This window comes from Gobius niger, assembly GCF_951799975.1.
Source record: "Gobius niger genome assembly, chromosome: 8".
In the NCBI taxonomy this organism is placed as follows: domain Eukaryota; kingdom Metazoa; phylum Chordata; class Actinopteri; order Gobiiformes; family Gobiidae; genus Gobius; species Gobius niger.
This window is the reverse complement of record NC_136859.1, coordinates 16563179-16851536: the sequence shown is the minus strand read 5'-3', so window position 1 is coordinate 16851536 and position 288358 is coordinate 16563179. Positions and strand designations below refer to the sequence as shown.

The window sequence follows — 288358 nt, the reverse complement described above, 5'->3', positions numbered from 1 at the left end:
AACTGAGACAAAAAATGTTTAGAAGGACTTTACGCATTAAAGAACTAAGTAACTTGTCTACCTTAATAAATCCTTTCCGTAGTCCCTCTGGGGTCTGGGGGTAATACAAGTGTTAATGGGATGATTGGGGGGTCTTTTATCTCTCCTTGGTGTCTCTGGCCAGAAAACCACACTTGCAACTTCCCTGCCTCCGGGTCGGAGGAGGTGTGTCCAAGTGTTTTAATGTGAACAACAACTTTTAAAATCTCCATTAGTTTATAATTGCTGCTAATACCATGATGCTTAGCGATATGGCGTCACATTCCCGAACTCAATACACACTAATGGAATCACGAAGAAGAAGCTAACAGGCAAAGCTAACTGTGGGCTAGCGCCACTTAAGCAGTGTTTACAGCCGAGTTTGAGTGAAAGAAATTAAATCCATTGTGTAATTCGATGTACAATAACCCTCTCTCCCTTTGTATTTTCTGTCAGCGTAGCATTTACTCTCACAGAAATTTAATGAGTAAAAAAAAACACGCAACATGCTACGACACCTCGAGTGGCTAGAGTTGACTGTTGTCAAATAAAAGCAGCAACAGGTTTATGCGGATGTTCTACTCCCAGCTAAGTAAAAAGAGTGACATCTAGACAGACGAATATCAAATGTACATAATATATAGTCCTTATATGTACTGTATTTCCCCCTGTAGGAGACAGCAGTGAGAGGAAAGGGGAGAGTTCAGCCTCCTAAAAGCCTGGTGTATGAAGCATGGAGATCCCTTAGAACTAGCGACTTTTTTACTCAGAACACCCTGCTATGATCTGCAGACGAGTGTAGCGTGGTTTCCTTTGGCTCTGTCTTCTTTGTAAACATGAGCGTGCCCTTTGAGACATACAGCCACTAGTGATTATGGACATAGATCTTGTGTCCATGGCAGTGCATCGGTCTTGCGGAGCGAAGCATGTAGGCCCATTTCCCGGGTCTGACAGCAGCTGCAGGCTCTGTCCCCATTGACGCAGGACGTGAAGCGAGACCTGTGGTGTGTTCAGGGACGGCTCGTATTTGTCTCCGAAAGGGCATCAGAAACGGCCAGAGTCGGTGATATATCCTAACTCGTATCCCTGCGGGCGTCTGCACTTGTTGTCAGACAGAGCCAGCATCAGATTACCATTAGTCCTCGAAATCTGTGGGTCCTCGCCGGCAGAAGAACTGGAGCTCCTTCAAATTATAACAGATTTTGATACAGATATTACACGGCATAATTCTACTTTCGTTCTTTCAGGGACAGCATAGGGTTTGTGAAAGATATAAGTAAGTCTTTATTCTCTTTGCATGATCTCGATCTTCCAGTGACAGAGCAACATTGGCACATTCTGGTTTCACAGACACTTGTTTCCGTCACCAAAATCAAAGACTTTTCAAAACTTGATGAGTTGTTTCCTTGATGTCAGTGCAGCCGTCGCTCTGACCTTGGATTGGACAGAAACTTTCTGTTGTGTGAATAGATTATAAATTGTCATGACAACAAAACATCAAATTATCTTTCTGCGGGACCTTAACAAATTTGAATATGAAGAGCAGGCCTGTCAAAGAAATTGCTTTTGTCCAAGCAGCGAGGGTCCGGTAATTTGAGTGCTCCATCAGTCGCTCTTTGACTCGCTGTGATGTGGTGCTCTATGGGGAACAGACAAAGTCATTTTGCCCACGCCGCGTCCCCCCAGGACCCTGCACTGCAAAAAAATGTTCAAAATGAGTTATGACAATATTATTCTTTATTTTAGCTGAAAGATCTATAAATTATTAACTGAAAACCTTTTACTTGCCGTGTTATTTATCAGCTTGTGTATTGTGGCGATGCAAGTGGTTAACACGAGCAGTTTAACATCAACACCAATCAACGCCAGCGGGACATGGCCGGCACCAGCAATTAAAACAATACTATGCAAACAATACACAGCAAATGCTATTTATCAGGTGACGGCCGGCGTGCATCAAAACTGCAAGTGCCTGCAGGCATACTGCCAGACTGCCACAATTTCCACCACCCACATGGCTCCCTATAGCGACAAGCCAGCCACAAACAAAATCCACTGGCTGTTTCAACTTAAAAAAAAAAGAAGAAATACATTAGAACATCATGCAGATAAATGCGATTGTTTTCTCGCAACCCACGGGCCCAGCAGCGATGTAGACCTCACACCTCATCAGGCCTCTTTATAAAGGACGCACATCCTTATTGGAATGGTGTAGGTATTGTATTGTAACTTTTTGCAGTGTGCCACAGTGATCCGCAGATGAAGGAGGGTTGGACAGCAGCGTGATACTAAACGCCCTGACACTCTGGCTCTGCAGCTGAGGCGCTGGACAGGTGCATGCTGGGTGATTTATGTGCGCGTCCTCTCACCGCTTCCCCTAGAGCAAATATTGACTAGTTATTTCTCCAGGCTCAGGGCAACAGGGAGGCAGCAATTTCTTTATTTTTGGACTTTAGATAAATTGAAACCCTGCAAGATGCAAACACGTCAGGCAGGGGGCTTTTCCTCCCCCCCTTTGTTCCTCCCCTCTAACTCTGTAAAGCCGTAATAGCAAACATTATTGATTTGTCATTGGTCTAGCAGCCATCAGGGACATTTCAATTACATAGAGCCAATCTGATCACCACTCAACTACTCAGCGGCAGATCAATTGTGGACATCCAAGAATTTGCTCTAGCGTTAAAAGGTGAAACGAGATTAGCCAAAAGTGTTGCAACGGGACTGGGGTGGCCACAGTGCGGACGTCGCACAGTGGTCCAAAGGACAGGGAGTTTGCGTGTTTGACACATGAGAAAGGGAACATTGATGGTAATGTGTGAACCTTGTCTCAACCCGTTGGACTTTGGGATTCAAGTTTGCACTGGGCAGCTTAAGGGTGTAATCAATGAAAAGTGCACCACACCTACTGTGAAATATGGAGGTGGTTCGCTGATGCCAGTGAAGGTCCTGGAGTGGACATCATCTGACCTCAATATCATTGAACCACTGTGGGCAGGGCTCAAGCAAGACAGCCCAGGAATGTACAGGAACTGGAGGCTTTGTGCCAAGAAGAATGGGCCGCTTTACTCTTAGATTGTAGACAGAACCTTCTCCACGACCACCACAAAAGACTCCAGGCTATAGATACAGTCGGCATCGCGTCATAGAAGGGGGCGTGGCTTCACTAAGGGGGAAAATAAAATCTTTTGGGAAACACAATTTTCCACTCGTTTTAGCCATTTTCTGGTGGAATATGAAGTTATTTATCACATATAAATAAAGTGACGTCTAAATCGGGCCCTATGGATGTTTTCTCAAATAACATGAAGCATCATGTTAGCATTAGCCCGATATTTATGTATTCATGGGCTGTTGAACCTCTTTGCTCCTCTACATGTCTTAACTATGTTCATAATTCAGCGTTTGTTAAAGTATTTTTTGAATAATTAGAAAAAGTTTAGATTTTTCTCCAAATTGTTTTCCCCCGTAACTGTTTTCAAACATGACCATATATGGGCGATTCCAGGGATGCCGTCTGTATCTATCACTGATGCTAAAGGGGGGAATACACGGGATTAGGAACTGGAGTGTGTAAACTTTTCAACAGGGTAACTTTTGGTATTTTATTTTGTTACGGTGATTTGAAATGAGTTCACAATGAATGGCTTCACAACATCACTGACCATACGTGTAAAAAAAAAACACACTCTTCCCCAAAGCGCTTTACATCAAGGAACCACTCACCCATTCAGACTCTCATTCACACACCAATGGGGTCAAGGACACAACGACAGGGTGCACCGGCAAGATCCGGGATTCAAACCCCCGACCAGACCATTTCCTGTGTGTATGGAAGCTACAGGAACATCCTTATATTGGAAATGTCCGGATATCAGTGTAATTTCACCAGCACTCACGCACAGCACTTTTTTTTTTACATTTAATTTAATGTCTGGTTTGGTTTCATGATTATTTTCACAGTCTTTTAAGCGTTACTCCATATCTGGTCAACAAAATAATTATAAACAGGCAATTATCTTCTTAGCAGGCCCGCGTGTGAAATAATAATCCATTCTCTTACGTTGGAGGTAAATATTATTCCGCATCCTTAGTTTTAATTTTCTCCTCAAAGCAACACATTTCAAACACAGACAAAAAGGTTTGAAAGGATAGATGTGGGCCACCTTTCCGACAAAGTGAACACAGTGTTAGCTTCGGACAGCAAAGGTGAACTTCTTTATCCGTCTGCGCCCCATCTGTCAGTGCCATGAGAGATCAGACATAGTAGGTCTTTAAACCCTTCAGCTGCCCTCCCGGGTCACATATACCGTAGTACACCCACGTGAGGGACACCGCCAACATGCTACATACGCCGTCCTCCTTAATTTGCCCTTTACTGGTAATAGACTGCATGTTTTCTTCCTCCTAGAAACTGGGCTCCTGGGGGAAATGTGTTTAGAGTTATCAGTGGGAGATATGCAGGCTCAGTCAGGCAGAACAAACAATTATTGCACAAAGGGCAGAGCAGAGTTGTCCGAATGGTACCAGCCCACGCCGCTGTTACCGACACAGCTTTGGAATTATCCACAAATTAGCCGAGAAGATCGTGGTTTTCTGTTCACGCATTTAAGATGGATTGTGGATTTTGAGTGACCTTCCAGAGCGGGGCGCTAGGTCGCAAAGTTTAGAAAGTAGCGAGTAATACGTTTATTTTTACATCGTTATAATGTGTGGATTTAAATGTTAAAGCCATGAAAACAGATATGCTTGTGAATGAATATTAAGATGGTGGTTTTGTGGCTTGCGAGCAAAAAAAATCGATGTAAAAATGTCCAGTTTAAATAGTTTTTCCAATGCTCCATAAACCTTTATTATTCACTTTTTAAAAAATATTCTACAAAACACTTCCAAATTCATCGATCAAAACTGTGGATTGGATGATTCTGTTCTCGACCCATCACTGACCGTAACCTCTCAAGCCCCGCAAAAAGCTTCTTGAAAAAAAGTGTCAAAATAGTGACAAAAAATAGGGATGAAAATGCAACAAAAAAGTGACAAAATGCAACAAAAAGTGTGTTTATTTGGTAGAGACAGTGCATGTTAATGCACTGTGCCCTGGGGTAATTTCCATCTGTCGTCCCCCATGCGCACTCTCACACACTCATTCATCCTATTGTTCACGTTTCTAGTGTTAGGGGAAACTGGAGAACCCAGAGGAAACCAACAAATACACGTCCTTGGTGGGAATCGAACCCAGGACCTTCTAGCTGTGAAGCACGAGTGCTAACCGCTGTACTGCCACAGACTATGTGTTCAGAGGTCGGCGTGGCCTGAACAGTGATGTCTGTAGTGTACACAAAAAAGCAGTGGGAAAAAAATGTCAAGTAAGTGACAACAATGCAAATAAAAGATCTGTGTAGATCCGTTTTGTAGGTCTTAGCTTTCAAATGAGGCGTGAACGGCTGTAACCTTATGGATTTGGGAAAAGCTGAACTGGATAAAATGCACGCCAGACCTCCAGGCTCCCTCCTTCTTGTAGAATTTTTGTGTGTGGCTTAGACTTGTGTTTTTCCACTATGTAAATGAGCTGCTGTTGTCCTTGGCTGCAGTTGGTGGATTGTGTTCAGTCCTGGCTGGTGATTGGTTCATTTCATCTGATGCTGGCTGATTGGTGGGGCAGCTCTACACCTGTGCCAGCCTCTCCTATAAAAAGACCGCACTTTGGATCATTCAGGGCTGCTGCTGGCCTTTGTGACCACTATGGCGTTGTGGTAAAAGTATGGTTGTAAGTTTGGGCAACTTTTTGTGTTCAGACACACTAGCTTTAGTTAAGTTGTGTCTCTTGTTTGTGTGCTTTTCCTGTGTCGCTTGTTTTTTTGTAGACCTATTTGTGACACTCGTGATTTGAGACACTTGTTAGTTTGGTTTGTGTTTAGTTAAGTTTTAGTAACTTTGTTCTGTACACTTTGTAAATGTGTATATAGCCTTTGTTTGGTTGTTCTTGTTACTCTGTTATATTTACCTTTTACACACCTTTTATTAAAATACAACTTTATTTAACCTTTTTGCATCTTGTTTTTGTTTCTTCCCTCTACCCTGGCAGAGCTGGGTTTTAACAAACACCAAAGTTCTTATTTCATCATATTAAAATTCGCAGTTGTATCATTTTTTCAGTAAATTCAGTTTTCAGTTTTCAAAACCACTCCAAACTCCAAATGGTATCAAGTATATAATCAACAGAAATCCAAATAGGTTGCACAGAGATGTATGTGTCTCAAGGACAGATGCATTATGGGAACAGAAGAACTGAGCGGCCTGTAATGAAACGATACGATTTGTTTGTACATCCTTTAAACTGTCTCATTAAGCCATTTACAACCTGTGTGCACTTCAGATGACAAACCAACCCCGAGACTGAGATCCAACTGATGCAAGTGCACAATACACACACCACAAATACTTCTACTGCAGTTCAATCCCATGATGACACATATCAGTGTTAATGGATTCGCTCCCAGCTCAGTTCAGTTCAGGAAATCTCACACATCCAGGTCAATGCATGAATAAGTCACATTGAAAACATTGGACTGTTGTTTCCGTCTGCAGCTTCATTAAAAAACCTCTCGCTGTGACTTCAGAAACGCAGTCAAAAGGCTTTATATGCATATGAGTATTTTAATTTGGGTCGTGTCCCACCATCATGGGTTGGGGTGTGGTCCCAAAGCTACAGCAGTTGAGAGCAAGGTTACGCTGACACACTTCTTGTCCAATAAAATTCTCGGGACAAAATGTTAATGATCCCAGTGTCCAATTATTGTCCCAGCCTTGTATTCAAGTTGTACATGTCACGTATAATAGGCCGTTCTCCCCCATGGAGGCCTGAGCTTAATGACTTCAACTTCAAAGGCCATTCATTTCAAGATTCAATCACGCCTCAGCATTCATTAAAGTCTGAAATATTTTATGGCATGTAAAAAGAGTCCACACACACACACGCACACACATGTACACACACACGATAAACACTAATTAGTGACTTTAATTGAGGGTCGCTCTTAAAGTAATTACAGGGCAAAGAAAGCTGTGGTACGTTCACATATTCTCCTGACGGTGAAGCAGTTCAACAGACTATCATCAACATATTAGCTGATTTAGATTCTAATGGGTTTGTATGAAAAGATTATTTGCAGAAGCTTTTTGATGTGGATTAAGTGTACTGTGGATTTCCACAGTACAGTACGTATAGAATATATGTTTTGGGTTTTTAGGGCAGATCTGCCTTGTAACAGCGGACCAACGAATCTGTAATATATCAGCAACAAAAACAGGAGGAGGTTTTTTCTTTTTTTGGGTGACAATATTTAAATGAAAATGAATGACATGTCAAGGGTTTGGAGGAGTTTGAAAATAAAGGTATGTGTAAGTGTAGAGTCCTGAAAGCGTTGATATTGAATATAACTCTGGGTTTGTTTACAGGATGAACACGAATGATAATCAGAGCCATGTGTTTATGAAAAGTGAATGTACTTTTACATCCCATTAGTCTAACAGTTAACATCCGGATTTAGCCTCGTCGCTTTTCTTTTCATTCATTAGCTGCTCTGTTTGCCTTGTTATAATGCCTGAAGCTGGAGGTGGTGCATTCAAATGTAGAGGTGTGAGAGTTCTGCACAAACATACACATAACAGTACTTTACAGGCCACGTCAGAGAAAGTTTAGTTGATTTGATCAATATTCAATCAATATTCATTCAGTCATTCAGGCCACTGCTTTATTTCAGTTTGCACATTTTTGTGTTTTATTTTGTTCAAACTTCCCTCTTGTTTATGTGAATCCTTGATTGAGGTTAAGTTTTCTTTCTCAAGTCATCTACACCTCAAGGAACTAAAACATAAATGAGTAAAATTAATTTATATTAAGCCTTCAGCTCACACTTCACTTGTACTCGCAGATGACCAAATTACACAGTCCGCTGTGATTGTTCTGACAAACAGCACAGTATGTTCCCTCTTACATGAAAAGGCCTCTATTAAACTGTCACTTCAGAGAATCTGACACCAGCTGGAGCTCGCGCTGCCTTTGGACCAACACAATCCTGATGCAACAACATCGTCCAGAACTGAAAAGAAGCATCACATGTATTTATATTTGTATTCATTGGTTTGTTTATGTGGTCTGTGGTCGGGGGAGAGCATTTTAATGAACACATGGGACTGATGTGTCAACACTGGAGCAGCACATGCAAACTCCACACGCTGTCAAACCCAGGAGCTTCTGACTGTCAGCTTGTGCTACTTTAATTATTGTTTTATTATAAATAACAATAAATCATCTGGTGCGATATGATGAATCATCTGGTCAAATCTACTGTTGGTTCCATGTCAAATTTTTCTCTTCATTGCAATAATTTTCTTACAAATAAATGTGGGTTTTAAATGTGGGTGTGTGGAATAGCTGAAGCCTGTTTTATCTTTGATTTCTGTAAAAAAAAATAGACAATAGTAAAAAAGCTTCTCTTTGACAGTCTTATTTATGGAAATTTGCAGGAGAAAAGTAAAATAACGGCAACAATGATACTAGGATCATTTCAAGGTTTCAGCCAGTGTTCACAGAGGAGCCTTGTGCCCTGTTTTGTCTAAAATCAGGTTTATAAATAAGGATGTAGTATTACATTACACACATTTGCCTCTTGTGAAGAATAGAAGCTTTAGACCATGTTCTAAATAGTTTAGCTTGAAAGTTTACAGCGGGTGCGTCATACGTCATCTGATACAATTGATACGTTGGCTATGGCTACGTGCAGACGCATGATAAATAATCGTAGCACCCAATAAACGGCTATGGACAATCGTAAACACCTCTCCTACGATAAAATGAATTGGTGATCCCCAGACTAAATATAACTTGAGATATTTAGCCAGGCTAGTCATAGAGAAGGATTCTTAACCAATACAACATGGTAAACTTGCCTTGCCAGTGGTGTTTGTGAGTTTACAAATGCACGATGATTCATCTTGAACCACTCCTGCCTTCACCATTCAGAGCAGAACCAAAAATTGATTTGGCAACGCAGCGATCACAAAAACCACGAGGTGCTGCTGCACTTGACACAAACACACTTAACTTTTTATAAAACGAAACAAATGGATTTGCGGTGTTCTTGATCCAATCAAAAATGCTGCTCCTAACGTGTGACCTCTCCCCGAACGACACCATAATAGTTGTTTTCAAGCTATGGAAACATGACAACATCAAGTGCACCACCAATGACATGAAAACCTTTTTAGTTTATTGTTTAGTTAATTCTCTTTTCGAGTATCGTTATCAAAAAAGCCACAAAAAAGTCTTCATTTTCATCAAGAGATCTTCATCTTTGTCAATATCACTTACATGTATTTGAACTAAATAGACTCTAAAATACAATAACAATCTTAACTCCTAAAATGTAACAATCATCTGTGCTTATTGATCTAATGCAAACCGAAGAGCCGCAACATGTTTCACAAAGATGTAAACAACATTTTCACATAATGGCACAAAATTGTAGAAAACTGTTGAGACATCGCCAAAGCACAACAGTATGAAATAGCGGATTGACAATCGCTGCCATGTTTTCCTCGTCTGAAATCATTTCCTTTCTAATCAAATACAGAATTCAGCATAATGTAATATGGTCGTCTCAAATGGAAAGGAAATTATGTGACTAAATAAAGCTTTGAATTTACACCAATCAGGCCTTTCATGTGTTGGGCGACAGAAAACAAGCTTTAACTGTGTATTTTGTGACCTTCCTCTTGGACCAGTTGAAGTTGAATTATGAGCCGTACCTTTAAGTCTGTTCTTTCATGATCACTGTGCTGGAGCTGCAGGTTTTTGATACTGATACCTGAACGATTTTTGATGCCTGCTAAATTTGTCATATAGAGCCATGAAACAGAACAATAATGTTAATTTATTCCAGATAGACATTTGTATCATTTATTTGTGCTGAAACAACCAAGTTTCTTTTGTTCTGTCCCTGGACACAAAAGGCATCGAAAAATGATTTGCTTGAATACGTTTTATCAATACATTTTATCTTCCAGTAGATACCAGTAATACCTATACTTTACTTTGCTTATGCACGATACTGGTATCGTTAAACAGTACCCAGCCCTTTCTTGAGCATGTGCTGACCAGAAAAGGTTAAGAAATGCAACAAAGATAAAGATATTAAAGAAATAAAACATGTAATACAATAAATTTAATTAAATAATACAAAATTACAAAAGTTGTCCATGAAATAAATTCCATTTGTTAAAAAGACGTGGCAGTGTGCCGCAGATATAAGGCTGCACATGCGGTAAATCATTGTTCCGTCTTCAGGGTTTTGGGATTGAGCCCCGGCTCTGATTATTTGTTACATTTCTGCACCTGCTCCTCACTCTTAAAAAAGATAAAGCACAGTTTGTGCTATTTGTACTGTGTAAAGAAAATAACAGTTTACTGGACTTGAAACGTAGACCTTTGTGTTACTAAACCTGTGCCACGGTTCCACATAACACGCTTGTATCCGCACGCCTCGGTCTGTCTCTGTATCGACCATCACGTATCACGTACCTGGTACACGCGATCATTTCCAATACACAAGGCAGTTGTTGTGGGCGGCGCTCCCACAGATGCCCACACATTACTGAAGCAACAACAGGATGGCCTGAAAAGTTTTGTAGGCCTCAATGAGAACAAAATGTGACAAATGCTGTCATTCTATGGAATTGTTCAGAGGTGCCAAGGCCAAGCTGCTAAAAGACAACTACAGGGCTGCCAACTCTCACGCTTTCACCGTGAGACACACGCATTTGAGGGCCTTCACACGCTCTCACGCCACACTCCTCATATCACATGCTCAACCCAAAAATATCCCTGACTTTTTGCAGTGAGCGGCTGCAGACGCTTTATTTTGTCTGTGTGCCTGTCAGCGGCGAGTGATGTGTCGGTCGTGAACGATCTGGCTCTGAACGAGTCTTTACAGTGAACGATATGAACGGGTTCATGAGGTGAATAGCTCATTTCTGGTAGATTCCTTTTCGGAGGAGGGGTGTCTCTTAAGTTGTGCATGCTTATTTTGCAAAACAAAAGTCACTGCTGGGGTGGGGCGGACGGAGAGAGGAGTGGCAGAGGGACTGCGAATGCACGACCCGCGGGACGTGAGCGCGGCCTGCGGAGAAAGGGTTTTAGAGCGCGGCTCAGGGAAAACAGCGAGAGCGCGCCCGAACGCTCCCATGCAGCGCCAGCTCTCCCCGGCCATGGGAGAGAAAAAGGCACGTGGGTTCCGTGAGTGACAAGGCGGCTACAGGAGCCCCGACAATCACATCTTCCACCTGTTCACTCAGCTCACTCTTCTCTTGGCCTTTTTTCCCTTTTGTGTGAGGGAGAGAGGCAGAGAAAAAGCAGTTATTACATTGAATAATCATATTCAAAGTTTAATCGTCAAACATGCTCTAACATACGGCAAAATACAGGGATCAAATTTTCATATTTTCTAAAGCTTGTGCTACTTGATTTTTGTTGGAAATAATTGGAATGACTGACGCAGATTGTGTCATTGTACCTTTTGGCAGGGCTGTAACATGAAGGGGGCCTATGGGCATTTGCTGAGAGGCCCCAATTTGAAAGGGGCCCAGAAATATAATTCTTTAACACCACTAAATAGACCAGCTAAAATTATTATTTATGATCTATAATGCAGGAAATCACATCTGAATTATAAAAAAAATTCTTGGGGGAGGACCCCCAAACCCCCCCTTCTGAGTGCCCTCCCACACTTTCAATAGGTTCTGATGGTCATGTGGGGTGGTGCCAAACCCCCTCTGATCCATATGCAGCTCCTGATGTGCTCAGTCATGTAAAACGTATACTTGCTTTTGGCTTAGAATTTAATGCCATTACGAGACAGTATCGCCATGAAAAAGGCCACCCAGCTCGGGACCGACCAATGTCTCACTCCAAAGTTTGATGAAAAGTTGGCAGCCCTACAACTATGAAGGTAAGTGTAGTGACCGTACCTTACAAAAGGTGCTCCCTCTCTCTTGCTCAGCCCTCCTGACCTCTCCCCTCTGACGTCACACGCCAACAAGAGCAGAGTGATGGCCGCCGTGAGCCCAGCCGTAGCATGTTGTGGTTATTGAAGAAGTAAACGGGTTGTCATCGTCCTTCAGCGTAAAGTCCTGGTGACTCACTACAGTTACTTGCGTGTGCTCAGCGAGCTGCGGTTTTAGACGTTATAGACGTTTTAAACATTAAGTATACTCGTACAGAGCTAACACAACTGTTTTTAACTTCCTGGCTCCGTCTCCAGTGCAGTCGAGGCATGTTTGTGTGCACATTATAGTGGCGTGCCACACACAAACGACTCACTATGTGTCTGAAAGTCTTTTCCTCTTATTATTTATGTTCATTGTGTATTAATGCACTGATTATGACCGACAGGTAGGGCTGAAACAACTAATCGATTAATCGACAACTAATCGATTATTGAAATGGTTGTCAACTAGTAATCGATTAATCGTTTTCTAGTAAACACAGACTTAAAAAGAGCAAAAATTACATGAACATTTTTTATTTTTGATGGAAACCTACTTTGTTTTTCAAGTTAGGGTCTGTAGAGTTTTGTACATTGAAAATTTCATAGATATCTGTCTGTGTCTCATCCAATTAATAAAGCAGAACTGGCACTACAAAAACACTTTACAACACAGTTTAGGTTTACTCCATCAACATGTCCTCAAGAGATGCCACTTTAGCTTAAATGAAAAAATACAATTTTCATACACCATTCACAGCCAAGCGATTAATCGTAAAAATAATCGGTAGATTAATCTATTACCAAAATAATCGTTTGTTGCAGCCCTACCGACAGGCTCTTGTCGGATGGGCCTCCTCTTTCAGTGATTCGCTTGTTACGCCACATAAGCAACATGCTAATGTTACGCTAACACCAGCTAAAGTTGTGCTAACAGCGCCTAAATGCGCTCATTGGCAAAATATTTTTTTTCAACTGAATGATGTGAAATTTAAAATCCGTATGACCTGCATGTTAATAGTGAGGGCTGTCCTCTATTTGACAATCAGACGGCAACAGTCTGTTCACGTCATGTGCCGTGTGTGGTCAAGTCGCGCTATATGGAATAGTGCTGCAGTTCTCTGAAACATGAACTGGGAGTTTTGGATTATCTGATTTCTGACGTGAATATAAACACATCAGATCGTACTATTGGGTAATCGGATGACTCCAGTTATCTGACTTTTCTGACCATGTAACCCAAGCCAGTGTAGCACATTTAGAAACGACTTCAGTTGCTTAATCATTTATCCCCGCACATTTTCACCTCTAACAGCGTCTTAAACAAGGTCCAGTATGCATTGTCGTGTGCTTAGCAGGAGCCCACAGTCTAATCTCGCCTGCAGTGTGTATCTCAGCAGTGATCTGGCCTCCTGCTGACCATGTGATTGAACTCTCCTGGGCAGGCGGGAGACCAGGAAGACCCCCCCCCCATCCCATCCAAGACGAGTGGGCTGCAGGTTAATGAAAACATCAAACAGCCCCCCACTGCGCCCGAGGGAACAGACCACCAGGGCCAAGCAGCACTTCAGAGGACATACGCTCCTCTCCTCCACGATGCGTTTATGGAAATATCTTCTATCTTTCGGAGATAATGGAGTTATTTGTTTAAACTTTCTTGTGCGGCTGTGAGAAATAGACTGCCAAAAAGTCATACATTCAAGATTTCTCTCAATGCATTCTCATAAATGAACCACCCACTGTAACATCTGAATTTGAGGTGACGGATCTTTACAGAAAATGGCTTCTGCAGAAAAATGGAGTGGGCAGTAGCAGAGATGCAGGCATTTACAGTTCTGGGAAAAAAAAGTGTATTATTGGTGTTCACAAAGTTGGAATAAATGAACCCAATTTTTTCATTTATCTTCGGACCTACAGTGTTGGCAAATGTCTCTCATCACTCAGCACTGTTATCCTACACTGCTTCCATTTTGTCTAAATATTTGCTTAAATTACACCACATTTTTGGAAAAGCACATAGCCTTCCTGCCTGAGTTTAGTCCCTTGTGTTAAAGACAAATGTTGAAAATAGAGCGTGGAACGAGGACAAAGGAATAATCAGTTCCCTTTATGTTTTAAAGTTTGCCAAACAAGTCTTTATCAGAGCCCGTCTTTTCACAGCGATTATGTGTCATCGGCTGGTACCGGGGGACAGCTCCGAAACAGCAGCTGTGGCACTTTCAACTAAGTACTGTACATAAAACTCTACTATTTTATCTCTGACTAAAATGTTTTGCGTCGTGGAAGGCGAGGGTTGGCGGTTTGATCGCTGCAACAGGCAGTGCTTACGCATTTGGTTCATCATGTGTCAATGTGGGTGTGATTACTTGGTGATTACAAACTGCCCCATCGCCTTAGATGTATTATTACATTTGCGGCATCTGAGAGGTCAATGAAAAATGTCCCAAATTCGAATGTGCCTTTGGAAATCACTTGTTCAAGAGCTGTGTTGAAGCAAGCCAAATGTATTAGTACAATTCAGACACAGATTCAGTCCTACGTACTTTTCAGATCAAGAATGATGTGTGACAAGTACAAACAGTTACACTTAAAAGGTAAATAATAAAAAAGTCCAAATAAAATACCGTATTTTCCAGACTATAAGTCGCTCCTGAGTATAAGTCACACCAGCCTTGGCAACTACCTGGGCATGGAGCCTCTCCCGGCATCACGTTGTTCAATCTCTCATTTGTGAACTCGTTCCTCTCGCTGTGGCATCTAGCTTTTAGCCAGCGCGATAAGCTTTTTTTGGTTTCTTCATTGCACTAAGAGTAACCTCCGCTTTTCGCCAGTCCCTCACAAGTTTCTCGCTCACTCCAAACTTTCTTTCTGCTGCTCGATTACCGTTTTTTTTAAATCTTCCGGTGCACAAGCCCAGAGCGCCCTCTAGTGGCTGTCAATGTGAAAATAACAAACATGTGAAATTATATATTTTGATAAATAAGTCGCACCTGAGTATAAGTCGCACCTCAAGCCAAACTATGAACAAAAGTGCGACTTAAAGTCTGGAAAATACGGTAAATGTAAAATGCAACTTAAACAGAAGAGTGACGCAAAAACTACATCCAGTTGCTACATCCAGCTAAATATAAACGTTTTCAGCCTGGATTTGAACATAATTGTCGATTCAAATCTTAATCTGAGGACGCAATAAATGACTTTCGGAGTGAAGAGGTTTTGTCAAGATTTTGCCCATTTAATCGTGAGTCCGTCCTCCCATGGACCCACCACCTGCAGGAAGAGCTGTAAGGGGCCGGAGCAATGTGATATGGGCAGCTCCAACAGCTGCACCCACGACCCGGAAACGGACAAGTGGAAGAAGATGGATGGATGGATGGATGGATGGATGGATGGATGGATGGATGGATGGATGGATGGATACAGTCTTAGTTGGAAACAGCCGATATGAATAACTGAGCTTTTTGTGGTAGATCTTTTTGGTGCAAATGGAAATTAATGAAGAGGTTTAAAATACCTTTACATCAATTAAATGTTGCCCAAAGCCAAAGGTCTGTCTTTTTTCTTTTCTTTTTTTGGTGCTTAGTTGCATGAACTTTTGCAACTCTCATTTGAATAACACTAATCGTTTTAAGTCTGTTTCAAAGTTCAGATGTGGACCTCTCATTAGCCCGGTATGTAGAGCAGGTTCTCCCTGAGCTTTGGTCACTTCACAGAAACAGCCACAGGCCCAATTACGTGCCGACTTTATTAAGGCATGGATTATTACTTTAACCTTGTGGCTGCACCTTTGGGACAGTTTCCGCCAGCCTATTTTCCACTATTGGTCATTTCAGATCGGTGTCGTTATACTCAACTAAGTGGGCGTCAATGCACTTCCACTTCGGGGACGGAGCGATGGGGACTCAGCAGAGCACAGAATCTCTGTTAAACATGAATCACCTTTGTAATGGGTTTCAAAGACAGTTTTGCTTTTGCTTAATTATTCCCATCAGCAACAGAAGCTTGAGGCCTATGTATCACTGTCTTTAATTGACAGGGCAGATTTCAATAGAGACTAAGCGGCTACAAACCAATTAAGTTGTACATGGACCTTGTGGATTACCCAATGCATTTGTAAAGCATTGGCAGATACTTAAAAGCTGATGTTTTTGTTTACAAATGATGAAAGAGGGCATGCATGAATTAAATTGTAAGCTGTTTAGTTCACCGAAACATTTGTTGATTATCAATAAGCACCTGTGCCGTAAGTGTTGCCGGTGTAATACCGCGCACTATCCCTGATTAGGCAAGTCAGGGTTAGAGATGGGTTGTGTTACAGTAAAGATGCACATTCTGCATCAGTGTCTGTATCAAACTATTATCAATTAACAGTTTTGTCATTGTACAAGACTTTGCATATCAACAAGATTTAAATCAAGATTCTTGTCCACAGTAATAGTCATGAAAAATCTTTAAAAAGTTGAATTGTTAACCAAAATGGCCACTTTTCTAACATCCTGATTTGTGTTTATAGGCACATTAAACACTTTTCAGGGTCACTTTCATAGAAATGTATAAAAACTCGCCTGCTAGTTCATGAAATTGATACAAATTCTTTATAATTAAATGTGCAGTGTTTTTCCGAGAAACGTCTGAGTTTACAATATACAAAAGGAGAAGAGCAAAACAAATTTTGTTCCACAGCTACAGGATAAATTCAGGTATAATTGTGAATATTCTTAGTGATTAAGCCCATGATCAATGAACCGATTAATCACGAACATAGAGCAGGGGTTCCAAACTTACCTCCAAAATTACCATGCGAAGAATCTCAATGTAAAATATAGTATAATAGATGATGTAAAGCAAAAAATAAAACATTTCAAATCTGGTTCACAAACATGTATTTACATTGTTTACTATATTTGACCTCAACTCACAAATCTGGTGTTTTCAAGAATTACATATATTACACAATCAATATTTTTCATTTTCATTTCTTCATCTTCATCCCAATCATCTTGGGACCCGCAGTTCAGTGTTCGCAAACCCCACTTTGGAAACCACTGGTCTAGAGGATCTAAAGTTACATAAAGCCTGAGTAATATCTGTGCTCATAACTGATTAGGAAAACTTTGTTAAAAAGGATGAAATATGTACTCATGCTTTATTCATGCTTTATTAAACAGTGGATCATAAAAGCGTTTCAAACATAAAAGGGAAAAACACGAAATCGATAGAACTTTGCCATCTTCCAGTTTTTCATTTTTGTCAATAAAATGTGTTGTTTTGGACGGACAACAGTATGATTTGGCCACAGCGGTGGAGCGCGGCCTCTTTCTCTGCCGGTCAATGCTCTTTTCTCATGTGGAGCTCAGCGATCGATGGCAACACGCAAGCATCAACTACAAAGTGACTCTGAGATTTATTTTCTTAATTTGCTCGAAGGACAAGGTGAAAAAAGATTACAAAACAAGAAAGACTGTCCATCTGACTTCAACACATGTCTTTGTCTCTCCATTAAGCACTTAAGACTCCCTGTTTCCCCGTCGAGTCGCTGGAGATAGCGGATAAACCATTACTAATGAGCCGGCTGTTTAAAGCATGATTTCTCAATTGTTTAGTGGGACTATTAGGCTTAAATTGCAGTGGCGCTGATGAGCATGTATGAGCATGTGTGTAAACAGCTGTGGAAAAACTTCTTTAAGCACTGGAGACGGCAGTCATCTAAAATCAAAAGATTTACGTTTCACATCGTGTAGACTGAGTCCTCAATACACAAAAGATAGAAAGAACGATTTGCACCATTTCATTCTAAACAGGACCCTCTATGTCCCGGACTGAGTGAACCTTATTCTAAGTTTACTAAGATCTTTTGAAAACACAAGGTTTTGCTTGCACGATGAGAGAAAAAAAAGTGCACATGATGGTTGTGATGTTTAAAGCAAAGATCTTTTGTGTTTATATTACAGTTGTTGATTTGAGAATGAGTTTGCGAAAAAGAAGTTTCAGTTGCAGAATTTGTTAATTGAACTATGGAAACACATGATTTTTTAAGTTGGCCCTGTAATCTCTACAATCCTTGGTCTTTGGACAGTGTCTTTAGGTGAATGATTTTATTGTTCTCGCTCTTCAGTGCATCACGGTGCAAGTACAATATAAGAAAAAGTTGGTTTGGAAATAAAAAGTAACCAAATGTTCATCCTTTGGCAGTATTTACAGTTTCAGAATAAAATAGGCAATGATCTCAAATTTTTCAAAGCTGCTTTTTAATAAAAGCTCACAAACAAATAGAAAACAAAACTGTAGTGCACTACAGTAAAATAATAAATAAATAAATAAAATAAAATAAAATAGCAGCGCAGAGCAGGCCATGCGCTCATTAAGTGATACGTTTCAGTTTCGCTTTCCATACACGGCAGCTAAAACACTCACAGCAGCGCATTTGATGTGAGGCTCATGTTTGGGCTGTACCTGGACAACATTGGACTTTATTGGAAACAAAGCCTTTGAGGCGGATCATGACCGAGATTGGATCTTACGCATTTGTCTGGTGCACTGGATCTTCGCTCGTGCCTCAGAAGAACTCGGAGACACCTTTGCAAAGCCACGCAGATTTATTTTTGGAGGATGTAACACAGTGTGTCTAGTGAGTGTCAAGCCTTCAGTTTAGCGGTAAGTGATGATGACACACATGCACTCTGTGTTTAGGTGCGCGAGTACACACATGACTGGCACAACCTAGATTAAATATTAAAAAATATAGACTCAAACCTGCACCGTCACTTTCGTACGGTTCATATCGTCAGATTTTTGCACCGCGGTGCACCGTGGCACAGTGCATTGTTACACCCCTAGTGCTTTGTATTCTGGAGAAGTTCCAACGGTCAGGATAGGTCCGATAGTATTTTAAGTACGTGTATTCATCATGGTATCCTTCGCATTTAAAGGAATAGGCCACCGTTTTTACATACTGTGATATGTTCTTACCTCACTTTAGACGTGTTAATATATCCCCGTCTGGTCTTTGTCCGTGCGCTCTGCCAGGCAAACGGAGCACATACGCAGCCTCTCCCATATGTCACATAGCTCCGAAAAAGCTCACGATAGAAGCTACCAAGCTCTTCCACTTGTTCCCTATTTAAATAAAGTTACGTGAAGTGTTTTCATGCGAAGTATATTTACACAGAAATGTAACATGTCGATTTTATAAGCAAATAAAAAGGGGGACTATATTGTGAGGCGTAATGATACGAGGAGCACAGCGTCCGCGTAGTAACTCCTAAAGACTTCCCCCGCTCACTTCCGTCAATAACCTTTAGGAGTTACTGCGCGGACGTTTTACTCCTCGTATCATTACGCCTCACAATATAGTCCCCCTTTTTATCTGCTTATAAAATCGACATGCTACATTTCTGTGTAAATATACATCGCATGAAAACACTTCACGTAACTTTATTTAAATAGGGAACACGTGGAAGAGCTTGGTAGCTTCTATCGTGAGCTTTTTCGGAGCTATGTGACATATTGGAGAGGCTGCGTATGTGCTCCGTTTGCCTGGCAGAGCGCACGGACAAAGACCAGACGGGGATATATTAACACGTCTAAAGTGAGGTAAGAACATATCACAGTATGTAAAAACGGTGGCCTATTCCTTTAAATCATATCAGCCCAAGTCCTGATCCCGGCTGCAGCAGACACATACAGTGCACATACAGACATAGTGCATATCAGAGGAAGATGCACTCTCGATCTGCCTCAAGGTGACTTCTGTGGGCCACTGCTGTTCCTCTCCGATAAGATCAGGTTCACAGTTACTGCCCACGAGACTTTCTTTCCCTAAACAGTAAAAGCTGAGTAAGCACAACGCTTTGGCTCATGCAATTTGTATGTGCAGGGACTTACAGTGTCCCAGCTCTGTTAATGGGTTTCTGCATGAATGAAAAGTAACTAAAGTTTTTTACAAGTTGCATTTGCTAATGAGCTTTTTTTCAGTATTTATTTGTATATATATTGCATTGTCCCTGTTGGAAAATGTGTCCTAACATTTTGGCTTGTTCAGGTCATAGCCTCCCAAAAGGTGCAGTAAAAGGTGTTAAAGTGACAAACAGCTAGAACAAAGTCTGAAACGGTTTTAATCTATGCTTCACCACAGTATTCCTGCCTAATGACTAACTTGTAACTTTCGTTTTTATGAATAGATGAGTAGTTAAAGTTTACTGATTCTCACTCAGAGGTCATGGCCGCTGTTGTGACTAAAGTCACTTCTCGCTCCGTCTGTCACAGCCTCCTCTCGGTCTCTCGGGGCACTGGACTCTGATATCTCTGTGGTGGATGTAATTTTCAGCCTCCCAGCAGGAGGTGATTGGGCCAGTGGCAGCTCTCGGACAGAACATGTTTCATCAGGAACATAGCTCTAAATTGCCAGAAGGAGTGTGTTAGAGGCTTATAGGTGCCGTGCAGGGAGTCAACAACACATCTGTCTCCTGGACATCTCTGTGAGGGGACAGTCTGTGGGTTGTGTCCACGAAAGGAGGGGAACAAACCAAGCCCGGATCAACAGGGGTGCCAAAGGGTGCATTGCAACCTCATTATAAAATATTTGCACACAGATTTAAGTGCATCCCAACGTATTTTAACAGCGGCTGTCTCTGTTTGCATCCTTTTGACGCTCTGATGCAGCCTCAGTCAGTTGTGGAGCCGACACTGGAACAAACACACATGTAATATGTATTTAATCATAATTTTAGTTTGTATTGTTTATTTTTATTTCTTTGTATTTATTGTTAAACATTTGCCAACTATATTCCCTTGATAAAGTTAAAAGACCATGTACATTTCATATAATGTGGTGTATGTGTGTGTGTGTTTTTGTTTGTTTTGTTTTTATGCTTTGTCGATGTCAATTGTCCTGTCCTGTCATGTATGGTTTTAAGTTGAAATAAAAAAATAAAATAAAAAACACACATGTAAATAACTCACATATGTTTGAGGTTGCGTAATTATTTGGTACATTAGGTGCCGTCACAAAAACGTTTCCAAATCATGGCTATGGGACAGAGCTCATCTGTCCTGAATAAAATATTCCAGGCCTTATCTCATAACAACTCGATACTTGAATAATAACAGCAAAATCATTTCATTGTCATATATCAACAGTTAAATAAATGTTATGCTTTAAGGTATTTTATGCAGAAAAAAACGTGATATTTGAGCATAATTGACCTTTTCTTGACCCAGTGGCTTCATGGATGGTCAGCACAGTGCCTTTACTTTCCATCACAGACGCCTCTACAACGCTCCAGGATCAATTGTTTAGTAGGTTTTCTGGTGAGAGGGTCCTTCTTCAATCTTTAAAAACTACAGATCCTGGGAGCCACTGTGATGGAAAGTACAGGTGCCATAACCGCTCATAGGGTCACTGAAAGGTCAAATTTGCACAAATATATTATCTTTTTTTTTTAAGTAAAAAGTTCCATAACGCACCTTTAAGGAGACAGTTCTTCTGTTTCCCAAACCATTTTTTCCCCCTTTAATCGGCATCCGTCGTGCTCTGAGTGACACATGACAAGTGGAGTATGCAAACTCTCAAAAGAAGAAGATAGCTGTACTGTAGTTACTTCTTAGCTGAAATATATAGTTAAAATCTTGAATCATGTTCTCTTGAATCCACAAGAAAAAGAAGGGGATTTGAATCACCTACCTGTACACTATGCTTTACGAGTTTACAAGTAACATACTGACACTCATGCTGAAAGTGTACATTGTAGAAACAGAAACATGCACTTTTATGATCTCTCTGTAGACACAAGTGCTGTACCGTCTGGAGCAGCGCCCTCTCTGCTGTATCAGCTCCCTGTAGCACGTCGGTCCAAACAAGTCTGTTTTTGCGATACTACTACTGCAATAACATGATGCGTCTTCACACCATTTTAGGCTTTTAACATTTTTATTACAAGCAGGTGGGAGATGTTTTGACACATGCAGGGAGAGTGACATATTTGTCGCCAAACTGCAGCAGGCCCTGCGTCTGTCACTGAGGATGACATGTTTATTTATTAGTATTTGTCATTTACGCTGATAGTGAGAGTATCTTGTGAAAACAGAGCTGAACTGGTGTAGCACTGGCTCGTAATCCTCGGCTACATTTCAAATATATGCTTGTTTATTTGAATGGGATGCTACTTGTAAATTCAAGTTTTGGAGCATTCTTGGGGGGGGGTATGTAGCGGAGACCGGCAAAATCTGGCCCTATGATTTTCAACCTTCTTTCAGATTTGGTGTTTTTGGGGAAAAGAAAACGATCCCTCCACAACACAAACTCGCCTACCCCTGCCCTATGGCGTTGGTTGTGCAATATTTTGTCAATGGAATTTCTATTCTTCTTTTTTTTACCTCTTACCCCCTACCTGAACTTAAACTTAACTCTAAACTTAAAGCATCAAAATCGTGACAAAAACGGGGATGAAAATGCAACAAAAAAGGGACAAAAAAAGCAACAAAAGAGTAACCAAAACACAATAAACAAGCAACAAAACACGACTAAAACACGCCAAAAAAGCTAGCCTGGCCTAGCCTAGCCTGACTTTATTCATGTGTTTATAAATGCATATAAAGATAGTCTGTAATTGTGGCAATAGGACGCGATTTCCAAATCAAGACTCGAGGCGGGGCTAACGATCGCAACTTGAACGAGAGAGAACCAATCAAACACAAGCGATCTATTGTTTCTAGTCCACAAACAATCATGGCACGTAGTTGAGTAAATGTTGCGGTGAAAGCCCTCAGAGCAGCGGCTTTAAGGACAAGTCCAGCTCATTTAAAACAGAAGAAAGGGCACTGGTAAAAGATCTCTGTGTCGCGGCCGCCATCTTCACTGTTTTGGGAAATCCCCTGGCGCACCGTTAACTCCCGCCTCCTGCGCTTTGACTGGCTCTGCTTTCAGTGAAATTCAAATTGCACAATACCAGACTGTGTCCCCTTGTATCTCTGGCCTAAAGTCTGTCAGCTCCAGTTGAGAAGATTTTAGATTTGGGTAAAGCGGAACTGGAGAAAATGCGCTCGGTTTAGGCGGGGGGTAAGAGGTTAATAAGCTCAAATCAGAAATGCAGCACAATTTCTGACTCAGTGGGGTCTGAATTGCAAGAAGGCAAGAAGTAATTAGAAAAAAGATGTATTTGTATCCATGTATCCAGACCTCATGACTAAAAAGCTATGGGTGGGCAGAGGATCCTGTGTGACAGAGATGTGCCTCCATCTTGGGCAAACAAATGTGCACGAGCCACAGTCCCGTTGTGTGTACAATGTGTAGTTGTCGTGAGGGTTCTTAACTGAGGACTGAAACCAAGTAATTGCTTAGTGTTTGTCGTGTATAGGGGGCCTTTGAAAATATCAAATGTAATTGTTTATTATTCGCAAACAAAAGGCGGCGTGTTGCGTCACAGTGAACCGACTCGCCGCTCTGCACACTTTGTGTTTATTGAATCAAATGGAAGACTAATTATTACAATCACCAGCCTCTGGTTCTTTTGACAGTGCCAGTGCAGTTGCAGATCAACAACCGTTTATTGTTCAACTCTGGTTTTGAATTACACAGATCTGCGCTCAATATTATTTCATTGTCACACTGTACAGACACGTTAAATGCAAATAAACCCAATAATGCATATCTAAAATGTTTTGCTTTTTGGGGTGAGGGTGTTACTGTGTTTACATTTTGTGTGAAATGTATTTGACTATAGGGAGCAGTGTTGTCTAAGCTCTCAGTTCATCCCATAGCGAAGGTTTTTTAAAAGTGATGGCTTTAGAATCAGACATTCAAAACCCATTCAAACAAAAAACCTTGAGAAGAGTCTTAAATTGAAGTAAACGTGTAGCTGCCTGTCATATTTGAATGAACAAAGCCAAAAAAAACCTGACAATCCCACATTAGTCGCGATGGCGCTTTCATTCGAGCTGAATTTGCAAAGAGTTTCTTCCATCACTGTGACAGAGAGAAGTTGTCCGGTCTTTTTCCCCGAGATTTGTGCAGCTTCTCCACTACATTATTGATTTGCGCAGTGTTTAGAGCGGTGAATAATTAACACGCCTCTGTTGTTGCCGTCAGAATGGCAGCAATCACGGCACATGTCAAAACAATATTGAGAGAAGACATAAATTATGCAGCGTTGTAATTACACTCCACCATTTTGATCCAATCGCTCTCTGCAGCGGAGCAGGTCCTCAGCGCGGGCACAAACAAATTATAGTACAAACACTGCTGCGGACCATGACAACATAGCATTAGCCCGTGTGAAAAGTAGCTCCATTATCGGCGACTGGCACGTTTTTACAAAGTGGAATGAAATGCGGGATTATAAATTTGTTGAGATGAGAGTTTGATGAGCGTTTAAAAGTAGTAATAAATACCTTCTTTCACACTATTACTGTCCTTTGAATGATCTTGATAACTACTTAACCAAACTTCTGCATGAGTTTGAAGACAATCTTTACACTTTTGTATACTTTAGGTAGTTGGATGAGTTGTGAGTTTGATCCTGCATTTCCATATCACTCTGTTTTTGCCAGCGCATGCATTAATGATCATAGGGCTTTGGGGCGTTTGATGTCCCTGCTCTTGTGGCCTTGATCAAATGCATTTAATGTATTTGTTGCTAAACATAGATACAAAGAGATTAAATTATGCTGCACTTTGAAATTATGATATCGCTAATGTAAAAAAAAAAAAGAAGTCACGCGATACGCCCTAAACAAGAAACACTGTGGCCTAAAGTTTGTGAATAAATTGTCTGTTCCATTAAAAGGCCCGTGAGCGGTCTCATAATTGAAACCATACACTGGCTCTTCCTGCAGAGGTTTGTGCTTCCTCACTAATCAATGTCATGGCGGCCCAGACCACATCAGAAACTGGAGCCACATTTACGCAGCATACGGCTCTGTTTTAGGCCTTCAGTGATGCTTAAATCCTCCGTGGACTCGGCCTGCTTTATGTAGAGCACTAAATGGTCATATCTAATGTCACATCAGATTCGTTGGTTCATAGTTTATAACAGCAGATTGATGTTGTTTTGCTGCAGCCAGGACATTGTGAAGTCTGAGTGGACACTGAAGGCCCCATGCAAATCTGAGACGTCAACTTTCTTGAGCTTGTAGCTTTGCGATTATGTTCTTGTATTAACAGCATACCTAGGGGGTCATTTATGGGAGCATGGGAAAAATAGCATATGGCTATTTGAGGGAATGTTGCACCAAATGTACCATTTGAAATATCCTGTATTACAGTTTTAGGGCCCCTATTTGTAAATGAGAGGATGTTGCATGACTGAGAAATAAGCAAATGACTCTGCTGCTGATCAACTTTTGCACATGTTACTTGTTTTATCTCTCCATCAACACTTCCCTTCAAGGCCAAGCCACGGAGCTAAACCAGATACGGACTGAGCTCCTTCGCTCATATTTTACATAACACTGACCTTCAGATTGTAAACAACTGCACACACATACCCCCCCCTTACCACGCCCCCATCGTTCTGCCTCAACACGTTTCCTCACCCCCACCCCCCGGTCAATGGTCAGTCATCCTTCCAGTCCCCAAGAAAAAGTTCCAACGCCTGCCCTGGTGTGCCGTGTACTTCCCATGCCTTGATGTTCCTATGGTAAATGGTCTCAACTTATATGGTAGAGCGCTTTTCCACCCAAGGATCCATTCGCCCAGTCACACTCTCATTCATACACCAATGTCTACAGACACTGGAGGCAAGGATGAAGTGTCTTGTCCAAGGACACAACAACAGTGAGCATCTTCTACCATCTGTGCCGCTGCTGCCCCTTATGTATGCGCTTTGCCTTTTTTGCATATCTTCTTTTGTAAGGCGCATTGAGATGCCTTGTGTACGCAATGCGCGGTATAAATAAACATGCCTTGTCTTGCCTTTGCACATGAGCAAAAGCTTTGTGAATGACCCTAGAGTTGAGTTCAGCTGCTTTCCCGTTCATGTTACCCTGGGATTCACTGCTTTGCATCTCACCAAACACGAAGACATCAGTGTGTCTAAAAGCCCACCCTTTACACCAGGCTCTGTATCATTTCAGAAATTCTGGGCCCTATGGTAAATAAACAAAAACTATTGGGCCCCCTACATTTAGATTCAACCCAATAAACATAACCCATTAGTTAGTTAAAATGGACAAAACACCTACATAGAGTGCATGAGGGGCACATTCTGGGCCCTTAGAATCACCCTAACCTTCTACCCCATTACGATATTTTGATAGAGAAGTTACGGGTAGCCAAACATGAGGTTCCCCCACTGTAGAAAAACAAACTCCACACACCCACATACATGTAGAGTGCGGTCAATGATGTTTGTTTACGCTCTTACACCAGTGTAAAGGCACACATTATTGGGACCGTATACTTGTTCAGTTGGCTCCTGTTTGATCCTCCCTGTTTCCCTCAAAAGGAAGTTTAATGTGTGGCTAAATATGGATCGATGGATTGGTCAACAAAATAATAGCGCTCTAAAGTTCATCATCTATTGTTGTTGATCGAAAGTGACCAGTTTGCTCCGCTCTGTTCGAACAGGGGCGCAGATCATTAAAAGAGCAGGCCTTGTTTCACGGGACATCACCCAAGCTCTCCCATGTTCCACAAGATTAATCCAATCAATATTCATTAATGCAAATCAATGTTGTGCAATTTTTTCGCCCTCGGTGGACTTGACCAATCTAATTAAATGAATGAAGTGCCGTGTTTGGATATAGGGGGGATAATTCAGGTCAGAAGAATAGTTTTGGGACGCAGAGCTGTTTAGAGCAGCGTGTGCTTTGGGATGGCCTTTTTTGTCGTGATTTATGGTTCCATTTCTTCTCTGAGGGTACACCATTCTGACTGGAGGAGGACTGTTTATTGTCTCGGGTTCTATGTGTTTTTGATGGGATTTAAATAGCAGCACAAGGGCGAAAAGCAGCACAATCTAAGACAATAGATTAGCAGAGGGCCAGTGCAGACAGCCACTTCTTTGTACAGTTTGTGCGCCATGCGTGTTATAAATCCAATCCACAACAAGAGGCTATTTTCTATGAGTGTGGCGCAGTAGGAAATTCATTTTCACACAATATAGTTTATCAATATTGCGTTCAAGCGTGGCGTGTTCTGTAAATGGTGATTATAGCAAAGCTGTAAGTGCTCAGGAAAACATCAATAAATTAGAACATTGTGGAAAAGTGACTTCAGTACAACAGAGCAAAATATTGTGTTTTGTGATTGAAATAAAGTAGTAAGTTCTATACAATAAATGTCTCTCTTTTGCATCTTTTTCTCCTTCCTGTCTACCATGAACATTTCTGCCAATACAAATTCATTTTTTTTGCTTTGCAGCCCCCACTGCCCGTCCTGGAGTCAGGCCAGATTTCAGCTCAAAATAAATGCATCAAAACATATAAATAATTGCGAGTTGAGTATTTATTTCAGACAAATCAAAAGTTGAATGTTTTCTAAAAATGTAAAATCTTAAAAAATATAGCATGTTGGTTGAATGAATAATCTACAATGCCTTCTTCAGAAAAGCTTTGTGAAAGAGTGTAAATTTGAGTTCTTTGGTCATTTTCGTTTATTCATTTCCTAAATTCCGACTCATTTCAACATCACCTACTGATCACGTCTGCGAGGGTCACACCTCCACCTCAGCCTTTTGTCACACTTTTGTCACACTTTCATCACACTTTTGTCACACTTTCATCACACTTGCATCACACTTGCGTCACAGCTAATGATCACTCTCAGTTCTGATTTTTTATCATTTTTACTGAGACATGTTCTTACCTGAGCTTAGACGAGTTGATGTGTACCTGTCTGGTCTTTGTGCGTGCCCTCAGTCACGTAAAACGACCAAAGATGTTGTTAGCATTTGGCCTCTCCCAATGTACTCCTATAGCTCCGGGGGTGAAGTTGGAAGCTAACACGCTCTTCCACGGGCACAAAGACCAGACAGGTACGCATCAACTCGTCTAAGCTCAGGTAAGAACATATCTCAGTATGTAAAAACAGTGGCCTGTTCCCTTAAGCCTCCATCATCCATGGCTCGTTCCCTTCCCAGTTGTGCTGCACTGCGACCCCTTCTCCGCCTCTTCTATCCACAGCTTCTCCCTGCTGCATCCTTCACCAGTCACCACCACCAGTGTCCAGGCTCAGGGGAAGACATCCCTAACGCTAACCTGCCCATCCATACTAACTTTAATTCATATATCAATGTCTACTGCCGGGGTCTGATGGCCAATAATATATACATATGTCAATAAATCTTTCTATTCAGGTTGATTGCTTTAATAACTGAAAACATTAATTTCCTTTGAACTCGGTGAAGTCTGTGACATTTGCGTAACATTCAGCAGTTAGTGTGAACAGCTCCGAACAATGTGTGAGCCGCTCCTCACAACTTCTACAGAAATGAGCCACTTCACAGCCATATCTTTTATCATGTGCAGTTGACAAAACTCATGACAAAAATCATCTAGATCGATGTGGGTAAAACAGTGTGCACCCACGTGAGCTGAAGAAGCCCCTTGGATGAGATGAAACAACCCACCAACTTAAACCATAGTGTAATAACATAATGCACATACTGTCTGCCTAACATGTTGACGAAAAAGAAAATGATAAATACACTCTCCTGTGACGGCAGCTCCAGGTCTAACAAAATTGATGAGTATTCCTCTTTGATCCAGAGCCGTACAGTGCTGCAGCTGAGCCATCTGCTGCCCTCCTCTGAGTCACGAGCTAAATTATTGAGGCGCTATTGTACCTTATACAGCAGTGCCTAACAACTAACAACAAAACCCAACAAGCTCCAAGTCCCTGCCATTTCAGAAGTGTTTTCTTCGGAGGAACTTGTATAATTAATTCAGATTGTGCGTCCCCCGCTGGTTCCATTTGACCACGTCTGCTGTTTGAAACGACAAAAGCGCTGTTTCCAGTTTTCCCGGGGCTCGGCGGGACTGACAAGAACAGCGGAGCAGAGGAGGACTCCATACTGAGAAGGCAAAACACCTCTGGGAAATTTTATCAGACAAGCAACAACAAAAGGGTCATGTAATTGGGCGTAGCAGACACCTCAAACAGGAAATTTAGTTAAGCCTTGAGAGCTGTAGAGACTGCGGTCCGGGCCGGCCTCTGTGGAGAACACTATCTTATTAAGTCTGCTGTAATTTCTTTCATTCTCGTAATAATGGAATAAATGTCAGAAATTATATCCAATTGCTTTTGATAGTTTCCATAGAAGACAATAATCTGTTTTGGTGGCGCATTATTCTCTGGTCTGTTGTCCAAGAGTGCATGAAAAATAATAATAAAAATTGCATTTTTGTGGGTTTGTGTCAAAATTCATTTCATTTCTACATTAGATTTTGCTTAAACTTCAGATTCACTTCCACCACCACATCATCTTACATTTTTACTCACATCAGGCTTCATTGCACAATATTCATTCTTCTGCTTGCACAGATAACACAGTAAATCAAATATCTTTGCATGGAAGACAAGTCATAGTTTGTATACGATTCACATGTAGTGTTGTACCGTACTGTAGCAGTCTTGTTGGTTTCCTGATTTGATATCGGAGTCTGATTTAGAAACACAGCTTGCCACGGTGCGCATGGATTGTATATATGGTGGATAATAGATAACTGTGGCCCAGATCAGAGCAGCCAAGAGGGGGCTCAGTGGGTGACGGAGCACACATCGAATTCTGATTTCACGATGTGTGTAGTGTACAGTATATACCTGCAGGGGGCACTTGATTGATTCATCAAACTCAGCAGATCAATGGGAACCTGCCGGGAGTGTCATTCAACAGCTCAAACTTCCACCTATCTGCGCTACAGGCAAAGCAAATGCTCAAGGAAGAAATATAAAGACAGAACAGGCTTTAATAAGCGGTCCAGGGGGCGTCGCTTAAAAAAAAAAAGGGTTCGCCTGAGGCATGGTGTGCAACCCAGGCCTGGACTAATAAGTAAGTAAGTGCTTTATTTGTCATCGTACAATTGTACAACCCCTCCTGGAACCGCCACCTTTACGTGACGGAGGGGTTTGAGCACCCGAATGATCCTGGAGCTCTATTGTCGGGGGCTTCGTGTCTCCCATGGCAAACTGGTCCAAGGTGACGGGTCAGACAAAGCGCGGTTCAGAAGCCCCTTATGAGAGACCAACAGGCGGTTTGAATTGTTAGGCCGTCCTTCCGTGGACTCACCACCTGCAGGAGGAGCCATAGGGGCTGGTGCAATGTGATTTGGGCACACACAATACAGCTGCTCCCACGACCCGGCAATGGATAAGTGGAAGAAAATGGATAGATGGACAATTGTACAACAAAATTGCATTCGGATGTTGGGTTAGTCCTGAGCCGTCGCGACTGAGTGCGGCCACCACTTTTGGCCAGGTTTGAAGGTACGGGAAACCATATCACATGGAGGAAACCCGGCTGGCTGCCCTTCAGTGCTTCTCTGTACCTCCTGGCTTTGTCCCTGTCTCAGAGCGTGGTGTCCTGCACTGGTCAGCTCCTCCTCCTCCTTCCTCTTCCTCCTACACAAATCCCTCCGCTCCACAACAGTCTTTCACCATCCTTTCCTTGTTTGTCCCTTTTTTGTTTCCTGTAACTCCTATTGTGACGCCTCCACTGTCCTGCAGGTGTGCCTCTCGGATGTTTCAGAAGAAGAAATCTGTAGGTCTCAAATGTCTTTAGCTCATAAGCTAGCTAGCTTTAAAATGTGTCATAGTACGGACTCTGCAGTAAAAACAAATTAAATGAACCTCCACAAAGATGCACAAAAGTATCCAGTAAAACAATGTGGAACACAGAGAGTACAAATGCAGTTTGCAGACAAAGGCAAAAACACTGCTTTACCAAAAGTGAAAGAAGTTGCCACTTGTTTACACGTCGCCATGACCAGGTAAACTGATTGGCAAACAGGAGAGAGGACAGCCCTCACTAAAACCAGCTACGAGATTTGTCATTTCACAATATCACATCACTGTTGAAAAAGGTGATTTAGCCAATGATAGCATTTAGCCACCGTTAGCACAACTTTAGCTGGTGTTAGCGTCTTTTAGCTGCTTCTTCCCTCTGGTACTTGCCTTGGCACCTCTGAAAGATTCCATAAGCATCAAACAGTGTTATTTGTCCACATTGTTTTCATCATGGCTCACAAAGTTTTCATCACTGCTTTGTTTTTCCTTCAGTAATGTGTATTCCATTGTCAGGGGAGCGGCGCCCACAACAACTGCGGTCCTTTAGTCCAAACCCTTGCGTGTACCGGGTAGAGAAGCGTCCTATATGGAACCGCAACATTACTGCATCCGGTCTGGAGCTGAAGATTTCACAGCCTAATGTACAGCCTCTGTTGAGAAACACAAGTTCGGGCCCATGGGGTTTAATCTACAACAGAATTGTTTAGTTGATTTTACAGCGCGTGATACATAACTACAAACTGATTGACGCTGAAGCTGTGTTTTCCATTATTGTTTGGACTTAAGAAAACTGATTACGGCAGTACACTCGTTTGGTTCATTTACTCATTACTATTGAATTGCCAATTGTTCACATTGTTCACATTCTACAGCACTAACCAGGCAGAGCTGGAGACTAATGGAACAGCACACAGTATTTTGTGCTTTGTAAACAGAACGTATGGAAGCTTCAGTCGTGTTGTCTCCATGTGAAAATCATCTTATTATGCACAGGAAATGTAGAGGAGAGGTTTTCAGACTGTTTATATCAGTAAACTGTTACAGAAGAGAAAAGACTTTCCTGCATTAATTGAGTCAATATTAAGAATGCACTTCTGGGTTCCACTGGTAAGCTTTAGCAGTCAAACAAAACAGGACATAAAGGATCACATTATAACAAGGACGGTTTTACCATTGCAGGGAATACAGGTAAGTCAAATGTAAAGCTTTAAATTGTTACTTTTAAGGCCTTAATTGTGACATTATTTATTTAATGACTTTCAATGCTTTGTAATGCCCCGCTGAAACCCTGCATTAGGCAAATGTAGGAAACTCTCTGAGCCCTCAACTGAGTCGGCCCCCGTCTGCGCCTGCGGTCCACTGGTCCATAAGTGAATGAGGTGTGACCAGGCTGTAAACAAACATGAGTATTGATTATGTTTTTCTTTTTTTTTTAGTTTACTGGGAGTTATTTGTATTTTGAGAATGCATTGTTTTCCAAATACTATTAGAACAAGGATGTGCAAATTCAGGTCCATGAACAAGAATGAAGATAAAAGTATTAACGTCAGACTGTGTTAGAACCAACAAAAACAGACCTCAAATTAATGAATATTATGTATATATTCCAGAGTCTGAACACCTGTTAAATTACATCAACAGGAAATATTGTCAATCTTTTTAAAAGCTTCCGGGGAAGGACTGCCAAATATGTAGAAAATAAATAAATAAATGTTACAACCGAGCTGACTTTGAACCTGCATATTTTGTCGGTTTAAGAGTATGGGGGATTCAAACTAGGATTTTTGGTGTAGTAAAAAATAAGGGTTCTCTTTTGTGAAGGACCTGCATGTTTGCTGAGAGTCCCCGAATTGCTAAAACTGCCACTGCATTAAAGCACACTTCAGTAAAGAGGCAAGTCTCAGTGTGAAGTGACTGTAAAACAGCAGGCAGCTCAGGGTTTTAGTGCTGCTCCAAAGTTCGATTTGATACACTATTTGTAATATTTTGTTGACCACTTTGGCCAGAAATCTAGTAAAATAAAAGCAGGAAGGAAAGCTTTGTTGTTTCGGCGAGTGTTGGAAATGGTATTAGAATATGGCATTTCAAGGTGCCTAGTTAATATTATGGTGTAACTTTCTGAATGTAGGCAGCTAACAAAGAGCAACAGAACAGAACAAAATCAGTGGAAGACTCGTTTGGTATCAAGTGGCAAAGGTGACAAAAACAACTTCTTTTGCGTGTTGAATCTCAGGGCAGAAATGAACACTTATTATACAAAGCCTCAAAGCACTGCACTGTATTAGTCACTGTTATTGTTGTGCTGTAACCGGCTTCCCTTTCAACAAAAGCATACGTTTTTATCTGCTTGCCTCGCCTGAACCCCATGCAGAGTTCAGCAGCAAAGGCCACCATCTGGAGATGAATCGTCCCTGTTCAGACACAGCAGAGACGAGGTCAAAATCACACTGAGAAATCTGTCTCCAGTTGCCGAGCTGTGGGGTGCGATGTGTTGTTTGTGACTCTCTCAATGCAACTGTTTCAGAGATCACCAGCATCCGCTTTGTTCTCACAGAAGCCACAAAGAGGGGGACAGTCTTCAATTATTAGTGTGTGAAAAATGATCAGGGAGGGAAGGTTTCAGTGAGGTGTGAAAAATGTTAAACTACAGCTCTGTGCCAGGAGCGTAACAAGGATCTGTTTAAATTTTTAACCTCATATAACATGTGCAAACATATAATAAACGAACAAGACAATGAGTGTGTTTTTCAGATATAAGTTTGCTCATGTTTGGCTCTGCTCTTCAGCCAAAGTATTGGACAGTCCAGCACAGTCTTGTGATTTTCTTTGGCACTGACTCGGCAAGCGGGAGTGGTGGTGATGATTATCGCCACTGTGCTAACCGAGTGATAACCGCTGCGGCACGGTGGCACAGCAGTTATCATTCGTGCTTCACAGCTAGAAGGCCCAAGTCGAGGAAAGTCGAAAATCTATTAGTCTAACATCTTTGTTTGATCTTACAGTCTAATAGAAGCTGAAGATGATCTAATTAATTGCAATCAAATTGAAACAGTAACATTAGTAAATCAGCCAAGACTGCAATCATTTTATGTATCGATCTATGGTTATGGTGCTTTATTTGTCATTATACAACAACTGTACAACTAAATTTGTCCTCTGCATTTGACCCATTCTTTGATGCCGCTGGGGAAGCCCGTAAGGAGCAAGGGGCAGCTGCGTGTGGCGCCCGGGGACCCATCTCCAGATGTGGAGCCAGGCTCAAGGTCAGAATCACCTACTGGATGGTTTTGGTTGATGGGGGAAACCGGAGCTCCCGGAGGAAACCCATCCAGACACAACAGGAGAGAGAAACATACACACACACAGAAAGGCCCACACGGCCCAGGAATTGAACCCAGAACCTTCTTCGCTAACCACTCAGCCACTGTGCCACCATCTACCAGTAAACTGCTGAGTTAGAGACTGTGAGACTGTGCTTTCCCAAATGAAGTGATCAAGTGTAGTTTCTCTTTCACTTTTGAGTGACACAAAGAGCGATCCGCTACAAGAGACGGCTCGATGTTTACACCATTCGTCACCGTGAGCTACAAGTCAGAACACAAGCAGTGTGTTAACTGTATCAGCCAGTGGTGCAGCCATAAACGTCTTAAAGATAGACCCAAACAGACCACAGGCGACACCGACAGCTGAGCCCCCTCAGTGACCGAGCTCTGACTGAGAGTGGTGCTTATGCACAGCGTCAGGGAGCAGGAAGGAGCGGCTGTAGCTCTGCAGCTGTTTATCAGTCTTCTGTCAGATGTAATGCATCTGAACAAATTATATACATTTTTTTATGAATCTCAAAACCAGTTACGTCAACAAGAAGAAGAATCAAAACAATGTGCTTAAACCTATGGGGAATGACATTGAAATATGTACCCTGTTTCTTTTACAATGATTTGAGTGTAATTATTCTCTCCTTCTATCCACCCTTTACCTTTCTCTCTCTCTCTCAGCACACAGCAGGTGTTTAAACAAAAATACATCTTTAAGCTCACAAAGTATTACGCTGACATTTCGAAGGGTTCCGCCAAATTACCGCAAGATGACACTTAATGGTTTCTGATCCTTTGAAGTGAAACAAAAGATAGCGCAGTGATCCATGTCAGAGCCCCCTCTCTCTGCTCAAACAAGTGTGGAGAACAAGGATTTTCTTAGATATTACCACCAGCTCCAGCTTCCTCTTCTTCCTTTTTATTCAACGAGACAAAGCAAACAGAGCTACTCCGTCATGTGGCATTTAAGGCAAGTAATCTTTGCTTAAACAAGCTCTCAAGTCGGAACAATAAGAACTACTCCCACAGGCTCATTCTGACAGTCGTGTTGTACAGGCTCCGAATGTTCACTTTGTTCTTTTACTTTGTCAGAGATTAACCGTGAGGAGCGATTAAACCAGATGAACAAAAAGAGTAGTTTATCTATCCATTCTTTCACACATTCACTACACACATCTTGACTTATTATCTTTATGTCAACATAATTAACTGAAACAAAGGCCAAACAAACTGTGAATCATCATTTTGAGTTTATCAAGTGGTTTATCAATGCTAAATATAAATAAAACCTCTTTAGTCAGGTACTGTATGCCTCCTATTGTCTGCAGTGTGTTTAATCCTCATTACACAGGGCTCATTATCCATTCACATGTGCTTAGCTTGCACTCTGTGTAAAACCTATTCTCAGGAATATATTGCACATTAATATTTAGTAATTGGATGTCAGGAAAACAATACAGCCACAATGAAGCTTATTGCGCAGGGATAATTACACTGCACAGATATAGGAGTTGCACTTTTCAATGAACGCAGACAGTAGCTGAGATTTACTGTATTTTCACACCATTTTCCGTGTTCATTATGTCCAGACACTTACAGGAGAAAACGCACACTTTCTTCACACCAGCATCTCCTTTTCTCAGTGGAGACGCAGTGACCGCCTGCTGCAGATCTAACTGTAGCACTGACCAGACTGATGAGGTAGATATAAATACCTGTGGCACAACAGGTATTTGTCAGTGTTTTTTATTTATTTATTTATTAGTTTATATGACAGGGACAGTCACATTAATGAACATGTATGTAAGTGTGTCTTCAGCTGTTTTCTCAAGGCAAGGTGTATAGTGCTGTGGGTCGTGAGCACCAAAATAGAACAGTATGAGGCAGAGGCACTTTCTTGAGTGATCCACTTCTTTTTCCTCCTTTTTTCCCCATGTGCAAAAACACAAAAAGTGCAAAGTGCCAAATGTGTACCAGGGGTTTAAAACAGGAGCTGTGGCTTCTCCAGCAGCAGAACAGTGAGTGTGAGCTTTGGCACCCTAAATACAGTGGATTAAAAAAAAGAGTCAGTGGGTTTAAGGTAAGGTTAAGGTTTACTTTATTAATCCCCATAAGGAAATTAATTCTCTGCATTTGACCAATCCTTCAACGCCACTGGGGCAACCTGTAGGAGCAGTGAGCAGCCAGTGCAGGCCGGAGCTATGGGACACATCTTTTTAATTTCTTACTATTTGCAAACATTTCATCAAACAGCCCAAACTGCCACTGAACATGTTTTAGTCCATAATTTTGGTATTTTTGATGAACTGAATAAAGTATAAAAATGTTGAACAATGTCATAATCTTCCAATAAATGTCCTGAGATGGGAAGACAGGCTAATGGTCAGTAGGATTAACCTATGGTACATGTAGAGAAAACACAGGAGAACAGGAAAAGTCCGCAAAGCAGAAACGGAGTGCAACATTGATTTGATTGAAGTGCTAAAGATAAGATAAGATAAGATGGTACTTTATTGATCTCACAGATGGAGAAATTGCATTCGATGAGAGAGCATCCGGCAGCAGCACCCATTCAGTGCGCACCACTCTTTTTTTTCTTTGGTGAAAGATCGTTGAGTCGCGGCCGCCATCTTCACTGTTTTGGTCACAGGAGGAGCACTGGTTGATGGGAAATCGGTAGACGATGACCACGGCGGTGGAGCTCTTGCGCTTGGCCACGATGTTCTTGGCCACACAGGTGTAGTTGGCCGTGTCGGACAGACGCGCCTGCTTGATGATCAGGTTGTGTCCACGGTGATGTAGAAGTTCCTGTCCTCGGCCGGGTCGATGATCTCGTTGTCCTTCAGCCACTCCAACCGCATGACCTTGGAGGATGGAGAAACTGTAGCTGCCTTCTGTCTCCTCTGATCATCTGAAACGGTGCACCGCCTCCTGGGCTTGTCCCCGTCTCAGAGCGTGGTGTCCTGCACTGGTCAGCTCCACCTCGTCCTTCCTCTTCCTCCTGCACAGCTCCCTCCACAGTCTATCACCATCTCCTCGTTGGTCCCTTTTGTTGTTTCCTGTAGCTCCTCTTGTGACGCCTCCTCCGTGCTGCAGGTGTGGAGGCTCTTGGTGCCTCTTCACACGCCTCGCACGCACAATAGCCATGGACTCCGATCACCCTCTCCACACTCACTTCGTCCTGCTGCCATCAGGCCGTAGGTACAGGACTCCGCGGTGGGAGCGGGTACGCTTCAGGAAAAGTTTTATCCCCTCCGCCATAGCCGCATTGAACGACCTGTAATTCCCGCCCCCCCGCATATTCTCTTTTGCGTAGTGTGCTGTTACTGTCTTTGGCTTGTCTTCTGTGTCTTTTGTGTGTGTCTCTGTGACGGCTGTGAAAACAAATTTCCCCCTGTGGGACAATAAAGGTCTATCTATCTATCTATCACTGTTCAGTGTCTCAGAAGAAGATGTTTGTAGATCTCAAATGGGTTTAGCTGATAAGCTAGCAGTTTGTTTACCTTCAAAAAGCTGCTTTCTTCAGGACCATTTTGGATTCTCAAAGTAAACAAATCCACCAAACCTCCACAAAAACACGGTAAAGACGTACAAAAGTATCCAGAAAAACAACGTGGTTCGCTGAAAAAGGCAAACAATTCACTGAAAAAGGCAAACAATTCAGCTGCACCAGGAGAGAGGGAGGTCACTTCCTGTTTTCACGTCGCCATGGCAGTAATCAGTAATCTGCAGTAATGGCAGTAACATGGGGCGTTCTCTTATGTCCATGATTATAAAAAAGGGTATAAGGTCTGACCCTGTACTGTCGGTGTCTCTCTTCAGTTACATTGTCTTCTTATGTCAGTCTGGGATGTGACAGAGATAGAAATCAATATTTACTTAATAAACATAGTAAAGGGATAAAAATAGAAGCTATACCTTCTCAGTAATAAGCGGACAGAGCACTACTGGACAACGCGACATTTGAATATTCAGCCACTTGTTTCTCACTTCTTACTGCGGCTTCATTTGTCGCAGCCTATTCTTCTCTCATTCCTTCAGACTGCAGTAATGAGCCTTGGTCCGAGCTCCCAGTATTTCCTCCATTTGCTCTGGGATCACAGAACTAATGCATCACACAGGGGGCTCCCAGCTGACCATGGCCTAAATGGTGTTTTTGCTCCACTGAACACTAATCCTTGTGTCAGATAAGGCCTATTATAACGGCAGACCGGTCCTCTGTGAAGAGACGGTGAAACTATCAGAGGCAGACAGCTCCGTCCTTCAGGCCTTCAGTGACTAAGTTTGTTTAGAGAGAAACGTCTCATCGAGAAACTGTGGGCCTCCCCTCACTTCTCCAATAAAAGGAAACAAGGGTTTGACCGTCGTGGGAGCCCAAGTGATAACACAATAAGTTTCTCTGGAGGGAAAGGTGGAAATTGTGCTCAACTATTACTGCAACTATTACACATGCAAAATACTACAGGTACTTACACATACTACGTACTCTTACCACTTCACCAGCTCAAACTACTACTACTGCCATTCGCTATTACCAGTGCATCCGGAAAGTTTTCACACGCTACACTTTTCTCACATTTCTTGCTTTGCATTGAATTCATTGTTGTTTTTCTCATCAATCTACACACAATACACCATAATGACAAAGTGTTTTTTTTGCTAGTTTATCAAAAATAGAACTATTACAGGTTATAAATATGCACACCCTTTGCTACGACACTAAAAAAATAACTCAGGAGCACCTCCCACCCACTGCACGGGACTGTAGAGGAGCTGAGCAGCTCTTTCAGTGGAAGACTGAGACATCCTCAGAGCAAGAAGGAGCAATACCACAAGGCCTTCGTCCCCACTGCTGTCAGACTGTACAACAAGACTGTAAAGTAACATGTGCAATAACCCCTTTGTAAAACTATGTGCAATAATCCCTGTACCAGCGTCACTTACTGACAACCTGCACTAGGACTGTAAACTTTGCACCTCGATATTTTACTTTTTATAATCTGTTCTAATGTTTATTCTATTTTTATTTATTCTTACTTCCTTATTCCTTATTATAATTCCACCCCTTAGGATTTTTGCTTCTTGAACATAAAACACCTCTTTTTTATACTATTTAACTGTTTGCACACTATTTTGCACACCCTGACTGATCTTATTGAATGCCGAATCTAACAAGTGAATTTCTCTGTTGTATGATCAATAAAGTATCATCTTATCTTATCTTATCTTATCCTTTTTCCTCTGATCGTCCTGTTTCTACAACTTGACCAGAGTCCACCTGTGGTAAATGAAATGGATTGACTAGATTTGGAAAGGCACACACCTCTCTATAAGGTCCCACAGCTGACAGCTCTGAAGTCAAAGGAATTGTCTGTAGACTCAGAAACAGGATTGCATCGAGGCACAGATCTGGGCAAGGTTACAGAAAAATTGTTGGCGCATTGAAGGTCCCGAAGAGCGCAGTGAAATCCATCATTCGTAAATGGAAGAAGTTCAGAACCACTAGGGCTCTTCCTCGAGCTGGCCGTCCGTCCAAACTTAGCCATCGAGGTAGAAGGGCCTCGGTCAGGGAGGTGACTCTGACAGAGCTCCAGTGTTATTCTGAGGAAATGGGAGAACCTGACAGACGGACAACCATCTCTGCAGCTCTGCACCAATCAGACCTTTATGGTGTATTGTGTGTGGATTGGTGATGGGAAAAACAAATTCAATCAATTTTGGGATGAGGCACATAAGGCTGGATCTAAACAGCAGGCCTATTAAAGCACTATTTCCTCAAACTGGCAGGCATTGCTTGTAGTATTCTCTCTATCTGTACATTACACTTTATTACAAAATGAAGCTGGCCCTGCCGAAACTCATTTGGAAGTCTGCAGACCTATCGTCAGCTTGTGCAGACCGGCTGTGTGTGGAAACAAGACTCCAAAACAGAAGCACTTCATTTGCCAGCAAGCGCACAGGCTTTATTATATTCTTCTCTTGCCGAAAAAGGAGGAGGCGTGCTGGACGTTCACAGCCCGAGGGGAGAGGAATTTAACTTAGCCATGGCCTATATTGAAGCCAGCAATCATTGGTATTTTTTTCTTTTTCCACATTCGTCAAGCGACTTTGTCGTTATGGGCCGGAATAGAGCACGTGTGACGCCATTAAGACATTCAGCCTCGAAACAGAAGCGAGAGATTTGTCTTTTTTTTATTGCATTTCGTTTATAGACTAATAACTACTTGTGCTGTGTTGTTTGGCTGATTTGTTCCGACAGTTTCTCCTATGCCAGCCTGTGTATGCATTCACATTGACCACCTGGGGTGCCAAACAACTCACAAACACATTCAAATAACTTTCAATTTCCTTTTTTTGTTTGTTTGTGCGTACGATTTTTGCAGCTGCACAAGTCGTGTTAATGTCATCAAGGGTCTATTCAGTTGCGCTTCAAAGAGAAAGAATCTCTCGCTCGAACCCACAGAGAATCAGTGTCAAGGGAACAGGGCAGGAAAATGCAGCAGGAAAACAATAGGAATAAAAATGACTTCCCCACAACATCAAATGCAGTCTATATGTGCCGTGATCCTGTATGAGAATGTGTTTATGCTGTATACAATGCGTGCCATTACGGCTGGTAAACAGTTGGACTAATGAGCTTTGGGAAACGTACAATAGAGGCGCTAATGAAGCACTATGGGGATTTATGATGAAGGAGACCGAGGCTCTGGAGGATAACTGCGGTGACATATGAAAGAAAATTATGTTTTATTTTATTAGCAGTCAAAGAGGCACAAATTAATGTTCAGTCTATGAATAATGGGTGTTTTGTGAATGGTTGTTTGTGGAGTGGCATTTGAAGGATAATGAGCTGTGGCAGACAAAAAAGAAGTTCAGCAAAATCTGCTTTGTCAAACTATTATTTTATATGTTTTGCTTTTTTAACCTGTGTTAGTAAAGACCAAATAACGGTGACACTTTAGATCACAGCCCGCAAGTTCCGAGTGAAGGTGCAGGTAACAAGAATGTTAGTGCAAGGTTTAGCCTCTTAACCCAGCACATTTTCTCCAGTTCTGCTCAGTTACCCAAATCTAAAAGCTTCTTGACTAGAGCGAACAGACTATAGGCCAGAGAAACGCCTCATTTGACGCTAACGCCTTGAAAACTGATTGTGATTTTTCTTTTGTTGCGATGTCGCTGTGTTTTTGTCACAGTTTTTTCGTCTCTTTTTTGGTCTGGTTTTTGTAGGGTTTATCGGGTCATGTTTTTGGTCATGTTTTTGTATAATCACATTTTTTGTCACTTGTTTTTTATGTTTTCACCAAGTTTTTGTCACTGTTTAATCACTTTTCCCCCCTATTTTGTTGTATTTTCATCCTAGTTTTCAATGCTGTTTCGATACTTTCTTCATGAAGCTTCTATATTTGGGAAACGGGAGAAAATGTTCTGGGTTCAGTTGGGGGTTAAGAGGTTCATACCTGTGTTCAAAGAGTAATAAAGTTGTACAGCATATAGGTGTAGGTGTAACAAAGGGCTACAAGGTGTAATAAAGGTGTGCATAACATCTGAGATTACAGCCCACGCTCACGTGCAGTGAGTAGTTGCACATTAGAAGGTTTCCTCGGGGCATTAAAAAGCATTATTATACGGCTCTTCACAACGTAAGTAGAACGCTCCGTTGATTTGAATGGGATTTCCCAACGTCCTACCGGTCATTATTTTCTGATAAAGGACCTCCGAGAAAAATAATGACCGCTGCCAATGGCAACGGATTTCTTGCTTTCATATCACTCCGCGCTCACGTAGTAGCGGACACTATCTCTGTCCCCGTCACTGCGAGAGAAGTTGGGGGAATTGCTCGTGAAGTTAGCGTGAGTCTGATTTTCAACTTACCCAGAGATTCACCACCATTCCTCCTCCCTGCGCCTTCAACTAAGCAGCTAGGCTAGCTACTAGCCTTGCTGCTTCTAGCCTAGCAAAATGTTGCCTAGCAACGTGCAAACTTTTGGGAACTATTTGCCGCGGAAGTCATTAAATAAACCTTTCGACCTTCATAAAAGTGTACAAAGTTTATGTTGTGTGTGTTCAGTTGGCAAATGGCCGTATAATAAGTGGGATAATGTATAGAACGCTGGTCATTATCGGGAAAATAAACACCTTCAGGGCGAAACAAGACCGGTTCGCCCTGTCGGTGCTTATTTTCCCGATAATGACCAGCGTTCTATACATTATCCCTTACTTAAATGGCAAGGCCTTAAATGTCATCAAGCATTAAATTGGATTCAAACTGGCATTAAATCTACATTTCTCTGAAAATTACGATATTACTTTATACAAGTTCATCGAAATATGAAAATTATGGACTCAATTTTATTCAGTTTTGGCTGAAATTAAAGCAGAACTAAGTATTGCCCCTAGAGGCCATAAGCGTCACTGCAGGTGTCGTAGCATGCTGTTGTTTTTACTCATTAATTGTCCGTGAGAGTAAATACTACGCTGACAGAAAAGACAAAGGGAGAGAGGGATATTGTACATCCAATTACACAATGGAGATCATTTTTTTCACCCAAACTTGGCTGTAAATACTGTTTAAAATGGCGCTAGCCTGTTAGCTTCCTCTTCGTGATTCCATTAGTGTGTATTGGTGGCTCCGACCCAGAGGCAGGAAAGTTGCAATTGTGGTTTTCTGGCCAGAGACACAAGAGGGAGATGAAAGACCCCCCCCAATCCTCCCATTAACACTTGTATTACCCCCAGAGGAACTACGAAAAGGATTTATTAAGGTAAACAAGTAACTTAGTTCTTCTTTAACATTCTCTTTTGGCTCAAACATTTCTTGTTTTGTCCAATTCTCTTTCCTCTGTTTGATTAAATGTTTGGAAATCTTATTATAAATAATAATATGCACAGATTTTTCTCTGCATTTGGGCTTTAAAAATGACATTCAAAAGCCGCGTACACCTTCATTACAGGTTGTACACCTTTGTTAAACCTTGTATACAGTTGTTTTGGACACCTTTATTAAACCTTTCACTTGAATGTGTAATTACTTTCTTGTTCTCTACACATGGAACTCGCGGGCCGTAATCTAAAGTGTCATCCAAATAACAATCATCAAATACCAAAGTGGTTATTGTTTGCTTCAATCGTTGGCTCGTCACGATTCTTTTGTTGCTGCAGTTTTAATAGCCTGGCAAACATTAAGAATACTTTTTGCTAAAACAGTTTTGAAAAGCCATTTCCCACAAACCTCCTCCGCCCCCTCTCCTACTCGGCAAGATATTTCTCTAATTATAAATTCAGCATCCTCTCCCTTCTTTACACGTCCTTGCATTTTGGAGAAATTCTTCCTTGACAAATTGAGATTCTGATCCGGGAGATGAACAGCCTTCAGCCCCGCACGTGCCTGGTCTAATATATGGTAAGAATGCTTTTCCATCATTATACAGTAGGGGCAAATTATCAACAACAACAAAAAAACAGCAAATCATCATTAAACTTAATTTGAGCGTGTTGCAATTATCCAAATGATGAGCAAAAATCCATTTACAGCCGCATGCCTCCATCTTCAAGTCATTTCAGAATTAAAGCAATGAAGGTTAACCGCCAGTCAGTTTTATCAAAGCGAAAAATATTCAATAATGCAGCGTTTTAGTTGATTAGCTGGTATGAGTGAAATGCAGTTTATTAGGAGAGTAATCAGTCTTCTGCAAGCCGATGGTAGTTTAAAGTGTCAATCACAGTGTCACATAATGCTGAGTGGCACGTGCCGCGAGGCGGACGGCAGATGTTAATGTAGATTTAGCCTCAGACTCTGATCCTGGGTAAAGTTGCTCATTACCAGGACGTCAGACATGCTTCTGCCGCATCATACTGAAACGATCTCATTACACAGATGACACAGCAGCACAGGCTTTTCCACAAATCATCAATTAAATATAGCAAAGGCAGAGGCAGTGTTTACAAATTATGAATGTGTGAGTGGAATTCAAACTGGAGGATTGAATTATATCAAAACATAAAGGGACTACAGTGCCTCTGTGTGTAAAGAGCTTTTGCCCAAGTCCTCACATTAGTCAGTCTACCCCTGTTGTTGCTGTATTTGATCATATTTTTATTTCAATCTATTTTATGCATGCCCTTATAGTTTTGAAGTTTTTATAGTTTATAGTTTTATGTTTCTGATTCCACAATAAAGGGAGTGAAAGAATAACAGTTCAAAGTAGTAGTTTAAAGCAACACCGCATAGAATTTTACTCAATAAATTAAATTGAAATACAAGCCTTTATTTTATAACAGATGCTTTCATCATTGGAAAATACCTCAAACATTTACAAACAAGACATGAGTGTAACTTCACTAGGGCTGGTTTGTTTAGAGTAGCTTTAACGATACTTGGTTTTTGATACCGATACCGGAGCGATACTTTTTCTGATACCTAGTATATTTGTCATCTAGAACCGCAAAAATAAGGAAAAATTGTGGAGAAAAAAAAGGAATAAATTGGGTTAAAATGGGGGGGAAATGGGTAGATTTTGGAAAAATAGTAGACAAAAAAAGTACAAATTGGGGCAAAAATAAGACAGAAAATTGAAGGGGAAAAAATTGGGAAAAAATGGGTAAACATTAGTCTAAAAATAAAATAAAAAAGGGAAAAAAAGAAATTAAAATGTGGCAGAAAAAAATGGACCCAACATATTCAAAACTTGGATTTTTGATTTTTTTTCAGTCCTATAGTCCTTTTTTTTTATACTTGATTTTTTTTTTATACCAGTGAAACCTAAACCTTTTTTTCAATACCACACTGGTATTGTTTAATGGTACCCACACCTAAACTTTACCGGGAGGGGGTACGTCTCCATCTCGTTTCCATGAAGATGTGACTAAAGGCAGGTAATGGTATTTTCTGTGTCGAGCTGGACATTAGGAGCATGTTTTGTACTGATGGCAACAGTATAGGCCAAAATGTTACGCAGAATGCCTTGTCTGATTGCCTTGGTTTCATTCTGCAATGTCAAAAGATCCAGAGTTGCATTCATTTTTCACCAAGATCTTGTATTGATGATAGGAGAGTGTGACCACAGCGCAAAGCCTTCTCCAGCACATTGGAAAGATTCTCAATGGGGTTAATCTGGACTCTGTGGCGTCACATCAATGCGTTAATATGTCTCCCTGAACCACTCTTTCATAATGTGAGCCTGAAAAAAATAAAATAAAATAATTATTAACAAAGCACCTGTAGGTCACCAGGCAGGCAGTTGATTCAGTATTTTCGTGTAAATCATTATTTCATAGGAACAGTTCAAGTCCAGCAATCCAAAGATAAAACATTGAGTGAAAGGACAAGCAGAAAGAACAATGTAGTGAGCTTCGAACAGATAATGGTCACTGGTCGTCTCCCAACCATTATTTTAGATGAGATTCTGTACAAAAGTGTGAATGACGACTGAATAACACAGATCTTTGAAACAGCTAGCAGTTTTACACAATTCTATCGACTGTGGCAAGGCTTTGTAGTGTTGTGAATTGATTGAAAAAGAAAACACACAGACTACAATACAAAGAATTAACTTAGGCTAAATGGCTAAATAATGAAAAGCTAATAAAGTGTATTGTTGTGGCATATTAACCTCTTCCATAGCACCGCGGATGAGCAGGAAACCCCTCATTTCAGTCCGGCGACGGCACAAATCTCCCTCACAAGATGTCGCTCTGTATAATCTTGCGTAATGGAATTTCAGTCCCCAAATCAAACGGCTGGAAAATGAAACAACACCTTTGGAAATTGAGTTGGACGCACAAAGGATTACCGACTGAATATACAACTACCTGCAACAGTAAAAAAATTATTTGGAGGCAGGGGATTAGAAGTTTGATCTTAACGGAGGGATTTTCACGGTGGAATTAATCTTATTTTCTCTTCGGATTCAGTACAAAGTGATGGGATTTTGTCACCTCTGAATGAAAGTGCCCCTGAATGTATTGTTGAAACGCAAACCCACGTCTCGCTTTCATCTTCCTCTGTCTCCCTCTCTCACTCTATATATAAAAAGAGTCTGATTCAACTCGCCTGTTCATTCAGTCTTTTCGCACATTCCTCTGGACCATAATGCATTAATAAGACTATCATGTTTAATGACTAAAATGTACAGGTTTTAAATTATATGTCAGTCATGTTGAGGTGCAATGGATTTCCTTTAATAGAATGCTTTTCACGTTTGCAAGACACTGAATTAACTTATTTATTGTTATTGCACTGTATTTATTTCTACATTCAGAATAATCAAAGGCTGTAACAAAGACTACATTGTCTTGTTCAAGGTTATGAGCTGCAATATGGATTTGCAGATCAGCAGCCGCACTGGAGGTTACAGTCGATGTCAGTTCTTATTATAGTATCACATTTGTATTTCAGCCACAGTGTTGCTTTCCTAATGGGATATTCGTCACATGACATAACAAGACGCTTGACTGTAAATGTAGATCTAGTTTAAAAGCCTTTTGATGAATTGTTCTTTCAATTACAGGCTTCAAGAGGCATCTCGAGCCTCTCAGCAATGCATTTACTTTATCACGAAAGCAAAAGCACGGGGGCTCGGATCAAGAATGAATGCAGTTGTCTTGTAGTTCAGGGACGCCGCTTGAACTAGCAGAAACAACATTTCTACGAGATGATTTTTTTTGTTTCATTTAATCATTGTCTTGTACATAAAGCTACACAGACTTTCCAAACAAAATCTATCTTTCAAAAATAAATACTTCACACTGTACAGCATAAGCCGACGGACCAACAGTGTTGCTTGTACGATAACAAAAAAACACTCCACTTCGGAGCTCAGCGGCCCTATCTCGTGATCACAGCCCCAACCATCTGATAACTTCATACCTTTCCCTGTACACTCACCAGATCTGTTCTTATCTCAGCCGGACCTGCGAAATTCCGCTCCAACATTTTAAGCCACAGCCAACGGATGAAATATCAACGGCTTTCAACGCTGACTCAAAGGCAGGTTTGGGAGAGCACAAGGTGAAAGTCTGAAAAAGATGCACATTGAAAGAGGAATGTGTTTACCATAATCAGAGAAGTCAGGTGTGTTGACCAAGCGCTTACAAATCCTTCCATCTCTGTCCAGATCGGCGCAATAATCCTGTCCTCGCTGGAGTAAACACCTGATCAGACACAATTTCTACATTTTAGTCTCTTGCAGGCAACAAGGCATATTGACTCTGAAATGTCCCACATCCAAATGTCCTCAAATCAACCGCATGTCGATGATCATCATGAACAACAACAGGCAACTCAGCGAGCACAGGAAAGATGGCATTTGTGAGTAAAGAGGGTGTTTTTTGGAGAAAAGATTCAAGGGCATGAATGAACTAATGGATGCAGTATCTAAAAATGCCTTGTTACTTTGAACAAAAAACATTTCTCCAATCCCTTTGTACAGAGGCTTTGGTGAAGTTAGAACATGAGTCCCCTTGCTTTGATTGCAAGGGGACCATTTTCAGATTTTAGCTTGTTGCAGAAAACATATTGACTCTGAGATGTCTGCAATTTATGTCCCGCATCAAAATGTCCTCATGCCAACCTTCTGTCGATGATCATAATCAACAACAGACGACTCTCAGAGCGCAGGGAAAGGTATTACAAAGATGACCGATTTCCATTTGTGCGCCGGAAGAGTGGAAGAGCTTTTAGGGTTAACCTCGGGATTGTGACAAACAACAGGAAGTGTTCAAAATATCTGTGCTACTTCGAGGGCAACGGTGACTCAGATGGATGAGTGGGTTGTCTTATAACAGAAGGGTTGGAGGTTCATACCCCAGGTCCCATGTGCGCGCTACCGTTGTGTCCTTGGGCAAGACACTTCCCCCGCCTTGCCTCCAGTGTCTGCGTGAGCTAGCCGAGGGGGAAGAAAACCACATCACAATCACAATTTTTCGCTCTTTTTAGCTGTTTTCTGGCGGAATATAGAGTTTGGGCAAATTCACTGTTACCATGGAGATCTGCCATGTTTATGGGTGTTAGCAAACATTTTTCATAGACCAACATTCGCTAAAACAGTATAAAAAGTGGAGACAAAAGGTGAGGAACAACTCCATTTGCTGCTGGTAAATACATCTAACTCACTGTAGTGTCCAAGTGTTTTAATGTGAACAAATCTCCAGTATTTTACCTTTTAAAATCTCCATTGATTTATTGTTGCTACAAATCTCAAGATGCTTTGCGATATGGCGTCACAATCCTGAACTCTATGAACTGTCTATTGCACACCAAAAAAGCAGCAAATTGTTCAGTAGAAGCAAAAACGATACCCGTTGTGAACGTTATCATAGCATGAAGCTAGTGTTGTCTTTTTTCTTTATTTTTAGCTTCCTGGTTAACATTGTCTGTTTTTTAAGTACTTAAGGGCTGTTGAACCCTTTGCTCCTCTCCATAGCTCTGTTTCTTTATTAAGTAGAAACATAAATTCATAATTCAGCATTTGTTAAAATAATGGTGGGGAAATGGGATAACGTGGGCAATTGTAGTGATGCCGTCTGTATCCATGAATGAGAGTGAATGAGTGGTTCCTTGATGCACTATAGTACAAGTGCTATATGCTGTAAATTGAGACCATTTACCATGGTCTGTCATAGGAAATGAGATGAGAGGTTTTTTATAATCAGTCAAGCTCATGTGATGTGATATATCTAGAGTTAAAAACAGTTATGTTTAATCAGGGACAAATGTTTGAAATTCATGTTCTTGGCATTTGCAGACACACAAAGTTGTTAGCAGAGCATTGTACCTGTGAACACTCAACACTGATTGAACGGTAATTGCATGAATTACACCATTCTCTCCATAAGTGAGTCTCAGTAAGGAGCCGTGGACAGAACGGAAATGTCAGGCCTGCCCTCACTGTGAAGAAGAAAGGCTGCCTCGTACACATTTATGGTCATAATGGCCACTAAATTGGACTTTTTCGTTTCTGATTTCTGAATGTCCTACTGGTAACAAGAAACCAGCAGAAAAACGTTCACTTGCGTCCAGACACATAATGATCCATTGAAATTGAAATATTTTAATATTACAGACAAACTTGGTTCATGTACTATTAATCCATTCACCCAATCTGTGCCTTAAACTTTTAACCCCTACCTAAACCGAGCGCATTTTCTCCAGTTCTGGCGACCTTACCCAAATCTAAAAGATTCTTGACTGGAGAGCTATAGGCCATTGTATTGTAACATCTGATTTGAAAGCTAAGACTAATAAAACTTCCCTTGCATTTTTGCTGCTACTTTTTTTTCCACGGCTTTTTCAGAACTTTTGTGCTGCTATTTTTTTGGGCTTTCTTGTCAAGTTTTTATTTGTTTGTTTTTTTGTGTACTTTATCCTCGTTTTGGCCTTGTTTTGCTATTTTGATGCTGTTTTTCAAGAAGCTTTTGGATTTGGATAATGATAAAATGGAGAAAATGTGCTTGGTTCAGGTGGGGGTTAAGAGGTTAAACTTCACTTGTGAGAATCAAAACATAAACTAAAACAGCCCAGTCCAGCTGTTTACTTTGAAAACTTTTCCTACAGTGAAAGCTCCTGAGAGCGTACATGAGAAACATGTAGATCACAAAGTAAAACAAAAATGTGTTTGATTTCAGCACCTCTCAAGACAAAATGGGAAAAAAACACCTCCGGCTGTGACAAAGGAGCTAAAGGTTAAAATGTTTGCCGTCAATGCGCGGCACAGAACTGAGATTTCTTGTTTATTCCCCGCTCGTATTCACAGAGAATTCACAGGCGCTGCTCCATCAGATAATGTGGCCTTTTCAGGAGTCTGCCATTTGGCCCATCATTCTTATCTCTAATGGAAGGACCATCTCACACCTCCATCTTCAGCGTGACCTCCAGACAACTCAAAGACGCAGTGTGTCTACAAGTTCAGACAGTTCACGCAGAAAGTCTTTTATTCCTGCAGCCGTGCTTTTACAATGAGCTCGTCTGAAACCAACGCTGTTGACTGATATACTGTACCTTTAGTTTTGCTGTGATCTGTTGATACGAGATTAAACCGTTCGTAATGTTGTTTCCTGTTTGTTGTATTGTGTGAGCCTGTGGCAATGTAGATCATTTCCTTGGTAATTGGTAAACAATATTTAAAAAAAGCAGAAACACTTTTGATAATCAGTTGTTTATGTGTTATCTTTGCCTGGCCTGCCAAACTACATGCTTTTTCATAGATATTTCAAAGACATAGTCTGGGAGCGAGCATGATCTCAACGATTTCCCAGTGGGCGTGATTGACAGACGGCATCAACCAATCAGAGCAACGCTGGATACATCGCAGTAACAAGCGGCAGGAAAGATTTCCTTTTTTACGAGGAAAGGAGGAGTGTCTGGCAGGCCAGGCAAGCGTTATCTATCTGTCAGCATTTTAAGCCTTGACACCTTCAAACCTGTACACTGACGTTTACAATTGGAAGTGATAAATTGAATCTCATTCTATGTTTCAAGGTCAAAAGGTGCAGCATTTTCACTTGGTCTGGTTATCTGTTCTTTCAACTCCATAAAGACGTTTTACTGGCTTGTAATTAAATGTGTGATTTTTATAAACCAAATGCTGCAGGGTCTAAAGATGCGTATTTTGCCATATTGTTTTTTTTAATAATTTCTATCCCATGTTGAGTTTTGCTCTCATAAAACATCCACATTGATGTATCACACTCCAAAATGAAGGAGGGGCACACTGTCAGTTTGAAGTATGTCCTGGTTCACTGAGTCTAATGCACCAAGGCGCACTGTCCACTCAAGAAAAGGAGATCCACTCTTCAAAATGACTCTAAACAAAGTCTTACGGGGTCTGGACTGAAACAGGGCTTAAGAGACCCATGTCCTGCTGTGCACCCAAAACAGAAACAACAACATTTAAATCACTACATAGGAGTGCACTCAAGGGCTACAACCCAAACACCTGCTTTAGACACAGATACTTATTGATCAAAATGTCAGATTTAAAGACAAACAGACTGAGAGATTTACTTACTTTTCGTCCACTTAAAGCTGTGGGAATCAAATGTATGTTCTTGTAGTAGAATACAGCGCCATAGATCTACATTTTCATTGTCAATGCGACATTTGTGAAAGAAAAGTGTCATTAATAAATGTACAAATGTATTTTCCTCCGGCGCAAACCAGAAAGTCAAAGGCTAAATTAGCGCAGCGTTAGCATTGGTAACACTTCCTGTTCACGTCTCCACTCTGTCTCTCTGTGAGACGAGCTTCTAATGAACTCAAGTGAACAATCTGGATGTGCCGGAGGGTCTGCGAGAGCTAGAACTACCCACGACTTTCACGGTTTGACTCAGGTAAGGGACATTACATGGGTGAGAAAAGGATAGATACAGAGATAGATACAGAGGTGGGACGTGACTCAGAGTGAGGCGTCCTGCCGTCACACTGGAGAGCACCTGAGGATTCCTGCAGTGTTCAGCTCTTTGTCTGTAAAAGCAGCCGTGTGTCATTATCTTTGACACAAAACAACTGCACGGAAACTACTCGCTCAATGACAATCCAAACAGAGGATCCTGGCGTGTAAAAAAAGTCAATGTGAAATGTCCTCAACTCAATGATGGAAGACTCCCGGACTGAAAGGACAAACACAAGTAAATAGTCTGTCTATGTGTATATTGAGTGACCTATATTGACCTTTACTGCATTTGCCATCAAACACCTATTCCTTTTGGGCTTTGTAAGATGATGAACTTCACCCAGCAGAATGGTATAATATTATTAATCTTGTCCTTAGCCTCTCTCGTGAAATGTCTAGTAAACTATAATCCCTATGAAAAACTTCCCATGTACAACTAGACAGAACAATTGTACCTCTGGGATCAGCATGGGCGTCTGGTAATACGTAACATCTTATTCTACATAATGGCTCTATTAAAATGCAATAGCTGTAGTAAAGCCGGGGGCACATTTAAAGAGCACTGAGTGGCGGATCACGTGACTGTGCTTTAGATGGAGCCACACAGCAGCTTCTATATAATTAAGGGATAATGGTACAACACTAATGTCCTACAAGCCAATAATGGAGGTGTGTAGTCGATACTTATTGATCCGCGAGCCGTCCCGTTAATGAGTGAGGCTAAAACAATGGGGTCCTTCCCTTCAAGCGTTACAAAAATCATGAGGATATACAGCGCCGGCTTCAGGGTTTAATCTTCTACAGTAAATCTGAACGGGTCAATGTTTTACAATGGTAATGGGCCGGTGCTATAACGGAGTTTTTCAGGTGGCTGATCCGGCTTATCAAAACAACACAAGACTTAAATTGACCTTGGTTTGATATTTGAACTGTGTGTTACATCACCAACAAATCAACAAATAAAACCAGGTATTGAAACCTGGCTCGATTCATTTTTTGGATTTCCTTGCTGAAAATATGAGCACATTTTCTACATAAAATGCCTTATTTTTTTTAATATGAAAACATAAAATGACAGAAAACTTGCTGTACATTTCACATATTTATTTCGGTGATCTACAGCAAACATTTATCATTGAAATCTCTAATTTCCCTTTTATGCCCCCATTCACCTGCAGTGTCTATTCTGACTGGGGTGAATATTATTATTAAACTATTATTGAATTATACAATTGCAAGATTAAGATTGTAAAAATGTTTCTTGGTTGCTCATAAAGCAAAAGTTAAAGGTAAAGCAGTCATATAATACCAAGCTAGGAATGTTTAATATGTACCGATCATGTCAGAGCTGATCTGACACATACCCACATTTGCATTGAAATAAGCAGTTATTACCGGGGGGGAAACCACCAGGAACCGGCCTATGCTGATTACCCTGACTGACTGTTTCAGTCACTAATCCAGAGCTGAGTAAGTGGGAGGCACAGGGTCCGCAGAGCATGGAGCAGACTGATTAACTACAACCTACAGCCGTCAGCAGAGAACAAGGCCCACTGCACTGGCTCTCTCATTAGTTACAGAGACATACTGTATGCTCTATCAAGGAACTCCATTTATATTCTTTCACCACCACACTGTCTTTTGTCACTCATCCTTTCAATGATTCACCACAAACTGAGAAACTTGTAGACTGGTCATACTGGTTTTACGTAATGGGGGATAAAACAAATAAGCTTCCCTTAATGAAACACGTCATTCCGTGTAAAATATTTTCCTCAAAACCCAGAATAATCATTTAGATCAGATGTTTTGCCAAAATAATGCTCATTTATCAGGACTTGCACAAAAGCACAAAAGTCGGATTATAAGTAATATGCACCCAATTGAACTAGATATTAGGGCATGTTACTGGCTTTTACACACAAATAAGAGAGACATACACTAATCCACTAATCCAATATAAATGTAAATGAAGTTAAACAGGTCCAATGACCATGGGAAATTCACTCTAACCCAGTGAGTATAGTGAGGCTATAGGGCCTTGAGAATTGTTGAAGGCTCCACATAACGCTGAATTTAATGTTGTTGTCGCCTCATATAAAACCCCCAGGGAAGTGTTTTGTTCGCCTTAACTATTTGGGGACTTGAATTAAAAGGTCGCAGCTGCAGCGCCGCCATGAGGCAGAGCGCACACGGGCTTCGCCTGCACCTGGTCTCCACAGTGACTCACACAGCAAAGCCAGAGGTAGAGCCGTGAAAAGAGGAGGTAATAAAGCAGATGACTGCAGCCCAACTTATTTCTCACTCACAATCCCTCTTGCACTTCTTTATTCTCCACATTATTTCTTTTAGATATACGCTCACTTAAGGCTTGTGTACAGCTTTGGTGGACGGCGAAGCACAGTGGATCGACTTGGAAATAAATTGCGCTGATTTAGACTTTTATGTTAGCAAGGGATAAAAAAAAATCTGATTTTAGATGCAGACAAAGTAGGGAATCTTTTTTTTTTCTTTCCACAAATCAATGTGTTTAAGCAAACTCTAAGGCAGCGTTTCCCAAACAGGCGGGAGATGTGCGCTTCACAGGGGTACGATTATAGGGAAAGATTTTCAAAGGAAAGTTATTGATGCTAGCTTTATTTTGAACACACACATAACTAAAATCTAATATAGAGTTTACTCAGTGGTGTGCCGGCAGGGCCTTCTCTGCTGGCCCTGTGCAAATGAAGAAAAAAAATTGTAAATGTTTTAATAGTATGTCTTGATGTCTTGCTCTGTCAACAAAACCTCTCTTATAAACAACCGCCAGTTTCCACGATAGCGCGCTCGTCTCCGCCTGTCATGTGTCGCGTGTTTCCATGTACTAGTACGAGTGTTCCCGGAGGTTTTTGTTTGGGGGCGGAGGCACCGCTGCTTTGGTTTGCGTTGTTGATACATCCTTTAGCGAACAAGTGCCACGTGAAAAGGCAGTTTAATCCACACGCCTATTGTCGATCAGTTTATATGCGTTTGAGTGAGTGAACCCAGGTTGCTATTGAAGGCCTGACTGAAACCCCACGGCCCGCCACTGAGTTCAGTTAATCTCATTCTACATAATCTGCCGCAAACTAGGGTGTATCGAGTAAAAATGAAAGACCCAAGGGGTAAGCGAGACAAAAAAGTTGAGAATCACTGCTTTAATGTAGCTCTAATGTTTGCTATGCTATCCAAAAGACTGAAAAAACCTCAACATAGGGTCTTCTGAGGTTGTACAATTACCTTGCCTTGGAAGCAAGATTGTGTATGCTTTACACTTACCACAATGAATCATCCAAACTTCCTCATACACAAAACTCTTAATATTCCAAATACATTGCCGACCTTTGCCACATATGGGTTTCCGCGTGGAGGGCTTTGGAGGTGGCACGTAATTGCTCGATGTAATGCTGGTCCACGATGAGAGTGCGACTCTGCTGATTGTCTGAGAGGGACGGCCCTGTCAGACTAAATAGGCAGAAATAGATGAGCAATGATGGGGTCGGGGAGAGGCTAACATTAGCACGCTGAAGCCAGTCCGGTATTAGAGGGTGTCGTTTCCGCTGGACTTATGAGACAAAGGCCACGCTTCTCGGGCTTCTCAATGTCTTTATCCGCATTAAATAATCATGTCTCGACGCGCTGCTCGGAATAGCAAAACACACAGAGGTATACTCAAACAACAGGAGGCAATGTTTGGTTATGGGCAAAGTAAGAACAACAGAAACCTCATAAAAAACTATTCTGCTGCGTCGGCAATACGTTTCGTTTTTCTTGAGGCGTTAAATCATGTAGGAGTTTTGGTGTCAGCAATATCCCGCCATTAGAAGGTCCTTTGCTCTTCAATAATAGATAAGGCTTAACGGCTTCTGCTCTGGCTCTCGGCTGCGTTTGACGTGTGTGAGATACAGAATGTAAAAGAGACGCACTGACCTCATGCTTTGATATTAATTCTGTGTTGGTTCGCCACGATTTATCGAGCTTCCGTGTCTTTACACACAGATCAGACGAAGATATGAATGACATGATGAGCGGAATTGAGAGATGGCTCAGTTCATCCTAGCATATTACTTCGTAGGTTGTCCAAATGGTGCTAGATGACAAACAAACGCACCATTTTGAACCTCCCGACCATTTGATGAATGTCTCTCCTTGATCTTGAGGACTGTACAACTTTGGTCTGACAATCTCCCAAACTGCAGCAATTGTGGGGCGTTCCCAGTCTGCAATAGTCCCTCTAAAATGAAAGTTGTCCAAGCGAAAGTACAGTGGTGCCCTGCAAAGTGTAATGGGTTGGCAAAGGTTGACCCCTGTCGTCCAATAGAAACACTTTGAAAAGTTGCATTTCAGGGTAAGGAAGAAGAGTTCACACGCTACTATATGCATTTGATGTTGTTGACATTCAGAGCGTCACATGGAGTTGGCAGATGATTAAACACACGGAGCAGGTAAAAATGCAGTCAGGGCTGTTTCCTCAGAGTAAATGCAGCTCTGACACACAACAGTGGAGAGAGTGGGCTCCTCTTAAAATGTGCCCTGTGCCCCAGTAGCACAGGTCTGAGAGGTTTCAGTGCACAAAAGTCTGATTGACCTGCCCCACAAGTCCCCCATCAGTCAGAGCTGTCAGTGCTGTAGTTTTAATCAACATCACACAGGAAACGCTGGCCCGACTTTGTGGACTGTGGAAATTTGACGAGAAACTTTAGTGAGACACTGTTTCCTGTCACATTTTTGCTCGGGCAAAGTATGAAAATTATTACTTTATGATTTTCATGTGGATTTGATTTTGCAGAGTAAGGTATTTCTATGTTGATACAGGATCACAATGCTATAGTTCTGTGATTCTAAACGGGGATGCTGGCAGGACCCACTATAGGCCGAGGATGGCATGCCATGACCCAAATAAGCATTGAATTTATCTTATGTCATGTAAAATATTGTATTCTCCCACAAATACTTCACAGCAAGAAGGTCACGGGTTCAATTCCTACTTGGATGGAGTTTGCATGTTCTTCCTGTATGTGCGTAGGTTCCCTCCGGGTACTCTGGTTTTCCCTACTACTAAAAACATGTTCAATAGACCACATGAATGTGTATGGTCGTGGTCAGAGGGACCGTTGGCACAGTTGTCCCATGTAAAGCGCTTTGTGACTATATTTATGTCCATACTTCCCTCGGTGGCATGGAAAGATGGGTCAAAATGTAGTGGACAAATTTCCCTACGGGGACAATAAAGTATACATTAACCTTAAGCTGAAATTAAGTAAGTAATTAAGTGCTTATTGTACAATGAAATTGCGTTCAGGTTCTGAGCCGCGCCGCCATTGTGGGCCAACCTGAGCAGCATGTTTTTGGAGGTATGGGAAACCGTAACACTTGGAGGAAACCTGGCTGGCTGCCTTCAGTGCTCCTCTGAAACAGTGCACCACTTCCATTATGACCAAAAGAAGATTCAGTTTCTACACTTTTATTGAAGATAAATAGAAATGTACCCTGGAAGAGGGTCGCGACCCACTTTTGGAGAACCCCTGCTATAGCCTATATGTATACTGTATACTTACAAAGTATATACATTTGTTACACTGTATTATGACAACGCAATAAAACATTTGTAACAAATTCATAAAGCATTTATAAAAACATCTTACTTCATCATTTATAAAATAAAACTAAATAAATTAAAGCTTCAGTATCTGTATGTTACAGTAACACTGCACACCAGCGCTGTGTCTGGTTAAGGTTAGGCAGGAGTGGTTAGGGCTATGGCTGTGTTCTGCGGCCTAAACATATTGTATTTATGGTCTGAGTGACAATACTCTCTTTTTGTGTCATAAATATATTTACAAGTGTTCAGTGTGTAGTTATGAAGTGTTACAATCAAATAATAGCAGATATCATTGAGTCATTGACACAAATTGCACCTGTGTTTATCAAGTGTCATGCAACAGTTATTTACCCACCAATTAAATTCACGCCTTGAGCACATGACAAGCCCAATACCCTGAAACAAAGGCTTGGCTGTGTTTGCTCTGTATTTGTTTGTCAAATCCAATAATACAGCAGCCAGCGTCGGTCAAATACGAATGTTCACCGATTGCTCTTGGCATAGTCACCTCTTTATTCATTTTAATCACAGCTCACAGTTGTAATTTAGTCAGTTAAGATCCATAACAATAAGCCAAAGGGGTTTTAAAATGTCAAATCTTGAGTCATCATTCACATAAAAGCATAGATACAGACATGCCATCAGTATCTATGCTCTGGATTCGCCCATATATATGATCATGTTGGAAAACAGTTAAGGGGGAAAACAATTACACATTCATTGAATATTTCTCTCATTATTAAAAAACTACTTTAACAAATGCTGAATTATGAATATAGTTTCTACTAAATAAAGATACAAAGATATTTGCCGAGGGGGAAAAAAATAATCTTTTGGCAAACACAGTTTTTAGCCATTTTCTGGTGGAATATGAACTTATTTATCACACAAAAATCGGGCCCATGTGGATATTTTCTCACAGCAGCTTGTTCAGAAGAAGTGAATAAAAGGCAGTTGTAGCAAACGCTAGCTAACAGTTAGCATTAGCATGATGCTATCATGAAGCATCATATTAGCATTCACCATTATTGATGTATTTATGGGTTGTTGAATGGCTTTTGCTCCTCTCCATGTCTTTGCAGAGTTCAATCGGTCGTGTGTTGGCCGCTCTTTTACTTTCTCATGTTTTACAACAGTTTAGTTGATTTTGTGATGTCGCAACATATCGTATCCTGGAATGTGTTGCAGTGGGAGCTTTAGGTGACGCCAGCCTTTGCTCAAAATGTATTAAGAGTGAGATATCGCTTGTTCTATTCCCAGGTCCTTAAACAACTGCCCCTGTATCCCCCCTGAGTGTCTGGGATTGACAGCTGTAGCTCCTGACGGATGGCCGTGCCGCTGCCTGTGTCCGTGCGCTCGTGTGATAAGGCACTGGTTGTTAAACATGGCCGACATTAGTGCGGCGGCTCAGATTGAGTGGGGGCCTGGATAAACAGATCTGTCCTAATGGCTCCCTCCCTCTGGGTCCGTGTGCACTGGAGCTCGGAGATATCCACGGACCACTCCCACCGCGCGCTCCCACAAAATTACCGACACATTATTTATGAGCGCAATCTCATTCAGTGTGAAGACCGGCACATTCTTCATCTCCTCACAGGGCGCATTAAAGTTTCATCAAATCCTGCCTCTTTAGTTTATTAATGACAACTTGGGATAACGGCCCCAAAACAACATTATAACGGCAAACTGTCGCACAATGCTTTGGGTTCAAATAAACTGGCTACAAAGCTGGTATTAAAGTCACGGGGCCAATTTTCTCAAACAGCAAACACCAGTGCAATTCCAATTTCAAGATAAATCCGGCAGACTTAACCCAAGCTTCATTTTACAAAAACTCATTTCATTATAGGCAATCGATTGTGGTGACAGACTGTCAAGGAGCTAAACAAGTTTCAAATAAACACATTGCCAAGGTGAGAAAAATGAACATGAACTGAATTAGAAATCAAAAATAAGAAGTCTATGTCAGAAGTTATTAATGTAACGTCTATGGATGTGCTCCCACTTGTCAGAACATCTCAAAGGGAAAGTGTGAAATATAAAATGGCCTCTTAATAAAATGATTGGTAATATTTTTGAACAGATCAGCAGAGACCAAGAAAATAGTCACATTTTTGGGGAGTCGGGTGCTGCAGGAGTGCCAATGACAGTCCCAGTAGGGCTTCTGAATGGATTTGATAAGACGCGAGCCAGAGAGAGAAAGAAATGTACACAAGAAATGAAAGGAAGACATCACAAATGAGCAGCAACGCTCACTTGACTGTGTAGGAGTGTCACAAGACATGGAGCATACGACACGGCTATGAGTTGGCTCAAATGAATAAGATAATGAAGACAAAATGGTGAGTTCAGACACAATTGAATAGGGAGCACGTGCATTTGAAATTGTTGGTTGTGGTCCAAACTCACGCAATTCTCACAGTGATGTAAACAACAACTGCTAGATCACTATTACTGTAATGAAAAATTAGATTAAGCGCCCGAGTGTAGTGCAGGGAAGTCTGTTAACTGTGCTGCTCATTAGATGGACACAGGCAGCAGCGCTGGGTCTTTCTTGGTCGTCACGGAGATCGCATTATTCCACCGCCCGTTTCCCTGGTGTGCTGTTAGCCCCTGCATCCACTCTATTTTAGCATTCACACACATCTATTTCTGATCCCCGACCAAACAGTAGCTGGACGAAACCATTGCTGTTCATTAAGATCTTGCTTCTTCTACTGGTTTCAAATCAGCTCTCTTTTAAATCTAACATTTTTTAATAGTCTTTTGTTTATCTACTGCAGGGGTCCCCAACTAAATCAGCTCGAGGTCCGCAAACTTCGACATATGTCCAGGGTCTGCTTTGGGGTCCGGACTAAAGCCTCTGGAAGTCCGGATCTGGTCGCAGGTCTGCCAGTTGGGGACCCCGGATCTACAGTAAAAGCCACACGGCATAACATCACCCAATAAGGCAATTAAATATTCAACATAGATACAGACGGCATCTCGTCATAGAAGGGGGCGTGGCTTCGCCGAGGGGGAAAATAGAATCTTCAGAGAAACACAATTTTTCACTCTTTTTAGCCGTTTTCTTATTTATCACATAAACAAAGTCTTAAGTATAAATCGGGTCCATATGGATATTTTCTCACAGCAGATTGTTCAGTAGAAGTGAAAAAACGGCAGTTGTAGCGAGCTAGCCGTTAGCATTAGCCTGATGCTAACATGTAGCATCAGGTAAGCATTCTCTGTTATTTATGTATTTATGGGCTGTTGAACCTTTGCCCCTCTCCATGCCTTTGTATCTTTATTTAGTAGAAAACTATATTCATAATTCAGCATTTGTTAGTAATAGTTTTTGAATAATTAGAGAAAGTTTAGATTTTCTCCAAATTGCTTTCCTTTTTAAACATGATCATATATGGGCGATTCCAGAGATGCCGTCTGTATCTATGGCTGTTTTAATTAGTGAAAAATAGCTAAAGCAACATGAATCTTGAGTGGGCTCGCCTCTACTCAAACTTTAACTTTGCTGAGCGGGACATCACCAGCTCGTCTCCATGGAGATTGGAGTTGCTGCTTTGCTTTGATTACAGGTGTACAAACACCTTACGGTCATTGTTTGAGATGCCGTCATTTTTAAAAACAGTTAAGGGGGAAAACAATTTTGAAAAAATGAAAATTTTCTCTAATTATTCAAAAACTACTGTAACAGATGCTGAAATATGAACATAGTTTGTACTAAATAATGATACAAAGACATGGGGAGGAGCAAAGTGGTTCAACAGCCCAAAAATACATGAATAACGGAGAATGCTAACTCGATGCTACATGTTAGCATCGGGCTAATGCTAATGGTTAGCTCGCGCTAGCAACTGCCGTTTTTTCACTTCTACTGAACAATCTGCTGTGAGAAAACATCCATATGGGCCCGATTTACATTTGACTTTATTTGTCTGTGATAAATAAGTTGATATTCCACCAGAAAATGGCAAAAAAGAGTGGAAAATGGTGTTTCTCTAAAGATTCTATTTTCCCCCTCGGCGAAGCCACGCCCCCTTCTATGACGAGATGCCGTCTGTATCTATGTGGGCAGCTCTCAGTGCCGATGACGACTTCTGATTGGCTGGCAATTGACGGGAAACATCCCGGCTGATTTGCTGTCGAGTTGCTCCTACCTTTGGAGTGTTGTTTTAAGATGCTATTCGCTTACTGCACTCCTTGGTCTAAACTTGAATCATCCCATATTATACAGCCATCTTGTCCTTAATTTACGGCATTAACCTAATCATCAGACCGTCATCATTTTGGGTGTTTCAGACCGTCATCATTTTGGGTGTTTAGCAGATCATTAGGAGCATGTTTTATTGAAAAATGTTTCTCTTATTCATTAAATCCAATTCCCCAAAGGTTTAGTTGCTCTTGTGACATAGCAACATATAACCTGGAAGGCTCCCCAGTGAGGCTTTTACGAAAAGCGATAAGAAAGCGCAACAGGATTCTGGCCCGCTTACACAATCACCTGACATTTTTCCTTCCAGGTTTCATCAAAGTCATGGAATACACCACATGGACACGGCGGCCCAGAGGCGTGTGTTGGAACCACGAAGATTAAAATGCAAATTAATTTGAAAAACCTTTTCCGTTGTGCTCCATCTCCACCTGAAAACTAACGACAGACTGGAAAGGTCTCCACATCTTTTCCCCCAAAGCTTGCATTTGAGATTTACAATTTAATCAAGCGAGAAACTAGCCGTCTAAAAGGGTAAGAACATGGAGCAGGTGAGTTTTTGCTTTGCTGTGCGTGAATATCGACTGATTTTCACTCTGTTTTCAATCGTCCCAAAACTTAGTGCAGCGCAAATTCTCTAACTAATAATGAACTTTTAATATTCATGATGTTATAAATGTATAGGAGTTTAAACTGAGCGCAGAAGTGAATGATTTGGAATAGATGGTATGAGTGTAATTCACTTTAGTTGTAGTTTACAGGGCTCAGAAACACAACAGTATTTAGAACAATGGGAGTGACTGATGAGGGCAAGAAACTATAGTTTGGAGCTTTATTTTTCTGTAACTACTTTTCTATAAACCATTTGTCATTGCAATTTGTTTTCTGCTTTTTTCATGCTCCGCTGAGGCTGTCGGCAGAATAAGCCACCCTAAAGAAATTACCTTGGATGAGCTCCATGTTAAAAACAAATTTAGTTGGTTTTGTCTATTATACAAACTGTTTTCCAAAGTTGTTCCTTTTTCTTGCGTTATTTGCATTGATGGACAGATGCATTTCTTCCTTATTTTGCACCAATTGAACGAGAATGTCTGTTATTTTCTTTATTTCCTGATGATTTGTAGTTGGAGCATGCTTCTGCCTTTGTGTACAGCGCCCAATATATTGGCTGCTGCCAACAGTCCGGTTTGCTCAGAGGCTTGTAAACATTCAGGAATCCATGCTCATCAACCCCAAGCAGCACCTTATTCCCCTGATCTATTTTGTACCAAAATAAACACGTGTTGTCTGTCAATAGACCAACAGGGAGGCTGCGTGAACTATTGGTGAAGACAAGGTCTCCGAGGGCTATACATCGACTGAAAGTTAGATCGATTTGTGAAAAGGGCAGCGATATTACAGTGTTTCAGAGTCTGTGAACTCATCGTAACAGATTTACCAGATTAAAAACATCACAAAAACTTCCTTCGGAGAGTTTAGTTTCAACTGTGATGTTGTTGGTGGTTGTGTCTTTTACCTGTAGATTCATATCATTCCCTATTTCACACTTTTTTTGTCTAAATAGGTTTCAGTGTATCTGTTTAAACTGGGTACTTCATTTGTACCAGATGAAAAAATAACCCTTGTTGGATTTATTAAACTCAAGACAGTGTTACATCTTATATCTTATGTGATAAATTGTTTTGTCGTCATCATAATAACAATTTTCTCTGCCTGGCCATTATATTCTCATCGATGTAAATTCCCCTTAGAGTGAAACAGTGTGGCCCCGCGTTGCTCCACATAAACAGACTCAGCTGTTGGGGGCACTGGGGGCCCACCCTGCTCATCTCTGAGAATCAGAGCCAGATGATGCACATCAGCACTTCTCCCAAGCCTATAATGGAATGACTAAACTCAATCAACAAATTATCCATCCTTCAAATCAGATTGCCACGTCAACTTAAACGTATTCTCCAATTATTTTAGGACACTTAGATTCAATTTCATGTAAGAGAGAATCGTATGTGCCGTCTATAATGAGTCTTGGCTCCATTGAAGTAACGCAGTGAGCGCCTGCCAACACGCGAACAGCAAACGGTGAATAATAACAGGATTAATTATTTCTCACCCACACCACCCAGTGCGTATTCCCATATGGACTTTCAGTGAATGAATTAAACCCACAGATGTTGCAGCATCTGCCTGATCCGTTTGGCATTTGCCGAGGCAGGGTACATCACCAAGGGCTCGCCGACACGCTCCTTCTGCCTGTTTTTACCCACACAATTAGGCACTTGAAAATTCAAGCATTTCTCTGCACTCCCCCAGTGCAAAAAAACAAAAACATCTTACTCCACTTGTTGATATGTTTCATAATTGTTTGTGTTAGAGCTGGGCAAAATTTCACCAAATTATTGTATTGCTACGTGACGAAATATAAATGTCGCAAGAAGCCACACGAAGGTCTTCCAGACTTACATATTTTTGCTAAACAAAAAGGCTTGTAACTAAAAAATGTACACATCATCTCTCAAATATAGTTCCCTTGTCTTATTCCTGATTCATATTTACAGTAGGGCTGAACGATATGGACAAAATTTCATATCATATTTATGCCAGATATATCGATACGATACAATAACTATGGGTTAGGTGAAAACCAACTATTTTTCAGAAACATAAAAACATAATAATAAAGAGTGCAGTTTTATTGATGAAAATCTATATCATTTGTACCTTGCTTTTTTTCTATTTTAATATTTTAAATGTTCAAAACATATCAATACGATAACGATATATCGTTGCTTGTTCGATATTAATATCTTGAATGTTCATATCTCAACATCGATACGATAACAATATATCTTTCAGCCCTAATTTACAGTATGAAAAAAAAAATCTATGCAATGTACAGTGTGCATGGCCTAATTCTTTTATATGAAATATATAATGTGCATTTTAGCTTTTAAAGCTTCATCTTTCTCTTATCTCTATCGGGCAGTGCAGCTTTGTCTTGTCCATTCGCCGGGTTGTTTTGCTTGTTTCTAAGTTTGTGCTTTTCTGTTTGTGTGGGCCATTCATTTTGCAGGTTTCATTCCAGCTCAGAGGAAGACAGGTCTCCTCCCGCGTCTAAATAAATAAAAGTGCCCCATTCCCTGCACATGTAATGAGTGCCGCAAGTAAACATTCTCTGCGCTCTGTCTGCGAGCGACCTGTGAGCCATTGATTTTCTTTGCGTGTGTAATTAAGGTGTATCTAAACAAAAAACAACAGTCATTTAAAGCTTCAGTTCGTTTACTTTGCCGCGTTGTAGGACATAACAAGAGTATAACAGCGTGTCTAAGTCCCTCCCGGCGGCTGCAGACATGGGAGCCGCAGGTTGTGCAGCGTAATGTAACGGACAGAATTACTTTGTGTTTCCGCTCTGTTCTGTGAAATAGGTTCTTTGAGCTATCAGTCTGTCTGCCTGTCTGCCGCCCTGTCCACCATTACAAAAATATGAGCCCAGACATACAATTTAACAAAATAAAAACAGCAGGAGGATTCTTCTTAAAGGGGGAAGGTGGAGAGACAGAGCACCATCACTCCACTCCTTCCCATGTACCAAAGACTTCCATAAGATGAACAGCGCAGAACACTTCAGACCCTACTGTAAAATGCATGAGACTTTACCAGGAGCCTTATCGGCCCTTGTAACTTTTTGACATTATGGCGCTTCTTTACAAATTCAGAAAACTTCACACATGCTCCAGTCCAGTCAATTACAAAATGGGTTGCACTTTACACTACAGTAATAGCTTGGGAATATGATGGGAATGCCATGGAACCTAAAAGTTCAATGACATGACAACAATGGTCACAGGTGGCCGATAACAGAGTAGAGTTATGCAGTTTTTGCGGGTCTGTTCTTTAGTTGAGTTCTATTTTTGTCAAGAACGTATTACTTTTACTCCACCATATAATACTTTTTACTCCACAACATTTCTATAAAGTTAAAACAACAGTGTGCACCTGCTGGACAAGACGACCTGCTCTGCCACTGTCACAGAGAGTATGGCCATCTTCACTTAGTCCATTCTTCATTTACAGTCCATACAACATGGCAGCTCGGAGCCATGTGCCGACTTATTGTGGCTTACTTCTTGCTGTAACTGTAAGAAAAGAAAGTTCCTGGCTCATATGGACTTTCCATTGAAACTTTTTCGCCCCTCTTTAACTCATCGCTGAACACAGGTTTGTCATTCTGACCTCCACGTATTTGTCTAACATGCGCAACATTGTCCTCATTTTATCCCTTTGTGGCAGCTGAGGGGTTAACAGGCTATAAATTATAGTTATAACCCTAAACAGTTTGAAGATTATCAAAGCAACAAACGACTTCCTGGGGAAATAATGTATTACAACCTGAACACTTAAACTGAGTACCAAAAACAGGGGAAACATATTGCTTAATGTGCTTCACTTCAACAGGCTACCTGCTAACATGAGCCGGGAGTGCGCAGGGCAATCTGCCAAGCCTGCAACGTGGCTGCAACCAAAACGCTGGTTAGTCAGTGTCACTTTTGAGAGAATTTGGTTGGTATAGAAGACTGATGGGTTAAGGCGACGCAGATGAGGTGCAGGTGAGGAGCAGAAACGATGGGACGTGGCAAAGTGAGGCTCACGGCCAATTTAAAGGGACTATACAGAGTTTAAAAATGTTAAAATGATGTATTTTCCTCCCCCTACATCAGGGGTGGCCAACTAGTCAGAGACCAAGAGCCGAAATTGTCAACCTTGACCCTGTGAAGAGCCACAAAGGCACCGACCATTAGCGAGATTCCGGGGCGGTAGTTTATTGTGATTAAATAGAATGTGACCGTTTTATATAATCACAATAAACTATAATTTTATGCCTGGCCTTTTTCTTTTTTTTAAATAATTGTGTTAGATTGAATGGTTTTTTACTCCTCAACAAGATTGAAATACATGTATATTAACTGACATTTTGTGCTTTCTGCTCTGACTGAGACAGAATTAGATTATTATTATTATTTTATTTATTTTTTTAATGCTGGGGTGTCTTTGTATGTGGGGCCCTGCCCACTGAGCCCCCTTCTCTGATTCGCCCCTGGCCTGTGCGCTCAGTGCCTGCAGCTTCGTCCTGACTGGACTGTGCAAAGAACGCACTCTAGGCTGCACAAAGTTTATGAACTTTAACCAGGAGCCTCTGGAGGATCTGAGAGTCTGTTTTAAGTTGCATCTGTTACAGTTACTGTCACATGTGAAAGAAAAGTCATGACTTTGCGTATTTCCGCGTTGCGATGTCGCGCTTCGCATCATACGCTTCAAAAGAGCTCCGCTTTTTTCCATTTCCTAATTTAGATCTTTTTCTGTGAATATGAGGCCAAATTACATCAAATAAAGAGTAGGCTGATCAGAAACCTGAAAAGCACAGAAGCTAATCCTAGTGCCACGATCTGCCTGACTGTTGTTCAACCTACATCCCGCTTTGACTGAGGCTGCCGCACGGGCACCTTTTACACACCGCCTCGAAAAGGAGGGAGATACAGACTCTCATTCATGTGTAGAGATGGAAACAGGGTCTGTAGGACGATGGTAGGATTTTTGGTCAAAGACTATTACAGTTTATGGGAAATATTTACCAATTATTTTGCAAAGAGCCGCCTTGTATTAAACATATCCAATCATGCAAAGAGCCGCACTCTGATTGGCCAAGAGCCGCATGCGGCTCGAGAGCCGCGGGTTGGCCACCCCTGCCCTACATGTTCCAGCCATGTCCTAATGTGTAGAATGAGCCCAGACCTGTTCACCACAACTGCCTCTAAAATCCTGCAATGTCACTCAAAACCATGTTAATTTGGTTCCCGCAGTTAGCTTTTCCCGTTGGCCTGTTAGCTTCTTCTTCGTGAGTTGCAAGGGCAGTTTTCTGGCCAGAGACAAGGGGAGATGAAAGACCCCCCAATCATCAATCAAGTGCCATCATGCATGAGCTTAATAAAGAAGGTGCAGTAACATGCATGACCTGAGGTGGCAGTAGTGAGTATAAAATGGCTAACTTGCATCTAGCCCCTTTACGTTATTTGTATGAATTTGTAGCCTGATAAACCACACCTACTTCTTTCTGCCCGGAAGACGGTGGGTCTGGCCATACATGGTAAAAAGTTTATGGTTGGCGGCCAAGGCCAAGCCGAACCAATTACGACCGTCACAGAGAAATGACATGGTTACGTCTCTCGCTGCAGCACCACTATGTTGTTAGCATGAACTAACATGTTACTACTATTGACTATTTCATCCAACTAATCATGGATGAAGTAGTCGACGATTTTGCCTCCGCGTTCTCCGTGTGAGTTTATTCAGTTCATATTTGTGAATTGGACTACAGCCGTCGTCACGTAATTGCTAATTGGTTTATTTCACTGACAATCTGTGCACGTTTGGCCCGCCCGTTCAAACTGCTCCAATTGCTCCGTGACCAGACTAATTCCCTGCGTGGAATGGACAGGGAATAGTATGGCAGATCCAGGCAAATTAATAGGCTATGTTATTTGGCGATCTACCTGGAGGACAAGGCGGCCAACACAGAGGACCCAGAAGAGTGTGTGGGCAGAGGAGCAAACGAGAATTCAGTGCCTACATGAACCACCAAGCCAGCGCAACAGAGCGACAGGTCAGAGCGCACCCAACACAAACCTCCAAAGCCCGTTTTACCACACTTTTACAATCTTTATTTTCAGCCTCTTCTAGATAAGGGAGTTGGCTCCAAAAACATAGTCAAATTGCTAGCATGAACGAGCTAGCTAGCTTGCACTGAACGATTTGTCCGGTCCATTCTTAATTTTACAGGACTCACCGCACCGTAGTGTTTAGTACAGAAAGATAAACAACCTCAGGTGCAAACAGGTCACATGTTCATGCCAAGGTCGTGTTGACTCTCGTCTGTAGGGGAACAAGCCGCTGTGGGCGCTGTTCATGTTTGAATAACGTGGCCTCACGGCGACCAGGTCACAGTCCTTTAATAACTGACCCCTGCATGTGTTCACTTTGATGTAGTGAATATTTAAAACACTCCAACAGGGACCTATAGTGTTATGTTTATGTGTGTGTTGGTTTCTTTGATTTTACTTTTGACAACAGTTAAAATAAACCAAAAACCAAAAAGCCTGCCAACAACAATTTCTCTCTTGAAAAATAGCCTATTTCTCTAAGTAGACCACACAAGTTGTTTCTAATGTGGCTTCCTCAAGGAGATGAAGGCTTTTTTGTTGGCCGATGCACAGATAAACACAGATTTTTGAAACTGAATAAATTAGGCCCCTAAAAATATGTAATTCGAGATTATTGATGCAGGAAGTGCCTTTGTCGTGTCTTATTTCTTCCAAGTTCAGCTGTAGTTGTAGGGCCTTTTTAAAACACCAAGAATCCTGAAATATTACCTTTTAATTGACAGTACCGCACTTAATAACAATGAATACTTTAACTTCATAATCTTAACAATTTTTCGCTGTATGTGGTCACGCCCAGTATAACTTTTTCATCCCTTGTTCATTGCGTTGTCAGTCTGTTCTTGTGAAGCATTATCCCCCAGTCATAAGCGTTCAGGGCCTCTCCACGCATGACTGCTCAAATAAGTTATAAAATACTGTATATATTTTTAACCTCCCCGGAGACTCTGCGCTCATGCATATTCCCGCATGCTTCTGGAGGGTATTAGCTGCTGGAACACTGACATGCATGAATAAATGGAGCCATGGCTGAGCGGGTCCAAGGCCACGTACAGACGCGTGGCTAAATACAAGTGACAGTGTGACATCTCCCTCACTGGGCCAGCCTGCTGTACACGAGCAGACACCTTCCACTGTGAGCGCCACTACAGCTGCACGCCTTTGTGTTCGGCTCCATCTTAATCTCCGCTGTTTTGACAGGCACTTTTTCTCCGACGCGTCCTGCTGTGGAGAGGCCCCGATTAAAAGGGATCTGTTACACACATTTTCAACTCTATTTTTCATTCCCGGAAACTGCGGGAAAGCTGCGCATGATTTATATACAGACATGCAGGAATGGGTATGAAATTGAATTGAATAAAAAACAGTGACATTTTGTTTTTAAATTTCTTGCTCAAAATATTTGTCAGATTTTCCCAGGTTAGGAAAACGTATATGGTGTTAAAATACATTAAAATATACATCCGTTAAAACTGTATAACGCACTGTTAGCCCGGCAACAGTTAAAGGAATAGGCCACGTTTTTTCCATACTGAGATATGTCCTTACCTGAGCTTAGACGAGTTGATGTGTACCTGTCTGGTCTTTACGCGTGCCCTCAGTCACACAAAAAGACCAAAGATGTTGTTAGCATTTAGCCTCTCCTCCTCTCCTCCATGGACCCACACAGGAGTGAAGTTAGAAGCAACCAAGCTCTTCCACGTGTTCCCTATTTAAATACGGTTACGTGAGTAATTACACAAAATGTTGATTTTCCAAGTGGATAAAAAGGAGTACTATATTGCAATGTGTAATAATACCTTAGGAGCACTCCAACATTACTGCGCGGACGTCAAACAGGTCTCAGTATACAAAAACGGGGGCCTATTCCTTTAAATCATGTACTATATCACTCTACAGCAGCTGTTTCCATAGTAATGACAAACAAGTGAGTTGGAACTAGTTTCAGGTAAACAGCTTCAAAAAAAAAAAAAAAAAAAAAAAACTTCCCTGACCATAAAAAAAAAGCAAACAGGCCACAATGAACAGTTTCAGTTTGTGTGACCCTGGTATAAGCAGATTAAACAACTCGGAGCCGTGCACAGTTTTAATGCACTTTAACGCCTCCATGTCATGCATTAAAAGTGTATAATGCACGGTTGTTTAATCCTCACGTAGATAATGTGTTGGCAAACTAAAAGTAATCTGTATAGACCTTTTTGCTTGGCCAGAGCTTACTTATCTTTAATCAAATCCAGATGTGGTGATGGTCTCTCTGATACTCCTCCTCCCCCCATATTGGTTACATACATACTTCTTTTGAGATAATATAATTAGCTTCATTACTGACCCACGGTGTGAACAGGATCCCCAGGTCCAAGGATTTTTTGTTTGTTTCTCTTTCCAGGTGCCTTGAGGCTAATTCTCCCGTTAGGTACACTTCTATATTATTGAGAAACATGCAGATACAGATGAATTAAGACAGAATGGGTTGCCTTTAGTTCATTTAGACCAGTAGCAGTCCATTCTATTCATGCGCAAACAAATCATTATTATTACGAGGTTTTATTATTGCAATATTTGACCTGTGCTGAGGCCGAGGGTCAGCGCGTGTAATGTGTGATGACACCGTCGTCCTGTGCCCCAGGGCGGAGTCACACTCATGTTTGTATTACCACTATAAATAACAAGAAAGGATTGGTGATACGCATGAGGGCTGCAGGCTGCCCACTCACCGTGATGCTGTGAACTACCTTTTTACTGCGCTGACAAGTGTTATAGAGCTGTCCCACGGCATTCTGGGAAAAGTAATCTACCATGGGACCCACAGAATTTACACGTCAAGATTATTCTATACTTTTTGCTGTGGCAGAAAGTAAAGTTTAAAAAATGTAGGTAAAAGTTGAACTTATAAATACATTATTTATTGCTTTTATTCAGTACATATCTAGTATCTATACGCTCCACTCCACTACATTATTTAACTAGTTTAAAAGTCAAAAGTAAATGCTCTTATCGTTGTAAACATGCAGTACATAAGAGCACAAGTCAGAAACATTAGGAAAGTCAGAAAATAGATTCTATCTCTTTTATTGTCCTGGTTTGATAGCATCAACAATCAAAATCAGATTAGTTTTCCTTTGTACTTGAGGCACATTGGAAATGGTCTCTTGATGTTTGTGGACTTCTTTGGTCCCATATGTGCACTTTTACTTCAGTACAGGAAAAAGAACCACTGCAATTATTAGTTTTCCCAATGATATGTTTAACTTTGCACCATTTTAGATTTTTTTTTAATATATATATATATAGAGAGAGAGTATACAAGTGGGAAATATAGAAAGAGTCTGCTTCAGGTATGCTGTGCAGCTTCGGGGGCACCAAAGTTATTACTAGAGACTCACATCTTTGAATTGTGCACAGAAATAACATGATCAAAACTCCGGTCCAAACGTCTGACCCTTGTCGACCCTATGACAATCTGAAAATGGGCTGTAGCCAATGTGTTCAAATACCTTGCGCCGAAATAGCCCTCTGCAAATTTAAGATATATACTTTATTTTAGACGCTTGGGATAGTGTTCTGCCAGTGGTCATCCTGAATAATAATATTACTGTCACACTGTGTGGTATTTTAACAGCAGAACTGAAAATAGTCCCATCTCTGGAAACTGTCTGCGAGCGTGTTCTGTGGTCGTCTTTATTAGCACTTTCGCAATCAAAAGAAAGAAATGAAATGTACGTATAGCTTTAATCGCCAGTGGCTTTGTACTTATATGCATGGAGCTACTTGACTTTCAAAGGGCTCAACACCTGGGCTCAGGGATCAGAATGGAGCAGACGAGAGGAGAGCGGAGGAGCGCTGAGATTAACAGATGGAAAGCCTCCTCTCCCACTGCACTGGAAACAGATGGTGCGCCAACTCTGTCTCAAGGACTTCATCTTCGGCGCCCCGGCAAAACTCAAGTGTGGAGTTTCAATGAGATTACCATTTTGGACTTGTGCGGAAAATAGGCTCCAACTCCAGCTCAGTTTCTCTCCAAAGTAAAAGTGATTCGTACAAGAGAATTCCACGCTGAACGGGCATGACTTTACAAGCACTTGCCCTGTTATTGTGGGTTTAAAGTAAGCAATGGTGGTTCATGAGGAAACTGGGGGTCAGCGGTTTGATTCCAGCAGCGACCAATGCCACTGTTAACCTGCCTTAACCAAGTGCATTTTGTCCAGTTCGGCTTTACCCAAATCTAAAAGCTTCTCGACTGGAGCTAAGAGCCTATATAGGCCAGTGTAATGCAATGGCCGCTGGTTGCCGACATTGCTGCAGTACCTCCATACAGGGGCGGCAGTACAAGCTAGTCTTCCATAAGCTACCATAGCACTTTAGACGAGTAAAAAACAACTTTAAAGCTAGATGTTCCAGGCTGGTTTTCGTGAGGAACATTTTTAAAATCTCGTACACTTATGAGGGGCGGACTTTGATTGACACGCCGTTAGCATTAGCGCTAATGACGCGGGCTTGGCTACGATCGAACTACACGTCATGCGTGGGCCGGGTCTACAGTGAAGATCCCGCCCTTTATGCCCTTTTTAGGAACATGCTACATCACAGCTGGGTAGGAGAAGTCTGTAAATCCACCATGATTTCCCCCTCGAACGTGGTTATTATGGCAAATGAGGAGAAGTGAGGAGACCTACGGCCAGATCCTGTGGTGGCGCACAGAGGGGCGCAAGCTCTTGGCGAATTATTTTCCGAGTGGCGGAGCTGTATGCGCCATTCGCCGCCGCCACTTGTGAGGGGGCGTCGCAATAGGAGGTGACTGCACTGAAGGGAACGCCATTCATTTCCTTCTTTACATTGCGCTGCCTTGCGTTCTTTCTTAAGCCTTCGGGTCTCACGGGTCAAACTAAAAACTTTATTTACCCCATTGTGAGCTAAACAATGTTCATGTCTGGAGAGAAAAAGAGCTACAGCAAAATGTCACGCTATCGTCTGCGTTTTGAGACACAAGATCGGGCCCATAGTCTATTAATATTATGTCTATGGTGTAATGCCTAATTTGGAAGCCTACAAAACTGATCTAAACAGATCTTTTTTGTCACATTTTTGTCCATTTTTCATTGCATTTTTGTCCCTTTTTTTGTCTTTTGTGACACATTATTTGTCACTTTTTTGTCACATTTTAATCACTATTTTGTCACTTTTCTGTTGCATTTTCATCCTCGTTTACATCTCATTTTCATCGCTATTTTGACACTTTTTTCGAGAAGCTTTTAGATTTGGGTAAAGCCAAACTGGAGAAAATGTGCTCAGTTCAGGTTGAGGCTAAGAGGTTAATACATCCTTGGGCAAGACATTTCAACCAAACTTCTTGTGAGAATTTGGTGTTGGAGTGAGCGATGGTGGTGCAGGTCTGTATGACATTAATACATATAAATGGCCATATTAATCTAGTTATTTTCTACTAAGAAAATGAGCAGTGACTAAAGTGTTCCTCCCAGCACACATAACCTCTGTTTACGCTGTGTATTTCGAGGACAAAAGACATGCATGTGACCGCCACAACAGGCTTATTGACTAAAATGCCCCGCCCACTCACAAGTGCATGGCTGAAGAGTTATCCGTGATATCCCCTTCACCTATTAGAGGTCATAGGGATATGTCTGATGACCGCATTTGTCACAGATCCGCACACGGACAGAAAGCGCTGCGTGTCGCCCAATGTCTTTGCTCCTTTTAATAGTATCCTGTTGATTTCTCAGCCGGGTCATAATGGCTCTTGTTTATGACTTTGCCAAAGCTTCATTACACCATCTCTCTTTTTTTAATTATCTCAATATTAGTGGTAGGTTAGATTTGCAATGCATCTTGTAGTCGCACAGTTAATCTTTGATGAGGATGAAAGCAAGGTCAATTACATTATTGTGACAAACTTTAAACGTGATGGTAATAGCTTTAAGTGGTAATGTTGCTTCTATTGCACAGCAGCTCGACTTACAGGCTCACAGTGTTTGTGAACATTATGGCTGCAGTAAGGCGGGTCCCCTTATCTAAGCAGACAAAACCTTTTCCACAGAATTAGCCAGGTGGGGGTGGAAAAAGGATATGTGGCTATTTTCTTTAATACACTGAAATTGCGTTTTATGTTATTAATCCCTAATTGGCAACGATTGGGACTGAGTGGCTTTAAATTCACAATCTGAAACCTCCAGTGATGTGAAAGGCCAATTATTCACGCATGATTCATAAAGAGTGATGCTTCTTGGGATTAAGTGAAACATGTTGATGTCAATTCCTTTCTTCCCGGAGGGAGATGTGGTGCCCTGTTCAAGCTTCGTTTTCATTGACTCTATTAGCTTGAACAGATCAAAGGCCTATAAATCTGCAAGTTCAGCAAACAGGCCCCAAAGGACCTCTCTGCAAACACAAACTGAGATGTGATATGGCAGGGTGAGTTAGACAAACCGACATGATCTGGGAAAATGTGCATTACAAATTGTATCTGAAATCCACTTTCAGTCTGAATGGAGTGTCCTTGTGTAGCAAATAATTCTCTCCATAGACACGGTCCTCCTGCATGGTCTATTGTCCATATTCATGTGAAAGCTGAATTGGTTGTACTAATTACCCAATAAAGGGATGAATGATGGCTGCATTGGAATCCGTGGTGCGCTATGAACTTGAGAGAGTTTCAAATACATCTTGGCAACGTTCAGCTCGAATACCCTACTATTTGGTGGCGGTATTGCTGTGAATATATAGCTGACAAGTTCAAGCACTTTTATCAATACTCATTAACAATATGCCTCGGTGATGCCTCGGTGAGTCAGCAGTTAGCGCTGGTGCTTCACAGCAAAAAAGTCCAGGATTGGCCGCACAAGACCTTTCTGTGTGGAGTTGGCATGTTCTCCCCGTGTCTGTGTAAGTTTCCTCTGGGTGCTCCGGTTTCCCCTTACCACCAAAAACATGCACAATAGCCCAAAATTACTGTGTGTGTATAATGGTGGAGTTCAGAGGGTCCGTTGGTGCAGATGTGATACTGTGAAGCACTGTGGGTAAAAAGGGGAATACAACTAAGCTTCTGCTTCGGCCACGACAGAGTAACAGTTGTTGTTGTTGTTGTTGTTGTTGTTGTTTTTGGGGCGGCAGTGGCTCACATGTTTGTGTGAGTCGTCTCATGATCAGAAGGTCGGGGGTTCGAATCCCGCTTCCTGCAGGTGTACTCCGTGTGTCCTTGAGCAAGACACTTCACCCACCTTGCCTCCAGTGTCTAGGTGAAAATAATATCACAGGTTGTTGCAGCTCCCGCACTCCTGTTTGGTGTTTGCTTGTTCACATCAGTGTTAAAAAAACAGGTTGTACCCTTGGGCCAGCGTCGCTTTTCAGGTCTACATGGTGTTGTTTTGTCCTAGTTGTTTATTATTTTTGGAGTGTGTCTGTGTGTGTGGCGGAGGGGGCAAGATGTCAAGCAATTACTGTCAGTAATGTTAGGATGCATTTCATGCTTTGAGTTTGTTTTGCTTTTTTTAATGAGGATAACTTTAAATTAATCAGAAATACAGTCTAGACATTGTTAATGTTGTGAATGCCTCTTCTAGCTGTAAACGGGTTATTTTTATTGGAGTACCTACAGTAAGTGTGCAGAGGTGCATTTCTAACAATCATCGCTCCAGTGTTGTAATCACTGTTAGTTAATCATGTTAGAGTAATTAATGATTAGAAAACCCTTGTGCAATTACGCTAGCACTGCTGAAAACTGATTAGAGAAGCTATAGAACTGGCCTGGGTGACCCCAAACTTTGAAACGGTAGAGTATATACAGTATATTCACATTTACATTTTTGGAGGGTTTTTTTTTTTCCTTGTTCACAAAGCTCCTTCAGCTCGGAGTTTGTTCTGGAGTTCATACCCTCCAGAGGGGAGGAGTATGTCATTAACTTTGGCTCCTGGTCTATTGAGCTGAGTCACCTGGGTCGGGGCAATAAACGAAACATTTTCAATTCTAAACAACTGAGTAAACATCACAACTTTCTGAAAACCCTTAGGGCATTAAAGCATAATAGTGCAATCTTTAACCATCACTTGCCACTTTACTATCACTCCCTTTGCTTCCTGAAATGGTCTCAGATATCTTGATTTCAAAGCTGTGTGAAGCCTAACGTCACTGATAGACACTCTTCCGTTACAAAGTGCACACACAGTGGCTATTGACACCCCCATCCCGCATCTTGCCCGCTCTGAAATTACAAACAGGACAATAATAACAGCACTCTTTCCTGGTCCGCCCTGGTCCCCGGGGGATAACACAGTAACGTAGCAATCTGCCTGACTGATGTTGTTCTGTGGATCTGCTGCATAGATTGAGTTCAAGCCCCTTCAGTTCAGGCGCGGCTCAGGCCAACTCATTATATTTGGGTCAGAATCGACAGGCTGCGTGATAGACAAGGAGCTAATGGTGAGTACATCAAAGCAGAGATGTTGTCTGTTCGCAGTCGCTCGACTGACAGCAAAACAGACCTCTGAGCCACAGGTCATATGCTAATGCCACAGGGGTGAGGCCGCTGGAGCACATACAATATAGCTATGTATATATGTATTCCTTTCATCGTCTTTAATGTGCAGAATTCTATATACCGACAAGAAGAAACAAAGAGACAAAAGAGATAAGCCTTTTCTTTTCCTTGTAGGATGCAGCAAATAATCTGCCATGTTGTTGAAGCTTTTGTGCCTTTTAATATGGTTACATTTCCCTGTGGCTGGATTTTACAAGAACTAGGGAAAGCAGAAATAAAGTCATTAAGTTCAATAAATTGTAATATAGCAGAATGGTAGCTGAGTGGTTCAAAGAGTCTCATATAAAAACACAGGACCTATCTAAAAATGCGCACAATAGATTATTTAGGTTCTCCATATCCATGAAAGTATAGAGTTGTGCTCAAAGGTTTACATACCCTGGCAGAATTTTAGATTTTTTATATTCTGCTGGAGCCAGTGGCATCAGCAAACCAGCTCCATATTTCACAGTAGGTATGGTGCACTTTTCATCATAGGCCATCATTGGCCTTGTTGACAATAAAAAAGTGCACCATACCTACTGTGAAATATGGAGCTGGTTTGCTGCTGCCACTGGCTCCAGCAGAATAAAGTGAAGGTCCTGTTTCCATCTCAGTCTCCTGACCTCAATATCATTGAACCACTGTAGAGCTCAAACGTGCTGTTCATGCAAGACAGCCCAGGAACTTACCGTAAATGGAGGCTTTTTGCCAAAAAGAATAGGCCACTTTACCATCAGAAAGAAATAAAGAACCTCATCAACAGCTACCATAAAAGATTCCAAGCTGCCATTGATGCTAAAGGGGGAAATACACAGTTTTAAAAACTGGGGTATGTAAACCCCCTCCTGGAACCGCCACCGTGTTGGACGCACCTGAATGATCCTATGAGCTCTATTGTCGGGCGCTTTGTGCCCTTGGTAGGGTCTCCCATGGCAAACAGAGACCAACAGGCCCGGTTTGAATCGTGGGGCCGTCCTTCCGTGGACCCACTACCTGCAGGTGGAGCCATAAGGGGCTGGTGCAATGTGATCTGAGCAGCTCCAACAGCTGCCACCACCACCCAGAAACGGAAAACTGGTATGTAAACTTTTCATCAGGGTCATTTTGGTACTTTCTTTTTTCATTATGATTTAAAAAGAGCACACACTTCACACAACCACTAACTATGAACGTTTTTGTGTTATCTTTCATATTCTTTGAAAAAGAGTCAAAAAATCAAAAATTCTGCCAGGGTATATAAACCTTTGAGCTCAACTGTAGCTCAAGATCTGACGAAGTACAAGCCCAACAACAACCAGAACAAATACCTTGGGCAAATTATGAAACTCAACCTCTTCAGAAAATCCATATATTTGAGCACAACAACCAACAACAGGACTCTCATATTGGGTCCCATTTATGCTACGACAACCAGAAATGGAACTGCATTTTTTTCCTACTGCACTTAAAAACGACCTTGAAAGAATAATAATAGCTGAGTATATGAATTGCAAAACAAATATTGCTGCCTCTTCAGAGAATACTCAATAGGCATTGGCCTTGATACTGCATTGAGCACCAAACAGGGCCAAATGTGCACATGTTTTGTTATGCATTTTGACATCATCATCACTAATATGTCAACACTTTCTTGAAGGGCAACACATATGCCTTGGGGTCAGAACCACAGGGCAAAGACGTATTCCAATGGAGCGCAAAGTGAGGTCACCAAAAGCTATGAAATATTAATATTACTGTACATTGCTTTGAAATAAACCCTTGTCCAAACTATTCTTTAATTCATGAGGCAATATGTCCCTCATATCAGTAAGTTTAGGTGACTCGCTTCTTTGTTTTCTGTCATTGCGCGCCCTGACTACTGATGAAGGAGAAAAAAGGTGATGAAGAGCGCGGCGTAAAAGCGTGAACACAGAGTACAACATTGTCCTACCTCTGAGTGTGTCCAGTGCAGACAGCGAGCCAGAGATAAATCCCACTCATTTCCTGTGCTGACAGTGGCAGGCTGCTTCCTTGACTCGCTCAAATTAACGGCCCAGAACGTTATTTTCCCATCCAATATGCCGCCATCAATCATCCGGGGCCTTCATAACTTGAAAAAAAAAGATATGTCACTGTTTTTTGACAAAGGCAGAGCAGAAAATTTAGTCACCAGCAGGAAAAGTGGAGATAAAACACAGGAGTAGAGTGCGAGAAACAGACGGAAAGAGAAACTTCACAACGAGCAGATGAAAAATGACGACAAAACCAAACGCACGTCGCTGTTCATATTGCAGTGAAGGTCATTTTGTTAATGGTAAAAAGTAGCTTGTTTACCTTAATAAATCCTTTTCGTCGTCCCTCAAAGTGTTAATGGGATGATTGGGGGGTCTTTCATCTCCCCTTTGTGTCTCTAGCCAGAAAACTGCCCTTGCAACTCACGAAGAAGAAGCTAACAGGCCAACGGGAAAAGCTAACTGCGGGCTAGTGCCACTTTAGCATCGTTTACAGCCAAGTTTGAGTGATAAAAAATATCTCCATTGTGTAATTGGACTGTGGCACAATGTACAATATCCCTCTCTCCCTTTGTCTTTACTCTCACGGACAATTAATGAGTTAAAAATAAAACTCAACATGCTACGACACCTGCAGTGGTGCTTATGGCCTCTAGGGGCATGAGTTCTGCTTTAAAAAAAAAGTTCATGAAATTGCGCAGTTACCATGGAGATGCGCCATCTTTGCAGCTGCTAGCATACATTTCCACTGACTAACATGGCTAAAACAGTATTAAGTGGAGAAAATAGCCATAGAACAACTCCGTTAGCTGCTGAGTTACTGCTGGTAAATACATCTAACACACTGTGTTGTGCAAGTGTTTTAATGTTAACACTAACTCAGTATTTTAACTTTTAAAATCTCCATTAGTTTACAATTGCTGCTAATCCTATAATGCTATGCAATATGATGTCATATTCCCGAGCTCAACACCGATGCGGTTATGTTAAAATGCTGAAACTGTTGGTCATCTGTTTGTTTGTTTGATACATAGGATAAAACACCAAGAGTTTTCTACCTTGTTTTCGTTGTATTTGGCACATTTCTCTAAAGACGCTTCCAGTTAAAACAGACTAAAGGAAAACTTCATCCACCAGGCCGTAGTGCCATGAAACATATCTAAACAACTTCAAAAATATGAAGATTGTTTTACTTTGAGACCTTGTAGAAATGTAATGCACTGTTTATCTTTCAAATTTAGTTTGTAAATTTAATACATTCTCAACCAATTTGCTCCTCAAGAAATCGACAGATCCTCCAAAACTGTAAAGTAAACTTAAAGTGATGTTATGAAATATACAGTGTTGGGGGTAACGTATTACAAAAGTAATGAGTTACAAAAATATATTAGTTTTTCCGGTAATAAGGAATATGATATAATTACTAAGACAAAATGCCGAAACATATTAGTTATTACAATTCAGGTAACTTGAGTTACAAGTGCATTTAAATGCAGGAACGAAAAAAAGCCCAACTCCCCATAACGGACACTGGTGTATAAGATGTGCAGTTCACGTCGTCAAAACAAAACAGAGAGAAGTGGGCAAAGCGAAGGAAATATTTGGCTGCAGTTTTGCTCTGTGGCATTATTACTATTTTCGGTTTATATTTTGCCAAAAGTAACTCAAAGTAGTGTAGTTCCGCTACATTTTTGAAACAGTAATATGTAATACAAACATATTGCATTTTTATAACTGAAACTACTAATGCATGATATATTACAGTTTTAAAGTGCCTGTCACTGTAAATTAACATTTTTAATATTTGTTTTCTATTCTATGCACTTGACAGAGCTCTGTTATCATACACACGTTATTTTTGAGTCATTTGAGGAGTTGGCTTTAAAAAAGTGTTTTAAAAAGTTATGTCTACACTTTTAACTTCAGAAAAAGGTGAGAGGCGCTAAAATTGTCACGGTGCCTCAACAAACTGATACATGTGAACACATTTCTTCATATCAGACGAGAGCAAGTTTCTCTGCCTTTTTAAATGACTCCAGAAGGTGCTAATTTGTTCAAATAAAAATCCAAATGGAGTTCACTTCATTCAGACACCATTTGTATTCTTTTGGCACAAATTGTGGAGTCCATCCACAGCAATAAAGCCAACTTCAATCTTGTGCATTTATCGCAGAATGACAACTGGCCCCGCGTTCGGCCGCGTGATGGACTGCGGAGGAGCGCCATTATAACTGTGGGATGTGTCTAGTGCTGCGTGAAGTATGGAGCTTCTTTGCAGGCGCCAAATTGCAAGTGCCAGTGAGGAGCCGTCACACATACATATAGTTATGTTGGAGTCAATGCGAGAGGGCAATGGTGTCTGGGAGGTGGTAAGCGGGGAGGCATGTACTGTACGTTGCACGATTTCCACCGTGATCCTGATCAAACGATGAACTGGGGAGGGATGGGGGTGAGAGAAGAAGAGTGAGTGGGAGAGAGAGAAAAGAGTGAGGGGGGCTGCTGTGATTTGAGGGCATCAGGAAGCGGAACTGACAGAGACGGATTCACTTTGGCCAGAGCATGGAATTGCTTTTGCTTCTCCCCTGGAAGTGAGCTGGAAGTGTCGGCGCAGGCAAACAATCTCTAAGCAGCAGTCCTCACACCACGCCCCGAGAGCCAAACGCATGAAAACCGAGACAGGTGAGAAAACGCTGAACTATTTAAAACAAGTCAAAGAAATAACAGGAGTCCAGGAAAAAAAAATATCATAATCAAACGTCAGCACAAACCAGACCTGTAAAAAGTGCTTTGGCAGAATTTGATTTTATAGTGGAGTTTTTAGCAGTATGGCAAAAAAAAGAAGTAAACAACCTTTTTTTTTTTTTATAAAGGACTGTTGGATACATTCAGTTAAAGCTATGAAGCAGCGTCCAAGGTCTGTTGTGAAATATGCAACTTGCGCAGTACATAAGTCAAGGATGTACTTTGAATATTAAAGGTACACTGCATAACATTTTGGACTATACTGTTGCCATCAGTACAAAACATGCTCCTAATGACCAGCTCGACAGACAATGCTATTTCTGCAGTGAGAAATCAAACAATGGATTTGCATGAGAACCTAACCTGTTTAAATCTCAAATGCTGCTGACTTTAGTCGACATCTCCATGGAAACGAGCCGGAGACGTACCCACTCCTGGTAAAGTTATGTCATGTCTTAGGAGAGCTGAGCCGCTCACAGCAAAATCAAATGTTTGTTTGAGGTATTTTTCAATGCTGAAAATATCTGTCATAAAAAAAAGCTTGTATTTCAATTGTATTTTTTCGGGTAAAATTCTACGCAGTGTAGCTTTAAGCACAGTAATATAATCATAGTGTATCTTATTTCAAAGCATTATGTTGAAACGAACATTGGCTAATTAGACTTTTCCTTCCGACCCGTAGTGCACCAAGAAAAGACAGTTCATTAACATCATTAGGAGCCGTATATTCCAAAGCTATTTTATGATCACTGTAGTATTAAGTCTGCTAATAGTCCTCACTCAGGACCCTGTAGAATCAGCCCTAATGGTGCACGTCGCTACTATTACATGATTTACATTCAGTGCGGGTAGTAAAGCAAAATGCCCTCCACCACAACCGCTTCTTCAGGAAATTAGAAAAAAAGTTATCAGTTATTTACTGTACATAGAGGTGATTAAAAAGTGTTATCTTAAAGTTAAAAAATCTGAAGTTGCAGAGGATGTAAGGCTTAGCGACAGAGCGGCGGTTAGTTTTTGTTTGTGGTAATTTAATGCCATATAGCGCGAGCAAATGGTAAGACATGACAGAGACGACAGCTTAATCTCACAATGAGCCAGTGAGCGGACAGCACAGGCACTCAGCTTTTATCCTCTCATCCTTCTCCTCAGACAGCAGAATTTTGTAAAGTGTGCGCTGTTCATTTGTCACAGCGCATTTAGTCTCTATCTGAAGCGGCGGACTCATTACTGGCCGACAATTCTGCTCTGAAAGTGAGTTAAGCATCAGTAACAATGAACTACAAACACCGCATAAGGACTTCCCGCGGTGTCCTGATTGGGCCGGACAGTGCACATGCCCCTTTTTTCACCTACACCTAAGATTCTCGACAAAAAGACGACATAAAAAGCAATTCTTGTATGAACCGAGACCTTTTCTATGATGTAAGTTCGCTTTGATGATAATTGATGATCCGTGGTTGCTGCTGTGAAGACACAGTATGTCAGATTCATACAAAATGCACCACGCTCCAGTGTTTGTCTGTTTCCTGCTCATTCCAACACATTAGCATCAACCGTGCTACAATAAAAAATAGAAGAGGACATGACACAGTGTCGGGTAGCGCTTTCACCTTCAACAAAAATGGGTTTATTTCAGATTTTACGTTAAATTATGAAAAGCATAATAAAAGCTGGATTATGCAAGTGCTGAGTCTAAATACGGTGTAAAATGTAAAAAAAAGTTTCTGTTGTGAAAGTTTCTGCAGTGGAAAAAGACTTGATTTTGATCCACTTCTTGTATTGCATTTACCAGGTAAAAATGGGGCATTAAGGACTACAAGAGTAAAACAGCTTTTAGTATGATTTTTATGCGCCGCTTCCATCTCTGCTTCTTAATCTACCTCAGGAGTCAGGTCATAAAACAATACAATTTGAGTAAGTTAACATGAAAAAAAGAAAACGCAATTTCTTTTTGTCTGTGGGCCATTATTTTTAAGTACTAGTGTGTCTCTGGAACAAGCGGTCTTCAAGGAAATAAAGGTTTGGAACCACTGGATTTCACTGAAACATCACATTAATTAGAAATCGTTAATACAGTAAAATACACTGCCTGGACCAAAACTGTAATGATCTGGGGTCGGTGCAGTTGGTCAGGTCAGATCAGCTGACGACATGAACAACCTGAATGACCAGGTTAAACCATCAGTGGATTTCTTCTTCCCTGATGGCACCAGCATATTCCAAGATGACAAAGCCAGAATTCATTGTGATCACATTGTGAAAGAGTGGCTCAGGAGACATATTTTTCACACATGGATCATCCACCACAGAGCCCAGATCTTAAAGCAGAACTAAGCAACTTTTGCCCCTAGAGGCCACAAGCGCCACTGCAGCTGCCGTAGCACTCTTTTTAAATCATTAATGCCCGTGAGAGTAAATACTACGCTGAGAAAAGACAAAGGGAGAGGGGGATATTGTACAATTGTGCCACAACCCAATTATACAATGGAGACTTTTTCCCGCTCAAACTTGGCTGTAAATACTGCTAAATTGGTGCTGGCCCACAGTTAGCTTTGCCCGTTAGCCTGTTTGATTGATTGTGATCAACCAAATAACAACATTTTGCATAATGTTCATCAACGAACCAAAAGCTGCAGACAGATTACAGTCATCAGGACTTACCTGAAATGTGACAACTGAGAGCAGCGAAGGAGATGTTTTCCATGAGTGTATATCGGGCTGCCAGGTCGGAGGCAGGGAAAGTTGCAAGTGGCAAGTGTAGTTTTATGGCCAGAGACACCAGGGGGAGATGAAAGACCCCTCAATCATCCCATTAACACTTGTATTACCCCCACTACGGGACTACGAAGAGGATTTATTAAGGTCAGAAAGTTACATAGTTCTGCTTTAACCCCATTGAGAATGCAAGACAATGAATGCAGCACTGGCTCTTTTAAGTGTATTGAAACAATACCACTGCTGTAATCAAAGCTAAAGGCGGTGCACATTCTTATTTGAACTTAAAGCCCCTTCTGTTTCAACATGGCAGAGTGAGGAGTGGGCTCGAGTCGCTGCACTCAGAGTAAAGGTAACCTCCTCCGTAGAGAATATGCTCTCTTCTCTGTGAGTGACACGACAACATCAAACCCATGTCGGGACGCCACGTGTCATGACCCCATCAGAGTCATCCCAGGGCGCAGACAGCTGACAGAAGCCCACAGACACACAACAGCTGTGAGAGACCCCCTCCACACACACACCGCCATGGGAAGTACGCACCACTTCACCCCCACAATACAGGTGAAACACAGGGCAGGAAGTAATGCCGCGAGGACAGGCGAGCGCGGAGGAGCAGCAGGGCTAAAGAAGAGCGGACAGGTACTGACAGTTCTGACATGGCAACTAGGAGCTAAAACTAGAAACAAACTATGGCTAAACATGTTGTTCTATTGTTGTCTGTTGTCAAGCAAAAGTACTCAAAGTTTCAAAGGGATTCAATTAGATACTTTCTGAGGTCAAATAATTATGGTTGACTCAGGTAAGAATTAAATGCTGCTGTTCTAGTACGACAGTATTCTATAATAAACATGCTAGTACAACCTAACCCTGCTTTAAAGCCAATCGATGTTATGGTCTAAACTCAAACTAGATCTAGTAAAATGTGGTGTAGAAATTGTAAAACACCAGAAAGTTCAAATGTGTCTTTATTACTAGAGTAAAGTATCTTGTTCCTGTCACATCTGTCGACATGAAGAGTATGAAATATTAAAACCCTCATCCTTGCCGACGTGTATTTGAGGTTCAGCTTACATGCTGCAGTGGTGTAATCTCCGCTGCTCCATTGTTCGGCAAATGGAAAGAGCTATGACAGAGCTGCAGAGAAATACTTCCTTCCTGCTGTTAATTAGGTTTGAAAGTTGTGAAAGACACTGACGGCTGCTCTCTCAAAGGCAGAGGACAGGCCTTAAACCACACACACCAATTTGTAGTGGACTCACTCATCCTCGACGTATCTATTCTGACCTCCAAGGGCTCGGCGCACAGCCTTCCAAGACAGGCTCACAGCGCCGGTTTCCCCATACCACAAAATTACTCATATTAATCACAATCTTGTCACCTCCGTGTAAATGGCCCCACAACGTGCCTTAAATAATGAAAAGCACCCTGACTTTCCCAACAGCCCCAAAAGCCCTCACGTTGTTTTATATTTAGGATTTGGAGGTTAAATCTTTACCCAAAAAAGAGTATTTGCCTGGCTGCAGATATAATATATGACATGTATTTGTTTTTGTTGTGGACAGCGTTTAGTGCTTGTGTCACAGCTAGAAGGTCCTGGGGTTCGATCCCCACCTGGACAGGTCTGTGTGAAGTTTGCATGTTCTCCCCGTGTCTGCATAGGATTCCACATCTGGAGATGCGCCGGCCTACACTGGCTGCTCACTGCTCGTTTGAATTTCCCTTCAAGGATCAATAAAGTATACCTTCAAGCAGTACTAAGTAACTCATGCCATAAGCACCACAGCAGGTGTTGTAGCATGTTCCGTTTTTTTACTCATTAATTGTCAGTGAGAGTAAATACTACACTGACAGAAAAGATAAAAGGAGAGAGGGATATTGTACATCCAATTACACAATGGAGATATTTTTTTTTCACTCAAACTTGGCTGTAAATACTGTTTAAGTGACGCTAGTCCGCAGTTAGCTTTGCCCGTTAGCTTCTTCTTCGTGATTCCATTAGCGTGCATTGGTGACCCGGAGGCAGCGAAGTTGCAATTGAAAGACCACCCCAGTCATCCCATTAACACTTGTATTACCCCCAGAGGGCCTACGAAAAGTATTTATTAAGGTAAACAAGTTACTTAGTGGCTTTAACCTCAACCGTGATTAAGTCACCCCTCACCATAAATTCACATTTGTCCTACTCATTACAGATTTCCTGTCAATTTTTGTGAAGTCATGTTTTAGTAACAGAAGCACTACATACTAAAGGTTGCAGACTGGTGCATGATGATGGATTTTCGACATATTGCTGGCAGTGGCATTTTCTCAAAGGACAGGCCTGAGTGGCAACATGTCTTTTGACTGCTTCTTGAAAGGACATGAGATTGAAGCAAGACAACTGTAATATAAAGCTGTTTAACCTGTTATCTAACAGCTTAGGGTTAGGTTAAGCAATTGTGCATATCAATAATCTCAAAGCGTATTGACTGGAGAGTTTACTGTCTTTATGTCAATGTACCTCATTTGAAAACTAAGACCTACTCGTTTAGTGTAATATCTGTGTGAGTGAAAGACAACTTACATCATCTTTGCTGTTCCTAATCATAACCCTAACAGATCAGGGGTATGGCGAGTAACAGGTTAATATGCAGAACCGAGGCGCTAAGCCGGTGTTAAAGGCAGTTTCAAAAGGCCGTATGTGGTGGGCAGTGTTTTTTTCCACTGAGGATGCGAGAGGAGACTTTCACCTGCAGTGTGGCATTACTCAGCCGTGGCGAGGCAGAGAGATGTGATGTCTGGAGGGGAGAGCGAGAGCGCGGGGACCCAGTGAAGAGAGATGAACAAGAGAGGAGCGGTCCCCCAGGTGTGCCCCGGGTCAGTGTACTGCTATCACAAGTGTCCCGCTCCTCGCAGCGCTGCATGTGTTTGGACAACAGCTGGAGGAGAAACAGCAGAGGGATGAGGAGAGAGCACTCGGGAAGGACACAAACAAGTACAGACCCACATCCCGCTAAATAAATATCATAAACTGCAAACACGGCAATGTCCCTAGTGTTGTCCTTTATTAGTAGAAGCTCTAATTTCCCCGCCTTACATGAGACAGAATTTAAGAGCTGAAAACATTAGACAAAAAGCTGTTTTTTTTTTTTTTTTTACACCTGTCTGGCTTAGTATCTATTATCTATTATTACTCAACATTGCAAAACAGATATACTCTGTGTCGCTTGTGGTTGGTCTTGACAGGTTGGGTCCCAAATGTACGTCAGCCTATAAGTCCTAACCAGCCTCATAGTAAAGCCATCTCTCAAGAAAATGATCTTGTTTATTCAATAAGTAGGAGCTCATAAAGTCTGTTTTTGACTGCTGCTGGTAAGTGAGCTGTCAATCACACACCTGCCACTGCCGCCTAAACAGAGTTATTGAGTCTATTATTTCAGAGGCAGCTATACATGGAGAGTAGGACAGTATTGATTGCCTTGCGTTCCCACCTTTAAGGGATTCACAAATACTTCTCTGGTTTAATTTTTGCGGGGCCTCCCAGTGAAGATGATTGATGCCAGTCATTGTCCGCAGCCCCGTTTCTCCGCTCTAAATAAAGCTGAAGGATAAATCCAGTGGCTAAGCCTGTCCCTCACAGGGCTGACCTTTTGATAAGACCATCTCTCAAATTCACGGCAGCTCGGAGATGCTTTATTGCCACAGCCTAGAAACGGTTTGTGTTGACATCAGATCATTTACAAGCTTCTCCCCGAGCGCTGAAGGCTTAACACCTCGAGATGTGCCAGATTATCCTTGGAGTAAAATAACTTCTAGCCCGTGTGCCAAGATTATATTGTTATCTAGAGGGAAGTGTCACCGATAGATTAGGTATAAAAAGTTGAATATAAGGTACTAAAAGTTCTTTTCCTGTTCTTTCACGGCTCCCCTCTGCCCTGTTTTATTTAATGGCTGTTTTACTTCCCTCCAATGGTTTAATTCAGCTGTTGAATGTGAGAGGCCAGGGCTGTAGGTGCTTCTGTGTGTAAGGAGGGGATGGTCAGGTGGCCATAGGGCAGTGTGATAGAGAAACTGAATGCCTGGTTGCTCATGTGTTTGGGGAATTATCGGTGAGGCTCTTATTTGCCCCAGTGATCTTACTCAGACTCATCTCCTCGGCTTCTCCACATCAGCCCTGCCTTTCAGTGAGCTGGAGGAAACCGCTGCGATAAGCGCTCCAATCAGCCCACTGTGGCAATGGAAGCTGTGAGGTATAGTGCTGGACACAGCCATCTGGCTAAGTCTTCACTGTCCCTGCTCCACTGAGCACAGAGCTGCAGCCACCTGCCCACAGTGCCACATTCACAGAACGAGTCGAGAGGCTCCGGGATGTAAGAGGAGATCATGTGCTGTAGGAAAGTGCAGAGACAAGGAACAGTAGCACTCCTCTGAGAGTCTGTATTGCTTTGTGGGATATTGAATATTGCAGTCTTTTTTTCATTGCAATATTTTTCCTTCTGTGGTAAAAGATATGCATATTCTTTTTCTGCTTATTGACTGAGGATAGAGCAAGGTCATCCGCAAAAGCTTTCACGACAACATTCTCTCGGCGAATATTGGATTTTATCTGTCTCTATCAGGGAACCATTTGGCTTGAAAGGAAAAGCATTTAACATTTAGTAAGACACACCGCTCTGAGGCAGAGTGTTCTGCCAATGGCCCAAACCTCAAGGATCTTTACATCCTGTATCAAGTCTCCACTCTGTAGCAGCTCGTTGGCCACAGCCGAGCGCACATCCTGCTGCAGTTTAAAGTCTATCTCACCTTCTCCCTGTCGGCTGTCAGAGCTCACTGCCAATTTTACCCAGCATACACACCTCACCAGGGAAGCCCGGAGAGCCCGCTTCCATCCAACCTGTCAGAGCGGGAATACAGTCCAGGGCCCGGAGAGACGGGAGAATAGTGCTGGATCAGGGTTCAGTGATAAGCTCCTGCAATAGGGCAGCCATTACACCATTGGTATGAAATGATAAGATTCCAATTACGCGCTCATTTAGGAGCTGTGGACAACTGAGAGCTGACGGATCGGTGTGTGCAGAGAGGCTTATATGCAGTACAGGAAAGAAAAAGGGAAATGATTACAATATCGTATTTCGTCGGCCATTTTCTTGGTAACAGGTAAAAAGCATCCGCAGAGAACAACATTTAAAAGACAAACAAAGTAACTCGGCCAATTGCTTGTAAAAACTGGTTAATAGGCCACATCAAACACACTATTGTATCAGAGCGCTTTAATGAGCTCTTTAGATTGATGCGATTAAAGGAATAGGCCACCGTTTTTAAATACTGAGACATGTTCTTAGCTGAGCTTAGAAGAGTTGATGCGTAACTGTCTTTATGCGTGTGCTCAGTCACGTAAAGAGAGCACAGACGGCAATAGCATAGCCTCTCCTCTTCTCATCTATGGAAGAGGAACTATATTGCAAGGCGTAGTAATATTAATACGCCTTGCAATATAGTTCCCCTTTTTTATCTGCTTAGAAAATCGACATGTTTAATTTTGTGTGACTATACTTGGCTCATGTAACTATATTTAAATAGGGAAAATGTGGAAGAGCTCGGTCGCTTCTAACTTCACCTCCGTTTGGAGCCATAGATGAGAAGAGGAGAGGCTAAATGCTAACACTCAAACAGTGGCCTATTCCTTTAAGACAATACAATGCCAAGTACAAGAAGTCAAGTCAAGAACAAAGGAAATTTACTATAGTGACAGTTTTTTGAAGATTTGTACTTAAAGGGACTATACGGAGTTTAAACATGTTAAAATTATGTATTTTCCTCCCCCTACATGTTCCAGCCATGTCCTAATGTGTAGAATGAGCCCAGACATATTCGCCAAAACTGCCTCTAAAATCCTGCACTGTCACTCAAAACGTTGTTACCTCATGTCTGAAGTGCCGTCATGCGCGAGCTTATAGAAGGTGCAGTTACACCTTTGACCTGAGGTGGCAGTAGTGAGTAAAACATGGCCAACTTGCATCTCGCCCCTTTAACTTGAGTAGTATTTTTGTTGAGAATTCATTATTGTTACTCCTCTATATTTGACAGCTACATAACACGTTCTACACCACAACATTTCCATAACGGCTCCACAGTAAAACGCACACTCCAGGACAGCAGGTGGCGCTGGGCAAATGTGATGTCAATACAACTGACTCACAACAAGGAAGGCTCGTCCCCGTTGTGTTGCCGTACAGGTGGTGAATCGGCTTCATTCATGTGACTTCACAACTCAAGCTATTCACCACCTGCACCTGCAATTCTATGTTGTAACTGTTATAAGTAACCATTAAAAGGCAGATGTTTTGGCTTAGTTCTTTGGTGAATATTGCCTCGTTCATGTGGACCTCTGGGGAGTTTTCACAGCGAAAATCAGTGAAATTGTTCATATATCGTCAAATGTGAAGTTTTTCGATGAACACTGCTACTTTCTTGAGATTAGTGTGAGCTGTCCTTGTCCTTGGAGTAACATTATTGTGAGAGAAAAGCCCGACGTTACTGCCAGCAAAAAAAGATGTGTAGCTTTCGAGACACGAACACCAAATCGAAATGGTTGTTATTTGGTGAAATGAAAATCCCCACTTTCCGACACAGAAAAGCATGAACACATCTGGGAACAATGGCGTCACATCTTGGACATATCTCTCTTCGACGTCTATCCACGTGTAACAATAACTGGTGCAAAGTTCAACGTCTTCTGTTTGCAAATATGAACAAAATTAACATTACGGATTTCAAAAGTGGCGACAATATTCCAAGACATTGCTGTAATTTCAGTCAAAAAGTGAATGTGACAGATTTGGGACCTGATCCCTAGGAAATAAAGATCAGGTTAAGCACTTGTTTGGAGGTTTCTTTCAAAAACCTTGTCTCTCCCATAGGGTTGGCCCCTGCCATTCACCTGAGATTATGATATCATTAAATTCTTGAACACAACCAGAGTTTTTGAAGCTGCTAGGTTATGATTCACAATTCTTGTTAACTTGAGTTATACTTTATATTGTCAATGCTTCAGTATTTTCTACAGCAAATACTCAAGTGCTTTATCTTAGCTATACTATGACCACCACTGCGCCAGCTCAATCTTTATTTAAATGTGTTCTCTTAGTGAAAGAAAGTTCAGTTGTGGTCAACAAATAGTAAAAATAGGCATTTTTATCGAGCAAGAATGTTGCATATGTATGACATAAAAAATAAATATGCTTTCTCCTCCAACAAGACCAGGTATTATGCTTTTCCAGGTATTTGGTAATACTATCAAATACATCGGTATCACTATATCTTACAATTTGTTGGTTAGAAAATACAATATTGATCTAAAACAGTTAAAATAAAACATTCAGTAGTCACTTCCTGATCCTCGAGCGAGTTAAAATAAGCCCCTCCCACTCCCTCCCTCTTCTTGCTCCCCTTCGCAGCTGATTCAATAAAGAGAAAAAAAATACACTGCTCTGAGCACGGCTGCACCAGTGAAGCTATGGCACGTTTTCACTTTGCAATGAGAGAATTAAGTTTAGCAAACGTTCAAGAGCTGAATTTCTGGCTGGGTTACTGTTAAAAATTGAGGATATAAATAGTGCAAAAAAATTGGGGGGAAAAGTGTAAAGGTAGTGAGGTAAATTTGGGGAAAATTGGGCAAAAAACTTGAAAAATTGTGGGGAATTGGGAAACAAATTGAAAAAAAAAACAATGGGTAAAAAAATGTTTTTTGGGGGCGAAATTTGGGAAAAAGCATGTTGACCAATTAGGAAAAAAAGGTAAAGAATTTGGGCAAATTTTGTAAAAAAACTGAAAAGATCAGCTAAACTTGACGTGTTTTTTCTGCCCTTTTGTAGTTGAAGGAAGTTTCTTGGTTGTTTCACCTCAAATAAATGATACCAATGAGAAAGGTATCAGTTATTGATATCGAAAACCAAGTATCAAAAAAATTCCGGCATCGGGTATCCACAGCTCCAGGTATGTTTTTGATGAAAAGAAACATTGTAACAAGGTCAAAAGCTCTAAAAAGTCAGTCTCCCCTCCTTTGATAATTCTGTAGAGAATGAAGAGATGAGAAACTGAAAAGGTTAGTACAAGTAAGAAACTAATTACTTTGATTTGTTTGGCCTAATTACTGTAAATCTGCAGGGTACAACCAGAAAAGTGATGCTATCAACAGAATTTATGTGGTTTAGACTCACATTTAGTGACGTGACCAGCAGGGGGTCTTCTCCTCTAATTAACGCGCATGTCCCAGGACTAAACACTGGATCAACTTGCAGCGCTGCTCTATTATTCAACATAGCCGAGGGGAGAGAGAGGAAGTCTGCGGTCGGGAGTCACCTTACGCTGCCCCTTGCGTGAAAGAAAAAGATGAAGAAGCGTGGAAATGAAAGATGCATTGTGGGTAATAGGGAAAAGGGTTGAATAGTTGATGTGGTCAAAAGCTAACGGGGTACATCCGACCTAAAACCGCGAGGAGCAGGAAGTGGATGTCATGAAGATTCGACGCGGCGTCTGCTGAAAATCTAATCAGGAAAAAACCCAGACGTGATTTGAATTTTGCACCCGAAAAAACGACACCGCATCACACCCGGTTTGCCCCTTTTGCTCTTTTATTGTTTGAAACCCCTCCCCATAGAATACATCTTCTTCAATTCATTCATGAGACACAAACTTTGCCCTACAAATACAATGGTCGAAAAACACAGTAGTCGTGTACCATTGGCTGAACAATATACAAGAAAAACAGAACTGGAAAAACGAAAACATGGACAACGCTCTCAAAAATGTTGGTATAAAATAATGAAATGCCGGGGGATTTGTAAAAATAAAAAAAACCTCATGAAATGCAAAATAGACAAGTGGGATCACACATGCCGCGTTCACCGAGAGCACAGGGAGGAGGATGTTGTTAAAGGATCTGGCAACAAACTCACAAAATGTCATTTACAATACATTCAGCTTGGCGAATATGAAGTGGTTACTTATTCTTACTCTGGGTAAACATATAGCATATTATTCACATAGTGTTTTCGCTTTACATATGATACACCTCTATGTACACGAGCTTTTCCAATCCAAAAAAGAAGTGTCCAGGCACTTTCTCCGTTACGTTGCAAGTCTTCCAGCCGCAGACGAGCTCCTCTGGCAATGTCCTCCTTTGTTCCTCGACGCAACGACAACAAAAAAAACAGCCGGCGTACAACTTTACAACAGGTCAACTCCCTTCTTTTATGATATTGTCCTTGTAGGTCCTGGAAAGAATATAGCGCAGCTTGTGTAGGATTTACTGGCGGTTGCTTGTTCAGTATTGCTCCACATAAATGTTGTCCATGTGTGCTTCACATCAGCCTTAAAGGGATATTTCCGGGATTTTTTGACATAGGGCCTCATTTTCTAGTTATCCAGAGTGTTGCTGGTACCTGGAGATATTTTTTTTTGTAATTCATGCAGTTGTTTGAAGAGTTTCGTGGTACTAGGCTAATGCAAGGCTAGCACATTTCTACGATGTCAGCTACCCTGCATTAAAAACAGTCTGACCCGCTCCACAGTGCACCTGAGGCAAATCACTTATAACACCAGACTAATCATATAAATGTCTGTGTCGATAGAATAATTTTTGGAATATAGCTGACCTTGCATCACATGAATGATCGCATTTTGAGGGACTATCTTCTAGCAGATCACTCCGCCGCTGCGTAGCTTATACAAACACGAAGCAGATGCTGCTCAAATATAAGGTATTTTAAATGCAAAATGGTTAAAATTACTCTATCGACACAAACATTTATATGGTTAGTCTGGCGTTATAAGTGAGTTGCCTCAGGTGCACTGTGGAGCGGGTCAGACTGTTTTTAATGCAGGCTAGCTGATACCATAGAAATGCGCTAGCCTTGCATTAGCCTAGCGCCACAAACTCTTCAAACATAAGAACTGCATGAATTACAAAAAAATATATCTCCAGAAATCAGCAACACTCTGGATAACTAGGAGATGAGGCCCTATGTAAAAAAAAAAACGGAAATATCTCTTTAACAGCTGCCTGTTATTGGGGGTTGTATTGTCTTGACTGCTTGTCTGATAAGCAGCTCTTCATTAGGACTTTTGTGTTAGACCACATCGAATAAAAGTGTTTCAGAGTTTGTCTAAAATTAGTGCCTTTTGTCTTTGTCTAAGGGACTTTTTTCTTTTTTTACTTTCCAGCTTACGAGGAAACAGAATGAAGGATCTGTCCTTTTATAGGATTAACAAAAGTCCTTCCTGTATAAGAGTTCGTGGACTCAGATTTAACTTTATAGCAACCGTCAATGTAAAAGAGATTGGAAATGTTGCCTGTTTAAAATGCTAATGCCCATCTTTACATTGATATATTTTCTATTTTTTTTATACATCACGTACAACAACAGCAAAACTGATCATTGAAAAAACATGAAATGTCATAAAACTTCAAGCTGTCAAAGTTTCAACAGAGGGAAACACGGCAGCTTCATATGAAAGGATGTAAATCAGAGTCAACCCTGTGGCGCGTTATTGGTTGAGACACATTGTAGACACAACTTTGATGACATGTCACAACGTCTCTAACAGCTTCCCTCCGGGCTTAACATAAAAAAAAAAAAAACCCACAACAGCCAGTGCTTTACATACTGCGTGTTTGGAGGCAATATCCAGATGAAAAGAAGTAACAAAAGGATTCAAGTCAAGCCTTTTGGGATTGGCACCGTGACAGAAGCAAGACGAGAAATCTCCAGTGGTGGTTCCAACGTCCACCGACAGCACACGTGGTATCTATAGCACAAACATCGGAAAATACGACACATTTTCAACACTGTACAGTCTGTGTGTCCGCTGCAGTCTGTAGGTCTGTTACACTGGGCGACTTGGAGATTGAAGAATAAGGCCGTTCATGGTATGGGAGAGGAGGAGGAGGAGGAAGTGCTGCCGTAACCACAGTGGACTGCAGCGCGGCGCGGGGAGAATGCCTTCTGTGTAAAGATAATACTGCTGAAACTCTGAAATTTCATCCATCTCCCTCCCCACTTGAATGAAACGATGAAACGGGCCAAGGTGACCCATCTTCACAAGAGACAGGCTGTTTCATAGCTCGCGATATTGTTTTGCTGCTACGGATTTCCTTAAGCACAACAAAAAAATTGTCTGGAGGCGAAAAAAAACCAAAAAACAAAGCACAAAAATATCAAACAATGACCACATGACTGACGAGGAGGAAATCACAGCTGTACATTACAAGTTGAAGCCTCAAGTGTGTTTTCCTGCGCTCTCGTCTGCTGCAGTCACTTCAATACAAAGTCTCAGAACATGAAAGGGGCAAGGTCACTGGGCGGCCTTAAATCAGATCTCCTGGATGAAGCATTCCTCCGCTGTGGTAAACATTTAGTTGCTATCTCGCTTCAAAGCAGTCCAGGTATTCCTGGACGAGGTCATAACAGAATCGATACTGGTCCTAGGAAAAGATACATGATTTGTTTTACTTCAGACAACGCAATGAAATTATACAACCACTGGCACTTCCGCTCACCAGGGACTCCACCATGTTGGGCTTGCAGTTTCGTAGCGTTTTAACAGCATAAAAGATGTCCACCATGTTCTGATACTGGATCATCTCCAGGAGGATGTTACAGGCACTGAACACCCCACAGCGACCGCCGCCATTTCTGTGGAATTAACACAGAAAGGATGTCACGATTATTATGTGTGTGAGGAAAAATATTGTGATTTGATTTTACAATTATTCATGATAAGTGAAATTAAGGAAGAAAATCTTAAAAATGTATCTTACTCCTGTTTAAATGTTCACAAAAAAGAAGCAAGACATTTTAGGTCAATTTTCATATTTATTTAAAGGGACTATACAGAGTTAAAAATGTTAAAATTAAATATTTTCCTCCTCCTACATGTTCCAGCAATGTCTTAATGTGTAGAATGAGCCCAGACCTGTTAACACAACTGCCTCTAAAATCCTGCACTGTCACTCAGAAAGTTATGCCGTCATGCACGAGCTTAATATAGAAGCTGCAGTTACGCATAAGACCTGGGGTGGCAGTAGTGAGCATAAAATTACCAACTTGCATCTAGTCCCTTGTCTTAATCAAACATTCAGCCATTTTTTTTTTTTTTAACCTTTATACTTTGTCATTATATATGAAAAAAGTAAAATAATATATTGAATAGTAAACCCAGTAGATTATTATTATTAGCTATACCTAAAGAAAGCAAATTTATGTGGATGTTTTCGAAAGATCCATTTCTTTCCATGCACTCACACAGTTCATGTTCGCTCATTCCCTTCATGTGTTTTGGAGCGGATTCAACACAAATAACTCAAAAGACGATTTACCTTAATCCCTAAAATTCGTACAATTAACGATCGGTTAATCTTGACATCCCTACACAGGAGTACGGCCTCTTCTGTTGGGTAAGTTTGGTCATTAAAGTCAGTAAATGTAGAGCCCGGAGATGAACAGGAGTATGTGATAAGTTTAAAATGTTCTTGGCAAAATGTACTAATATTGATTTGTCCATCTCTATGTTCTCAGTCCACTGCAACAAACTTGATCGATCAGTGCCAAAAACGTCTGCATATGAGATTAACTTAGAAAAGCATCAGTGTTGTTCTGAATGCCTTGCCATGAACACAGAAAACAGATTTCTAACAGTAGATGCAAGAAAAGTCTGATTGTGACACAACATTATTTTGCAGAGACAAAAAGATGAAAATTGCAATCTCCCATTTGTATTTAATATTTTATGCACCATTTCTCATTACACACACGGCGCTGAGTAAATTGCTTTTGTAAATGAAACGTGAACAAATATAAAGTGAACAAATATAGGATTGCTTTGCCTTTGCCTACACTTTCGAAAAATCTAATGGTATTCAGAGTGTTTATGAGCTTCGGCACAAATCCCATCACATTACCTGTCAGGCTGAATTCACCTACACATGCTCGGCGCAAATTTGCAAATGCAAATAACTTCTACTGACTTGTGATGGGCCTCGAATACAGGAGGGGGGATTAGGAACACCTATTATGGCAGGGAGTGCAATCTGATGGTAAAATGATTAGTAATCAATAAAAAACAATAGTAACAAATAACATACTGCTCCCTCTGAACGGAAAATAGGAAATAACCCCTGGAAAATGCCATGACATCAAATATTGTTCCACTCATCCCAAATAAAAGGAAGTATCAATAAACTCTAGGAGGACAATCCACTTCCCGTCTCCGGGGGCCGACGCGGGGGAAGGTGGGCACGATACGAAGCAAATATTAAGGCAATCAATCGTTGTCAGTGCACTGGCAGCCCTGGATTTACTGTAGTGGGAACCCGCGCATTCTGTATTAAGCCATAATTGATTTGATCTCCATAATCTCCTTCCTGGTTGTCGTGGGTAACACTGTGTGACAGCGCTGACTGAGTGATGTGCTTTTGGGTGGAGGCGCGGCCGGGGCTGAGTGTGTGCGATGCCTTGGCAATGAGACGGACAGCCCATTCATATTCATCAGCGGCGCACGCTCCGGGGGCTTAGGACAACAGACAAGCGAGGGCACGCAGCACCCGCGCTCTGCACCGCACTGCAGCACGCCACGCAAAAGGCTCAACGCTAAAAATAATATCAGATCGCGAGCACAAGTACGTTTGGGCTGCATTTTTATCACGCCGAGCTGCACAAACCAGGAGGAAACTCAAAATGTCCTCCTGCGCTTTCGTTATGAAACCTTTTATTGATATTGATTGTGCACAACTTTTCCTGCTACATTTCATGCCGCTGACTTTGTGCTTATAGGTAAATTGGACGCTTACATGTAAAGTACTAGATCTAATTTGTATTTGTGATTTGTAATTGTTTTGCGGCTACATGCTGATATGGTTACTCACAGACAGTGGACCACGGTGCGCCCCTCTCCGCAGTCCCGTTGCCACTTGTGCACTTGTGCCAGGAGGTTGAGGAAGGCCTTTTTGGAGTCCGGCACGTCCCTGTAGGCCGACCAGCGAAGGAACTGGAACTGGCACACCACGAGCTGCCCCTCCTGAAGCTTCGACCAAAAACAGCTCATGTCAGAATGTCAGTATACACTCCTCCATACCAGTACAGCGCTGACATTTTGGCTTGTGTTTATATGTTTGTTGACGCTGGTTAATACCCTGTTTTAGGGGCCCCCTGCTGCACACTGACTTTGAGATATATGGGAGTGAGCTGCGCGCCGGAGCGGTCCCTCTGTGTTCATAACCTTGTTCTGTAGAAGCTCACGTTACACTTAGGGACCAGTGGAGAACTGTAAGTCATGCAAATTGGGGCTGGCAGAGACACCAACGATGCCTGGAGGAACAGCCTCAGTGGAGCTGGGATTTACTCATTTCTGTGTGACTTTAATACCTACTCATTCAGATGCTTACTATGCACTTTCTTTGACTTTTACTTCTTTCCATACCCTATATCAGTGGAAATACTAATAGGCAGAGGGCAGGACAGGGAGAGGTGCGTTATTTCGGTATGATTTTTAATCCGCTGCTTTAAGTTGCCCTGCTCTTGTCAGTGCTATTCACAGAGCAGAATAAAGGTGGCGGATGAGAGAGGGAACGGCGAGGGCAGTGAATAGAGGAGGTGAGGATGCCAATCAGAGGAGCAGGAAATCTTGGCCACAAGTTACAAATGGCAGCCAGCGAGATGCGGCGCACATATAAATTCCTTTGGTAATTGGTTGACAGGGATCTTGCGCAGAACGCATGCATGTACTTATGCAAATTCTTCTGCAAAAAAAAAAAAACATCCAGGCATTGACATCTCCAGCATTGTGAGGCGTGTCGAGACGAAGTAACTGATCCATGTGTAGAGTATGCAGAGGGGTTCAGAGACGCTCACCTGTGGTAGATACATCAGCACCTACATGTCCCCATTGTCTGCTCAGAGCTGGATTCAGTCCATAACACTGAGTCCATTCGTATTTGAACAACTAAGTGACTGTGAAGTGCTGTTTTTTTTTACTTTGGAAGCTACAGTAATGATCACATTCTTTGTCTCAATGTGCTGTTGCGATGCTGCACTGTGAGAAAAAGGCACTTTTAGTTTAAACATGATTATGGGTTGACAGTGCCACACCCTGCCCTCACCCGGGTCACGTTCTTGACTCTGAACAGTCGAGTGATGACGTCCTCGTCGGCCGACATGGACAGGAACTCCACCTCCATGGGTCCGTACTGCTGCAGCCCCGGCTCCGGCCAATACTGCACACACGGCTGAGAAACAGGACGAGCGTCATGACCAGTGGGGAGGAGACACAATGAAGAGACTGACAGTAAGTGCCCACATTCTGCTAAACTGTGCTATAACCATGTTTTGATGTTGTTCCCTCATAAAAAGATGGGGTTCAGTGTTATTTGAATTACTCAATGCATGTTTAAACTCTTAACCCCCACCTGAACCCAGCACACATCCTCGAGAATGAGGATGAAAACGCATCAAAGAGGCGCAAAAACTGCAATAAAAGCACAACCATAATGTGACACAAAAAACATAATGTGATTAAAACGCAACAAAAAGCAACAAAGATTGACCAAAAAACGGACCAGAAAAACAATAAAATGCAAGAAAAAAAGTGACCACAACGTGACGCAAAATGTGAGAAAAACGCGGCCACGAGACAAAACAATTACGATCACTTTTGTAGGTCTTAGCTTTCAAATGAGGTGTTACACTGTTGCTCTCCAGTCGAGGAGCTTATAGATTTGGATAAAACCGAACTGGAGAAAATGCCCTCGGTTCAGGCGAGGGTTAAGAGGTTAAAGGGACTATACTATACTATACTATACTATACTATACTATACTATACTATACTATACTATACTATACTATACTATACTATACTATACTATACTATACTATACTATACTATACTATACTATATATCTAAAATCAAAAAATTTAGAGGCAGTTGTGGTGAACAGGTCTGGGCTCATTCTCCACATTGGGACATGGTTGGAACATGAAGGGGGAGGAAAAAACATAATTTTAACATTTTTAAACTCCGTATAGTCCCTTTAAATAATCCAGCATTCAGGCACTAGTTGAGCTTTGTTTAGTTTATTATAGGGACAATGTGCAAACACATTAATTAAAGATGCTGCACCTTGAGCTAGTTTCCATCTGCAGCCCCAGAGCAGGTGAGTGAAAAAATGTACAATATAAAATGTATTTCCCCAACATTTGTTCATTCAACCATTCACCCGTTACATCCAGTCAGTCCACACAGAATCCTGTTTAAAAAGACGACAATAAAACATCACTAAAGTCATAGTTATAGTCACAGTTGTCAAGGATGACACGACTGGTGCTTTGAATGCTCAAATTATGCTTCAATACACGCTATATATTCAGAACTATATAATTCAAGATGTTGCAAAATATGAATAACCAATATTAATGTGTCCAACAGTATTTCAAAAAGTCTGAATGATAAAGACTACTTTATTTCTGCCAAAACCCCAGGCGACAGTTTGGCGAGTAGCTAATGCAGAGTTCTTAGTCAATACAAAAGCAGGAGAGAGAATGTAAAGCAGCGTAAGAACAGCTTTGACAGAGCGATGGTTAGTGCCTTTAATGGTGGAGCAGAAGGTGCTACGATGGCGCTCTGGTGTTAATAAGACGAGAGCGGCACCGTGCCACGCGCTCATGCAACAGCTCACAGTGATTGAAAAAGAAGCGAGGTGCGTTTCTTAGCAGAGCAAATGAACACACTTTATAACAGGATCTAGCAGCTGAAATGGCTCAACTCAGTCTGAAAGAGCTGCACAGCACAGTAAGAAACCGGATGAAAATAAGTGTCTGATTAAAGGGACCTAAAGAAGAAATCTTGTTCAGTTTGTCCCAGAAAATTCAGCTGTAACTCTTTTATAACAAGCACAAAGGAGCCGATGTGCACGGTTTAAGGTGGGCTGGTTCAGAGAAACCATTCATCTGCAAATAACTTTAATCAGATTTTTGTTTTATTTCTAACACACCTAATCTAATAAACGTATAATTTTGAGAGCATAAACAGTAATTGTTAAAGGCTAGAGTAAACACGTCATCTGAACAGCAGACATTGGGCACAAAATATGTACAGCACATTCAGTAAAAGCATAATTAACAAAAACAGTTTTTCTGTCACTCATGCTAAATGTTTTTGACTTTTTAACCATAATAAAATGAGAAGCTAAAAGGTGTACAACTCTAATTAACACAGAGTGGTATGTCATTATACAATTAAATGTATCAAAGTTAAAACTGCAGCTGGTGAAAGCTTGACGCCAACACAAACTTTCTCTTTTATAAATTGTTTTAATCAAGAGTGGACGGATTTGGACAGGGTTTGTTTACCTTTGAGACAAGAGTTGGACACTTTCCATTTGGACTCAGGGCTCTTTACATACGCCTATGTGCACAAATACAACATCACACATTTTTCTTAAGACTCAATTATTAAACAGCTGGGAGTTTCTTTTTATGTTCTCATTATGTTTACCCTTTAGCACAGCTTTCCTAAACACCTGTTTTTCACATTTGCATTGAGATTAAAGTTGGCGACAGTGAGAATTAATCAGTGGCATAAGGACTGTATGCACGTCACAAAGCTCCAACTCCTGCTTTTTAAATGAATGCTTTTATTATGGAAGAAATGTTGAAACATGACCATCTTGTTTTGATGTTTTTGATTTGAAATCTATTTAGCATTTGGGATCTGGTGTTTGAAGTGACAAAAACAATAAAAAAGCAATTCACACTGTCACAAGAAAAGCAATTAAAGACCCTATGATGGGGGATTTTAGAACATTTCTAAAGTTGTGCTCCTAAGTTACATCCTGTTGCACCTAAATGAAAATACTTGGGCGCAACGATGCAACCAACATAAAAGGTTTAGTCTGGAGCCCTGCTTTTAAAACGTACTTTCATTAAAGCCAAATTTTGGTATGGCATGGTGTACATTATTGTCCCACAATGAGGAAATTTGTCTTGGGTACACGGTGCTGCTTCGTACATCCACACAGCACAGTCAAACACAAAGTAACAATAAAAGCTACAGGAATAATAAAATGACAATAAAGTGTTTCTACGCATTCTCATTCCCTAACCGTGGAGGAGAGTATGAATGAATTTTTAAATGTGTTATATTTGTATTTTGGCAGCCTGAACCTGCGTCTCAAGGTCACTATTTAATACATGAGTTGGATCAATCGCGACTTTCTGAGCCTCACTGGCCAGAGGCTTGGCAAGAGGAGGGAGGGCAAGGCTTAGGCCTGATGGTTTCCTTTGGTCACACCTACTACCTTTAGTGCTGTTCTCACCAGATTTGAGAGTTTTGTTTAAGACTGCACCGATAGGTTTCCAAACCAAACATGGATGCCGATAGAGACGCAGTTTCCTCAAGAAATACATGCGCTGTTGTATCCTCGTACACAGACTGTCCACATGGACCTGCCATGAGAGACAGCTGTCAATATAAACACAGAGGTATTTATATGATACTACATGCTTGATGGAAACATTGTCAAAAAAACAGGACAATGGTCGCCTATTTGCTTTGGATCAATACGATGTCCGTCTTTTTTGTATTGACAGAACGGTGATGAGCCGGAGCCTTACACTATGAACCTGATGACCTCATCAAGATACCCTTGTATGTCCTGATTCTTTTGCAACAGGCCAAGATGGAGGTGTCATCAGAAAATGTTATAATGAAGTTCTGTGGAGACTGGCTAACACATCCGTTAGTGAACAGATAGTGTGTTTCTGTCACAATTGTGAAACTCAAATAATACAAGCAAACAAACATACTATTGATACCAAACATGGTCCAAAAGATCAGCTATGTTGCCTGTGGGTTACTTAGTATTTACAGTATTCATAGCTCCACACATAAAAGCAACTAATAAAGTTAAATGTTGCATGTCTCTATTGTGTATGGGAAAGGAGCAGCACTACTGTAATAGATAATGATAGCTGCGATTATAAGACATTAAAAGCTTGAAAATACTGTGGTAAAGCAAAAGTCGTGCGCTCATGAGAAAAAGTGGGGCGCCAACAAGAAAGGACTCTGGGATATGTCTGGAGGGCACGAGCCTATTCTGTGCAAACGGAGCATGAGGAGGGGAAGCAAAGAACTGGGGCGGGCCTTATCTAGTCATGCTTTGAGATCAGTGTGGTCAGGGATCAAAGTCTGACAAAATGGCATGAAGGAACTAATCCGAGGCACACGAAGATATAGGAAAGAGCGAAAGACGACAGGAAAAGACTCATAAATTTCACATGACCTTCTGACTTTACTCACAGATATTACCTAGTGTCATGCCTCTCAACTTATTCCACTCTTATTAAGTTGAAGTGTAATACGGAAAAGTATTTTAGTAGTAATATTAGTAGAAGTAATATGGCATTCTTAAAATATCTCAGAGAAATTAATGGAGCAATGACGTGGGTCTACAGTATTTTCCCTTTTCTGAATTTCCCCAGTTTCCGAGAGGTGGTAAATGTTTCGTTTACATGGAGATCTGGCAGCTGTCAAAATGCCGATTGTTCAGTGAGCAGCAGATACAGTATTATAGCTCTCACTGTGACAGATGTTATTTCAGCTCTATTGGCGTTTAAAAGGCCTTTCCAGTTCTATTGTATTATTTTGATGGTCTGACTGTGAGTGCGCACCCAGAGCACATGACTACTTAATGTAATACGTCTAGTGTTTTGATCGGTGTTACTGGTCTAAATAAGGTTAAAGCGGCACACGGAGAGGGAATAGCTTTATTGGCAGATGAATTAATAGAACAGCCAGTAACGTAACTTACAGTGAGTTCTGACTCTGCTCTAAAGGCTATAAACGGAAGCACTGTTAGCTCTAGCCGTGGTAGAATTAAGGAGCGCGTCACGAAGTTTATCTATTTATTATGGCTATTCTACAAAGAGCATGACCCAATATGAGATGCTGGCCTTTACAAGTGGCTGAAGGCCGAGAACGCAATTCGGACGTCAGCAATAGGTGGCGCTCACGATTTAGAGTGTGATGATGTCATAATGTCAGGTGGAGGGCTATTTCTGAAACTCAAGGGAGAATTACTGAACCTACCTATTTCTCAGACTCATTGGCCCAAAATCCCGCACCTACTGCTAAAAAAGTCATATTTACTAAAGTCACTACTTCCGGGGTTAGCTTAGCTGCTGCGCCGTTAGCATTTTTCTCCGCTAAACCGGACCGATTTTGGTAAATATTACTTTTATAGCAGTAGGTACAGCATTTTTGGCTAATGGGCCTGATAAATAAGTATGTTCTGTAACTCTCTGTTGAGTTTCAGAAATATTGATTGTGGTATTAAAGAGTTTTTTTGTAGTTTCTCGCACATCTACGAACCCGGAAGTAGAGCTGTGACGTCACCACTTAACAAACATATGCAACTCTATGGGAGAAACAGTTTTTGTAAGAAATCTCCAGAATGAAAATCAACAAATGTTTTTCCTCTTCAGTATTTGATCGTGATTGGATTCACAAACCTGTGATATTATTGTTATGTCTGAAAGTCCTTTCTACTGGACAACATCACACTCATGTGGATTCGTCCATTAATGACTGAGATATAAGCCAAAAACAAAGACATACAAATCTGCATTTTGTCTTTTACCGCAGTTACCATGGTTACAATCTTAAACTAGAGGCTCTTTAGGATGTCGTGATGTCACGTGAACCCCAGCCCCCAAATCAACCACCCACCCATTTCTCTTCTCCAAATCTTTTTCGTTTTGAGCTTTTACTGTACCGTAGTCACTCAGTGAATGTCACATAATAAACAGAAGAAATTCAAGTAGGTGTAAAAACTTTCTGACCTCTTCTAACCTACTGTACAGCTACACCGTGGCAGAATAAACTCACCCAGGCGGAGTTGGACTGGTTGAGTTGGTTGAGCATGACCACAGCGGTGCAGCCGTAGTCGTACACGAGCCTCCAGAAGTCGGCGGTGGTGCCGGGCAGGGGGTGAGGGGTCACTACAAAAGCGGCCTGTCGGTGGAAACTGTCGGCCAACGCGGCGTTTATGTAGTTGTTGCTTTCGCCTTCGGTGGTGACCAGGAAAGCCAGCGCCCTGTCGGGAGGCAGGACGTCCATGCTGCGGTTCTTCTCGCGGTTTCGGGGCAACAGGGCGATGCTGCACTCCTCCACGTCCAAGTGAGGGGTTACAGAGTTCAGGGTCTGCAGGAGTACAAGCACAGGCCAACAGGTGAAGATTGTGCGGGGGGGAAAGGCCGAGGAGGTGAACAGGGCATTATCACCAATAGTACACAGATCATTTTTAACAACTATGGCGAATGGAAATTTGAAAAAGAACAGAAAAAGATCGATTTCTACTTGCTCCTTATTAACCCAATAGAGTTCAAACTGACCCAATTATGCTAAGAATGATTATCACACGCATTTTGACAATGTAAATATCAACAGAAGCTAATCTTTTTCACATTTCTTGATTGGCTTAACTCCTAAATGATACCCTGAACCCACACCCAATCCAGTTCAGATACTAGTTTAGATATTGGACCATCGCTAACGTTAACAGCATCCCTTTCTTTCTGGCCATAACTACATTTGACAACATAAAAGCCTCATGAATAAAACATCTAAACACTGGCGAGGGCTACTCTACGCTGCTACAAAGCACCGGACGACAGGAGGAAGACTTGAGATGGATGGTTTAAGTTTAAGAGATCAAAGCTGTCATATTTTCTTTTAATTAAGAGCTCACACTCCGTAAAGACGCGTCCCGCACCACCTACTGTAACACCGCCTAATCTTAAGAAATCTGTCCGTCACACAAAGGCTTCGGCGCGAGGATAAAACAGTATAAAAAAAAAGGAGGAGTCACTTTGAAATGCTAAAGCGCAGCCGAGGAAGAGCCCGAGCAGCGACGCAGGTGAAGCATGAGGGGAACACAGCTGGCTCTCCTCGTCAACATCTAATGAGGCGCCGTCCACAAACCACATCAAGCATTTCAGGGACGTCCGATCACAAGTGACGGGAAATAAAGTACACACGCGTTTTGGAGGGACGCAAGTGGTTTCTGTTTTTCACACTCTCAGATAAGACGTTTCAGCGGTATAATTAATGTTGAACCTGTCTAAATACACAGACAGAAAACACAGATCCTATTGTGCATGACAGTTTTAAGCATAAAAGTGAGACAACGTTGACACTGAAAAGTAAATTCTATGTAAATAATGATAAGTACTGAGTGGCAGCTAGTGTAAGTGTACAACATTGTGACATAAAGTACTTCAACTCGGATAGACTCAGAGACAAAAGCAGCAATTAGAAAAATGTATTGACATAAATATCTAAAAAAGCTATGAATTACAGCTAGTACGGATGGGTAGGTTAGAGTTAGTCCGTGGCTTCACCCTTGTGGCAGGGTGAAGCCACGGACAGTAGAGGTGGTGAAGGGGTGGAGGTGGGTCGCAGCACAGCTGGGAGGCGAACAAGCCATGAACGCAGGAGCTTAAACGCAGGACCACAGGCGATGATTGGCTAAATGTGGCTCTGGGTTAATAGGCTGAGGTGGAGGTGTGACCCTCACAGATGCGATCGTTAGCTGGAGGTATAGGTGATGCTGAAATTCATCTTACAGGTTGAATTTACGCCATGGCTTCATGACAAGTCATTTGTGTGAAAGTAATTCTGCAGCTTTTTTAAAAATCCAAACACGAGTTAGGTATGAGCCTAGATCAGTGGTGCCCAAAGTGCGGCCCGGGGGCAAAATGCGCCCCTAAAACAACTTTTTGGTGGCCCTCAGGCTTCTTATTGAATTGGCCCACTGGTACATTTTACTGCAAAGGTTCACAATTCTACATGATAATAACCTGAAAACAATGCGAGAAAGAGCTGCCATAATTGTTCCAGGCCTATTCCAAGTGTTGGGAACAGGAGAACCTCTGCTAAACGCATCAAGTAAAAATTTTCACTGTGTTGACCACCGATTTTTATTGCGTTGGCCCTCCACACTAAGAACATTTCAATATGTGTCACTCAATGAAAAAGGTTTGTACATGCCGGGCCTAGATCTTGGCCAGGCTTGCTTTTTATTTCCTCCTTTTGTTGTGGAAGAATGCTGTCTTTGTGTATGTTTTTCTTCACTGCGAATGTAATTCTTCAACGGAAAATAAATAACCTATCAACAAATAACATATGCCCACTGATGCAACGAATACAGCTATACCTTGGCACTTATTAGTAGATAGAAGTGAACATTTTGTTGAAGCTTTGGGAGAAATAGTTCAAGTACAATCAATTATTCAATTACAATCAATTATACAATCACCAACAACTCTATTACACTCACTCGCCACTTTGGTCATTTAGCTTTATGCACACCTATTTATGTTCTGCTCAAGTGGATGCTCTATCAAAGAATAAGAAAATCACTTACTCTATGGTATCACTATATTCAACCTTATTCCGCCCCGCCCATTTTTGCCACTTTTTGCGTTGTCTCGGCACTTCTCTCTGCGTGGCTGAAAAACAGCTTTGTTTTCGTGTGGTAACTGATTTTATGTAGACTTCTCCAGCCCCATGTTAAAAGATAGGAGAAAATGGGCGGGCACAATTTATGGCGGCGCCCACGCGAGCCTCCGGAATAAGGTGAATAGTCGGATTTGTTTAAATTTTCCAACACGTTCTTCATGGTCTTTAATCATGTCAAAAACAAACAAACTTCACAACAACAGTAAAGATATGTATGATTGATTGGACTCGAGTACTGACCTGGAACTCGTCTCGGAGTTGTGAGGAGTTGCTCTGAGAATCCACTCGAAGCATCTCTTTATAAGCGACCGCAAACTCGTTGACTAGGATCGCAGTCTCTCCACACAAACAGGCCTCCAAAATGGCATCATGGATGAAGATATACTGCTCCTGCAAATAAATATGAAAGCTGCTTTGTAAATAGTTATGGTTCTGAATAAGATTTAAATCTATCGGAGGAGAGGAAAGAGTAAACAAGAGGCAGGTAAAACATGTGTAGATTTGAATAAATGATCAGACAAAAGAAGGCCATTTTTCATAAGCAGCTTTGTTTCTGAATTAAACATGGGCAATAATGCCGCCGGTGTATCAAAGCAGTTTGAGAATAAATATTTCGGAGTAAACAAACACATGTGGTCTGCATTTAATTAGGGCACCTCTGCAAATACCTACAAATGTAATAAACCGCCAAGTCAACGCGGGATTTGCATAATCAAAGGTGAGCATGCAAATTATCTCCACATCTGAAGAGCTGAGCGAGACTAGGACACGAGGGGCTTTTCACTCAAAACGGCTGCTGTGACCTTTACTAAAGAGGGTTAAAGGAATATTCTTTCAAACATTTCCAAACACGAGTGGGATACAAAGGTTTTCTCATCTGAGGGTTTACCAAATTGAAAACATGTTTGTTTTAAGTTGTGAGCTTTTGAGTACTGGCTCTTACCTCAGTCTGGATCATGTTGATGCGCCGGGAACACAGCGTTTTGACACAGTTGTAGATGTCCACCACTCCCTCACACTCGGCCATGTCCAGCATCACGTCCAACACGATGTAGCAGCCCGTACGCCCTGCCCCAACACTGACGCAGAAACCAAGAGTTAAGCCATACATTATCAACATTTTGTTTCAGCTGACTTTATGAAACTAATATCATGAAAACATTAGAGCTGTGTTTGTGAAGGCAAGCCATAGGAAAGTCTGTTTGTGTAATAGTGGTAATTGCAACAATCTGGGAATACTGTTTCAGTTTCATTTTACAGCACTCAGTGAGAAAGCGCTTTCATTAACGGTTATACCCTCAAGGCTCTTGTAACAAACACTGGATAGCAACATAAAAAAGTAATGTTCAGGAATTACACTCACACATACGCTCTTAATTAAGGTCATTCATGTCAGAGGACAAAGCTACAAAAAGTCCAAACCTGACTTCTGATGTCAACACAAGCATTATGGACCCTCACTTCGGTTTTCATGATTTCTCATACATTTTGAGATTACAATAACAAGAGCTGCTGCTGTGTTAGTAAAACCTCAGTGATAAAACACTGCGCTGTGCACCTGCAAACCTAATGACCTTCTACTTTTTCTTTTTTTCAAAAGTTGGGGGAGTAAATTGAACAGCAGTTTTGACAACACTTTCGCTAACAGCAGCAGTTGGATTGTGGATGCTACCTGCAGTGCACCACCACCGGCCCCGCATCGGGAGGTGTGGAGGCTTTGACTCTTCGTATAAAAGCTAAAAGCCCGGTGGCGTGATAGGGCACCCCGTGCTCAGGCCAGGATGTGAAGTGGAACTGCCGCACCTCATGCTTGGTGGAGTATCCTCTCTGTAAAATTAAAGAAAAACAAAGCGTTATGGTAGCTTGAAAATGATCAACTCAATAGCCGACGATTTTAGGAGATGCTTTGAGCGATTCCTCCAATACCATTAATAGAAAACGTTGCCTCAGCAGTATTATAATTATGTGCAAATCAAATAAAAAATCATTTGATACACTCATACAAAATACATACCATATTATCTGGACTATAAGTCACACTTTTTTTTTCATAGTTTGGCTGGTGGTGCGACTTATACTCAGGTGCAACTTATATATGAAAATAAATAATGTTTGTTATTTTCACACCGACAGCCGCTAGAGGGCGCTCTAGGCTTGTGTGCCAGTATCTGTTGCTTCTAAACCAAAACGGTGATCGAGCAGTAGAAAGAAAGTTTCGAGTGAGAGAAAAACTTGGGACTGGTGAAAAGCGGAGGTGACTCTTTTCGCAGGCTAAAAGCTAGAGCCACAGGTAGTGCCTCCATGCCTAGGTAGTTGCCAAGGCTGGTGCGACTTATACTCTGGTGTGACTTATATATGTTTTTTTCTTCTTCATGATGCATTGTTTGGCTGGTGCGACTAATACTCCGGAAAATACGGTACATTTCGGGAGTACAACTTCCATCTCCATGCAGTTTTCACAAATAAAACCAGCTTAAGTTGTAGCATAGATCTCTACAAACAGTGTATGAGTTCAGCAGGTCATATTTCAGCATTCTCTCAAATGTTATGCTCTTGAATGTGTTGAGCAGAAACCCCAATGTAATCTCAATCTCAAAACTTTTCTGACATTGTGAAATCCATCAATCATATCTGCCACTCAACATTATGCAAATCAGCACTTATTAAGGCAGACGATTCGGAGTGAGGACCCCAAGAGGGACAAGCTGACTGCATTTATTACAGGAAGCATATCAATTACTATCTAACATGTAATTAACATACATTGCGATATTCTTAGCCCCCGTGATAGACGTGTCACATTTTACGGTTCACATGGGAACAGCGAAAACATTTATTTCTGAAGCGCACTTTGCCTTTGAAAGCCTGGAGGCATGTTAGACTCGCTGTACTGTACGCCCGCGTGACAGACAGGTGGACGAGAATTACACAAGCTCCCGGGGAACTGGGAGGGTTCTCATCTCTATTGGGAGCCTGCTCATTCCCTCCCTCTGCATGGCGAAGACAGAGCAAAGCGACAAAGCAAAGATTGGTTGTAGACGGAAATCCCTAAAAAGAACTTCATAAAACACAAGCTGTCAGCGCCTCGTGAATTCGCCTGATTTGAATAAGCAGAAGCGTGACATAGTGATGATAGGCCTGTGTTTGTGCCACTGTCATTTCTGAGCCGGTGATGAAGACTTCCACTAACAGCGGCCCGGGAGGGGAGCGCTGGGTTCCCCCCTCGCACTGTTCGACGGATAGACAGCAGGGGCAACACAAAACCACTGGTGTTAATTCCACTCCGTTTACCATGTGCCCCCCAGTCCTCATCACAGTAAGTCCTGTCACCCATTTAATCTCCTCTATTAGCATCACCTCTAATTCTGCCGGCTAGTGTCAGTCAAAAAACATCTAAATATTCCCTGGCTAAGATCACAGAGGCACTAGTATTTAGTTTATGCTCTAAATGAGAGGGATAATTGTATGCAAACCCGTAGCAGAATGTAAATTTGCAGAAGAACTCACCCTTTCTAAGGCAAAAGTGCGCACTGTGTATTCAGCCAGAGTCTCGGTCTTCAGCAGAGTGATTTTGATGTCACCATACATCTCGCTGTCCTCGGGCCAGTACTTACAGCATTTCACCTGGTTCAAACAAACAAGAGAGAGGTTTATGTACAATTTAAATGAAAAATACAGAGTGGAAAAAATGTCAACTTCCTGACCTGATATCATTGGCCAAATAGATTTAATCAATTTGACTTAAACTTTGACTTTAAAAAAATTGACTTGATTTGGGTGCCTCAGCATTGATATTTTATGTTTTGCAATTTGCAATGAAGCCTCAATAAGAATGAAACCGTGGCAATGAAATGCAGGCACAAGAGCAGGTGAAGACTTTGACTGGGGCTCCTCCTGCTGGCAGCTGTTGGAATAATTAAAAAAGTAACTTTCCGTTTTGTTTTACGGCTGAGCTGCAAATTAGCACTAGCTAGAAGCTCTTTATGAGTCACAACCTGAATTGTAACTTACTAACTATGTTGATCGCATAAATAATTTCTTTGTACATTTGCTATATCATGACAATTACAGCACCTTAAAGGAGCTATACTCGAACATTTTTGTGAAAGAGACCCTAAAAAGTGACCCTGCAAGTTGTGAAATGTGCCGAAAAACGTGTCCCTGTAAAGAATTTGGATGCTACAAATATATTACAAAAGCTACAAATGAGTTTGGACCACAGGTAACATTTAATTTAGTGGCTTCCCCTTTCATTGTTTGCAATCACAAAATAAGGTACAGGGCCTTTAACCTTAAAATAAATGGTTGACAGCCTCAGCACCGTGTGGTAAACACTTTCAGAACCGATATACTATGGGTTAACGGGCTTTAAAAATACATATACCCATATTTGGTTTTAACAATGACGCAATTGTATCCAGGATGAACGAAGTGCTGACATCATAGGAGAAGCAACAGCTAAATTAAACAGGATCGCCCAAGGATTGCACAAAACTGTGTGAATATAGTGAAATACTAGTCCAGGTATGTCTTTGACGAGGGAACAATGTTAAAATGGTTTAAAGCTCAAAAAGTCCACTGCATGATATGGACACAGAACACACACTCACCATTCTCGACTAATTTCATTTTATATCTCTGAAATACATGCTTATTGGCTTCTGTTCTGATATATTTGGGGAGCACGGTTTTGTACTGAGGGGAGGCCTATCTATGACAAAGGAAAAATGGTGTTTGTGAAGATCCCAAACTCTATTCAGTAGATGAGCCAACTTTTTCCCAACTGAGTATCTTCAGCAACCCATTATTAACCTTGTTTTAGCTTATTTATTGTATGTTTGATATAACTTTGTGCATCTACATTGATATAACAATACAGTGACGGGTGAAGAAAAACAAGCGTGTGTTTTTCTGAGGCAGCGCTATAGAGGAGCGCAATAATCACATAATGGCGGGACGCACAATAAAGAGGACAGCTGCAATCTTCTGTCGTTGGTCTCAAACATAAAAGAGGACATTTTTTTGTAAGATGGAGATGTCATTTGGATCCACTCATGGCATTACTCAGGTGTTGACTTTCCACAGAATCGTCAGGATCGAGACTCAAATTGGTCCTAGCGCTAGTGCTGAAAAATGTTGCCAATTGAAGTGTCTTGGCCAGGCTGAAAAGCGTAGGCGCTTAAAGCTGCATTCATATAGTGCAGGTATTTATGTGAGGTGGAAAACAGCGGTGGACCATTGTGCTATAGCTATCAAAGGAGCGTATGTATGGACAGCAGGCTTAAAAGCACCATACGGAGGACGGTTTTATGCACGACAAGTACTTTACGGTACGTTTTATGGGGCTCGGTGTCATTATGGTCATGATGGAAATTTCTGTAATACCCCATCACAATTTGATGGTACAGCTATAACAGATAAAAGGGACCATCTTTGTAACAATAAAGACCTGTTTATAATCTGCTTTCGGGGCTGCTATTGTTATTGCTGCAGGAAAGGTGTGTGAGTGGGTGTGTATAGGCCTCTATAATGGGGACTTTACACATGCAAAGTATGCACAGAACAGAGCTCAAGAAAAAAAACTCTTAAGATATCCCGTTTCTTTGTGACCCGTTGGGAAAAAAATATTATGTGCAAAGAACAATTCTATATAAAACAAAAAAAACATTGAAGAAAGAAGTTAAGGCAGATGCTTTATAAGTGTTCTTTGTGCTTTGTTCTTCCCTATTCACACTTACCCTGCCCACCTCCACAAGTTTAGTGATCATGACGATGCTGAAGCAATTCTCCTGCCACACCATCCTCCAAAAGTCATATAGAGTCTCTTGCTTTGGTCCTAATGGTCAGCAGAGAAAGCAAATAATAAAATGAACTTAACACTGCAACACAACGTTATCCACAATAATGGGCAAGTAATAATAAAGTGTCAACATGATAATAAAGAAACTGTATTATATATTTTGAGATGAAAAAATCAGCACAGAATAAGAGCCCAAAGCGTATTATATAAGAAGTTAGACAGACCTTGTGCAAAGTGGTTGTTGTGATCTTTAGCGAGAAAAACATGTTATATAGATCAATGTGGAATTTCTATTTCTTTTTCATTTAGGTGGACAAGTGAAAAATACCACTAGGACCAAATAAAGGGGGCCTTAACTACTTTCTGCAACTTCTGTACCACAACATTAGGCGTGTACTTTATACAATGAAATACCAATAGTTGCAGAACACAGACAAAGATAATTGCTTGAGATTTTGGGCTTTGTGTAGGTTTGGCCTTAGGTATTTATGTGCATTACTTAATAGAAATACTGACATATTTTAGCTTGATATTTAAATATAGCCATTGGAAATCCACCTGTACAGATAAGACAGATTTACACTATAATAAATGCACTGACCCAATGGCTCTCATAAATGTTAACACCAAAGATAGAAACAATAACCGATAAGTAATTAACTTGCATAATTAACAGCCTACGCCTCTATTAACCCACTAACATATTGGCACCTTTGCACTTATAAGTGAGATTGTTTTGGCAAGAGACTGCGTGGAGAGGGTTCACTGGCCAGATCATTTTTAATTTATTACTCCCTGACAGAAGTTCCCGTCGGCTGCTGAAAGCGCACACAGACTGTAGTGTAGAGGCTCGTGTGGGTACTCACCCTGAGTGGCGATGAAGTGGTTGGATCGATGGTAGCCCTGAAACAGAGAAGAGGGACGACATGCTGAGTAAGCCATCTGCCCTGAGCGCAGCTGTACCTGATGTGTCATTGCCTTTTCTATCTGTCTCCTCTGCATCCTGTCCCTCATGAGCACTGTGCTGCTCCAAGTGCTGCCCGCCGCTGCCCTGCTGTTCACAAAAGGCACGGCTCGCTCTGCCTTGATCCCAATGGGGGTTCATCATAATATATGCATCAAGCAAAGGCATAGTCAATTGTAAGGTTTGATTTTTAAGCATCTGAATTATAACCATCCGCTCATGCACGCATTGATACAACCTTCCCATGAGCACCACCTGTCAGTGGTTCAATGTTGATACTAGCCAATGAGAAAGGGCTGCTTCTAACATAACAAACTGTTGTGCGTTGTATAAAAGAGAAAGAAAGTAATGCATGTAATATATTTCACCTATAGTGTTCATAATGTTAAGCCGGATCTGTTAATCTAAAACACAGTCAGACTGACTGACTGTAGAATAAAATCAGACTTTACAAACGCTTCTTCCACGCAGCATCCAGATTCCCTACGGCCACTGCTGTTAGTGTGTGGGTATATCGTCGCATGTGACAGCCTTTGAAACACGAGACAGGCCTTTCATATGCTGAACATGAGGTGAAAATGAAAACAAAAAAACAGGAAAAACAATGACATGTAAAAGAAAGCCTTGAAGGGAATAAACAAAACATATTTAAAAAGCCATTGCAGCTCAAGCCAGGCAAAACTGCTAAAGGGAATTCCTGGGAATGCGCACATTTACAGGGTATGATCCAGCTGGAACCACACAGAAAAGTAAAGTACAAGACAGCAGTTCAATTACCTCACAAGACACTGAGGAACACACTGTGTCAATGAGGCTTTGAAAGCAGACACAATCAATTTAGCCATCAACTAAGCTTTATGATGACAGTTTTTCTCTAGTCTACACTGCTGTTGAGCTACTGCACGTTTATGCTCAAAGAAAATCCAGGATTTCATGAATGAGGTTTGGGCCTACACTCATAGACATACACAGTGTAATAAATAGAAGTGGTGTTTGATCCTGACAAATACTTGTGGTCAAGCTAGTTCACAGAATCCTGTGCACTGTATTATTTTTCCTTTAGTCATTAGCACCAAGCATCGTAAATTATCAAAATGGTTCCATCTGTTGTCGACCCATCGACCACATGTACGTAATGTCGAAGACTGGTTTAAAATAACACTGCCTGACCTATAAAAAGTCACCTCTTGAACTTATTATGCGGAGAAAAGTTAATATTAGTGCTTATTTGACCTTTCAGCTTGGCGCCTTTGCTTTCCATCCTGATCACCTCTAAGACGCTCCAGGATCAGTTTTATTTCAAGTTTTAATAGTTTCTAGTAGGTTTTCTGAATGGAACGTATACGTAACCATGGAGACCATGGAGTTACATCAGCCGTGAAAACCTGAAATCCGGTTCTGGGGTTGCTGCCGTTGGTCAGGTCTAGTTTCAGCACCAGTATTTGCCCAAAGAATGATATCAGTTGACTATCTGAACATCTGAACATTGATGCATTTCTTCTTCTCTGATGGCACAGAAAACACCAGACATTGCAGGTGCTTATTGAAACAATGCCATCAGCAAATGCTAAAGGTGGTTCAATGAAATATTATACCGTGTGGTGACTATTTTTTGTGGCGACTATTATTTGGTCGGGCAGCGTATTACTATTTGTACTGACCTTTCACTTTTTGAAGTAGCGTGTAAAAGTGGCACTAAATGCTTTGTCAAATCAGTTTAACTTCTCTTAGCCAATATACATCCTACTTTATAGTGTTAATGATGAGAAATCACAAAAGTTGCATTAAGTCATAAAATAAACATGCCATATACATTTTTATATAGGGATTTGCTTACAACCCACTTATACAGTGAGAACCAGATGTTTACATACACTTTATAAAAAGAAACATTTTCATTTTTTACTCACTGTCTGACATGAAAACAGAATTAACTTTTTTAAGACTTGTTTTATTATTAAATTATTTCTATTTGCTAAATGCCAGAAGAATGAGAGATATCATTTTCTACATGGTTTTATATTACTTTTTGCAAAGCCAAAAGTTTACACATACATTTAATTAATATTTGGTAGCATTGACTTTAAACAGTATAGCTTGGGTCAAATGCTTTGGACTTCCTTCCACAAGCGTCTCACAATAGTTGGCAGGACTTTTGGTCCATTCCTCCAAACAGAGCTGGTGTAACTGAGACACATTTGTCGGCCATCTTGCGTGCACATGGTTCTTCAGCTCGGCCCATACATCTTCAACTGGATTGAGATCAGGGCTTTGTGATGGTCACTTAAAAACATCGACTTTGTTATCCTTAAGCCACTTTGTAGCCAGTTTGGCAGTTTGCTTTGGGTCATTGTCCATTTGGGAGACTCATCTGCGCCCAAGCTTTAACTTCCTGGCTGATGTTGCTCCAATATTTCCACATAGTTTTCTTTCTTCATGACGTCATCTATTTTGTGAAACAGCCCCACAGCATGATGCTGCCACCCTCGTATTGGGATGGTGGGATGGTGTTCTCAGGCTTGTGAGATTCCCCCTTTTTCCTCCAAAGGTCATTATGGCTAAAATATGCATTTTAAAAAGTGAGAAAAAAAAATGCAGATGTGTCGTTTTATGAAGTGTATGTAAACATCTGGTTCTCACTGTATGTGTGGACAGAACATGCACTGCTCGTAACTGTAACTGATCAATGTCTATGCATCTACCAGTTTCTGTGCCTGCACTGTTAGCATCATGGCTAGGCTAACACCACTCCTCCATCATTCACGGACAGTTGCCATGGTAACTGAACCTCTTTGGAACAAGTTGAAGGCATTGGGCGGCAGAAAGTGGGTTTATTTAAGACTAACTCCGTATAAAGGTGGTGTATCTTTTCAGGAGGCTCTTTTCTGCTTGTGCAAACCTGCTGACCTAGGACCCCTTGGACAGAGGATAAGATGCAAGAACGTAAAGGGGTGCGGGTAGAGAGGAAAGGGGGACAGCAAAAAAATAGAGCGATCATGACAGGCAGAAGAAGGAGCAGTGCAGTACTTACTTCCCTGTTTATCCGAATCTACAGGGTCCAAGGACGAGAGGGGAGGGGAGTAGAGAGAGAAGACATATAGGCCAGTTAATGAAAGAAGCTTTTAGTGAAGCTGGAGATGTGGTTGGAGACGTCTGGCACAGCAGCACAAGTGGCTTTGAGTAGTCTGATTTATTTCTCAAAGTGCTTTTTAGACGTGGGTTTCTATAGAGCTTGTAAGAAAAGTAATTTGTGTCATGTTTAGTATAGCTAGCAACCCAACAGCGATGAGCAGTACAGTATGTGTGCAGTACGTTCATACTATTGCAAAGGAGAATATGGCTTTTGATGCAATACCAGTGTACTGTATACCAGCAGGAAAAAGTTCTGAACGCAGTATTATAGTGTAGAGAGAATAAGGCTATAGCACAGGCTGAACACTGTGCCGCTCTCTGCGTCGTAACATCTATTCCTGTTTCGGGCTCCAACAATTTTCTGAATGTCTCAATGTCTCTTCACTACCATTTATGGCATCATGATGAATTGCAATCAGATTGGGAGTCAGATTTCCCAATTTGGTTGCAGAGGAAATCACACAATCTGCAATTATTGAGGCACTACAATGCACAAAACATACTCTTCACAAGGGGGTCCAAAAAAAACCCTCAGAACCACGTAGTTTGGACCTCTTGTTAAAGTTTAGCTGCTAATATTTCAGCCTTCTCGCAAGTGTTTATGCTCCAGGGCATGTTTAAAGGGTGCACAGTGATTTCAAACATAAATTGCAAACCTTATTGTTTCAGAAGAGTTGCAATAATGCGTGCAGTGCTACCCCTTCTTTTTCTATATCGTCTTTCTAATAAAGCGTATGGATCAAAAAAGAACTCAAAATTCCTAACTCCAGGTCCCAGTCTGATGTTTTTGTGTAAAGTTCAGCTGAAGCAAAGGTGACTTAATTAAACCAAATGAGCTATTTCCCATCGTGTTTAGCTGCACGCTGGAAGCTGTCAAACTGCCTTAAGTCAAGCAGTGGCTGTGGCATTACTCGCAACCTTTCTCCATTTGGTTTTAAAACGCTCTCTACGGAACATGAAAACTTTTTCATTTAACCTGTGTTGACTAATTACAGGCTGTACACACCGCAGCACTCTGGAGAGTCGCCCTGTTAGCCTCGTAGGGAGCGAAACTACAGATGGTGACAAGGCAGTGGCACGTTGAGTGGTGTTTCGGCTGCACCTCGGAGCCTGACACCTTCACCGCGACTGCAGCGCTAACAACAGGGCCACGCTTAATGCACTCTAAAAGCATCTCAACACTGACCACTCTGCACTCTGAAACAAGCGAACGGACAAAAGGTAATATGAATTCAAACATTGTCTTTACACAAGTGGGACTAAGAGTAACATCATCTAATTTTCCCTTGTTTTAAAACAATGATGGTTTTGGTCTATAACCACTTACAAAGCTCAAACAACAATTGGAGTACTTCGGATTGCCTCGTATGCGCTGTGATATTTACCAAAAGCCATCAAAAATAAATGGTATGAGCTAAAGAAAAACCTGACCTCGCTGCCAGTGACCAAAATCAAACAGAAGTGGCTGAGGGGTATGGCACAAGCAAAATAAATCAAAGTATAAAGACCTGATCACTGTGAGCTTGCGTGAATGCAAATGTGAATGTTTTGTTTTTGGGGAGTTCAATGGAGTCTTACTGACATAATCATAAACATATTGTAATTGTAATAAAGCAGGAATTGTTTGGCGGCGCGTCTGTTCGCAGTGATGATCAACTTCTTTGTTTTGAGTGGTTTGATTGCTTGTATTGTTGGTCTGTCTGAGAGCGTGTGACTGTAACTCGCAGTCTGAAATCAGTGAGGCTTGATAAAACTGTCTGAAAGATCCATTAGCAGCGCAATGTTTGTGCCGTTTTTTTTTTTTTTAGAATTGTAATTTATTTCTATTGTTCATTTTCTTATTAGAGGCTTCACTCAAAACATTATAGTCATAGTTGATAACCTTCTGTTACTAACTGTGTGGACTGGATTTCATATATTTTTTTGTGCGTAACATGTAATTAGAAAATAATGGCGTTGCTCTGCAGTGTGGCGCAGCAAAGGTCCTAATCCTGACCCATCAACAGATTGAATAGCTTCCGCCTGCTCTATTAATTCAGAAGGATTTGCGTCATCTCTTCAAACGTGTCCATTTCTGTTGCCGGACATTGAAGTGCATTTATTCCACAGAGATTTAATAAAAGCGATAGCACAGTCTGGGTCAGAGGAGAAAGGCATCCAGAGGAGGGTGTCCGGTCTGGATGAGAGCTGCCGGGGGGAAATAGGCCAGCGATCCATGGGGCTCACAAAGCATGACTGAGATGGACTGTGCATGGAGAATATTGGACAGGTAGTGCCGACTGATTGTCAAAAGGATTAGACTTACATCGATGTAGTTAGCGTTGATATAGTCAGAGTTAGGATCTCCCAGGAGAGGGTGCAGCTTCACTCTGTGCCGATCATCTGAGGGAAAAACAATATTACAGTTACAATAAAATAGCTTTATGTTCTTAATAGAATGTATTAACTAGGTGTTCTGTAACATGCAATATAATGTATAATGCTATACAGTAGGGCTGGGACAAAAGATTGGATCGGACTTGGTATCGCAATACTTTCAATACTTTCAATACTTTCTATATATACACTCCTTTGTTTTCCAGCAACATTTACACAGCACTTTGTTCCACTTTGTGTTGAGGCACCTTTCAATCTTAACACTTCAATAAATGTCAAATATAAACTTTAGACACATGACTTTTTGCACACTTTAAGGTAGCCATATTAATAATCATAATTACTTACTGTATCGCAATACGTATCGGATCGGCCCGAGTATCGTGATACGTATCGGATCGTGACAAAAGTGGATCGTCCCAGCCCTACTATACACTGCATCACCACCAAAAAAAAGTCATGTGCTCTTGGATTACAGCACACATTCACTGTGGCGCTGTTTCAATAAGCCTCTACAATGTCAAAATCTCCAGTGTTGCATTAATCTTGTACTGACGGTGGGAGAGTGTGAGCACTGTGCAAAGCCCTCTCCAGCACATCCCAAAGATTCTCAATGGGGATCGGTGGTGGAGTATTGTTATTATATTATGCACTGAAATGAAACATGATCTAATTAATTGTTGAGTTTCTCGAGCTAAACTAGGTGGGGTAAAGTAAATATTTGCAAAATTAACGTTAAATATACAGTAAATACAAACTTGACATAGAGATTTAGTCATTTACAGACTTTCTCAGACTGGGAAGAATAACTAACTTTTTTCTAAAGTGAGAGCAATACTAAAAAGATAAGGATGTAGCAAAACTACTATAAAGTATTTCTTGAATTAAATAATTGATTCATTACTTAACCTCTTAACCCCCACATGAACCGAGCACTTTTTCTTCTTCTTTGGCATTACCCAAATGTAAAAGCAAAAAAGTGTCAAGAGAGCAATAACATAATACGTACAGTGACAAAAACACGCAACTTAAGAGTGATGAAATAGCAACAACAAAAACTCCAAAAAAAAAGTGGAGACGAAAAGTGACGAAAAAGCAACAAAAACACTTCCAAAAAGTGACAAAAACAAGGCAAAAGAGTGATGGAAAATCAACAAGAAAGCCATGAAAGAGACAAAAATGCAATGAAAAACCCGACAAAAAACCTACGAAAGCACGACAAAAAGGGATAAAAAATGCGACAAAAAAGTTACAATCAGATTTTTAAATGATTCCTATAGACTGTAAGCTCCAGTCCAGAATTTTTTAGATTTGGGTAAAGCTGAACTGGAGAAAATGCACTTGGTTAAGGCGGGGGTCAAAAGTTTAAAAAAGCTGTTCAATTTCTGTCCTTTCAATGGTAACAATGCGGTCCGTAAATGTAACCAACAGTTGTTCAATAATAACGAGATTATGAACACCTCCTCCTCCTCCTGTACGTCTTATCTCTTTTATTTGTAGCTGATGTTGATCTTTCTACACATATTCTGTAATGAAATGGCAAAGAAAAGACCCCACTTCCACACTGGTCGTAAAAAACAGTGGTACATGATGTAATACGGACTCACATCCCAGCAGAGTGTCATGCCTCCCCTGAGCTTTGTCCGGTTTCTTCGTGCAATCCCAGCCGTCGAAGAAGCTCTGTGGAGAGATAAGCAGGCTTGTTTTTTTCCCCACAGTAGATCTTAGTTAACCATCACATTTGACAGTTTTCCAGCATTTCCGTCACCGCTGGCACGAGCTTTATCACAACATAGTCAGAGTCAAATAAACACATTTTACACAGTTGAATGACATAAAGATAAACAAGCCATAGCATGCTTACACAATCTCGCAGCATCAGCAACATAAATAGTGTTGTAAGAAGAAGAGGGACAAAAGTGTTAAGTGGGTTTATATATAGGAACTCTGAGGGTGATTTAGTGCTTTTGAGGGAAATGTCCTAAATGAAACTCTAAAAATGTCACCCCTTATCATTGTTTGCTGTTATTAAAAAGCATATCTGTCTGAATATGGTTATGCATTACAGTTATAGTTCGAGAGCACTGTGGCAAAGTAGCTGGTGGTTATGACTCAATAAAAGAGGTAGCTCCCCATTTAATGATAAAACTGTGAATTATGTCAGGGAAAAGTCCGGAGGGCCTGGTTATGCAAAGATTATGGGCTTATCAGATACTCTACATATTTAGAATATATATTATGCGTTGAATTAAAATGTCAAGCAATATATATGGAAATCAAAATTGACATTAAAGTCATTGGTGTCTCGATGTCAATAAGAATGTGATATTTTGTTGTTAGGACAGCACTCGGCATATAAGCCTCCCCTCCACCTGCTCGCACTCCGGTCTGCAGGGCGCAGCGATGGGTGCCCACCAGTGTCCGGCCTGTGACTAAATTAAGACTTAAACAGCCTTTTTAGATACGGGTCTGCTACCTCCTGTGTCCCTTTCCGCCGATGGGGGAATTGAGAAACTCTGCCAAAGTGCATGCTGGGAAGGGGATTACAACACAGTACTCCCAACTGAGAGCCAAGACCCGTCCAAATCCTGCCTGAGATTACACGTCCTCCTCTTGGGGTTTGAGTTTCTTCCTGAAAACGCATTTAAGTTTCCGGGCAAACCGTCCTACAACTATATTTTTTACAGGCTTTAACATGAAGCAATTTACAAAGGAGTTGGGTGGGAGGGCTAAGAGGATCAGACGAAATAACCAAAATGAGATGAAAGGAATGACGCCTCTGTCCTAAACCGTCACTCTCTGGACGTGGAGCAGGAACTAATCCACTTCCTCATTTGATTGGGCCCTGTTGTCTGTTGTCTGGGTAAAGACTCAGAATTGAGCAGAGAAAAATATGTAAAAGTACAATTTAAAATACAAAACCCACAACAGTATTTTCAATTATTTCAAGTTTACATTTCAAGCTTCTCTTTTATAAATGGATAAGGCAATTAAAGTGCATACGACACATTAGACAACATTTGGGCTAAAGTTAACATGATTATATTTAAGATTTTGCTAAGAATTAGGGTTGTGCCGATGGACGATGTCATCGTCCATCGGCGATGGATGAGCAACATCACGATGGAGAGCCACCATCGTGATGCCACGCCCCCTCCTGTCAAAAACACGCACTGATCTTCTGTGGGCCTTGCAAACCTACAAACTTTGCAGGGATTGCACTGTAAATTAAATCACGGATGTAACTAATATGCGCGCTAGTGTCAGTAGCCTGCCAGAAGCCACGATGTGTTAGCCGTAATTATTAAAGTAAAGACGCAGCTGCTCTGTTTATGACGCGCGGGGCTCTCTCTCTCTCTCTCTCTCTGCAGCTCAGAGTTTAACAGCGCGTGGTTTTGTTTTGCTTTGCTGCGTATTGAAACTTAAACCGTTTTAAAATGAGATGGCTCTCACATCGGAGCTAGATGAGCGCGTGGATTATTCTCACGAAGGACCGAGAGAAGAAAGAGAGAGGAGAGAGAAAGGCGCGGTGCAGGAGTTAAGAGGTTAGAGCACACGGACCAGGCGGCGCGTGGAGCGGCTTCAAAAATGTAGGCTACGACACAAACTTCAAAATATTGTCCCGTTCACCCACTGTTTCTTAAACATAACGTTAAAACTGAGCATATAATACGCTCCAATTTACATTTGTATTAGTGTGATGAGAGCCTTGGAGTTCACGCGCTGAATGAGTCGTTCTCCTCTCAGACTTTTACGCACAAGTTTTAACACATTTCTTTTGCAAAAGTCGTGTTCCGTGACTCTGTTCAAATCATGTTTAGTTTAGATCCATTTATCCTGCAATCTCACATTTTCCTAACATACATAGTAATATGCAGCATATATAGGCTATGTAAATGTCTTTAAAAAAAATGCTTATAATGAAAAATGGACGATATCATCGTCCATCACGATGGTTCACTGTAAACATCGTCAACGGCCAATTAAGGGAACATCGCCCAACCCTACTAAGAATTGTACCCAGCTTTCCTTAGTTTGGCCATTTTTGTTATGTTTATAGTTTCACTTCTTTATTGGACGCTGACAGGAAGTGACATAGGTGAAGGTAAACAATTTTAAACTGTTGCCATGCCGACCAAGTTAAGTCAAACTGCTATACATTGTTAAGTGGTGACATAACGGCTCTACTTCCAGGTCCGCAGATGTGCGAGAAACTACAAAAAACTCTTTAATACCACAGTCAATATTTCTGAAGCTCAACAGAGAGTTACTGATCATACTTATTTATCAGGCCCATTAGCCAAAGATGCTGTACCTACTGCTATAAAAGTAAATCGGTACATCCGGGTCAGCTATGCTAACCCCGGAAGTAGTGACTTTAGTAAATACTAGTTTTTTAGCAGTAGGTGCGGCATTTTTGGCGAATGAGTCTGAGAATTAAGTAGGTTCAGTAACTCTCCGTTGAGTTTTAGAAATATTGATTGAAATTTTTATGTTTTTTCTCACATATTTGCCGGTCTGCTAGTACCCGGAAGCGAAGGTCGTGACGTCACACTTAACAAACGTATGAAACTTTACCATATCTATGTCACTTTCTGTCAGCAGCTTAAAAAAATCCAATAAAAACTGAAGTAAAACTCACTGAAATAAAATAATAATTGACTCTGTGCTTAACTTCAAAAACAAAAAATCCTGTTTTGATCCAGCACACCAAAATAAAAGCACCATCTTCGTCATTAGTTCAGCAGTTCATTAGTTATACTTTCTTTCTGCCAAACTATACAAATGTGTGTATTTAGTTATATTCTTGTAATGTTGCAAGTATCTGCTGAACTAATCAATGAGACGAGCTGTGTGCTTTTATTTTGGTGTGCTGGATCGAAACAGGAAATCACTTCTTGGGCGGCGTTGTTATGATTTGAGTCAATTATGCAACTGATGAACTTGTAACTGATGTTATCCATCTAAATAAGTCAAAGCATATGCAGTTTAAATATCGAACAAGAAAATATATATAGGCCACCTTTGGAAACCTCATTATTGGTAAAAGTTTATATGGCCCATAACTAATTCATGTGTTTCCTGCGCTTTGACAGAAGACTTGTATGGAATATGACGCAAGGGAAAACATGTCAAGAGAGTCGGACATGTACAGCTGATATGAGTGAAGGAGAACAGAGCGAAGTATTGGCTCTACAGTATTTGTTGTGCGTCTGACTATGACGTGTTGTAGCGGGCAAGGAGGAGGTTTGAAAATGTTAAATATTTTGGATATTTTCAAACATTTTTCTGGCCAGCCATCCTCGCCTTTCGTATTCAATACAAAGCCTATTGTATTGTCTGGGACCTTAAGTTACCTCCTCCCAGTGTACTTGACACAGGGTCTGTCCGTATCAAAGCAAACATGTTCAGTACAGAGACATGAAAAAGAACAACTGCTGCACAAATTATACAGGACTGAGAAACATCTGCGACATCAACAAGCGAACACTGTTGTTCATAGACGACAGAAGTAGTAAAGTTTCCTTGGAATATCCTCTTAAGAGTCATGCGCTACACATAAAGGCATTCGAAATGGCAGCCTCACCATGATATAACCTTTTTATGCCTGTTCCAAGCCTGGTTAAATGCATTAGGATGGATTGACATGAAACTTAAGGGAAATCTCTGCCCACAAAAAAAGTATATTCTTCCTAACCTAAAGGTCTTGTGTTAAATGAGGTTCAGAGTCAGCCACAAAACCTCTGTTATTGTGTCGTTTATTGATTACACCAAGTGCTAGTGCCGTGACAGCATCTGCCACGTCCAAGTGTAAACTGTTGATCAATGTTCCACAAAAAAAACACAAAGATTCTCACGGGAAATAAAACCATAGGCGAGTCAAGAGATAGAAATATGATATGGCGTCTTCATTTTGCTCCATAATATAGAGAGACAGACAATCTAAAGTATATGAGCAGAAAAAGGGAAAACACAAAAAAGGGGAGTGTATTGATTTTCTTGAGTGGAGCAACTTTTGCCTGTGAGCGACACTTTAATGAGTCTGCAAGCAGAGATCCAGCGGGGAAACCGTGACACAGAGACAAAAGATGTTTGGTGATTTTTTATGAATGCCACAGGCAGCGGGCGAGAGTAATGGACTTGTCCCACTGCGATTTCAGCACTCAGCTACAGTCGCTCCGCTGGGGATAGCTTTTCAGACGTCTGAGACACTCATTATAGACCCGAATGGTGCAACAAGGGACAACAGCAGGAGCAGCAGTCCAAACACTGTCAATGTTGGAACCATGAAGTCCATTATGTGCATTATGTAAATACAGCAGGGATTTAGCATTAAGTTTTACATTTAAATTCTTATTATGAAGGCAACTATTGAACTTTGTGCATGCACTGTGACAAAATACAATAATTTACATTAGACGAATTTAGGCGTCGCATTTGTGTAGCTATAAATGACACTTTTAGAAAATCTTCCATACATAACACTATATATGAGAAAAAGTAAGTACAGTCTGGAATTTCTCACATTTCTGCCTAAATTGGTCACTAAATGTGGTCTGATCTTCACCAAAATCACAGGATTGACTAAACAGTGTCTGCCTGAACTAATGCCGCCCAAACATCTGATCATATTTTTATTGGCCATAACATGTAAACATTCACAGGAGAGCGTGGAATAAGTGAGTACACCGCCTGAAACTCACTAAACTGCAACAGTGTTGTAAAGAGGAATGGTCCAAGATTCATCCTGTAAGTATAAGTAAGTGAACCCCTGTATTAAATAGTTGCTGCTCCTTCTTTTGCTGCAATAACTGCTTTTCTGTAGTTGCAGATTAGACGTTCACAATGATCAGGATGAATCTTGGACCATTCCTCATTACAAAACTGTTCGGGCGGTGAACTCACTTATTCCACGCTCTCCTGTAAATGTTTACATGTTATGGCCAATACAAATATGATCAAATGTTTGGGTGGTATTAGTTCAAGCAGACACTGTTTAATCATTCCTATGATTTAGATGAAGATCAGACCACATTCAGCGACCAATTTAGGCAGAAATGTGAGAAATTCCAGACGGTGTACTTTATAACACCACTTTTAACCTCACAACAAAAGGATGAAGACATTTGCAGCTATCACTAGATTAACTGTGAAAGCATAACAGACACATGCCTTTTTCCACTTTAAGTACATTAAATATTTCCAAACTCTTGATGGAGACACAAATGAGCAGCTACAGAGCCTTTAGTGATGTTTAACCTCATCAGGCTGGGGGCCTGACAGCGGTCCTCATCTGGCCTCAAATGAGATGATTAATTTATACGTTGAGCTAAAGTGCCATCCAGATGCCTTTTTAACCGCGATAATTACCTTTGGTGGGTGGCACTGAGGGCACGAGGAGAACGAAGAGGAGGATTGATGAGAGTGTTCTAATATGCAATCTCTTCCTGAATTCCAGGATTGCACACAATCTCATTTCGTCCACAGTGATGAACTCAAGATAAAGCACTGCATAACATTCATTTGCCTCAGTGCTTCTATCAAAGTATCTGAAATGTTGCAGTTTGACTTTATTCTTTTGCTCTTAGAATCACTAAACATTTAAAGTTTGTGGCTCGGTGGGTGCTTGTACGTGCTTTTCAAAGGCCTAAAAACACTGCTGCACACTAACAACAGAAGCCAATTAAGGTCAAGCTCTCCTGCTGAGACGAGGCTGAGCACTGACCCACCTTTACCTCGTGAGCTCAGAGCGGAGCAATTTACACAAGTCGACTTACGAGCTGCCATTCACGTTAACAGCCTCAGTATCAAGGTTAAACACTGACAAATAAAACACTTCTGCTTCCCTTTTTAACCTCATCATCAGCAATAACTCTTAATTTACTTTAGAAATAAATGTTCTGATCACATTGCTCACAAACATGGGTTGAAACTTTCTATTCATAAAGTAAACTACCTAAACACAGGGGTCCTCTCACCTCATACTCTTGTTTGAAGCCGTAGCCTTCAGCCGTCTTCATCTGGTTGATGTGCTGCAGCAGGTCGGCCACTCGCACAGCAGGGTGCAGTTGTCCTGTGTGGTAGGGTGAGCCTTTTCTTCCACAGTGGTGTCTCGGGGAGTTGCCCAGTAAGCTGCTGGCTTCATTCACAGAGCTGCGGGCGTCACCTGAATCATATTTTATTCATTTAAAAACTTGCACAATCCTGACCTTTTGAATGAGATGTTTGCTGAATGCAAGCAAGAGGCTTTTGTGTACTGGATGATAACTATCCTTCAGATGCATATGCTGTGTATAGCTGTGCCCACAGGATTACAAAGTGATGTGTGTCAAGTGTAAAATTGCAGTGTGAGCTATGGTTATCTGCCAGAGGTATGTCTGTATGACAGTTGTCTTACTGCGTGTGCCGCAGGTGTGTGCGTCCATGAAGGAGAGAGCCATCCTTTCATCTTCCTGTAGAGTGCTCTGGTCTGTGAAACTGCGCTCCATGGAGCCCATGTGACTCTTCTCCTGTCGGTATGTGATGGGTGTCTTATTCACAGGCTTTCTGCAAACACAGACAGAAGCAGCTGAAGCTGACACTATTTACACAGACAGGCATGCACAGAGTTTGTAAATATGAAAGAAACTTCAAAGCTTAAAATGTTATGTTTAGATCGTGAAACCCAAATAGTGGTAAATAAGAAACTATAAAACCTAGACATTCAATGTACTCAACAAAGGCCTCTCTAAGGATCACTCAGCAGAATGGAGCCATGACGAGTGAAAGTCGTCACAACAAAAAGAAAGCACAAATATCTGATAGAATATTTATGAATCGTTCTCTACTCGTGATTGAAAGCCAAAGCCAGAGGATGTATATGACCACAAAACTATGGAGAGGAGAAGAGGTGGAGTCACTTACGGATAGTAAGAGTAGTAGTCCCTCCTGTCAAGAGTGCAGTGGGAGGATAAAACCCAGAGAAAAGAAGAAAAGGTGTAAGATGAAAGCAATGTCAGCTGAGGGGAGAATGCATTGATTACAATGAAAATGAGACCAGCCCTGGCTGTTCCATTTGCTATTTGACACAAGCAAATGTACCAAGCAGGTGCTGACAGACCAAACCACAGCGAGGCAGAATATGTGTGTTTCCTTCAATCGAATAGGTCTCAGTGTTACACTTCAAGTACCGCACCACGTGGCTTCCTGTCACTGCAAATTTACAAATCAATTCTCTCAGAGAGATCTTCGTCGCTGCTTAGTCAAGGACTAAAGTGCAGAACAATGGTGACTTTTGATCCAACACTGTTCAATAGCAGTCTATATGAAGAGTCAGAAGGATAATGCCCTGGTTGCTGTTGTGCATTTCATTCACCGCTTCAGCTGCAGCGCCTGCTCACACCTGCTAAATGAATGCAGGGCAGAAGAGATGATCTACTGGAAACCTGAGGGACTGGTGACTAATAATCTTTAAAAGTACACCTTTTCCCTCCTAATTACCATCTCATTTAAGGGTCAGGCTTCAGCTTGTTGTGCGTAATTAAGTGGCTAATTGAATTGCATCCGCCTTTAATTAAATACTTCACACTCAGATAAGCTCCGAGGAGGAGGCTTGTTTGGTCTGTGGTGGTGCACCATGGGAGAATGAAAACATTGCGATGGCTGTGGCAAGTCCCCTTTTCCAAAACAAGCCCGGCCTTTGAGAAAGTTCAGCTGAGGTAAAAACGGAACTGTTCTGATAAAGAAATAAAACAAAGCCGTCATGAGGGGTGTAGTAAAGTGAGCATGAATCAGAGGCATTACCCTTTCTTGATGATGATGATGACAGCCCCAAGTACCAGGATGAGCACGATGAGGCCTCCGGCGCACACGCCCAGGATCAGGCCCATCTCCTCCGAGTTCTGAGACACCTCCATTGCCTTACGGTGGTCTTTACAGGCAGCTACAAACACACAAACAAGGCGTAAGCAAATATTTCACGATTACAGGGCAGACTGTGAGTCACTGATGGACAGTCAAGACACCGGAGAAAGCGCATGTGTTCATTAAACAAGGAGTTGTTTTGTTATTTTTCCCCAGAGCTAATGGCTCATGTTAATTGAACTTGAATTAAAAAAACTAAACAGCTAAAATGGAAATTACAGACAGGCTGATTACTTCAAATATTGCCGCTATTCTAACTTTTATTTAGTGTTAGCCATTAGCTTCAAGACAAAAACATCTGCCATTAAAACACAGACGTATCCTCCAGTGAAGTAATTACACCCAATTAATGTTTTTAGAAGAAGCAAAAGCTGTCTGCCGTGTTGTACGCTCTTAAACAACACAGATAAACTACTAGCGCCATGAAATAATCTCCGAGGGACTAGGACGAAAAGTGTAGCGTGCTGCCAGTGGATAAGCTGCAATAAATCCAGGATATTTATAGCTGAATATACCTTTGTTAATCTTTCAGACTGATACGCAGCGGCAAACTGACCTTGCAAACTTGTAAATCTACATTGTTATGCCACGGTCAATCGCATTCCTCTCTGCAACGCAATTTCTTTCAATATATTGTATTACATTTCATTTTTCCGCACTCAAGTCATCCATTCTGCGCTCCGGTATAATCTCAAGGTGCCCGCGTGTCTGAGAGCTACTGGAAAAGGTCGTTATGATAATAGCAGGTTATTCATTTCCTCGGCATAAAGCTTTACGCTTATGTAAATGCTGTCGAGGACGGGGGGGCTCTCGTTGTCTCGTTCCGGGGGCCCCACTGATCTACTTTTTGTGCGGTATGTCAACTTGTCCTCCTGAGTCCAACAGGAACAGTCTCTTCAGGGTGAGGGAAAGTCAGCGCGGGCCCCGGGACAGAGAGCGATACAGCAGGCGGACGGGGTACAATCAAATCTGGGGCAATGAAAAATGAAAGCACCGCCATGCTGTAGCCTCGCTGTCTGTGGCCGGAGGAGTTGGAGGGGATTATAAACCTCCTGAAAAATATGTCTCGAAGTAGGACAACAGTGTTATTTTTGTTTTCTCTGGAAACTTGAAAATGTGCTGCAACTGTTGGCATAGATTAGAGGTGTGTGAGTCGGGGATTGTATTACAGCGTATGGTCGTGATGGTGCAACAGAATTGTACCAACATTTTTACATTCTAGGCCAGGGGTGTCGAACTTGTTTGGGTTGTGGACCGAAATTCAGCCCCCACAGCGGGTCGCGGTCCACATATTGTAAAGGACTGTGGCCCTTTACTCTACAAAGGGCCGAATGAAATCCTGCGGGCCTTGTGTTTGACACATGTGCTCTCGACACTAATAACATTTACTGTAATGTCACTTGACCTTAACAGCTTTCAAACATGCTCCTTTATACTTTTTTTTCATGTTTCCTAATACAAATGATTTGCAAAATGCAAAACTTTGAGTCATATACAGTCATACAATTGAACTACACATTACAAAATATAGCCAAAAAGAAAAATGTGTCAACAATTTTATAGTGAAAAAGATTTGATAATGATTTTGATGTTTGTGAAGCTTTTTGTTTACATTGAAATTAGATTTATTAATCAAGGTGTATTTTTTTTTTAATATACCATAAAAATGGAAGTATACCTCTCGTCCAAATATAATAAGAATGAGCTGCAGATAGATTGAAAGAGGTGGAGTGTCTTATAAAGCCACATAATGCAGATGAGCAGGTGAGAAATCAATTTCACTCCTCTGACGTTCGGGACAGATAAGACGCTTTTGCCACATTTACCCCCGAAATTTCTATTAAGCCCAACATGAGCATGAAATAGATTTCCACATGAATCCATGCACCTGCCAACTGTCCCATGCTGGAAATTGGCACTTAGAAGAGAAATAGAAGTCTATTGTTGTGGTGAGCCTGCCGGAGGATCCTTAATTAAACTGTCACCTTAAAGTTGAAATGTAATCTCCAGCTTTGTTATCCCAGGCACAATCATTTGCCTCTACTTTTCCTGTGATGGGCTGCTAGATAATGACGGCTCTGCAGCCGCACTGTGTTAATGGTAGAAGGATCACACAGATCACAAACAGCAGCAGGAACATGTGACCTGTCGCACCCTGAAATTGGAAATCACGCTCGGATTTTTTCATTAAGCTTTCACGGGACCATGTTGCATCACCCAGGCAGAACATGATGTAACCCTGGCACTTTTGCACCTTGATATTGGAGCTTTCTATTTTAACAATGTCATGGGATGTTTTTTACAAATAAATGCAGTGTTTCATATTGCTGATTTCCTCACAGACTTCTTAGAGGCATCAAAGAAAAAGTCCAGAGGAAAATGAAGGCAGAATATTAATCACTGACCAAGTGGACAGATAGGCGCAGAGCTAAAAGGGCTGGCCTCGCCGTCTGGTTCTCATCACTTTCATTTTGCAGACACAAAAAGAGTCTGTCACAAGAGGAAATAAAAGACGGCGCAGAGTCCATTTACGGAGCAGACTGAGCTTACTGTAGCAGCGCTAAGATAACTATAAATACATACTTTTATTCAACATAATCTGACAGAGAGCAGTGGCAGGGGGCTGTACTGCCACCGGGACTTAGAGTCAATTTCCTTGCCCTTTTCAAGTGCCTTTGAACGGGAAGGCTGGGGCGCAGAGAGCAGCACCAGTTTTCTTGTAGTGATATGACCATGCAGCTCGAAGGCTCAGAGTTTTGATCTGGAGGACCCTTGTGGAAATGTGCAGGTCGAAGCCCTTTGGAGGTTTCTGTGGAGGGTGCCACAGATGAGAACAAAGACAGGGGCTTTGATATATGGTGACCTGGCATCTGCTCTGAGCACGCGGGGATGAAAGAGTGACCTCTACTCCCCTCCCTGTGTGTTGCCCTTTTCTCTTGGGCCCAAACAACAAGAATCGACAGACAAAATGTCCACCTCAAAATAAGGCAGGATTCAGAACTTCAGCACAGACGTAGCATAAAGCGAAGAGCACTTTACATTTTTATCTGTGCACGACAGAAGAGATGTGGATCTGAAAATGCATCAAGGTCAGAGGAAGTAGGAAATATTCATGTGGCATTACCTTTGCGAGCAATACGAATGCAGTTGATTCTGGATTCCTGAAAGAGAAGAAAACGCAGACATCAGAGGGACGTGTCACTTTTGCATAAAAGCGATGTGATAAAAGAAAAGGAGGTGACGTGAAATATACTGAGCCCGACATACACATACATCACTGTGAGAGGCCGACGAAACACGATGTGAATGCACAATACAGCATCTTTACTCCAGAGGCATAAACATGAGGCAATGCTGGACCACAGTCACAGCCTACTCTTTACACATCATGTTACATACTGTGTCATACATGAGGACAACAGCGAAGAAGCTGAGAAACGATGAGTTCAAAAGGTGAATATAATTAAGATGGCAGTTTTTGACTCAAGTATTTCCTTTGATTAAAATTACACGTCAGTGGATAATGAAAGGACTGTCAAACATTTACAAATAAGATCTAATACTGTAATCCAACTCCACATTGTCATTGCTTCGGGGAGATCTTAATCAATTTTCAGATTTACAGATGTTAATTCGAGCATTAAGGCGCAATTATGTAAATCGCATGACTCGACAATAAGTAAAGGGTGCTTTTCCAAAACTTGCTAAATTGCTTTTCAACTTGCAAACTAATTACATTCTGTAGTTTTAATTTGTGATTCCAAAACCAACTGTCTAAGTGTAAACAAAACTAAATTGACTGAACATGACTGAAATATACACGGAGCTTTGCTTGTGTCGTCTGCTCGCGAGGGAGCGTTGAAACCTGGCTGAGGGGAGAGAAACGCTGACTCTAAACACAATTACTATACGCTCCCATCTCTCCATCAAAAAGCTGATTCATTGGAGCTGTCTTCTTCTCAGAGACACCTACATTACTCATTATTACAAGCTGTGGCAAATTAAGACGGACTATTTCCATTATTTACTGCAGCTACAAATGTCTCAGGAACTTGTGACAACACACGCCTGATTCACTGCTGGAAGTGCGCCGTGTTATTGGCAGGGTGTTGATTGAGAGATATATCCTGTATATGTCTCTGCCCATAGAAAGAGAGCGATAAAGTTGCAGTACATCACACGTTCGATAAATTTAATTAGTATTCCTCCTAGAATGACATGTCTGTGCCCAGATTTGACCAGTGACCGCCTCCTTGTGCCCGTGAAGCCGGTGGTGCGTTTTGGCTCGGTGCTCTACGTGCTGTGGACACTGGCCCCCCGCCACACAAAACAAACCCAAATCCCTTCCGCTGCTAAAGCTGGACATTCACACGCTAATCCCACGCTTAGCCGCTCCAGTTGTGTGAAGTGCACACGTTGCAGTCTTTACATGTTTGTAAAGAGACGCTACCATGACATCACCCACCCACCTTTGAATGAACAGAGAAAGGCTTCAATGAGGAAATGATGTCGGGATGTGATTGTGAGCTCTGCCCCGTCACACACACGGGCCACTTTACTAGGTACACATGGCCAACTGTTGCACTGCTCTCGATATGTAAAACTGCTCATACCAATAAAGATGTTTGGACTTGTCAATTAAAAAAAAAAAGCCAGTAGAATAGGTATTTTCAACATTTTATTCAAAGTAAAATGGCTGATTTTTGGTGCAATGGTGCAAATTACTTTAAATTTTAAAACAAAAAGTTGATATTTGTGCGTATTTGACCTTGTAGTGACCAGTGGCTGTATGAGTGGTCAGCATGGCGCCTTTACTTTCCATCACAGTGGTCTCTAGGACGCTTCGGGATCAGTTGTTTGGAAGGGTTTCACTGCGGACGGAGAAACCTGCAAAATGATTGACCCTAGAGCATTGTCGAGGCCACTGTGATGGAAAGTAAAGGTGCCATGCTGACCACACATACAGCCTCCGAGTCACTACTAGGTCAAACACACACAAATATCAACTTTTTGCTTTACAAATAAAAAGTTGCATAATGCACCTTTAAATGCAAAAATACGTATTCCCCTGGCAGATGTAAAAAATAAAGCACATAGAAGGTTTGTGGTAAAATAAATAATGCCTGAAATGAGAGGAAACGACCCAACTAGTGTGACAGAAAAGCAGTTGTATCTTAAATATGTTACAACAATGCTATGCAGACGACAAAATGAGGCAAAATGGTCAGTAATTGCAGCCAACACTTTTGTCCCTCTGTTTTTCAGCACCTGCACCCAATTATCTCTGAGTAATTGTGTGGTCGAGGAAACCGCTCCTGACGTAACTGTCTGTAAGGAGCTAATGTGTGGCGTCCTCTGAGTGTGAGAACAAAACCAGGCGTTTTATGCTAAAAATTATTTGGTTGATGAGATTTCAACTGCTTACTGAAGAACAAGCAAAAACACTGTGGACAGACGATAAAACACAAATCAAAGTCGCTATGGGCAATTTATTTATGCTTGGGACCGGCATCCAGAATACAGTGGCTTCAATAGATGCTTGTGGCGGTCCTCTCCATACTACAGGTTTAACAGTGGCACCAAGAGCCCTGGTTTGTGCCCCCTGTACCGAGTATCAGTGGCTACACTGTCGATGTCAGACATCACTCAGGTGTCAGAGTGTCCAGTCACTTACCCCTCTGAAGTTGCTCATGGCCTGGAAGTAGACCAGGTAGCTTTTGCGTGGGTCCAGGGGGGTGTTCCAGTACCCGTTGTACGTGTGGTTGTCGCCCACGGTGAAAGGGCTGGCCTCAGGCAGGCTGCTGGGGGGCAGCTCGGCGGTGTAGTAGTGAGGGGTGCCCCGGGCCTGTGCCTCACCGTGAGACATGGGCAGAGGGAAGCAGTCTTGGTGCCCCAGCTCCCGTTTCACTTTCTTCACCAATTCCTCCTCTACCACAACTTGGTAGGTGCTAAACACAGAGGGGGCACTTGTAACAGAAGTCAGGAGAAAAAGAGTACAATACTGTGTGATGATTTGCTCACCTGACAGGAGCGCCTCTCCCCTGGGCGGGGCGCAGTAAGACAGTAATTGTGTTCTCTGTCTCACTCAGGGGGGATGGGATGTCTCCATAGTCAAATGTGGGAGCTGGGAATGCAAACAAAAATACACACTTCATGTCAGATATAATGTGGCTCCCAAAAGAATGCTCCCGTCTTCTAGGTCACCTGATTCAGCTCATGCTGCAGGCATCTATGTTTTCACTTAAATAAATCAAGAAACAAACAAGACTATTATCTTAAAATCAGATCAGCAATTCCAGTTGGATGATTATGAGTCTAATTAAAAGTTATGAAAGTGAGTATTAACTTTTAATTTTGGGCAAAACCTGACTCATCATTATGATGTAGCAAAACATACCTCTTTGAAATAATTAATCCACTGAGAAAATAAAAGGTACTATTATAATGTGTCAGTGGTGTAAAATCGCTTTGTTTCTTAAATCCAAGTTGTGCTTTTACTGGTGCTGATATTAGCAGTCTGCTGCTCTGTTTGTATATCATTTGAAGTTAAAACATTGTGATACCTGCTGAGAAGCTGATCCCTATAGGACACAGTCTGTATACGTGAGCGCTTGTATAAAAATGTGTTTGTGGGTGCTCGGTGGAGGATATCTCTTGAAGATGCTGACAGTAGTGGCGGCTGCTGAAGGTGTGCGGTGTTTGCTGGCTGTCAGAGCAGATTTGAGAGACGCTCAGTGTAAGTGAATGTTGTGAACCATGGGCCAGAGCTGGAGCTTGAGCGTGATGCGCCAAGACTTTTGTACTCCGTCTGTAGAGTGGCTTTATGCCAGGGAATGTCTGATGTGCAGCCACTGAGTCAAAGATTTAGTGAATCTATAATTAAACAAAGCAGACGTCTTTGTGGAGCGTCAGGGGCAGAGAGCGCATTGTAGCTGTGCGACAGAGGAGGAGTGGCTGAGCTGTGTGTTCCTAAGAGGTGCAATCCCATCTCCCTGAAGAAGCACAAATGCATCATTAAAAGAAAACAGAAACACCAAGGTTGCGTTTCTATCAGCCGTAATAAGCTCAGAGAGTCTCAGAAGCAGCGTTGTGATCCCAGGTATGTATTGCATCTTCCTTTGTACATAATATACTGCAGTGTCCCCTCTGAGCTTTCTCTATTTTCAATGAGTTAATTTACGTGTTGAATGGGGCTTAATGACAACGTGTCTAAGGATTGAAGAGAGAAAGGAAACTGGGGTGCTGTAGTTTTTTAATTGAAGGAGAGGAGAGCACTGGTAAGGTCAAAAAGTAGAAAAACACACCCCAACAATAGCACAGAGTGAATGAATCCTCGAGCTGCACTGGCAGTGATGGGCAGTGATTGGGACGAATGTATCATTCTGCCTTTGGTGATTTTTCAAAGGCTCTCGCCGCGGTGTCAGCCCATTACCTGAGATGTTGGTGGTGATTTCCGTCAGCGCGGTCTGTCCGAAGCCCTTGCCGGTGCGCGCACGGACCGAGATGAGGTAGGTGGTTCCCGGGTGCAGGTTGGAGAACATGTGATAGGTCTCGTTTTTCAGTTTGGAGACGGTCCTCCGAGGTCCCGGGACATTGATGCTCGGGTCAGACGACTCGATACTCTGGTAACTTATCTGTTGTTGCGAAACGGGGAAGACAAAGACATAAAGCGCCGGTATAAAAGTCAAAGTCGTTTTAGGACTCGTTTAATGCCTCCGTTGTTATTGCTGCTCATAACTTTTTAAAAGGATCACATCGAGCCAGGTATTTATTTCATACTTTAACACTCATCACCGGAGGTCATTAAGTGCAAATTGATCTTGTCATAAAATGCAGCGAAAATGTCTGATTGTAGTGCTTCATGAAAAAGCAATGCCATCTACCTAAATCATGTGCGGTTTTGCCTATAAGACAAGGAGAAGGTGATTACACTGGAAGGTCACAACAAAATACTTTTAGGAAGCTGGATGAATACTTAGTCGATGATGAAGAGCAAGGCCAAAGACACTTCATAAAAACAATAAGTGTTTTTTATCCTAGAGGGAGTACACGTGACTGCAACTGAACAATACGTTATAAACAGTATTGTGCATGAGTTAAAGCAGAACTAAGTAACTCATGCCCTATAGGCCACAAGCGCCACTGCAGGTATCGTAACATGTTACGTTTTTTTACTTTTTTACTTTTACTGCTATTCCTTTCAAAAGTTAATAAAACGTTTTGGTATGGATCAAGGACAAACCCACACTACTTCTTATGATATATATCTTCTGTGGGTTTCCGGTCTCCAATGATGGAAATGTATTGCTACTTCCATCAAATACTCCACTGCATAGTATACGCAATAGACATCAGATGATTCACACTGGAGAGGTTCTCTACATTGTGGCTGCACTAAGTACTGAGCAAATACCTAACATTCCCAGCCTAAAACGTCTTCTACATCACACAAAGCAGGCGGCGGGTCAGACAGCGCAAACTCAGGCAGAGTGGCCATTGGTTTAATCTCAAAGAAGTGAGGCGGATTTGAAACGGCTCTCTGTAAAGCTATGTCCGTCAGCTGAGAGAGATCAACAGACTACGGCGCAAAAATCCTGCACAGCTCCCACTTCATATGTCAAACCACAAATCCCATTTAATGATATCCTTGAGGCAGCGGCACACGCGAGAATGGGGCTGGGCAGCCGCGCCACAGCCTCAGCACAGAGTCTTTCTGTAGATGAAGCTATTACTCAAACATGGCCACTAAGTACTTGAATTATTGAGAAAAGAAACCATAGTAAAAGATTTAGATCAGGCTTTATTAATAACTTGCCGACATGAGTATTGTACAGTAGATGCATAAATACTGCCTTTTTGTCCTCGTCCCTCAAGGCTACTGGGGAAACCTGTCAAGAGCAGAGGTCAGAACCTGGAAACCCTTCTCCAAATCCGGAGCTCGCATCATGGTTAGGAGAACCAGCTGGAGAAATAGCTGATTGTGCGTGCTTTTTTAGGTTTAAACAAAAGTTGACGCCGCAATGGGACTTACAACAGGGTAGTAGAAGAAGCATCAAGCAGAACACGTCAATTAACCTACTCTGAAAACGGGCGAGGTCACGTGATGCGAAGCGGGTAGAAGCGCCTGAACAGGGCCCCCAAACTGATGACATTTTGTGCAATACAGAGCCAGCTAACTCCAGAAAGTCCTGCATCAATCTCAAAAATCCCTGGCCTTGGGCAAGAAAGAGACGGTCGGACAGCAGCGACAATCTTGAAAGTCTAGTTACCAAAATACAGCAAGTCTGTCCAATCTGTCAAAACGGCATGCGGGGGAAAAAAAATCTGGAGGAAGAAATGGACAAAGAATCTCTGATACGGAGGATAACAACGCAGAGTAATTAGTAAGACTGGTGGAAGTTGAGACCCGCCTGGAGGAGGCCATGAATCAGCTGGTGGAACAGGAGAACCGATCATGCCCTAATAATATCAAAATTATGAATTTGAAAACATACTCTGAAAACGCTCTACAAGTAACTGCACACTGATACAGAGCTGTAAATAATGAATTATGCACTAATAAATACTTATCAAGATAAATGGCCAAACATATCATATCATATCACAAACTAATCATTTGTTTATTGTTTATAAGCACCAAAACAGATGATGTATGTGTTGTCATAGTAACACTGTGCACCATCCCTGTGTCTGGTTCAAAAAGGCAGAAATGGTTAGAAAAGGGTTTGGGATTGTTTAACCCTTTTCAGAACCATAATATAAATTCATAGCCTGAGCAGCATCAATCACAACCTTTTAGGAATACTTTGTAAATGTTGTACCCACGCTTTACAAATACTTTGTCGGGTTATGTCCTGAGCTTCACTTGAGCGTCACCTGGACTCACCTCATACTGTGTGATCAGGCCGTTGGGTTCGACTGGCTCCTCCCACTTGAGGAAGATCATGTCGTCCAGAGGGGTGAAGGTGAGCGACTCCGGCGCGATGCCTCCGGGAACTATAAGAAATTGTCAGAGCAAACATTTGTTGGAAAATTGAAGCGCTAATCCCTTGGTGAGCCTCGACTGTCAATATCACAGAAATGAATGTCAGATGGGCTCAGAACAAAGCACCACAAGAGACGCGAGGAGACAGGCCGGGAGCAGCAGGCGGAGCGCATCACATAAGAGCACAGCTAATTTATGAACTACATCAATTATATAACCGCAACACAAGAGGAGACAAGAGGGAGCGGCAGCAAAACACCATTACAGTTTTATATCCGTGAAGGCGCAAAGAGTTTGACGCATTTGTCAGATTCTCTCCTTGATTACTGACGATCGGATCGCCTCAATATTTCAGTCGAGGGTTTTGTGGTTTGCTTTGATGCGGTTGCGGTCCTCCTGGTGACTGCCGCGCAGAGAAACAGTGTGTTGTGTGAGATTCCGGCCCCAGGCAAAAAGCCAAACTGCTGAGTCAACTGTTATTGCTACATAAAGTGAAGGGACAAAGTTGCTTATTAAGGCTTTTGGGGAAAGCGGTTATAATTGACGCGCGCCGGAGGTATATAAATATACATTGGCTTCCTTTATCACTTTAGTAAAATAAATCCTTCATTTCGCTGTCTCACTTTTACTTCGCCATCATTCACTGCATAGTACACAGCTTCAACGAAAAATCGGGTTTGTTTTGATTTCATTTTTCATGGACGAATTGATTTCTTCAGCGGCTGAAATACAAGCAATCTGCTAAAGCTCAAAAGAATAATAGCGCACTCAAACTAAAGGGTTAGGGTTGCCTGAGTATTCGACAAATTGGTTTTATCAAAGGATTATTTATTCTCAACAAAGAGAAAGGGAGTTTTGTTACGAACGACAGTGAGTAGGTCAGTCACTCCCTATCTATCTTTTACAATAAGAAAACGTACAAAACAAGACGATAATGCTCTTTGCAAATCCAACAAAATAGAATGAACAACAGACTGCACACACTGTGGGGATTCCTGACTGTTACTCTGTTGAACAGTAAAATGAGTCAGCCGATAGTAAAATCAAATATTATGCTCCCATAACTTTAACAGTGATTACTTTGTTTTACTGTAGTTGTGCTATAGGGCTGCAATTGCAATGAAATCTGCAATGTATGTTTTAAAATGAAGATTCAGTTTCCAGTGCTTATTTTAATCACACCCATAAGTCTTATGAACTTCTAAACCAATACAAGAATCACATGCATTTCAGATCAGGTCTCTAAAGGTTTTTATCAATGGCCGTTGGCTGCTCTGCTTTGTGACGACAACACAAGGGGCCGCCATTGCTGCTGTACCTTCATATAGCTGCTAGTCCCCCATTAGAAAGCATTGCACTTTAGACACGTTAAAAACAACTTTAAAGCCTGGTTTCTAATTTTCCTAAACGTTCTACAGATAGATATTCCTCATATGATAGGTAACGCTGGGTTAGTTACACTTAAAGAAACCAAGCTAGTGAGGGCCGGACTGTTAGCATTGGAGCTGCGTGAGTTACACGTCACGCAAGGGCCATGTCTACAGTGAAGATCCCGCCCTTATGCCCTTTTTAGGAACATGCTTTGATAGAGCTGGGGAGGGGGAGTCTGTAAATCTGCCATGATTTCCCCCTCGAACGTGGTCATTGTGGTAATCGGGGAGGAGTGAGGAATGACGGTCTATTAATAATATGTCTATGGTTTTTATACATGACTCCAAGAGTTTTCAAAGAATATCACGCTTTCTTAAAAATACAGTACACAAAGGCTACACTGGCCACTTACTACCCTGGAAAACAGTTTTTAGATATTATAAAGTATATTATACCACCCTTCCTTGCATCTGTTCTCTTCTGCACATTCAAGGCCGGGTCACAGAGAGGCAGCTGTCTTTCCAGAGGTTTTTACAATCCTCCAGCATTTCCATGGTCTATGTCCTACATCTCCTGGGGCCGCCTCTCGATGAGACATGTTCTAATAGTCAGAATCACCTGGCCGCAGGATTAAACTATTGTACATGTTTGAAGTGGTAGTGGAAACCTACGCAGACACGTGGAGAACATGTAAACTCCAAACAAGGCCCTGTCCGGGACCTTCTAGCTGTGAAGCGTAACTAACTGCCACCGTGCCGCTCTTTTGCCGTCTTGACCCCAAGCTTATGACCATAGGTGAGAGTAGAAGCAGAGACTGACAGATAAATCAACAGCTTTACCAGGAACAGCTCCTTCTTCCTCACAAAGTTCACAGCAGATGTTGCAGATATTTGTCTCTCAATCTCCTGCTCCATCCGTATTATACTGTATCCCTATAATTAAGTTTTCATTCATTGAGCGCTACATTCTACTGTAAAGACACTTTTGTGATTGTGCTACTTTTCTGCACTGCTGACATTGTTTATTGCATAAACTTCTCAGGAGACTTACTGTCCTCCTCGGTCTGAAAGGTGACCTCTCTGCCCTCCTTCTTGCCCTCGGGGTTGGTCAGTGACAGGCGGACGTGGATGCTGTGATAGGGTGGCAGGTCTCGCAGAGTGAAGTGGGACGTGTTGTGCTCTACTGCCAGGCACTCCCTCACGGTGGTGTTGTGCCCGCCGCCTCCCCCCGCCGTCGTGTAGCGGTAGCACAGGGACACTGAGTAGGTGTGGCAGCGGGTCAGGTTGAACGCCAAACTCTCCCACTGCAACGTCAGCTGCCTCGGCTGGATGTCTGAGGCTGTGGGTCCTTTCAGCGCTCGCATGGGCTCTGGAAAGAGGAAACAGGAAGGAAACATTTTAAGGACAGGTGAAGAGACAACTCATAGCCACTCTTTTCTGTGGTTAGTGACTTGAATAAATCAGCCCAAAGATGCGGGTTAAAGACAGGTCAGATCTCTGTAGTGCAACCTGGTTTAGCCTCAGTAATTATTTAGCCACATGAAACAAAAACCTTCCTGTTAACAAAGGAAACTGAGCTGAAAGTGTGAATCTTCTAAGCCAATCTGGCAAATTTGTGGAACCAGTCCTGAACAAACAAGGCAAAACATTTATGATTCTTTTTTTTGTTTAGAGATAATATTTAAAACAGTAAATCATTCATATCTGAAATCATGAGCTCATCCTGCACTTTATACTGCAGGTCGCATTCATTGTTTCAGATGGAGGGCAGGGTCACGCAGCAAATGATCATGAGCCAAACTGTAAAAGCTTGATGAGAGGTTCAGAGCATTCCCAACACTGCATCGCTTCATTGTTTGCAGTGGGAAGCAGTGTTGGGCAAGTTACTTTAACATTGTAATATTTTCTATATTAGTAGTTACAGCTTTAAAAATGAAATATGTTTGTATTACACATTACTGTTTCAAAAATGTAGCTGAGTTGCACTACTGTGAGTTACTTTTGGCAAAATATAAACTAAAAATAGTAATAATGCCACAGAGCATAAGACATTAATCACGGACAACTGTGGATCTTATACACCAGTGCAACTTGATGCGATTGGACACTGAGGACTTGACGGTCTGCAATCTTGGCCCGTCTGCTCAGGGACTCCCATCGGCCCTGGGTCTATAGCCTGTCCGTCCATGGGAGTGCATCTCTCCTTCTGTGGTTCTCCCCGAGGCTTCTCCGTTTTCCCCCTGGGTTTTTGAGTTTTTCCTCGTCGTGCTAGAGAGTCTAAGGAGAGGGGACACCCTGGACATTATGTTTGCCTGGATACTTCATTCGCATGAACTTTATATTGTCATATTTGTTGCTCTGTTTTATTGCCTTAATGTTTGGTGCAGCCCTGTGAGACAACTCCTGTTGTGATATTGGGCTATACAAAACCATTGATTGATTTGCTGCATTTTATTTGGGGGCATTTTTTTGTTCATACATTTAAATGCACTTGTGTGTGTGTAACTCGAGTTACTTGAACTTTAAAATTATGGTAGTTATCTCCCAAACATATGTATATATGGCTTGCCAATCTTTAAATAAAAGCACACAATGCAGAACTGTTAAACGTTTTAAATGTCAGAAATTTAATACAAGTACATGTAAAAATGTGACTCTAAATGTTCCAGAACTGGACTGGTGCAGTTGCAATTGTTGCCCTCAGACAGAGCCAGATTCCCTCACTATGACATGGAGGTACCATCTTTCTGCCAGTGCTGCACACCCACACACACTCCCTATGGCGAAGCACTAACTCACGCCAATTGTGCTAATTAATGGGACCATACTTCTGCGCTGTGTCGCACTCCCACCAGTTTTAACCCAGAGCCAATTGACTTCAGTAGTTACAGTTCTTTGCCCTGAGCCGTGATCCGCACACAGAAATAATAGCAGCGGAAATACAAGGGCATCCACTTCCACTGGTCACTTTTACTGCTGGGTCATCAGCTCAGCAACACACGTATTTTTAGCAAAGAGTTAATTCTGGTCAATGCCGAGTTAACCCCCGACTTCATCTGACTTTAGACTACAGCTCTGCCTCTTAATGCAGTGGTCGCTTTCAAAGGCACAAAAGCTCTTTGGAGAGAAGCACAGGCAACCCAGTGTTCAGGAGGACGTCCAAGAGGAGAGCGTTAAGCCAAGGACACCCTCTGCATCAATGAAGGCATTTATTATCAGTGGGCATTATTAACACAATCAATGCCATTTTGTCAAGTAATGTGCTACACAAGGTACTGCATCGCTTTTGGCTTTTAATAGGGCATGTTGAGTAATGAGGCTGGGAGGCAGGGAGTGACAGCGGAGATATGAGAACAGTGCACATCGGTGAAGTTTGAGGTTACTGGCCAAGGTCTCCATCTCTTCAGTGGTTACACACACACTCATACCACGAACACACCCACACACACACACACACACACACACTCACACACACACAACTGGGAGGCTCAGATTAGGGGAAAAAACCTAAAGCACTTAATGCACCACAGGGCAGGGTTATTGCGCTACAACACAACTTCAGCAAAAATTAAATGAAAAGTGCAGAATGCGGGTTCTAACTTTTCATAATTTTCTGCTTTGCTGTAATTAACAAGCGCTATACAGAAAAACACACAGTTTGCAAATCACTTGATGCAAGACAATTTCACAATAAGAATTTATGACATGAGGAAAAACTCCAAAGGCTACCGAGAGGTGATATAATGAGCAATGTAGCAATAATGTTTAACGTGCCTTGTAGAAGGTTTTAATGTCACCCTGAAGTATGTTCTAAACACAGCAAATTGTGAGACAAAAAAAATCAAAACAGATCAACACGCGCTGTCTAATTATAGCACCTTTTTAAATCAGAAACAGTTTAAACCACAGAAAAGTGCAATGGATGGACGTGAGGCAATGTGAATGATAGAAATGAGTTGATGCCATTGTTAACAGTTTAATCTCAACTACCTCCAATCCTTCACTGTTGGAAAAGGAGAGAAATCCAAACCTACAGTGGCAACAGATTTCTAAGGAGTCTTAATTTGATGGAACTACATCAAATCAATTGATAGTCTCAGCAGTCTGTGGGCTCAATAAAGAGGGGCTTTTAACGGGTCCCATCACAGTGCGCTTATTGTGGCTCCGCTCAAAATGGACGCCTGTGCGAGCCTCTTCAGGACTCGTCTGAAGCCTGTGGCATCCTGTCTCCGATGCCTCGCAGTGACTAAAATCCCCAAACTCCCCTCTGATTTGCCGGAGATTGGCTACGAGAAGTGACAGGTTTTAGTTTATTATCTTTAAAAAAAAACATGTGTGTGTCTGCGTCAATGGGGAAAACAGGCTTATTCTGAAAGGGATGCCTGCACCCGTGTGGAAATGAAAACATGGGCATCGCATAAATCTGAGCCACCCAAATGTGCAGCTAGGAAGACATGATAAATGACGTGCCAGCGGAGGCGCACCACTCGAGCTTCTAATGCTCCTAATTTTAGTCCGACTTCACTGCTGGCTGTCTTTAACTGACGCCGAGCAGGAGGCAGGAGCTCTCCAGAAGGATCAGTGACCCAGCGGCAGGTGGAGGCCCATTAACATAGTTTGGGGACCACCTGCAGAACAAATGCTCAGCTCTCCTCTGTGATTTACTTGAGGGGCTTCAAGCTGTGCTAATGCAGCGTGCTGATAATCACAGCAACGGCTCATCAAGCACACCTGGATGGCCATTGTCGCCGGGCAGAGAGCATGTTCACATTCACGGACATTAGTTTTTACTGCCGCCGCGCAAAGACGGCGCCGCGTTTGTGCAGAGCCAAAGGATTATCCGTGCGTCTGGGAGGAAGTCGGCTCAAATCATGAACGGCTGCCAAATCGCAAACAATTATTTATAACATTTGCAAACAATAATAATAATAATGCATTGGTTTTATATAGTGCTTTTCTGGACACTCAAAGACGCTTTAATTTGCACTATTCATTCACTCCATACTCGGTGGTGGTAAGCTACTATTGTAACCACAGCTGCCCTGGGGTAGACTGACGGAAGCGAGGCAACCAGTCTGCGCCATCGGCCCCTCCGACCACCACCAACCACTCACTCACACACTACATTCGCTAGGCTTCCTGGTGTTACTAAACGGTCTCCCATCCAAGTACCGACCAGGCCCTTCCCTGCTTAGCTTCCAAGGTCTGACGGGATTGGGCATCGCAAAGGCGCAATAAGCATATATGTTCTCTGTGGCATCTTAATATGTATAAGTCATGCTAACCCTGTAGTTTAGACCAGCGGTTCTCGACTATTATAGCGTCGGGACTAGAGCTGCACCGATCCAGCTTTTTTGCTACAGATACCGGGGTTTGAGTATCTGCTGATATCCAATATTTACAGATACCAAGAGACTTTCCTAAAAGTGGCTTTCTCTGAGTGAACAATTTAATGTTATTGACTCTTGTCCATTGCAAGATCAATATAGTCATATTTTATTGTCATGCTACAGATCAATTATCAATTATATCTATATAAACTCTTGGATAAACATTTAAGAAGGATGACTTTTCTACACTTAATATCCTTGGGTTATGACAGACTTTGTTACATAAATAAACACAACTCACATTAAGCGACCTGATCATTACAAATATGCTAGATTAGTTATTTCTTAAACTAAAATACAAACACTTGGCTTCAGTAGTGGCTGATTTTATTTTATTTGGCTACTTTAAATATTTTTCTATCATGGCTTCTGACCCAGCCTTGATTAGTTTTCGTTACCATCACCATACTCCTGCTAGCTTTAGCATGCTATTGCTAACCACAGAATTTTGCGCGACGATCAAGAACACATTTGCAGAGGTTAAAACTAACTCATCGATTGAATTCTTTACAATGACATACAGCATGCCCATATTCGCTGAGATTTAGGTGGTAAAAGTTGTGTTTTAAAGCCGTTGAGAACCAAAACTGGTATTGGTTCAGTATCGGATATTTGTACCCGATATCACATTTTTTTACAGCATCGGCTCCGATATCGGATCGGAGCCTCCCTAGTGAAGACCCACAATCACACTGGGATGACAAGCCGCGACCCAAATATGACTTTTACTTGTAAAATATTATGTAATATATTTAAAAAAATTTGAATAAGCGTTAAATTATGACAAAAACAACCCCATAACAGTCATTTTAACAGACTCAAGTAGTGATCCTACACTTTTTCTGTATTCATATTGAGTAATGTTTACTGGGAAAGGCCTGCGACCCACTTTTGAGCCACGAGCCACGAGGTAAGGAATACTTGTTTGAAAAATCTAATACTTTTAAAAAAAATCTTTTTCAAAATTGTGCAGCCCTTAATTAATGTCAAGTTCAAGACATTTGGGAGGAATTCAACACTGAAGTCATCTAACGCTGGGGAGAAATTCCCTTTGGTTTTAACTGATCCCGATAATCCATCTGTTTGCGGGACGCTTGCCATATACTTGAAATTTTCTTGTGCTTAAAACAAATTGGGCTAATGGCAAGTGGGGCAGCAGCATGCAGCAGAGGAATTCGGGGTCAGTAGGGCCGGAGCAGAGCAGATGGTGTGGAGGCAGGGTCAGGGAGGTGTGAGGGGGACCAGGTGCTGAGGAGAGTCTCAGAGATGAGCTGCTGCGGGTGAAGGAGCGAGGTGTTGTTGACGATCGAGCACAACAGTATGCTCTGATACAATATGTGTGCACCAGGTAACAAAATGTTCATCACTGCAGAACACAGGACGTGCTCATACTCTATTTATTCCTGTACTAGTGTCTTGAAGGCCGGTACCGACAATGTTCAAATTATGATTTGTTTGAGACTTAAAATATCTTTGCAAGGCTTATATAGAGACTGCACCTTTCTGTATCAAGGACAGTGAATGGTATTTGCCACAGACCTTAACCTTTATAAAAAACAACAAACTGTATGATTGAGAGCAGCGAAGGGTCTGCAGTATTTACAGGGTCTGATAACTAATGTCACCACTCATATATTTTGACACTTTTTACATTTGTTCTTTTCTCATACATTATCGTAAAAAAGGTCTGAAATAGTTTTGAACCCTCTGCGTCCTTATTCTCACACCTATATGCAGTATGTAATGAATTCAAGAAAAGAAAACACTGTGCCACAGCCACACAGAATTATTCATCCTACACTTGCTCTGTTCTGAACTGGTATGGCTTAAATGCCCTGTTTAACACCCCGGCAGACACAGCTGTATTACTTCTCCCACACAGTTGAATAAGCCAATGTCACAGTGGCTGAAATGTAAATACATCATTAAAGCCAGAGTATAGTGACTTTCACAAACACCACCGTGCCACAGTGAAGGTAATTCCTCTGCATTGTGAATCCTCTCTTTCTCAGCCCCTGCACAACAGCTCTTTGTATTTGCCGGTTCACTTTTCCCCTTGAAAATGTTGTAGAGACGAGCGTGCAGCGATTTTGTTTTTCCTTTATATTGACTTTTGTTGTTGCTGTGATTTTCTGTCGAGTTTAGAGATGTGCGCAGGGATTCGAAGGATTTTTGCTGCGTGACTGATGAATGACGGGCGTCTACGGCAGCTGAAACAGGAGAGTAGCTTTAATATGTCATTGGAGAGCGGGGCATGTCGCGCGACGAGACCACTGGGCATAGAAAGAGTGATAACGGTGGCAGACACAAAACCACCGAATGCCTTTGGGTAACACAATGCTTTCAATTTTGTGGGACGGTGCACATGCAGGGAGCTGTAATGACGCTTTTCTCCACTTCTGTTGTTGCCTCTGCTCTCACATATGCTATATCTGCTGTAGTGAGGCTTCGTGTGTGTAACAAAAATCAAACTACATCATTTCCATCAAAAATAATAATGTTTTGAGAATTGCATATAGGCAAACAAACCATTTAGAGTAATAAATTGCTAAGATTTAAACATATGCCAAGCAGCAATTAGTAATGATTCTTCTGTGAGTGTTTTGTTTTGCTCAGAAACGTACAATCTATCCAGCATAATCAAAATGCCAGTCAGGCCAATCACTCGCTATAAAGTGCACAAAATATTAATCGTCACTGCGTCCTCAGCTACAAAGTTGACAGAATATAAATGGTAGATAGTAAATGCGTCTTTAAAGATAAGGAAACAGGTACATATCTCAGTATACACTAGAACAGAGTATAACATGACAAGCTGAAATGATACCCTGTGGCTGCTCCATCGCAATAGCCGTTCCTCTTAAGCACCGTCGTAAGTGCCAAGTACAAGACAACTGTAGTATTTCACTGCAATTAAATGTCGTCAGTATTTACTTGCTCGATTAACTGGCCATTGTCCAGAATGCACTCATCTTGCTAAAGAAAGGGCCCAATCACGCACTAGGACAAAATAAAAGTGAATAAACGAATGAAATATCATTGCATTAGGAAAAAAACAAGCACCCTCGGGTATTTGAGTTGCTTTGCTGAAGACCATATGCCGCGTGCTGGTGTTTTTACAACACAGCCAGGTGTTCAACATGCTGCACTTCACTTTTCATGGTCTCTGGGGGACTGCGTCACCTACACAATGTTCAGTCTAACTCCCATATGCACAATGTAGACGATGGTCTGTTTATCTCTACAAAGAGCAAAAATCTGCATTAAAAAATTATAAGAAGAGTCTTGAAACTAACGATGCCATATACATTGTGTGTTTTATGAGAATTTAAAACACTAAGCTTAACCTGATCTCCTACTGCGTTCCAGTTGTCTTTATGTCTAATTTTCCAAGGTCCGCTTTATAAAATTAGAGTGAAACACTGTTCTCTAGAAATTCTTGCAATCTCAGATAGCATTACTCACCCATAGTTAAAATTCCAGCGGGGCCGTACCCTGCGTTTGAAGTATAAAACCTTCATATATATACTGCTGTTCTTGTGGACTCACTACCTGCCCACCATCTGTGAACCTCCTCTCGCACAGCGGTTGAGCCTCTGCGCTGAGATACTAATGAATCAAATAAGTCTGTCTATGTCCGATAACTAGACGTTTGACCTCAGAGGAAAACTGGAAACACACTAACTCATGTTCAAGTCCACCAACTCATTTTCCTGATTCTGAATTATACATAAACTTTGAAGACAAGTTGCTCGCTATTGAATTCCCTTCACTGACAGATCCCCTGGCAAAGAGATTGTCATTCTTTACATTTGTCAGTCATTACAGATATAATGTACGATTATCCTCATGCAATGCTCACCTGCACATTTGGTCCTGCTCACCAGAGGGGGCCCCGGGGGCCCGGTGCCTCCCTCTCCGGGGCGAGTGAGGAGAACGCTGATGTGGTACTCCGTGTCCGGATCCAGGTGCCACAGTTTGTAGGTGACCATGTTAACTCCGTGCACCTCAGACCAGGGTGACTGGCTGGCTCGGTACTCAATCTCCTTCCTGATAATGGGCCCATCTCCCAGAATGGAGTTAGTGTTCAGCTGAATGATCAGGTAAGTGGAGCCGGCCCGTAGCAGTTGAGGCGGTGCGATGGGGGACGGGGGCACTGTCAAAGGCAAATGAAAAGTTTCATTTGATCTTGAACTAAAAGGCACATACGACTCACTATGCAAGAAAATACAGTCATCACATTAATGTTTATATAAGAGCACACACAGACGACCTTACGAGCTATTATTGATTCACAGCAGGTTTATGGCTCTAATGTATTAGGTTTGTATACGCAAACAGGCAGACGACATATAATCAGGAGGTGAATTGATGTACAAACATAAAACTGAAGGAGGACGATGTTATTTTGATACAATATTATTTGATTATTACTTTGTTTCTTTGTGGATCTTTCAGGCATTTCTTTTTTGGTTGCAGCATTATCCCCTGTACTTTACAATTCAAATGCTGGAATGTCAGTGACAGCTTTCACCAATGACCAGCGTGACAAAAGTCCATAGCGCAGGTGACGTATTTGCAGAGAGAGAGGAATCCAACACGAAGCTTCAGAAACGACCGGAGTCCTGAGACTAATCTCTGTTTCTACGGGAGAGGCCTTTTTTTCTGTCACAGTCGTCCTCTTTGGGCGCTCGACATCACCAGCGCCCCGCCTCTCCTCTGTAACGCTTTTATTTCCTTTTTCTTTGCCTGCAGTTGTTCTTTGTGTGACTTACATTCATTATCCAAGACTGAATTGAAGCCACAAGTGCAGGAGACCAGTGGGACCAGAGAACGGCTCATTTCCTTTCAACTTGAGCGCACACTTCCACGAAAACTTGTACAAGAGGAGTTCTTTTGAGTTAAGCTCTTCATTGCACTCTTTCGACCTGCTTATGCGTATTTGGGTGCATTATTAGTATTTCCACTCATTATATACAGCCGTGCAAAAAGTTTATTCTCAAGCTAAACATGGCTGTCAGTGTCTAATTAAAGGCTTCATCTGCTGCAACCCTCGGAAACACATCTTAAAATGTGCTCAGAATGGAGATTTGACAGTGGCTATTGGAAGAGATGCAGGGAGAGATGTGCGGAGAAATGTTTTATTCATTAAGTTTTCTCTATGGGCTACAGCAAAAGCTACGTACACAGTGATCGGGCGTGTAATCTGCAGACTAGATTCACATCAATGTAGAGATGATGAGGCTCTTTTTAAGGGGCAATGGAGGAGCGAGGAATTTGTAACCGTCTTATTAAGGAATCAGACCATGATCCTGAAAAGTACATTTTTACAGCCACTTGACTCACGCACAGGATGGCAAGAGGATCACCCCTATTTGCCGTTCAGAATAATAATCGATTGGTGCTGAAAATAATGTGTTGCATAAGAAAAGAGATGATGATGATGTTAGTGACACCTTGATCACGCTTTGTCATTGGATTTTAGCACTGTCTGTATTTGTAAAGATTTGGGATCACTGAATGGTCATGATGGGAAATTTGCATGGTCTGTGCAACATGGTGGCTGAAAAGTTGCCTTCTTATTCCAAAACAATAGGCAACCTACTTAACAATAATATTCCAGGTGAGCAGACCCGCAGATGCTCAGGAGAGGCGCGCTGGCCAGGCTAATGTGCAGTGAATATATGAATACATGCATGATGTACGAATGTTAGCAAACAAAAAAAGGACAAACGGGGAGGTATCCGAGCAAGACTCAAAGCTAATTGAAAAAATAGACGCAACCAACGCACACCAGAAGGACTCTCAGAGGTGCAGATGTTGAGGAAAATCTTCATAAATCCAAAAAACAGCATCGCACACTAATGATGTTTCGGCATAGCCTTCATCAGATCATTCTTTTTTCATCTTAGATCATACACTGTGGTTCTAAGATGAAAAAAGAATGATCTGATGAAGGCTATGCCGAAACGGAATCATCCTGATTAAAAATTGGACATCGGCTACTTGAGTGTGCGATGCTGTTTTTTTTTTATTTAAGACTCAAAGCTACACATGCCTTCTGTCCCTGCTATTGCTCTGGCTAATAGACATTCACTGGAGAATAAAACAGATGAACTGCTAAGCTCTTCCCAGAAGATGGTGAAAGGCTGAGATGGAGCAGAGGGAGCTGCGCAGGAGGAAGAGGAAGGAGCTGACCAGTGCAGAACACCACGCTCTGCAACAGGGACGAACCCATGAGGCGCTGCATCGTTTCAGAGGATCAGAGGAGACTGAAGGCAGCCAGCCAGGTCTCCTCCAGGTGCTACGGTTTCCTCTACCTCCAGAAATATGCTGGTCAGGTTGACCCACAATGGCTGCGCGGTTGCAGTCGCAGCGGCTCAGGACTAACACCGGAACAGTATTTCGTTGTACGGTTGTCAAATGACAAATAAAGCACTTACTTACTTGCTTCAGGCATCTAAGCCAAACTGAATGTTTAGTTCATTTATTCATTAAATAATTTATATTATATTCTTGTTTTAAAGCTGAAGGTCCTTCCATTCAGAGGAAGAGTGACACTAACGCGAACATGAGCATTTATTACACTCGCCTGTGAGGTTCGTAGTGTGGGCTCTTTAAATGAGTGGCACTGGTGTACAACATTGTTTTGAATCGGCTATATGATGTTAAATGCTAGATTGTTGTTGATTTAAAGGGACTATACAGAGTTTCCAGCCATGTCCTAATGTCTAGAATGAGCTCAGACCTAATTCACCACAAAAGCCTCTAAAATCCTACACTGTCACTCAAAAAGGTGTTAATTTGGGTCCGAAGTGCCGTCATGCACGAGCTTAAAGGAATAGGCCACCGTTTTTACATACTAAGATATGCTCTTACCTCACTTTAGCCAAGTTAATATATCCCCGTCTGGTCTTTGTACGTGCGCTCTGTCAGGCAAACGGAGCACATACGCAGCCTCTCCCACATGTCACATAGCTCCAAAAAAGCTCACGATAGAAGCTACCAAGCTCTTCCACGTGTTCCCTATTTAAATAAAGTTACGTGAAGTGTTTTCATGCGAAGTATATTTACCCAGAAATGTAGCATGTCGATTTTATAAGCAAATAAAAAGGGGGACTATATTGTGAGGCGTAATGATACGAGGAGCACAGCGTCCGCGTAGTAACTCCTAAAGACTTCCCCCGCTCACTTCCGTCAATAACCTTTAGGAGTTACTGCGCGGACGTTTTACTCCTCATATCATTACGCCTCACAATATAGTCCCCCTTTTTATTTGCTTATAAAATCGACATTCTACATTTCTGGGTAAATATACTTCGCATGAAAACACTTCACGTAACTTTATTTAAATAGGGAACACGTGGAAGAGCTTGGTAGCTTCTATCGTGAGCTTTTTCGGAGCTATATGACATGTGGGAGAGGCTGCGTATGTGCTCCGTTTGCCTGGCAGAGCGCACGGACAAAGACCAGACGGGGATATATTAACACGTCTAAAGTGAGGTAAGAACATATCTTAGTATGTAAAAACGGTGGCCTATTCCTTTAACATAGAAGGTGCAGTTACGCATAAGACCAGAGGTGGCAGTAGTGAGTATAAAATTACTAGCATACATCTAGCCCCTTTAAGCATTAAATTGGCCTACAAAGTTGAAATCATGATCAAAACTAAACCATAATAAACGTAGGCAGTTTTTTCATGTTTTCACATTCTCTCAGTCGCTAAATATTGAGGCCAGTGTTCCCAAAGCTTGCAACCCCCTGAAATTTGTACCGAGACCTATTTTTAGGTCCCAGCTGAGAACCACTTCTTTCAATCGTTACGTATTAGGAGCCATTAGTCCAGCATTGTTCTTATCCTCATTTTCCCTTGGCATGGCTGGACTGTAGCTGGATGGGTTTGTTATGCCATCAAAGCATCGCGCGGACACACCATTACTACGCTGTCACTGAGGTGTCAGTCTGAAGGCCCAGAGTGAGTAATGGGAGTGAGGTCACCATCTGCGGTACACGATATGACAGGGCCAGCACTAGTCGGCGTCAAGAGAACAGCTTTTTGACAGAGAGCTGAAGAGCGGAGTGCGCTCGAGAAGCAGCAGAAGGCTATTTGACAACTGTGACTTTGCAGACTACACTCGTCGAGGAAATCACACTGGTCATCCAAAGCACTTGTCCGAGGCAACTATCGCGCTGATGAAGCAACTGTTTCACATATGGAAACAATACGCAGTGTCTATTTCTGAATTATGACCTCTGCCAGTCAGTCTGTTCAAACTGGAGGAAATGGTTATACCGACTTTACTCCAGTTTGTTCTCCCTCTATTTGTTTCTCACTATTTATATAATTTTATTACCTTTTAAACATTTTTTGAAATAAAAAAAAATGATTGAAATGATTGAAAAGCATCTGTAAATTCCACCTTTATTATTATTAATCAACACAATGTCAATAAGAAGGTCAAAAAGCAGCATCTCTTATTAAAATTACACAATGGCTACTTAACCCCCACCTTAACTGAGGCTTTACCCAAATCTAAAAGCTTCCTCTTTTGTGGCTTTCTTGCTGATTTTTTTTTTTTTTTTTTTTTCAGTGATGTGTTTATTGTGTTTATTTTTTTGTGTGGAAAAAACGTGGTGGTGTTTTTCATCATTTTTAATCGCTTTCTTGACATTTTATTGTTCCTATTTCATCGCTTTTTTGTAGCATTTTCATCACTTTTTTGCTGCTTTATCATCACTCTTTAGTCGTGTGTTTCTGTCACTTTTTTCTATTGTATTATTGTTGCTTTTCCGGCACATTTTTGTCGGTTAAAGGGGCTAGATGCAAGTTTGCCATTCCATACTCACTACTGCCACCTCAGGTCATACGTGTAACTGCACCTTCTATATGATGCTTGTGCATGACGGCAATTCGGACCCGAAGTAAAACTTTGTGACAGTGCAGGATTTTAGAGGCAGTTGTGGTGAACAGGTCTGAGCTCAATTTATACATTCGGACATGGCTGGAACATGTCGAGGGAGGAAAATACATAATTTTAACATTTTTAAACGCCGTATAGTCCCTTTAAGGCGAGAGTTAAGGGTGTTAAAGGATTTTGGTTTATTTTAGTCAGAGAGATTTGGGCCAGGTTCAATGGGTCCAATGGAAAACATCCTCATCCAATAGGTAGTCAAGGAGCTGAACTTTCCCTTTCCCTCCTTCTGTTGTACACTTGTGATATTGCTCTCAAACTAATGACAACTATTGGGTTCTGTATGTGCTTTATATTTGACAGAATTGAACAATAAAGCAAAGTGAACTGAACCCAACTGCTTGAAATGTCAAAAAGTCAGGTGGTGTGTGTCTAAGATGCCAGAGGCCGATTTGGGGTTTGGCTGAATACCACAGAGCACACAAACCTTTAACCACCAGTTCAGCGTAGTTGGAGACTCCGGTCCCTCGGGGCGACTGCGTGACGCATCGGTAAAGGTCCTGGTCTGTTCTCTGGACGTCGCCGAGCTGAAAGGACACCACGAAGCGCCGGTGACTGAGGTGCTTGACAGACGCCGTGGTTAAAATGTCCCCGTTGTTTCTCTGGAAAGCAACGAAAGGACAGGGTCAGGCAAAACAGAGCAGGTCATCGTACTCCCCACTCAGTGCACGCAGAAGGACATGGATATTTGGTTCTGTCCACATATTAATATAGTACAATAGTGTAGTTAATCACATTTTACTGCGAACAATATTCAGCAGCCCAAATATTGCATCAGCTGAAACTCATGGATTGGTAGTCTTTTCCATCCTAGAAAGTGAATATGCCACTCACTAGGGAACAGGAACTTTTTTTTTGGTTCCTATTGCAGGCACTCACAACAAATCCGAAAGCATGTGTTGCGATGTAGGTGTTTTTTCTTATATTTATTGACGTAAAGCACTTTGGTCTGCCAAGTGCTTGAGAAATAATCTTTGATGGATGGATTGATTGATTGATGTGTATTTAAAGCGAGCAGGTTTGCCTCTCGAGACATCACCGGCTCGTCTCCATGGAGATGTTACTGCTTTACCATGATAAGAGGTAGACAAACATTAGGTTTTAATACACTGCCTGACCCTCTAAAAAATAACTGCAAAGACGGTCGCACGCTCTTTTATTAGGTTGGACAACCATTTAAGTGCACAAGACACATTAGACAGAAGTTTTGCTAAAACATCGTTAACACAGTGTAAGTTTTTGCTAAAGATTGTACTCAGCTTTCTTTAGTTTGGCCATTTTTGTGATGTTCATAGTTTAACTTCCTTATCGGACACCGACAGGAAGTGACATAGATGAAGGCAATTTTAAACTGTTGCCGTGCCAACCATGTTAAGTCAATGGGGAATGAGTCAAACTGCTATGGGACTTTACCTTTATCTGTCACTTCCTGTCCTCAGCTCAAAAATTCAAATAAAAATAACTTTTCTACCCAACATTTCTTCATTAAACTTGCTGCTTCACTAAACATAAAATGATAATTGACTCTGTGCATAACTTCAAAACGGCCAAGAAGTGGCTTCCTGTTTCGATCCAGCACACCAAAATAAAAGCATCATCTTATTCATCAGTTCAACTTTCTTTCTGCCTAACTATTAACAGGCAAAACGCTTAATTTAATTATTTAAATACATTCTTGCAATGAACACCTGCTGAACTAATCAATGAGACGAGCTGTGTGCTTTTATTTTGGCGTGCTGGATCGAAACAGGAAGTCACTTCTTGGCAGTCAGTTGCAGCTTCACTGAAATAAAATGATCATTATGCAAATGGTGAACTTGTAACTGATGTTATCCAACTAAATAAGTCCTATTTTCAAAAGCATTAAAACCTGTCACATGCACTTTAACATTGATTATGACATGCATATGGTGTGGCTGCTTCTGCAATGACAAAAGATCCAGTGATGCTTTAATTTTTCACTGAGATCTGAAAGTACGGGTAAGATCTGGACTCTGTAGTGGCCGATCCATGTGTGACAATGGGGGCTCATGCTCCCTGAACCACTCTTTCACAATGTGAGCCCGATGAATCCTGGCATTGTCTTGGAATAATGCCCGTGCCATCAGGGAAGAAGAAATCCATTGATAGAATAACCTGGTGATTCAGGATGTTCAGCTGACCTCATACTTTGGGCACATAGTGTTGCTGAACCTGGTCCTGACCAACTGCAGCGACCCCGGATCAGAACAGTTTGTTAAATCCAACTCCCAATAACGTCTTCTCCTTTTTTTTGGGTGACTTTTAGACAGTGTATGTTACGTCCTGTTCCGCATGTTTCATTTTGATCGCACAGTCCAAAACTAATCTTTGTCTAATCAAGCAGTGTTCCACATAGCGATAAATAACCTGTAATGTTCCGCAGTGTGGCTTTAACACTGCAGGCCTGGCACTTGCAGCACACGCTCTGTGGTATTCTAATTGTTACATAAAAGATGCATGATTACATCCACCACTGCTTAATATTACACAGACTCCCAATCCACTAAGCCAACAACAAAGAAAGCATTTAAATTAGTCCTATCTGGGTCAGTTTTTATTTGCGCTTCATAATTAAACAGAGAATTGTCCATTTGTGTGGTTTTAATTAGAGCAACGGGACCGTCTCAGTGCACTGTGATATAATCAGACAATATGACAGTCTGATGTCCCTTCATAACTACTAATGTAATCTTGTTAAAATAATAGTCATTAAGAGAGAAATGTGGGCCAACTCTTAATAGGAGCTGTCAATCTCCTCTGTGCTTGTAGTGTTTTCTTTACAAGTAGCACTCTGTTGTAGAGGGTGGTCCTAAGAAGGAAACGACACACATGCAATACAGGCTGCTGCAATGAAGCAAAGAAAAGTCTGTGGGCTAAAAGACAACAGAAGTGTAGTCTATTGAAGAAGTGTAATTTATTCAGTATAGTGTGATGTACATTGATGTAAAAGTCTCATTTATGAATTGAGCTTGATCTTTTTCTTTAAAGGAATAGGCCACCGTTTTTACATACTGAGATACAGAGGCGAGATAAAGTGAGTACACTGTTTGGAATTTCTCACATTTCTGCCTAAATTGGTCATAAAATCTGGTCTGATCTTCAATAAAATCACAGGTATGATTAAACAGTGTCTGCCTGAACAAATACCACCCAAACATTTAAATGTTGTATTATACGGCTCTGCAAGTAGAACGCTCCATTGATTTGAAAGGGATTTTCCAACGTTCTACCAGGCATTATTTTTTGATAGAGGACCTCTGAGAAACATAATGACCGCTGCCAATGGTAACGGAGTTTGTGCTTGTAATACAGGTCTTTCATATCACGCCGCACGTACGTAGTAGACACTATCTCTCTTCCCCGTCACTGCGAGAGAAGTTGCGGGAATTGCTCGTGAAGTTAGAGGGAGTCCGACTTTCAACTTGCCCAGAGATTCACCCCCATTCCTCCAACTGCACCTTCAACTAAGTAGCTAGGCTAGCTGCTAGCCTTGTTGCTACTAGCCAAGCCAAACGTTGCCAAGCAACGCACAAACTTTTGGGAACTATTTGCCGCGGTGTATGAAGTTTATGTTGTGTGTGTTCAGTTGGCAAATGGCCGTATAATAAGCGGGACAATATATAGAACGCTGGTCATTATCGGGAAATAAGTACCTTCAGGGCAAAACAAGACCGGTTCGCCCTGTCGGTGCTTATTTTCCCGATAATGACCAGCGCTATATACACAATCCCTTACATAATATTTTCATTGGCCACAACATGTAAACATTCACAGGAGAGCATGGAATAAGTAAGTACACTGCCTGAATCTCACTGAACTGTAGCAGTTATGGCCACTAAAAATATGATCAAATGTAAATGTTGCAGGGCTGCCCAAACTTTTTGTCTCCAAGGGCCAAAATGAAAAAGTGTCTGTGGGTCGCAGGCCAAACACGGCGATGTGAAGCGTGAGACACATATAACTGCAAATAATAGTTACTTTCTTTTCTTTTCTGGTATACATTTGCATTTAATTCTATCTATGCAAATAACATGCTACAAAAGCCTAGTTTTAGTAGAACAAAATCAATTATTGTAGCAATATAGTGCAAAATGTAAACAACAACACCACCTGTACCTGCAGTACCGACAGTGACTTTACCTCATTCATTTCAATTTGAAAGTGTTAGGTCAGCATAAATTCTTTTATAAGTCATACATGTCAACGACCTTTGCAATAAAATTTGGAAAAATGGGAAAGTTGATGCTACAACGTTCTATGACTGACAAATACCAAGACACCAGAGCAGTGTTTCCTTAACTTTGCGAAAGGAGTGAAACAGCGCCCCCAATTTGTCGCTGGTGGCCAAAAAGTGTACTGCATCTATATTTGCCATTGAGAATGAATGGGAGAGAGTTAGTATTAACCTACGCAAGAGTAGGTCACTCTCTGGCGGGCCAACCTAATTTTCCGGCCCCACTTTGGGCACCCCTGGTTTAAAGGGACTATACGGAGTTTAAAAATGCTAAAATGATGTATTTCCCTCCCCCTACATGTTCCAGCCATGTCTTAAGGTGTAGAATGAGCACAAAATATTCGGAGTAGAAATAATAGACTGCATTCTTAAACTGTTGGAAATTTCCAGGACAAATGACAAGTTAAAAGGGTAAAAAAACAACCCTGCTTTGTGCTTGGAGGTTTTTAATTAGAAGATGTACGTAGTTCTCTGGATCAGTGATAATGAGTTAAAAAAAAGACTGGCTCCTTTAAAGACGTCAATGAAAAATGAGTCACTTTTTTTTTTAGCAGTTCCTTGTAATGAACAGACTCTAAAAATCCAGCTTCCGTTTAAGAGTCATAAATGCTCACTAATTCTTTTGTTCCTCAAAGACGCTGTTGATGGCTTTGTTTGTATCATTTTCAGCAAGATGCAAAAGGGAGGGCATTTGAGGAGCAGTCTGGAATAGTGGAACGTGAAAGAGAGGAGTGAGACAGACTCAGATGAAAGTTGTCGGCTGCACCTCGCTGTTGCACTTTGCATTTCTCACATTGTTCCACACCATTAAAACTCAGAGCATCTGTCAACTCCACACATCTCAAAGACACACATCGGACTGCGCACATTTCTCCCGCGTTTTCGGGCCAGCGTCGTCCCCAAAAATATGGTGGGCACGTATTTCTCAAAGTCATTCTTTTGATGTGGCCGTTTTAAGTGAATGTGAAGCATGTGACGCCTGCTGCGAATGACAAGGAGACCTCTGGGTTGAGTTGGCCGATGTCCTTTGGGCCGGAAAAACAGTCCACACACACCTCAGGAGGAGCGATCACAAAAATCACAAAGTCTGGGTTAGGGTTTAGATACGGCAGCAACAAGCCGCGTCTCCACACAAAATGAGAAAATCATGATCGCGCACCTCCGCATCCCAGCTGAGTATGTGTGAGGATATCATTACGAGGACGGAAAGGAAGATACAGTGCATATTACAATTGTGGAATGATGATAGGATTTTAATTTGGCCTTCTCTTAACTAATCCAGGGTTTATACGGAAGAAGAAAGTGAAATGTAATGATTTTAACGAAATTTGAATGAGCAAATGCTACATTTTAATGCCACAAACAGAAGAAAACTCTGCATATATTTGATATCTTAACACATTGAGTGCTTTTAGCTGTAGAAGGCCAACAATCCAGACCATTTTTCATGATATTTGTAGCACCATACCGTATTCTCTGTTACAGCTATTGACACATGCTGTGGCTCGTTTGAAAGGTGAGACTCTAAGCTTTCCGTAGGTGAAAACGGTTTAAGTCTACGTGCCTCGGTTCCTGAGAAGTCCTAAGTTAACAGAGGCTGTTTCTTTTTTTTTCTAGAAACGGAGATAACAGGGGTTTTATGCAACACTCTCCTTTCTGATTAACTCCTCTCTCAAACTCTCTCCTCCTCTCTGGACAGACACTAAGGTTACGGGAAGAGGCAAACTCCTAAATATCTCTGCTTCAAGTCAATTTTCAATGACAAAATTGTTGACACGTTTTGAAACGCAGCATGTTATCAATCGCTTTTTATCTCGTCTGCATTTAAACAGCCTGGTTCTCAGATTGAATCAGAATCAGAATAGTTTTTATTGCCATTGTTTGTAAACAGGTTCACAAACTAGGATTTTTTCTTGGTGAGACGTGCAACATTAAACATAAAAACATATAACACAGAATTTAGATAAAAACAAGCTATAAACTTTTAACTATGCTTTAGGGGCAGGCATAAGAATGTTAAAATAAATAATAGCATAAAAAATAAGAGGTAAAATATGGTAGACGACAACAATTGACAAAAGAACGGATTGGATTTACATATTGTGTAGGTGTATAAAGTGATAAAGTGATATAAAGTGATACAGTGATATGTGATAGCAGTGTACTGTACTGAGTTGTATTGAAGCTGAGTTGTATTGTTGTATCCGGGTATTGAAGACTTAACCCAGATGTTTCTCAGCCGTCCAAGGACCAATTTTAACCATTTAAAAACTCAGAGAAACGATATAATCTCAACTGTTTCGATCGAAGCCGCGCTGCCTTGTCAAACGCGCTCCAGAGAGAGAGAGAGAAGTGTCGGGTTTACAGCTGTTCGCTACGCAACACCACCATGAAATGTCCAGATCGAGACTTTTCACAAGTTTTTGATCGTCATTTATTTCACTTCTGTTCATCACAGAGCTACCACAATCACACAGAAGGTATATAAGAGTATCTAGCTTCATAATTGAAAAAAACATAATTTGTTTTTGGCACAATGTGTTAAAGGCTCACTGCGTAACATTTTGGACTATACTGTTGCCATCAATACAAGACCAGCTCGACACAGAAAATGCTATTTTTGCAGTGGGTAATCAAAGACTGGATTTGAATGAGGTCCTAAAACCTGTTTAAATCTCACATCCGGCTGACTTTGCTCATATCACCATGGAGACGAGCTGGAGGCGTACCCACTCCCGGTCATGTCTTAGGAGAGCTGAGCCGCTCACAGCAAAAGCACATGTTTGTTTGTACATTTATGAGGTATTTTTCAATGATGAAAATATCTGGAAAAAAATAAATGGTTGTATTTAAATGTTATTTACTGGGTAACATGTTACGCAGTGTGACTTTAAGATGTGCAAAAAAAACTGCAACTGAGGGCCCGATCTTGTGCATCAAAACGGAGACGATAGCGTGACATTTTGCGCTCGGTAGGAGCGCACTTTGTGATCTTGCCACTCCAGACTTAGCGCATTTAAGTGGGTGGAGACACACACATTTTCCTCCAACCAGATCGACTCCACGTCCAGGAGAGTGGTTATGTGGGGGTGAACATGTGCTTTCGTTTTGCTTCGCGTTCACGTGAACATCATTTAGCTCGCGATGGGGTAAATAAAGTTTTTAGTTTGGCCTGTGAGAGCCTAAGGCTTAAGAAAGAACGCAAGACAGCGCAATGTAAACGAGGAAGTGAATGTCAGCCGTGTTTCCATCAGTGCAGTCGCCTCCTCTTGTGACGCCCCCTCACAGGTGGCGGAGGCGAATGGCACATATAGCGCCGCCACTCAGAAAATAATTCACCAAGAGCCTGCGCCGCCCCGTGCGCTGCCACAAGATCTGGCCCTGAATGTTTTAGACCATAATTTCAATTAATTTAAATACAGTTAAAATTGTCGAGCAAAGTCATAATTTACCAATGAATTTATATTTGATGCCAGTTTGAATCCAATTTAAGTTCTTTCATGCCCCGCGGAAACCCTGCAATCTCACTGAAACGCCTTTTTCTGAGGTGCCTCGGGACCCTATTTTACATGTTTTCAGCTGTAGGGGAGAACATGCAAACGCAACACACCTGCTGTTCCACCAATGAGCCTAAAGCACTGTATATATTATTGCATGTATTATATCATTATTGTATAATCGCTTTAGAATGGAATATCCTGATCGAGACCACAGACTATAACCAAATCAGGACTGGGACTGAAACCCCCCCCAGTCAGATTTACTGGCCACTATGCCTTCAACGTTTTTACTGTGTGTGTCATTATTTGTAGTATTTTTAAACATTGATGCAACCTTACTCCCAGCATTTTCTGTCTATTGCTCTTGCTGGTATAGAAGGGACCATTTTGGGACAATAACGCAAAAACAAAGAATGAAGAATGGACCTAAATTGATTCCACTGTGCTCTGGCTGGTTAAGTGGGTCAAAACACACGGAGAAATGGCAAATAGTAAAAAAACTGAAAATTCATGACAGATTGAAAAAGAACGCAGTACATTGTGATCAGTGGAGCGTTGTGCTGTGATAAAGTATAGCCGATACAGTATAATTGTGGTTTGCTTCAGGTCAGCAGTGATTAACAGTGTTTGTGGGTGGCCTGCAGAGCAATTGCTGTTTGAGAGGAAAAAATGATGAAGTCACTATAGCGTTTTACTCAACACTGTATAGAGAAATAACTCAGATGCTATGGTTTAATAGAAATAAAAGCAAGTGTCTAAATAAACCTCGGTCTGAAACTATTTAGATGAAAAGTTATAAGTGGGCCACCCTGACCCTGTAAGATGCTTTAACGTCCCAAAGGCAAAGCGAGGAGACTTCAAGGCGTGTGTGGCCTTAAATCAAGGTCTGCAGTCTATTTACACAAGAATACTTCTGGGACATTCTCCTTTTCAAATATGTTTTGTTGTGGTGGAACGGTGCGGCGATGCCGAGTGAAAAGGAAAAGTCAAACTCTAACGTTTGTGCCTGACGTATTCAAAAGCTGGTTCTATAGGTTTTGCAGGTGCACAAGTCCTGTCATTGTTCGAGTCCTCACCTCCAGCAGGAGCTTCTCAGCTTCTGATGATCTTCCAGAAGCCACACATTGGAAAGTGGCATTTTGCCCAGCATTGACCTCCTCGTCTCCGAGCCTGGAGAAATGTGGCGCCTTATCTGCAGGCAGACACAAACACACATCAGAAGACTCGATTACCTTTTCAACGCCCACAAAGCCAGACGCTTGCACAACACACATTTGATTGTTTTTATACTTTTTCATATGCATAAACTGAATTAAATACATTTCTATTTAAGATCATCTCAATGGCAAACCTATAGGAACTAAAGCAGTCGGCAATATTTTTTTTCAGCTCTTAACTTGTTTTGTAGCAGTTATGGAAATGCAAATGCACTAATGCATACTTATACACCTCGTATACATTTAATCTATTGTTTTAAGGAGATACTTATATTTTAATGTGTGTGGGAGACACTGCTGTATGTCTATTACAAAATTAATTTGAATGGATGCCTGACCTGAGCTGATTGTGGGAGTATCTGCTAAGCAGTAAAGCAGTACTCTACATTTGGACTAATAATGTCCCCGCATACTGAGTGGCAATGCCAGTGACTCAGTGTGTAGGTGGAGCCCTCTCACCCAACTGAGTGATTAACAATAGCACACAGAACCGCAGCCTCCTGCTGAGCCAAATATCTGGTAAACATCGTCTACAGAAACAGGAAGGACCAGCCCGCCTGTCGCTCCATCTGACTGACAGTTCAACATGGAAGAGCTGAGGCTTCTGGGAAAAGAATAAGAGTGACTCTACTGATCTGTGCTTCTGCGCTGCTATGGAGATGAGGGGGGGTGACAATTTGTTGAACTTAGAGGAGGTAGAGTAAGGCGAGCGCCCCACAGGAGGCCATGTTTTCTTTAAGTGACTCTGCCTCCTAAGGTTAATTCATAATTCATATTCGTGCCTGAGAAGGGAACATAAACAAGCAGTGAAATAAGTGTGAACACACACAATAACACTGCCACTTAAGTTGGCACCCAGTGTGTCGTACTACAGCTAAATGTGTCAGATCTTACCCTCCAGACTCTTTAGTGAGATAAATATTTCATTGTGCCGCAGCACCAGTTAAAGTAAAAGGCTGAGACCCAGGAGAATACAAAAGAAATGTCACACAAACTTGAACAAAAAGCCCAAAAGCACCTTGTTGATTTGACAATGATTTATTTTGGAAATGCATGTTTTGCTATGCAACACTTCTCTTTGATTTCTTTTCCATCTTTCTTCACACTGGTCTCAGCCAAGTAACTCAGACTGGCATCGTGCCATATCATAAGGCATGCTCAGGTCTTGATGAGAGCCTTAATTATTTAATGACCACAGTGGGAGCATTCAGGGGAAGCCATCTGCTGTAGCTCAGAGCAACGGAGAGCTGAGTGAGCGCTGTACGTACTGAAGGGCTATAAACCACCTCTAATCAGCTCTCATTTAGTCAGCAAATGGATACTTTTTAAAATGCCATTTCGTCCACGAGGGGTATAAATACACATCCTGTCGCCTGGTGAGAACTACCTGTGAAGCGTGTATCATTTGTAGCAGTCACTTACAAACTGTAGCCGTGTGCTGCTGTTGAACGCGTTCTGACCTGACAAGAGCCCTCCTGTTCAGCACCGCGTTCAGTGCACTCTGAGTGTTCGTGACATGGCCAGACCTCGTCCAAGTATTAAACTCTGGGGGTGCTTATGTTTTACACACACTCCTCCAGGGCCTGACAACAGCGCTGCAATCAGACTCTTTTCACTGGTGACACACAAAGCTTTACCGCAGCAGGGAGTCAGAGGTTACACCCCGAAGAGAATGCATTTTCATGAGCTTTGAAGCAGCACGCCTTGTGAATAATGTAGAAATGCCTTTGTAGAAAAGTTATACACAGGCAGGACTGCACTGATTAACACATACATTTCCCTGTCAAAAGTGGCTCATGGGCACAAAGGCAGGTGTGTGTTTTCAGATGAGTTGGCATTTGAGTGTCGCTGTGTTTTAGTGGAGGCCCGTGTTGCCGTGGGACGCCCTGGGCCCCTCTCCAGTGCTAATATCAAAGGTCGATCTGCCATTACTCTTCTCCCCCCACATCCTATTTATGCTCCACTTTGATTTACATTTTACCCCCAAACCACTGAACCTCTTTGGTCTCTCCCGCTCTCCCGCGTTCTCTGCTGTTTTGATAATTGCGTTCATTGTCAGAAGTGGCACTTACAGCAGGGATAGTTGACCACCATGATGTCGTCTATGGCGATGTAGCCCTTCCGCTCCCGGGAAACAGTGGCCTCAATCAGGACCTGCAAAAGTAAAGTGAATATTATGATTGGATTGAAGTCATAAGTGTAACAGCCATTTGATTTTCCTATAGCTCTCAACGCTGAAGTGTGGCTGCAATTTTGCAAAGAACCTCAAGCGCTCGAGCCGCTTGTGCTTCCTCTTTAGATGATAGATGTTAATTACAAACAAAGCCATCAGTGCACATTTGCAGCGAGCAAACAGGAAGATCGTGGTAAATATACATCTATCTGAACAACTCACTCCTCCGCCCATAACCAGAACACTTCGGTCCACAGACACCAACCTTCTCTCCGTACCCAGAATAAACTCCGGACAATGGGTGTCAGAGCGTCCCAAACGGCTGCTCCTAAACTGTGGAACGCCCTACCACCTGAGGGCCCCACACTCTCTGGAGACTTAGACTTTTCTGTTCCCTTTTTAATATTTTAACCTATTTTTGTGTGCTTTTGTTGTTGTCAGTTTTCACTTGTGTTGTAGCACTTTGAAATGTGTATGTTAAGTGCATTACAAATTAAAGGTATTATTATTATTATTATCTGTCATGTGACCATAAATACACTGCCTGGATGTCACTGTCCTGATCGGGGGTCACTGCAGTTGGTCAGGTCTAGTTTCAGTGACACTACGAGCCCAAAGAATGAGTTCAGCCGAAGACCTGAACATCCTGTAGGACCAGGTTGTTCCATCAATGGATTTCTTCTTCCCTGATGGCACGGGCATATTCCAAGATGACAATGGTTTCACCAGGCTCACATTGTAAAAGATACAAAGATCTTAACCCCCTTGAGAATCTTTGGGATGTGCTTGGAGACAACTTTGCACAGTGGTCAGATCATCATTAAAAGATGTTGATGGACAAATGAATGTAACACTGGTTCTTTTCAAAAAGCTTCATTGCACAAGCTTCTTCAAACAATGCCACAGCAAATGTTTGACGGTAAAGAAGGTCAACAAAATATTAATGTTTTGGTTTAGCGTATTTTGGGAGATCAAATCAAATTGTTTCTCTCAAGCCAAGAAAGAAAATGGCTTTGGACAATAATACTATATACCTCTTAACCTCCAACTGAACCGAACCGAACCAAAAATGAGGATGGAAATACAATGAAAAAAGTTGCCGGAAAAGCAAAAATAACACAATAAAAAGTGACAAAAACACAACCAAAAAGTGCTAAAAATGTGATGCAAACACGACAAAAAGGCAAGGTAAAAAGGGATGAAGAAATCAACAAAAAACAACAAAAACAATGCAAAAAATAGACGAAAAAGATACGATCAGTTTTGTAGGTCTAGGCTTTCAAACGAGGCGTTACTCTGGCCTTTAGGCTGTAAGCTCCAGTCGAGAAGCTTTTAGATTTGGGTAAGGCTGAACTGGAGAAAATGTGCTCGGTTAGAGGTTAATACTAATTTAATACAATTATGATTGACTACTGAAGATTCAAACACACAAGAAATGGCACAATTTAGTGCTTGTCAAACTCACTCAAATCAACAAATGATGTCTTATGATGTAAATGCATCCACACCATGAAATGACCACGCCGGTACAACGTCATGAAATATAAACTTTCTTAATTTCTCCTATTAGTTCTCATAATATTTTCTTTGCCTGATATTTCCATCAAAACAATGGGTAGATCACATTGTTCCTCCATATTGGGTCACATGTATTGCCATCATCTGTGCGCATCTGCTGACCCGAAACCATCAATAAACACTAAAAATAGATCGGTATAGCTTAGCCTCCTTCAGCAGGTATACCCAGAAATATAATAGCTTTATCTGGGAGGACACAATGTGGTCCTCGAGTGGCGCAGTGCATTCTCCAATCAGCTGCAGTTTGCGATGAAGCTATAGCAGCAGATAATACGGCGTGCACATGGGGCCCGGGGGACGGCTAACCTCCACACCGAGCGCTGGAACAATAAGCCGCGTGAGGTGGGCTCTCGTGAAGCCTAATCAATATCGAATCACAATGCTCTATAATGGTGCGAGAGTTATGAGGCACCGGGGGGATGTTTGTTTTCGACGCACCAAGGACAGGCTTCCATCGGCATGTCGGATCGAAGGCCGGCTTTGACTTATTGTTTCTCATAATCCTCCAACCACGCGATTACAACATGGATAATATCTGCGGCTCTTCTCAGGATCACACAGACATCCTTCTGCTGGATACTTTTTATGACTCGTGTTCTGTTTACAAGCAGGTGGAAATGTCACACCGCCAAGTAAATTAAACCCATTCTTTCCAGTATGGCAGTTAACTAGTTCACTACATGGGACGATAGATACAGACGGCATCTCTGGAATCGGCCATATATGGTCATGTTTGAAAACAGTTAAGGGGGAAAACAATTTTGAAAAAAATCTAAACTTTCTTTAATTATTCAAAAACTACTTTAACAAATGCTGAATTCTGAATATAGTTTATACTAAATAAAGATACAAAGACATGGTGAGGAGCAAAATGGTTCAACAGCCCATAAGTACATAAAAAAACTGAGAATGCTAACATGATGCTACATGTTAGCATCGGGCAACGTTTTTTCACTTCTACTGAACAATCTGCTGTGAGAAAATGTCCATATGAGCCCGATTTACACTTTGCTTTATTTATGTGATAAATAAGTTCATATTCCACCAGAAAATGGCGAAAAAGAATGAAAAATTGTGTTTCCCAAAAGATTCTATTTTCTCCCTTCTATGACGAGATGCCGTCTGTAAGGATATAGTCGATGTTATTTTCATTCAAAAGACACATTTTTTATGTTTTTAATAAATGCTTTAAAAGGGTCCTCATCACTGTAAAATGCTTGGATGAAACCAGCAGGGTTTATACCACGTAGCAACCAATTGGACAAGCAAGACAAGAAACTGAACTGAACTCAAATCTGTGCCGGGTTTGTGACAGATGGATTTTTTCTTCAACAGTCAACCTTTGGCAGGGAACACCCTGGATGCCTAGTTAGTTGCAAGAAAACAGTGTCCAAAGCATTCTCGTTCAGAGCCAGGAGGACAAAGAACTCTGTTTGTCAGATATTTCCTTAAACTTTATTTCAATGATACAACAGGGGGAAAAGTTTGCTCGATTCCCATGGTGTTTGCAGAGTAACAAGAACACCACAAGCACCTCTAGCCCCGAAAGCCCTCCTCTCACACTGAGTAGGAAGAAGCCGGCCCTCCTTTCCCGACCAGAAGGCCAGGGGTCCGCGCAGCAATTGGTGCGACAACAATCCTGACCGCGCAAGACCCTCACGGCACCTCTGCAGATGGATAGGATGTGAAACGACCGGGGTCAGTCGGGGGGAAAAGGAGAAAACTCTAAACAAAATGAGACAGTGGGGGTGAGGAATGTGGAAAGAAAGACTGAAGTTGACCAAAGTTGAGGTGGCGTCACTTTGAAACCATGATGTAAGATAGGTGTCGGGAGGTCATCTAGTTTGAAAGTGACCCCTCTTCGTCTACAGACGCCCGCTCTCCTCACACTTGTGGATCAACGTTGAGGCTAATCTCCCGCCGAAGTACATTTCTCAGTTTGTTTCCAGGCGCGGCTTGAACCTGACCCTGAAGACGCCACACGCATGATTTACTGCCAGCTCTCTCCCGCTTCTCTGACATTCTGTATGTTATATATAGTGTTTAGAGAGACGTGCACTGTTAATCTCCAATGCCCTATGTCTCTTCAATCATCCTCTCCACCTACATCTTTGGTGTTGCTTTATTTGTGAGTCTGTTTGAAAGATAACTTAGTCAGTGTTGAAGTATTTTATACATTTCTGAAAAGGCCAGTAATCGAGGAGTCCCAAGTCTTTGACTTACTGCAAAAGGGAGACGGGGCAAAGAAATACAGTGGGACCCATATGTTTACATACACTTCAAATAAGACACATTTGCATTTTTTTTCTCACTGTCTGACATGAAACCAAAATAAACTTGTATTTTTTTTACATTGGCTACATGTTTTACACTGACATGGGCTGAGAAGGTACTATGCAGGGCAGAAGCTCTTACTCCAAAAGAAACACAAAAAACAGTTTGGAGTTTGCAAATAAATAAAGGATAAAGACTTTTTTGTGACCAACCATGTGGCCTGACGAAAAGAAAAAAGAAAAATGTTTGGCCATAATGACCATCGTCACGTTTGGATGAAAAAGGGGGAATCTGGAAAGCCTGAGAACACCATCCCAACAGGTGGCAGCATCATGCTGTGGGGCTGCTTTCATGTGGGAGGGACCGGTGCACTTCACAAAATAGATGACATCATGAAGAAAGAAACCCCGTGTGGAAAAAATTTTGAGCAACGTCACAAGACATCAGCCAGGAAGTTAAAGCTTGGGCGCGGATGGGTCTTCCAAAAGCAAATCCCAAAGCAAACTGCCAAACTGGTTACAAAGTGGCTTAAGGATAACAAAGTCAATGTGTTCAAGTGGTTATCACAAAGTTCTGATCTCAGCCCAGTTGAAAATGTATGGGCAGAGCTGAAAAGGCATGTGCACGACAAATGTGGCTCAGTTATACCAGTTCTTTTTGGAGGAATGGACCAAAATTCCGGCCAACTATTGTGAGTTTGTGGAAGGAAATCCAAAACGTTTGACTCAAAATATACAGTTTAAAGGCAATGCCTCCAAATATTAACAAAATGTATTGCAAACTTTTGGTTTTGTAAAAAGTAATATAAAACATATAAAACCGCGCACAAATGTATCTCTCATTCTTCGGGCATTTGACAAAAATATACATATATTTTTATTCTAATTAACATAATAATAATAATAAAAGTTATTTCTGGTTTCATGTCAGACAGTGAGAAAAAAATGTGTCTTTTTATTAAGTGCATGCAAACATATGGTTCCCGCAGTATGAATCTTGGAAACAGAGCAGTTGAAGAAGAAAGACACGAGGCAGGAGTCTGAAATTAGGGAAAATGAGTTTGGAGCAAATAATGCATCTGATCTGAAGATGCCAAATCAGACATAAAGAAATATGAAAAAGAAAACCACCCGCCCACATCCAAACTTCTCTTACCACCAAGAAAAAAACAGAAATGATTACAGCAAACAGAGTAAAACACATATTCGTCAAAATGTTGAAAAAGGGAGTCCATGTCTGTTTAAAGTCACTTTGCTTCGCCTGTGTTGAGCGTAGGATGTTTGTCTCTATCTAATCTACAGAATTACACCCATGCAACCCCTTTTAGTCTATACTTAACTAATAAATTGTTACTTGAAAACGCTGGTATCATCTTGAGTGGAAAAAATAAAAGCATGCCACCAAGTGATTTATGGCAGAAATAAAACACACATTACGAGGATGTATTGCATTACGCAGCGATACAGGCCTTTTAAAAGCTCTGTAATGTATACAAATCATAAGACAATTCATCTGTGCCATAAAGCAACGCAGCCTTCCCCTACAGTCCGAGAAACCATTCGACGCCAGGCCTTCAGTCACTTTTAGACGGGCTCATATAGGTAAATAACCCCCCCAAAAGTCACAACTGAAAGGTCACATGCTCAAGGAAAGCGGCTCAGCTGGAAAAGGCCAGAGCTGTCCGAGTTGTAAAATAGGCCATTATGAATACCAATACAGCCTTTTTAGCACAGTTTCAAAAGGCACTGTGAAACCCCGAGGCATAAGAATGGAAACATAAATCTGTAAAAGTTGAGACAAAATGCAAGTGGATTACAAACAAAGACAAGTTCTTTTCTTGACGCAAAATACGAAACTTCTAATGTGCTATTTATGAAGTAATTGGAGAAAAGAAGTTGTTCTGACCTTCATGATTTCTGTAAATAAAAATAAATGGTGAAGTGATAAATAAAAAGTCATCGATGGAGTGATCTGAGGAGAAGGAAGGACCTGTAAAATCCCCTGTCTCCAGCTCTAGTTGGCAGTCTTAGCAGGTTGGATAGCATCTTTAATATTTGATGAAAAAGCTTCTCCTGGTGTTGCACATACTTCTACCAACAAGACAGAATATGGCATGCACCAGACACACAGACACACAGAACGCCAATCGAGACATCTCAAGGTCTCACCACCGGGAAATTTTCACCATCCAATCTGTTCCGACTGAAGCCCCTTCTTCAAATATGTGATAGGGGCTTAAAGCGATCACAGAACGGCGCATGTTTGAGCAACCCACTTTTTAGAATCTGCCTTTGTGGTTTTATTACGCAAATCAAAAACATCTTGTTAACGCCATATGCTGAAACGGATTTGCATCTTCAGAAACATAAGAATGTCATTTAAGAACTAGAATTTAAAGAGGCTGATTCATAAACCCCCTGCACAGTGGGTGTGTTCTCTTCCAAAGATTTATTTTGACTCACAGACAATGATGTGCAGCGCCAATTTTCCAACGACGGCTTCAAAAGTATTCTGCTCTCTGGGTTAATGATGAAGTAAATCTGTTTACTACTTAAGAGTCGCCATAGAAATGATTTAGAAGTTTGAGGGAATTGAGTCGTAAACTTAAAGGGGGCTTTGGTGAAAAGCAAGAAAGCATTAAGATGGATTTTGTTGTTCTCAGTTTTCTGTTTACTGTGAGTTGTAAAAATAGAGTTACATCCACCACATAAACAACTACCAACTTCTGCAGCACTTCGAACCATGGCTTTTAATTATACGGTACTTTAAGGACCTGTAGTAACTACCTTTACAAGCATTGTTTTATACTATGAATTTAAATTGAAATGGAAAGTACACCTCCTTATTTTTGGTTGAAACAGACGAAAGAAACAAGATGAATTCATTTCTGACTGTGTGTGTGTGTGTGTGTGTGTGTGTGTGTGTGTGTGTGTGTGTGTGTGTGTGTGTGTGTGTGTGTGTGTGTGGCGTGCGTGCGTGCGTGCGTGCGTGCGTGCGTGCGTGCGTGCGTGCGTGCGTGCGTGCGTGCGTGCGTGTACTCGTAGGGACCAACAGAGTGAGGACAATTTTTCAAAGTGAGGACATTTTGGCCTGTCCTCACTTTGAGAAAGGACTGCTTTGGGCTGTTTTAGGGTCAGGATGTGGTTTTAGGGTTAGGGTTAGAATTGGGTTTAGGTTAGGGTTAGGGGGTTAGGGTTAGGGTCTGGGTAATACTTTATAAGTGACCTCACAAAGATGTAGCCGCAAGTATGTGTGTGTGTGTTCTTGTAATCACGACAATGTGAGGACCAGTTTGAGTTTTTAACCAACAGAGTGAGGACATTTTTGGAAAGTGAGGACATTTTGGGTGGTCCTCACCTATTTGAAAGACTGTTTGATGGTCAAGATGTGGTTTAGGGTTAGGGTTAGAATTGGGTTAGGTTTGGGATAAAGGTTAAGGGCTTAGAGTTCAGGGTTAGGGTCTAGATAATACATTATGTCTATGAGTGTCCTCACTAAGATAGCATTACATGATTGTGCGTGTGTGTGTGTGTGTGTGTACTCGTAGGGACCAACAGTGTGAGAACCTCCACGAGTTTTAGACCAACAGCCTAAGGACAATTTTTCAAAGTGAGGACATTTTTGGCCTGTCCTCACTTTGCGAAAGAACTGTTTTGGTCCGTTTTAGAGTCAGGATGTGGTTTTAGGGTTAGAGTTAGAGGTTTAGGTTGGGTCTAGGTTAGGGTTAGGATTGGGGTTAGGGGTTAGGGCCTGGGTAATACATTATGTCTATGAGCAACCTCACAAAGATGTAGCCACAAGTATGTGTGTGTGTGTGTGTGTGGCTACTTTACACCACAAAAATGGAAAATAGCTTTTAAGTTGAGCTTTGTATGCAATTCCATTATCACTGTGAGATGCATGGTCTGATTTTACTTGCTCCAAATTGAAAGCTTTGTGGATTTAATTTATAAAATGATGTCCCTTTTCCGTGATAATCTGCACAATTATCCATCAGAGGTCTTATTAAAGGCACACAGTCAACAGTAATTTGAGCGTGGTTGTGTTTTTGCGTCACCCACTCCTCTGAAGCCATTATAATCCCCTGTCTCCTCTGAGTGGGGCTCTCTTTGGCAGCGCTCTGATGTTCTGACTCACCGCGGCCGTACACTGTTTGCAGAGATGCTGTAGGAAACTGTAGGAAAAGAGAGAGTGCAGCCCACAGGGACAAAAGGAGAGGACAGGAAAGGAAATACATCCGCAAATGACTCTGGGCAGGGACGTCAGGCTCTGCACTGATCTCACTTAGGCCCAGCAAACTACAGAACAGTGTTGACTATAGGCCATTCATCCATTAGATAGTTTAACGTTGGATTCGGGCAGTTCGATTATTTGCTTTTTTTAAATAAAACAATGCAAATATATTCTTTGAAGGAATAAAAAAGTAAAAATGATATCAGGTATGTTCACTTTTGCAATTGAACTGCCATAGACACTTAAGCACTAGAGTTTGGGAATGAAATAAATCATTTTGATACTAATTTGTAAATAGATTTCATTTGAATGCACAACTCTATTTTGGATTATGATCATGCTTGAACAATACTTTTTGAAAGATAAAACCTCAACCCGGTTGTCCCAATAACCGTCAGACATGAGAACCTCCTTAACACCAGGGGGGCGCCATGAGTGTCCATTAGGCCACAGTCAAACACTAGAAAAAGCATGTGAATAACTTTGTGTGTGACCCAATGGGCGAGGAATGCCCTTCTCTTTGGTCCTCATGGCGGGGAGCTGACTTTGCTGTAATACCAAAAGACTCCAAAAGACGCTTGGTAAACAGGATTCCGATGTAGCTTTGGGCCTCGTTTAAACTGCTTAAAAGCCTGATTCCAAAGAGTTTTTCTTTTCCCAAAAATTGCTATGATCCCCGGGCTATGTATCATATTTTTAACCACACTGTCTTTTGTATATTTGAAATAAAACATGGAAGCCTAATTCTATTCGAGGCTCGTAGTCGGTCCACCTGCCCCACGAGGGCGGGGCTTCCCACCTTAAATGCGTTTTTAAGGAACAGGCTTCGTAGGACTTAAAAAGCAGCCATGTTAATTTCACAGACCATTCGGGATCATGACTATGAAAGGGGTTGAATGAAACACCGGTTATCTCTTCTATCTTATAACTATGGTTTGACCAAAGAGGAAGAAATGACTCACACAATTCCATGTGAAATAATGTAAACTGCTGACCAAACCATCTTATTTAGCACATGGGGAGTGACATACAGAATACAAAACAATATTTATTTTGACATTTCCGGATATCGAGCCATACTCCTTTGTATTACTAATAACGGCAATACATGAAATGATCTACTTCAGATCATGTTTAGTGTCAGCACAGTGTCATCCTATATCATGTAGCCCGGATTGGTATTTACATAGTGAAGGTCACATCTTGCATGGCCGAACAGAATTTAATTAAATTGTAAGGATTGACAGTTCTTGATAAAATGCACAGTAGTCCACTTAATTGCTTTCTGACAGCTTTGCAGACTTTGCAGAAAGACGAAAATGGATTAATAGAGGCACATTCTGTGGGCTACCTGTCTGTAGCCCACCCCCCCCTTCCACCCCCAGGTTCAGCTGCTACAGTCAATACACTTTACTGTACTATAAGAGCAACGCTGTAGGTGTGATTTACAAGAGTACTACCAGAAAGCTCATGCTGGACCGAGTGAGGGCCCTAGGGTGCTATACTGCTGTATGCGCATGTGGAAATCAATGCTAATCAAATTGCAAATGTGGGTCATTTACGCCGCACTTGATGCCAGACCTGAAGCAAAGTTTTTATGAAACCTTTAAGTGTAAATAGTCTGTCAATAAGTTAAAGAATTATTCATCAAATATATATCTTTCATAAATTAGCGTCCATGCTACATATGGCAGCTATCAACTCAGTCAGACTAGAAATCAATTTAAATGTTCACCTGTTGAAACTAGGGCCCGGCCGATATGTGGGTATTTTACAATGTAGGAAAAGGCTGATATCTCCGGAATTTAAAGTGATAGAGACTTCCTGTTTTGCATGTAAAGAGCTCAGTCAAAGCTTTAAAATGGGTCCTTCAACAACTTGCTAGACCTATTTACTTTTTATTGCAGTTGGCTCGTTGCATATTCCCCTCCCTGAAGTTTTGAGTGTCAGTACTTCCCGTCTCTATCATTTTCTATGGAGAATGCTAAGTTTTGTTGAAATTAATATTTTTCTAAAGATTATCTCGAGAACAAGTGTTAAGGACTTAGGGCTGCACAATTAACCTTTATCGCATCGAAAATGAGGTTCTAGCTACTCGATTACCAAACCACAAGGCGCTGAGTTTTTTTTTTCTTTCTCCTGCCTTGCGCCTCTGCCGTTTCAGTGATAGACATGTTCACCAATCAGAATGATCGGGGGGTGCTCTGTCCCCAGTGTTATTCAACCTGTACATATTTAGACGAACTGTCGACTAAACTCAGAGCCTGTAGCACTGGCTGTGTCTCTGGAAGCATTGTTCTGAATCATCTTTTGTATGCGGATGATTTAGTCGTGTTTAGTCCAAGTACGGCTGGTCTACACAGCAGCTCCTCAATATCTGTTCAGCCTGTGGTCTCGAGCATAACATTAAGTATATATAGTTCGAAGAGTATGGTTATGATTTGTAAAACCAAGGATAAAAAAAGAACATGACATGTCCGAACTTTTGTCTGTTTAATGATGTTCTGCATGTTGTCAACAAAATCAAGTACCTCATGTCAGATGATGAAGACATTTTCAGACAATGCAGAGTGTTGTATGCCCAGGCCAATACTCTGGCTGTTGTACAGAGAGAGTAAAGCTAACTTTATTTAAAGCGTACTTGTTCTCCCCTGTACACGGCTCACCTTTGGACTCATTATAAGAAAGCCAGCATGCAGCAGGTGGCCTATAATGATGCTTTGCGTGTTCTTTTGAAGAAACTGAGATGGTCAAGTGCCACAGAAATGTTTGTCAATGCCAGAGTGAACACTTTACAGGCTGTACTATGAACTTTGATGTACAGCTTTATGTGTAGACTGAACATGCCTGAAATAATAGTGTCCCTGACAAATCTAAAATAGTGCGACACGTTTTCAACCTGACTTGTGGAGACATTGGCATGATTGTCTTTTTAAAATGCCATCTTAAAGAATGTCTCGTCCTTTTGTTTTATTTCTAATGGACTACGAGTCCGGGATAATTGAATTGATCCAGCGTCAGTTCCTTTGATTGTTGGCCAATCAGAAGTGGCTGCAGGAGAATCATGTCTGTCTGCACTGAAGTCGGGGAAAATACAAACTCCACGTGCGTCTCACGCAGTCCGAACTGCAAACTATTCTCACCGCATGTTAAAAAACGAGTGTTGAAGGACGGGTTGTGTCACGGAATCATCATTTATTCGCGAAGCGGGTTGGGGTGGTGAAAAAAGTCAACTGTCGCCACCTGCGCGCAGAACATTGGAGAATCACAAAATCACATTGTGATTCTCCAAATATTTGGAGAATCACAAAATATTTGTGATATTCTCCAAATCACAAATATTTGGAGAATATTTTGATCTTCAGGTCATAACTTTACGACTTTACAGCTCTACAATAATACTGCCATGGCTCGATTGCAGTCAGGCAGTTGTGTCAACATCAAGTCCTGGATAACAGCCTTAAATACCAGCGTCCACATGTCGGAGATTTGTTTTGACGGATATATTATATTAGAAACCATTGTAATCCTCTGAGATGGGTCACTTTAGTCTCTTACCTGGTATTCGTTTGGCCAGAAGGTGCTGACAGCCAGTTCGACTTGGTGCCACTGTTTGCCGTGGGAGCCCGAGGTGTTCCACACAGGGTTTCCGAGGGGACCTCCATTGACGCGCACAAAGGCGTTGAGGGCCCCGGGGCTGTGTCCGTCCCGGCTGTACAAGAAATAGCTGAACTGGACGCAGTGCGTGTCGTTCTCACTCAGCGCAGGGAGCAGCAGCTGAGCGCGGTGACCCACAGCGTGTTGGGAGGAGTTCACCAGCATGTACGAGCCTGGAGGAAAGAACAATACGGTGCATCAGTTATCGAACATTAGCATATTTGTGATTAGCATTGGGCGAGCAATACTTTTTCCAAAGACAAAAAACAAGCAATCATTTTCCAAGCCATCAAAAAATGTGTGAAACTGTGCAAAAATGTTACAATGCGAGAATTGTTGTCTTTTTTCTTGGTTTCCTGTTGATATGGATAAAATACCCCTTCACATTTAAACAATTTATAACATTTGACAAAAATGTGTGTTTTATTTCACCTACCATCTACAATGCATTAGCAATTATTATGAAAATTGTATCTCAGTGCCATAAAGGTAAAAAAAAAAATGTTTCAATGAAACTCATGGATGGTGTTGTGTCTCAGGACTTGAATCACTGACATCAATCTCAGACGCCTGTGATGATTAGTTGTCAAGTAAACCGAGTAAGGGAAAAACTACTGAAAAAGGGCGTTCACCATTACTGAGCAGAGCATCATTTTCAAGCAATATGGGCAAGAAAATAATCTCTCTGCTGATGAAAAACTAGTTGAATGTCTTGGTCTCGGTATGAAAACCTTTGATATTTCACAAAAGATCAAGCGTAATCATCGTACTGATAAAAGATTTGTGGCTGATTCAGAGCACACACGGGTTTCTGCAGATAAAGGTACAATGAGGACGGTTTCTGCCAGACAAACACATCAGATTAAGAGAACAGCTGCTACAAAGCAGCAAACAGGTATTTGAAGGTGCAGGTGCCTCTGGAGTTTCCCATCATCAAGGTGTAGGACCCTCCAGAGGCTGCAGTTGTGCATAAAGCTTCTATTCAGCCTCCCCTAAACTGTTCATTAAATGCTGACGAGCAGAAACGGCTGCAGTGTGCTCAGAAATACGTCCCAGAAATACATCCCAGAGCTACGTCCCAGAGCCCTTAGACACAATACCATCCATGAGTTTAATTGAACAATTTTTTTTTTTTTTACCTTTATGACACTAAAATACGATTTGCATAATAATTGTTAACACAGTGTATGTTCTTATTATACACACGTCTTCATACAAATAAAAAGTCATCCCCAAAGTCTCAAAATATTGTCTTAAATTTGTGTTTGCATTTCTTCAATGGTGTTATTCTGGTACTTGCATTTATAAAACTGGTGTCGGGATTAAAAACCACAATGGGATTTGCTTCAGCTGAAACACTTGAAACAAAAGCGCAGTTTTCAAAGAGAAAACATGCCGTTAGCCCTATTTTAAGGGTAAACGGAAGAAAAATGAGAAGAAAAAGTACATTTCTGCCACTCGCTGTTGCTCTGAGTGAATGCAGGAGATAACAGTGAAGGAAATGTGCCAAGTTGAATACAAAACACAATCAGACGCAGCAGGCAGTAGATCTTATGAATACGGCAGTGGCGCAGAATAAAATAGACTGAGAGCGATGGCAACCTTCTCTGTACAAGGTGACACGGAGGCAGGCAACAGAACTCTCAGACCCCCCTCCAACGCCTTCTCTAATCAGGATAGCGTAACCCCATTGCCCTCTCCACAGCATCTGTCCTGCCTTGAGTCGGTGCCTGCTAACGTGATTAGCACCACAATGTTGGGAGACCTTCCTGTGTACTCTCATAATCAGACCAGTTGTCTTTGTCCTCCAAGGTCTCGGCGTTCTCAGAGCGAGACAAACAGGACAGGTGCAAGTCCAGGTGCCACAGCTATAGTCCTCGCTCGGGTCCGGCCACACGTGAAGGCCAGACAACAGGGCAATTAAATACATTAGTGAAATGATACAGACCCAGAAATAAACAGCCTGTTGAAGACCAATTTTAACATAACATTAGCTGAATTTAAAGCACTTTTTCAAGCAGTGTCCACTGTCCACACATGGGATAACTTTATTGCCATTACACTGTCAGCACTCAAATATAACAATAAATACAACAAACAATAAATACTAGTCAGTTCTCCATATTGCATGAGGTTATGAGGTTACAAACTGCTTCAAGTCCTGCTCTTCAGGCTCCTGTGTTCTTACTACAGATTCATGAACTCATGACTAGGGCTGGGTACCGTTAAACAATACCAGTTGGAAAAAAAACAATTAAAAAAGGGAAACAAATTCGAAAAAAAAAAGTGGAAACATTTTGGAAAAACAAGTGGAAAAAATGTTGGTAAATTTGGGAAAAACTGAGGGGGAAATACAAAAATTTTGGGGAAAGAAAATGAAAAAAATGCGGGGGAAAATTGGTTAAAAATGGGGTGAAAAAATAAGAAAAACTTGGAAAGAGTTTTTCCCGTCCTTTTGCCGTGAAAGGAAGTTTTTTGGTTGTTGCAACTCAAACAAATGATAAATTCAAAAGAAATTAAATGGAAGGAAAAGGAATAAATGAACATTATTAATCTGTTTTATGGTTCTATACGACAAATAATTTAGTATCGAAAAGAAGTATCGTTCAGGTATCGGTATCAAAAACCGAGTATCGTTAAAGTACTGGTATCGAAAAAAACAAACTGCGACTGTGCCCAGCCCCACTTATGACTGAGAATCAGGCAGCTTCAGAACCAGGTCACCGGCGTCTCTCCAAAACACTCTCTCCAAAACACTAATTGCCGAACCATCACATGGGCGGTCTTTTACATAATGATGTATGGATGAAAGTGGAAGTCAAACTACAGTCCACAGGGAGAGGAGCTCATTACTGGAGGCTACACTGTGGCCTTTGCTGCACAGCCCTCTGCCCTGAAGTGCAATGTCAACAACCCCTGATTTGTGTCTGCTTCTCTCATTTCCTTTGACTTAATTAGATCTTTCAGAGGTCCGCTCTCTCCTGCTCCCGAAGCCCCGCAGGGACCTATGAAATAATAGCAGGTGAAGCGTACCACTGTACTGTCCTCACCAGAGGTTCAGACCTGGACGTGTCTTTTGTTATTTTGAGTCAACTCTGGGTTTTTTTGTCAACTCTGCATCTTCCTGGGACACCACAGACAGAATGTGAAGGATCTTTTTTGCCCTTTAACCTTACACCTGAAGGAGACGCCCTGCATTTGATGAGCTGGGCGACAGGAGCCTGTGATGTCGACACTTTAGCAATGTTAAAAACAGTTTCTTCAACTTGTGCATTGGAACAGCAAGATAAATCTGTTTTATAAGAACAATCTTTACAGAGATTTGCTTTTAAATCAACTCTGTAAATAACCATGTGCTCAATGAAGATTTTGCTGCTTTTTTTGTAGCAACTGAAATTAATATTTGTTCTGGAGATGGTTCTATTTTGCTGCTTGAATTTTACTCTAGTCAAACACAGATTATTTATCAAACAAAAACAAAGAAGAAAACCTCTCAACCTCTTATCCCCCGCCTTAACCCAGAACATTTTCTCCAGTTCAGCATTACCCAAATCTAAAAGTTTCTGGACGGGAGCTTACAGCCTCGTTTGAAGGCTAAGATCTACAAAACAGATTAGAGCTTTTTTGTTACATTGTAGTCGCATTTTTGGTTGTGTTCTCGCAGTTTTTTTGTCATGTTTTTGAAGATTTTGTTGCCTTTTCACAGTTTTTTTGTTGTGTTTTCGCCGTTTTTTGTCATAATTTTGTCGTATTTTTTGTGCTGTGTTCTTTCTTTTTCGCCACTTTTGTGTCACTTTTTTGTTGCTTTTTCCATCAGTTTTTAGTCATGTTTTTTGTCGCTTTTCTAATGTATTATTGTTGCTGTTCCAGTGCTTTTACATCTCTGTTCTGATGCTTTTTTTTAAAGAAGCTTTTAGATTTGGGTAAAGCCAATCTAAGTTGCTTGAAAAAAAATTGACGAAAACATGCCAGAAAAGCAACAAAAACACAACTAAAAAGTGATGTAAGAAAAAATGCGCTTGGTTAAGGCATTTTCTTCACCAATTATATAATATCCAAATGCCTTTTACGAAGAGTCCCAAATTTAACACTGAAGGCTGGGAAGGGGAGAAATACAAACATACTTCAGTAAATGGAAAAACCAACTCAAGGAGACAGTCTTATTCAGAAGAGCAGAAGAGTTTAAAGGTTAGCTGACACTTCGACACTCCATCTTAACCTTGAGGCCATTCAATTTAGGTTTGCCTTGGCGCAAAAGCATTTGAAATTCTTCTTCTCCAGCGATGCTATAAGTATTGAGTCATCTTTGCCCTACGTGTTACGAGAGAACACATGGTTCAATGACAGCACAAGGTAAATGGCCTGTGACTGTTCAAATCAATATTCAAGGCTTTTGTGTTTTTTTGGTGAGAATCTGCCATATTGTCATGGACTTTGACTGCACTCAAGCAAAACCTTAACAAAGTAATCAACACACCGACCGTTACCTCATCTCTGAGAGCCTCTTGAATCCGTGTCCTCTGCTGCTGGAGAACAATGCTGCTATTACCCTTTAGAACAGAATGCTCACTCCGCATTGAAATCATTACGTGGCACAATCGCAGCTAATTGCTTCTCCAACCCTCTACTGTGGAGTTTACAAGTAAAAGTTTTAATATTGCAGAAGAGTCAATTCATTTTCCGGCGCAATAACGCACAAAAATGAGAACGAACTCCGACTGTTCCCAAATGTTAGCCGAGCGAGTGGGTGGCAAGCTTAAGAACAAATGTCGACTCAAGTTCCTTCTGTAAAGTGTAAAGAATTCACTTATGAAGCAAAACTGTCTCCCCAACCTTCGCACAGATCCCAGAAGAAGCACACAATCGCGAGCCTTCATAAAACCTATTAAAAGACTCATCCATTATGAAAGATATGGTCTCATTGTTGCATCATTACGAGTTATCTCCGCGCTGACCTGCTTTGGGTAACCATTACAGAGAAGCGGCCAGGAGTCCTCTGACACTTTTATTAACATGGGTCAGTCTTTATGAAAATCAGTTAAGTGCGCTCTCCTCTGCTTCCGTTTCACTGCGTCTTTTATTATTTCTCCGGCTTCGCTACAGCGCCATCTTCATTTTATCTGCGCCGTGTTTACAGCTTAATTAAAAAGGTAGACGGTGGAAAATATGAATCTGCGGTGATTTAATAAAACTAATAATCGCGTTGTAATATTGTGCTCAGCCAGGCGTGTTCCCCGACACAACCACGGCTCCGAGACGCCGCATTTCTCCAGTTATACTCCTGGGCAGCGTGAAATCTGATAAAGTTCCATCCATCTATTGAGCACCCCCCCCCCCCAAGGGCAAAAGAACATCCATAACAAGATTAGGAGCGATCCGCCACATCATAATTTATAGCGGGCGCTGCCGGACCGCAACCTGGTCACCGAGTGTAGTAGGCGACCCTATCTGTGGCAAAGACGAACGGCGGTGGCGTCTAACATGAAAGTCGCTGGCTCTATCTCGCAATATGGGATTTGAACCTATATTGGGTTTTCGTTTCCAAGGTCCCCACAGCGCCTATTACATTGGAGTGCTTTTAATGTCAGATGCCCTTCCTGATGCACCCTCGGTCCACGATCCTAGATAAGAATACACTGCCTTGTGAGTCAGTGCAGTGGTCTACAGCGTGGCACTGTTCTTCAATACATACAGTAAATAAAACCTTTTCTGAGCATAGACTGTGTGTTCTCGGTTCAAATATAGAGCTGATCATTTTCTGCATGGTCCAAGACTAAACCCATCTCTAAATCTGGAGATGTGTCCCCAAACGCTGCACTGCAGTCATTGTCAGCTCCGGACAGGGTGGCCCAGCAGCTCTGAAGGATGGTCAATGTGGAGAACATATTTCCCTGAGGGGACAATAAAGTATACACACACAGGAGCACATTTATGTGGCTCAGACATCAATACAGTGTAACATAAAAGTTCCCACTTCCAAGTAAAGACTTTTTCTGTCTGAACTGTTTGACCTGGAGCTCTGACATTGAAGGTGAGCACAGAGTAATGGGGCACACACAGAGCGGCATGGAGCGAAGGTTGAATGGAGTCAAATCAAAGGTTGAGTTGAGCAAGTGTCCTTGCTGCTGCAGAAGCTCTCCTCCTGCCTCTTGGAAACAGCCTTTTTCTACCTTTATGTACCTTTTCTCTGGTTAAAGTCACATGTTGCTTCAGACTTAATATCCTGACACTGCCAACACAGCTGCTGTCTGTTGACTAGAGGTCGACCGCTATATCAGGCCGATATTTGGGTATTTTACAATATTGGCAATCAGCCGATATCATGCTGCTAAAAGGCCGATATAACATGACAGAATCTTTTGCATTTGAAAAAGCTCAAAATGGCACCCTCCACAACTTAAAGGGATATTTCTGGATTTTTTACATAGGGCCTCATTTCCTAGTTATCCAGAGTGTTGCTGATTTCTGGAGATATTTTTTTTGTAATTCATGCAGTTCTTATGTTTGAAGAGTTTTGTGGCGCTAGGCTAATGCAAGGCTAGTGCATTTCTACGGTAACAGCTAGCCTGCATTACAAACAGTCTGACACACTCCACAGTGCACCTGAGGCAAATCACTTATAACGCCAGACTAACCATATAAATGTCTGTGTCGATAGAATAATTTTAACCAATTTGCATTTAAAATACCTTATATTTGAGCAGCATCTGCTTCATGGTTGTATAAGCTACGCAGCGGCGGAGTGATCTGCTAGAAGTTAGTCCCTCAAAATGCGATCATTCATGTGATGCAAGGTCAGCTATATTCCAAAAATGATTCTGTTTTTAATGCAGGCTAGCTGATACTGTAGAAATGTGCTAGCCTTGCACTAGCCTAGCGCTACGTAACTCTTCAAATATAGGAACTGCATGAATTACAGAAAAAAAATATCTCCAGAAATCAGCAACACTCTGGGTAACTAGGAAATGAGGCCCTATGTCAAAAATCGTGAAATATCCCTTTAAGCCTCGGCCTCAGAGGAGCTGAGAAACATTGTGGTGAAAATCGGTCACAAGTTTTACACCTATTTTTCACGTCTGTGACTGGAACCATCAAAGAGATTTACATTTTTTTTGTTTTGCAATCTGCTGATTTTTATCTTTCAAATCAGCTTCCACTGAAGCATCTACTAAACGTGAATAAATCAGCCCTCTGCCCCGGATAAAGTCACACAGGATTATAGATAGATAGATAACCTTTAATACAGACTCAAGGTCCAGACCAAAAGACAAACAGATAAAAAAAACGGGACATTTTTGAAAATCAGTCAGATATTGGCCAAAAATATCGGTAGCTCAGATCGGCATCGGCTAATCAAAATCCACAAAAATCACCATCAATCTGAGAAAGACCCATATCGTCCTCACCATCACCGGACTGCAGTGACCTTCACTTTCACTTCAGTCAATAGTTCGTCCATTGTGAGTCGATGCTGGGTTAAAATAACATTTCAGATAATATGAATGGAGTATTGACGATGACAGCATCAAACGATTATTTACACGATCAATTCCTCTGACGTCACACAAACAGGCTAATAATCAAAGGAAAAGTGCAAATGCTGGATGACTTTGTGGACTTCAAAGACAAGCAGTTAGACTTGCTTTGCTGCCAAGGTGCTAAGAGCACACACGGGCCAGAAGCACTCCCGACAATTTATGAATCTATATTCCCGCTCCCGCTCCAATTTCACGCTGAATTGTCTAATAAAGTCTTTGGGTCACAAAGCCTTTAAAAAAAAAACTTGTTTTGCTAAATCAATTTTGAAACGTGAACAAGAAGTTTATTAGCTGTGTGGGAAATAATGCATAAATCATCTTCTTTTAGTGTTTACAGGATATTCCACTACACCAACACTTCAATACTATTATACAGTAGTTATTCATCTCTTAACCCACCTGAACCGAGCACATTTTCCCCAGTTTGGCTTTACCCAAATCTAGGAGCTTCATGAACCTGTTCCTTTGAAGGGGCTAGATCAGGGGTGCCCAAACTTTTTGTCTCCGAGGGCCAAAATGAAAAAGTGCCTGTGAGTCACGGGCCAAACACGGCGATGACAAGCACGAAACACATATCACTGCAAATTACATTTGCATTTGATTCTATCTATGCAAGTAACATGCTATGTTAAAATAAATGGTAACTATGGCAAAAGCCTAGTTTTAGTAGAACAAAATCAACAATTGTAGCAATTTAGTGCAAAATGTAAAAAAAAGAAAGAAAAAAAAACACCTGTATCTACAGCACCTACAGTAACTTTACCTCATTCGTTAACTCAAAGAAAATGCCACATTAGATTATTTTGAAAGCGTCAGTTCAGCATCAATTCTTTTTTTTAACATATACTGTTGTCGATGTTAACAACCTTTGCAATAAAAGTTGGAAAACTGAAAGTTGATGCTACAACACTGTGATTAATAAATACCAAGACACCGCAACAGTGTTTCCAAAAGGAGTGAAACAGCGCCCCCAATTTTACGCTGGTGGTCAAAAAGTGTACTGCATCCATATTGGGTCATTCTATACATTAGGGCATGGCTGGAACTTGTAGGGGGAGGAAAATACATAATTATTATTATTTTTTAACTCTGTATAGTCCCTTTATGGCGGGAGGTTGATGGATAATTGATTCAGAGATTTGATTAAAATAGTTTTGTTGGTTCATTCCTGACCTGTTGCACCTCATAAAAAAGAAAAACTAGTGGCGTGTCTTTTCTCCGTGCATGCACCACAAACTAAAATAGACACTCATCAAAATCCAATGCAAACATTGACTTAAATGAGGGGGGCTGGGTTGTATTTTGTCGATAACAGGACAAAATCCAACAGTAATCTTATGTAGCTAATGTGATCCCAGTTTGCTTTGGTGCATAAAAGCCTCTGCACAATCTCTAGTTTGACAGGAGAACAGACGAAATCAAATTTGTGCATAAAGAAACGAGCACCAAGCACCCGCTCTAACCACATCTCATGGCTGCTCGAGTATCACACGTTTTCAGGTATTCCCACAGTCGCGCTTCCTGATTCCTGCCCACTGCGCCTTCAAATTGTGAGATTTATTGAAACTGAACCCATGCCGCTTCTCATTCGCACGCATCGTTATGTCAGACAGTAGTGAAAACATCAGCGTTGGCAGCTCCTCGTTTGCACGGAGATCAATAGCCGGTTTGCGTCAGGAGAGAGGAGCGAAAGTGCTGCTCAAGTTTTCTGCCTGCGCCATTACCTGAAGGGTAATAACGTACGGAGTCTTTAACAAAACATGGAACTTTTAATGGGCATGACTTTGCAAGTGACATTCAGGTTTCGTCATTTAAACGTAAACACACGCAAAAAGTACATGTAATTTAAAATCTAAGCTATTTTTGTCTTTAACAGCTCACTCGCCATTGTGACTCCATCAGAAAGCACGACCAGAAGGACAAAAATAATTGGATTGCTCTTTTAGTTAAAAAAAATAATAATTTCCTTCCTTCCTGGACATCATTGTATTTCAACACGGTCAAACACAACCCTTTTTTAATGTTGAGTCACAGCGATGCTTATTATCTCCCATCATTGTCCTGTGTTTTAGGGGTAAAAGAAAGATGTGTTTTGCTCAAGGGCATGAAGGCATTATGCATGAGTCGGAGCTGGCTCTACCATTGATTCCACCATAAGCTAAAATTGCATAAATAGAGTTTGGGAATGTGATGTCATACACTACACATCACGGGATTAGCAGCAATAATAAACTAATGGAGACTTTAAAAGGTATAATGCTGAGTTATTGTTCACATTTAAACACTTGGACACCACAGTGAGTTAGAAGTATTTACCTGCAGTAACTCAGCAGCTAACGGAGTTGTTCCACAGTTTATTTCCTCCACTTTTTAATACTGTTTTTAGCTAACGTTAGTCTATGGAAATGTATGCTAACAGCTGCAAACATGGCGGATCTCCATGGTAACAGTAGAATTTCCCAAACTCTATTCATTTTCCTTCAAACCAAAAAACACAATTTGCATGTTTATAAACAGCATATCGCACGGACTGCAGTTATTTTGGCAGGACCGTATTCTTTGCTCAAATGTTCAACATCTACAGTATCTATAATTATTTTCTAACAACAGTGTCCAAAAGTGGTGACAGTTTTCAAAAACATATCTGTGAAACGACTTTCTTGAAACCCCTCATCCTAAGGATCTTGACCTGCATCTAGACTGTCTATCCATCTATACCGATACTGGGGTTTCAGTATCTGCCGATATCTGCTATTTACCGATGCCAAGAGACTTTCTTAAAAGTGGCTTTCTCTGAGTGAAAAATGTTATTGACTCTTCTCCATTGTAAGATCAATAAAGTCATATTATATTGTCATGGTGTAACAGATCAATTATCAAGTATATCTATTGATAAACTCTTGGATAACCATTAAACAAGGATGGCTTTTCTACACTAAATATCCTTGGGTTATGACAGGCTTTAGGCTACATTAATATAAACAACTCACATTAAGTGATCTGATCATTACAAATAGATCATCCATCCATCCGTCCATCCATCCATCCATCCATCCATCCATCCATCCATCCATTTTCTTCCACTTTTCCGTTGCCGGGTTGTGGGGGCAGCCGTTGGAACTGCCAGAATCACATTGCACCAGCCCCTATGGCTCCTCCTGCAGGTGGTGGGTCCACAGAAGGACGGCCTCATGGTTCTAACCGGGCCTGTTGGTCTCTCATAAGGGGCTTTTGAACCGCTCTTTGTCTGACCCGTCACCTAGGACCATTTTGCCATAGGAGACCCTACCAGGGGTACGAAGCCCCCGACAACATAGCTCCTAGGATCATTTAGGAGCTCAAACCCCTCCACCACGTTAAGGTGGCGGTAACAGGAGGGGAATATGTGAGATCAGTTATTTCTTAAACTAAAATACAAACACTTGTCATAGTTTCTGACCCAGCCTTGATTAGTCTTCATTAGCATTAGCATGCTCCCAATAGAAGGTTGAAACTAAATCAACGCTTGAATTCTCCAGGTTCCCAGCTTTACAGAGATATACAACATGCCCATATTCAGTTAGATTTAAGTGGTAAAAGTTGTGTTTTTAAGGCGTTGAGAGCCAAAACTGGTATCGGTTCAGTATCGGATATTTGTAGCCAATACCCGATATAGTATTTTTTCCAGTATTGGCTCGGATATCCGATACCAATTTCAGATCGATGCATCCCTAATCTAGACATGAACCTCATAACTCCCACAGAGTTATATTGGTCCCTGCACGTCATCTGAGATTATGGACACTTCAAAATGCTGCAGCTCTACAACATCATCTTCAAAGTCATCTGTCGAGGATCTTTGTATCTTCCCTTCTTCCACCAGACATTGATCAACTGCCAGTGACCTTTAAGTGTACAATCGTATTTCTGTCACTTTATAAACCCATTTTAATTGTAAACTCAACCTCGTTCTCATCCCGAAATCAACGATTCCACTGCTCTCTGACATTAGTCGTGTGCTTCTCTCTCTTTATCGCCTCAAGCAGGAAGTGCAAGGAGACCATTACCTCCAGTGCCTCAGGGGACAGCCGTGTGCGCCAGAGGTAGAACAGGGAGTACAGAGGGGCCAAAAAGGGCTGATGTTGAAAATAAATGAAGTACAAGTGGCACGCCTGTGGACGTGCGGTGTGCCTTCCAGCGCTTTGAGCAGATAAGACCACGTCAGCAGGAGTTGTTGTCTTGTTCCCTTTCTGCGCGTTTTCTCAACAGTCGGCTGGCGTTGACCTTTTGAATTGTCCTCAGGGCTGTTCGGGATCAACTGCCAGATCTGCCCAGAGAGAGGCCCGCGAGTGGACACACACAAGAGAGAAAGAAATGAAGGACGGGCAAAAGGAGACTTGCTAGTGTGCAGAATCTTGGGCGTCAATGTCACGAATGATTATGTCAATCGCCAAATCTGTAGATTCCATGTCAGGAAAATCAGGGAAATCTTAAATAGAAGAACTAGCCATTTAAGAAAAGGCCACAGAGTCAGAGAGCGTTTTACTATGGCTTCAACATTTAATTGAGTAATAATTGCTTGATTTTGATTACAAAAACTGCAACCTCTTCAGACATGTTCTGGAGTTTAAATCTTCTCTTACTTTTAAAACACTGCAAAATAGCAATTTCATGAACCTTGACAGCGCCAGGTTCAGTGTATTTAAAGACGTTTAATCAAATGCATTATTTAGAAGAATGTGACAGCCGTCTTTGTACAAACAGCGCAGTGCAGTGTTTCTCTTTGGTTTCCAGCTTCACACGTTGCATCATCAAACAGTCTTGTTATGTCTTATTACTTGATGTGCCTTACAATGTGACAATATATTGATCAGGGCTTTTGAAATGTACTGAAAGTCGACATATGCAAAATCGAGTTGAGCTTTGAACTGTGTTATAACCTTGCCTGCAAAGAGAATTGTCACAGTATTTGTAGTTTACAGACATAGGGGAATCCATCTTGGGCAGTTTGTGCTAATACCTTTTAATTCCGCACCGACGGTGGTTCGACCCAATCATGTGGCAAACCTAATATTAAATGGATTTGCTATCGTGGCAATTTGTTGTTTGAGACTTGGCTGTGATCAGCCAAAATGAGGCATGCTCGATCCAATCAGCATTAAATGTTCCGCTAAACGTTTGTCCTCTTCTTGAACTATTAAACAGGAACTATGCCAGATTGATATAACAGCCTGTCTATTGGATTCTGCTTCGTTCATGCAGTTTTGAGTAATCCTAATCACTAGGGCTGGGACAAAATATCGGATTGGACTTGGCTCGCAATACTTTGTGCCGCAATACCAAGTATTGATACTTTGTCAAGTATCGCAATACTTTCAATACTTGTGTTTGGAGGCATTTTTTATCATATACTCCTTTGTTTTCCAGTAACCGTGACACAGCACTTTGTTACATTTTGTGTTAATGCCTTTTCAATCTAAACACTTTATTAAATGTCCAATGGCATTTACTTTATAAACTTTGGACACATATTATTGTACACATTTTAATTTAAACATATAAATTGTTATAATTACTTACCGTATCACACTACGTATCGGATCGGCCCCTGAGTATCGTGATATGTATCGGATCGTGACAAAAGTGGATCGTGCCAGCCCGACTAATCACTATGGTTGTTTCTTCTTCTACTGCAGAAGCACTCCGATCTGTCCACATTTTTAAAGCCCATTATCCATCATCAGATCTGAGCAGTTCTGCACACATCCTTTTGCTAGCATGCCGTTAGCTCAAAATGTAATTACTTCTGTTCTCACTTTCTTATAAGGTGTCAGTCCCACTACTGCCTGCAAAAGACACTCCATGGCCACGTTGATCCTGAATCCTGACCACCCCAGTCTCTCATTTTCTAAAATGATTTTATAAGTCATACGTCAATGCGGAGGTGTCGAGAATAATGTTTTTTAGCCGTAAATGCATAAAATGTCCGCCCTTAAATGAATTCGCAATGTCACCGTTTCTTTTAACACCTGAAGCGATGCAGAGTCATTTTGCCTGATTGTAATAGGGCTGTGAAATAGTTTGAAGTTACAAATGAGGAAAATTGGCAGTATTTTAAAAGCTCGTCAAATACAGTCTATAATTTCAGAAACAGTCATAAGTTTAACTTGCTTCATTTTGCGCTAAAATTCCCTCAAACTCCAGGGAAATGCCACGCCAATCGACTCCGTTGATTTGCTCAGTCTAAAGCCTCAAATCAAGCTAATCACAGTAAAAATCACCCATGGCTGTAAAGTTAACAAAGAGTGCAGCCGCCAGAATCAAGCCACAAGTTCAAGAGAAGACAAAGTTTGAAAAGTGTCGAAGTGTAGGAGTACTTTTTTCGCAAATCACTGCCGAGAAATCAGTCAGGGATAGCAGCAGACAAACACTTCCTGTGCCTACATGACCAGCTCTCACACCAGCTGTCCAACCGAGCGAGGACACACAGACAGGAGGGACAGGGGTGGCAGCGACATGCAGCTCTGCCTCAATAGGATACATATACTCTCAGGATCTTTACCATACAACTCCAATTAGCATCTCATTAAAGAGCATTACCACTGGAGCAAAGTGCCAGAAATGCAAATGAGACGGACAAAATCAGAAAGCTTCACAGATAATGCAATTAGGGCAGCGTAAAACACACAAGAAACTCGATGTGCGATGTGAGTGTTGAGAAATCTATTGAAGGAATAACCAGGTCATTCAGTAATAGTCAGGTTCTGGTGATGTATGGAAATGTGTTGAAATACTGGAGGATAGTCCACATTTCATGATTTAAAGGAACAGGCCACCATTTCTACATACTGTGATATGTTCTTCCCTGAGCTTAGACGAGTTGATGCGTACCTCTCTGGTCTTTGTGCCCATGGAAGAGCTCGGTCACCCCGTTTGGAGCTATAGGAATACATAGGGAGAGGCCAAATGCTAACAACATCTTTGGTTGTTTTGCGTGACTGAGGGCACGCACAAAGACCAGACAGATACGCATCAACTCGTCTAAGCTCAGGCAAGAACATATCTCAGTATGGAAAAAGGGTGGCCTGTTCCTTTAAGATTATGCTTCTTGCAGGTATTTGGAAACAAACTATCACGCTTTAGAAAGTGCAATATTGATCCAAAACAGCTAAAACAAAAAATCCTGTAGTTTCACTTCTAATTCTCATGTTTCATGATTCTCAAGCGTACTGAACTACGGCGAGTGCTTTTACTTTGTGGTGAAAGGATTAAGCTTTGACATGGGGAGGTGAAAAAAAACATTTCCTGAGTAAGTAGGACCACATGATGGGCTTTTTGGGAAAAGGAAAAGCTTTTTAAATATCAGTTTGTCAAAGTGCATTACTGAAGCATCACATGGTTAAAAGCATATTTTAAAAAATATTTTTGATCCTCCAAATGTTAAATCAATTAAAAAAAATAATTACCGGACTAAATGATTTGTAAAATTGCTAGTTTTGGTTCTGGTGAAAATATGTGGTAATCAATTGTAATTTTGCGAAAGTAATAAGCAGAATTGAATCAATGCTGCAAAAATAATAAAATAAATATGACATGCCAGAAAATATTTGTATCCTCGTGTGCAGGACTTTTTACACACATGGTCATTTTACAGTGAATCCAGGGGCGGACTGGCCATATGTTCATTCTGGAAGAGCACAGAAGGGCCACTGGCTCCTCAATTTTCTCCTCTTATCCCCCGCCTTAACCAAGCTTTACCTAAATCTAAAAGCTTAAAAGAAAAGCATCAAAATACAAATGAAAAAATGACAAAAAAGCTATGAAAAACCAACAAAAAATCCACAACAACACAACAAAAATGTGACGAAAACACAACTACAAAGCAACAAAAATCACAAAAAGTGAAAAAAAAAACATGACAAAAACATAACAAAGCAACAAAAAAAGGCAATGAAAAATCAATAAAAACATGACTAAAGAGACGAAAACACAACAAAGCAATGAAGAAAAGCAATGAAAACCCCCAAAAATAGCCATAATAACATTAAAAAAAATCACAAAAAGGTATGAAAAAGCAACAAAAAACATGACAAAAAACATGACAAAAAAACATGACAAAAATGTGACAAAAATGCGGCGACGTGACAAAAAGTTTAAAATCAGGCATTACACTGTTGCTCTTCGGTCAAGAAGTGTCGCATTTACGCTAACTTGGGCCAGGCTGGTCAGAGTCCAGGGCCGTTTTTCAGTCCCAGTCCGCCCCTGAGTGAATCTAATTACACAAATGCAGTAACACATACCAAAATAACAGTTCCATGACACTACAATACACTACAATAAACCACATATTCTCTTTTTAAATGTGACTCTCTTTACTTGCCGTCTGTGGAAGTAACATCCGGTGGCTATTTGCGAGGCCCTGTGCTCTCCCAACAGTTCAAGTCCATAAGAAAAGTGAGCACAACGCTGCCCCCGGGTGTGTGTGAGGCTCTTAAGGCTGGTCATGGGTGTAATCAGCCATGTGGCCAGATTGTAACCCCCGTCACGAGGAGCAAACCAAATATCCAGGAGGCACAGACCGCTGTGGGCGAAAATAAAAAGATGCTTATACCAATGAGGCATGCATCACCATTAGCGGTGCGGTCAAAGAGCAAAATCACCATTCTTTTCATGGGAATGAGTAACCGGGGGCTACAAGCCGACGCGCTATTACTGACATGCCCACACAAACACAATTTTAGTAAGTAATGCATTGTTTACGAAGCTTTAGCGTTACGCAGATAGATGAGGGTTTCTATATGGCCAATGGCATGTGGTCAGAGCCTGCCTGACGTCTCATTTGTGGCACAGAAATCAAATGAGCCCTTGAAGACTGGTTAATTTCCCATTAGGTGAAATGGCTTTATCAGTCTAGACAGAAATCATTTATAAAATATTAGAGACAGTGGAGATAATTTGCTTTATGAAATGGATTAATCTGGTTCAAATGGCAGAAAGGAGAAGAAATGCTTTGAACAGAAAAAGCATGCCCCGGGTCCGGACAATATGGAGGAACAATTCTGAATCGGAAATTGCAGATTTATTTTATTTTATTGGACTTATTGCAATTGCATTGAGGGTTTACATTTCCACATTTTAAACATAATTCAAACAGACGTCACAAAAAGTAAAAGTATTTCCATTACTACTAAATACAATGGCATACAATGATCCTCTGAGGATGCTATTGAAGGTGTCGAGGCACATTAGTGAGATGTTTGTCAACTGTGGAATGAGACCTTGTGCAGCTGGTAAAAGGCATTAAATCTATGCATTTACGTCAACAGGCCATCAGACTAACTGTACTATACAAGCTTTGGTCAGGTTTACTTCAAGAATTTGGAAGCATTGGCGCTCCTGATTATATGTGTAAATAATCTATGATGTAGCTTTTTTACTTTCATCACCATTATTTTACTTGTATACTTTTAATGCTATGGACAAGGATTCTGTGTCCTTAAAGGGGCATTATGCGACTTTTTATGCAGGAAAAAACGTTGATATTTCTGCATTATTTGACCTTGTAGTGTAGTGGCTGTATGGGGGGTCAACATGGCGTCTTTACTTTCCATCACGGTGGTCTCTACAACGCTCCAGGATCAATTGTTTTGTAGGTTTTCTGGTGAGAGCAGTGAAAACCTTCCTAAATCTTCTTGGAGTGTCCTATAGACCACTGTGACGGAAAATAAAGACCACTCATACAGCCGCTTGGTCACTACAAGGTCAAATACATACAAATATAAACTTTTTTCTTCCACATAAAAAGTTGCATAATGAACCTTTAATAAAGCCTGAATGAAAATAATTGCTGCCTTTGCAATCTGATAAATCATCATCACAAATTGGATTCGATCGCGCTTAATCTTGCAGTCCAAGTCCAGGCATGATACATTAAAAACGTGTCTAATACAGCGCGGCTCTGCGAGGCTACAGGTGCTGGTGTGATGTTATGTTCTCAGGGGTCAGGAGGCTGAGGAAAGGCGCACAGTGAGTTTGTAAAGACATGCTGACACTTCACCGCTGCTGCCCGGCTCGGCTGTTGCTGTTCGGGCTGTGAAAAATCTATAAACCTTTGCCCCAAGAACTCAGCACTGGCCCGTAGCACAATGCACAGCCCGTACAGAAAGACGTACACAAGGGTGAAAAGTGAGAAGATAACAGGCATCACTCAGTGCACAGGTTGCAGATGTCATCATGTGTTTGTTCTTCACCATCTCTTTAAAACTGCTTCCTAAGATTGTTTTGTTTTTTTTTCTTATCGGGGGAGCATAATTAGCAACATTAAGGACTCATGTTAGCAGCTTAATGGCTGTCTATATACGCAATGAGTGTTTAGAATAATAAAGGAACTATACCTGCCTCTGTTCCTTATAGTGGTACCAAATTCATTTTGCCCTCCAGTAATACTTTGAAATTTCAGACGTTTGTGGAATAAAACACTGTGAATCTAATTATAAAGCATTTGGATCGATTTCATGAACTTGCAGGCTATTTTTCTAACATTTCTGTGAAAGTGACTCTGAAAAGTGACCCTGCAAGTTGTGAAATGTTCCAATGAAATCATCTCGGTGGAGAATTGTGATGCTACAAATATGTTTATACTTAGGAATGAGTTTAGACACAACTAACAATTTAATTTAGTGGCTTCCACTTTCAATGTTTGTGATAATAAAAAAGTTTAAAGTTTAAAATTTTAAAAATTGAAGTTTACATCCATTCATTCATTTCCTTCCGACAACAGCCTCAGCAAGAAGCTTAGACTACGTTCCAACTGCAGGTCTTAAAGCTCAATTCTGATATTTTGAAAACACATTTTCTTTGCAAGGTTGTTCACATTGCTCTCATATACGACCTGTATCTGATCTCTGAACAATATAAGTCTTGAATGTATTGCACATGCACAGTCGAGGGCATAGCGCTCTGCTGTTTACAGATGTAAACACGGATTGAAATACATGTAAAAGTTGAGATAAGCTAACGGAGCCAACACAAGTTTTGGGGACTATATGGACCTGTGTGGAGCAGAGGCAGAGATGTCTTTATCAAAGACGTGTCGCTGTGGAGTCCAGCGGTTGACAGTGAGGTGAGCGGCTTCATTCACGCTACTTCATTCATAACAAGTGCTCGTGTTGTTTTCCTGTCCACTCACGTCAGCTTTAATGCAGAATGAATAGTATTTGTAGTGCATCGATGAATTGTAGGTTGGATGACTGTGACTGGCCGTTCAGACTGAAGTCCCATTGAAAAGATCCGATACATATTGGATTTAATGCTACATATCCAAGAGGCCTGGGTCGCTTTGGAAAACATTAGATCTGTCTCGTTTAGACTGTCCTGAACATATCTGATAGAGGTCGTATAGGGGCAAAATAAAATCACTATTGGCCTGCAGTCTGAATGTAGCCTTGGACTTACCTATTCACACACACACTTCCTCCAGCTCCGCTGGGGGGATCCCGAGGCATTTTCAGGCTCAGCTGAGAGACACAGTCCTGCAGCATTACTCTATTTACCAATAATCCAGCCATAAACAGTCCCAAGGCCAGATCAAAAGAGACGGCTGCTTCAGCAAGAGTATTTGGAATAATAAGTTTACACACCCTGGCAGAACTGTTGATCTTTTGAGAATATGAATGAAAATACAAAACATTTTTGTTTTTTTCCCCACTCATAGTTAGTGGTTTTGTGAAGCCATTTTGTTTGTAATTATTGTGTGTGTATAAAAGGTCAGTGAGTTTTTGGGCTCCTGACAAACCCTTGCATCTTTCATCCAGTGCTGCACTGGCATTTCTGCTTTCTGAGTGAAAAACAAAAGAATTGTCAAAGGATCAACTGTATAAAATGGGAAAGGGTTATAAAAAAGATATCCAAGGTACTGAGAGTATCAATCAGCAGTTGTTGAAACCAAACCACGGTCAGGTCGACCAACAAAAATGTCAGTAACAACTGGCAGGAAAAACCAAGAGATAACTTCTGCTGAAATACAGGACTCTTGGAAAAGAAAAAAAGTGTTATAGCTGTTTCAAGATGTACAATAAGGAACCACTTGATGAAAAATGGGCTGTAGGGCCAAGTCGCCAGAAGAAAGCCATTACTTCGCAAATACCACAAAGTATCCGCTTACAATATGAAACTCAGTTGTTTGACCATAAATGGCTTCACACAACCACCAACTATGAGTGAAAAAAAAGTGTTTGTGTTATCATTCATATTCTATGAAAAATGGGGTATGTAAACTTTTGATTTAGCCAGATTCTTCAGTGCAGCTGCAGAAGATGGATAATACATTGACCACATTTTCTTTCAATACCAAATTAACCTAAAACATGCCCATAAAGCTATAGGTAGAGAGTGTGAAACATTTGGAGCATCATAAAGTTCCCTTATTATTTAGACAGAAAGTAATTATCTGCATTCCTCTGCTGACTTCTGAGCATATGTTCAGATGTAACAGTGGGAGACACGGTGCATACGGCTGGCCTACATTCAACGCCTACGGGGCATTTGCACGTTGCTCTGTGAAACTGCAGCAATGTAACTCCAGGGCTCCGTTGGAGTAAGCCGTTCCCTGGAGCAGACGACACACCGTGACAGTGCACCTATACATAAAACTCAGCTGCTGACCGAGTGTAGGTTTAATGCTTTGTCTTCTGGGATATTTTAAACATTTCTTTGGCCCGAGCCTTGACCTATTCTTTGTCCTGGCTCCTGGAAAGCCCGGGGGAAAGGAGATAAAATAGACCAAATTAATGGGCCCCCATTAATTCATTTCCTGTATGCCTCTCTCTTACTGCGGAGCTAAATTTAACTGCATAGAAATGAGCAGTGCACCTATCCGCCGTGTTTCACCATCTGACGAATCCAAGAATGGTTCATTGAGCCTGGGGCTTCGTAAAGACAGATGAAATGAAGGACGGCATAAATAAATACAGTGGGTTTGTAAAGTTTCATCCCACTTTGATTATTTCAGTTTTTATGTCTGATACAATAATAATAATAATACAGTGACAGGTATTCAGACTCTGTACAATACTGCAGGCCTATTTCATTGCCATCCTCTGCTGCTCGCTGAACATTCATAGCTCCGTCTTTGTGAATTCCAGTCGTTGTCCACGAGATAAAAAGCCTCAACGTTTAAAAAAAAACCCATAAAATAACACATAAATAGAAGAGAATGAATCCTGCAATAAAACAAACTGGACATTCTTCTCTCCCTCAATGACAGCGCGAATCATCTCAGCAAATGAAATGTGAGTTTTTTTTTGCTTTGTTTTTGGGAGAGAGACCTCAGTGTGGAGACAATCAGGAGACGTTTTCTGATTAGATTTCCATTAGCGGCTTGTTATCAGTGACTGATCCCATTAACATGTCAGCGTGGTGACGCGCCCCTGAGGTAAAGTGAGAGATGGCAGAGACAGAGGCAGCAGCGGTGGAATAAGCTGCGGTCGTCTGCCCTGACATCGGGCTAATGAGATGGCCAGATTGAGAGGCGGTAGGTGAGGCAGACTCAAAAGTTTCACCAACGTTTTTTTGCCGCGTATAACTGCGGTTGTGATTTAAAGGAACAGGCCACTGTTTTTTCCATACTGAGATATGTTCTTGCCTGAGCTTAGACGATTTGGTTGATACGTACCTGTCTGGTCTTTGTGCCCGTGGAAGAGCTTGGTCGCTTCTAACTTCACTGAATTTGGAGCCATAGGAATATGCTGGGAGAGGCCAAATGCTAACAACATCTTTGGTCTTTTGCGTACCTGAGGGCACACAGTTCTTCCATACTGAGATATGTTCTCTGTGTGTGCAGAGTGTGAAGAGCGTGGTGGCTTCCAACTTCACCCCCATTTGGAGCCATATAGGAATACATTGAGAGAGGCTAAATGCTAACAATGTCTCCTGGTTGTTTTGTGTGACTGAGCGCACGCACATAGACCAGACAGGTACGCATCAACTTGTCTAAGCTCAGGTAAGAACATATGTCAGTATGCAAAAACAGTGGCCTGTTCCTTTAAGAGTGAAAGAAGAGTTTAAAAAAGATGTGAGAGAAGCAATTGGCATGATTTTAGTTAAGAGGAGATGACAGCAGATGCTTTTTTTTCTTTCAGGCTAATCTGGAAGAGGAAGAGTTTGACAAAAAACAAGTTTGGTGAAGGTGCCTGGACTTTAAAAAGCAGCTACATGGATTTCTCCATATGACGAGTGTGGGCTGGTGTTTTGACTGATTATGCAGGATTACGGAAACATGTGAGTTTGAAATAAGGATGTGTTAAAAGCTTTAAATAAAAATATTCTGCAATATATAGGCCCTTCTCAAATAAAAGTGACAGGGGATGGGACGGAGCAGGAATAAGAACATCCAAGGGAATGTCGTGAATATGGGGGAAAGATTTGACACCAATCAGTGCAACAGCCAAGTCTTACAACCAAAAAAGCCTAAAGACACAAGCACATTTGTGAACACCAAGCAACAAAAGCAAGAACTTATTTTAGCAATATGTATAATTAAGAGCAATTACAGAAAACGCATCCACAGCTACATCATCATAAGTATGGTAATTTTGCAAATGATCAGAAGCCAAGGAACTGTCTGGGCAGATCCAATGCTTCTAAAAAAAAAAAAAAGCAACACAATTTCTTTGGCAAACCCGAAACCACAAAATACAGATCTCATGGTTGTGATTCTGGTATTAGTTTGCAGCTCATTGTTCGATCTCCTCTGTTGAAGCTCGTGGACATGTTTAAAGTGAGCTGACTCTTGATTTTAAAAAAAGAATAAACTTTCCATAGTAATCAGTTGGAGCGGCAGTGTTGGGCAAGTTACTTTTAAGTTGTAAAATATTATATTTTAGTGATTACAGCTTTAACAATGTAATATGTTTGTATTGCATATTACTGTTTCAAAAATATAGCTGAGTTACACTACTTTGAGTTACTTTTGAGTTACTTTTGAGTTACTTTTGAGTTACTTTTGGCAAAATATAAACTGAAAATAGTAATAATGCCACCGAGCAAAAGTGCAGTCAAAGATAAGACAATCCTTTATTGATCTCACAATGGAGAAATTCACTTGTTACATTCGGCTCTCAAGAAAGAAACACTCAGGGTGTCCAAAATAGACAGGAAATGTGCAAACAATTAAATAGTAAATAGAGGTATCTTATGTACGATGAGTAAAAACAAAAAGCACAAGGGAAAAAATTGAAACAATGAGAAAAAAGACATTAAAATCTAAAAAGCAAGATAAAATAAATAATAAAGATAAAACTTTTGTATTATGTTTTAATTTTTCTGAAAAATGCTTGGTTTTCACCTAACCCATAGTTATATTGTATCATATCGATATCGAGATATCTGACATGAATGTCAAGATATGAAATTTCGTCCATATCGTTCAGCCCTATTGCACATGTGTTACTCCACATGTGTGCTGTACAGTCTGACAGCAGGGGGGATGAGGGACCAGCTGGGGTGCTCCTTCTTGCACTGAGGGTGTCTCAGTCGCCATTGAAAGATTTCCTTTTGGCAACGTTACACCAGTGTCCAACTTGATTTAGTGCTGCTTTTTATTTGGGCGGGGTTTGGCATTTTTTGTTCTTACATCAATACAAGCCATTTAAATGCACTTGAAACTTGAGTTACATAGACTGTAGTGACTAATATATCACTGTATTTTGTGTAATATGTTATACTCCTTAGTTACTAGATAAGTCATATATTTTTCTAACACATTATCCCCTTGTAACACTGTGGCGTGGTAAAGCTTACATGTGACAGATATTGTAGCAGGGATTTCAACACAAATTTCAGACAGTTGCATCCTGGGAGACCTGTTATATCACTTTGTACTATAACATAGGAGCCACGAGCCACCGCAGTGTTTATCTCCCACAAACCTCTACTATTGCTATTAAAAGATGTTGTCACTGGTGTGAAAGGACTGTCGTGTAAACACAGCACTGAAATGAAAAGCAATTTCACGTTTTCACCAGCAGCCGCCGCGGACTAACGAAACGCTGCCCTTCAGACACCCACTATAACAGGAATATAACTTCTACAAACGTCAATAACATTCTGAGACATCCTTAAGGGCACTTTGTAGAGAAGTCGCCTGCTCTGGTGCCATCAGGCGAAATGTCCACCCACGCAGCAGTCCCAAAGCACACCCCAATAAAACCTTCCACTCTCCTCCTGCCGTGACAAAGCACCTCTCTGGCTCCACAGATTACTATTGTATTGCAAACATTTATTTCGCACTTCAGTCCAAATGAGGAGTGAGGATAATCGCTCCACCACATGGGTCACTGTACACTTTAAAGCGCAGTCATATCTTTCGATTAAAGGCAAAGTAATCGACAACAGCTCGTATTGGGAACTCTGATCTCGTTTCCATTTGTCACTTAGTCCAAAAACCATGGTGAAAATACAGTATTAGTGGACAAATGAGCCCTGGTAAAGAAAGAGTAGCAGATTGTGTCACTGTGTCAAAGGCAGACGTTAGGAGCTGATGGATGGACAGGTGTCAGGACGTGCCTCAGATGAGTCCAGAGCTCAGAGCAGAGCCGATAAATCCTGAGCGGACAGCGATTGGCCAGAGCCATCATCATGACAGCAGCCGACTGGAGCCACAGGGCCCGCCCCCCCACAGGTGTAATGTGTCTGTGATTAACTGTCAGCTCGCTCGCGGAGGAGGCTCTCGTCATTCAGACAGATACAGCAGGCATGACCTTGGCATGGAAGGGGCTACACGGGATAATCACACAGAAGCAATAAGACTGTTTCATCAGTCAAATGAACGCATTATCACTATATTATGTCTCGGAAAGGACTCTTAAAATTAGACAGTGTATTAAATGTCTATTAAAAGTCAAACGGAGAATTAAATATGTATTGGAGCTGTTTTAGATGATTATTTAGATGGATTTTATATATGACTATTTCAAGTTGGTGCCAAACATCCAATGAATAAAGCTCTGTCCTCACCAGCCCCGTCCTGTGTGCTCTCTCCAAAAGAACAGGAGAAACAGCTCTGCACCTGATGTGTTTGTGCTCTGGGACAGACTCAACACAGAAGCATGGCCAAAGCAAAGTCGCCACAGTCTGAAATGTGTGCCTGCATATGCACAGATAGAGCAGTTCAATATTCCAACAGAGCCATTCTCTAGATATTTATGTAAATGGAGTGGTGCACCAACGTGCCATAAGCAGTGCTTAGTGACTGTGGTTGTCACTTGATGAAAAATGTCTGTTGTTTGAAAACAAACACCTGCTGTGCTGCATTTTCTGCTGTAAAAGAGCCACACATGGATCCTCATTATGCATGTGTGCTGAAAACGTCATACTCGAGAGTACACCATCACATTATGCACAAAAGTGACACAGACTGAAAATGATCTGGATGTTGGTCAGCACATACTCGGGTTCAGAAAAGAGAATGTGTGTCTAAAGCTCGGCTCACTGTGTTTTTTACTGTTTTCTTTAACCTCTCATTGATTACAGCCTGACTCTGCTGCCTTAGTGCAGAGTGAATGTTTTCTTCCTCTTTGTGGAGCCTATTTGTGTGAACATCCTCGTCCTGACAGGCGACCGAAGAAAGAGAAACAAAAAGACAAGAGCGAGCGAGAGGACAGAGAGAGAGAAAGAAACCTTTAGAGAGTAACACAACAGCAGCTCAGCCAGACGTCTGCGCACTTTAGCTTTGAGTCCACAGCCCAGGTTTGAACTGTGCCCGCAGAAGGCACTGACAAGAATAATTAAAGCCGTCAAATATGGACGACACATAAACTTATGACTCTGTTGTTGTTATGCTGTTAACGGCATGTCATTCATTCTCCTTTTCGTTTTGTTTGCATAAGATGAAAACGCTTTCTCTTAATCTCTATCTCTCGGCCTACAGTCAATGTTATTTTTTTCTCTTTAAGTAATTCTTTTGAATGGAGTAAAGAATTATTTTGGGAGCGTGGGATTGTGGGATTGATAAGAGGGGCGTGATGCTTGCAGACTTGCATGCAGACTTTGGGAAGCCTTAGGGGAGTTAATTATAGCAGGTTACAGATGAAGGACCAGGCAGCACCCAGATCTTTATATTCTGTATCTTGGTGCAGCCTCTTAGACTCTGTAGAGAATCCACTATTGTACTTACTTATTCATGACAGTGTAAAAAATACAAACTTCTATCATTTTGTGGCCACGTTTTCTCTTTTAGAAACCCGTGGGTATGCTCCAGTTGGCAGGACGTTTGCAGTAATAAAGTACCATAATATCTGTTTCCCAAACACTGTGATTCTCCAAGTGCTGATACTGTATTGAAGGCCGTATTAAGAGAAGCTTAAGCCGGGTTGACATCTGAATTAGCCATAGAATGTGCTGTATAAATGATGTTTGTGATATTTTGTCTCAATTGAAATAAAAGGAAAAATGCAAAGGATGAACCTCCAGAGCTACTCCTGACCCATCTTATCTGATGCATTCCCCCTTTATGTTTTACCTTCTCTATAGCTCAGTAACCTGTACCCATTCTTCCGAGTTACATTGTTAACGATTACAATAACAAGTGCTTGGTGGAGCAGGTTGTGAAATCATGATGACATTTTGGGATAACATTTGAAAGACAGAGTTGTTTTAAATCACGTTCACTATTTTCTCTAGAACAACAGACTCCTGCTCGGTGAGGGCTTTCATGTGCACCTCTCCCTTAAAAAGGATCACAAACTGTCAACGCTCGACATCTGAAATCTGCACCGTGGCCATTAGTCGAGTGCAGAGCCTGCCATGGAGCTTGAAGAGGTTTTGGAGGAGTATGGCTCAGAAAAAGCCAGCCAAGCCCTGGTGGCCTAAATGAGCTTCAACTGCAGATCCAGGCTCTCGGCCGCCGTCTGTCAGCAGTCAACAATAAGACCAGATGGACAAAAACTAGAGAACAGCAAAGATGCCATAAATAAATGCCTATATTTAAATGTTTCACTCGGTAGAGAGGAAGATAATGGCGAAGACAATATTATTTATACATAAAAACATATTTATACTCGATGGCTATGGGTTACTCCCATACCAATATTTCCAATCCAATACGTGGGCTCAGAAAAGCTGCCAATACTGAGGACCAGTCTGAGCAGTGCTGCTCAACTCCCACCATCACCCTGAGATGGCAAGCATGACCCAAATGAGAATTCAATTTGTTATTTATGACAGAAATTACAACATTTTCCCCACATTATTGTTGAATTAGCATCAAATATGCAAAGAAAACGTCTCTAAATAACAGTAATTTAACAGACTCCTGTAGTGTTTATATTTACTTTTTCAGTAAATATATTAAATAAATAATATTGAAAGAAACTGCTCCGTGACCCACTTTTGGGTCCCACCAGTGCAGAACCTTTGGAGGTTATGCAAATGACAGCACACCGACAGTATAGCAGTCTGCATTGTTAGACTGCTGCTGTCTAACGATGTACAAATTAACCAGAATAGCTTTGAGTTAATCTCACAGTTTTGAGTGCATAGGATTTAGGCCTGTTGTTAAATGATTACTTGTGCAATATATCACCTAGAAGAATATCAGTATTGTATAGATGACTTTCCTTCACAGGTTTCACTGAAAGGTGTTGAAAATGGTGTAACACAGAATCCATTATTTCTCAAAAAGTGACAGTTCATTTCAAAACGTCATTTAAACGTGTCTTTTTGCCATCTTTATTCAAAACTATGTTGAGATCTAACATTCTCCGGCAGAAGATGTGGGGGTTGAAATTAAAATATAAAATGTCACATGGGAGGAAAACTGGCAGACTTGAAGCGTTTATTTGAGATGTATAATTAATTTGCTCCGGTCTGTCGGCGAGGTACAGACTAACGTAACTCCGGGATTATATTTATTTAAGCGAGAAAAGAGCAAGAGGCTGCTTCACATAATCTGTTTTTGATTGCAGCGACGAGACACGCAGGGGCACTTTACCTGACTGAGGCGCATAACTTTCTTGGTAAACTTTTGCAGCTCAACTGTGGATTTCAACCTCACCTGAGCCTCGACTATCCCAGGACAACAGTCTGACACATAATCGAGGAGATCAATCACGTAGTACCTTTAAATGTACAGGTAAAAGCAAGGCCGGATTTATGAAGGACTAAACCAAGACTAAACCAGGACTAAACCAAGACTAAACCAGGACTAAGCCATGACTAAACCAAGACTAAACCAGGACTAAACCAGGTCTATACCAGTTCTAAACAAGGTCTGGGTCATCATTGAGTTGACACTGGGAAAAAAAATGTACCTACCTAAAATGCATCATTAAAATAAAAAAGATCTCTGTGGGAGGACCCCCAGAACCCCCTTTTAAATGTGTCCCGCCACCAGTCTGGCAGTAGCAAAGGTTCTTCTGCGAGGCCCACGGAGCTCAAATTGGGGTCATAATATTAAACTGTTTTGTTTTTTGTTTTTTTCACAAATCATTTTTTCAAACTAGTATTATGTTTAAGATGTTACTTCTGCAAAAAAAAAAAACATACATTTATCCTTTCATTTCAGAGAGAGAGAAATCCGACAGACAGACACACAGTATATGTACAGAGAGTAAATGTTAAGGAGCGATATAAATAAATATTGATTTATTATGAGGGGCCCTGAAAAACTTTAGCCCCGGGGCTCATTTGACTTAAATCCGGCCCTGGGTAAAAGAAAACGTTCACGTCATAAAGCCCAATATTTCACAACCTCTTGTTTGGTTTGCCCCAGAGCCCCATGAGACAACTGGGATTAAAAAAAAGGACAGATAAATAGTGGATCTATGGTGAGTGCTTTTTTTACTTCACAATGAAAGGATAAAGCGTAGGATCTCAGGAGACACTTTTTGGAAAAATTGTTAAAAAGAATACTTACAAATGCGCAAGTGGGTCGAGTCACAACTCCAGTGTTTCCCCTACCATTATTTTGACGCTGCCCCGCCATTAATGCCCCTGTCCCTGTCAGGACAATAGCCTTTTGTTATGCAGCGCCAATCTCCGATCGATAAAACAAGCGTCTTTACGAAACCCGTTCCGGGTTTTATTTTATGAAATGCTACTCTGCTCAATTCAGTCCGAGTCCGTGTTTTTTAATGGTCCGGTCTGCGTTTCACACTCAAGTACCGTGCAGCAGACCCAGTCATGCTTATTTGCAGCTGCCGCTACTGTGTGAGTAAATTTAACTGGAGAATACCATAAGATTCACATTAAAAGCCCTTTGGCACAGCTACATGTTAACCTGGCTAACACCAGACTACTGTGTGCGCTCGAATCATTTCGAACTGCACAGCAGCCTGGGGACCATGGCCGAAATTTTTGCATGGATTTGGGAACCAATCACAGAACGAGGAGGGATGATGACGAGCTATTCGATATACGGAAGCTTGTAGTTTTAGCTGTAGTATTTACAGATTTAAAAAAAAAAAAGTTAATTTACGGATCAAACAAGGCAGCCGCAGACGCGACGCTATTTTTCGATGAAGCTCTAAATAGTCATACGTCATCGGATACGATGATACGATTGGCTGTGGCTACGTGCAGATGCATGATAGACATTCGTAGCACCCAATAAACGGCTATGGACGATCGTAAACCACACCTCTCCTACGAGAAAATGAATTGGTGGTCTCCAGACTAAATATCACTTGTGATTTTAGTCTGGCGTTAGCCAGGCTAGCTACATGTAACAGTTGTAGGCAAAGCGGTTGGCAGTATCTGTTTCACATCAGTCACTGAAGTAAGCTCTGATATTGTCCTGAATTTAGCCTTATGCTGATTTTGGTTCCTCTTGTTCTATGCAGAATGTGTCCTAGTAGATTATAAACTGTGGAACTCACTGATAAATATTGAACATGAATATAAGGAAAATCCAAACATCCATGGGAAGATTAATTAATGGTAGCCTATATCAATCTAATAATAGTATATCAAAGTGTGGCCATACCTCCCCTGCCAAACCAGCTAACCTAGGGGAAACACTGAACTCCCTGTCTGTTTTCTTTATGAGAGAACAACACTGTAACTTGGTAAAAAAAAAAAAAAAACTTGTCGTTTTTGCCCCCCCTTAAAAGGAAATACGTTCCTTTCAAATTCATGTCGAAATAGCAGCATCACCTCCTTGATGCTGAAAGAAGATACTCAGTGGTCTTCATACCCCTAAAGGTAATGCAGCATAAACCACCACAATCAAGGGGAGCCCATGATACAACTTTGTAACACACACCCCCAGCTGTTTCAATCCAACCATGAAAACCTGCTGCACTGAGAGGCTCTTCTGGTATTTGGTGGAGCAACCGCCTCCTTCCCCAGACGAGTCGGACTATAGCAGAAGTGAACAGAGCCTGGAGGAGGGAAGAGAGCGGGGATGAGGGAGCCAGCCGCCGAGAGCATTAGAGTGGAAGCTTTGAACTGAGCAGCAAGCTAAACCTTTCACGCTGAACATGTAAGAGGCAGGATTTACAGCCACAGCGAACTCCGCTAACCCCGCTCATCCCGACAGTGTAAATAAGTCGGCAGGCGAGGCTACAGTAAGCGATGTACATATTTAATGCACGTGGGTAGAGACGATAATTAAGCTAAAAGCAACATACATGGAGAGAGAGGGGGAGTGAATGCAATCTGGTCTTTTGTCTTTGAAGTGCTCCAGACCAAGGAGGTTCGACCCACTAAAACCTGTGGTAACCGGATTAGCCCCGGCCCGGCGTCCTAATTAATTGCCAAGATGTTTGGCTAATAAATCTCCGTTATCAGGCCCTCTAATCGTAGCAGGAGATAGCAGCTTCTGACCGGGGCCACCGCGACTCGTAACAGCCTTGTGTAATCAAGAGCTGAGGAACGTGAAGGAGATCTGCTTCGTTTGGCCTCCCCAACGAATTCAATTAGAAAAGAAAAGCCGATGCGCCGGACAAATTGTAGTGTGCTGTTAAATTGGTTGCTTATTAGCTCGATGTATTCTGCGGCTAGTTTGGTGTTTTTGTGAGGGGCCATCCAGGAGTTCAAGGGATTTACATAATATAACAATGGCTAGCGTAACTTATTAAATAACAGTGTTTTGTTGTAGTAGTATTTAAATGTGTGGGACAGGTAGAAAAAGCACAATACTAGGAGAGTAATTATGTTTCTAAACCACCTTGAGGACCAGAGGATACCCTCACTATCAACACTGAGCCTGAAGTTTCCTACTCTTGCTTTACAATTTTGACAATATCCCCAGTCACCTGTAAGGGAAGGCACCAACTTTCCAGGAAAAAAAAAGTAGTAGTAAAAAACACCCCGATCGTGTCTTTGCACAGAGCAAGTGGATCAGATGTAGAGACGGAGCGGCAGATTTTTGAGGAGGAGAGACGCCGTGGCACCAGTGGCCCCGGTGCCTGCAGGTTACAAAGACAGAGTGGAGTTTGACTGCGAGGAGTGCCACAGATAGTTTCCCTCAGCGGAGAACCTCACACTTCTGAGCAGAGACAATATGTGTGAGAGCATCATCCATAATGCGCCTACAAGAGAAGCAGCAGCCATGTCATCCCATTTTCACTATCAGCCAGACAGAGGGGTGTGAAGTCAGACTCGAGCAGGGACTGGTAAATGAGAACACAACGCCGCCGCCACAGGTGTGAACAAGCAGGAAATCCAACGGCTGATGAAACCCCCCAATAAGTGCTTGGAAGTTGCAAAAAAAAAAAGCTTTAATGTTTTAAAAGAGTACTCTCCGATAAATTAGGTTAAGCGCAGTGCAGGTCCCGCAGCTGTTTGTGGGATAGGCGCAAGGGCCCCCCAGCTGTGCGTCATCAGCAGCCGCCCCACCACCTCAAAGAGAACACATCAGAAGAGCACTCTGGCCTCACGACTGGAGACATGTTCACAAGAAACACTTTGAAATCAGCTTCTTCCCACTAGTCGGGCTTGAACATTTCTTGTATTTTCTGTAATGAGAAATATCACCAGCAAAGCGCATGAAAGATGAGTTTCTTCCCAAACTGTATGATAATGGGTTTGCTGTTGTCCCCATGGACCACATGGGTCCTCTGTGCAGTAACAAGGAAGAGGTTGATAAAACTAGATTGAATCACACTACAGCTTGAGGCTCAAGTAAAGCACTTTTAAGAGCTCCTTAACAACGTCCCCAACTAGTAATTTGGTGATATGGGGCAAACTGGTGCACTATTTGTCCTGGTGCCATGAGCTTCCAATAGGCCTCAGTGACAACAAGGCGCCCAACTTCGTATTGACCTCTGAAGCAAAGGGAAAGTGCGTCTATGAAAGAGATCTCTGTGGTGAGAGCATTGGTCCACAGGGCCAAAGGTCAGTGGTTTGAATCCCAATTCCGACTGGTGTGTTGTTGTGTCCAAGGCACTTCGTTCTTCCCGTAATAATGTGGTGTGGAGTGACTGAGTGGTGATGGACGGGCCAATGGCACAGATTTATTGGCAGCCGGCCAGCCATATTTTCTCGAGGGGCAGCGGTGGACATTCGAAGATTACCAACACCGTATGAGGAATGAATAAATAACAGTCCACTGCAGCGCATTGAGAAACTTTTTGAGGTGTGCAGTGCAAGTTCAATACAGTATGATAATTAATATTTCTGTAAATAACAGTATTATGAGACTCTAATATAAAAAAAAATCAGGAGGTTCAGGGGATGGCACTGTAATACACTACAACAATGGTTTTCATTTGAGAGCATTGGAAATATAATTGAAGTTGCTATCTGAATTCATTCACTTATATCAATACAAATTTTTGCAATCTCACTATTTCAATTTAATAATTATTTCTTTTCAAATCCATTGTGGCAGTGCAGAGGTCGATAATCCTAAAAAACGTGTCTTTATCCAAACGCTACATCGTTTAATTGTTACTCTCTTGCTGCAAAAACATATCCTTGAAAAAAAAATAGCTTCCTGGTGATTTTGCGCGGCTGCTGCTGAGATGTGGCCCGATATTAATCTGTGAGCAAATGCGCTGCGACAGCTCCTCAAAGAGAAGCCCAGCAGTCATTAGCTGTAACAACCTGGGAGTGTTCCTCGGAGGGACAGGCTTTTTACCGCCATTACAACAACGGCACTCGCAAAGCGCACATCATCGCAACCCCACTTCACCATCATCTGTTTTTGTTACGCCACGACGAGATTCAAAAGTGCTTTTTTCCCCCCCCTCAGAACAATTGCGCACGGGGCTTCAAGCTGCGTCATCTACACAGCCACATTTTTTGATGGCGATGACAAAGGCATCGGCTGTTTTAGGCCATAATTGGAGTCGATATTGGTGAAGGTAGGAAGTGTCGGGCTGATGTGATGGGAACAGTGAAAGGCCGTAATGACAGCGGCAGTGAAAGAGGAATAGAATGGAGTAAATCCTGCAGATGCCATAAAAGCCTGCACTCACGTTTCTCATTTCAAAAAACGTGGACCGACTTCATGGACAGACCCTCCATCTCACTTGACATTTACAGGAAAATAATGTGCTCTTTTCACATCTAAAGGTAAAACTCACAATAAAATACAGAATGTGTTCATGTGGCACAGAAAGGCCATTACTCGGTCAGTTATATGGTGTCGACTTGGGTCAGTAGATTTTTCCGGGAAGTAATTTTCTCAAGAAAGCGCAGAATTTTATGGTATTTGTGCAAGGTATCTGTCAGTAACACAACACTGAACAAATAAAATGCAGTCCTTACTTCTGTCATACTATGGGTACTTGGCATGTACGTTTGTGGAATAGGAATTAGAATAGAAGCCTTAATGGCATCATTGTGAATGGTAGAGATGCACCGATCCAAAAGTGGCTTTCTCTGAGTAAAGTTTCTCCATTGTAAAGGGGCTAGATGCAAGTTCGTCATTTTGTATTCACTACTGCCACCTCAGGTCTTATGTGTAACTGCAGCTTCTATATTAAGCTTTATTTATTAATTATATTAAGCGGACCGGATTAACACCTTTTTGAGTGACAGTGCAGGATTTTAGAGGCACTTGTGGTGAACAGTTCTGGGCTCATTCTACACATTAGGACATTGCTGGAACATGTAGGGGGAGGAAAATACATCATTTTAACATTTTTAAACTCTGTGTAGTCCCTTTAAGACCAATAAAGTCATATTTTATTGTCATGATATTATGGATCAATTATCAGTTATATCTATTGAAAAACTAAGTTGGATAAACATTGAACAAAGATCACTGGACTTTTCTCCACTAAATATTCTTGGGTAACCTTTATGACAGGCTTTAGGTTACATTAATATAAACAACTCACATGAAGTGATCTGATCATTTCAAATATGTTAGATCAGTTATTTCTTAAACTAAAATACAAACACTTGGCTTCAACAGTGGTCGATTTTATTTTATCAGGCTATTTTATGTATATCTATGCTAGTTTTTGACCTAGCCTTGATTAGTTTTCGCTTGCATTAGCTTGCTCCCGCTAGCTTTAGCATACTGATGCTAACCGCAGCAGCGATCCAAAAAATCGTTTGTTGAAGTTGAAACTAACTGCGATTGAATTCCTCTGGCTCTCAGCTTTCCAATGACATACATCATGCCCATATTCACTTAAATTTAGGTGGTAAAAGCTATGTTTTTAAGGCACTGAGAGCCAAAACTAGTATAGAGTTCGGGAAATTCCACAGCTACCATGGAGATCCACCATCTTTGCAGCTGTTAGCATACATTTCCATTGACTAACATTTGCTAAAAACAGCATAAAAAGTGAAGTAAATAGCCTAGTTAGCTGCTGAGTTACAGGTGGTAAATACATCTAACTCACTTAATGTGAACAATAACTCTTTAAATTAAACTTTTAAATCTCTTTTAAATTAGTTTACAATTGCTGCAAATCCCATAATGCTTAGCGGTATGACATCACATTCCTGAACTCTATTGGTTCAGTATCAGATATTTGTAAGTGTCACCTGATCATATTTTTTCCGGCAGTGGCGGCGATATCCGATACCAGTATCGGATCGGTGCATCCCTAGTAAATGGCATTAATAATAACACAAAATTGCATTGGGTTCTCTGTAATCCAGTGGACACTATTTGGTTGAATGTCTTTATTTTTCATCATTATTTATTTTAAACACATTTCACGCTGTGCTTTAATGCGTATGCTGCTCCCAGCCAAATGACCAGTGTTCTCTCTCTCTCTGCCAAACTTTTAATGGCTTTTAGAAAAAGGGACAAACGATAAATTAGGCCCTACATCTTCAGGAACGACTTGTCAATATATCATTTCAATCGTTTGAGTTATTGCTATATGCCTATCCTTGCATTTGCCCAAACAGATGGCCCGGTGTTTTCTAAGCTTTTCAGTCTTTTGAGTTATAGGCAAGGATTTTGGAGAGTGGTCCCATTAATCAGTAAAGGTGTGTGATAGAAGTGGACACAGAATCACCGGACTGTTGGAGCTCGATTATCCGCACCATTGCCTCGTGTTAACTCATTTGCATCGCTGACATTATACACTGAAAGATCTGCAGGAGATGGGGCTTTTAACTATAATGAACCGCCATTTAAAAATAAGGAAGAGCTGATGCTAATTTTCCCCCAGTAACCTCCTGTGCATTCAAAACCACTCATAGGGACGCATTTCCTTATTTTGACATGGGGAACGCAACAAGGATTTGCTAAATCTGTTGCCAAATGTTTTCCTGTTGAAATAATAAAGAGCTCTGATACAAATGTTGTGTTGTTAGAAGCCATTTCTCTGATGACAGAAATTATAAGCACGTCATTTACCAACCGATGTCATAATGTCTCGAGATTTTAATATCTTCACTTTCAAACGAGCAAGTCTCATATTAGAGAATAAAGAAGACGTTTGTGACAACATTTTAAATAGAGAGATTGTTGTTGAAGCTGCACCACCCAAATTACTTTGTTGTCAAACTGTAAAAGTCGTAGCTAAGTTTAAAATATCTATATTTAATCAAAATCGCAATCTCTACTCAATCCCAATAATCGTCATAGGACTTTATAATCAATAGGTTTAACTATTTCTTTGGTACCTCGTTTGGGAATTTAAAAGAGACAGTGGAAGACTTTTGTGCGTTAAATGAAACTAGAGGAAAGCATTTGTTTATGTTTGAGCTGAGGTTTGAATAAAAGATGTTTCTAATTTCAGGAATCAGCAAGATGTATTTAATTTATTATGGAAAAAATCAAATCAAATCGAAAATCGAGATCGATCAATATGGGAAAAATAACAGTACAAAAACTTGACGATATGCTGATACTGCGATAATCGATATATTTCATAAGTATAACCACGATACCTCACAATTTTTAAAGAAACATGTGCGATTCATGTTTTGTTTTGTGTGCATTGTTTTCCTTTTTACCAAACAGATAAGTGAATAAATGACCCCTGACTTCTCATGAAATTGACCTATTCATCTGTCAGAGGCAGATCACTTTATTCAAATAAACAAGAAACTGTAAGTTCTGTTCCCAAAAGAAATAAATTAACCATTAATTCATCTTATTTATTTTCAAATAATCATTAATGTTTTTGTGTGTATTTGTGTGACCTTGTTTGGTCCAAGTGCTTAATAATTGTCATGCTGCCCTCTACTGATCAGAAATGGGTCTCTAGTGACCATGAAAGCAGTCGAGCGATGTATCTGTATCATATTGTGCCGAAAATATCATGATACTGTATTGTCACATCAGTAATCCGCCAATGCTTGAGATGGGATTTATGAGTCTTTACTGGAGCCGAGTCTTTGTGATCTGTTCATTTCAAAGAGCTGTTCAAAAGACAGGTTCTTTTTTTTAAATCTTAATGCCAGCCAGATAACTCACAATATCTAAGGCGCAATCAATAAAAGGCATTATTTAAATAACCTAAAATGACAATAGGACTGATATTTATGCATTGAACAACGGGTTTGTGAATCAAATCTTGCGGCACAAATAATAAAAAGAGGCTGCAGCTTTCACTTGTGTGGCTTGTGTGGCTTGTGTGGCTTGTGTTGGTTCGGGGAGTCCTGGGTAAAATTGACAGAATGTTTTGAGCGGCAGGGGCTCATAAGTTTCTACTTCACCCTGCTCCCTTTTGAACATGTGCTTTGTACGTTTCTGCTTCCCAACCATGACGCTAGGGGCCGCCATTGCCCGCTATTGTTGTAGTGCCTCGTATAGGGAAGGCAGCTAAAGCTAGTTTAGCATTAGAGGTAACGGCCAAGTCTACAGTACAGTGAAGATCCCGCCCTTATGCCGTTTTTTGGATGCTCCACCAAAGCTGGGTAGGAGGAGTCTGTAAATCTTCCATGGATTCCCTTTTGAACGTGGTCAATATGGCAAACGGGGATGAGTGAGAAGCCGTCTATTATTTATTATGTCTATGAGTAAAATGCACTGTATTTAGACATACACATCATTTAAGCAAATACCAAATCCTCATCATCTATACACATGCTTTTGCTGACGCCAACCACAGTCATCAGCAGGAAACCTAGTGAAATGTACAAATGCTACAGGCGCTTTTATCCTACACTAGGAAGTGGCAAACGTATCACACAGCATAATTGTCCAGACTGGAGAGCAGCAATGTGACTGTGAGGAGTAGCTTCATTGTTTAACACTTCCTCCATCCCTCAAAATCCCTCAAAGCCTCATTGGCGGATGAAGTTGTTAGCCATGATAGGTAACACTTGTTCAGTAAAAATGAAAGCTAATCCATTGAATTATTTAATAGAATTTTGAATCAGCTTGGTTTTATACCAAGCTTACTCAACATCTCGAGGCATATACTTTTATCCCAGCTTTTTCAGCCTCTGTGTGGCGAAATAATCGGTTGTAGACTGTCATCAAATCTGAAACGCTGCTTCGTCCTTCAATCTTCATAAAACGGTCAATAACATTCCTTGATACAGTATAATGCTCTATACGTGTGTGTTAGCGGCAATAAGCTTCTTCCTGAGCGGTAATGGGCAACAATAAAGTTTGGTGAAGCTTGAGGAGCCAATTATGAGCACTCTGGTTAAAAATACCTGGATGGACAGCATACAAATGAGAATGGCACATTGGGGAATAGGCGCCTGAACAGACAAGCTGCCAGTCAGCGAGCTGCCCAATCACGCCACTGTCACACATTTCTATGCATTATTTAGACCGACGTCGATGGTTTATTTCACATTCTACAGCCCTGTCCTCATTTAAACTAAGGGGTGTAGGGTTGGGAGTGATGAATCTTTACGTGGGCCACTGTGTGTGCGTGAATGGCAGCCAAACAAATTTACACAGGCTGGAGAACCCCACGGGACGCCCCATAATATATTACTTATTGTATGTAATTCCGATAGCCATCCATCTGCGGCTGGTCGTTTCGCTTGCGTCAGGCCTTTTCGCGTTCATTATCATTTCCGTTAACGCGATTTAATGCAAATGACTGCGCCCGATAGCGGTCCCTTTACATATCAATTACAGAGCGGGCGTAGCGGACAGCAAGACTTATTATACAAAACTGATTGAAATTGCCCCGGCGTTGTCTAAGTGTAAGAATGGCACCATAATAAGCACAAACAAAGGAGGAGTGAAAGGCGCCTCCGTTGTTTCAAGGGGCCTCTTGGCGTTTCGCGGACTCTCTCCAAAAAAAGCAGTAGGTTCAAGGGGATCCGATGCGTCTCAAAATCAATGTTATTCCCGCAAATGGGAGGTAAAATAACCGACACTCTAAAGCCCCTCGCGGCGAGCCAGATTGCCACCCGCGACTCGTACAAAGAGAAAATACACTGAAATCATTAAACCGAGCAGCGCGCGATCAATGGGCGCATACAGAGACGGGCTCATGGCATTCGCGGAGGGTATTTACTTCGCCATTATCGCGCTCAGTTCACCCCCGATCATTGCGGAGTGAAGTTGCTTAAAATACCCACAGAGTCTTCGCCCCCCCCCCCCCCCCCCACCAACCCCCACATCCCCATTCCTAATATGCATATGAGCACAAAGCAGCGCTCACTTTCTGTTATAACTTCTCCTCTTTATTCGTCTGTCAGAGTTTATGAGATGCTTTATGGAGACGGAGCCACTTTATGAATCCGCGGCGGAGCGAGCGGTTTCCCCAGTGGGAGCGCTAAAATATGAACCGGGGTCTCGGGGGAACGCAGATGACGGTGGCTTCATGGCGGTAGCTATAGAAGCGTCGCGTTTTATTTCCCATAGAAAAGCAGTCAAGCTCACAATGAAAATAAAGCCCGTGGAGGAGAATAGTGCCGCTGAATAGAAGAGTCAGCAACTTGGAAATAATTTGAGAGACCGAGAGCGACAATTGGGTCTCGGAGTAGAATGAAGAGAGTCAAAACCCAATTAACGGCGACGAGTCGAGTGCCTTATTCAAAAGATGCTACGCTTAAACTGCTACTTAATCTATAGTAGAGGCATCTCAGATATAGACCATGTACTGCAAATAGGGTCAGGGCTATAGTGTTTAAAGCAGGTTGTCTTTGAAAACGCTGAATGTAAGGTAAGAATGAGCAGTTTCCAAGAATTTCTCTGGTGAAAGCTCAAGTTACATGGCATTAAAGGTTGGACTAATTCCAGTTCCCAGTAATTCATAAGGATTTTTGGTTAAAAGAACAGGCCTCCATCCTTACCTGAGCACAGACGAGTTGATACGTACGCGTCTGGTCTTTGTGCCCATGGAAGAGCGTGGTCGCTTCCAACTTCAACCCCGTTTGGAGCTATAGGAATATGCTGGGAGAGGCCAAATGCTAACAACATCTTTAGTCGTTTTGCTTGGCTGAGCGCACGCACAAAGACCAGACAGGTACGCATCAACTCGTCTAAGCTCAGGTAAGAACAAATCTTACCTGGAAAAACGGTGGCCTGTTCCCCTAACTTTAGGGGTGTCACTATGGCATAAGTACAGTATGAGTCTGTAAGATGTCTGTGTAGGCTCTCGTCGAACAGGAGTTGTCCATCTTCAATGAAGGTTCTTGAGTCATCTTCTGTACTGTGTAGTTTAAGTGTAGAACGTTCCGCTTCTCACTGAAAAGGCTTCATCAGCAACACTAAAGTTTGACAAAGCCTTTTGGATAAGGCGAAACGTTCTACACATCAACTACAGAGTACAGAAGATGAACCTTCATTGTGTCTGTAAAACAAAAGCTCACCAGCTCGATCCGAGCCTGAGCACACGTAGGGCATCCAGCATGACCAAAAAAATAATGTATCTCACAGACTGATCAATAAATTAAAGCAGTTAGCTCCGTCTGAAATGAGAGATTTACGGTGCGAATAAGTCACAGAGCTCACAATAAAGTGAGCTGAACCTTGAAGCAGCAAATACATGTCAGAATTTACAGCAGCTTTTGTGGCTCAGGCAGGTCGCCCTGACACTATCAATCTGTGTTCCCGTTCTCTGCTTTTCAATATAATTAGCTTTGTAACATAAATAAAATGAAATACTTGCATTTGCGACCCCTGCATAACATCTTAATTGGAGACATTCCTGTACCATTTGGAGTCAATTCCCACAGCACTTCTGCCTTTGAAATGAATAATATGAACGACCACACATTCTAATACGACATAAGAATGGATGTTAAAGTGTTGAGAACATTGGGCTGGCAGTCGAATAGCCGTAAATAAAGGAAGAACTGTGCGTCACAGCTGACCTTCATCTGTTTTCTGTTACTGTGAAGTCACGGCCCATATAGAGTCGTAAAATACAGAGAATGTACAGACGTGATGTGAGGAGCAAAGGGCAAAGCAGTCACTCAACATCTCCCTCGAAGTACATGCCCAACCCCGAAAAGACTGTCAATACAGTAACCGGGGCCAGCACCAAAGACTGCAAACACAATGCTCCTTCATGCAGTGCTGAACTCTCCTCTCAGCTCACAGAAAGAGGATCTGAGGTAGGACTAGACCGGCCTCGCTGTGTGGGGTTTGCATATTTGCATAAGATTAAGTTGGCCTGTAGGAAACTAACCCATAAGCGAACATACAGTAAAATGGGAAAAAATCAAGAAAAGGTTTATCAATAACAGGAGCTTGTAATTTAGATAAAATATGCAAGTTTTAAACAACTTCAGCAATCGGACATAGTTTCAGAACAAAGTTAGCAGAAAGAGTTCATCGCTAGAGCTAAGTCTGAACTCCTGTCCCTGGTTGGTTGAGCCTTTCAGCACAAACCCCCAACTCACATTAATTCACTCACTCGCAGAACAAATGGATACAATTTTGGTTAGTTGTAATTCTTAAGCTCAGCCCGTAATACATTTCTCAGCTTTGCACGTCTGTCAGAAAAGGCAGACTGACCAAACTGTCTCTGGTGTGTGAATAATTCTCAAATGCTTGGTAATACAGCAGCAGAATAACGATATGGGAAATATACGATTATACCTTTCCATGTCAAACAAGGTAGAAGCTCTAATTCCCCAAGAGAATGTGGGTGGTAAAAAATGTAATGTAAAATTCAGTGTGAAATGTATAGTTTGCGCAGGAAAACACAGTTTACTTGTTGTTTTCAGTCAACTTTCCACATGAATGTTTAATGTATGTATTTATTCATTTGAACCGAGCAGTAGAAAATTGTTGAGAAACATCTTATAAGTATACACTTCCTCGAATGCCGGGTTGAATTGGTGAAATATGCACTTTTGGTCTGTGAATATATTCCCATTACTGCGTGCGTTAAATATAGCTGCAGACGCCGTGAGCTGAGCCGAGAAAAAGGTGGTGGAGCTACAAAGTTTCAGGCGAGGAAACTTTTCCTTGTTGTGTTTTCATTTTCTAGCAACCTGCTATTTTTCTTTGTCAAAGGGAGCCAATTACCTGAGAGCGCGGGGCTAATTTACGCCGCAAAGATGCTCATTGTGCTGTTTAACCACAATGGCCTTTTTACAAGCAGGGTTATTACACATCAGTGACTAGCCTGACTCCTCGCCTGTGCTAATATGACTCAACTCTAAATCAGAAATATCACCTTAAAAGCCATGCACTTCTTACTTTTTCCAGAGACTCCCCCTCAAAAACGACTTGCCTAAACAAAACAGTAGCGATGACTCTGAACACTCTTTCGCCGCCATCTTTGATTTAAATCCTTCCACCTTTTACGGCAGCAGGAAGACATAAAGGGCAACAGACCGATCCCATAAAGAGCTATTCATTTGTTACATTGTAAAATCTTAAGTTATTGGTCGTCAAATATGACCTCTTCAAAGGCACTAAGTCGTGGTAATTATTCACTTGGACACAATGTGGGTTTTCATGTGGACACCGCAGCTGTCAGACGCACTAATTAGTTTATTTCTGTTTGATACAAGGTGCCAGTACTTCTCGCTGCATGCTTCAGCAACCCTGTTTCTCTAAATAGTCACTGCGCAGCTCAAGAGAATACCTCCTACCACTATTTTGTTCAAGTTTAACCCCGTGTAATCAGTCTACCTCCAAAAATCAGCACCTAATCGCTTCAAAAACATGTTATGTTTATACACGACTATACAGAGTGTTTGTAATAGAAAAGCCGGAAAGCTGCAGTGGAGCACCAAATGACAGGCGCCTCTGAAGAGGTTCCAACTCTGGCTTTGGTGTTGGATAAAATATGACGAGTACAGTGCAACAACACAACTGTCATAAACACTGCTTAAAGCGCAATATTTAAGGCTTCAAAAAGATAGAAATAGCCAGGACAAAAGGTCAGGAAAAGGTCATATGAAGATGTATTCATATGGGCCTGTGTGGATGAATGTGTTACCAACTCCAGCCACAAGGGGTCAGTAAACCATCAAGTGATTTATTTTACCTGATCCATCCATCCATCCATTGTCTTCCACTTTTCCGTTGCCGGGTCGTGGATCACATTGCACCTGCACCTATGGCTCCTCCTGCAGGTGGTGGGTCCAGGACGGCCTCATGGTTCTAACCCGGCCTGTTGGTCTCTCATAAGGGGCTTCTGAACCGCTCTTTGTCTGATCCGTCACCTAGGACCTGTTTGCCATGGGAGACCCTAGACCCAGGGGAACAAAGCCCCCGACAACAGAGCTCCAGGATCATTCAGGAGCTGAAACGGCGGCGGTTCCAGGAGGGGTTTGTTTACCTGATGCTATACCTATTGCCATGAGGACAATACATTTGTAGACATCCAACTAATTTTTATTTTACTTTTTCATATATGTTCTTAAATCTGTTGCATTTTCACTTACCTCTCAGATGATGTGCAAATGTTCAGCTTGAATATTTAAACTGTTACAGCTAAAAGCAAACGTGTCTAGCAGATGTTTTCTGAGCTGAACCGAAGTATTGAAAGTTTTGCAGAGTGCCAGACATGAGCAAAAATATATTAATGAGGCCATTTGCAGATGGTTGGCTGCTTTGAAATGAGAAAATATGTTGCCTTGCTGATCAGATATCCTTCCTTTTTGTATCATCTACAGGACAATCCCAGGTCACTGTCTCTCCCACAGACCTATAAGCGGGGGCCAGAGGTGACGAATCGCCAGTGCGCGGCGATGTGACACTGTCCTCAGAGGCTAACGGATGCAGCGCTGCACATGAAGGCCAGCGACTGCCTTTGACTGTGTATGAATTAAGGTTATTATCCGGAACCATCCGCGGCGGTACGTCCTGAATGACCCGCTCTGACCTCGCCACAATGTTCAGAGCGCTGTTCTGTGTAAGTCATAACATGTCCTAGAGGGTTTTTTTTCCCGACTACTGATTACGTTTAGTGCGTTTTGGACATGCACAAATGTCACCCAGGGAAAAAGAAATTGCTGCTGTGAATTGACACAAAAAAAGACAATTTCACCTCTTACAAAAATGGAATGAATAAAATATTGTAAAGAAATAAATGAAAAGATTATGGGTTAGATGTTCTTCAATGGATAGCAAATACATACAGCTCAATAGGTTGACGTCACAACATTCCGGTAACTATGGTAACCGTCAAAAAGCAGAGCTTCTTTTGTTTTGTTTTTTGGCTAAAAACTACTGAACAAATCTACAAGAAATAAAAACGCAACGTTGACTGTCCGCTCTGTCTGCACGTATAAACTAAGATTATTTTCTTTCTCTTTCCTGGTGTCGAAAAGTGACCATGATCAAAAACATTTGCGTGATGCTCGTTAGAAGAAAGGACTTTCAGGCATAACATTAATATGACAGGTTTGTGAATCCAATCAATCAATCAATCCAATTTTTAATGGATTGATTGATTGGATTTGCAAACATTTCATCAAACAGAAGAAAGAGAATCAATCAAAAAATGTGGTCAATTTCAGCCAAAACTTTAAGCAAATGTTTTCGACCATCATTTTGGTATTTCCGATGAATTTATACAGTGAGCAGTGCTATAATATTCCAATAAATTTAGATTTAATGCCAGTTTGAATCCACTTTAATGCTTTTTAATGACATGTAAAGCAGTACTAAGTAACTTGTGCCCCTCGAGGTCATAAGTGCCACTGCAGGTGTCGTAGGATGTTGCGTTTTTTTACTCATTAATTGTCCGTGAGAGTAAATACGACACTGACAGAGAAGACAAAGGGGGAGAGGGATATTATACATCCAATTACACAATGGAGATTATTTTTTTCACTCAAACTTGGCTGTAAATACTGTTTAAGTTGCGCTAGCCCGCAGCTAGCTTTGCCCGTCAGCCTGTTAGCTTCTTCTTCGTGATTCCACTCATGTGTATTAGGGCCTCCAACCCGGAGGCAGGTAAGTTGCAATTGTGGTTTTCTGGCCAGAGACACCAAGGGGAGATGAAAGACCCCCCAATCATCCCATTAACACTTGTATTACCCCAGAGGGACTATGAAAAGGATTTATTAAGGTAAACAAGTTACTTAGTACTGCTTTAAGGCCTTGATTTGGGGACACTTCTAATATTTTTTACTGCCCCGCAGAAACCCTGATTTGTAAAGTTGCTTTTTAGAGATTTCTTTAAAAAAAAAATCTGTTTCTGTTTTTATCCACCTTTCCACTGGGCATGTATTGGAAAAAAGAAATCTACACATCTAAACATTTTTCTCACTTCGCTGCGGCTTTGTCCACCCTCCTCTTTTCTGGCGACACGAGTTATTTTGTGAGTGATGGACGCGTCTGCACGGCCTTGCAGGAGTTGAGGGCTAAACATACACATTGACTTGACAAATTGAGGTTGAAAGCAAATAAAAAGTTTTTGCTTGCGGGTTTTTTCCTCGCGTGTTAATGCAAGACAAATCGCATCTTTGAAAAATACAAGCCTGTCGACACCTCGAACAACGGCGCGGGGCTCAGGGCGTGATGCTGTTAGAGTTGAATGGATTTCTCCCTTAAGGCCGTCCTAATCAGGCTCATAACTTTACACGCTAATAAATACGCACTTGACTTGTTTTCTTCTTTGCAAGAGAGTGATCTAGCAGAGTTTGACTTGTGCATCAAAGGAGAAAAAACATTATCAGGAGCATAAATCTGATGGCATTCAAAATCATACGAGCCAATGCAATCTCCATTTGTATTAAGATCTTCCTGCATTTTGTCTCCAGCTTTATAAGGCTCTTTTTTTTTCTTCTGCGGGAACAGTGGAGCATAATTTCTCCTGGGAGCCACCAGCCGCTGCTATCTCAGCTGTGTTTACTAATCTTCCCTCGGCACCGATTTTTCCAGCCCCACAAAGTTAATACTGGCCCTATGTAAATAGCCTTATCTCATAAAGTCTAGTTATCCGCTCGCTGCGTCTGCCCCATGCGATAGACTATAAAAGCACGAGGAGATTACAAAAACAGGCTTTGCACAGTGAGTTTGGACTGAGGTAAAGTCAAGAAACAGTGTAAATGTCAAGGCGCTGACAAGACACAATGGCAACGGTCAGATAAATACCAGGGGTGCATCATTTATAAGCAAATGATGCTTTGAAGATGATCTAAGGATCTTCTATTGTATTCCTATCTGCTTTAAATGACTATAAAGGTTAAGCGTTCAATGATTTTTGGTAAGACTGATGTGGGCGAATGACAAAGGATTTCAAATTGTTATGCTAAGTCGTCATTGTTACTTTTTCCACAACGGCAGCTGTTTCTGTATCCGGCTTTAAGAGTTTTAAGAAGCAACAGTAGGAACTCTTGATGCACTTGAGGAGCAAAGACTGGACTCTGTGGTACTAACAGATAAACTTACACTGAGGTGCAGAAAAGGGGAATGTAATAACTTGTTTGTCTTACTAAATCCAAATTTCCGTAGTCCCACTGGGGGAATACAAGTGTAAATGGGATGATTGGTGGGGTCTTTCATCTCCCCCTGCTGTCGTTGGCCAGAAAATACACTTGCAACTTTCCCTGCACCGGGTCGGAGGCGCAATACACACTAATAGAATCACGAAGAAGAAGTTAACAGGCTAACGGCCAAAGCTAACTGCGGGCTAGCACCACTTTGGCAGTGTTTACAGCCAAGTTTGAGTGAAAAAGCATGTCCCCATTGTGTAACTAGCTTGTGCCTCACTCCCGCAACATGCTATGACACCTGCAGTGGCGCTTATGGCCTCTAGGGGCATGAGTCACTTAGTTTTGCCTTGACTTCTGCCTGATCAGTATAAGGATAGAAATAAAAAAAAAGCACTTTTAACTGCAGTAATTGGCTATTTGGATTGATACTGAACAGGTACGGTGCCTATTTTTGCCAGATGCAGCAGCACCTTCTGATCAAGCTGAGGGAAAGTGATGAGCCAAACAGGAAGTCACGCGCCAGGGAAGAGAACCCACTGAATCATAGAATTAAAATCAGCCAAAGAAGTCGCGCTAACTTGGATAATGTAAATAAGAACGGGGGAGCTGTCAGAGGATGGCGGGGGATATTTATGCACAAGGAAAACAAGATCGCCATCCGGGATTAGGAAATACTAGCGCTTTATTTGGACTATAAGGGTCTTTTAGCTCACCAGGAAAAAGGAGGAGGCATAGAGTGGGTTAGCTGGAGTTCAGGGAGTGACTTTAACAAGATAAATGTCAAGGTCTAGCAGCCTACTAACAAAGGGACACGGCTAGCACTGTAAGTAAGGTAAATACCATGAGGGCAAATCAATATTTTTTATGTTGATTCATAGTAATTAGGATTGTTCAGTCCACTTTACAGTATCTGCTTACTCCACCTGTGCTCTTGTTTCTCTCAGGTACACTCTAGATTGATCAAAATGCTGTGGCAGTAGGTTTTAATTAAACCCAAAGGGAAAAGTATTAATTATCCCATCGCCTTTAGTGAATAGCCTGGTGGCTGGGGCTCGGCGCAGTCTCACCTGAATGCTGATGCTGTGGAGGTGAAGGAGGTGCAAGTGTAATACTCCAGGATTAGAGTTTGGATAGATCAAGTTCAGAAGTCTATTTGGGCAGCCCGCTCCAGGCACACTGAAGGAGATACATCTGCAGTTGGCAGTAATCCAAAACAAACACCATTTATCTCAGCAAATGTGAGTCGGTAAAGCAGAAGAAATGTCTCCTCCTTTATGTTTGCTTACCACGCATAAATTGATAATGCTGCGCATAATACTGCCTTGTCACGCTGTCCTCCATGAATCACCGCAAAAAAGTGCAACTCTGTATTAATCAAAAAAATGGTCACTCTCTGCAGTCATTTTTTATTAATATTTTTTTTCTGGGGGGTCAGAATGTCAAGTAGAAACGTTCTCATGCGGACTTTGCTGAGTCGTTATAATAAAGTCACACAGACTGGTAGGAGTGGACCGCGGCACACAGATTATGATCTCGAGATTATTTGTAATATATATACAGAAGAAAGATTTCCATTTACTGACCAGTTTAATGAAACGAAAACAAACTATTTAACCATCTGTCTAACTAAAAAAACAAGAACATACCTACAATGTTACTCATCTCAGGAATGAATCTTGTGACCACTTGGCCCATCCCCAGTGACCAGGGTGGAAGCAATTTATATTGCCCGACACATTAGCAGTAATTGCAGCTTAAAGCAGTACTAAGTAACTCATGCCCCTAGAGGCCATAAGCGCCACTGCAGGTGTCGCAGCATGTTGTGTTTTTTTACTCATTAATTGTCCGTGAGAGTAAATACTACACTGATAGAAAAGACACAGGGAGAGAGGGATATTGTACATGCAGTTACAAATGCAGATATATTTTTTCACTCAAACTTGGCTGTAAATACTGTTTAAGTGGCCCTAGCCCATAGTTAGCTTTGCCTGTTAGCCTGTTAGCTTCTTCTTCGTGATTCCATTAGTGTGTATTGGTGGCTCCGACCCATTGGCAGCGAAGTTGCAATTGTGGTTTTCTGGCCAGAGACACCAGGGGGAGATGAAGGCCCCCCAATCATCCCATTAACACTTGTATTACCCCAGAGGGACTACGAAAAGGATTTATTAAGGTAAACAAGTTACTTAGTACTGCTTTAAGGGATAAGAACTCTCTGGTTTGCTTCCTGCTGTGCCACTGTCGCCACTAATATCCCACCACTTTACTTGATAGTTAACTGCGGTGTTGTGGTGTTTATCTAAGGCTGAGGCAGATCTTTACAACCCTGAGCTGATGGTCAGTGGCAATTGACCATGTTTTGAGCTCTCGAGAAGGAGACTACTCACACACAAATAAAACAATAAATCCGGTGCCCATGCTTTAAATTAGGGGATAACGTTGGTGCAACACGGTGCAACAATGGTAGAGTAGCAATGAAGTATTGCACCGTCTTGTGGATTGAAGCTAACGCTGCAGACTTGCATGATAGTTAATCCGAATAGCTTCATTGTGGTCGCCTGTGTGCCTGCCTGAACAAAGATTTAAAGCTCAAGGCTATGACTGTGCGAATACTATTTTATTATTGCCATGGGAAGGACATATTGATTGAATAAAAAGTAGTATTAAATCCTCTAAAAAAAACTAATCACACCGTTTATAGAGCCCCACACAGAGAAAACACAGCCACAAGCTCCACCTTTCAGATTTCTGCTGAGAATCTGAAACTGCCTCTTGCCTTCGTCAAATCCCTGTAGGTGTTTGTTAATGCAGCTGTGGAGAAGCACCTAATAAACTATGCATGCCATCTCCCTCTGGCACCCTGCGGTAGTGGCGATGATGGCAGGAAAATGCTGGTTTCCATTAGCCCTCTGAGGCTGCTTTACATAAAATTATCCTGGAGGAAAGGGCCAGAAATCCGCTATTCATTAGGCATCGGCAGAAGCTGGACATGTTTCATTTGCTCACGGACGCCCACTGACACAAACAAACGGCTTGTTGATAAAAAGGGCCCATGTGACGCTAGACCGGTTTGTTTCTCATGAAAAATGCATCTGGAATTGTGTTAACTTTTGTTGACACAATCACCCCCTCACCTGTTGATGTCATGAGGGGGTGATTCTCTCTGTTTTTTCTCTCCGACAGCTTCACTGGAGTCATTCTGGCCACTTCAGCACTCAGTTTGCCTCCACTCCAAATCATAGTTTCAATCATAGCAGCTTCACCACCTTCTTTTTTCCAGTAGAAGTAGAGTTCAGGTTTGTGCTATGCTTTTTTTTTTTACACTTTTTTTTCCAAGTTACACAACTGCTGCCCCCTATTGTGCACATATGCGTTTGATATCGCCCTGACCGTCTACGACCCGTTTGCACCAAAGGGTTTGAGAGTAACTTAATTTGTGGTCGAACTTGAGATAAAACTCTGGACAACTGCTGAGGCAACAACGCCACAAACCACTCTTGTCCGTAACAAGCCTTGACACATAAATGAATTCTGTACGACAACAAAAAAAGCGGACGTGGAGACAGCGGCGGGCACTCACCCCTCAGGAGGTCCGAGCTGGAGAAAGGTGAACCGTACGTCCGGAACAGCATCCAGTCAAAGTCATCGTCCTCCCCCTGAGTGAAGTCGCACAGGCTGGGGTCAGAGTCCTCCTCGAATGTGCAGCCGGCCGCTACAGACACACAGGTATAGAAAGAGACATTATTGGAGTTATAGAGTGAGCAAAACTGACGGAGCACATTCTGAGCCTTTTCTTTCACTGTCAGCTGACCACTTTATCGTAGACAGAAGGATTAAAATTCACTGATTTTTAATCGGGTGTACAATCCCTAAACCCAGACGCCTCAAGAACCTCCACTGAAGATCCTCAACCAAACAAATAAATAGCTTCTACCCTGTGGAAATGATCTTGTCCAGGTCATCATTTAATAAGCTGGGTTTAGAAGAACACTCCTATCAGATATTTTGTTCTTGCCGATAACTGAGCTTCATTAAAAACGATTTGTTTGGATTTTGTTTACCGCCTCCTCGTGCATAAGTATAACTCAAACTTGTTGTCAGCTCTGCCTTTGAACTTGTGCAGTTGTATCACGCTGTCGTCGGCAAAGTGTGATACCAGGAAAAGCTTTGATGTGGTTTTAAACAAAACACTGTGGCTCACGAAATGGCCCGGATGGTCAAAAGCCTGAACACCCTTTTCATGTTCAGATGGCACCAAATGAAATGTTTTCTCGCAAAGACCTGGGCAAAAACAAATCTGACAACGAACACACTATAATTTTCATAGACCTACACAAAGGACCACGAGCTCTGGCAAAGGCAATAATTGCCCCTTAGCCTGAGGAGAATTACCCCTCCCACAAAAACATGCAAACAAACTGCACAAACCCTGATCGTGTTCACAAAAGACGTGTGCCCAAACAGCAATAGTGTTTCAGAAAAGTGGGCGCCCTGCGGAATATGGTGATTATGATAATACGACACGGCCGACTATACCACAGTCCAAAAAGTAAATTCCCTCAAAATTATACTTAATAGCGACGGCTTTAATGGCACTTGAGCTCTGGAATAATGTGCTCCAATGGTTGCTCCCTGCATCTGCTATTTCGCATTAGAAGTCTGAGATTACAGGCTAACGCTGCACTGTTTGCACTGGCCAGACATGTGAGCGAGAGGTTAGCGCAGAAATTGCAGCTGGCACGTTAATGACAGAAGTTATGTTCGTGTGGCACTAAGCAAAAAGCCTTAAAGCCCACAGTTTACTATGGAGGAGGACGTACAGAATGCCACGGTACAATTTGCCTTTGGACTGTCGAAATGCAGATGCTTTGGCCTGGTTTATGATTAATATCTCTGTAATTACTAGGAGTGTGACAATACATCGTCTTTTCGATATATCGCGATATTTTGCGGGACAATACGATACTGATACTTTTAATTCTGATATTGATACTTTCGATGACATCATGCATATTTATGAGCGACTTCATGCATGTTAATGAGGTAGCAGGACTTGTCTGATTTCACAGTCAATAGAGGCCAATAATGATCAAGAATTCAGAACAGTAGAGGGCAGCACTTTGACCAAACACTGTCACACAAATATATTACTTTTAATGATTTAATCCGAGTTTATATAATTGTAAATAAGACTACTTTACTTTACTTTACTCTTTTGAAATAGGACTGTGATTTCTTCTATATTTAAATGCAAATGAAGTGATGTCATTGACAGATCAAGCACATGGACAGAAATGTACATGATGAATAATATCTGGATTTATGGTATATTATTTTTGTGCAATATATCGATTATCTCAGTATCGGCGCATCGTGAGATTATTGTTATCGTGAGCCATGTATCGGATATCGCACCGAATTGTGAGGTACCCAGAGGTTCCCACCCCTAGTAATTGCTGGGTCTTTTCTCTCTGCAATAAATGAGCTAATATGGAGATCACACATTCACACAGGTGCGAGATTGTTGTCTATAGAATGGACTTGGAGCTACAAGAATACAGAAAATGATGATGACAAACAGTGAATTGGCCTTAGCGTTACATCTGAAATTAATGACGGTAAATTTGTCCGTCATTACTGCTGAGGTGACCCCTGCTCAGCTTTACTGTTTTCTATTCGTTTTTGCTAATCCGCCGTTAAACACAAACGACTGTACGACAGGCTGCACACGAAAACATGGACAGTTTCACAAAGATTTGTAATTCTCTTTTTACTGCTGATGCCCATGACAGCCGCAGCTTCAGTTTTTTTTTTTTTATAGCTTTGCACAGCAGACAGCAGAGGAATGGATCCACAGGGCAAGGACGTAAGAAAGACTTTCCGAAGACAAAGACCAAGACAACAACGAAGATGACGACAAAGACACAGACAAAGAAGATGTTTGTCACATTATTGGAAGCGAAAGTACAGTATGTGCACTTTTCTGTGAAAGAGAGGCTACAATGCGACGTTACCACCACAATACATTTCTCACATGCCCTTCTCTCTCTTTTGGAGTCCATACCAGTTAAACCCTTAGATCAGAGTTCAGATGATACAGAAGAAGCCCTGCTGCCTCGGGCTAAGCTATTACATCACTGCACTTACAGAATAATACAATAGCATGAAGAAAGTATGCGTTCGTGTCGGCCCCGGTCCACTGGGTGAGAGCGTGAGCCAATGGGCAGCACAGGGAGTGGCGGAGTGGCTGCTCTCTCCCTCTGGGTGTGATTTATTGCCCCGCGTTGGGCCGTTACAGCGTGGACCTGCTGCTGGGGCCAGGGGTTAATTGTGCTGCACTGGGGTCTAGTTCTAATAGAACATCCGCAGATATGGGAGCAGACACGTCCCGGCGCAGGCACTATATTATTCCCCACTGTTTCTGCAAATGAAGCTGAAGGACCTCCGAGCACAAAGTCTCATTATTAGAAGAAGAAGAAGAGATTGGAGGACAGAGCTGCCTTAAGTGTCCTCCCTCCATCAAACTCTGTCAACATCACGACAGATGCTGTTTTTATCTGACTATTTGGATTGAGTAAAGGAAGACAACCAAATATTTTCGCATAACATGAACATCATCACCTGAAATGTAAGTGTGTGTAGTTATTTGTGGAGCTCACAGGCAGACAGGCAACGTTGAAGTAGCTATGTACACTAAAGTGGCGGGCATTATTTACATGGCGTCTCCTTTTGCCACAGTTGGAATAACGCCTGTTTACTGACACTTGATATCAGGAATATTGCACAGTGAGTTGTTGAGTTAGCTCTAAAGGTTTGTTTATCCTGCATTCCCATTTGTCTCAAGGTTCAAATGTTGGCTGTGCACTTAAGCCTCTTGCCTCCTCTGAGTTCTTAGTGCCACATGTAGCCCTTAATTTCGGCTTTGGCATCTCCTCTGTTTATTTGTATAATCCGGCGCCTTGCTATCTAATTAGGGTGTCAGATATGCACCACGAACAATGCCGCCGTCTGTGTTTATCCCCTTTATTTGCATATGTCTTAAGCATAAGCATGCTGGCCTATAAGCTTATTAAGGTGCTACTTCTCCATCAACTTGCACTTGAATAAATCAACACAGGAGCTGGTAAAATTAAAGAAGCTTCCTGTCCCAGGGTGGCAGCATTAACTGAGGTGCTGCAGATGTTTTGTCTATATCAAAGGGGGCCGCCATCAAAGACACATCTCCCAAAGTGAACATTCCACTTTTTTGCAGTTTCAAAGAAAATATGACCACTGTTAAATTTGAAGCATTACCCTTTGATCTAAAACACAGATTATATTTTCACTGCTTCTAAAAGGATTTGCTTGGTGAATGAGCTGAGTAAAGCAGCCGTGCCCACCGCCGAGGCCTGCAGGAGCACAAAGATCCTGAAGTACAGATAGTTAATGGAGATATTATAACAAAGTATGATGCAATGTTTTGCAAAACCTACTGCCAGGGTTCAGCCATAAGAGGAGGCAGAAATTCCTGGTTAGTTTGTAAATGACCTTGGTTCTTCAAATTAAATTCTATATGTGCTGCTACCCTTCATGAACAATCAAGTTTTATTTAATTTGTACCCAATATTACTAGAGATTGCTTAAACTGCTTTGCAGAAACAGAAAACATACTCCTTGTAACTAGGGCTGTCACTCACGATGATTACCATATCGACGTATCGTTCAATAGATGACAGATAAGCAACACATTTTTGGGCACATTAAATTTATCGTCTGTGCATTTATTTGCTTTATTTCTTTATCAGCCCAAAATTTGGATGCATTTTCAGTACATTTATTATTATTATTATTATTTTTTTGTTGTGTTTCACTGTGTTCAGTGTTTCATTGTGGGATTAAGGACAAATCTTTACTGTCCTTTGTTTACTGTACTGGCGGCACGGTAGCACAGCGGTTAGCGCTCGTGCTTCACAGGTTCGAGTCCAAGCTGGACGGGGTCTTCGTAGGTTTCCTCCAGGTACTCCGGTTTCCCCCACCACTAAAACATGTACAATAGGCCAGGATGAATGAGAGTGTGTTTGAGAGTGCGCATGGGAGATGAGGGATGGAAATTAGCCCAAGGCTACAATCCAGTGTGGCTTGTTTATTAACATGCACTGTCCCTACCAAATAAACCAATACACTTTTAGAGTTAGTTTCTGTTTCATTACAAGGTCTTCAAAAATATTTATCGCGATAGTTTCCTGTCTCAATATATCGAACGTTGTAAATTTGTTTTTGCCTTCATTGAGCATAAAGCTGAAAAAGGGAAAAGAGGAAAAAATATGTGATTCTCTTTTGGGCGTGGGATTTAGACACATTATTAGCAAACTTTGGTCCAAAAAGTAATGAGTCAAAATGCTGGAGAATAAAAAGTAATAACAAACAGTATTCAAGCAAGTTTTGGTGGTGTGGCATAACTTCTAACTTACAGTATCGACCACTGAGCCACAGTGTTCTGCCATCTGTTTCAGGTTGTGCCGTATGCTGTAATTGGCACTTGCCTGATTAAAACATAACTTCACATAAAAAAAGACATAGAAGAAGGAACACAGTGCTTCTATCTATTATTTGATAGCAGTGAATGTACTGTGGCCCAAACCCAAACTAGATAAGAAATAATTGATTTATTCAAAAGAAAAGTAATTACAAACTTTGCTCAAAAATGTTTTACTCTTAACCAGATGGCAGACAAATATTAATGAAAAATACGGAGCTAACTGAATACCTGTGTCACTCAATGGTGGTTTGTAAAACTTTTGAGCAGAAGAATATTCGCTGGAAAGATTATGTGCCCATTTTGGAAAGTGAACCAATTACTCCCATTGACTGTGTCCTGTAGGGTGCTCAGTGTAGCCTTTAGCCGGAGCCGCATAATCAGTAAAGTGCAGTTATTTGGACTAAACGCTTCAATCAATGACTCAACTGGAGTTTCTGCACTTACTTAAAGGTGTCTGCTTTAAAAGGGGCACATAGGGAGGTCAAAACCTACACACTCTACAATGGGTAGAAAAGAGAACAGAGAAACGCAGTTAGGATTACTCATCTATATTCGAGAACACGGCCCATTATTGCAATAGCTGTATCATTTTATGTGAAGGCTCAAAAACAAAACATCCACAATGTCAATAGTCCTGTTCTGAACATTGTTCATGGGTCTGGGTTTTCTGGCTCATGAACAAGGTCTAGTTAACTATTGAAAAAATGTATTGGATGAATGCATTTAATAATAAATTAACTGGGGCATCTCTTAACAATTTTGATTCATATAGATACAGACGGCATCTCTGTAATCAGCCATAGATAGTTATGTTTGAAGCAGTTTAAGGGGGAAAACAAAGAATAGAGAAATCTAAACTATCTATAAGCTTTCTGACAGAAAAGACAAAGGGAGAGAGAGATATTGTACATCCAATGACACAATGGAGATCATTTTTTTCACTCAAACTTGGCTGTAAACACTGCTAAAGTGGCGCTAGCTTTACCATTACGCTGTTAGCTTCTTCTTCCTGATTCTATTAGTGTGTATCGGTGGCTCCGACCCGGTGGCAGGGCAGTTGCAAGTGTGGTTTTCGGGCCAGAGACACCAGGGGAGATGAAAGACCCCCTAGTCATCCCATTAACACTTGTATTACCCCCAGAGGGACAATTAAAAGGATTTATTAAGGTAAACAAGTTACTTAGTACTGCTTTAAGGCCTTGATTTGGGGACGGAAAGGATTGATTAAAGTAAACAAGTTACTTTGTTCTTCTTTAAGAAATGCTGTTATGAATATAGTTTTCTACCCAATAAAGATACAAAGACATGGAGAGGAGCAAAGTGGTTCAACAGTCCATAAATGCATAAATAACGGAAAACGCAAACCAGTGCTTAATTTGATCCCTCAGTTGGGGGATTCTCGCAATATTCAGTTTTTCAGGGTAAAGGATCCGGCAAATATTTGATCTGATATAATGGTGTTTAATGAGAGTGTTTGGGCTTGTTCCTCAAATCCATCACATCACACCAAAACTACACATTTACAAATCAAGCACTGACGCAAACATGATGCTTCGTGTTAGCATCATGCTACATGCTAACTCTAGCTGTGACTTCCGTTTTTTTCTGTTGTGAAAAAACACCCATATGCACCGGATTTAGACTTGACTTTATTTGTGTGTGATAAATAAGTTAATATTCTGCCATTAAACAGCTAAAGAGTGAAAAATTGTGTTCCCCAAAAGGTCCTTCCTTCCCCCCCTGCGAGGCCACGCCCCCTCGTATGACGCAATGTTGTATGTATCTATCCCGCATCAAAGAGCCAACCTAAAAAAGAACTGACCAAAACAGATTAACAAAAAAAGAAGTTATTATTCATGTGCCCTTTGTGGTAATTTGAAAAACAGATGAAAGGTCAAGAAAAGCTAATGTCTGAACAGGTCTGAACTCCCGTGATCATAAATTAATATCACGGGCATCATCTCAGCTCTAATGAAAAAACAAGTGGAATGTCACAGAACAAACCCCTTTTAATAAATGTGACGTGAGGCGCTCTTCAAAAGCTTTGTTTTAATGTCGAAATACCGACATCCTCATTGCCCTTAATTATATGACACTCGGGTGATAATGAATACTGGAATCTCCGAAACCTCTTGGGAGATGTTTTTTTCTTTCTTTCTTCATTTGCATCAACAACAGAAGGCGGTGTATTCTAGGCATGAGACGGCTGATGTGGGAACACTAGAAAAGCCTTCTTAGTGGGAGGCTAGACGCAAAAAAAAAATAAAAAAAAATCCTAGATCCTGGCTGGAGGAAGGCAGTTAGCGGAGGAGCGGAGAAGGGGCTGATTTGCATTGCTCTGCGTGGCCCGATGCATCAGCAGGAGACAGGTATATTTATTCTCCACTGAGGCTCTCCTCCACAGCACTCCCTCGGCTGCTTCTGAAAGCCATCCATCCACCACACCTGAATACGCAATGAAATCATCGGGCTGCCTCCTCCCCGGGCATTAATAACTCAACCCTGCTGCTGGTGGCGGCTGGTCACGCAGGAAACAGATTGAGAGAGGAGGAGGAGGGGGCAGGGACACTCGGGAGATGCCTATAGACTCCTCCGTGTGCTCCAGTGTGCAGATAACACGTCTGGAGTGGGATAGGAAAAAAATGCAGGGATGAAGTATTGTAGATGCACAGTTCACCGACACAATAGACAGCGCATGGTGGCTTTGTGTAAGGTGCTCATATTGGGTCACAATACCTAGCGCAAGATTGGAGCTGCAAGTTTTCCAGCTATTGCATGCCAATTGTTCAAAGAGTTCATATATACAGGAGGAGGGGGCCTGTCAGGAGGCGGCTGGAGGAGGCAGCTTACCATGGGGACACATTTTGAAGCTGAAAAAGTCTATTTTATCCAGAAATCAATATCAATACCTGTTATTTAGGGGTGCACAATATATCGCAAAAAAATATTGTATCACGATATTAGGTGATGCAATGTCCGTATCGCAAGAAGCCACAATTTATCGCATCACTTAAGTCTTCATTGGACTGAGATCCAGTGATAATTTTGACATATTTTTATTTAGTTTTAGTCTTTTGAGGAAAATGTCAATAAGTTTTAGTCAAATTTTTTTCAAATAATTTTTGTTCTAGTTTTAGTCGACCAAATTGAAGACAAATTTAGTCGACTTTGCATTTATATTGTTTGTTATAATGATGTTTAAAGGGGCTAGATGCAAGTTAGCCATTTTCTACTCACTACTGCCACCTCAGGTCACATGCGTAACTGCACCTTCTATATAAAGCTCGTGCATGACGGCAATTCGGACCCGAAGTATAACTATTTGAGTGACATTGCAGGATTTTAGAGGCAGTTGTGGTGAACAGGTCTGGGCTCATTCTACACATTAGGACGTGGCTGGAACATGTCGAGGGAGGAAAATACTTAATTCTGAGGCTCTTTCAAACTGTCATTGGAAGTTTGGATGAGTACAGTCTTTACCTTGTTTTAATATTTTAGTTTTAGTCTCATAAAAAAAACTTTGAATTTAGTTTTACTCCAATTTCAGTCAGCCAAAATATTACTTTGAGTAAAATTATGACTAGGTTTTATTGAAGTCTTGACAATAATATGTGTATAATAAGAATGAAAAATATAGAGTTGAAATGGTTTAGTGAAATATCGCTATAATATTGTTTTTTTCCTAGGATGGGAAAGGCCATATTTGCATATCAACACCCCTGATTGGTAAGATTCGTAGGAACGCCTCAAAGACACCTTTTGTAAAACTCCACTATCCTCAAGGTTAGGATTCGGGTCAGGTATACGGTTAGTTTGGATTACTTTGTTTTGTTGAGGTGATGTCATGGTTGGAGCTCCACTCGCCAACGTCTACGACTGGCCTTTCCCATACTAGGGGGAAAAAAAAGTTTCGTGCAGCCCTACTGTTATTGTTTGCAGTTCTGTTTCAGTTCTATGTTGATGATTTTGCACGCCTTCTTGGAAACGTCAGGGAGGGCTCATTTAGGCTTCTTTCTGATGCAAAAAACAGCAAGTCTCTGGAGATCTTCCCAAAAGTCATCCTCCAATTAATATCGGCCATATTTGCACATTTTTGTCCGATAATCGATATTCCTCTGGGTGCCTATAAATGGCCGGTCGATATATCGGTCGTGCCAGGAAAACAACAGCAGTGTATAGCCTTGTATTTTATGCTTAGTTAAGATTTCACAAAGACCATCATTCAGCTTCCCCCAAATCGATGTAAATGTAACAAGTCACTTCTCAGCAGCGAGCTTTCAAAAGTCTCAGAAGTCAATATAAATGTCTGTAATGTTTTTTCTTGCAATATCAGATTCTCATTCTCTTCTGAGGGCAACACAAAGAACAAAAAGGATGTGGAGAGACAAAAGCGGGAGATTGCCGTCTGTCGGAACTGTCGCTGTTCGCAAAGTGAAGAAACACTTCACTTATTCCAGTTGGAGGCTCCTGTGGGTCTCCGGCAGGGGTTAGAGGAATCCATCTTCACACCGATGTTGGGATGCCACTTGTAATTACATTTTGGGAACATTTTCACACGTCTATTTTGAGGCAATGGGGTTCATTAGGAGAGATTTTTTTCCCTTTAAGCAAATCTGTTTTACCATTCGCTTCCCGCTTACTTCACATACGGCAGAAACGATGCATAGCCGATCCAAACGCCCATAAAACAAATCATTTGAATTAGCTGGAGACTTCACCTGTCTGGTCGCTTTCGACACCTGTTCAGCTTGGGTTTTGAAAAAAGAAAAAAAATACTTGGAGTAAAGTTGCCAGATTAAAACTCAGAGTGGATGAATAAATCAACTAACATTTGGAGCACGACTGCATAATTGTGGCCCTCAACACAGCAGAGATTTTTACTCAGTCACGCATCTGTTCAATTCACTGAGCTCTTTTACAAACCAGCTTTCAAATGGGAATGACAAGGGACCTGCAAACTTTATAATTACTACTTTTGTTGTTGTCAAAAATGCTCTGCTCTTTTGTGCCACACTTACCTTTTTAGGCAGGATGTGAAACGGATCAACAACAATTACAATTCCGCCGTGTAAGAAGGCACTGATGAACGGAAAGCGAAGTCTAGTTTAGAGAAGCACCGATCCAGCTTTTTTTGCTACCGATACTGGAATTTGAGCATCTACCAAAATCCGAAATTTACCGATCATTACAAATCTGTTAAATCAGCTATTTCCTTGTTCGGTCACTTTAGGTATTTCTATCATAGTTTCTGACCATATATAATATAACAAAGATGAGCGGGTCTCATTCAGCCCCATTCATTGAAAAAGGTTCCCAAGTCCTGTGTGAACCTTAATGGCCGCTCTGTCTCCTCCTATGCAGCCTGTTCCTTAAAAGGGCAACAAGGCGGGAAGCCCTGCTCTCATGGGGCGGGCGGAGCAATGTCAGCACCATACAGAAGCATGTTCCTCGCCCATTGTTTCTGACCCAGCCTTGATTAGTTTTTGTTAGCATTAGCTCCCGCTAGCTTTTGCATACTGATGCTAAACAACGGACTTTTGCGCAGTGATCAAAAACACATATGCGAAGGTTAAAACTAACTCAGCGGTTGAATCCCCCTGGTTCTCCACATTAAAATGAGATGCAGCATGCACATAGCACGGCATTCCCTTAAATTTAGGTGGTAAAAGTTGTGTTTTTAAGGCGTTTAAGCCAAACAGGTACAGGTATAGTCAAGTTAAGGCTGGTTTGACAAGAGCAGACTTGGAAGTTACTTAGGTAGAATAAGTCCTCCGTCCCCAATGGGTCAACGGTTCATTCATGCAATTCCTCGGCTCACTGATGTGCCAGTGACGTCATAGTACTATGAGCGAACCAATCTCCCACAAAAAAAAAACAAAGTAAACATACCCTTTGCTCCACTCTTTCTCCAATATAGCAGACCTCATCACACCGCACAGGTCCTAACCAGCTTTGGTGACAGCCGCTCTAATGAAAGCCCCCATAGCATCCTCACTACAGAGCAGCAAACTTTATAATAGGAGCTGCATTTCAGTCGAGTGCTTGTCAATTTCCACTAACACAAACGCAGTCAATCGTAGCCTCCAAAACTCGCAGCTTTCAACTTCACTAACTCACACATGGACAAACTCAAAAGAGGAATTACGGAAGAAGGGAGTTTTTCACTTCACTTTGGAGCTGTTGACTCAGGTTTTGTTCCTGATGCAGCACACAGTAGATTCTACCTTTGCTTTGTACGTTCCGCATCAACAATGAGAAGACAATAAAGCTCGAGAACAAGTCTGCTGAGAGAAACATTTTTATTCACTTAAACTTTCTTAAAACAAGCAAAATTCAACACAGTAGACCTGAACAAGATCACTTATTTTAATTAGTTCCCAAAAATTAATTCCCAAAACTTTAATTAAAATCGCAGCACGTTTAGTTTAACAGGCAGTCAAGAGAAGATGTGAAGATTCAAGATTCATTTTTACATCTTCATTTGCTGTGATTCAAACACACATGGCAAGGTTGACAAAGAGGCTTATCTTGCACTGTATCGTTTTAGCAGCAGCAAGGTTTTCACTCCAAGTATTTTCTGAAGACGTTTGGGATGACTTTGACCATGCGACAGCAGCAGCGGAGTACGTGCACCTCAAGGCTTTTTACCAGCACAAACGTAGCACAAATGTTTGAAACCTTTTTAGGCATTTTGGAGCTTTATAATGGAAATCAGAGCTGACCAATAAAAGAATCATTAATATCTCAAAAACAATAACAGCACAAGTGAAAGATTTTACAGCACAAACCGGCACAAATGATTAGCATAGTTTTATATAAATTTGAGTTTGATGAGGGGCCAACTTCACAAGGGTTGCAGCAGCGCATTTTGAGAAACATACTTTTCATTAATTGGAGCGACCAATTGACAAGCACATAGATTATGAAATAAAACTGAATAATTTATGTGAAAAGCAGTCTGATACAGTTTTGACTTCAATTCATTATATCAACTGAATAATTCAACAAAAAGCTTTTTCCTAAAAAAAAAAAAAACCTTGCACAGAGCAGATGCTTTTTGCTTGCCATCTTCCTCCAAACTATAACAGATACATTCACAGGCCTATCTCTATTTACATAGCGCAAACTTGTTTGTTTACACTTGCATACATCAGCGATAACACTTAATGTGTAATATGATTGTGGCTTTACTTTACAGACTATCAGCAAAACCAAACAACTGACTAGTTTTAACTGTGGGATTAAAACTACAGCCAAATGATGGACATTTGCCAAATTTACCAAAGATGCAAGTTTTACAATTGTATGTAGAAATGAATGCTGTTCACTCTACTAGCATTCAACACTGAATAGTTAAAGTCCATTAAAACACCAGAGTGGTGGAGATTAACCATAATATATTATACAAATTTGATTATAATGTGATTAATTGCACAGCCCTAAATTACTTTAATTATGATACAAGATATAGTGAGGTTTTTAATGTTCACATCAGTTTCCCCTCTAAATTAGTTATGCAGTTGGAAAGGCCAAAAGTGAAATTGGAATAGTGTGCCCCATATTTCAGGGTTGGTGAAGTCACTCCAGCTTCACCTGCTCTCCTTCCGGGCGCCCGCCCAGCAGCCGTCAGTGCCCACCTGACCAGCTCCTAACATCCGGCCCGTGTTCTGCCTTGGCCTGCGGTGGACGTACTTCCTGGTGCAGCTGCCACCTGCCCAGTCCTGGCCTTTTCGCCATCAATCCTTTGCAGCTGGTGCCAAGTGGCCGGTCCGCTGAAGTGTGGCCACAATAATCTGCATGCTCTGCTGTCTGTAAGCATTCATTCAGCCGCCTGATATTTGCTACTGAGATTCGAACAGACGTGATGCTGTGCTGCCTTTCAAACAAAGACGGGCGTGTGGAGAAGCAGAAACAGACATTAAGCAATTACTTGAACTTTTCCATTAAACACCAAGGGAAATGAGCCAGACACTTATAACAAATAAGAAATAAGCAAAGTCTACTTTAACTTTGATGTCACTGATGGAAAATATGTCCTCTGCATTTGACCGATCGTTCAAGGTAGGGCTGCTCGATTATAAAAAGAATAATAATCACCGCCTTTAAAAAGAATCGCATTTTTTCTTTTACATAAAAAAAAGCAAAATATTTTCTTTGGACAGTTTAAAAAAGTCAAAATTATATTAAATATGCTACTGTTTCTAAACTAATCGTCTATTAGAGACATCCCTGCCTCACATGCCCCTGCTGGTCAGCCCTCACACCTGCCCAGGCAAACCGAGCACGTGGCCTGATGACATCATCACACATCGCCGAAGGGAACAGAAACAATCACACAGCGCCATGAAATAATACGAGTTTGCTTTGAGCTGCATTTGTGCTCCTGAAGAAGAGTTTTAAGGCTCATTCATACTTCACATGATGCAAGAACTTCTTGTTACTGCACCCTGAGCTGCAGAACAAAATGAAGTCACTTTTGGGACAAAAAGTGGCTTCATTTTGTTCTTAAATAAGTCCTATATATGAATTTCAATATGATTATACCGTTTTGTGCTTCAATTTGCTTAATGGAGCGACGGTATAAAAAAAAGTATTGTGCACCGGTATTGTAAAGGTATTGTATTCACTATCCACTCTCAGTTGTCATCGCTCATGATGAACCCACTTTGTTCATTCTTCTTGGTTTCTGCTTAAGAGCTGAACTCTGCAGTGATGATTCTGACCTCGTCTCTAAAAAGATGTCGCTGTCTGCTTTTAACTGCTATTAGGTTTGTACGAAGCTTCATAACCTCTGCTGAACTTGTCTTCCTACTCTCAAGTGCTAAGTCTACAAAGGATTCTAGACTTTGTTAGTACAGCTGGCCCTTACGACGCATGAATAAATGAAAAATGAAAAAAAAAAAAAAAAGGCTAGCTGGACAGATTTTCCAAACAGGTGAATGAGCCCAATCTGCAGAGCACACTGTGTTTGAGTCACGGGGCGTATTTTCAAAGATAAAATAAAAGAGTACATGAGTTTTATTGGGTTAACTGGGGGGTCTCGTGGGGACTAATCAGCCGGTGTCTGTCTGCGCCTCAGCGGGAGCAGAGACAAGAGGAGATTGGAAAGAGCTCAGGTGATTGTGTGCTTTACCAACAAGACAAGGACAGCGGCGTGTTCCAGCCACATTAAACCAACACAAAACGGCAGGAACAAAGGGCCTTGTTTAAAGTGATTAGCTACACCTCAGTCACAGCACTTTGAAGACAGACCTGCTGCAGCTCGATGAACAAACAACACTCTTTTAGGACCTTTTCCTAACTTACATGTATATCCGATTTACACCAGCATGAAGAGTGAACACTTAGTCTTCCCTGCTTTGGGTCAGAGTATCGTTCATCCCATAGCTTCAGCTTCTTCCCTGACGTTGACACACATACAGTGTAAGAGACAAAAGAAAGTCCTGAAACTCATCATGAGAGGAGAGGTCCAGGACTGAGACAGACTTTCCACTGAACTCAGCTGATCAGTTCTTTCCACTTCAGAATTAGCTCACGCCAAGAAAAGGCAATACCAGTGTGTCGTGATGAGTTTGTCATGCGCATTGGAAGGAAAATACAATATGTCTCAATTCAAAAAGCAGCTTCTGCTTACAGCTGACAACCAGCAGGCCTCCAGAGCACAGAAAAACCCAGGAGAGGACTTCAGTAAACTCTCTAGTTTACAAACTACGGACAAATGTGCAGACGTGGCATTTTCAATCTAAGTCCTTTAAATCATTGTGTATTTTGGTGAAATCAGCATCATTCTGACCAAAAGAAAAGCTCTGGTTGTTCTGTGACAGTCCACATGTAACTCAGCACATTTCATAGAGCAACATTCAGTTCAGCTCAAGGAACACAAAGAACGGTCTCTACGGACCCAGTCTTTACAGTCCATTTCTTTGCAAAATCCGGCATTTCTGCGACTGAAGACATCCAATAAAATCTCAGACATATTTTAGAGCAGAATAGGGACATTCTGAAAAATGAACAGTGTGTGCTGGGGAACTACATTTGTTATGTATGGCTGCGAGCCAGAGGAGAACTGCCATCCATGCTAATGCGCACTGTTCATTCAGGCTTCTAAACTTCTTATCACTGAATACTTGACAGTCAGAGTATAGTTATATATTCTGCTCACTAACAGAGGCATTATCTCCATTTGATTAGATCCAAATGATTGTAATTAATACAAACAATCAAAACGAATAAGTGGAACGTTTGCCTGAAGTACTACACTTTCATTTGCAAAGTAGTTCCCACTTGGCCTCTGTGCAAGAGCTGAAACTAATATACAGATATAGAGTGCCCGTGGCAGACTGTGATCAGCTGTGTTAAAGGAGGCTATAACCTTAAAGTTAACTAAACTGATATTGGAGCCAGTGGAGCCCTCACACTGCCCGGGTGGATGCAGCGCTGATGGACAGCCCTAGGCTCCTGTGTTTCTCCAGGTGCTCTCGGCTCACGCAGAGGGAGCAGACACTGGAGCAGAGTCTGGAGCAGAGACTGGAGCACTGCTGATGTTACTGCCATTTGACTTTGACACTCAAGACAGTTTCATCATCCGACTCACATCATTTTCCGTGAAACTTTTCCATGATAAAACGGCACTTGAAGCGCTGCAGTCTGCGCTTAGACATTTATGAGCTTGTATGTATTTTTCATTACAGAAATTAAAAAGATGTCCTACTTTTCAACCGGTTAGAAATCCCTTTTGAATATATTAAGGAAAGGGAAGAGCGAAAATGGGAGGATGACCAAATAGATCTGAGGATGAGACATCTCAATATTAAAAAGAAGCAAATGCCCCAACTAAAAACACATTAATAAATACATGTTGTGTATAGGCACGATGAATGATGAAAAGACAGTTAAACAAAGACTGCATCAGGAAGTCACCCAAGTGAACCTTTAAACTTTAACAAGCTCATTATCCAGTTAAACTAAATGAGTTACAGGTCTTAATCAGGGATGAAGTCGTTTTAAACGTCCAAGTGAGCAGATTAAAGCTGGGAGACCTGGAGTTCACCTCTTGTTCTTAAACCATAACAGGACCACATTTTTAAGTTGCAGTTTTACACTTATATTTAAAATCACTAGTTTTACTTTAATCTTATTTCTCATGATCACTTCCTGCCTCCAGCTGATGTCACTGATGATGTAAGCAGTGAACAAAGTAAAAAGGTATAGATTACAAATATATAATTGCTACTTTCTTATTGTGAGTCGATTTGTACTTTGTGTTTAGATTTCAGGATACAGCTCACAAAGAGAAAGAACATTGCCATCTTGTAGAGGTCTAAACTTGAAATGTATTGCAAGTCCTTTGGTGTATTATAGACGTCTGTATTGTTCAGCCATTACGGTCGATTGTCAATATTGCGGAGTCACAGCAGCCGAATGCTAAGACGGACTTGCCACACAGCGAGCCTGATGCATAACTATCACAAGCAGCAGAGACAGCCAAAGTCAGATCTCTCCCTTGGGTGATTGCTCAAGGTTAATCTAACTAAATGATTCTGTCTCAAAAAGCATGTCCCGGCATTAGAGCAGTAACAGTTCATCAATCACTTCTTATTAGTAGTTTCCCACTTGCTACTACTGATTATTTATGTGGGGATTCATTTTTTTTATGATGTCCACCTAATAAGCTAGTTTCTTTTCCACTGTTATAAAGCAGTCGTGATTTAGAAAGACAAAGGCCTGAGGTTTGCTTTGGGCCACGAAATTGAAAAATATCCCGCCTTTTTAGGGTCTCATTATTTCTAAAACTGGATAATGCTGTAGCTGAGGCCTCTTGGGCGGGTCTAAAGTCGATGTGATTCTTGTAATGATTTAGCAGTTAATACAGCAGGTCCTTGAAGGGACTATACGGAGATTAAACTAAGTATTTTCATCCCCCGACATGTTCCAGCCATGTCCTAATGTGTAGAATGAGCCCAGACCTGTTCACCACAACTGCCTCTAAAATCCTGCACTGTCACTCAAAAAGTTGTTACTTCGGGTCCGAAATGCCGTAATGCACGAGCTTAACATGGAGACTGCAGTCACGTGTAAGACCTGAGGTGGCAGAAGTGAGAATAAAATGACCAACTTGCATCTATTCTCTTCTAAGATATTCATGCTTTTTGTAACTCATGCCCCTAGAGGCCGTAAGCGCCACTGCAGGTGTCGTAGCATGCTACGTTTTTTTACTCATTAATTGTCCGTGAGAGTAAATACAACACTGACAGAAAAGACACAGGGAGAGAGGGATATTGTACATCAAATTACACAATGGAGATTATTTTTTTCTCTCAAATTTAGCTGTAAATACTGTTTAAATGGCGCTAGCCCACCGTTAGCTTCCCCCATTAGCCTGTTAGCTTCTTCTTCGGGATTCCATTAGTGTGTATTGGGGCTTCCGGGTCGGAGCAGGGAAAGCTGCAATTGTGGTTTTCTGGCCAGAGACACCAGGGGAGATGAAAGACCCCCCAATCATCCCATTAACACTTGTATTACCCCAGAGGGACTATGGAAAAGATTTATTAAGGTAAATAGTACTGCTTTAATTTGTGTTTCTATTATTAAAGCATAACTAATTATTTTTAAATATCAAATTTCCCCTAAACATTCTTTGAAAATAAGAACCTTTTTTTATACAGTACAAAAATAATCTATGCAAAATGATCTATGTAAAAAAAAAATTAAAAAAAAGTGTTCCTGGCCCTGATATATTAGTCGAGTTCAACAGGTGGTTTCACTAAATCTGAGTGCCAGTGATGTAAATGATTAAAGTATTGGTCTTCTGTGACCATAAATGCCTACAAAATATATATCTTTAATTTGTCCGTTCTGAAAAAGCCTCCAGTGTTTTGTTATAAGTTTGATGGCTGAGATTGTGACACATTCAGAAGCCCTCGAGGTTGAACGCTGTCTGGAAAAGACATCAATTTGAAGCTAATCAGCAAAAGTACCTTCGGTGTGCTAAGTCAAGCATGATGCACGGGAGCCAGACTTGTTGACAGAGTTTCGCCAACAAGTTTTAGGGGTGGAAATGTGAAAGCTCAGACTGGCATAACATTATTTGCCTCCGCCATCGAGCGACTCCTGTTTATTCGTTTAACCATGCGGCGTAGAGCCCTGAAATCTTTCCATCATGATGTTCTCTCGCGCCGTAATTGCGCTTCGTATTTCACTTTGCATGACTCGCCAAACCGCATCAGCCGCACGTCTAATGGAGCAGCAATATGGCGCTGGGGCAGGGGTGAGGGGCCAAAGTGGCACATCGAGAGGAGAGCTGCCTTCAGAGCCCGGAGCTACAGTAAGTAAATGTAACGTTAAGGCGCAGATTGGAGAGTGGGCCCGGAGGAGGCTGAGGGGAGCGCCAGTGCTCTTTCACTTTGCATCAGCGTCAGATTAAGGCGCGCCGCGGAGAACGAGCTACAGCGGAGATTCCGAGGGCCAAGGGTGGTAAAGAAACCGGCAGGGGGTGTTAATCCTGAAGACGACGCTGCCACCGCGCGTAACGGGGGCCGGCCGTGCTTCAGGGAGTACTTGCTGGGAGTTTAAAGCCATACATCTAATGATAAATCCATGTGTTGAGAGCAGGCCAAACTCGGAGACCGGAGGCGGCACAGGAATCCACTGGAGTTAGATGTATTTTTCATGGTTTTCTATCCGTCTATATCTGCTCGGGGAAAAAGAAGCGGAATGTGGAAACAACAGAATACATTAAATATGCTGCAGCTTGAAATCCAGATTACTGATAATAAAGTTTCATGGTTTCCTTATGTGTAGATTGGTAGATAGACGCTTATTTGGAGAGTACAGCTCTTCTACTAAGCTATATGTTATGGCCCGCAGCAAATAAAGGTTGAGTAAAGCCAAAGCCAAATAAATAAGTGCCCTAAAAAGCTCAAGTTACATTTTTAGACAAACAAAATACGCTCTTGTCCTGACATCTGCACAAACGCAGACTTTTCTACAACCGTATACAAAACTATCTCTGTCCACACCATAGACTGTTTGCAGAACTGATGACACAACGCTCCATCTCCAGCGGCTTATTTATTGGTCAAACTAATAACGTTGCCGTGGATACTCACAGCTTGGAGAAATAAATATCCAGATTTTCTGTCTACACCTCTCCATGTACAAAAGTATCCAAAGTAATGACGTTATTTATCTGGATGCGTGTGGCCAGAAAGGCGCAAACGCAGACAAATATCTGAGTTTATAAAAGTATTTATGTACGCGTGGACAGGGCCTTGCATCATTTTATTGTGTCTCAACTGGAGGGTATACTGGACTGTCCTGCAGGGTAGAGATGCACCGATCCAGCTTTGTTGTTTCCAATACTGATACCGATACTGGGGGTTTGAGTATCAGCCGATATCCAATATTAACAACTTTCTCTGAGTGAACAAGTGAATGGTCCTCTTTACTTCATTGCAAGATCAAGAAAGTCTTATTTTCTCTTGCAAACAAAGTATATCAATTATATCTATTAATGAAATAATATAAAAACATGAAACAAGGATCATTGGACTTTTCAAAACTATAAATCCTTGGCTACATGACTGGCCTTTAGGTTGCATTGATATATATATATATACAAATACAGTACGTTATATCAGTTATTCTTTAACAGCACTTAATAAACTAAAATACAAACACTTTACCAGTTGCTGCTAACATTAGCATACTGTTCCTAGCCACGGCACAGATCTGCGGAGGTTAAAACTAACTCAGCGATTTAATTCTCCAGGTTTTGTCCTTCAAAATGAGGTACAGCATGCCCATATTCACTTAGATTAAGTTCGTAGCCGATACCCGATATTGTATTTTTTCCAGTATCGGATCGGTGCATCCCTACTGCAGGGACTGTTGTCTTGATCCAACCTTCAGTAACAAAGGGGCAGCCGGTCAGAAGCAGCGGTTCCCCCCGAGTGCAGCACCCAGGACCTAACTCCAGACCTTGAGGTGGGTTAGCTTATTGTGCATATTTTTAGGTCAGGTTTTCGGTTTCGTAAGCACTAAGGGGAGAATTAACCTCCATGATCCCTTGGCTTTCGCTCGTGCTTAGTCAGAGTTGTGGTAAAGCCCAGGTGCCCCGACCAGGCCCCGCCGCAGCCAATTGAGGACGGCCGGTAAAAAGGGGCGGGTCTCCAATGTGGCTGCTTAAATCTTTACCTCCATTAATCACACTTTGCACGCCTGCGGCCCACCGAACAGTGTGACAGTGACAGCAGAGAGAATGATTAATACTTAATGCAGCGTTTAAGAGAATGATTTATGCCATCTGTTAGTGGACGACATGCTGCAGAAGTTGGCTTTACCACTCACACACACTTGTCAGCAAGGATTAGAAGAATGATACATAACTTAATCTCCAACGTGCCCGGTCACCTCCAAAATTAGGCTGGAGTTTTGACCAGGCACACCGGGGGAAGGGGGCGGCGTGTGGGTGTGCGTAACCTCAGAGCACATTTAATTGGAGCGGGCCAGGAATAGTCCACGGCTAAGCAGGCGTTGCATTAATCGGGCCAATGCTGGGTCAGTCATTACCACCTCATTCGGGGCCTAATACAGTACGCTGCACCCATCTATTTCCTACGGCTTCTCTAATCATGGAGTTATAATGGACGCTTTCTTCCACATCCATCAAGACTCAGTATGTCGTACGAAGTTGAGCTCGCCCTATAAACTCTGTGGCTCCATCAATGAGATCTTGTTGGTGGTTCAGTCTTTGAAATATCCTTATCCAGGGATTACTTGAGTTATGAATGGACGGCAGGTGAAAATCCACTTTATGTTTGGGTTGTGACACTTGAGGTGAAGCATTTGTCATTAGCCGGTCTGGACCGATCTCTCAAAGCCAATAAGTAAACCCCCTCCCCTTGTATCAGTGATCTAAAAGCTGGATTTCTGTGATACGACGGACTAAAAGTACAGCCTGGGCACACAGTCTGGAGAAGTTTCTGTTTGCTGTTCCCCTGATTTGAGCCGATATTATAGCGCGGCTGCAGCGCGAGATGGATGAACTGTTAGCGCCCAGGCTACAAGTGAGTGCTTTTTCTGATTTACTGTAAGATGCAGCGCAAGAGTGGGTTTAGACGAAAGGTTTCCATCTGAGTCTGAAGTGTTTTTCCAGGAGTTGCGTGCGGTTTTAAGCCCACACAGCACCATACATAAGGCTATCATGGGATTGACCCTGTCTCACAACAAGCAGAGGCCAACTTAGGTTCAAATTTGGCTTTGGATGAAGAACTCGAGAATATATTAGGTGATATACTGTGTCCCTACCAGGCAACTCCTGCACTTCTGAGGGAATAGTGTGGAGATTGCTTTTAGTTTGGGAGTTTTGTGTGGGTTTGTGGACGACCTGCAGACAAACTGATGGGAGCTGAGATTAGACATCTCAGCGTCATTAACAAAAGTCTCGAGACCCGCACTTTTCATCACGAGCGAGAAATCTCTCTGAACCTGGAAAGTATTTGTCGTAGTAGAAGAGGTTTTCAAAATCTGTCACGAGAACTTTACCGATAACTTTTCTTCTCTCTAAAGCTGAAAACCATTTTTTCCGCTTTTTCCTCAAATATATTAATAATCTAAAACGCTTATCTTGGTTTGTTTGAGGCAGCTCATTATTAAGAGTTTGCAGAATTAAATGGTTCAAGGATTAAAAGTCGACAGCTAACAACTAATTTGCATGAGTGTGCGCAAAACAAGAATTATCTTCATTTATCTGTTTCTAAAACCTTAAGTACTTGGACTGATCGTATGCTGCTAGATTTGGCTGTCACTAAAGTATCATATAATCTCATGATTGTAAAATGAGCTACACGTTATCGCTGCCTTCCTGTCGCATCTCTCTCTTTTTTTTTTCTCTCTCTCTCTATTCACTGAGTATTTACATATTCAAACAAACTGTCAAAGCCCCAAAACAAACAATTTGTTATCCGCTCGAGTTTGCATGGTTAAAAATACTCTGCATCTCATCTGCATATAAAGTCTATCGCCCGCGCATGGAGGATTTTCCTGCTCTCTCCTCCTGCGCGGGATTCGGATGACAAGGTGAACACAAGGGTAATCAGGCCGGTCACCGCTTTGAGTCTGTCTGCTCCAAGAAGCCGCTACATTAGTCTCACATTTGACGATCCAGTCGAGACTTCGTCACAAAATCACTAAACAGTGGGGAAAAAAAGCTTGTCAAAAACTTCGCTTCAGATTAGCTTTCATTATAGCAGCCCCTGTTTCATGCTCAAAGTTTTAAAACAATATTCTGCTGTGTCCGATCACTCACTGCGCTGGAGAGAACTCAATGTAGAGGTCAGCTGAGGGACATAAGCAATATTAAAGGGAAGTGATGTTGTTTGCGTCGCCGTGGTAACTACAAAGTCTCTGTAAGATAGCTGTGCTTGAAGTGAAAGTCGATGACTTTAGATGTTGAACAAATTTAATCGAGATGAGTTTTCCTGTGAATTGATCCGTTAAGTCCAATCAGGAGGGAAGGGGACAGTGATTTACCTGAACCGAGCACATTTTCTTCTTTGGCTTTACCCAAATCTAAAAGCTTCTTGAAAAAAGAGCGGCAAAATTAGACAAAAACAAGGATGAAAATGCAACAAACGAGCGAGGAAAAACATGACAAAACGGCGATGGAAAAGTGGAAAAAATGTGACCGAATCGCAACAATGGAGTAACAGAAAAGTGACGGAAAATGTGATAAAAATGTGACGAAAAACTGAAAAAAATGTGTGACTAGAATGCAACAAAAGAGCTACAAAAGTGCAACAGAAAGGAGACAAAAACGAGTTTTGTGGGTCTTAGCTTTCAAATGAGGCATTACACTGGTCTATCGGCTGCCTGTAACCTTTTAGACTGGGGTTAAGCTGAATTGGAGAAAATGCACTTAAGGTGGGGGTCTGACAGGTCCAGTCAGAAGGAAAAGGAGGTTGAACTTTAGTTTACTTTTGACATTTCTGTCGCTCCCCTCACTTTTCAATATTACAGACCGTCACTTTAAAGGGATATTTCTGGATTTTTGACATAGGGTGTCATTTCCTAGTTATCCAGAGTGTTGCTGATTTCTGGAGATTTTTTTATTTTTTTAATTCATACATAGTATTTCAAGAGTTTAGTGATGCTAGGCTAGTGCTAGGCTAGTGCATGTATGGTAACTAGTAGCCTGCATTAAAAACCTCTTCAAAATCATCAGGTAGTCCTCCAAGTGTTGCCATATCTGATTTATATAAAGCTCCTTTGTGACACATGTAGTAATGCCGGCCGCAGGTAAACAAACTACTGTAGATCCGGTAACCGAGCAGATCAATCCGCCGCTACACAGCTTACAAACAGGAAGCTGATGCTGCTCAAATATAAGTTATTTTAAATGCAAAATGGTTATATTTCAAACATTATTCAGTCAACACGGACATTTATATCCGTAGTCTGGTGTTATAAGTGATTTGCCTCAGGTGCACTGTGCTTGGGTCAGACTGTTTTTAATGCATGCTAATAGTTACCATAGACATGCGCTAGCCTAGCCTAGCACTAGCCTAGCACCACTAAACTCTTAAAATATAAGGAATTTAAAAAAAAAATCTCCAGAAATCATCAACACTCTGGAAAACAAAGAAATGAGGCCCTCTGTCAAAAATCCTGAAATATCCCTTTAAGTGCGTCCGTGAGAGCGGCTGTTATCTTGTCCTCCAAAAACGATTTATTAAATTATTAAAGCTGCCATTTTCTATATATTATTATACAATCGTATTGCCTCATTGCCTGAATGTTCCAAAAGGAAAAGTCTGAAAAGTCTGCTGGAAGATTTACTGAGACATCATTACTCTGCATTGACTGAGCCTTCAACCTGACAGAATATGAGTCTTCATACTGACAGCTCCTCGGGCTCATATCTCAAGATGTAGATTCATGATTTAACAAAAGAATAAAATAAATTGTGTTGTTAAACGTTATTAAATTTGATGGGGTATTGTTGCAGCTCACAATAAAATAAAAATCCCTTGGTTAAAACAGCAAGAGGTGAGATTGCTTTTTCAGAAAATTACCCAGCAGGGAGTGAATAGCTAGAATTATATACGGAAATAAATGTCTAACAGCAGGAACATTAGCTTGTAACGTAGCCTACATTAAAAAAAAAAACCTCCCACAGCTCATTAGGTCCCAATTAAATGTTAGCATTTAGCATTTTTAACAAGACAGGTAACGCGTGGCCTCATGCAGCTTCCCCTTAGTTAAACATCTCTCATGTTCGTTGTAAGACTTGCTTTTGTTTCTTCTTCTTAGCCTTAGGACGGGATGACGGATGTACTCTTAAATTACAGCAGTGGTTGCTTTTTTCGCTACAGCTCTGGTCGTTGGAAAATAAACACCTCCAAGCCTATGGCCCGCGGCACTTTAAGCCCGCAACAAACACAACAATTTGGCAGTCAGCACGCCAAGGTCCACACAAGGTGCAGACAGAAATCTTCACAAATGTAAATTTATGTACGCCTTCCTCACGCTCCCCACTCCAGAGTGGGTTACCCCCTTGCACCTTTTTGCTTATTATTGCCAATGATTAGTCGTGTTTTCAGTCCGGTTGCTCAATTACTAAAATCAAGATGCGGCTAACCTCGAGGGTGCTCCTATAGCTTCTGATGCTTTGAAACATTAAACCAGCACAGTCGACCTGCGCCGAAACATCAAAACAACTCCGCAAACTCTCTATCTAAACGAAAGCTTTCTTCATAGCCAATTACAGGTAAACGCCACCGCTGTACTTTTATCTGTAATCCCGGAAGCGGCCCCCACAATTACCAGCGTCCCGGAGAAATTACCGCGTTGAATAAAGCAATAGGGTTTCCACATATCCAGCATTAGCGAGTGCCTCGGTGCGTTTAAGTTGTTTTTCCACACCCCTCACATTTACGAGGGCCATCTTGAGAGCTGTATCCAGAGATGACAGTCTGCCAGTTATGACATTAACGAACACATCAATAGCAAAAGCGGCGCCAAAAATGACTCCTCGACGCGACTAATAACTTAATATCGACATTTTAACACATTCTGACAATACAGTTCTCACAGTCGTGGGTTTGTGCCAGTTTGCTGAATTAAAAGAGAAAATGGATCAACGACAATCTCCTTTTTGGCAGGATCAGAGACTCCTGAAAGTATTAAAGCTGTTTGAAAGATACAAAATTTACTTGTGGATTTTGACGACAGGGTGTTTTTAAATATTGTTAATGTCAGAAAGAAACGGCATTGTTGCGGAAACAGAAAAAGATGCAACATGCTATTTTGATACATTAGGCTAAAAGTTCAAGCACAAATAGGAATAAATAGGGAAAAAAATTATACTGAGCTGCATTCTTACCAAGTAAAAAGAACAAAATACAAGCATTAATTTTGCCTTTGAAAATCACCCTGAACCTGACTTCTGACTTGTTACGATTCCGCATATGTTGCTGTTTTGCATCGCCTGCGGCTAAACTTTTTTTTTTATACACATAAAGTCTTTTTCCAGTTACTTAATTCTTTACAAACCATGGCAAAAACAGCTTTGTCGGTGCATCGCTGAGCCTGAGGAGCATGTTCGGTTTTGCTGGTAGTGATGAGGGAAACCACATTTTCCTTTTATCGATACAGTACTGATACTTTTGGGGTCATTTTTGTCAATATCGATACAATTTCATATGGGTGGATCCATTTCAGTCAAAACATTTTCTAAAACTGTCAATCTAACCTCTTAACCCCCGCCTTAAAGCACTACTAAGTAACTTGTTAACCTCAATAAATCCTTTCCGTAGTCCCTCTGGGGGTAATACAAGTGTTAATGGGATGATTGGGGTCTTCCATTTCCTCTCTTGAAGAAGAGGCTAACAGGCTAACGGGCAAAGCTAACTGCAGGCTAGCGCCACTTAAACAGTATTTACAGTTTGAGTGAAAAAATTATCTCCATTGTGTAATTGGATGTACAATATCCCTCTCTCCCTTTGTCTTTTCTTTTCTGTCACGGACAAATAATGAGTAAAAAACAGCAACATGACACCTGCAGTCACCCTTATGGCCTCTAGGGGCATGAATTACTTAGTACAGCTTTAACACGGGGAGCATTTCCCCCAGTTCAGCTTTACCTACATCTAAAATCTAAAAGCTTCTTACAGCCTATAGGACAGTGTCACGCCTCATTTGAAGGCTAAGGCCTACAAAACTGATCTGGATCATTTTCCTCACATTTTTTATTTTAATAACTCCCTTTTTTATTTCTCTTTTGTCACTTTTTGTCACTTCACTTCGTGTCTGCGTGTGGTGTACGAATGAGCAGGTGAATGGGTGAGTGGCTCCTTACTGTAAAGCACTTTATAAATTGAGACCACTGTTCCATAAACGCATCGACTTCCTCGGGGATACTGTTACAATTGCTAATATCCCATCAGCTGTAATAAACGACTTAATGAAAGGACAATGCATAACAATGTTTTGGGTAATTCGGCGATTAGCTTGTCAAATAAGGGCTAAACATTCCCCAAGTTGTAGAATCCTAAGCGTGTTCTTTCTCATTTGCATATTTCTATCCCCACTAAAGTGATTCACAGTTTTTACTCAGCCCGTTATCACTTCATTGCCTCAAACTGGGTCATCATATCTCCAGGCACAATTACAGGCGAAAACCTCAGCGAGACAAATCGGCTGTCAGTAGCCGTGCCACTTTAATGTGTGAACTGCGGGTTGTCAGCGAGCTCCGATAAAAAACGGCGAAAAGGTGCAAAGGGAAGCATCGTGGATCATTGCGGCGAGCCCAACAGGTCGATCGAAGACAAACGTGTGTCTAATAAGGCCATGATGAACCCTGTGCAGTCGCTCTTGTGGGGTCTGCGCCTGCCGTTAACAAATGCGTTATTGACGACCGCGAGAAGAAGACAGTCATAGAACTCCGCTGTGTTTGAGAGACTGACGTAGGATGGAATATCGATCTCACCGCGCCGTGCAAACCCCCTAGGCTAATGACGAGAGAGGCATAATTGACACGCAACTATAAGCTGGAATTTGACAAAATCATTAAAACAATTCCAGGAGAGTGATGGATAAAGTGAAATACGCAATTAGTGACAATGCTTAGAAGGAACGGTGAAGACAAGTGAAATTTGTTTTCTTTCTCTTATTCTGTGTCTCTACTGTACACTGCCTGGATAATACCAGCTGACTTAAATTAAACCTGAATGTGTTTTTTTTTTTTTCATTTTCAGCGAGGGCCACCTACCACCAGGACGTGTCTGCAATGGGGGTCATTGATGGCTGCTCGAGAGGAGAGGAAGCTCCCTTTCCTTTCTATAGGACAAATGCAGTTAATCATTTTAATTGGCTAACACCAGCTATCGCCAGCAAACGCCCCCAATCACCAGCTAACACCAGCTGTCAACACCAGCTAACGACAGCTATCGTCAGCTAACGCCAGCTAATTCCAGCTAACACCAGCTATCGCCAGCCAATGCCCGCTATCACCAGCTAACACCAGCTAACACCAGCTATCAACACCAGCTATCGCCAGCTAACGCCGGCTATCACCAGCTAGTACCAGCTAACACCAGCTATCACCAGCTACAATAAATGAAATTATTGAAGACCTTTTAATCCCATAAAAACTAACTAGAAAACTAACTACTAGAGTTATCTGACGCATTTTGAAGCATGGGTTCCCAGATAATCCTCGGCTATAACATTACTCATGCTCCTCACATGTTATTTGCCAATATGAGTGAAAAGAGTTTATTGTAACATCCTCCAGGACTCACAGAACCTCAGGCCTCTATCTGTAAACATTTTAGACAAATGTATGTACAGAAATGTTGGGAATTGGTGACTCACCCTCCTGCCCCTTGTCCTGCCCAGTTTGGATATAGCTTCTCGTTTCCATTGAAAAGATTTACAATGCTTTTGCCTCTTCAAGACTTCTATTTTCACTCCACACCTCCGTAACTCTGCGTTGAGTTTTACCCGTTCATTATCTAAATCTATGATGTGATCATTTGGTTGGGATTTGTGTCGCAGTGGCGAGAGGAACCTCCTTAACAGAACGTGCGTTTTAAGATTGTTCAGTAATTTTATAAATATTCTAGCAATTTGTAAACAACAAGATTAAAGTGGTGAGTGCTATGAGGCGTTAGCTTGAATTCGGCAGAAAAAACATGCAGCTACTGTCCTCGGTTTTATAGCTTATACTGTTTCAGTTCAAAGGCTTATTGTACTACTAATGGCTAATGGCTTGAAAATTGCAGTGAATGATGGGCCGGTCTTGACCCAAAAGTCCCAAGAGTATTTTCTTCTGCCAGTCTAGCCCTGGTGTAGAGGGCAACAGATCAGTGGTCAACACAAAAAGAAATTTAACTGGATCCATTTAGCCGAGGTTTTGCTGTTCCCCAGACCTTTAATTAGGCTTGCAACAAGAACTGCAATAATCACATTTGTTATAACCATGTAGAATTTTGAAACTTGCAGTAAAAAGTACCATCTTTGGTGGTTCCAAAAATGGGTCTGAGGGCCGCACTTGGGGTACCACTGGACTAGACGATGCAGACATACGTTCTGAATACGTTTCCAGCACTTCTCCACTATAAACCTTCTGTTTACCACAGTAACAATGAGCGGTACGGTCCGCTCATATGGGCTTCATAACTTTTTACCGACGCCTTGTAAAACACATTGTAAAAACTTTCTTTATGGACTGTGTTACCGTAGACTTTGTAAATGTGGGTTGCACTGATTTATCTCCAAGCGTATTGTACATAATAAATGTGCACTTAAATAAGTTACAGGTAATGAAGACAAAATGGCAGAATTACCCCTAGATAGATTATTAATGTGTTGGCTCTGAATAGAAAGCAAAGTGCAGCCCGTGTAGTGCTTCTGGGAGAGTTATCAGAGCCACCAACAATAAGTCACGACCACATTAAAGCCATTTCCTCTGCAGTTATTCATCACACGGATTCAGTAATATTAACTACCACTGTGCATTATGGTTTATGACTTATGGAGCGCCGCGTAAATTACAGTCGCTACAAAGTTGACCGAGGCAGGCTGCATATTGTGGCGAGCTCCTGTGATACTGATGTGCATTTGACTGCATTAATGAAATAACTAAATTACTTCAAAATCACATTATTACCTTATGCATAAATTATTGACTACAAACAAATATGAATGAACCACTTTACGTTGTTTGTTGTGTAAAAAGTAATGCTTCTCAACAGCAGACACATTGCCTTTGTGCTTAGTTTGTTTTACGCTAATTAGCAATTAAAAAGAAAGCGCCGGGGGTTGTTTGGTTCAACTTTCAGAACATGTACTTGTTTATGGGCTAGTCAGATGAAGTACAATTAAAAGTGCTTTATCTTGAGCCAGTACACTAAACTAATTACAACGCTGGAAGCAGCCAGAAATTACCAAGTCAGATCTTATCTCACAGTGATAAAGATGTAGTAGAGTGTGACGTCTGCTCCAGGCGTTGTATACCGCGGCTGTGTCCTTGTGCAAGACACTTCGCCCGTCTTGCATCAGTGGATAATAACCTAGCGACTGTGATTGTGTGTTTGGAAGTGATTGGAACAGCCTTAGGGGCAGAATAGAAGTCAGGCTCCATAGTTTTGTCCCAGGGCAACAGAAGTTATCAAACCACCATAACCAGAGTGAATTGGGTTCATGAACTAACGAGCCGAGTAATGCCAACACTAGGGATGCACCGATCCGATACTGGTATAAGATATCGGAGCCGATACTGGGAAAAATCGGGTGTCGGCTACAATTATCCGATACTGAACCAATACCAGTTTTGGCTCTCAACACCTTAAAACTTTTACCACTTAAATCTCAGTGAATATGGGCATGCTGTGTGTCATTTTAAAGCTAAAAGTCTGGAGAATTCAATTGCTGATTTTAACCTCCGCAAATGTATATTTTTGATTGCTGCGCAAAATGCCGCGCTAGCAATAGCATGCTAAAGTTAGCAGGAGCATGCTAATGCTAACGAAAATGAATCAAGGCTGGGTCAGAAACTATGATAGAAATACCTAAAGTGGCTCATTAAATAAAAATAACCACTGCTGAGGCCAAGCGTTTGTATTTTAGTTTAAGAAATAACTGATCTAGCATATTTGTAATGATCAGGTCACTTCATGTGAGTTGTTATGTTAATGTAGAAAAGTCCGGTGATCCTTGTTTAATGTTTATCCATTAGTTTATCGATTGATTATATTGATAATTGATCTGTAATATATACAATATGACTTTATTAATCTTAAAATGTAGAAAAGAATCAATCAAATTTTCCACTTCACTGATGTCGGGGGCTTCGTGCCCCTGGTAGGGTCTCCCATGGCAAACAGGTCCTCGGTGACGGGTCAGACAAAGAACGATTCAGAAGCCCCTTATGAGAGACCAACAGGCCCGGTTTGAACTATGTGGCCGTCCTTCTGTGGACCCACCACCTGCAGGAGGAGCCATAGGGGCTGGTGTAATGTGACTTGGGCAGCTCCAACAGCTGCCCCCACGACCCGGATATGGACAAGTGGAAGAAAATGGATGGATGGATGGATACATTTTCCACTCAGAGAAAGCCACTTTTAAGAAAGTCTTGGTATTGGTAAATATCAGATGTCGGCAGATACTCACACACCAGTATCGGTATCGGTGTCAAAAAAGCTGGATCGGTGCATCTCTGGCCAACACTATCATAAACAGGTAAATTAGTCCTTCCTTCATCAAAAACAAGCAGTACCAAGAGTATTTCTTAATTTATGCAACGTTGACCAATCCTGCTCACTTTGGTTGTTTCTTCTTCTGCTACTGAAGTGCTCCCATTTATTTTTTCCTGAATTTAGTTGCAAAAAAGGTAGAACCCAGAATCACATAGACCCTCACTGGACCCGTGCTGAGCTATACACACATACTGTATTAATGAAATATCAATGTTGAGGTCCCCAAAAGTAGGTTTAAGCAACAATTATGGAAGATATGTCCAGTTTAAGAATAGAATAATAGAAAAAACAGTGCTGCGAGATTCTATCTGTATTAGCACATCAGGCAAATGTTTGATAATGCTACTGCAAAGTGGCTCATGGGCTGATATGCAGCGAACACGCAGGCCAATTCAGTCCAGACTCCAGGCCAAGCTCTGGCAATTTTCCAAATGTCTCTTCCTAATTTCCTGATGTAAGTGTCCAGTTTAAGAAAAAACCATTAGGCAAACAAAGGAAAAATTTAAAAATAGCTGCTGAGATAGATGCAATCTCAGCCTCAGCCTTAAGAGAACAGAAGATAGCAGTCTAAATTTATGTTAGCTCGTGTACTACATCATACTTGAGGTAATTTAAAACTGCGAGCTGGCAGTTGCTCGAGGTAGTGTCAAATGCAATGTTTGTGATTTGCAAAATGGAGACAGATGAGAGCTGTAGTGTTACATCCAAAATAAACTTCATGGACTACTACTGCATTCCCAGGTGCAGACTGTGACTAGCAAGTCTCAAAATAACAGCGGGATTTGAAAAGATAACACCTCGTTTCTTCATTCCTCAGTGGAATAGTTACAGCACTGATGTTGGTTTGCCAAAGCTCAGCTCTCCTTCCTCCATGCTTCACTATAGCTCCTGCAGAATGTAGTTGCCTGTGAAGAGCATTGCTTTATGAACAATACTGGCAACATTGCTTCAAAACTATGAGCAAAATCCGACATGGGCAAAACTGTTTGACCCAAGGGCCACATTGCCATTTTGCAGGTGATTACGACTGTTGCAGAGTCAGCTAATGTTTAGTTTCTTTTTGGTAGAACTGTCTTCATTCTGGGACGAGCACGATGGAAGCAATGCCTGTTAAATAAATCCATGTGGTTTAATTGTGTCTACCAGAAATATGACTCTCAAACGGAGCAGCGTGGGAAGCACTGGTCCAGCTAACTAACTGATGCACTCGAAATTCCCACATTTCCTCATTACCTTTCCGACTTGCCTACACCTGTTTGTGCTGCGTATCTGTGTACATCTCAGTGTTATCAGACAGTGCATATATTTAGACACGCTCTGTGCAGCGCTGTGGGTTTGCAGCAGAGAGGTGCATTGTGTGATAAATGTCCTGTTTTGCTGCTGACGGAGCAGGTCCTGGAGAGCTCCAGTGTCCCATGGGTGGGAGGCTAATCACAGCAGTTTCTCTGGAGCCCCTCGTCCAGTGCTTGACAAACAACTGCATCACCCACTCAGTCAAGATGCACAGGTTTAACTCCACTGGGCAAAGATTATGAGCCTTTTGAAGTTGATTTTAGTTACTGAAATAATACAAACTAAGTAAAGCAATGCAATTTTAATGGATTATTGTGAATCACAAAGGCAGCCATTATCTAGATCAGGAGTGTCCACATTTTTTTAACTGAGGGCCACATACAGGAAAGTTTACAAACAACTGGGCTGCACTCAGTAAAGGTCAGACATACAACTTTACCTCTATTGTATTAAAGGGATCATATGGAGTTGTTAATGTTAAAATAATGTATTTCCCTCCCCCTACATGTTCCAGTAATGTGTTGAATGAGCCCAAACCTGTTCACCACAACTGCCTCTAAAATCCTGCACTGTCACTCAAAAAGGTGTTACTTCGGGTCTGAATGTCATGCATGAGCCTATTATAGAAGGTGCAGTTACATGTAGGACCTGAGGTGGCAGTAGTGAGTATAAAATGGCCAACTTGCATCTAGCCCCTTTAAAGTTAGCAAATTCAATAAAATGTTAACTATTCCTTTTAATTGAATATGCTAGAGGCAAGTTGCTAATTTTATACTCACTACTGCCACCTCAGGTTTTGACGCGTAACTGCACTTCTATTCACCTTATTCTGCCCCGCCCTCTTTTGCCTCTTTTTGCTTTATTTGTCTGACACTGATTTTATCTTGACTGCTCCAGTCCTATGTTAACTGATAGGAGAAAAGGGGCGGGCAAAATTCATGGCGGCGCCCACGTAATCTTATAAGGCGAATATTAAGCTTGTGCATGACGGCAATTCAGACTCGAATTAACAACGTTTTGAGAAGTCTTGCAGGATTTTAGAGGCAGTTGTGGTGAACAGGTCTGGGCTCATTCTACACATTAGGACATTGCTGGGACATGTAGCGGGAGGAAAATACATATTTTTTACATGTTTAAACTCTGTATAGTCCCTTTAAAATAAACAGCCTTCATCACAGCTTTCTATTAATGGATTTTCATTTATGTCATATATATTCAATAAAAGCACAAAAAAAAATCTATTATATTATTAAAATTTGCAGCGGGCCAATTAAAAGTGGGCCGCGGGCCGCAGTTGGCCCACGCGCCATAGTTTGGACACCCCTGATCTGGATACACGTTCTCATTTTTCAGACTTCTCTCAAATGTTGACACAAATCTGTACATGTAGAAATTGTGAACTGTAATTAGCATTTTGATTTTAAGACGTAAATTAGACAAGTTTCATTGGTGTAAATGAGCATTTCAACTTTTCATTCCCCTACATGTAATCCCCTACAAGCCCCAGAGCACTGACAGTACACGTAGTGGTCACTGTGAAACACTTTGTACGTATCTGCGCTTATCCTCCCGACAATATTTGCATTTGAGATCACAGCTGATACTGCGTGTGTGTGGACACAGTTCTGTTTAACAAAGCGTTAATTAACTGTGTAAACTCCAACAAAAGCTAGCCCACTCTCGCTCTCTCCTCTCATTTTTTTTTTCCTTTCATTTTTTCTCTCCCTTACACTTTCCTCTCTCCCACACCCCGCAAATCACAAGCGCACTCTCCAACCAACACACAATGCGCAGCGGAGCAGAACACATCTGGCAACACGGCGCGTCAATCTCACGCTGCTCGCTGTGGCTTTGTAGGAGATGACACTACTCCGGCCTTTCTTTCTCTGCTGCTGTTTGATTCGAGACTCCTCGCTGGATACAAGGGGGGAGCAAGATGATAAAATAGAAAGGATCTTGAAATTTGGAGCACGGGATGAAAGATGGATTTGGTGCATTTGTGACCGGCTGGAAATCTCTGCATATGAAAGAACTGGAAATGGGCGAGTGCTAAAACACCTTCATGTTCAGCAGGGAAGGGAGAAAGCAGTTCCAACCGGTGCTCTGGCGGCTTAAGGCATGTAAAGTTCCCGTTCCCGGCCAAGAACACGCCATTGTGCAAGTGAAAATAATACAAGGGAGATGGTGTAAATAGGACCCCATGTGAGCGCAGCGCCTGGGGGTTTTATAGGGTGTTGTGCAGTGTCAAATGGCTGGATGAGAATGGAGAGAAGGAACAGACTTGACTTGTCACAATGGTATTAGCACCTCTTCAACCCCTGGCGCTCAGTGCTCCACCAGGTAACAATGGCTTTTGCTGAGCAGGCGGCGCACCGAACGGGGTTAACAGGAACCGAGAGAGCGGGAAGCGCTGCGCAACGCTCCGGGGAATCTCAGGCTGATATTAACAGAGCGCACATCCATATCTTCAAGGTAAAGCAGCTCCTCCAGGCACAAGGCCCGGCACGGGCACAAAAGACGCCTCTCCATCTCTGCAACGCATACAATGACACTATATCGCTTCACTTGTCATTCATAACCAATACAGCTGACTTACACTTCCCACATACTGTGCACTAGAAAAATACCCTTTTTTTTTGCTTCTCAGGCTAACAATGGGACGGACTCATCAGCACCAGCCTCCAGTCTGTGCATATAGTGACATACAATTGCCTCTTAAAATAGTGAAGGAAGATAAAAGTAAACTCACTGGACACTGGTTGAATGCAAACTTATCCATGCATTTGTCTCCAGCAGGTTAGACTACTGTAACGGCTGCTCACTGGCCTCTGTAAACGAGCTGTCAGACATCCAGAACACTGCTGCTCGAGTCCTGACAAGAACCAGGAAATACGACCATATTAGTCCAGTGCTCCAGTCTCTGCACTGGCTTCCTGTCACTCAGAGAATAAGTCTTCTTCAGGGAGAGGTCTCCTGGTGGTTCCCAGAGAGAACATGGTGAGGCTGCATTTCAGACTCATGTAGCTAAAATCTGGAACAGTCTTCAAGAGGATGTGAGACAGGCCTCAACTCAGACAATGTTGAAATACAGGCTGAAAACAGTTCTTTTTGCCCATGCATATTTTTTATGTTGATGTTTTATTGACTTATCTGCTTTCTTGTAATGTAATGCAACTGTGAAGCACTTTGAATTGCCTTGTGTATGAATTGTGCTCTACAAATAAACTTGCCTTGCCTTGTTAAGGTTTTATTAATCCCCGTAGGGAAATTCGTCCTCTGCATTTGACCCATCCTCAATGCCACTGGGGCAACAAGCAGGAACAGAAGGCAGCCAGCGTTGGCCAGCGCCATCTCCAGATGTGGAGCCAGGCAAGTGGTCAGAAACACCTGGCTCAAGGATTAACCTATTGTACATGTTTTTAATGGTAGACTGGAGTACCTAGAGGAATCTTATGTAACTGTAAAATTAAGGCGATGTTTCAGACTGAAGTTAGTATTGCAACAACACAACATCAGTAGGGTAAAACTAAACTAACTCCCTTTTAGTGCGTGAACAATCCAATGCTTGGTAAATTCTGCTTCATGGTAATAACAACATCCAAGGACCAAAAAGCAGTGCCGCTATGAACGCTTCTCTGACAATTTGCTGATTTCCCACGTTTTGTGATGACAAATTCGATGTCAACTGATGACTGAGAACAAAAATATGTTGTTTGGGGGAAAATGGACTAACAGCTGTGCTCAAGCAAGTTGAATACCAGGAACACAAAAATCAATCCACACCTTGGAAAGTTCAAGATACAATACAGTATTATTTGGAGCACAATAGTCACTGTGAAAACCCCGCGATCCTCAAATGACAGAGAAAAAAGACACAGCTGAGAGTTTTACTTCTTACTTCCTTCTCTTCTGATCGAGACAGGCCAAAACTCCACTGCATTAAAACTGAAACCTTGTGATTCACCAGTGCGGCCGCTCTCCTTCACGTCACCGCGCTGTGCCCGTTACAAATTTGTCCTCCTCAAAACAAAAAAAAAGCCTAATATTTCAAACACTGAGCTCCAAGGATGTCTGGTCTGCTGCAGAGACCCTCAAATGTGCAGGCTTATCCAGTCACAGGGTATTTTTGATGAAAGGTCACACTGCTCCTCTCCGCAGGTCCCTCTGAAGACAGGAAGCCCTCACACAGACTCAGCACGGCCTGGATGCAGAGATAATAACAAGGCAGCGAGTGATCCGAGCTTTCATGTCGCTATAACCACTAATGATCTACCTGCTCTTTGTCTGGGTTCGCTGGTGCCTGGTGGCTTTGTTGTAAGCCCCCGCCACACACGGCGCTGATAATAGAAAACTATAATTTGTCTAAAATGAGAATTCGCATGTACTTAGACTAGCTAGAAGTGGCAACGTAACCAATGCGCTTGGGCTTTCAGTGAGAGCACTGACGGACAGAAACAACAAACTCAATGCCTGAAAGTCTATGTTGGGGGAAATGTAGTTTAATGAAAGACTAATTTCACTAAAAGCTTTGTGTGTAAACGTGAGCGCAAAACAGAGCTGAGTGATATGTAAAAAACAAACAAAAAAAAGATTCACAATGTTTTTCCTCTTATTGATCGATCTCGACTAAAAAACAAAAACTACAACCTTTATCATTGCTTTAGTATAGAAACCTAATAAAGACAGACTTCAACAATAATCAGACCGAACAAAGAAGGAACGCTTTCCACTCCGGTACCATTTATTAAAACAAAACAAAAATCCTCTTTATGCCCCAGGGTTGGCATTAATAACTGAGATCGACCATGGTTTAGATTACGATTCAATTGTAAACTTGATTAATAATTTCACAGCCCGAGAGCAACACACCTGAAACAAGTTGTGGAAAAGAAAAAGTGCTAAACAAAGACTCCTGACACTGAAATAGATTATCTGAATAATGCATTTTACATCAACTTCACACTTTTACATGGCAGAATGTGCCTGTTAATCATTTTGTATGCTGCTGTTATTGATCGGATAAGTTCGGGGAAGGTTTTACTTTCATCCGTGTCAGTCTGGCCGTTTTTTTCCCCGCCCAAAGGTTGCGATCGGGTTGTGTTTTGTAAGTTTTCAAAGCGTCTGAATCTCCGAGAATCCCCGGCAGTCGGGGCAGCGTCTGACAATAACAGCAGCTGTGTGTGAGCCTCCCCTCTCTCATCCCAAAGCCTTTCCTACCCTCCCCAACTAACAAGCTTCACCTTGACCAGGATTCTCGACTGGGGAGCTGCTGTGTGTGTATGCGGCTTGGACTCCTGTGAAGCATTTGTAGGTCAGGAGAAATATCCGCACTGGGAGTCTGAGAGAGGGCTTAGGTATACTTTTTTAGCCTGAACCCACACCAAAGCCTTTACTTATGAATGTTAGATTAGGGGCGCGTGGGTGTGTGTATGTGGGGAGAATTGAAATGTACCAAGCATGGTCACATAGGGTAACGACGAGAGGCTTCAGCAGGTGACTACAGGCGCAATTACAAAGCATTTTAGGAAATATGTGTATGTAGATTTGTAGGGCTGGGACGATCCACTAAACTGTGATGCATGGTTCAGAAAGATGGGCCTGAGGTCGGCTTTCGGTCACAAAAACACTCCAGAAGTGGCCGATTTTACTTTATTACTTTAGGTGATTCATTCATAGTTTCTGTCCCAGCTTTGATTAGTTGCCGTTAGCATTAGCATACTGTTGCTAACCACGGCAAAAATACAATTGCGGAGGTTAAAACTAACTCAGCGATTGAATTCTCCAGGCTCTGTGCTTCAAAATGACATGCAGCATGTCTATTGTGACGGAGGTTTAGTATTGAACAAACTTGTAGCTAACCAGTTTTCATTGCGATGTTTGTAGGGCTGGGACGATCCACTACATATTGCGATACATGGTTTAATAATAATAATAATAATAATAATAATAATAAATTTTATTTGTATTGCACTTTACATATGAAAAACACATCTCAAAGTGCTACAGTTGACAAAGACAAACAAAACAGAAACAAATAGAACATATCAATAGTAAAAGCACAGTTAAAAACACAAGATAACACATTAAGAATAAGCCGCACAAAATAAGTGGGTCTTAAGTTTACTTTTAAAAACCTCAATAGACTGTGGTGCCCTCAGATGGTTGGGGAGGGCATTCCACAGTCGAGGAGCAGCTGCCTGGAACGACCTATCTCCCATAGTGCGGAGCTTTGTCTTGGGGACCAGGAGTTGGTGGCTGTCAGAGGAGCGGAGCTGTCGGGTTGGTTTGTGGGTGTTGATGAGTTCTTTAAGGTACACTGGTGCGCTGCCGTGGACACACTGATAGGTCAGGAGGCAGATCTTATACTCAATCCTGAACCTAACGGGAAGCCAGTGTAGTTTATGGAGGATGGGTGTGATGTGCTCGGACTTACGCACCCTCATCAGGACCCTGGCAGCGCAGTTCTGAATGTACTGCAATCTCTGCAGGCTCCTGCCAGGGATCCCGATGAGGAGTGCGTTGCAGTAGTCGAGCCTGGAGGAGACAAAGGCATGGACCAGCCTCTCTGCGTCGGGAAGGGAGAGGGAGGGGCGGAGTTTGGAGATGTTGCGGAGGTGAAAGAATGCAGTCTTACAGATATGTTGGATGTGGGTGTTAAATGATAGGTGGGGGTCAAATCGAACCCCCAGGTTTGTAACAGAGGGTGTGAGGGGAATGTCATGGCCTGCAAATGAGTAAACGGTCAGGGGGGGGGATCGAAGTTGGTGTGGGGTTCCAATGAGGAGACCTTCTGTTTTGGAGCTGTTTAACTGAAGGAAGTTGTCAGTCATCCATGCCCTTGTCTCCTCCAGGCAAGCAGTTAGTGCGGGGAGTGATGATGTGGGGGATGTGGGGTCCAACCTGACATAGAGCTGAGTATCATCAGCATAGCAGTGGAAGGCAACTCCATGCCTGCTGATGATGTGGCCCAGGGGGAGCATATAGATGGAAAAGAGGGTGGGGCCGAGGACTGAGCCTTGGGGCACTCCACAGGTGACAGTGTGGGGCCTCGACCTGGCTCCCCCCAGGGCCACATACTCAACTCTATCAGTCAGGTAGGACTGAAACCACTGGAGTGCTGTGTGTGAGATGCCGATGTAGTGCTGCAGACGGTGAAGGAGGATGGTGTGGTCAACGGTATCGAAGGCGGCTGAGAGGTCCAAGAGCAGGAGGAGGGATGGAGAGCCCTGGTCAGCAGCCACAAGCAGATCATTTGTGACCCTGACCAGGGCTGTCTCTGTACTATGAGCGGAGCGGAAACCGGACTGAAATTTTTCATAGAGACTGTGTGAGTGAAGGTGGTTATGGATTTGAGTGACAATTACTTTTTCAATGACTTTGGAGAGAAATGGGAGGTTAGAGATGGGTCGGTAATTTGACAGAGTTTAGAAAGATGGGCCTGGGCACTGTCAACTCACAGGCATAAAAACAGTAAAACAGTAAACCTTTGTTCTAAAAGTGCTTATATCTGGTCTGGGTGTCCGTCAAAAAGTCATAATTTACACCTAGTCCGTTTTTAAGCTGTTTCCAACGATAAACAGCTTAAAAAGTGAGATAACTCCAGCCCAGGGACTTAAAAAAATAAGCAAACCATGGTATAAGCGGGTCAATGCATTATCCCTTTCATAATCATATCCTAAAATATCACACAAGCTGCAATAAACTGGTTGCCTCGCTTCCGTCAGTCTACCCCAGGGCAGCTGTGGCTACAATAGTAGCTTACCACCACCGAGTATGGAGTGAATGAATAGTGCAATGTAAAGCGTCTTTGAGTGTCCAGAAAAGCGCTATATAAAACCAATGCATTATTATTATTATTATAAACATGAAATATAATGTATATATGTCTATCCGTCACAAAATTGCTACATCCTTAGGTTGAGAAATAACCCGTCACTTTAGGATCTGATTATTTTGAAAACTTGCTCATTCTGTAGTTGAGAACACTATAGGGAGGGTTTAAAATACATGCGATTCTTGTTTAGCAGCTGGGATGATGATGATCCGATACGTATCACAATACAATAAGTAATTACGATAAGTAATGTGTTTACCCTAAAATGTGTGAAAAGTTCACTTGCATTGAAGTGTTAAAGATGCATTACGGAACTTTTAAAGCAAAAAACTAACTTTGTATTTGTGCGTAATTGACCTTTGAGTGACCCAGCAGCTATGTGAGTGCTCAGCATGGCGCCTTTATTTTCCATCACAGCAGCCTCTCCAACACCCCAGCTCAATTGTTTTGTAGGTTTTATGGTGGGAGGGTCCGACAGCAGTGAAAAATTACAAGAAACTAAAAACAATTGATCCTGGAGCGTCATAGATGCCACTGTGATGGAAAGTAAAGGTGCTATGCTGACCACTAAAAGGCAACATATTTGTGCATATTATTCACTTAACCTCTTCACCCCCACCTTAAACAAGTGCATTTTCTCCAGTTCAGCTTTAACCAAATCTCAAAGGTCACAGCCTATAGGCCAGTCTTTTTGTATTTTGTCCCAGCCCTAATGTTTAAGGATTACAAACTTCAGTAAATCTTCAGTTCTCTGTGTATGTTTTAATCAGGTCCAGGAGCATTAACAAGTGAGAAAGCACTGAAATGTTGCTCAGCTATAACAAGAATCACATGTGTTTCAGAACATATTTAAAGGGATGGTTTAGCAGGTTTTAAGCCAAATGTACTCGTTGGTCTAATTGTAGTCTTTGGGATAAGCTAATTACAATGATTCACTCTTTGATTTTGACTTTATTGTACCTAATTGCACAACCTTAGGACTATTCATAAAAGATAAAGTTCCCGTGAGAAAACTAAAGTGTTTAATCTGATGCATACGCTCACATTCACAAGACACTGCACACAAACCACGGAGAAAAATCAACTCCAGCTCAGTCAATACCGGGGATAAGAACAAGACAGATATGATTGTTTTGCCTCGCTGCCTTCCACTTAAAGCTATTGTGCCGTTGCTTTGTCTCGGGGGCATTCGCAGCAGGAGCACAAGTGTAAACCTACACCGAGACCATAATCGAGAGCTCTGTGTCTTGACCCGAGCTGAGGCCGATCGATCCGGGTTAAAAGAGGTTAATGTTTGCCCTTTTTGTTAAAGGCATAGGGAGCGAGAGTGTGAATGTTTATGTAAAAGATCTGTTAACTGATAGCGGCGCAAACTGAAACTGTGGAAACAGAGTACGTCAGCGATGACCACAGGCCGTTTGAAAGCATGAGCACTTACAATGGCAAACTAACAAAGAAAGGACTGGAGTAACATAACAGTACAACTGCAGCAAGAGATATTTTGAAAACCATAAACCATGAAGCTTTATTCATGCAGGGATTTTTTTTGTCACTTCAATAACATACAGGCTGTTATATGTGTTGCTCATTGTAGTATCTGTTTGTGTTTTTGAGGTATCAGATGTTTGATCGTGTAAACTATGCAGAAGCGGTTTTGGGAAAGCAGCGCGTCGCCTCAGGAAGGAGTCTTCATAGTGACACATTTTTTGTTGCTACAGTGACCTCGACAAAAGCTTGTTTGCCTGTCTGCACACGCACGGGCATGCTCCAACGCAAGTGTGACTTCAATTGAGTGAATTACAGAAAGGGAGTTTTGAGGTTGCTTTACCTGCTCATTATATTCTTGCAAATTGCGGAGCCACTAAAATTCCCCCGGGCGCCAATTGACCCTCCTTCATTCCCTTACGCACACACTCCAGGGGGAGAAAAACGTCGCACATTTACATAGATGCAGGTGTGACACTTGCACTGCAGACTGGGTTAGTATAATGAAGTTAATGCGTACAGCGGGAACTGACTAATGAAGTTAGCTTCTCCCTTCGCTCCGGGTTTGGAAATTACGTCTCTGTCGGGGGTCTTTTAACCTCCGATACGTGAATGCTTTTCCCCTCCATCACAACCTCCGGAAGCACACACTTTCACAAACTGGCTTAATGAGTGCCTGGGGAGGCAGGCAGACGGGCACATTGTCAAAGACAGATTGGCTTTGAGCTTTCTCCGCATCCAAATTCTTCCCTAAAAAGCACTGATGCAGATTCCTGAGCCGCCTTGAGGGAGAGAACAGGTGAAGGAAAGTCAGTAAAATTTGGTCCGTCCAATAAAACGCACCTGTCAGCTATTGATGAATGGCTTTTCGAAGGCCGTCAAACAACAGGAAAAAGTGGATTCCAGCCAAGCCTTATAAATCTAACTTTTGTTTTAAGATTACAAACCCATCAAGAAAAGAGCCCGAAAGGTAAAAATGGCTCAATTTGAAAAGCAGACGACAGCTGTGGAAAAGCAGGTGCATTCTCTGTGTGTCTTCCAGTAAATCAGCCACCACACTTTCTCCAGCTGCTTCAGGCTCCAGCTCTGGCAGAAAAAACAACACCACGATTGATTATGAGCAAAACATCTGTTGGGACACAAATTTGGAGATAACCTACTTTTTGAATTGTGTTGTTGTCGCGAGGCCTGAATTACTGTGCCCTTTTGAGCACCTGGCTGCATTTTCTGTGACTGTCATCAGGTCCACAACAGAGATGAAAAGAGTCCCCAGAAAGAAGAATATTTGTCGCTGGTGGCATTATGAATTTCCAGGAATTACAACCTTCAATTAATCAAATGCCAAGTCAAGAACCTGGAGGGCTACAACCTAACAGAGTAGGCTAACCCAACCAGCTGATCAAGATCCTGGCTCACTGCTCCTGGTTTGTTGAATAATGAGTCAAATGCAGAGGATAAACTGGCCGACAAAGAGTCATAAAGCAATACAAGTTATCAAAGGACTGATGCAAAACTGACTTATGAGGTTTTAACCATTAGGGCTGCACAATATATCGCAATATATCGTATCGTGATAATAGGTGATGCAATATCCGTATCGCAAGAAGCCACAGTATATCGCAACATCACTAAAGTCGACATCGGACTGAGATCCACACATTTTTTTTTGCAAACTCGGCCAAAAACAAACAATGCATTGAACTTATAAATGTGTAAAAGTTCAGTTTGAGTGAAACATTTCCTAATTTTGTTCAGTTAGAGTCTTGCTTTGGTCCGGATGTAGCGTTTCTCAAGTGTTTTAGTTACTTGTCATTTGTGAATGGACCAGATCACGTTGAAATATCAGTGAAATATTGCAAAAATATCATGATCGCGATAATGCACAGCCGTATCGCATATCGTAAGTCACTAGGCCTGTGACGATAACAGATTTGAAGTTCGATATATTGAGGCAGGAAAGTATCGCGATAAACAACATTATTGACTCTAACGATAATAGACACTGTGAACTCTCAGGCATAAAAATGACCGTAAACCTTTGTTCTAAAAGTGCTTATACCATGGTCTGGGTGAATACTTGATTCAACTCAATTGAGCTGGAACTAGCTTCAGGTAAAACAGCTTAAAAAGTTAGATAACTCCAGGGACTTAAAAAAAATAGGCAAACCATGGTACAAGCGGAACAATATATTATCCCTTACATAACCACATCCTAAAATACAAGCTGCAATGAAATATAATGCAATATAATGCTGGCGTTATGTGTAACTACATTTGTATAACTCGGGATAATACACAAATTACCAAAGGCTATGTAGTTGTAAAAGCCTGAATGACTCATAATGTAGGACCTTTAATTATAGCTCACACAATAATGACAGCTTTTACATAAATGAGGGTATTTATCTGGTTTATAGCCAATGTCAACAGGGCAGGAAATTCCACACCAAACCACTGTGTTATCTCAGTGGTTTCACATGGTCACCTCTCACTTCCCCCATTATTAATTTTCAAATAAAACGCATCAGCTGCAGGTGTTGGCCCAGACCAATATTGTGGCCAAAGGAAAAATCTGCGGATCTCTGTGGAGACGCAGAAAGACTGACAGAAGGCTGTTAAATCCTCCGGCAGGCGCCACAGGGAGTCACTGGACTGGGATAAATCCTCGGTTCCATCGCCGCAAAACTGAAAGAGACCATTGCCCCAGGAGGATGTGTGCCTAACCGGGCCAACAGACAGGCAGCGGAGCGGGAAGCCTTCCCTCCGAGGTAAACCTGGTTAATTCATTGGCCATAATGACAGCCAGGCCACAATTACATCTCCACAAACCCACAATGAATTCCAATCAAAAGTTGTCTAGCGCTTTCATCCACCCGGACAATAAGCTCTTATCACAGTTCAGAAAGTGGCATAAAGAAGTCAACAGCCACTGAGAACTTTTCCCTTTTTGTTTTGGAGCCAGGATTGAGTAAAGCCAAGCAAGGCAGACAAACACATTCCTGTCTGCCTAGTTCTGGCAGCACGGGCTCAGATGTGACTGCTGTTCGGCTTCCACGCGGTGCACTTCCTCTGATGGGATTAGCCTTTAAAGACTGTGGAAAACAATTCAGCGCTCCCTCTCAATAAGGTCAACACAAAGCATTTCTGTATCGAGTCATGCGCTGTTAATTCTGCCAACAAACCACTTAGAGAAACGCATTGTATCTGCTGATTCCAGAAATAAGAGCACTTTGTCAGAAAGTAATAGAGGAAATTTGACGGATCATTTGATACGACCTTTTGCATTTGATCAGCTCCGTACGTTGTTGCTCACACTGGCCGGTTCCATATTATTCTCAAAACAACATGTGGAGAGCGGGCTGTAAGAATCAGGTTACTATACTGCGTGCACCTTCACAATAAAGGGCAGGTCCAAGAAAGTAACGAGCTCAGTTTCTCTTTGTTTCTGAAGCCGCGCACCATCTATTCATGCTTTCCTAAAGAAGATGAGGGCAGGCACCCAGGGGTATCGGGCTTTTAGTTCAGCCCTCCAGCTCGTTCCCTCTTTTAATGAGAACATTAATTACATTCTACAAAAATATCTCCAAACTAGACAAGAGTGTGTGTGCTTTCACCAGAGAGAGCGAGAGAGAGGGAGAGGAACAGTCACATACGCTGCATTTCAAAGGTGCTGTAGTAAGGCAAATACTTCAGAACGGAGCAAAAAATGCCCCAGGGACGTGTACGGCAAAATATTTCCATTTTCTAATTAGGCTGAGACAAATTGTGAAAGTCTGAATGCATGAGGAAGGGAGATAAAGAAAGAGGGTGGAGTGTGTAAACAAAGCTATCAGGAATAAAGCCTATTAGCGACAAGCTCAGGATCTTAGCATCAACGGGCCTCCATTGTCAGCTGCCTTAATGTCACATGATACCAGCGCTAAGAGCAGTAATACCCACATTAACCAGTATTCTTCTAATGCCTTCACCGCTGTCCCCTGCCATCAGCCTACTCACCGACATAATCCCAGACTAAGCCCGTTCTTAATTACCCCGGTTGTCCGAAATAGGCTAAGGCTCCGATCTGCAGAAGTCCCGAGCGCAATGTGCACACTTACCTCTCTCTAAACACAAAAGCTGCTCCTTTAATCTTGGGCGCTGCCAAGAATTTATCATCAGAGAAATATTAGCGCTCTATGCTAATTCTCTCATTAGCAATTCCACTGTAGAAGAACAAAGCAAACAAAGAACATGTCGGTGATTTATGGACGTCGAAAATGGCCAAAGGAGTTGGCAAATGTTTGCATACAGTACACTATAATCAGGTGGGAACAATCTGGCACTTGGACATACACTAAGCACAGAGCGGGCCCTGGCCGGCTTGTGCAACACCCACATGTAAACCTGGGAAAGCAATAATTACAATTTTCTGTTGGTGCATTGAATTAAGCCCATTGTTAACAGCACCCATGGGCTCTGTGGGCTCTTGCGCGTTTGTGGCTTGTGGTTATGTCGAGCCGTTCTCTTCCTTTGTACCGGCTCAATTGATGAAAACGATCAAAAGCAGCCAAAGGTCTTCTGTTCATTCCAGTCCATGCAACTTATACCCAAATCATGAGTGAGACCATTTTTATTCTTTTGAAAACAAGCGTGCACACGGTGGGGAAAGCATGGATTCTTTATGTGCTTTTGGGCTTGACTTTGACAGTGGTTAAAGTCGCACAGTAACAAGTTGGGCCCGACCAAGATGGATTTTCGGTGTCCGATACCGATACCGATATGAAGGGGGTTGGCATGGCCGATAGCCGACATAAAGGCCCATATTTTAAGTAATTTAATTTGATTGTTTTTGTTTTTCTCTCTCTCAAATAGGCTAAAGTTCAGCATTTATTACAATAGTAAAGGTTTCAGTCAAAGAAATATAAAGAAAGATGTGGGGATTACAGATGGAAATTAGCATGGTGCTAAATCTGGCAGCAATCTTTTTAATCTAACTGCACACTGTCCTTTCAATAAACTAAACTAAACGACTATCGGGTGTTTTGATTGGCCGATGCCAGTATGCACCACTGCTGAATATTCATGTTTAGTAGTTACTTCAGAGGGAGCTTGTTTGAAAGGCAAAAATCAGTAGATTCCAAAACAAAAAACAGTTCTGAAAATATACGCAAAAGTTTATAAACTAAAACATGTAAAATAGGTGAACAAGGAAGTTGTGGGAGGTAGGTCTCGATCACTTTCGGTCCCGGAGATATCGGCCCGATATATCGGTCGGGCCCTAGTAACGAGGGGTTACCAGTGAATGCCAGTGAGCAAAAAAAAACTAATTTCTGTTCGTTCAAGGTCAGTCAAGCACACCTGCATAAGTAAGGACAAAGAGTCATCTGGAAAAATGGCAAATATTCAGGGCACTCTTCAAAGTATTGCTGAAGCATCAGGTAACGTGCAAGATTGAAAGGCAACAGATGCAAAGTTCTCTTTAGTTCTGATTTACATTTTTAACCGGGAAAGGTAGCTAAGCAGTCGTTAAGGAGAGAAGGGAGTTCTGAACCGTGACAAAAAAAAACACAATTGGATAATGGCTTTTAAAGAGAATCACCTTCTCAAGATTCCACAGGACATGGCTGCCTGGCCCCTCCAGTTCACTCCAGCGGCACAGGAACAAACAAAGCTCTTTCAAAGGGTTCGATGGGCCGTCTCATAGGAACGCTATGCAGCCGGGGCCAAATCCAGGAAGCGAGGGGGACCCTGAAGGGCCCTGAGCCGACTGAAGCAGCAGTAAATGCCACCTGTGCACAGCCCTCCAGGGAAGATAACCTTGGCAAACATCACATGGTGGCATTTTAACAAAGTGTGTGTTCTGTAGCCACACAATAATCTGAACAATGATCTAAAGGCAAAAGGACACATATTTTGTCGGTCTGGTGTTCTCTCTGTTCATTAGTATGTCTTCAAAGCCTGCTGTTTAATACACAAGATAGAGACATGTGAGCCATCTTTTAGCCTGCGGCACATGTACCACCTTGTCTGTGAATAATACATACTGTTTCCACACAATCAGTTAATGTTAATGACGGCTGAAACCTGCAGCTGTATAGAAACTTCTGCAAAAAGGGCATCCATCCTACCTGCACTGGAATACCTCAAAAACACACAAAAGGCGCCAGAGGTGTTTTTTTTACGACGAAATGGTAGCCCCTGGTGTAAAGTGCTGCAAAAGAGTGGTATCAAAGCGAGGAGCGGCGCGAAGGGAGGTCACCGAGGATCGAAGGCAGAGTTTCAAGAGGAAGAAGACAATAAGCTGAGTGTGACAGACGCTTTGAGAAATCAATAGGCTGTGCTTTTGTTCGGCCTCACTTCAGCACCTGAACCAGACCAAAGCAACCCAAAGCTGGCTGCACTCCTCAAAAAAAAAACTGCCTCTGTCTGCTTATGCTACTCCACAAAGAGAAGAGCGGTCAGAATCCAGTGCACAGGGCTTATTAAAGCGGCTTCACCGATTGTTTCTATTTACATGTAAATAAGAAACTGCTTCAATGCCCCCGTGGTCACGAGTAGAATGGGAGTCACGCGCATTCATAAATAGTAAAAGTTACTTAGCTGCTACAAAGAACTGACAGGGCGTTGTGTAATTTTCTCCACATGAAGCTCTGATGAAACAGAACGCAACCGTCGCACAGCTGTAATGCCACAAATGATTCCACTCTAAAAATGCTAAACAGAAATATAAATTTGTGGATGCGGCGCATTTTGACAGAAGATTTGACACTTTCCGCAAATAGACCACCAACAGCTCGGGCTTTTCATTAAGTTTAAGTATTTCTCAGTGCTGTTTCTTGAAGCAACAGAAAACATTCAGGGAAAAAGGCGAGCTGAACAAAAACACGATTACGCATGTTTGAGTTATAGTCCACAAGGTTTTGCTTACCTGCTATGTTTGAAAGTTAGATTTTAAAAAAATCAATAACTATGACACACCACTCCTGCTTATTTCAATGAGGAAGATAAAGGGTAAATACTAAAGATATAAGATAAATACTTAACAAATCAATACAGCAAAATCAACTGTCCCCTGTGTTCCAAATGCACATCATCTATTATCACTCAAAAGCAGAGACACCTTATTGAAACTACACAAAATTGGTTAAAAACAATAATGTTTGCTGAGTCACAATCTGACAATGAAACGATTATTACTCTAGAAACCAACTGCTCTGATAATCTGTCAACATGCAGTAATGCAACAGGCGTGGAAAAACAAGGCTAAAGATAGTCAGCAGTTCGACCGATATGGGTTTGTCTTGTGGATTTTTATTGGACAATGCCAATATTTTTGGCTGAATTTTCCAAATGTCTTGTCTATAAACCTGTGTGATGTTTCTAAACGTCAAATATCGGTGATGAATTGTGACAGCGGGGGGCGCTTTATTAGGAGCACAGGGCTGATTTATTCAAGACATTCCAGTCTAGTGGCTTTAGCTCGTTTTACAGACAAAAATCAGCAGATTCCAAAACAACAAACGGTAAGTCTATCTCATATGGTTCCGAAATTATAACAAGAAGTCTGCAGTAAAAAACATATGAGGTGCACAAATGTTCCGCTCCCCTGAGGCCAAGGAAGTTGGAGATATCAGCCTTTAACCGGCATAAGATCGGCCGGTAGCCGATATTGTGAAATACCCAAATATTGGCCGATATGTCAATCTACCTCTAGTCTAGACTTGTTTTACCAGACCATTTCGTTTCGTACAAGGGTCTGGATCACAACTGAGCTCCGTTTTCAGGTGGGAGGAGTGAACTCCTTTGAAATGATTGGATCTGAATTTCGCTTGCGTTTGGTCATGACATATGTAATGCGCCCGAGTGAGTGAAGCAGCTCAATCATAACTCTTGGAGCATCCTTACACATTCCAAGGCTTCATTTTCAATTTGTGGATATTTGGGAGCCGAGCCAGGACGGATTGAAGAGCTTCCATTGCTTTCGTATCCGCGTCCATTGCCAAACTCGCTGAATGGTAGGTTGAAATTCAACCGATGTAGCACGGCCACTGAGATCAGACCCAAACGTACATGTAGGGAAATTAGAATTGACCAGAGTTTACGGATGGCTAAGGCCAGGCTACCCCTAGTCTGTAGTAAGTCGTTTTTGCATCTTCTACACTCACATAGTTTTCATTAGACCTTCGCAATTTTGGAAAAATGTCTTTTTTTTAAAGTGACTGTTTTAAGGAAGATTAATAGCTCAGCTTTGGTTTTAAGTCAGTGACAGCAGCTGACACCTGTGTCACACTGCGGCTGTCAGAACCTGCCCCAGACGTACAGGAGCCGCTACAGCAGGGGAGCCACAAAAGGCCCGACATTCTGCAACAAGGAACAAATGGAAGAGGATGAAGCCATAGTGGAGCAAAGACATTTCAAGTCACACATGAAGCCCTGTGTCTCTGCTGGCCTTACACACATGAGAGCTTCTGTTTAGTAAGTACACATTTTATCACCAGATTTACTCCAAAACCATATTTCTTGACCCAAATAAGACAAGCCTAACTCGAAATTCTACTTCTCCTTGAAGAGCATGAGTCACAAGACAAACAAAGACTGTACACGGGCGGAGGGGGTGAGAATGTCCCCGAAGAAGCTGTTTTGTCTTTAAGGCTCGTCCCGGGATCCGATTTCACGAGGCTGTCACAGAGTGAGCACAGCAGGCGGCTCAACAACTGGTCTCAACAGAGCTCCTGGCCTTATCCTGAACCCTGACTTTGTTGACCTCGGCATTTGTTTTGTCGCTGCCACCTGAAGAATTTGCTCCTGAACGTGTTGACACAGAGAAAGGTATAAAAAGTGAAACACGGCTAAATATAAACTGCACATGAGGCTTTTCTCTCTCCTCTGGGTGGTGGTGCTGCTGCTCGCTGCATCAGTCTTATAGACCCACTTTCTGCCGTCTTGTTGTCTGCTGCCTCGGGGAAGCGCCTCAGCGTACTGCCAGTGTCTTTGGGAGATAATTACACATCTGTATGCAAGTGTCCAAGCCGCAGTGCCGCACTCTGCCTAAGTGGAAAGTGGCAAAGAAGAGCCAGTTTGAGGATATTAGGCAGGCACATGGCTACCGTTGCACAAAACCACTTGCAGCACAATAGTCTATCTCTATGAATCTATAGGAAATGTACAGGATCGAAGCCCAATCATAGCCTGGTGTAGTCTGAATACTCGTTTAGGTTTCCAATCTGATTTAGTTTCCAGTTTGCCCTGGTTTTTTAGTGGTTTTATCCAGTGGTTCCCAACCTTTGTAGCCTCGCTGGCCCCTCGAGTCGTTTATTTTGTAGAAATTCTGCCAATATTTTTACGTAGTCAACTAAACTTAGATTATCCAGAATTTAAAAGAGTTTTGTTTTAAAAAATGAAGCTAAAATACTCCCATACAACTGGTTGGGAAACACTGGTTTAATCAAAAGGTTTTTGTTTTTTTTACTTTTTGAATTTAAAGCAGTACTAAGTAACTCTTGCCGCTAGAGGCCATAAACGCCACTGCAGGTGTCGTAGCATGTTGCGGTTTTTTACTCATTATTTGTCCGTGAGAGTAAATACTACGCTAACAAAGGGAGAGAGGGATTTTGTACATCCAATTACACAATGGAGATACTTTTTCTCACTCAAACGTGGCTGTAAATACAGTTTAAGTGGTGCTCGCCCGCAGTTAGCTTTGCCCGTTAGCCTGTTAGCTTCGTCGTCGTGATTCTATTAGTGTGTATTGCGCCTCCGACCCGTAGAAAGCGAAGTTGCAATTGTGTTTTTCTGGCTAGAGACACCAGGGGGAGATGAAACACCCCCTAATCATCCCATTAACACTTGTATTACCCCTAGAGGGACTACGTAAAAGATTTATTAAGGTAAACAAGTTACTTAGTACTAGGGCTGGGCGATATGGCCCTTAATCTATATCACGATATAAAAAAGAAATATCATGAGAACGATATATTTGACGATATAATTGACAATGGACAAAATACTTCAAAATCCCAGCCTTACGCCTATTGGGAAGATTCATTCAGTGATATTTTATTTATTTCTTAATGGCATACTAATTTCCTCACAAATATGATCTACTCAAGCAGTTTGAACATCCTTCATTTCCGATATGGCCCACCCCTACTTAGTCCTGCTTTAAACTTCATGAAAACATAAACCACTTCTTTTCACATAGTGTATCGCGTCTTTAAATAAAGACAGTTTGCTCATTGGCACATTGAAATAAGTTTCAACCTTACAACTGCTCAAAGTCGACCAATTTGTTCTCCTGCGCTATTCCTTCACACCAGCGACAGGACGCCACTTTGATCAAATTGAGATAAAATGGACTTTGCAGGAGTCTGAACAATCAATAGCACATTAATAACATCTCGCAGGGCGCTGGTGCTCCTGCTGCCACTGTGGAGGAGGAGGAAGATCCTTTAGTCTGTGAAGGTGTCGGGGGGGGGTGTTAAAGAGCGCAGTGGAGTGCACTCGTGCCGCTGTCAATCAGATCTGTAGGACCTTAAACGCGACAGGCTTCCTGCTCTTACAGGTTCGACACAATCAGGGGCTAATGGAAGAGGCTGCTTCACACGACACACACGCACGGCATTAATTCATTATGCTCATGTTTACAAAGTCAGGACAAAGAGCAAATGTCTCATTGTATTCTACGGATAATATTATGTGGATTATGTTCTTTGTCGCCGCTATATGTAGTAATTACAGCATTAATTCAACAGAAAATGCTGTTTGCTTTAATTATGTTTTTTAATTTCCCCCTCAAAAACAAATGTCACATTAACATTTGACAAAAATAAGCCAGACTTTCTGTATGGTACTTTTCTGCATTGTTCTATATAAACACCTTATTATCTGCATTTATGAAAAGTAAAGGTTGAGTACATTTAGGTTGTAGTAATGAAATAAGTGAAGAACGAACAGCAGCTATTCAATAAAGTTTGCTTCAGGGCTTTGCTAATTCCCCAGCTCGTGTTGTGCCTTTTGTTTCATAAGTTTACTTCAAAGATTAAAATTTGCTTTTCGTGATTCCTGACCCCTAAATAACACACTTCTCACAGAGGCAGCGCGGCACGATAATAAGTGTCAGGTGGAAGTAGCTCCAATTGGGCTCATTTTCTTCCGGACGGCTCCTTTCAGCGTTTCTTTGTTGAACCACTGGGTACAGACTTGTGATTTGAAAAGCACAAAGAGAAAGCGGAGGAGATGCCCTGCTCTCAAAACACAGGCATTAACGCTGCTTCAGAAACGGACCCGCCAACCTGTGTTTGACCTTTCAGAAGCACAAGCTCTCCTCTGCATGGGTTCACAGTACAGACCTTGGCAAAAACACACACGCAGAGCTGATTTAGGGAAAAGGATCGTAATGGGGAGTGGAAATGCTCAGCAGGGCTAATTAAGCACAACAATCACAGGCTTAGCACAAAACGCCTCTGCCCACTCAGCACCGGGCACACTGAGGTGAGATCCATCATAAGACAATGAGGGATGGGACCGGCGGCTGACAGGGGAGGCAGACTGCTGGACATGTGCAGCGTACAGTTAGAAAAAGTGCCCTGTTCAGTCATTAATTAATATCTCATTCCCCTCTCAATTGCATTTTTAGGGGCTGGAGACCGACGCAGTAAACATAAACTTGAGTCACACTGGACAACAGCCGTCTGTCAGGGCTGGTACACAGACCCACAGAAGAGCGATGCACCACACGATTTTGGTGCAATATCGGATCGCGATATTTCTGATTACAATGGTTTTGCAAATGTAGGTTTTAAAATCAGTCACCAAATTAAACACATCCCGGAGCTGAGATGAGACTGAAGTATGAACAGCTAAGCCGATGTGAGAATGACATGTATTTCTGAACAGTTAGAGGATTGGCGATGTCAAATTTATCTCCAATGTCAAGAAATGTGAGGAACAAGAGGGAGGGAAGGGGGAAAAGTTGGAAAACATTTGGGGGTGAAATGGGCAAAAAGTATGGGGGAAATTGGGGGGGGGGGATTTTAAACTGTGGAATTTAAAAGGGGAAACAAATGGGGGGAAATTGGGAAAAATGCTAATAAAAAATGGGGGGGTGGAAAGAATGGAAAGTGTGTTCAGGACAATCAAGATGTTGTTTTGTTTATGTCAATATCACCCCGCCATACTGAGCAGAGATCCACACTGTTAAACACCCGCATTAACCAGCTTTACCCAAATCTAAAAGGTTTTCATCACGCTTTGTCATTTTTCTGTTGCGTGTTTGTCACTTTTTTGCCACTTTTTCGTTTCTTTTTTTGTCACATATTTGTCGCTCTTTGTTGTTTTTTTGCCACTTTTTCGCTGCTTTTTTTGTCACATTTTCCCCTCATTTTAACACTTTTTTCAAGAAGCTTTTAGATTTGGGTAAAGCCGAACTAGAACATGTGCTCGGTTCAAAGGGGGTGCTAAGAGGTTAATGCAGATCTTTTCTCATTGCTGCGCTGCCTGGAACTGGAACCCACTCCTTCAGCCCAGTCCAGACGACAACGTTTGAAAATTCCTACTATGACGGATTTTATTTTAACTTGGAGATATGGGCAAATCTTTTCATTCAACTTCGATCATAGGTCCTGATGGTCTGCTTTCCATGATGTACAAAATGGAAGGGAAAACAATGGCACCCGTGGGTCTCAAGCAAAAACACCCTGCTCATATTTAAACAAGGATCAGCTGTTGATTCAGTGCAAATCATTTCATTGACTTCCTGAATACGGTAAAACATCGCAACAGGTTTTTTTTTTTTACAAACCTGGGCCAAGTCACAATAGCTTAACGTGCAGAAAGTTCGGCTTCCCAGGCTTTTTCATCCACTCACAAAGATAGTACAGTATTAATACTTTCAGCAATGGACGCCAAGCAGCTACAAATAGGAGCCATGATATGAATAATGCAACAATAATAAACCAGAGAAACGGGAGAACAGATATGCAGTCCGTAAAACAAGAAATCAACTACAGCAGTTTCTTTGGCCTGCCTTATCAGTGTTTGCTCTAATCTGATATAACTTCATACATTCAACCTTTAATGTCCTTATCTCCTCTTGGTCCTAAAACATCCTCAAAAGCCAGTGTTTATGTAGCTATCAGCGCGGTGGCATTATCCATTCCCCTCCATGCTCTAACCAGACGTACCACTTCATAGTCCTTTTCATCTCGGTCCAAGCGCCTCCTTATTCACTGAGATGAGCAAAAAGGATATTCTGTCTTAACTTCAGATCAAACCGGCCAATGAGTCAGAAGACGGGTGGGTAATTACACCCCTCACTTGACAACACTTGCGGTTAATAGAGGAAACAGACGGGACGTGAGCAAGGCCATCTATTCTGTTCTCCAAAGACATGGTGGAAGTGTCGGGCCAGGTCTTGATACCCATTAAAAAAAAAAAAAGAAAAGAAAAAAAAGCAGGATGCAAGATTGAACGCTTTAAAACGGTTTACTTTGTGTCCACGCCGCTCAGCATCCTTGAGCAAAAGTGATGTGAATGCCATATTTTTATTTCAGCGTTTCGAGCATTATTATCATCAGGGCTGTACAAAAACTGAGAAATGATTGTGTTATCAGCAAAGGCAACAACAGTAAAACAAATAATATAATAACAGGTAATAACTGGGGAAGGTATGAGCTGGTATTTCTTAATGGTAAATGGTCTCAACTTAGTATATAGCGTTTTTCTATCTTCTTCTACCATTAGGCCCAAAGACGACCCACTTTACCACTGTCGCCCCAATAATTCATACTACCCTAAACATTAAAAGAACAAAATATTGCCAATAGGGCAGGGCAATATGGCATAAAATCTCTATCACAATATGAAAAAAAGAAATATCACGATAACAATATATTTGACGATATAATTGACAATGGACAAATGACTTCAAAATCCCAGCCTTATGCCTATTGGGAAGACTATTGCAAAGGTATTTCATTCTTTTTTTTCCCTCGCAAATATGATCTACTCAAGCAGTAGATCCTTCATTTCATTTTACTTTGTAAGCACCTGTTCCCGTGTTCTACAGTCAGTGTTTATGCGGCTCTGATGGAGCTGAGCGTAACATAAATCACATCATGTCCACAGCAATATAAAAAATTATATTACGATAACGATATACGATACCATATGGCCCAACCCTAGTTGCCAATATTAAATATAGTTAGAGTTGCAAAATTCTGGGAGTTTTCTACATTGGAAATGTCCATGGGAATTAACAGGAATATATGGGAATTAACAGGGAATTAACACAACTGAATGTCACCTCGTTTCAAACGGGACATAAACTGCAGCATAACAATCTGATCTGATAGTTATGAACTGAAATATCAATCATAGGAGACATCACAAAGTCTCAAAGAAATCATCTTCGCCAGGTCTGTTTGAAGAACTGTGTATTCGGTGTGTGGCCAACACAAAGCAAGTGCCTGCAGTATTACAGTAAATAGTTTTAAGAGTCTGTGCAATGTGTCCATCTGCACAGATTCTTCTGAATCTGTTTAATACGTCTCTGTGTCAGACACAGGCCCCGCCCACTCTTCGTACAGGATTGCTCATCGTTTATCTTGCTGTGAGTGAGAGACAGGTGAATAAATGGTGAAACTAATTATGAAAACTTTGACATTTGTCCCACAACCTGTTAGAAAGAGCAGAATGTAGGTTTAGGAAAGTTATGTTATGACATACGGATATGGAGCCTGGGATGTGACTCAAATATATGTTTTATGGTTAAAAACCTAATGAAATGGGATGAGTAACTATTAGTCCATTAATTATTTACTCAACAAAAGATGCAAAAATGTAATGTTTAATAGTGTGTATTGTATTATTAAAGTGTTTTTAATCTTGGGAAATTCTCAAAAGTCTGAGCTAAAGTTCCTATTGAAAGTTTTTGGAAAATTATTGAGAATTTTCCACCCCTTTGCAGCCCTAAACATAGTTATTGCATTTTATTTAAACATTGCGCAACACTTTGAAATTTCTCATCCACAGCTCTGGCAGGCGAGAGTGTAGCCATCATTTCAGAAAGAGCAGTTATGAAAAAAATATGGAGCAGGTGAAAAAGGCAAGAAACCCCAGAAGGACTGTCCGAGCTTAACTGTTATTAAGCGTCCAAGGTTGAGGCGTGGCCTGAATCTTCAGCGTTAATCAAACTCGACGCTGGGAAAGACGGAGGGAGTCAAGGCTGCATTTCATCCTGTTCATTTCACGATGTGGGAGCACGAAGAGGCCAGCCGCAGTCACGTACACGGGCAGGTAACTATTAGGCACTAATGGGAAGGTACATGTGCAGATGGGCAGGGCTGCAACACCCCGGTTAACAAACTAAAATCACTGACAGGGGGCTGAATTTGTGTTGACAGCCCCTCTCACTCTCTCTCTCTCCCTCTCTCTGTCTCACACAGAAGCGTTGCCGTTTCATTGCACACTTTTAATTACCTGTGTGTGATTTAATCCTTCAAATGTCGCGGCTCATTCCTCTTAATGATCTGCTCCAATCAACCTCTCGACAATACACATCCTGCTTACTTTGTTGTCCTCCTATCGTGACTCCCATGAATCACTGTGCTGCGAGCAAGAAACACAGTGACAAAAGGTAGAAGAAAACGCAGATTTCCATTTAATTACTTACTCTTTCAAAAGCAAATGTCACATTGTTCTTCTAAGCAGAAGCGGTCACAGTCTAAATGCTATATCGTCCCTAAAATATTCTGCGTCTGTGTCTATGTAGCAAACTCTGTCTCTCTGGAGGTGAAATCTTCAAAAGAAACACGATTGCGTAAATGACTGTGCTGAAAGGCAATGTTATAATGCACCTGCTATGACACTGATTTCCATTTAGATATTAGTAATTTTGAAAGATTCTCCAAAACTAATTTAAGAAATTGCACTGTTTGCTCCCACCATAATAAAGCAGCAGGGAGGGCTTTTAAGATTATGAAGCCATGAATCCAAATCAATCAACAACAGCACTTATTTTTCTTCTTCTTCTAATTCAGAGTGAATTGAAATAAGGCAGACAAATACAGACCTTGAGATATTCTTATAAATGTAAAATCACAAACCAACCAATAGGATAACTTTTTTGGGGAAGGAGACACACTGAGACTCTTTTTACAGACACACAAGCCCCAGCCAGCACGCACTTCAGGCAACCTCCACCATATGTTCTCATAAATCCTGGATATTACACCGTGGGAGTGCCTTTGATTTTGCTTTGGGGATAACTGTCGCCATGAATAAACAATACGCGAGCTCTGACTGTCTGGGATCGTAAAGGTGTAGCAGCTTCTTCTTCTTCATCTCACACCTGGAGTATCGCTGTCGCCGAAGAGCACGCGTAATGTTTGGGGAAATGAAAAATCCCACAAAGTTCGCACTCCCGTCCCACCATCACAGCTTTCAGGAATTGTTCGACGATGAAAAACGCATGTCTCAAAAGTTTTACGCACTATTAAAGTTCATCCATTTCGCGACAGAAGCGGGCGCGTGCGAAACGAGCTGCAAGCGGGGTTGAAGTTGGCACCCACACGGACACACTTTATCGGAGTTTTCCAACCCCCCGCGCGCTACAGCAACTTTTATTCACAACCACAAACTTACAAGCTGCAAAAGAAGGAGATCGATGTTGTGGGGGGGGGGGGGGAATGCGCCTTACCTGTTGGTCCTTCAATGCCATCGGCGTAGATTTGGACGGCTAAAATCAGCAGAAAGGCGCAGGTGTTCATGCTGAGGCTGTTTTTTTTTTTAAGTCCACTTGAAATGTGTCGCAGGAATCATTTCGGTCACTTGGAAAGGTCCGGGTAAGTTGTAGGGAGAGCCTATCCCATCTATCGCCCCTCTCCTCCTCAGTGAGAAGACTTTTTCGGCGCGCAGACACGGAGACAGGGCACCGCACGGCGACTTCTGCAAACTGACGTAAGGGTAAACAGTTCAGCTTCGGCGCGGGGAGAGCTGGATTTCTGTCTCCAAAAGCACTTTTTCTCCGCGTGCGCTGCGTAAGGAGTGGGCGACCCCAAGCGGCAAGATGGCGGCCGAGCAGCCAAAGACACAGACGCAGAATATTTTAGGGACGATATAGCATTTAGACTGTGACCGCTTCTGCTTAGAAGAACAATGTGACATTTGCTTTTGAAAGAGTAAGTAATTAAATGGAAATCTGAAATATAATTGTGTGAACTATGTTTTAGCAAAAATTGTGTCTAATCTGTCATATGCACTTTAAAGGAACAGGCCACCGTTTTTCCAGACTGAGATATGTTCTTCCCTGAGCTTAGATGAGTTGATACGTACCTGCCTGGTCTGTGTGTGTGCCCGTAGAAGAGCTTGGTCGGTTCTAACTTCACCCCGTTTGGAGCTATAGGAATATTTTCTTTGGTCGTTTTGCATGACTGAGCACACGCACAAAGACCAGACAGGTACACATCAACTCGTCTAAGCTAAGGTAAGAACATATCTCAGTATGGAAAAACGGTGGCCTGTTCCTTTAAGGGCATACATTTTTTTTCCCTATTTTTTAAACTTTTTTTTTTTCCTCCTTTACAACATTGTAAACTCAGACATTTGTGAGGGGAAAAAAACACTGTGCGTGCATCTATGTATAAATATTTTTTTATATATAGATACATTTCTTGAACTTTCAGGCACGTTTTCCAGCATTTCTGTGGCAGTGGCCCTAAAAAGTGCCCCTGCAAGTAGTGAAACGCGCTAATAAACTTGTCCCTGTCAAAAATTGGGATGCTGCAAATATGTGAGGATTAAGTTCAAAATGGTTCGGACCACAGCAAACATTTGATTTTAGCAGCTTCCTTTTTCATTTTCAATTAAAACAAACTTATATGAATGTTCAAAAGTGGCAGAACATCTATATTTTTTCAAATTTTCCATACATTTTCAAACCTTCAAATTATGAATATGGTAGCTTGATAAAGTAGCAGCAGTGTTTAGCCACTCTAAGTCTATGATACTGTCTAAGTTGCTTGAAGGCTATACATGATGTTTTTTATAGCCTGTCTTTGTTTTCATTGTTTGTAAATGCTTAATATTTAATAGTGTCTGAGCTCATTCCCAATATATGGATTTCTAACATCCCAATTCTTCACAGGGGTGAGTTTATAAGCACATTTCACAACTTTCAGGGCCACTTTTTCAGGATCACTGTCGCAATAATGCTTACAACAGTGTGTCTGCTCGTTTTTAAGTGTTTCAATTAAATATACAGTGTCTACTTTCACAATTCACTTGGTGATACTCCCACATTACAGTAACACGATTATACTGTATTATTTATATTTTGCTCTGGTTCCTCCTAAATAGATCCCAAATCCATTACCCCCAAAAATTGAGAGAAGGGGGAACGGGTGCATTATTTTAACCAACCACAGCATTCTTTAAAGCTATGTGCACAAAAATCTAATTACCCTACTTCCAGACAAACAAGAGATTATTGATCATTTTATGTTTAATTGTTCAGTAATAAAGACAATACTTTTATAGACTATGTTGCATGGTGCTTTTGCATATTAGCGACATCTCAGTTTGAATAAGATTGGTTTATGGTTTTTGTGTCCAAGAATAGGACGCACAAACTACAACACAGTATAATAGACTGTGTAAAAAGCAATTTCTCTAGTCAAGTATTACTCATTTGCTTGCTGGGATGATGAGGTTCACCACACAAATGCTGATGTTGCAGGCACCTCTAAATGAAGCAACCTCCTGTCTAATCTACGGCTGGACTAACACATTTAGTGGTAGCATCAAAAGCCCCAATTGCATAAAAATACCATTATGCGGCACTGTACAGTTTGTTTTTGCACGTCATGTGTGAACATCGCAGCTGTGGATTAAATTAAACAAGGGCTTTAGAGATTCATTGGTCTCCTGCTTGGACATGCACAAGTCCCTAATGTTGTTAGCCCTGTATGACAGATGGATGACAGTGAATAGCTCTGTAAATGACTTCATTTAACCAAAGCAGCATGGCATATGTCAAGGCAACACCTGTAATTACACCTGCTTGATGCATGTCACCCATTCTGCACCCTGGTATTTCACGGTCAGGGTGGCAATTTATTTCAACTCAGTGCGCACCTCTGTCTGAACCCACTTAACCTGCATCAGAGCTGTAATTTGAAACAAACTTCTATGCTGCATGAATTGTCCTTTTGAGCAAATGTATGACTCACCACAAGTGAAGATTTTTCATGTGTGATAATAATGTACATTTTATCGATTATTTCACGAGCTGCTGCAGCTCCTAAGCCCTAACAAACAGCTGCATGATCCACAGTGTCAGGCCTGAAGAGGTAATGACATGTTCTTATGGCTCCGAGGAAAGTCAGAAGGGACTGGCTTTCAACACATCACTGTCAGTCACAGCTCTCTACATGCAGCTCACTAAAGATAAGAAAGAAACAACAGA

General features: G+C 41.6%; 1 protein-coding gene across 4 annotated transcripts; it reads right to left on the bottom strand.

Moving 5' to 3' along the window:
* Window positions 1-94298: 94298 nt before the first annotated feature.
* ptprub (protein tyrosine phosphatase receptor type Ub) lies at window positions 94299-285848 on the bottom strand. 4 transcript variants are annotated; one of them, XM_079560764.1, is made up of 31 exons: window positions 285593-285848; window positions 227608-227739; window positions 178234-178505; window positions 166490-166571; window positions 164277-164392; window positions 155873-156047; window positions 150336-150629; window positions 142135-142452; window positions 139615-139724; window positions 137161-137362; window positions 135750-135852; window positions 135403-135676; window positions 132853-132889; window positions 129609-129747; window positions 128730-128753; window positions 128224-128372; window positions 127805-127992; window positions 121433-121505; window positions 119755-119831; window positions 117349-117366; window positions 114220-114256; window positions 113292-113389; window positions 111061-111177; window positions 109226-109380; window positions 108497-108632; window positions 107794-107943; window positions 104920-105234; window positions 99140-99265; window positions 97907-98064; window positions 95543-95678; window positions 94300-95467 (listed from the first exon to the last, which is right to left on the bottom strand). In XM_079560764.1, exons 1-31 carry the CDS (start codon window positions 285660-285662, stop codon window positions 95405-95407), a joined length of 4344 nt encoding a protein of 1447 aa, XP_079416890.1. In that variant the 5' UTR covers window positions 285663-285848; the 3' UTR covers window positions 94300-95404. The 4 variants fall into 4 exon arrangements, with proteins under 4 accessions (XP_079416892.1, XP_079416893.1, XP_079416890.1 ...); XM_079560766.1 differs by lacking the exon at window positions 128730-128753 and having other exon boundaries at window positions 94299-95467; XM_079560765.1 differs by lacking the exon at window positions 117349-117366.
* Between the last annotated feature and the right edge of the window lie 2510 nt (window positions 285849-288358).

What these genes read in the sequence shown, in the direction of transcription:
- ptprub (XM_079560764.1), bottom strand. Translation starts at nt 285,662, where the DNA reads ATGAACACCTGCGCCTTTCTGCTGATTTTAGCCGTCCAAATCTACGCC. An exon ending in GGTGGTCAACTATCCCTGCT is followed by an intron (nt 164,393 to 166,489) that starts GTAAGTGCCACT and finishes GTCTGCCTGCAG; the next exon opens with ATAAGGCGCCACATTTCTCC. An exon ending in CCATGAGCAACTTCAGAGGG is followed by an intron (nt 132,890 to 135,402) that starts GTAAGTGACTGG and finishes CTTCTCTTTCAG; the next exon opens with GAATCCAGAATCAACTGCAT.